This window comes from Monodelphis domestica, chromosome 2 (genome assembly GCF_027887165.1).
Source record: "Monodelphis domestica isolate mMonDom1 chromosome 2, mMonDom1.pri, whole genome shotgun sequence".
Taxonomy (NCBI): domain Eukaryota; kingdom Metazoa; phylum Chordata; class Mammalia; order Didelphimorphia; family Didelphidae; genus Monodelphis; species Monodelphis domestica.
The window spans coordinates 72,910,791-73,199,148 of record NC_077228.1 but is presented as its reverse complement, the minus strand read 5'-3'; the positions used below and the strand labels follow the sequence as shown (position 1 = coordinate 73,199,148).

At 37.5% G+C, this 288,358-nt stretch overlaps 3 protein-coding genes across 6 annotated transcripts in view; 2 read left to right on the top strand and 1 right to left on the bottom strand.

The window, feature by feature from the left end:
• Window positions 1-95,059: 95,059 nt before the first annotated feature.
• On the bottom strand, window positions 95,060-259,295 carry BRINP2 (BMP/retinoic acid inducible neural specific 2). The gene is made up of 8 exons (XM_001373644.4): window positions 258,381-259,295; window positions 187,032-187,378; window positions 136,355-136,545; window positions 133,178-133,383; window positions 108,583-108,688; window positions 103,714-103,950; window positions 99,209-99,431; window positions 95,060-97,406 (listed from the first exon to the last, which is right to left on the bottom strand). Exons 2-8 carry the CDS (start codon window positions 187,298-187,300, stop codon window positions 96,290-96,292), a joined length of 2,349 nt encoding a protein of 782 aa, XP_001373681.2. The 5' UTR covers window positions 187,301-187,378; window positions 258,381-259,295; the 3' UTR covers window positions 95,060-96,289.
• LOC100016487 (GTP-binding nuclear protein Ran-like) lies at window positions 101,268-103,067 on the top strand. The gene has a single exon (XM_056815584.1). The coding sequence runs from the start codon at window positions 101,319-101,321 to the stop codon at window positions 101,958-101,960; it is 642 nt and encodes a 213-aa protein (XP_056671562.1). The 5' UTR covers window positions 101,268-101,318; the 3' UTR covers window positions 101,961-103,067.
• Window positions 259,296-268,566: 9,271 nt separating the features above from the next.
• The window catches only part of ASTN1 (astrotactin 1), a 505,111-nt gene continuing 485,319 nt past the window's right edge, over window positions 268,567-288,358 (top strand). For all 4 annotated transcript variants that reach the window (XM_007480837.3, XM_056815583.1, XM_001373628.5 and 1 more), the window contains exon 1: window positions 268,567-269,938. In XM_007480837.3, the coding sequence (XP_007480899.1) occupies window positions 269,632-269,938 (307 nt within the window). In that variant the 5' untranslated portion in view covers window positions 268,567-269,631. The remainder of the gene's footprint in view (window positions 269,939-288,358) is intronic.

Below are 288,358 nucleotides of genomic sequence, written 5' to 3'. Positions count from 1 at the left end.
CATAAAAGCAGCTAAAACAGGTGCTGTGGAAAGCTTAGAATTTGACAAATATAGAAGACCCCAAGGTCATCTACTGCACCTAGGGCCATCCCCAGTCATATTGACTTTTGTCTTATGACATCTTCAGTGACTCTGCAAAAGAAAGTGAGGCTGACAGTTCTGTGCAACTCTCTCTACCTCACTTAAATCCAATTCATGAACAAATCAAGACCACCTGCCATGTCATTGGTACCCTTCAAAAAAAGAAGAATGTACAGAAAATACATTGCTCTTCTTTACATGCTTCACCATTCAGCCATACTGAATTACCTGTTCTTCCTTACACAATGCCCCATTTCCCATTTCCGTGTTTTGCAATGATTATGTATATGTATATATGTATATATATATATATATATACATATATATATATGAGGAAAGAAATCATTCTAGGCATGATGGCATATATAAATATATATATATATATATATATATATATATATATATCAGTTAGAACCCTTTGAAGTTTTCCTTCAAGGCAATCAAATGTTACCTTCTGGAGGAGATCTTCCTCAACCTTTCCCATCCTACCCCAAATGCCTTCCCACTCTAGTTACTTTCCATCTATTTTGTATTTTGTATGCACCTATTTTGTTTAGTTTACTCTTTACTTGTCTCCCCCATTAGAATGTAAGCTTTTCGAGGACAAATACTATTTTTGCCTTTTTATTGGCACAACTAGTGAGTATAATAAATGCTTATTTATATATTGATTGATTGACCTTGAGCAGGTCACTAAACTCAATGTGCCTCAAGCAACCAAGGCTTATTATCTATTTAGGGATTAATGGGGAGAAGGGAAGGGAATAAGCATTTATTAATTTCCTATTATGTATTGGATGTTGTGATAAGCAATTTTCATTCAATCTCCACAAGGATTGCCTATGAACATAGATCTATTATGATCCCTATTTTGCAACTGAGGAAACTGAAGTAGACTGCAGTTAAATTACTTACCCAAGATCACATAGCTATAAAAATCTGGGGCTGGAATTTAACTTGGATCTTCCCCCAAGCCAATTGCTCTATTCATTATACCACCTAGCTACTATAAAAGTAATACAAATTGACATTTTCTGAATAGACTTTCTCCACTGGGCCAATTAGATATCCTTCAGATCCTTCTTATATTTGTGTACTAAACTGGTTGGTCAAATAACAGATGCAGACATAATTCATCTAAGTTTTAGCAAAGCATTTGACTTGTCTTACACAATTCTTATGGAAAAGCTGAAAACATATAGGCTAGACAATAGTGAACCTAAGTAGACTTTGAACATCTTCTATGCCTAAAGATGAATCATTCTTCATTTAACATTATCTTGGAAGGCATATCCAGTGGGGTCTTTCATTCTGACTCGATGTCAACTTGAAAGTTTCTAGTGAAGCTCATGAGGAATCTACACTTGACTCTATGATATTTAGCATTTTTAAAACAGTGATTTAGATAATACCATAATGGCATACTAATCTAATTATAGATGACATAAAGGTAGGTGGAAAATCTAACACATCCTGAAAGATCTGGGATCCAAGAACATCTTGAAATACTAGAACACTAAGCTAAATAAAAAAAAATTAATTTGATAAAGATATTACATTTCAGTTTTTAAAAATCATACTCACAAATGCATGATATAAGAGGAATGGTTAGATCTTTCTTTGTCTAAAGAAAATATAGAAGTTTCAATGCATCGTAAGATCAATATGAGTCAATAGCATGATCTGGCAACCAAAAAAGCTGTCAAAATCTTAGTCTATACTGAGAGAGAGAGAGAGAGAGAGAGAGGGATGGAGAGAGAGAGAGAGAGAGGGATGGAGAGAGAGAGAGAAAGTGAGAGAGAGAGAGAGGGAGAGACAGAGACAGAGACAGAGACAGAGACAGAGACAGAGACAGAGACAGAGACAGAGACAGAGAATGTTTCTAGAACTAGGAAATCTTACAACACTTTGCTGTATGAGGAGTTAAAGACTTAAGAAACTGAGATGGTTAGGCTAGAAAAGAAAGGATACAACTACCTTCAAATATTTGAAAAATTATAATGTAGATGATGGAACAGTCAGGCTTTATTTGGACCAGGATGGCAGAATTCGCAACAATGAATAGAAGTTACTGAGAAAAAGATCTGGGCTTGATGTCAAGCTGTCTGGGATATAATACTATAGGTTCTACCTCACTAAACATCTTCAAGCTAAGGTTGGATGACTGCTTGTTAGATGTGTTGTGTGGAGATTCTTTTGGGGGCTATGAGTTTGATTAGATGGTTACTAACGTCTCTTCTAAATCATGCCATGAATCTATGATCCCCTCTTACCTTCAATTTTCTGCTATATATGATGTAAATGGGCCAGCTTTGAGAATCTACATTTTATAATCATTACAGACATTACTTTCCTCTAGCAAAGGCATCTTTAAAAATTAAGCCCATGGTAAGGATATTCTACATAGAATGAAGGTATATATGATGACAATACATTTTTTAAACTGACAATTTGAGGGGATGCTTGTTACCTGCGTGAAATTGTAATGCTTCATGTAACTATAAAAATAGAAATCATATGGATGCTTTGACAATATATTTTTGAGCTATGCCTCAGTATAATCTTTCTGGGGTTATTGAGGCTGAATCTTATGCAATGGAGCTGAAATTTGGGTCAATCTGGACCACATGCATTTCCAATTTGGATCATTTGCTGTTTAGATATGTAAATCCTCAAAATTGGCTTTAAAATTCACCTTTGAGCCCAATTCATTCTGATTGCAGTATATACTCCATGATTTCACAGACACTTAATCCTCACTGAGTTTAGTACATATCCCTGTCCAGGCTGTTTCCAGCTCCACGAGTGTCCATTGTCCCTGGGACAAGCAGTTCCTCCCTTTTCCCCACCATCATCTGTTGCTGTATGCTGAGTAATAATGACCTTTACTTCCACTGTTTCCACTCTTTCTCACCCTTTACCTAGTTCCTCCTCTAAAGTTCCCAGAACTGAATAGAGGAGTAGATATATGCAATTTTTTTAGGATTTTACTTTCTCTACTAATGATGTCATATCTAGGAACCCAGTGGATCCATTGGAGAAGGGATTCTAATGCAGGTATGGCATGAAATTGATGACCTCTGTAGTTCCTTCCAGTTCTGATATTCTGCTGTCTGGTTTTGCTTTGCTCTCCTTTAATCAGACCACATGTGGAATATTGTGTTCATTTCCAAACCCAGGGCTTTTATCATCTCATCTCTCTTCCCTGCCTTAACACTTGTTTTTGCCACCCAAATCAGAGCCTAGATTACTTTAGTAGTTCCAAAATGATCTAACTTCCTCTGTTCTCTCTATTCTCCAGTGGCTCCTTTACATTTTTCCTATAGTAAACTTTCTGATCATGATATTACCTTGTTCAAAATATTAATTAGTATTCCATGTCTTAACTAATTAGGATATGTTAACCTGACTTTTATAACCTGAAGTCTTGATTTTACCATGGTATTGCCTGTTTTTCACACTACAACACAACCAGACACAGATATTTGCTATTCTACAATTTCTTCCTATTCTCTTCTCCCTCTGGGCCTTTATACATGTCATTCTCTATATTTTTTCCTTGTGCTTTCTTTTCACATGGATTATATGCTACTTTTCCCATGAAGATTGTCATGATTTCTTTTCAACTAAAAGTGATTTACCCATTCTGGAATAATTTTAATTTGCCCTTATATAGGATGATCACCATTTATAAAGTTTTGCCCTACCTATGAGATAGACACCACAAGTATTATAAAGAATGAAACTGAGATTCAGGGAGGTTAAATGGCTTTATCCCTTTCACACTCTCAAGGAATATCCAAATCAAGAATTTAATTTGAAAATTCTGATACCAAAGATTGTATTCTTTATTTTGTATTCATAGTTCTCACAGTATGGTCCTGTGACTCCTGAGGGTCCCCAAGATCCTTTCATTATAATTGTTAGGTCAAAATTATTTTCAGAAGAATACTAAGATTTTTCATTTCTAATATGATAAATATTGGTATAGATTTTGCAATCACCAGCATAGATAATGATTGAATTCAAGGATGCTGAGGAGGTAACCAAGTGAAACAGCATAGAAAGAGAAGAAAAGGGGATCTAGAACAGAGCACTGTGGGACACCATCAGGCAGCAGTGATGAACATCTGGATGAACATCCAGCAAAGGACACTGAGAAGAAGCAGACAGATAGGTTAAAGGAGAACTAGAAGAGAGTAGCATCCCAAAACACTAGAAAGAAGAGAGGATCAATGAGAAGGCAGTTGTCAACCATGTCAAAGATTGTGAAGAGGTAAGAAGAATGAAAATTGAGAAAAAATTGTTAAATCTGGAGTTGAGATAATTAGTCACTTTGGAGAGAACAATTTTCATTAAATGAAATTAGAAACTAGATAACATGGAATTAATAAGTGAAGAAAAAAAGTGGAGTTACCTATTATAGAAAGTCTTCTCAAGGAGGTAAGCCAAAAAAGGGAGTATAAGTATGAGATACAGCAAAACACAGCCTGAAAAGTTTGTTATAAAGAGATATATTCTATGAATGCATTTGTTCTCAGTTATGATTAAGATAGTTGTTTGACATAACTACAGATATAATACAACAATCCTCTCAGTATGAACAATGAATGAGACATAATAGAAGGAGGCATATTCTGGACAAGAGCATTCACCAATGTCATGGTCTAAATACAAGATTCCCTGCAAATAAGGTATTCCAGATGCTCCCATATTTGGATGGTATTATACTAATTCCATCAGGACCCAGAACATGAACAAGGCCTCCTACATGAAATCCATAACTCCTCAGAACATTAGGCCCAACCATCCACACAGGAAAAAAGTGGATGAAAAATGCCCAAATATTTAATGGAGTACATATTACATACATGCATCTAAATAGACAACTAACAAAGCTGTTCAATCATATCATAAATACTGGAAAGATAATTCTTGAAGCAATGAACAGGGCCAAAATTGACTAGAGAAGAAAAGATTGGTGTGACAAATCTGAAAAATTACACAGTACTTTAAATGTCCAAGATACTTCCTGATATAAAACCTCTCTTTCAAAAAAATAATATTCTTCTTCCTGGCAATGCTGTCTGACTGCAAATCATAGAGTACCATACTTCCTGGAGAATCCAAGGTGTAAATGACAAAGAGCAATGGAGAGAATCATGAACATAAATATGGGGGAAATGTGTATAAAAGAATATAAAATAAAAAAAAAGAATTTTACACAAAAGTATAAAATATATTATATAGGAAACATAGTTCAAAAGAAAATTGGTTGATTATATAGTAAGAACAAGGGATAGCAGACAACCTGCCTGAATATGGTACTGGTAAATGATCTAGAGAAATACCTGTGGAGTAGTTCATCTATGGAGGATTTATGGGAGAATAAGAATAAAAATCACACTGCAAGAAGTGTAAATAAAATGTGAACTGCACCAGTGAAGAGGACTGACAAGCGAAAGTATACTTTCATAACTTTTATAGAGGTCTTGCTGAAATAAATGACCTTGTATGAATCACTTAATTTCTGAACCTCACTATCATCTGTAATATGAGGGAGGTTGTAATCAATGATAAAGGTCCATTCAGTTCTAAATCTATGTGCCTATTATTCTGCCCTATTCTTCCTGCCATTTTCCAACCATTTTATAAAACACGTTAAGGTTTTCTCAGCATTTTTATTCATTATTTCATTTAAATCAAATACCAGTGTCTTATTTATAAACTATATTTGAAGTTATTTAAGATGAAGAAATTAAGTGTCATAGAGGTTACTTGACTTGTCTATAGTTTTATTATATTAAAAGGTTGGCTCAATTTGAACCCAGGTCTCTAATTCCAATACTCTATTCATTATGTCAACCTTTCTCTCAATTTTGGACTATCCTGCATTTTATTTCTCCACATTGCTCCTTCACAGCCTGCTTTACCTCTATCCTGTCTTTTATCCTTGGTCTAAACTTTTATACTGCCTATTTTCTTGGTCATTATTCATTATTTAAATCTACAAGATATTTTCAGAGAATTGTTTGCATTGGAAGGCCTTAAAAAAGCAAAGTCTCACATTGTCATCAGCCTACTTTCTCTTTTTTAAGGGATCTAGTTAATATTTAAAACTGCAATTTTGAAGTATTGGTCTATCTGAAAACTGCTTTTCTCTCTGGCGAGTCTTTCTGTGTCTTGTGAATGGCTGAGTCTACTTCCTCATTAACCTTCCACCTTTATTACCTGAAAGACAAAATCCTCTGACTTTTAAAGCTCTTCTCAACCTGACCTCATCCTACCTTGCCAGTCTTGCACTTTATTCTCCACCTTCATTCAATATCTGCTTCTTTACTGTTATTCCTGACATTCCATTTCCCAATTCTTTGCCTTTTCCCTTTGTCCCCCATGACTAGAATGCTGTTCCTCCTCATCTTTATTTCCTGACTTAACTGTATCAGATATTCCTTCAAGTATCAGGTAAAATACCATCTTCTGCAAGAAGTCTTTCCCAGACTCCTTCAATTAGAGAACATTCCCTTGGAAATTACCATTAATTTACCCTAGATATATTCTGTATTTCCACTGTTTTTTTTGCATGTTGTCTCCCCTATTAGATTGTTAACTCCTTGAAGGCAAAGATCATGGTTTCTTGTTTGTTGTTTTTATTGGTATTTCCATCTTTTGGATCCTCAGAACTTCTCACAATACCTCCCACATAATAGGTGCTTAATCCATCCTTGCTGGTGTGACTTGAGAAAGGCCAATTCAAAACTTTGCTCTGTCCTCCCCATGATATTATTGTGTATTTTTTCTCTTTACTAGTATGAACTGAACATTTAGAGAGTTTGGTGCCCATATGATCTTGCTTTCTATTTTAAAACACCTTTATAAAAGAGATGCTACCTCACTGTTAGTTAGGAAAAGAGAGTCCTAATAATTCTGAAGATTATAATAAAGAGGTATAAAGGAGAGCCAATATAATTAAAATAACAATCCTACCTAAACTAGTTCATTTATTCAATGTGATTCCAATTAAATTATCAAAATTTATTTTATTGGACTGGAATAAATAAAAACAAAATTCATTTGGAAAAAATAAAAGGTCAATAATATCAAAAGAATTAATGGAAAATGTAAAGGAAGGTGGTTTAAAAGTATAAGATTTTTAAACTATTAGTAATTAGAAAAATAAATTATATCTATATGGTACTGGCTAAAAAATAGAAAAAGAAACATAAATAGGTGGAACAAAACAGACCTATAATAAGCAGTTGAAAAAGATTATAGTAATATTATGTTTGACAAAAACAAAGATCCAAGTTGTGATTAGAATTCAGTATTTGGAAAAAAATTGTGAAAATTGGAAAGCAGTCTTCTAGAAGCTCTATAAAAACCAATAACTTACACCATTTACTCGAAGATCAAAATTGCTACATGAGCTAAGCATAAAGGGAGATATCATCAGCAAATTAGAACAGGAAACATATTACCTGTTGGATCTATAGATAGAAGAAAATGTATGAATAAACAAACTAGAAAACATGAGATATGAAATGGATAATTTTGAATATGTTAAATTTAAAAAGATTTTGAACAAATAAAGCCAAGATTAGAAGAAAAGGAGTAAGTTGGGGGGGGGGGGTTATGGGCTGTTTCTCAGATAGATGTCTCATATCTCAATATGTAGAGTGAATTTTCAGATTGTCAAACATATAAAATATGGGCTATTCCCCAGTTGAAAGATGGTCAAAGGATATGAACAGATGATTTTGGGATGAAGAAATAAAAACTATCACTATATGTATAAATGCTCTATCATTATTTTTAGGGAAATGCAAACATAAACAATTATGAGATATGATTTCACAATCATTGAATTGACTAAAATCACAAAAGGACAAAATAGCAAATGTTAGAAGGCATGTGGAAAAATGAGAACACTAATACAATGTTGGTGGAACTGTGAATTGATCAACCATTTTTTAAAGCAATCTGAAATTATACTCAAAGAGTTATATAACTGTGTATGCCTTTTGACCCAGGAATACCACTATTATGCTTATTTCCTTGAGTGATCAAGGAAAAAGGAAAATAGCCTCTATGTTCTAAAATATTTATAGCAGCTCTCTTTGTGGTGGCAAAGAACAGGAAAACAAAGGGATACCAATCAATTGGGGAATGACTAAACAAGTTATGGCCTATGGTTGTGACAGAATAATACTGTGGCATAAGAAATTATTAGTAGGTTAATTTTGAAAAAGTATGGAAAGACCTAGATGAAATTATAAAGAGTGAAATAAGCAGAACAAAGAGAACATTGTATATAGCAAAAGAAATGTAATACCTTTTCTGACGGGAGGAGGGACAGAGTTAACTGAGGATTTTAATGTTATAATTTTTTAACATTTTTTAATTTTTAAATATTTTCCATGTTTGCATGATTTGTAATAATTTTAAATAAAAAATAAAGAACTAGGCAGGAGAATAGGACAGCCATACATATTTCTTTATTCTTCCTCAGAACTTCTCTAGTAGGTATGAGATCTGAGAAAATGAAACATCCTTCCACAAAAGGGTTTGCCAGCTGCCAAAAGCACAGTTAGCTTCATGTTCACATTGTAGGAATCATATTTTGTGGAAGATCTTCTTTGAAAATGTGAGGCATATAGGAAAAGTAGAATGTATGAACTGTGAGAAGATGAATGAATGGGCAATACTGTCTCATCTCCTCCAAATGAAAATGTTATCTTCTGAACAAGAATCTCCTCCTGATTTTTCTGAGCTCTTGGTGTTCTGTCTAAATCCTTAAATGATGACTCAGGTACCAGATATTTACCTCTCCTTCCTCCAAAAATATTGGGAGAGGGGAAGAAAAAACTTAATATATATGCTAAAGTGGTTTCAAACCCCCCAACTCTTGGAAAATGGAATAACCCACCTGAAATGCAATTCACATCCAAAACTCATAGAAGTGGATCATTGTCATAATATTATTAAATATAGGAATAGTGGATTAGAATTGAACTTGGGTGTTTATTGGAACTCCTGAATGAGGAAACTCCCCCTATTTTCACTTCCACTTATGGTTTTGTAGAGGTGACAAGCTTAGAGTAGCCCCCACCCTAGTTTCCAATGCCAATATTAAGATATCTTTGAGTTTAAATGTAAATGTATAAATGTTGAACAAAATAAATAAAATACAATGCAACCTAGATAATGCTAATTTCTGCTTTTCTAAGTCAATATATATGGCCCTCAAGAATACATTTCTATTTGATTTTGACAACACCAATTTAGATGATTGTGGATTTAAGTGACTTACTGGTCCAAGTTCTTACAAGGTCAGTGTCAGAGACAATACTTGAATTTAGGTCTTTCTGATTCTGAGGCCAATTCTATTACAACCTCTCAATCCACTATACAGTGTTGCATTGTATCCAGGAAGCACTTAATAAGTGTTTATTAAATTGTGTCTAGTCTTTGATGTCCTACGTGATCTTTATAATTAATTATATGGTTGACAAAGCCATCTTGAGCCAAATGAAGACACAGAGAGAGAGCGAGAGCAAGAGAGAGAGAGAGAGAGAGCAAGAGAGAGAGAGAGAGACAGAGACAGACAGACAGACAGACAGACAGACAGACAGAGACAGACAGAGACAGAGACAGAGAGAGTCCTAAATCTTTGCCTTAACTTCAAGAAATCCTCAAAATCCAGAATGAGCATTTGGGACCTCTGAAAATCCATGTCCCATCTCATACAAGTAGAATTGGAAAAGGGTTAAATATTAGATCTCAATGAGTCTGCAGAGCAAGACAGTATGGGACTAAAGAAAAAGTATTCACTGGAACCTCAGGAACAGAGTTCAAATTCTGCTTCTCCCCACAACTACTCATTTTGCCTCTTTGAGGTTTAGACCAGTCATTTTGTTGAGATGAGGTTAAACTATATAACCTCTAAGGTCCCTTTTATTTGTAAATCAAGAATCCTTTTAATCATCACTTTAAAACTTGAACCGAAGGAAATTATTAATAACAATGGATATTTTTGTAGCACGTAAAAGTTCAAAAAACAAATGACGCATCATCTCATTTGAAGTGCTTAACATACCTATGAAGTAGGTATTGCAAAGTGTTTTTATTCTCATTTTAGACATGAGGAAATGAGTTGTGGTTTTCACATGGTCACATAGCTAGGAAGTGTCAAAAGTAGAGAATTTCATCCAAATCTTCCTAAACACACATCCAACCCTCAATCTTTTATATCAAGAAATTTCTCAAGATTTTAACTGTAAAAACTAGACTTGATAATCAGACAATTCCACAGCAACCGACCTAGCAAGAATCCAGGTATTCTGACTCCCACACAGGGGCCATTTCCTTTCTACATACAACTACCATCTTGTCCAGTGTATAATCTGAGTCATCTTCTTGTATAGGTCAGTATTAGGGAATAATTTAAGGGGTAAGGGCTTGAGTTATAGGAAAGGTTTCATGAGGCTGTCCAGAGGCTATTATTGTTTGTTCTGCTAATAAAGACAAATTATGCCTATCCTTTGTGTGGCTGCAACACCAACATACGAAGGGCTCCTTTTTCCTTCCTCTCCCACTTCCCACTACTCTTCTACATGCAGCATCTGTTCTCAAAGGAAAGGCTTCTTAATCATTTAGACCCACAAGCTGGGCAGAGAATGAGATATGATGTCTCTCCCCTGCACGTTACTAGATGCTTCCTCCTCTGATACTGACAGAGATTGTCCCCAAACTCTCAATTATGGCATACCTTAACTGTGATCTTCCAGAGTGGCAAAATTATCTTTTAACCTTTCTTTAGATGCCCAGCATCTAGAAAAGTGCCTGACATTTATGGTCTTATGCTTCATCCAAATGGGTGTCCCTTTTTATCCCTCTTCTCCTATCTAGCTTTGTCTCTGTCTCTGTTTCTGTCTCTGTCTCTGTCTCTGTCTCTGTCTCTGTCTCTGTCTCTGTCTCTGTCTCTGTCTCTGTCTGGCTGGTTAGCTGTCTCTCTCTGTTTCTCTTTACCAAATAGCATAACCTCTCTGTGTCTCTCTGTCTCTCGCTCTCTCATTTCTGACCAAATAGCTCTAGACCCCTTATTGTCACAGATGACAATACCACAATCTAATCCCAAATTTGCTTTGTCTAAAGACAGCCTTGCCTGGCTGGGGATATTATTGTCCAGTCAAGGAAGAAATGAAATAGCTTTGAAGTCAGAAATTGAATTAATTAAAACAATTATTACCATAGTTTCCTACACTCAAAAAAAGGTTGTTAGGTAAGATTGTATTTTTCCCCTCTAGACTGTGGAAGAGCCTTTTATTTTTTTTAATATTTTGAGCCTCAATAAGCAGGAAAGGAGCAGAACACTTCTGAAGAGGCCTGGGAAATGAAAAAGGAATGATAATTCATTATTCAGTAATCAACTGCCTCCTGAAACAGCAGCGGGTTCTGTGAGGACATGGATCTGTGAGCAAATTCTTCCAGGACCCTGCCCAGCCCCCTCTAGGGTGAATGTTTTCCACAGAGACCTTATTAAGAGGAAAGAGAGAAGGGGGAGCCAGCATGGGGCAAAACTACTCCCAGTCCCTCTGCTTGAAGCCCATCCTATTAACATTCGGATTCATTTTTATTAAATGCTGGCTCACTTGCCGTGACTCTCTCATTAAGAAGCTCTCTGTCAAACAATTATCTGTATAACCTGAGCATCCAGGCTGGGTGACTCACTCCCAATATTATCCTGCCTACTGTCACAGGATGGAAGAATATACAATTTGCCTTCTTGAAACTGGCTTTCAGGTGGAAGTTTCTTCTGGCCAAATCTTAGGAACTTCCTCTCCTTGAAGTTCATGGGGTATGCTTTGGGGGCAGCTAGTTTTGCTCTAAAAGATTTCATAGACCCATTGCCAGAGATCCCTTCCCAATTAGCATGGTTCTACAGTGGGTCCAGATCTGAGATTGAAATTTTCTAGGACTATAAAGTTCTCTTTCGATTTGACTTTCAAAATTGAGAGGTGATTGTAGATTAAATCTTTTTAATAAAATAAAAACATGGGACTCTGAGGTCTTTGAGACAGATACTGTCTATGGCATTTCCTTGTATCTCTAGCACTTAGAATAGTGATTGGCACACAGTAGGTGCCTAATAAAGGTTTACTGATTGACTAGTACCTTAATAAACTAGAATTTCAATCTCAGAAAGAACCTCAGAGACCATTTAGTCTAACTGCTAAATAATTTCTAGATAAACCAGTCTCATTTTGGTTTCTCACACACTATGCTTCATTTCTCATTTTTATTCCTTGTTACAAACTGTCCCCTAAATCTGGAATTCTCTCCTTCCTGGCTAGCTTCTCTTAGAATCTCGAATTCCTTCAAAGTTCAGCTCACATGTTACCTTCTACATAAGACCCCCTCAGATGTTAGGTCCTTCTGCTCTTCCAATCAGCTTGAATTTGTACATTAATTTTTTCTACTTAGCACATCCCAGAAGGTTGGGTAGCATTTTATATTATTAAAGGTTATGATGGTACTAAGACTTCTGGGAAATGTTGATATCAAAATATTACTATAAAATCTAGATATTTGGGACACTTTACTATCTGGATTGGACAGCTAGGTGGTTCAGTGGATAAAGTGCAGAGCCTGAAGACAAGAAGATTAATCTGCCTCAGTTCAAAACTGGTTTCAGACACTTACTAGTGGTGTAACCCTGGGCAAATCACTTAACCATGTTTGCTTAAGTTTCTCCTTCTATAAAATGGGCTATAGAAGGACATGGAAACTCCAGTATCTTTGCCAAGAAGCCCCAAATGGAATCCCAAAGAATTTGACTCAGGCTGAAACGACTGAATAACAATATCTAGATTAATATTAAAAGGATCAATAAAAGAAATGACAGGTGTTTTAGAGAAGATACTGTGATAAAGGATAGATATCTATATGTGGAACTATATGTGCAGAAAGAACAAATATAGAAATCTATTTATATACAAATATAGATTTAGAAATATCTAGCTCCAGATGTACCCATTTTGATGTCTCGAACAGTAGAATATAGACTATTTGGGGCAGTGACTGTTTGGTTTTTTGTGTGTTTTCATGTCCAACACTTAACACATAACTTTGTTGTTGTTGCTGTTGTTGTCCAGTCATAGCTGACTCTTCGTGACCTCATTTGGGCTTCCTTGGCAAAGATACTACAGTGATTTGTCATTTCCTTCTCTAGTTCATTTTACAGATGAAGGAACTAAGGCATATGGGGTTTAGTGGCTTGCTCAGTCATATAGCTAGTGAGTTTCTGAGGTCAGATTTGAACTCAGGAAGTTGAGTCTTCCTAACTCCAGGCCTGGAGATCTATCTGCTGCATACCTTAGCTGACCCTAGAATATATTAGGTGCTCTTTAAATATGTATTAATTGGTTGATTGATATATGAACAAGAATCCTCTATATAATACCCCAAACAATCATCCCATTTTTGTTTAAAGGAACCTTAGAAAATCACCCCATACAACTACCTTATTCTACAGATGAGGAAACTAAAAAGCAAAGAATTGAAGGGACTTGCTCAAACACACCAAATTTATTAGTGGCAGAACAAACACTAGAACCTGATTCTCTAAGTACTGGGACTCTTTCCCCTACATCCTCTTAGCTTTCCTCAGTAACACTAGTCTAGTGAACAGAAACTGCAGGTACTGAGGGATGAGATTCATTAATATCAGCAAAGAAATATGCTCAGACTTGCATTCATCTGAGTTTGTTTACTACTGGATGAGATCCAGGCTATAGGTAGAAGCCAATCTCATGGTGGTGCCATTGGTCTCTCTTTGGCTACTGGCTGGAAACCAGGGCAGTCTGGCATGCAATCTGTCACTTCCATCAGGACCTGATGGACAAGGCAGTCAGGATGCAAATGAGCCAGAGTAGTTTATGGAAGCAATCAAAAGGGGTGTGAAAAGGTGTTTAATCACAAGGTTACAAACCATCTAGAAGTGAGAGGGCTGGAAAAATCATGATTCCTGCAGAGAAGAGCTGTGATAGAGAGGGGGAAAATGAGAGCTCTGTAATCAGAAGACTTGGCTTCTGAAACCATCACTGATTTACTACCTCAGTGACTTTGGACAAGTCTTTTAACCTATCTAGGCTATGTATAGTTTTTTCATCTGCAGAGTCTGAAAGTTGGGTTAGACCATTTTTGGACCCATTTATTAATCCAGAGGAGGTTCAGGTATTATCAGGACTAGAGACAACTAGAGTCAAAGCTTCTTGGAAGTAAAACTTTGTCCCCCATCAGCAAAGTATCACTTCCATCTCATTGTTGTACTTTTGCAGAAGGACCTCTTGTATCATTTTATGAAGTTCCTTAGCTTTTTTAAAAACTCCAGATATGTTCTTAAAGTTCTTTGGTTCCACATTCAAGATGTGAAGTCCACAGTAAAATAATAGAACTAAGGAAGAAGTTACAATCAAGGTAGAAGCTACAAGCTCTCAATAACAATATAATATTCCCCTTTGATATCTCCAAATACCTTGGAAATGATAGTTATGTAACACTAAAGATTATCATCCAACATAGTAATAACAATGAACCACCCCCATCAGGAGGAGATGAAGGACTTGATCATTTCATTAAAGCTTAGTAGAATTAGAAAATTTACATTTTATAGTAGAAAACTAAATGCATCAAAATTTTCCCTCAATTTTCTCTGGTTGGGATATCAACATGTAAAAGACTCATTTTAGTATATTTGATAAAATGATAGCAAATCCACCTCATACTTCAACCATATCATAGAACTACTGGGAAATCTCTACCAATTATGTGCATCTTATCCCCTTGTTCAAAATCATATCTTCCTAATTGCTTTATTTTTTTTTAAAGAACTATGTTCAACATGATGACCATCCATGATTCCACAGGACTGATGATGAATCTTGCTATCCATTACAGAGATGTGTTGAATTTATGGTACACTGTCGGGCTTGCATTTTTTTGTATGCAGCCACAGAAGAAATTTATTTTGCTTGACCATGGATATTTGTTACAATAAATTTGTTTTTTTTTTCTTTCAGTGAAGTAGGGTATAAGGAGAGAAAATTGATTTTCATAGAGAAGTGGGGGGTGCTGAGATATGAAATATTGAGTGAACTTTTTGGTGAGGCCATTGTATTATTAGTTTTACTTAGCTCTTTTACTTTGTTATAAGAGATTCCATAAAGTGGGAGTGATATATAAATATATGTAATGTAAAAACAAAACTCCAATAAAATTTTAAAAAAAGAATCATATCTGATCATTGTATAACCCAAAAGGAAAACACATTCACATTATAGTGTATGTACATTTACTGCAAGAGATAGAAAGATATTAGGACACAGTATTGAGACTCCCCAAACAGCTGCTCACTGCTTAGGTAAAGGAAACAGCCATCTGCAAACCTAGAAGCAGCTGCCATCCAAGGAGAACCACAGGGGTAATGTGATCTGGACTCCTCTCAAAGGAACTAGCACTCCTGGAAACCACTGGTAAAGAGGAACTGTCATTCATTCCTCCACACCCCCAAACCTTTCTCTCTACTTCCACGGTTCTAGATAGGGAAGGGCTAGTTTCAAGTCCAACTTTCAACAATCATGTCCACTCCAATTTCTATTAATGCATTCAATAATTCTCATCTTATTGCCAGGTAAAAAATTGTGTTTCACAAATTCCAGCTGAAGGCACATCAGTTCTGTTCTCCCATGCTTCTGGGAAGTTATGGCACATTCCTCTCCAATTCCCACACCAGTGAGGGGAATAGGCAGTACATTAGTTTATAAAGTCACTTCCATCTCATGTTGTACTTCTGCAGTAAGGCCTGAGATCCCTTGGCATTATTTTTTAACTCCAGATTCATTCTTAAAGTTTTTTGGTTTCCCATTCAAGATGTGAAGTCCAAAGTAAATTTATAGAACTAAGAAAGAAATAATTGATTATCAAGGTTATAACTACAAGCTCTAAATAAATACATAATAATAATAATCAATTAAATTCAACAACATTTAGTGAACTCCTTCTAAATGTATCCCATGTACTGCACCAAGTGCTTGACAAATATTATCTCACTTGATCCTCAGAACACCCCTGGGAAGCAGGTGATTTATTATTTCATTTAAACAGATAAAAGAAACTGAGCCAAGCAGAGGTAAAGTGACTGCCCTAGGTCCCACAAATATTAAATGTCTGAAACTGGATTTGAACTCAGGTCTCCCTGTCTCCAGGACCAATGTTGTGCAATAATTTCTCTGCCCTAATTCAAAACACATTGAATGGGATGGAATTTTGCCAAAAGTGCTTCTTTTTGTCACCTATAAAAGAAGAACTTTTAATACTTTACTCTGTTTGCTCAATAGCCTTTTGCCTATTTTCTAAAAATGAGACAATAGGAATACTTTCCTTGAATTCAAATTGACTGCAGTCTAGTTCGTAATATTTGGCAAGAGGTAGGTGGCTAGAATAATGATACTTCCAATACTGTATGCATCAGAGTTATTTGGATGTTTGCTCCAGTAATATACCCATTCTGGGTGACTCTTATCTATGTCCTCTAGAAATTCATAATATGAGTCCACTCAAGGACTCCTGAGCTCAATGGTTTGAGATGTGTTCACATGTATAGATTCTAGTGGAATATCTAAGTTATCCAACAGACAGGCAACCATCTTTGATGATAGCTTTTCCTACCATTCTCATCATTGTACCCTGCTCCCACCTTCCATATACCTCTCCTTTCCTTTTGAGTGTTTCTTTATTTTCATTCTTTAGAGACTACAGCTGTACTTAATGTGTAGAGCTGACAGTCATGACATCATAATGAAGTCATACATTATTTGATTCAATTAGTTAAAACTGCTCCTATTAGATAATCATAAGTTCCGTTTCTATAGTCCTTTTGATTTGAACTAGGTTTTCTCCATAAGTTTCATTTTTGTGGGATGGAGTCAAGATCTCTAATTTCACCATACTAGGGAATTTCTAGTGCAGGAACATTCTCCTCCCTTATAATCCTCTATAACTTAAAATTATAGAAAGCATCTTGAGGGCTTTGAGAGGTTTTGTCTAGGGTCATACAACTAGTCATATCATACATTCTTCAGTCTTCTGAAACCAAGACTATATCACCTACAGATTTATATCTAGAGAGGATCTAAGATGCCTTCCAGTCCATTCCTCTTATATATATATAACACTGAAACATTGAAGGAAATGAGGTCTAAATGGGTTGGACATTTTTAGAACTGAGACCAGAATTTAAACCAAAGGCTCTGACTCCAAATCTGGCATCCTGTCCAATACGCCATGTTTCCTCCTATCCATTATGACCCACTGCCTCTGGGTATGTGTTATCCCAATGAGGAAACAGAGACCCTCAGATGTTAAGTAACTGGCTGATAGTAACAAAGCTGAAGTAGGAGTTGAATCCAGATCTCTTGATTCCAAATCCAGTATTCTTTCTTACCCAAACCTCCCTACCCCATTAAGTTGTATTTATTTTGCATATAATTCATGTAGAGAAATAGAATGTAAGCTCAAATTCCACCTCTGATACATATGGACTGTGTAACCATGGGTAAATCAGTTAGGCCATTAAGAAATCTCTCTAAGACTTCCATTTACAGAGAAGGTGTTGAATTCCCTTGGTAGTAAGAATTTCTTCATCAGGGATTTCTCTATATCGATGAAATCACAGGTCAAGCCCCTATCTCCTCACTACTGTATATATATATATATATATATATATATATATATTGAGAGAGAGAGCTCATTGTGTGTGTGTTCACTTCAAACCCAGCATTTCTAGCTTCCTTCAAATATTAACTAAAATGTGATTTTCTATATGAAGTCTTTCCTGATCTCCTGAAATCCTAGTGCCCATCCTTCCAAGATTATCTTGTTTTCTATATACTTATTTCTGTTCATATTATACTCTTCTTGATAGAATATAAGTTCTTTGGGGGCAGGGTCCATTTCATTTCTATCATTACACCCCCAATTGCCTAGCACAGTACCTGACACACAGTGTATTCAGTCATCTTCAGTTGTGTCTGACTCTAGGTGATATCATTTGTGATTTTCTTGGCAAAGGTAATGGGAATGGTTTTCCATATCCTTCTACATCTCATTTTACATATAAGGAAACTGAAGCAAACAAGGTTAAGAGACTTGCCAGGGTCACAGATTCAATAAATATTGGAAGCCATATTTGAGCTCAGGAAGATGAATCCTCCTGGCTCCAGGACGAGCATACTATTCACTGTACCACCTAGCTTCCTGAACAGTGTGTCTTTAATAAATGCTTGCTGATTAATTTCTTCTACATCATATTGACGATAGATAAGTAGTGCAATTATTTGTTTTTATATTTTACAGTTGGATAAAGTAATATCCAAGATCACTAGCTAATAAATAATGGAGCTAGTCAGGAATCTGAATCTAGATCTTTTTTATGTCATAGTCAGTGTTTTGTATCCCTCTCCTGATATGTGTCAAAATCATAGGTGAGTTTGGGAGGGTGTCTCCCCCAAACATATGAAAACTTACTCCAGAAAGATGGATGAATGAGAACATTTAGTTGCAATGATCATGAAAGTGGTTGAAAGATATGCTGAGGAGAACTTCGAACTTGGTGAAACTTTCCAAACTGCCATGGTCATCCACTATATTAAAGGCTATGGCCAATCATCCTCACTTTTATCTTGCCACCACTGGACTTCAACGTCTCTGGAAGAGAGAGTGAAGCTGATGACTTTGTGCAACCCTGTGTCACTTAATTCTAATTCACTCTCAAGTCAAGATATAACCCTCATAATATCATTGGTCCTCTTTGAAATGAAGGAAAAACAACAATCACTAAAGCTGCTCACAAAGGAAGCAGACCTGACATGGAAATTATTAACACCAAATGAATTAAAATATGATCCCTACACCTTTTCCCAAGTAAGGAGCAAGAGAAGTGTGGAGTGAATGCCTCTGATAAAGGTGACCCTGGATAGTTAGGTATGTTATAATTCCAGCAATTTTGTGTCAGGAATAGAAACCAAGGTTTGTGGCCTTCTGGGGACTTGTTTCTGTAATTAATTCTATAACTTTCCATATTAAACCAATGTTTCACAGGTGATGCATATCCAGTAAAATTGACTGGTATATATGATTTTGATTTTTTTTGCTTTGCCAGAAAACCAGGAATTCTCACATTTGAATATGATCATCACCCAGTTGCTTCCACTTGTGTTGTTGTTACTATTGTGCATTTTTATTATTCGGGTTCATTTTACTATTTGACTTAATATTATTCATTTTTTATTTTTAACTTAATTTAAACATAAAATAGATTCCAAGTCTCAAAATAAATCTTATTTTCTATATATATATATATATTTATATATATATACATGTATATTATATTTACATATACACATATATATACATATATATTCTATAAATTCTAAGATACTATCTTCTCCAGCAATCCTGGTCTCCCTTAATGTGAATGTTTTCTCTGTTGATTACTTTAAGTTTTTCCTGTACATATTTTATTTGTACACAGTCATTTCCATGTCATTTCCCTCAATAGAACCTGAGCTCCTATAGGGAAGTAACTCTTTTGGCCTCTGTCCCCCTGGTATTTAGCATTTTGTCTGCCATTGGTAAGTAATTAACAAATACTTATTGATGTGACTTGTTTCCCTTGAAAAAAGGAGAACAGTGGCCAAAAAGTGTCATCTCATCATACGTATTAAAATTCTCTTCAAAATTTTGAGTTTTGATCAATGTTTTGCACACAGTAAATGATTTATAAATATTTGAACTAATAGTTAATTTTGATAAAAAGACAACTTTCTACTTATCGTCAGTTTCTAAGACTTTCTAATTTTTTCTATATTCCCTTGTTTGTGGATATGTCTGATTTCTTTCCTCCCATTCGATTATAATCTCACTGAGGGCAGGAGCTTCTTATGCTTTTATCATAGATGCCTCAGAACCCAAAACAGATTCATGTGGGTCTTTAAGAAATTCTTGTGATTATGCCAAAAGGACTTTAAAATATTGCATACCCTTTGATCCACTGGGTTTGTACCCAAAGAGATAATAAGGAAAAATGTTTGTACAAAAATATTCATAGCTGTGCTCTTTATGGTGGTAAAAAATTAGAAAGTAAAGGAGTGCCCCTTGATTGGGGAATGGCTGAACAAATTGTGCTATATGAACTGATGGAATACTATTGTGCTATAAACATTGATGACCTGGAGGATTTCTGTATGAACTGGAAGAACCTCAGTGAACTTATGCAGAGTTTAATGAGCAGAACCAAGAGAACCTTGTACACAGAAAGTGAAACATTGTGGAACTATTCAATGTAATAGACTTTACTACCAGTAGCAATGCAATGATCTAGGACACTTCTGAAGGACTTATGAAAAAGAATTCTATCTACATGGAGAGAAAGAACTATGGGAGTAAAAACGCAAAAGTAAAACATATGATTGATCACTCATCACTTGTATAATGTGTGTGTGATTTGGGTTTAGGCTTTAAAAGATTGCTCTATAGCAAAAATGAATAATATAGAAATAGGTATCAAGTGATAACATTTGTACGACTCAGGAAATTGTTTGTCAGCTCTCGGAGTGTGGAGAGAAGAGGGAAGTGAAAGAAAATGAATCATATAAACATGAAAAAATATTTTTAAAATAAATAAAAATTTAAAAAATAAGTTGAGTAAAAAAAAAGAAATCCTTGTGAACAGGAATATAATCACCTTCATTCATGGCATTTCATAACCTAAATCATTAGAAGAATACTCCCATCCCACAGGGTCTCAGAAAAGTCTAAAAAGTGTAAACAGTCACTATCTGGAGATCTAGTCTATCATTAAAATTATGAGTTAAGAAAGTGAATACACAGGATGTGATACCATAGAATTTGAGAGTTGGAAGGGAGGTCAACAGTCCTTTCCCCAATATAACATAGCATACACATTGTCATCTAGCCCCTGCTTGCTGAAGACCTCTAAGGAAGGGGAAATTACCACACACCACTCATGGCAGCTGATCCCACTATTGTATAGCTCTAATTATTAGGGGTTTTTTTCCCCCTAACATCAAAACTAAATCTGTCTCTTTATAATTTCCATCCTTTGTTCCTGGATCTGCCCTCTAGCCATAAACAGAACAAGTCTAATCCTTCCTCCACATGAGAGCACTTCAAATACTTGAATACAGTTACCCTATCCCCCCTGAGTCTTCTCTTCTCTAGGCTAAACATGCCCAGTTCATTTATGAAATGAGGAAAATAATAGCATCTATCTCTCAGACATCATAAGGATTAAATAAGATAATAAATGTAAAAAACTCTTTGCATCCTTAAAGCAGGAGATGAACTTCAACTTTTATCATTGTCAAGATGATGAAGATGATGATAATGTTTCCCAGTTGTGTGATTCTTATCTATGACTACCTATAATCCCTCAAGGGGTTCAACCAATAAACTGTGGTGGGGGATTGATTCAAATTTCTAGGCCTCCTGACATTTTTCATATACTAGTAGAGTACATGGAATGTTTAGCAATTGTCCCTTTCTTGACCCATGATCCTTCAGCCTCACTAATTATCAATGCTTTCATTTTTTTTACATATCTCTGTCAACAACCTTTATTATTCTTCTATTTAATTCCCTTTTCAAAATATATTACAACATACATGTGACTATATCCATATTATCATTCAACTCTTCAACATCAATCTTTCATAAAATGTAGTATTCCATCATTTTCAGCACACAGCAAAACCAGAGGCACATTGTTGTCAAAAAATATGGGTCTTTATTTTCAGGAGAAGCTTTGACTTATTTAGAAAATTGCAGAATTTTCCAAAAGCTATGCAGCATAATCCCCCCCTCCTTTTCTGCTTTAGACTCATACAATTTTCTATCTCCAATGTCTACATATAACTATATATATATATATATACTGATGGAACAATTGTATGTGCTGTCCATACATTTGAAATAGGTAGTCTTCATAGACTCATTTTTCCCAGAGTGTGTGTTTAGTTAAACTAGTTTTCTGACTAAATATAGAGGTAATTTAGGAGCTCCTACAGTGTTCTGGATGTAATAGAGTTAAAGTCAATCACAGGTAACACCATATGGAGAACCTCACTATCCAGGGGAAATCTACCTTTCTTTTGGACCATGTATACTACTGAACATCCCCTAAAAGAGTGTCAAATGTCTTTGGAGAGCCTGTGATTGTCTCTTTTATACCCAATATTGATATAAGAAAGCAATTGAATAAACTTATTTCTGTTACATCTTTCAAGGACTCTTATATGACTTTGACCCAAAGGAGACCCTCCCCTTGTTAGAAGGAAACTTCATCAGAGTGTTAAAAAGATACTGAAATAGCTAATTTAGTCTTAGATTGTATTAATATAAGAATCATATTGAGAATAATCAAGGTCAGAGCCCCATTTGACTCTATGCTGATCAGACCATGTCTGTGCTCAGTTACATAAAGATAAAGAACTTTGACAAATTCTCCTATTGTAGAGACTGCCAAAGTGGGTTGACAAGAATGAATGATAGGTATAAGGTCATTAAACCATTTCCTATGGGAATCAATTTAAGGAACATTGGTGTTTTTTCTTGGGGAAAAGATAAAATAGGGTAGAATAGCAATATGATTGTTTTTTTAATAGTAGGAAGATTGTCACTGAGAAAAGGGATACAATTTATTCTGTATTGGTGTGGAAGCAGCTAAAGTATAGTGAAAATAACTTGGGATTTGGAGTTAGAGACATAGGTTCAAATTCAAAAGCTGTCACTTTCTGTCTAGGTGACCAAGTAAGTGCAAGCTTGAGTCTCATTTTCTTTCCTTGTAAAATGAATACGACATAATTTGTATTGCTTCCCTCATGGTTACCAGTTAGGTTCAAAGGAGATAGCATATGCCAAGCAGTTTTGGAAGTTATAAATAAATATAACTGATAATGATGAATTTATATATATATATATATAAATGATAATATAAATATAACTGATGATGATTTTAAAAAAACACAGGGTAAGAAGAATAACAATCAATTCTATGAAGAGGGTCCAGAAGCACCAAGATTGCAAAGGGTCTCAAGTTCATGTCATATGAGAAATCATTAAAGGAACTGGGAATATGCAGTCTGCAAAAGGGAAGACTTGGGGGACATAATAACTATGTTCAAGTATTTTAAAGCCTGTCATAAGGAAGGAGAATCAGACTTCTTTTGTTTTTTCCTCAAATGGTAGAACCAAGAGCAATGGGTGAAAGTTTCAAAGGGACCAATTTAGGCATTGTGTCACAAAAAACCTAATAATTAGGGATATCCAAAAGTAGAATGGGCTGCTTCAAGAGACAGTAAATTCATCCTTCTAGGAGTTCTTCAAACAGAGGCAAGTCAACAAGCATTTATTCAGTGTCTATTATGGAGCAGGCATTGTGCTAAGATCTGGGATATAAAGAAAGAAGAAAAACTTAGTGGCTAAATCATCACTTGTTAGGTATGTTATCCTGAGCATTCCTTTCTGTATAGGTTTTATCAGATGACTACCTAGGTATTACTGTTTCTCCAAACCTGCAATTCTATTATTCATGCAAATAATGCTATCCCCTTCAAAAGACAGGTCTAGGATCAATGCATTCATGTTAAAAAGTAGTAGATTTTATGTCATTATAGGGAAGAATACCCTTATATTTATGGCTATCCAAAAATATTGAACAGGCTTTCTTTTCTGGTAATATTTTTTCCAGGTATAAGAAATGCTCAGGTTGAAGGTGAAATCTTCCATGTAATGGGGACTGCACCAGATGATTTTTATAGACCATTCTCACTTGGAAGTTCTACAGGTTTCCAGGGAGGTCTGTGGATTAGAAACTCCTTCTATTGGAGACTTAGTAATGCCTTTCATTTCAGGAGATTATTCATACAAGGGAATTTCCATCATGACCCTATGTACAAAGTCTGTACTTAAATTTAATCTTGCAACTCCATAATACTTTAAGTATCCTTTGGTCTTGGATAATGGCCAGAAGGAATTAAGCATATGTCCAAACTATTTCTATATGTGGACATGTCCAAGATTAGGGTCAGATTTCAGAATTATTGACACACAAAACATTTAAGGTCCTCCTCTTAATAAATGCATTCTAGTGTTTAAAAATAAAAAGAATCCTGCTCAAAAGTACTGATGGGTGATAATGGCAAAGCAGTTTCTAAGAGGAATGCATTTCCAGTGGAATATTAGCTCTGACGAGTTCTGCCAGGCTAGAATGGCTTCTAATATAGGTATAGTGATTGACTGTGTGTCTGTCAGCCAAGGACCAGCCCAGTTCGATCCAAAGAGGGACATGATCATTGGCTGGCCACACGGCGATGAATTTTTTTCAGCTGCAACAATTCACAAAGTCTGCCAAGGAAGCATGAAGAGGTCCTGATCTGTAACAGTGACCGATATAGACCACAACTCCTTCATGCTTGCAAAGTGAAAAAAAACACAAGGTCACAAACTAATAAATTTCAAGTAAAGAATTGGAGTCCTGTGATATGGCTTAAGCAATTCAAGTCTCTTTCATATGGTCGAATGTATCTTTTTCTCTCAATAGTAGGAATCAGCTTCCTACTATGAATGATTCTTCTTTTATAAAATGAGAGCAATGACATATGCCTTTCTGAAATGCTACTTACAATGTTCTATATATAGACTGATGCCAAATATAGGCCATAGCCCTAATATAAAATTCCATAGTATGAATGATTTGGAATTGGATAGGATCTCAGAAGATCTTCTTGATCAAGTCCCATCCTCCATATTAAATATGATGAAACTGGAATTTAAAGAAAGTAAATGACTTTGAGTAAGGTCACAAAGTTGTGAAGAATTTGAATTCAAAACCTTTAACTCTAAATATAGAGTTTGGGTTTTTTTTCCCCCCCACAGCACTATACCATCTCCAATTCAACAGATATGTAAGGAAAGATAATTACAGGAAATTACCATATAAATATATACATACATATATTCACAGTGATTTTTTTACATTTCTTGCAATTCACATGAAGATGTTTTATTCATTTTTATCATCACTGCTCTCTTCATCTGTGCCAGTTAAGTTATCATTATCTTACTAAGAGCACAATTAGAGGCCACACTTTGGTTCTGCACAAGACAGATTTTTGGGGAAAATGCAGCCTATATTTGGACCAATCCAATAAATTTAAGATACTGTATCCCAAAATTTCCTGTGATGTAACAGCCTTTAATGTACTAAAATGGGTTCACAGAATTATGAGCTTCCTCATATGAAGAAGAATACTTCATTGCTAAAAAGATATTCTGCAGAACTACTTAGAAGCACAAGATATTTGGTGACTGGTGGAAACCTTGAATTATTCCACAGATCTTTTAGAGAATTAATCAGGTCATGAGAAAATTTACTTCCTTGTTTTCTTTGTAGAAGATGGGGGAATATGGGTACACAACATTGTATACACTGTCAGACTAGCTTGATGTATTGGCTATTTTGCTGAACTGTTCTTTCCTTTTTTTATTCTGTTATAAAAGACTTGCTGGATAGGAGATGTGGGTGGAATATATTTGGAAATGAAGATGTCAAAACAAAAGATAATTTAAAAAACAAATATTTGTAAAAGAATAAATTGGCTAAATATCATCAGTTGAGGCAAGTTTGAGATTTGCAGCTGTAGCAGACTTTGCCAAAAGTTGTTTTTTTTTTAATCTAGCACACTACACAAACTTTTATCCATTCACAAATATTCCACCGATTCTTCTTTTCCTGATCGATATCATTGCAGTGATGTGTCTTTCAGCAGGGAGCATCAGTTTTTGGAGGCAGTATCATACCAGGACAGTGGAAAATGCCATTCATTTTTAGTTAAAATTCTGACTTGCTTATAGCCTCAGTTATTTTAGATCTAGCTTAATTTCACTTAGGATAAGGAATCAAGGGCATGAGGGGAAGGGACTGTCAAACTAATTCACATGGCATGGTTGTATTGTTGGAAGCCTGATGTATACAGAACACCTGCCCATTGAGAGCAGATGGAAAAACCCATATTCAAAAAGGACTCCTGCAATGGAGACAGAGAGCTGATAAAAAAAAATTGTTATTTCAATTTTCCATTCCAGCAGGATCCCATTTTTGGCCTGGGCATATTGTTTGATTCACTCTTCCTCAGTGTCCCCCTCTGCAAATTGGGGATAATATAACACTCTACTTGGCCTCTCACACATCATTTACTGCTTATAATACATATAACCAGTCCTGGTTTATGCTGGCATAAGATAACATTTTCCACTATGCAGTTTATATTTGGCACCCCAAAGAGGTCCACTTCATATTCCAACGCTGTTTTAGAAGAAGCAAGACAATAAATATCTTCTTGAAGCCCCTCTTTTATGTTCCAACTTTTCAACTTCAGAATTCAGACTAACTAGAACTCTGAGGACACACAAGATATTGGTAGAAGTTGAGAACTCTTGCTAGACCATTTTACAGAAACTCAGATATAAAGAAGAACCATGGGAATACCTCTTTCAATCTATACCTAAACAAGAACACCATCTAGAACATACTTGTGAAGGGAGTCGTAGGGGTTTTACTTGAAGACCAAAAAGTAATGGAACTCACTCCATCCTTCGATAATCTATTCCATTTTTTCACAAGCTCTAACTGTTAGGGTTTTTTCTTGTTATATGGCTTAAATTTGTCTCGTAACAAGAGATTATTCCTATGGATTACCCTTGTCTTCCCTTTAGGATGAATTAGATTCTGTCATTGTCATGTTGTAAGTCATCTTCTGTACTTCTCCATAGCACCTACACAATACAATAACTTTAATGAAGGGGGATCCAACATAGATTCCTGTCATGAGTCATTTTAGTATTTGTTGAATGTTTCTTTAATCAAAAATGTTACAGAAGGATGGTAACTTTATGAAACTTCTTCCCTGTCCTAGGTGTCTCCTAGATCTCTAAACTCTCAAAATAGTTAAACCAAAAGTCAAAAACAGATACATTTCTCTTGCACAGATCTATACCATTAACACGGGGTTGAATTGGAATGAAATTCACAAGATGGTGGATGTTATATGCCAGCAAAGTGGAGCAATGGATAGAATGCTGGGCCTGAGGTTAGACAGACGAATACAAAACCAGTCTTAGACACTTACTATGTGACTCTGAACATAACACTTAATATATGGCTACCTTAGTTTCCTCTACATAAATTAGGATAATAAAAGCTCCTTCCTACCAGGTTTGTTTTAAGGATAAAATGACATAATATTTTGTGAAGTGCTTTGCAAACCTTAAAGCACTATATAAATGCTTGCTATTGGCTATTCCTCATAATTCTTTCTGGTGGTAGCCTTGGATAGTGTGATTCCTACCCATTTAATACTCCCTACAGATTATAAATTTGAAAAAAATAATAACATTCCATTAAACCCCTCTGGGACCATTATTGTGGAGTCATTCCAATTTGTCACAACTACTTTCCAGGTAGAGAGATGGACAGTGAGTGGAAATACACACACACATACACACACACACACACACACACACACACCAGAAAGGAAAATTTTGTCAATACTATATTTACATTTAGCTAAAATGTGATTTCACTTGAGTGTCAGAAGGGATCTTTGAAAGTATCTAGGCTAATTCCTATATTTTTAGATGTAGTAAAATAAGACCAAGAAAGGCAAGAGAGGTAAAAAGGCTTGTCTAAGATCATACAACAGACCAAAATACCTGATGATTTATTTACCATTTTAATATTGCTAGTATCCCCCCCCAAAAAAAAAACCTTCTATTCTATACTCATTCTGGGTCATTGTACTATTGATCTGGGAATTTAATTCATAGATATATCTTAACATTTGAAATCCTTTATCTTTTTTCAGTACATAGATGGTTATCTTGAAGAACCATAACTAGAGGTTTCTCTCATGGTAAAATGAAAAAATCAGAACACCTTATTTCAAGGCCAGCATTGAGGCTCTGAGTCCCTGGCTAAACCAAATGTAGAGATCCCTATGGCCAATCCTCAAAGTTCTGAATTTCAGTATAACCCCCACACACTGTGCCTACCTGGTGCAAGCCCATAGTGAGTCCCTAAGCTCCTACAGTGAGCCTGAACTTATAACTAATATCAGGCCTTGAAAGAGACTGCATCATACTACCTTGGAAGAATTAAAACTTTAGACTCCAAGAACTAAATCCAAATGTTGCAGCAAGAGAATACTGAAGTTCAAGAGAGTGCCCCTCTACCCTGGGAACAGATACCACCTTTAATATAAAAATAAAAGTCAAGAAAAAGGCTAGGAAAATGAATGGGCATCAAAAAAGCACCTAACCATAAAAATTCAACATAAACTCAGAAGAGGACAATAAGCTGTATACAGACCTTAAAAGAAAAATGGGAATTGATCTTAGCCTCTGAAAGAGGTAAAAAATAATTTGAAAACACAAATAAGATAGGCAAAGAAAAAATGGGCAAAAGAAATAAAAGCAAAGCAATGAGAAAACACCACCTTAAAAAGCAGAATTGAACAAATATAAAAAGAGTCACAAAAATCCAATTAAAAGAAGAATTCTTTAAAAAGGAAAATTTGGAAAATGGAAAAATAGGTGCAAAAATCCAGTAAAGAATTTGATGGACAAAAAATTAGAACTGGAAGCTAATGATTTCATTAGACATCAAGAAATGATAAAACAAATTCAAAAGAATGAAAAAATAGAAGAAATATTAAATATCTCATTGTAAAAACAGCTGACATGATGATGGATCCAAGAGAGATGATTTCAGAATTATTGAACTGCCTGAAAGTAATATTTTTTAAGAATACATAGACATCATATTATAATAAATTGTCAAAGAAAACTGCTCTGATGTTTTTGAATCAGAGAGTAAAATAGAAATTGAAAGAATCCACCAATCACCTCCCAAAAAAAGATCTAAAAAGGAAAATTCCCAGGCAAATCATAGTCAAGTTCCAGAGCTCTTAGGATAAGAAAAAAATAACTACAAGTAGCCAGAAAGAAATAATTCAGATATTAAGGAGCCAGAGTCAGAATTACACAGAACTCAGCATATTTTACCTTAAAAGATTGGAGGACTCAGAATATGATATTCCAGAAGGCAAAGGAGTTAGGTTTACAGCCAAGAATCACCCACCCAGTAAAACAGTATATTCTTTAAGGGTAGAACAGTCATTTAATGAAATAGAGAACTTCCAAACATTCCTGATGAAATGAACAAACTTGAACAGAAAATTTGATGTTTGAATCTGAAACTCAAGAGAAGCATGAAAAGGTAAACAGAGAAGAGAAAACATAAGAGATTCAATGAGGTAAAACTGTTTAAATTTCTATGTGGGAAGATACTACTTGTAACTCTTAAGAATTGTAACATTAGCAAGGAAGTTAGAAGAATTATACATAGATAGAAGGTGCAGGCATAACTTGACTATGATGACATGATAGACAAAATAAAGGAAGGAATTAAAAAAGAAGTTTATAGTGATAGAAAAGAGAAGCAAGAGGTACAGTGGGATAAATTATCCCACCAGAAAAGGCGCCAAAAAGCTATTCAAGTGGAAGGAAGATTAAGAGTGATCACAGGCAATGTTTAAACCTTACTCTCATCAGAACTGGCTTAGAGAGGTAACTCATTTGGGTATAGAAATCTAGTTTAGGAATGGAATAAGAAATGTAGGACTAATAGAAAAGAAGGTGAATTGGGGTATGCAGTAGTTAGAATTATGCACTTATAAGAAGGAACTGAATATAATAAGAGAGAAAGAATAGGAATAAAAGAGGGAAATAGAATGGAGGGGAATACACAATACAAGATGTAAAATGAAATATTTTAGTATATTAAATTATAAAGGTTTTGTACAAACAAAACCAATGCAACCAAAATTAGAAGGGAAACAAAAAAACGGGAAATCTATTTTACAACAAATTTCTCTGATAAAGGCTTCATTTCTCAATATATAGAAAACTCAATCAAATTTATAAAAAAAAAGTCATTCCCCAATTGAAAAATTGTCAAAGGCTTTGAACAGACAGCTTTCAGATGAAGAAATCAAAACTATCTCTAATCATATGAAAAGATTTTCTAAATCACTCTTGATTAGAGAAATGCAAATAAAAACAACTCTGAGGTGCCACCTCACAGCTAGCAGATTGGCTACTATAACAAAAAAAAAAAATAGAAAATTTTAAATGTCGAAAGGGATAGGGCAAAACTGGGGGCTTGAATGCATTGTTTGTAAAGTTGTCAATTGATCCAACCATTCTAGAGGATAATTAGAAAGTATGCTAAAAGGGGTATAAAACTGTGCATACTGTTTGATCCAGTTATACTATTATGAGGTCTATGTAGAGTCAAGAAAAAGGGGGAATGACATATTTGTACGAAAAAAAATTATAGCAGTTCTTTCTGTGGAGGCAAAGAATTGGAAATTGAGGGGATGGTCATCAATTGGGGAATGACTGAAAAAAATTGTGGGATAGGATGGTGATTGAATACTAATTCACTATATGAAAATATGAGCAGGTTGATCTCAGAAAAACCTGGAACATGAACTAATGTAGAATGAAGTGAGCAGAAGCAACAGAAAAATGTGCATAGTAACAGAAACATTGCATGATGATCCACTGTGAAACACTTAGTTATTCTGAGCAATACAAAGACAATTCTGAAAAACATGATAAAGAATGTTATTCAGCTCCAGAGAAAAATATTGATGGTGTCAGAATGAAGACTGAAGCACATAATTTTCACTTTATTTTGTGTGTTTTTATTTTGGAGTTTTTTATGTGTATTCTCTAATAACATGACGAATATGGAAATATGTTTTGCAAGCTCACACATTTATAATCCAGATAAAGTTGCTATCATTTCAAGGGGGGAAGACAAAGGGATAGAAAAATACAATATGGATATGTAAATTAAGAAAACATATGTAAAAGATTGTTATATGTAGTTGGGAGAATAAAATGTTAAATTTTAAAAAACACATTGAATAAATGAATGGAAAGGATTAATTAATGAGAAGGTCCCAAAGACCTTTTAGTTTTCCTATAGATAGCATTGCACATCTAACTCCTGCATGGCCCTCAATCTTGATGACTTCTTCCCCACTAATTTTACTCTTCTGTTGGGTTTCCTGGATAGAAGTTCACTGGTCAGTTAAATCTCCTCCTCCTCTTATTTAGAGAGAGCCTTTCTCTGAAGAGAACCTGCCACCTAAATTCAGTATACATAATAGCAAACTCCTAGGAATCACATCCACTGCCAGAAGAACTTTCTGAAAAATAGCAGGGAAACTTATGTATAGTAATATGCAGAATGAGTTCCAATGATTTTCATATCTGGCAAAGAATCTCTTTAGCATAGCAAATTCAGTTTACACACTTTCATAAAATCACAGAATTTAGAGTTAAAAGGCATCTTAGAAGCCATTCAGACCAGCCTCTTCCTTTAATAGAGGAAGAGATTTAGGCCTAAAGGATTAGTGGCTTGTCCAAGGTCACATAAGTAGTAACTAATGTGCACTGCTCATATGACTTCATGTGCCACTATTAAACTGCAATCCAATATGGACTCTTTCAATAACACATGTGATATCTGAAAAGTGATATATATTAGTAACATGGTTTATTTGTTGTAGGTGAACAGTTTGCAGATTAAATATGCACAGCATTCTTTGTGAGGGGGCAGCTAGGTGGCATAGCTGATAGAGTGCCAGTCCTGGAATCAGAATGACTCATCTTCTTGAGTTGAAATCCAGCCTAATTCTGGCCAACTCACTTAATCCTGTTTGCCTCAGTTTCCTCAGCTGTAAAATAAGCTGGAGAAGGAAATGGCAAACCACTTTGTCCTGAAAAACCCAAATGGGGTCATGAAGAGTTGTACACAAACGAAAAAGGGCTGAACAACAACTCTTCATGAAGCATGCATTACAGCTATACAAAATGTAGGCACAAGTACTCCTCCCCCTTGTTTTTATTTTCTCACACTGTTAGCACATACTGAATACCTGCTTGACAGCAAACTAACACTAACCAGTTTGAAACTTTCTTTTATTTCCACTCCTTTCCACCAATTGGATCTACTTTTAATTGGGTTCTGGTGTAAACTAGCCATTATCATCATTATCTTTTTTCTTTTTCTTTTTTTTTACAGTTTGCTCTACTTCCAAGTGACTAGCTGAAACCCTGTGTATTCCCCTAAGGAACACGTTACATAATCCAAACAAAGCCAGGCTTTTTAGCTCAGAGGATTCTAGCTTCACTAGAAGGAAGGTCCTAAGAAAATATGAAAAGAGTGATAAGGCAGCAATAAGAATGTCACATGTTAAAGCATCATCATTTTTGCCTGCTTGAGGGAGAGAGAGGAAAGAGCCTCTCTGCCTGAAAACCTTAGATGAAAGACTTATGGTCTGTCTGAGGGTAGAAGTTGGGAATATGGGCAGAGCAAAGACCATTAGCTGCCATGGCATCATTTAAGGGAAGAGCATCTATGAAGAGAAGAAGAAAGTGGGTGGGTGGATCACTCCAAGAGGGAGTATCAGTGAAGAGGTGTGGGAATGCGTTGTCTCAGAGGTTTTGTAAATCTGAGAACAGTTGTATAAGTTAGTGTTTGCAGGGAGGTGGGTGGCTGTTAGGGAGTAAATGCCTAAGAAAGCCTGATTCTGAAGAAGACAGGACAGTGTGTATGTTTCATTCGTAGGTGTTGGAAGGGAAAGAAAATGGAAGGGCTGGGGCAATGGGAAAGGGATTAATAGCCTTTGCCTGTTTCTGTAAGCTGACCATAAACACAGTTTCCCCATTAGGCTTTTTAATGGGCCATTGAGATTGAAGTATGTGTCTCTGTGCCCTGTCAGGAGTGATGATATTGAGGCAGACAGCCCTGGGGCTCTGCTTCCCCCCTGCAGTTCATCATGTCTGAATTAAAAAGGGAATTGTTTGGACAAGCCTGTTAAGTGAATGTTTTTTCAGCATTAGGGGAAGATCTTAAGGAGCTCCCATTAGACCTAAACAACATCTAACCACTTCAGGCCCCAGTGAGGAGAGGAAAACCATATACCTCTGGTTCTTTTCTTTCCTGTATCCAGAAATGGGCCAAGGCATTTGGCCAAACTCTTCTCCCCATGGCCATCTCTTAAGTTGCTTTGCTTTCTGAAAGCTTTTTCAGGCTTCCAGCCACTATGATCCGATCTTCTTCCAGCCTGGTTGGGGTGTAACTGGGGATGTAACTGATTACATCAATAGGTTAAGGACCTGTGATTTTGATTTGATGGCTCTAACTTACCCATCTGCCACCAGAAGCAGCATGAAGTCTTAGAGAGAGAACTGGGTTCCAGTACTGTCTCTGATGGATATTAGCTGCATGAACATGGACTTTACCTCACAGTGCCTCCAACCCCTTTCTGGGACTATAAACTATAGTATAGGTACTGATATGCATTGGTCAACTGAGTCTCTCCATCGAGATTTCCTTTCACCCATGAAATCACAAATTCTGAAATTTGAAAATAAAACTAGATTTAACCAAAAAACCCATAACCATAGGTGACAGTTGACCTTTGCACTCTCTGAATTCAAGTTTAGCATTCTATCCATAAAGCAATGTCATGGGAACTTTTATAGTCTAGTTAAGATAATGTAGATATAAAGACACAGATATTAACACAAATATATATATGTATATATGTATATATATATATATATCTTTACATATATATGTATTTATATATATATATATACATATATATATATATAGAAGAGAGAGAGAGAGAGAGAGAGAGAGAGAGAGAGAGAGAGAGAGAGAGAGAGAGTGAGAGAGAGAGGGATAGAGAGTAAGGAAGATCTGAGTTCTAATCTGTCCTTAGACAATTACTAGTTGTGTGACACTGTGCAAGTGTCACCTAACCATTATTTGCTTCAGTTCTTCATCTGTAAAATGGAGACACACTAGATAAAGAAATGGTAATCTTTGCCAAGAAACTTCATAGACAAAGTCCATGGGGTCACAGTGTCTGCCACAACCACAGGACTGAATAGCAATAAATATATTTTTACAAATATATGTGTTCTATAAACACATATATACAGGCATACATATATTTAACTATGTCACAAGTATGTGTATACATATTTACAGTGTTCTTTGCATTTAAATTTATATATATAGTATATATGTATATCCACATTTTATGTATGTGTATATACCCAAAGAAATGTGTATATATGTATATGTATATACTCATATATATCAAAGCATTTCCATAGTGACATGTTACAAATCCCATTTTACTGATGAGAAAACTGAGCCTCAGAAAAGTTAATTTAATTTTCTATAATGGCAATCACTCACAGTTACATAGTGATTTTAGGATGCTGAAAACACACAAAGGATTGAATGACTCACCCAGAGTCATAAAGCCAGAGTCAGAGGTGAGAATTGTTCTCAGGTCTTCTGACATACAAACCTGCAACTAAATCTATACCAGGTCCCTAGAGGTTCCTTAGAAAATAAAAGTTATAAATATTAAATGTTGTACAGCTCTATAGATGTTTTGAGTGTAGAGGAAGAAAGATATTTAATGGAAAGTTATAGAGGAAAAAATAAGTGCCAATAATCCAATAATACACATTCATTCATTAATCATCTCCCCCGTGCCATGTCTTTACTGTTGTCCAGTACCCTAGGGCAGGGGTTAATAATCTATTTTTTTTGGTAGATAAGTGAATTTTATACATCCCTTTTCAGAATAGAGCTTTTAAATGCATGAAGGAAAATAGGTAGGATTTTAAAGGAAACCAGTTGTATTGATTTTTTCCCCTATCCCAGTTCCCGGAACCCCTGAAATCTTTGTCCATGGATCCCAAGTTTAGATCCTCTTCCTTAGGCATCCACTTCTTCCCTCAGTAAATGAGGGTTGGGCGGAAGCTAAGGAGAAACAGATGAATGCATATGGAGCACTTAAGAACAAACTGTTCGGTCTAAGAAAAAGGCGGGGTCCTGGTGGAGTGAAATTATTTCTGTCGCCAAAAGCATTCTTGGACCCTGCCCGCTCCATTAACTCTGCAAAGGGAGGGCTCGAGTCGCCGCCAGTGCAGGTGTGAACACTCAAGTCATCACTTTGGAAAGTGGGCCCTGGAGGGCAGAGTTGCCAGCTGCCCAATGATGGTCCCTGACTCCTTCCAAGTCCAGCCATGCACAGCACTGCCCTCCCCCGCCCATTCCCCTTTCCCGGCAGTGCTCCCTCCCTTTCTCTCCTCCCTTCCTCCCCCCTTGTGCATCTCCTTTTCAGCTTCCCATGTAAATTGCTTGTAACAAGCCTCATAAAGTTTCATCGTGCTAGCTGGGAGTGCGGACAGACCTGAATGAAATGAGCTCATGTTTCTGGCAAAAGGCACATGCGGGTTAATATGAGTCTGGGAGGGAGCTGTCCGGGCGATTTCAGGAATGGAACATATTTAAAAACCTTCCTACTTAGAAAGTGTCAGAAAACTGAAGACTGATCCAGATGGGTGCAATATAAACCCCAATCTCTGCAACCCCCACTATAGGATTTCTTCTGGCTGTCATTTTCAGAAGTCCAAACCTTTCGCTCCTACCCTCTTTCTACTTAAATATTTGACACTTGGATCATTACAAAGTGAATATTTATCCATTTTCCTTTTCTTTTCCTCTTATGATTAACCCATCATTTTTCCTGATAACCATTCAATAAATTCCTTTAATCTGTCACCCACACAATAACAACTTTGTGCAGGGCTAGTGCTTTTAGACTGACCCTCTGATTTTATCAAACAAAAGCAACTCCCTAAACTGAGACAGATTGACAATGTTCAGATGGTATACTCTACTATAATTTACTTTCTTCAAGATTTTCCTGTGGCATTGAGAGGTAAACAATCTTGTCCAGGGTCTCACCATTATTATGGATCAGAGTCCAAATCTGAACCTAGTTCTTCCTGACTACATTATATCAAGCTGTCCCTCAATAATAACTTTAGTAATAATAATGATATCCATGTCTATCAATTGAGGAATGGCTAAACAAGTGGTAGGATATGATTGTGATGGAACACTACTATTCTGTAAGAAACGACAAGCAGGTTAATTAAAAAAAACATAAAAAGACCTACATGAAATTATGAAAAATGAAACAAGCAGAACCAAGAGAACATTATATATGGTAGCAGAAATATGAAGAATGAATTGTATATATCCACTTCCAGAGATAGTACTGATAAATAGAAGTAAGCAAGACAAAAATTTATATAAACATATATCTTTTTTTAAATATGCCTTCTCTATTACAAGGAAGAGAGGGAAGAAAGGAGTTGCCTGTGAATTTTAATTTAATAAATAAATACATTTAAAATTATAAGAATAACTCAGAAAGGCAGCATGAAATAGGAAACTGACCTTGAAGTCTAGAAGATATGAGTTCAAGTCCTTCTTCTAAAACATACTGACTCTATGAGCATGGATCACAAACTGGTACTATCCCTTCACCTCAGTGCCTAGGCAACTCATTAAATATGTAAATTGTTGAAAAAGTATGCCTATGTATTGATAATGTTTCCTTCCTAAGAGTTATATATACCAATGAAATCATCCATCCAGTACCATCGCCCCCAAAATGAGCTCACATTTATATCGAGTTCAAGTATACACAATACTTTTTCTTTTAATCATCTTGTGAACTAAGCAGCCTAGAAATATTAGCAATATCCCCATTTTTGAGATGAGAAAACCATCCCAAAGGGACTAAATGATAGACCCTAGGCCTCTTCTTGCTACATCATCCATGATAGCATATTTTCTTATAGTGTGTGTATATACACATACATATATAAGTATATTATATAAGTATATAAAAATACAGAATTTCTTTTATGTGCATACTTGTATTTGAACTTTGTCTTCAATCAGTTCACAAGGTAAAACTTCTCAACCTCACTCATAAGTACTAGCACTAATCTTATCAAATCCCCAAGGAAATTACATGAATCTCTTTCACATCTATTTTTGAGGGGAAGAGAAAGAGATGGCAAGGGAACATTAAAGGTCTGATAATTTTCAACTAAAGGAAAAAATATTAAGGTAAGAGTTTTTAAAAATACTTTTAGGATTACATAATTTATGTATTATCCTTTCCTAACATGGACATTTGTTTACTTAAAGAGAGGGAAAAAGAAAATGATACTTGCATGAGAAACTTGAAGGAATTAACCAGAGGAGAAACATAAGCCATTCTGAGAACCTGAGAGGAATGACAAAAGGTCTTTAGGGGGGAAAAATACTAAAGGTGGCTGCAATGCATTGTTTCCCAATAGCTAATTTAAATATGCCTCTTTTCAAATTTTTGAAGTTTATTTAATTAATTGATTTAAAATATTTTTCCATGGTTACATGATTCAAGTTCTCTCTCTCCCCTCTACCAATCCCCCTCTGATAGCCAACAAGCAATCCCACTGGGTTTTACATATGTCATTAAGACCTATTTCCATATTATTAATATTTGCACTAGAGGGCTCATTTAGAGTATATATCCCCAATCATATCCCCTTGACCCATGTAATCAAGCAGTTGTTTTTCTTCTGTGTTTCTACTCCCACAGTTCTTTCTCTGAGTGTGGGTAATGTTCTTTCTCATAAGTCCCTCAGAATTGTCCTGAATCATTGCTTTGCTCCTAGTAGAGGAATTCATTACATTCAATTGTGCCACAGTGTATCCGTCTCTCTGTACAATGTTCTCCTGGTTCTTCTCCTTTCACTCTGCATCAATTCCTGGAGGTTGTTCCAATTCACATGGAATTCTTGGAGTTTAGTTTTGAGAAACTTGGAATCAAAGAACTAGGGACTATTGGGAAATTGTATATGAAATATTCATGTTATAACTATCAGAAATGTAAAATTTTTTGTATCTTAACCTAAGATAGAGGTAGGTTACTATGTAATAATATGTCCAAATTTCATGCAGGAGAAATAATGAGAAGTCACATCTTGAGAAGCCAAAAATGAAACCAACAAGGAAAATAATTTTGGGAGATTTGGGAAAAATCTGTGGCCCTTCAACTGGTCACCAAGATATCATTTTATAAAGCACAGGGCCAGATATTTTCTTTGTTGTTTCAATTATAATTCCAACTTTATTCAAGTGTTTTAAAGTCAAGAGCTATGAGGAAATCACTTTGAAAATTATAAAACATTCTAAATACTAGACCCTAGATTTAAAGCTTGAAAGAACCTTAGAGAAAATCTGGTCTATCCCCTCATTTTCCTGATGAAGAAACTGTGGCTCAGATAGGTCAAGGAAAGCCATTCAGATGGTAATTGTCAAAGGTAAGTTTGGAACCCATGCCCTTTGATTCTAAGGCTTCTTTCTGATACAAAAAGTACTATTTACACCTTATCATCCTTGTAGCTATCTGTCTGACCCAAACTCATCCTCTAATCCTTATGTCCAGAGCAATCATAAATTAGAGGAAGACATCAAGAAAAACACCATTTCCTAAAAAGTCAAGTTTGTATCTCATAAGACCACTGCCAATAAATAATTTAGCAGTATTATCATCCATGGAAATACTGGAGATGACAAGGAAACAGGGGTAGAAAGTGATACAATACCTGGTGGTAAGGCAAATATAGTTTCCACTGGGTGAAGTAGGCTACAGCTAGACATGCTCCACATTTTATCATTGATTATTTTACTTTTAGTGCCCTGGATTTGTAATTATGAAATCTTGGCTTTGAATCCCATTCAATTCATTTCCTGGCTATGTGATTCAAGGCCAGTTACTTAAAATCTATTAGTTTCTCATCTGTAAAATAGAGCAGTTGGACTTGTTTACTTCTAATCTTCCTTTTAGGGCTAATTCTAAGATTCTATAATTCTATTATATAAATCTTGTCTTTTATTGTCTAATTGTGTTTGATCTCTCCACCCATGTTAACTTTAAGCTCCTTCAGGACAAGAGCTGTGTCTTCTCTTTCTTCTGTGCTAGGTGCACGGTAGGAACTCAGTAAGTAGCTGTTGAGCTAACTGAATTGGTCTTTCTTGGTTGGAGGTTATGAGGCTATCCTGTTGAAAGTCAACTCACAAGCAAAGTGAAATGTCCATCAGTCAACATGTATTTATTAAGTGCCTTCTATGTTATTGCAACTGTTAGATACAAATAAAAAGAATGAAACAATCTCTACTAGCAACAAACTTATATTGTAATAAACAATAGCCTAGCTTCCCATTTACCAACCATCTTACCATAAGACTGAGACTGGAATGTATATTTGTCATCCCCTTCTTGACTCTTCTTCATTTCTCTTTTTTGTTACACTTCTTATATCATCTACCATAAAGGTACAGGAAAGATTCTTTACTTTTCTCCTCCATTTTTATCATTTGCTTTCTTTTCTAATCTTTCCCCCTCCTTTTTTCCATAATTTAACTATTGCTTCTTGGAAACATGAATTTTCTATTTTTTAGACTTCTTCCCAGTTCTGTGATGACCTACCTCCCAAACATATTCCCTTTCTTTAATGCATGGAACAAAATTACAAATCCTTGTTCTCAATTCTTTTTGAACATTTATCTTTCCTTGATAGACCCAACATTTTCCAGCTTTTGAGGAGAATTAGATCCAGTTCAATCACTTCTCTACTCAAGAAACTCTGACGACTATCCTTTGAGCCCAGGAAAATAATATAAATTCCTGTTTGTAATTCAATTTCCTTCTTAACCTGGTTCCAGACTACCTTTCTAGTTCATGATGTAACCTTGTATTTAGGTCCCCCTAACCCCACATCCAAGAGGAATGGTCTTCCTCTCTCACTTAGGCTGTAAGCACAATGGCCACTCATAGCCTTGATTCCATTGAAAATCATCATGGCAGCTTTTCCAAGCTCCCTTTCTTACCTAATTTGTTTCATGCTTTCTTAGGCAGCTTGTGGACCCCCAGTCCTGGAGACCCACCATATTAATGTCAGACTTAAGATAACAGATTGGCTTTACTATCTGATTCCAAACAATCCACCAGCCTGTTTCCCCTCTAGCAGGGATTATAGAATTTAGCCACTACCCCAGTCAATACTCTGTTTCACAAAAACTACATTCCATTCAAACTTAACTAACTGTTACCCATAAATGTAATTCTCTTTCTAGTTTTCATTCCTTTGTTCAGACTGCTTCTCATTCATAACTTTCATTCTTTCCTCTCTTACACCTGATAGAATGCTTAGTTTCTTTCAAGGCTTTCTTCAAAGGACACTTCCTAGGAAGTCTATGAATTAAATAATTAAAAAGCATTTTAAAAAAACACTCATTTTATACCTAGGATTATGCTGAGTGCTGAGGATATAAATACCAAAGAGAAAGATGTTTTCTTCAGGAATCTAATATCAAAATTAAAATAATGATGACAATAATAATAGTGATATAAAGGAAATATAAAATATGTAATAAATATAAAAATAAAAGCTATATTTCTATAATTCTATAGTTTTGCATAACACTTTATATATGTGTGTGCATGTGTGTGTATGTGTGTGTGTGTTGCCCTTACAACAACCCTGGAAGTAAGGTACTATTATTATCCCCATTTTATAAAGAAAATAAAACAGAGATAGGAGTTAAATGACTTGTCCGGGGTTACAAAGTTACTAGGTGAGGCTGGATTTGAACTCAGTTCTTAACTATTCTATGTCCAGGACTCTATCCTTTATGCTATCTAACTGATGCTAGCTTATGTTAATAATGGAGATAATGTAGAGGAGTGGTAGCCCCCTCATAGCATCAGGGAAGTATGTCAAGAAAATGGTCAAGTGAATCCTTTTCTTGTCTGCCTAGACTTTAGAGCCCTTTTCCTTTGATATTACATTGTATTTACTTCCCATATGTTTTATGCTAAATTTTTCTGTACTTCATTACCCACCAAAAAAAAAAAACGGAACCTTCTTGAGAAACAAAGGACTGTTTCAATTTATCTTTGTATCCTCAATCCTTAGTTTAGTCCCTGGAACATAGTAGGTGCTTTATGAATGCTTCTTGAAAGAAGGAATGAATGAATGTATTGATTTTTTAAATCCATTTACTTCCATCATACTAAATGTAGTGTTTGTGGGAATTTCTACTAGGAAAGGGGCTTAGTAATCCCATTTCTTCCCCCTTCCTCTGTGTGTTTACTTATGGAAGGTTAGAGCTAGAGGTAGGAAGAGTAGTCTTGCTAACAGTGAAATACTCTTCCTACACCTAGCCCTAGATTTCCACACATGAAAGGAAATGCAGCTTACCCTTACAAAAATGTTGGGGATCCCAACAACCAGAGAATTGTACTCTGAAGATCTGATAGTCACCTGGACTTTATAAAATTAAAATCTACCTGGTACTACAGACTTTAAAAGACATAGGTAGAAGATAGATATCACATTCTATTGCTGCTTAACATTTAGGATAAGAGTGTTGTTTAGCTGTGTCCATCTCCTTGTGATTCAATTCGGGATTTTATTGGCAAATAAACTGGAGAGTTTTGCCATTCCTTCTTCAGCACATTTTATAGATCAGGAAACTGAGGCAAATGAGGTTAAGTATCTTGTCCAATGTCACACAGTTAATAAGTGCCTGAGGCTAGATTTGAAATTAGTTCTTCTTGACTTTAGGCCCTTGACACTATCCACTGCACCACTTAGTTGGACAAGGGGGTAAATGAATTCAAAAAAAGCTCCCACAGACCAAACCTATTTCCTCTTTGATGACAAAAACCACCACATCTTCTGCACTCCTTCACCATGGATATAGGTTTAGGGAGCTCCTTTTTCCCACCTAGCTATGCTTTCTTAAAATAAAAAAGAATAATTAATGGTTTCCAGTTGGGTGCTATGTGGTCTCAGAGAGCTGCAGCTATGCCTGCACCAGCCTAACGATGCCACTGACATTCATTAATCATTAGGACTTCCTCAAGAATGCAAGGAAACCTGCTATCCCAAAGGCACCAATTATGTCTGCTTAATATTGATGTAATGTATATTGAAGAGCATTTGAGATTAGATCAGTGTCCCTTCCTTTTGCCATCACACCCAAACCAACTGCTCAGTGGTTCTTCTTACCCCAGCACACATACACACACCCACACTCACTACCCATCCCACACTACACACACACACCTGACTAAATCCCCTTGTTTAGAGAATGTATACCTGTCAACCTATTGAGAGAGGAAAAGAAGAGAGGAAGAAAAAGGAAGGAAAGAAGGAAGGGAGGGAGGGAGGGAGGAAAAAAGAAGGAAGGAAGGAAGGAAGGAAGGAAGGAAGGAAGGAAGGAAGGAAGGAAGGAAGGAAGGAAGGAAGGAAGGAAGGAAGGAAGGAAGGAAGGAAGGAAGGAAGGAAGGAAGGAAGGAAGGAAGGAAGGAAGGAAAGAAGGAAGGAAGGAAGGAAGGAAGGAAGGATGAAATTAAAATGGCCATGGGAACTGAGTCTCAATTGCTGAATTGATTGACTTTCCTGATCTAAATGAATCCCCTGCAAAATTCCTGCCAGGAAGTCTAGGTCACCTTCTGAAACCTTACTGTTGTTTCACTTCTTCTTTTCTTTTTTTTTTCATGGAAGAATTATTGAGGATATTGTCAATCTGATGGTGTGCAAACTATGTTAATTGGTGCTAAGCAGAGTTGTGAGAGTGATTGAGGTGGTAGGCTTTAATTGCAAAAGAAAGAACATGGTGGAGATTTAATCATGATAATATAGTCTATATTGTAGAACCCAGCACACAGAGATATACACATATACACACACATGCACATATATATTGCACACATTAATACATTCAAATGTATGTGTTTATAATTATACATATGTGCATGCACACATACTTGTATGTGTGTGCAAGTGTAAATGTGTATGTATGTATGTGTCTGTGTGTATAATATATACTTATATATGTAGAAACGTGTATACCTTTGTATGTATATAAAGCCACATACATATATAACTCTGAACACATACATGCATGTGAATACATCTACTCACACCATGTTGTCTTCATCCTCTTAATGACTAATATAGTTCCAATCTCATCCAGTCAACTGGAAACATGTTTTCTCTGTTTTTCTTTGCAATACTAAAATATTCCTAAATGGTGATTCATGCCCCCTCCAGCCCAGGATGGTGGGTCTACCTTCACTAAAGCTCTTTAGCAAGAGACAAGATTATCATCTGCTTGAGGCTAATTTTTTTCAGGTGTAAATTGGACTAAATGGCCATTGATGTCCCTTATAACTCAGAGAATCTATGATTTGTTGACCTATGATCTGTGCTCAAACCAGAGTAAAGTGAGGAATAGCAGGCAGTTTTTTCTCCATCAGTCTGAAAAGTGGTATTAAATTATGCCTTGATGCTCTTTTAGTCCTTTTAATTTTTTAAAGCATTTTCCTATATATTATCTCTTATTCTTGCTACAAAAACTCATTAGCAACTAGGTATTGGTGGGTAGTAATTTTTTTTTTTGGTCATGGCCAACTCTTTATGATTCTATTCAGGATTTACTTGGCAAAGATACTAGAGTGGTTTGCCATTTCCTTCTCTGGCTCATTTTACAGATGAGGAAACAGAAGAAAAAGGGTAAAGTGAATTGCTTACAGTCGCATAGCTAGTAAGTGTGTCTGAGGTGAGCTATGAACTTGGGAAGATGAATTTCCTTACTCTAGGCCCAACATTCTACCCACTGTATGATTTAGTTGCTGTCAGTTAGGTCGGATAGGTATTATTGTCTCCATTTAACAGATAGAAAGAGGAGCCCTAGGGAGCATAAGTGATTTTTAATGTCCCCAAATGAGTTAGAATGAACCTAGACTAAAATGGAATCCCTGAATTCTGGGGTCTGGGGTTCTTTCTAATATGTTGTTATTTAAATGAGTCAATTGACTTTTGAGGTCATAAAGGGTCATCCCCTTTGAGCAACTCCCACCCTTCTTTTCTCTACCCAAACCATTCTAGATTGAATCTTAAAACCTCCAAGAAAGAATGCTCCATTGCCAGCATTCTCCAGCCCATTCTCTAGTTTAACAGATCAAGTTTCCAGGAAGTTCTTATTTGTACTTTATTCAAATCTCTCATTATTTAGTTCAGTTATACTGTTTCTTACCTTACGAAAAGAATGAAAACAAAAAATCTAATCACTACTCACTCTATGGTAAAACCTTTTTTAATAATTAAAAACCTCCATTATAGATATTCTCAAACTAGACTAATTCCATGGCATGGGGCCCAAAGCAGGATAGAGGGGGAAGACTATACATCTACTTTTTTCCTTTATGGCAAAATGAATGAATATAACTCGTCTCAAATTTATTTGATGTAAGAGTAGGAGCATACATTTTCAATTTCTTGATGTTGTCCTACATTTTTCAGAAGCTAACATTAAAGTTATGAATCACATAAACAGTAGTATAATAATTTTCAAAAATAGCCATCATAAAGAAAGCCAATTTACAGAAATCAGTAGAAATGAATTTGACTTATTTTATTTATCAGTCAAGATTTACAGCTGTCCATTACTGGGAGAGAGATGTTGGTTAAGCATATTTATAGTTCTTTAGCTTCCTAGAATCCTTATTAATTGTACAGTCAAGGAAAGGAATAATCCTTTTGAATTGTCTTGGTAACCCCAAAACAAGCAACTTGTCCCCAGTGCCTGAAAGATAGCTTTAGTTGTATTTTAAATAAAAGATTTTTTTGTTTGGTTTGGCTTTTTTTTATGAATCCTGAAATATCTTATGGACATTGGAGTGACATTGGGCAAGTACCTCTATTTTTCTAATCCTCAGTTTTCTTCCCCAGAAAAGGAGAGATTTTGGTCTGTATGGTATCTAAGATTTCTTCCAGTTTTGAATTGATGATCCTATGATTCTGTCTTTGAGAAAAAAAAAAAAGAAGTAGATCAGGAGTTCTAATGAAATAAGGTACAGGATATTAAAGTAGTTCCAAAAGGGGAGGATAGTAAAATTGAAATAGATAAAGCAAATAAATCCCTGCCAGCATTTTTTAGGGAACAGACCTGATTTCCCTCCCCAGGAGATACAGCTGTTTATGCAGACAGCAGAACAGTCTCTACTTAGCTTGGGGTATGAGAATTAGAAAGGGGCAGGAGACAAAAAGAATTTCAGGAATATCAAAAAGGTCAGGATGGAAGCAAGATAACATATGGCCAACTAGGGCTAAGTGACTAAGTGCATGTGAAAATAAACAACCCCTAAATAATAACTCCCAATAAATCAGAGGATTGTCGCCCCCCCCCATCACTGACCTCACATTCCTGTGTTAAGGTTTGTTTTATTGACAGATAAGAACCTATATGGGAAAGGAAATAACTCTGTATCCTGTAACCCTATATAAACTGTTTCCTAATGTTAGCCCAATACAACTCCCACTAGGGAAGTCTGTCCCAGCTGATAGATTCTTTTTTTGTTCTTTTATTAATAAATCATGGTTCCAATAATTGAAATTCTGGGTGTTGGACTCACTTTATGAAGTGCCCCCCACTTCAATATAAAGATCTGTCCACATGGTAAAGACATATGGGCAAGAAGATTCTTCTCTAATTGGTGATAATCATTTATCTTCATTTTCTTTTGAACATTTCAGGGGAATTTTATGCCCACCTTCTTTGTGAATCTAGCTTACTATTATACTCTACTGGACAATGCTTGCCAATCCAGTACAACTTAATTCAAAACATTTCATTGATTATCAATTTTGTGCAAGGCACTGGGAAAGCAAACAGTGCAGGGAAAGGGAATTAAATTTGGAGTGCAAAGATGTGGGTCTGAACTCCAACTCTATCACTTAAGTTACTATGAGAAATTGAAGATAATAGCACAGGGCATCTAGTATGGTGGGATCACATCTACAAAGTTGTGCTCTATTAGCAAAGCAGAATTACAGTAGTTCAAAGGAAATATGAAATCTGCAAATTAAGAGATATCTCCATACCAAATGTTCATGTGGATTATTAGTTCCCAAGCTGGGTTAGAGTCTTTTGAGCTCATATTGGCCCTATCAGCATACTGTATATTGTACACTGTACAGACGCACTATGTGCATTGACTCAAACATACTGATGTCATTTTGGTCCTCTTCATGTGAAAATGACAACAAACAAAATGGGACCAGTCCCTATAACTTTCTGGGCCTCAATTTCTTCATCTCCATAATAATAGCTTAGTACTAAAGGATTGTATTGTTCCACTCCAGCTTTAAATCTATGATCCTGTGATGCTAAGTAGATTAGTGAAACCATCAAAGTTTTAAATGAGAATTGTACTGATTTTTTGTACCCTGGAATATTACCATATTTTTATTTAAAGAATTTTATCCCTGGATAGGACTTTGACAATTGTTAAGATCAACTATTTCATTTTATAAAGGAGTCCCAGAGAGGTGAATTAATTTACCCAATAGAATATAATTCATGGTGGAGCTGGGAAGAAATTCTAGATCCATTGCTCCTAGGTGAAATCTTAAACATCGTCTTTCTTTTTCTTCTTGTTCTTGTTCTTCTCCTCCTCCTCTCACTCTTCCTCCTCTTCCTCCTACTTCTTCATCAGCATTGTCTTCTTTCTTCTCTTCCTCCTCCCTATCTATAGTTTAGGTCTCAAAAGTGTCAAACTCCCCACTATGAAACATGAGACCTATGAAAATCCCCATAGATGGTCAAATTAGATAAAATTCTAATTGGGAAAGGTTTGACAAAACATATATGTATAGATCTACAGCTCTATTTTTAATCTATATGTCTATTTCTACTTATCTATATCTTTGGGCTGTGCAGAGTATTCAGAGAACCTCTTCTTTAAAGGCTTACCAAGCCCTTTTCAGGGATGCTTTCCTTTTTGCCTGTTCACCTGCCACCAAGCTCTCATTTGTGCCTCCAAAAAGCTGTAACACACTCAGCAGGGACAACTGATGGCCTTAAGCCTTTTGTGAGTTAATGGGCCATCTACCTCAGGCTTGTGAAGACTTCCTCCTCAAGGAATGGGTGAATAAGAACATTTTTCAATGGTCATGAAAGTGGCACAAGCCAACATTATGGATTCCTTAAAGCTTTTTTCAGACATTGAAGATGCCAAGATCATGCCCTGCATCCTAAGTTATCATCAACCATCTTGACTTTTGTCTTGCCACTAGACTTTGAGACAGGATTGTATGCAACTCTGTCTCACTTAAATCCATTTTATGTGCAAATCAAAAGACATTTAGGGTTTTTTTTTCTTCTGCTTTCTTGTTTCATGTTATATGAAAGAAAAATGTGCTAAAGAACACTGACTCTGTGGTCAGAGGACCCACGTTCAAATCCCATCCTTTTTATACTACCTGTGCAAACTTAGGTAAGTCATTTAAGTAAAATGGGTTTGGCTTCCTCATCTGTAAAATGAGGATAGACTAAATGAACCCTAAGCTTTTTCCAGATCTAAAGCTATAATCCAATGATATTAATACAATAACAAATCACACATGAGCTCTCTCTCTCACACACACACAAAACTAGGAAAGGTAATGGGGCAACTGACTCTTTCTATCTCTTTGTCACCAGACACTTGCATAAACCAGGTGTGTGCTACAAAAGGGAATGCAAAAAGACTAGGAATATAGGTGTGGAGATTAGCACAGTGGAATGGCACAACAGCAGGAAATATGTGCAGCTATGGTGTTTTATGTCCCATACACTTCACTACTCCCATCACTGGCCAAATTGAACTGGAAAGACCTCTCTGCATTATATCCTAAATGCCACACATAAAATATTTCTTTCCTGAAATGTTATCTCCTTATTCAAAACTATGATGTGCCAATGGAGAGAATCTGCAAAGAAAAACAATAACACATCATGACTGGGAAAGATTTCAAAGCAACTCCTTCCTTTGGCCCATAGGATAGAGGGAGTGGGAACCAGTGAGCGAGGCATTACCCAACACTATCCCTGAGAGCCAAAAAATCAAATGCAGCTTGCAGAGGCCGGGGCCCACTATGGAATTTTGGCCTAGGACTGCATCTATTACTGTCACAGAGCCAACCAGACAAAGACCCTCAGGAAAACAATGACATGCAGAGGTCTGTGGACAGCTCCACTCTATGATGAAGCTCAGGCAGAGGAACTCCCCCCTAGCCAGGAGCAGTAAGACACAGGAGTCAGCAGCCCAGAAACTGCTGTATCCAACTGTCCTACCAGAGGCCCTCAGCTTGCAGTGGTGACCCATAGATTTCTATCTAGCTTCTGAAGCCCTTTAAGGTTTATGTGACCTAGCCATCATGTCTCTACTGTGGCAAAAGCTAGGTTTTGGGGAAAACACTCTGGAGTTGGAGTTGTAGTTGGAAAATCTGAATATGAATCCTAGGCCTGCTGCCTCCAAGCTTGTATGACTTTGAGAAAATCACTCCATTTCTCCCAGCTTTAATGTTCATATCAGTCAATAAGGAGAGTGGGGGAGAGGATAGATTGGATGTGTCTTCCAGATTAAACATGCTAAGATAATTGATCATTGATTTTGGTTTATTTAAAATGAAATATTAATTTCAATAAACTTCAATTATATAGAGATCACTGGGCTAGAATCTAGGAGAAATACAACAACTTTAAGAAAAGAGTTTCTGGCTCCCTAGAGCTCACAGCTGGCCTGGGAAGAGCTGCTATTCCACTCGTAGGAAGATTTTTTTTTTCAAAACAGATTAACCTAAAGTTATTTTCCCCTAGTCTGTTGCATGGTGAATTCATAAGGTTTTATTTTTTATCAAAGCATTCCTAGAGGTAGTGTGGAAGAAACGGTACTAGGCTAGGAATTTGGAAACCTGAAGTCTTAATCCCAGTTCTTCTTCTTGCTAACTGCCTGGGCCTACATCAGTCAATTCAATTCTCTGGGCCACAGTTTGTTCATCTATACAATGAGGAAGATTGTGCTGTATCACTACAAAGGAAATTTCTATATCTAAAATTCTGTGGTTCTAAGGATATCATATTTTCCAATATTACAAAGATCTATAATTTTATCAAAGTAAATGTCTCTTTTTCCAAGCAGTAGGATCCTTCTTTGACAGTTGCTGTAGCTGAAAAATTCAAAAACTCATGGCTGACTTGGATGATTAGTTTCTGAATTGATATGGTTGGTCCTTCATCAATAGATACATGTCTACCTCCTGGCATCCTAAGAGAGGGGTTGTCTAACTCAATAAGAATTATTGGAGCTTATACTCCAATTGCATAGACTATGAAAATGCAGAATCATCTCCAAACCATGGGTTAAGCATAAGAGTAAGACTTAGATAAAATATGCAACTGTAATTAGGTGTAAAGACAGAGGAATCACCACTGGATCAAGTCCCAGAATAAATAGGCAAGGAGTAGGGTTGTTATCCCAAAAATAATAACTTGGAAAAATTATGAAACAAGTTGTTTGCCTTTGTTATTCCACTTCTCCTAATATCTGTTCTTCTCTTCTCCCTTTGTAACTTGCTAATCTCCCTCTTCTTTTCCTACTAATGTCCCTTTGTCATTCAGGTTCTAAGACTCCCAACAAATATTATCCATTGGGTGGATTTGCTCCTCCTATGTTTCTGACTTTTACTTCCAACCTCCCTGCATTTCTGACACTGAGCTTCCTATTCTCCTTCTTTAGAGCAGGAAGGAACTGAATAGAAATTAGGTTGGAAAAGTCAAAGTAGATTCCATGGAAAAGGTAGGATTTGAACTAACTTTCAATCCAGAGGAAAGAAATTATCAGAGAAAATACCATAGGCAAGGTCAGAAATGTGAGCTTTGATGCCATGGGTTGTTTGCCATGAAATAAGAATTCATGGTCAAAAATAGTCCACTCTTTCAAAGAATTAATATTATAAAAGTTCAACAGAATTGTTGATATAAATGAACAAATATTTGTCAGATAGATCCATGAATACCTAGAATATCTGATCTGATGATAGTGTCTATAGTCAGAGTACTTTAACTTTATCTGGGAAAAATGTAAGAATATATATATATATATATATGCATATCTATGTGTATATGTACATATATTTATATGTGTATGTGTGTATATATACTATATCTTCTCATCTCCAGGTCAAATATCCCCCAATTCCTTCTACCATTACTAATATGTCATTATCTCAAGCCTCCTCACCACCCTGAATGTCCTATTCTGAATATCCTGAACTTATCCATGGCCTTCCTTAATCAGTCTTATAAAGATTATGGGGAAAGAATGAACATTAAAACCCTCTTGGTAGCATTCTGATTTGGTCCATCCATTCAGAAAAGCAATTTATAATTGAGAAAGTGATTAAAATATTCATGTCCTCTGACTTAGAAATCTGAATGCTAGGCAAATATCTCAAGGAAATCATAGATACAAAGTTCTTAACACACCAAAGTATATTCTGAAGCAATTTTTGTGGTAATAAAGAAAGCTGTTACCCATTCGATTAGAGTCACAAAGTAATTCCACGGTTAGGTCTAGAATGCAGATTTCTTCAATCTAATATTCTTTCTACTATGCCATGCTATTCCCCCAAACAATATCCCATATGCTTTTCAGTACACTCCCCATGTTGACTTTTTGCTACAGAGAATAATTCTCAGTGACTCCCAAAAAAAGATCATGCCAGATGATATGAGAGAAGGGCTCCAAGAAAGTTAATCCCAGTTGGCTGTTGCAAAGAGAAGCTCCAACACTGATTTGGTACTATGTTAAATTAACCATTTTTATGAGAATTAGAGAAAGATCTTTCAGGGGGAGCTATATCATGTGCCATGATCCCAGCTCTGTATCATTGGGCTGTCAAGATAGTGACTTTTCCTCTACCATGGTTAATTATTTTATGATTCTGTTTTAGTGAATGAATTAGGTAGGGGTGATTTCAATGACATGGCTGTTCATTGCATTTTCCCTTTCTAGAGGAATTCAATCTGATTTTGGTACAGAATGGAGATGCATTAGAAAAGAAAGTATGGCATTCTTTGGAATGTAAAGTTTGTCTGTTGTTACTTAAGTATCCCCTTTTCATGCTCCTTCCACCAAGGAAAGCAAAATGGTTTGTCAAAATTCATAGGATTGTAGGATTAAAGATTTGGAACTGGACTTTGGAGATCACCTACTCTACCTCCTCATTTTACAGGAAAAATAAAACTATCAGCCTAAGGCATTCTTTTTTATCTTTCCTTTTTGGGGAATGTCTTTTTCTGTCTTCTCTTATTAATAGCTAATATTTATATTTTTATTTTCCTTCCTACCAACCCTATGAGGTAGCCAGAATAAATATTATTATCCTCAGTGAAAAGTTCACTGGGGGAGGGGGCAGAATCTGGGTAGTTCAGTGGATTGAGAGCCAGGACTAGAGATGGGAGGTCCTAGTTTCAAATTTGGCTTCAGACATCTCCCAGATGTGTGACTCTGGGAAAGTCACTTATCCTCCATTGCCTATCCCTTACCACTCTTCTGCCTTGGAAAAAAATATACAGTATTGATTCCAAGATGGAAGGTAAGGATTTAAAAAAAATTTCACTGGATTTATAGTCATATATGCCACCTTTGTCACATCCTCTTTGAGGCTCAGTTTCCTCACCTGTAAAATGAAGGGATGGACTAAGTCACTTCTAAAGTCAGTAATCTGATTATCTCCATTTTACAAATAAGATAACCAAGACTCATAGAGGATAAGCAAATTATACATAAATATAAAACTAATATGACAGTACCAGGAGAGTATGTGTTCTCTGAGAACAGAGAATTCTTTTTATAAGAAACCACTTAATATATTGTGGCTACTTCTACAAACATTTGTTTGTTGAGTTGAATTTTCTGAAGAATTTCAATTTATGTCTTCTTACAAAAAATTCCCCTTTTCTTCCCAAGGGGAAGATACCTTAATTAATCCTATATTTCCTCTCTATTTATTAACCATTCCTCAGCTGAAGTAGGTATATTCCCTGAATTACGTTTCATCTTTTCAACTGAGACATTCTTTTCTTACTCAGAAATAATAGTTCCCATTACTCACATGTATTTCAACCAGTTATCAATTATACCACACTGTACATACTTTCCCACATATTAGTTTCCACTGTCTATCTCCAGAAGAAAAATGAGTTGTTATGGTGTCTCATCATTACCCTTACCCAAATACTCACTCTAATATCCTTCTTAACAAACAGGAATGTTGTAACAAATGATACCCAACATTTTCTTAAGCAATCAATTACCTAAATATCATGGCAGGATGAAAGGAACTGATTTTTGAATAGACCAAAGAGACAACTTTTTCTTATGGTATAGTGATTTACTCATGTTTTTTTCTATGTTACTAACAGAATTTTTTTGAGGTTTGAATTTTTAATTTTTTTAAATTTAATTGGTTAATTTAGAATATTTTTCCATGGTTACATGATTTATTTCCCTCTCCTCCTCCCAACACCCTTCCAGAGCCAACAAGCAATTCCACTGGGTTTTCCATGTAACATTGTTCAAAACCTATTTCCATATTTTATTTGCAATAGAGCAATCATTTTAAAGTCAACATCCCCAGTCATTTCTCCATTGAACCATGTAATAAATCATAAGTTTTTTTTCTGCATTTCTACTCCCACAGTTCTTTCTCTGGATGTGGAGAGTGTCCTTTCTCATAAGTCCTTCAGAATTGTCCTGGATCATTGCATTTCTGCTAGCAGAGAAGTCCATTACATTCAATTGTGCCACAGTGTATCCATCTCTGTGTACAATGTTCTCCTGGTTTTGATCCTTTTACTGCATCACTTTCTGGATGTTGTTCCAGTTCACATGGAATTCCTCCAGTTCATTATTCCTTTCAGCACAAGAGTATTTCATCATCATCAGATACCACAATTTGTTCAGTCATTCCTCAATCAATGGACCACCTCCTTCTCTAGTTGCTTTTTTTTTGTCACCACAGAGAGCACAGTTATGAATATTTCTGTACACATATTTTTCCTTATTATCTCTTCAAACCCAGCAGTGGTATGGCTGGATCAAAGGGCAGGCAGTTTTTTAAAACCCTTTGGGCATAGGTCCAAATTGTCTTCCAGAATCGTTAGATTAATTCATAACTCTACCAGCAGTGTATTAGTATTCCAATTTTACCACATTCCCTCCAACACATTACTTTCCTTTGCTGTCATATTGCCCAGTCTTCTAGGTGTGAGGTAGAACCTCAGAGTTGTTTTGATTTGCATTTCTTTAATTATGAGAGATTTAGAACACTTTTTCATGTGTTTATTGATAGTTTTGGTTTCTTTATCAGAAAAATGCCTATTCATGTCCCTTGCCCATTTATCAATTGGGGAATGGCTTGATATCTTTGTACAATTGATTTTTTACTATCATACTTAGATGAAACATTAAATTTCCTTTAAACAGTGGGCTTTATCCAAATTTCATGACTTTAATAAGGGCATATATTTCCTATTTATCAATTTTTGTAAGTTGCAAAACTTGAAAGAATTTTGGTATGCTGGATGATGGAATTGAAATCCCAAAAGAAAACCAAAAGACAAAATTAGTCACTGCATCTAATAAAATCAAATATCATAAGCACAAAAATAAAAATGTAAAATGGGGGTTCCAAAAATCAATAAATCAGTTCAGTTTTTAGGATACACAGCTGGAAAAATACATGTGCAAATGACTTGGAGACCACTGTAGATATAAACTCAAGGGTCTACAATGATGTATCATAGCAGCTCCAAAACTTAAAGGAAGCCAGTTTGCCTAAAAAGAAGTACAATAGTCAGAACAAGAGAGGTCAGTCTTGCTATAGTCTGACCTAATCCAACCAAAATGGAGCATTGAATTCAATTTTTGGAGCCACATTTAAAAAAAAAATGTATGGCTCATCTAGAATACAACTAAAGGAAGGAAAGCAGGAGAGTGAGAGAACTATAAACCTGGTCATGTTGCCTATGAATATACAGTTTGAACAAGAGAAGACTTAGGTGGAAAGTGATGACTATCTTCAAGTATGTGAAAAGTACTCATTACAAAAAGAAATAAGATTTATTTTGCTCATTCCCATAGGAAACAACTTGGATGGATCAGTATAAGTAGCAGAGAGGTAGATTTGGGTTCAAAGTAATGAAAAACTCACTAACAATTAGTCACTTAATTATGAGTCAATAGATAATTATTAAGTACAGACTTCATGCTAAGAGTAACTGCTTAGAGTTGTCCAAAGGTAGAATGGGTAACCTTGGGAAGCAGTGAGCTCCTCATTAGTGGAGGTCTTGCAAAGCAAAGTTCATATAAATACTTTAGGTAATGTATAAACGAAATTCTTGTTCAGATATTAGATGATTGTTAGATGAATTCTGAGGTCCTTTCCAACTCAGAGATTTTACAATTCTACCCTGAATATGCAGATCTATTTTTTTGTTTCTCCTCCCAATATACTCCCAAGGGTTTACTGGCATTGGGAAGATCCCTTCCTAGAGGAAAAAAAAATCTTCTTTTTCATCTTTTCTTCATTGCTCTCTTTCCCTACCTTGCCCCAATTTCATTCGGTCTTGCTGCCTCAGTAGGACCTTTCTGCCAGCCTGTCCATTTTGTTTCAGTATTTTTGCATTCTCTTATAGTTTGGGATAAGGCAATATCTCTGCAATTTTTGCTGATTCTTTTTTATTTTCAAATGCTATCTGAGAGTCCTCATAAACTGAGGGTATTTCTAGACATGGTACTGTTCCCAGTCACAAGTATCAAAAATTATAAGTTAATACAATCCTCTCCAAAATGGCCAGAACATATTTCTTAACCAATGAGTTCTTTTTTTTTCCATCTCATAGTCTTCACAGCATACTGCATTCAAGTAAGCATGGCTTTGGTTGATAAGAACCTTCATTACTCTCTTAGAGACAATAATAATAACACAAAATCCAAACAACCACAAGAATGTCCTGCCCTATCTAAGGCAAACAGCAGGAGAACATGCCTGACTGCCAATTAACAAGAAATCAGGTCGAATTTCCTACCTGCATGGTACTTGTGAACCTGTCAGAGTTAGAAAAACCAGTGGGCCTTTGTCTTGACATTTGTCTTCTTAGAAACAACCTTCTTGAAGTAACTCACAATAACATTCACTGAAGCACAAAATGTAATCCTATCTTAACCTCCAGTGCTCCCAACTGCAGTGGAAGAGAATGCCATTCCTTTCAACAGGCCAGTGTCTCCAACATAGCCTTAAACAAAACAATTGGGTTTGAGGCCTATTTCAGAAGAAACTGATGGATCCAAGTATTTAGTCCTAACATTGCAGGAATAAAGATAAAGACTGGACCTGCCCATCCGGTTCATTGGCATAAGGAGCTTCCAGATAGAAAACACCTTTGACTGGTACAGATTGATATCTTCTCTACAGGTTAGAGTTTTAGTGTTTCCTAAAGCACTTGGAGGTTTAGTGATGTGGCTGGGGTTATACAGCTTGTGCCAGAGACAGGATTTGAACCCAGATATTCCTGATTCCAAGATTAGCTTTCTATCTAGAATGCCTCATTGCCTCTTGCTACTAATATCTAGTTCCACAACAGCATAAAGAATAGTTTCTCCCAAACCTTAGATTTCAGGAATGACTCACTGGTCTTACTGAAGTCTATGGATATAAACCCAATATCTTTGCTATTTTTTCAAGGTCCCCAATTTCATTATTGATGAAAAGAAGCTCCATTTCCTTTCAAGGTTTCTGGAATAGCATCCAGACCTAGATATGCTATTAGTAGTGGACTAGGTTAAAACTTCACTCTTTCTGTTTCAATGTGTGGCATCTGCTATCATTTCCTGGAAATAAGTTTGGATGTTAAGCACGCAAGAAATTATTCTTTTTCTTCAGTATTTTGGTGGCAAATAGAGGACGTTGCCACCAGATAGTGATGTCGCATTATTTCTGGACACATTTTAGCCAATTTGGTCTGTTTTGCTTAAGATTTTTTTAATGTAATTTTTAAAGTATGAACAATCCTAGAAGAAGATTGATATGAGAATTTTCTTTTTACCTCCTATATTTAGAATAGAAAATTAATAATTTATCCTTTGAATTAAAACTATATTACTGAGGATAAAACATTAGATCTAGATGGAGTCAGAAGAACCTGCATTGAAATATGACCTCAGACACTTCCTAAATGTTTGACCCTAGGAAAGTCACTTGTTCCCAACTGCTTTGCCCTTACCATTCTTCTGCCTTAAAATACATACTTAATGTCAATTCCAAGAAAAAAGGTAAGAGTTTAAAAAAACTATACTACCAAATACTATATATAATTTCAATCCAATTTCACAAGTACTTCTTTCATGTCCTTTATGTATAAAGCACCAAGAGCCAGGCTTTTAGGGAAAACAAAATCTAAGGTGTGAGTCCTTTTTTTTTCATGAATTCTAAACTAAACACACACAACTTAACCCAACTCTAAGTTTATTCATTATTACTCACACATATTGAACACAATTAGAATGTTCCTTTATAATTCCCTTTGAATGCTATGTTGGAAACAAATGCCTTTGGGGAATGACATATGGCTCCATAACTTCAGAGCAGTTTGGCACCAAGAACTCCCCCCAGAATCTTTCTTCAGCTGCCAGTGGATTCTCTCTTTTCCTGTCCACAAGGGGTCTATCCATCCTGTTTGTTGCTGACTTCCATGTGTCCTTGCCTCCCACGTTACTGAGACGAGTAACAGGGAGATGCTGTAACACAGTAATGTGGACCTACTGGGAGGGAGTCAAAAGCAGAGTTGGTGAGCTCCTTAGCTAGGATGCTTCCAATAACAGAAGTTTCTCTACCAAACAGGCTCTATATCTACACTTGTGTTTCCTCCTTCTGGAGAAATCCTTCAAGGTTACTTCTCCACTTCTTCCTAATCAATACTTTATTTGCAAACAATGATTCTCTTCTGTTCTTTGGGTTGCCCCTAGCAACAGCTTTTCTCACAAGCATCATCAAATACACCTTCTCCTCCTTCAGAATTGTTTTCTAAAAGGGTCTATCTCTTACCACAGAACATTTGAAAACAAATTAATAAACTGGAAACTTAAGATTTTTGAACAGAGATATTTCTTAAGTAGTTTCATCACAGACATCCAAAGATGCATGGATGAAATGAGAGTAATTCAGCATGGGTGCTCAATAAATGATTGCTGTTTGATTTGATTTTGGTTCTCCAGGGCACCTTGAATTAACCACCTACCCATCTGTATTAGAAGTACAATAACGTTTTGACATCCACAAGATACTGGGGATGAAGTGATGAGAAGTATTAAGGAATTTCAAAGAAAAGGAGAGATAAATAGGAGTGGTTTTTTGGGGGGGTGGATTTTCTGGTCCACTGAATTTGGTCAATGGTTTCAGAATTTCACAAGTGATTAGAGTATAGTTATTAGCACCTCAACAGCTTCAGATAGTTTGTATCAGACTATATCCTGAAAGAACATGTCTCCAGGAATGGGATAAAGTATTTGAGAACCCAATGCAAGGTTTGGAAATTATAGCCATTTGCATAATTGTTGAGGCTTTATTATAACAAGGAACTTGAATATAGGTTGAGACTTGGATGGAAGCAAGATTCCATCCTGTCCATCTACCTCTGCATATATTCATTTTTTCTATACTTTCCCTAGTTCAATGTGTATTACTTTTTCCTTCCTCTTCTCCATTTCACTAATCTTGTCTCCTTCCTTCCTTTCTTTCCCTTCATTCCTCCCTTCCTTCATTTCCTTCTTTCCTTCCTTCTTGCCTTCCTTCTTCCTTCCTTCCTTTCCTTTTTTCCTTTCCTTTCTTCCTCCCTCCCTTCCTTCCTTTCTTCCTCCCTCCCTTCCTTCATTTCCTTCCTTCCTTCTTGCCTTCCTTCTTCCTTCCTTCCTTCCTTCCTTCCTTCCTCCCTTCCTTTTTTCCTTTCCTTTCTCCCTCCCTTCCTTCTTTCCTTTCTTCCTCCCTCCCTTCCTTTGTTTCCTTCTTTCCTTCTTGCCTTCCTTCCTTCCTTTCTTCCTTTCTTCCTTCCTTTATCCCCTCTCTTTCTCTCTGTCTTTCTCTGTCTCTGTCTTTTTCTCTCTTTCTTCCTTCTTTCCTTCCAAGGCATAGCCCACTACACCTTAGAGTTCCAGATCTAACATCATCAGCCTGGCCTGTGGCATGCAACAGGAATATTCTAATATTCCCAGTTTATCTATGCCCTTCTGTAAATTAGAGGTGGTTTTATGGTCTGGAAGCTTTTTTCTGTTTTTCTTTTATTATCTCAGTAATAACAATATAGTACTTAGAGTTTTCATACATTGCCTGTCTCCAACAATACAGGATCAGGCCTCTTAGTTTTCTAGTCACAATTCTTCAATTACTTAATAAGTATTTATTAAGTACATATTATATACAAAGTATTCCTCTAGACACTGGAGCAACATAGATTAAAATGAAAGAGACACATTCTGCAAGGAATTTACATTATGCTAGGGATGGGGGGAAGTAAAAGATGCAGAGAAAGGGGAAAAATCAAGTATTTATTGTTTACTATGTGCTGAGAACTGTGCTAAGCACTTTACAAATATTAACTCATTTGATACTCACAACTTTGGGAAGCAGGTGTTATTATTAGCACATTTTATAGTTAAGAAAACTGAGGCAAACAGAGGTGCTGACTTACCCAGGGTCAAAGAGCTAATAACTTTCTGAGGCTTGAATTCAACTCAGATTTTGATGACTCAAGGGCCATTGTTCTATCCATTGTGTGACCTGGTTGTACAGTTCAGTCAATAAAAATAATATGTTGCCCAGCTCTATCTCCAACTCTCAAATACAAGGCTCATGAAATTAAGGTTCAAACTTTTAAAAAATCTCTTCATCTTTGGATCATTTTATCTCTACCTTAAATTTACTCTATAGAATATCTGAAAATAGCTCATGGGCATGTCTTCACTCTTGTCTTTGCTTCAACTTCTATAGAAACATTAAAATAAGTCCAGCTACTGGATATAGGACATCCTTTATTTTTTCCATAGAAAATGCACAGAAATGCCAAAGTCCTTTAAGTAATAGATAGATAGATAGATAGATAGATACATAGATAGATAGACAGACAGACAGACAGACAGACAGACAGATAGATAGATAGATAGATAGATAGATAGATAGATAGATAGATATCACACAAAATACTCAAAATAGTTCCCAATTAGTATAATTCTTCTCTTCTAATGAGTCTCATCTTCTGCATGGTCCATTCAGTGTCACCATGTGACTTGGACTCACCTTGGAATGTAACTGAAATTAAGGTTATCATTGAGATGACACTCCAATATACTGTTCATTCCCTCTTCTACAAGGTCTTATATAAACGTTCATAATGTCTTTTACACCACTCTCCAGCTACTGATCCAGAAGCTATGTTAATAATAGCAGGGCATTGTTAAAAGAAAAGAATACCGGATTTGGAGTCAAGAATACGAGTTCACATTCCTGCTACATAGAACCTCTGTGGCTTTGGATGCTTCATTTCATATCTATTTTTCTCACTTCATCTGAAAAATGAAGTGGTCGGACTAAATGACCTTTAGAGTCCCTTCTTAATAGAGCTCAGCTAAGTATGGAAAGGCTTACCATCAGGCAGCCATCAAGTGGTGACTTTTTTTTTTCAATAAAAATGCATGAAGTGGAATGCAGTACAAAATGGTCCTCTTTGCTCCTTCTATTTACCTCTGGTCTCTCCTACTTCCATATGAATGATTGCAGAGTGATAAAAAAAAATTAGGCAGAATTTGCTAAAAACAATAGTTTTTAGATAGTCTGCAAATATTAATTTAACTGCAAGGATTTATCATGGGATTAAACTTATAAATTAAATACATGACAGTGAGTGTAATTTTCTGGCATTAAAAATGTATCTTTATTAAAAATAATATTAAAAATCATCCCATGAGCTCTCCTGAATTTTGCATTGTAGGCAGCTTTTCACCTGCTTGTCTCTACTCCTAGATCTGTGAGCTCAGCTACAGATTATATATATATATATATATATATACATATATATATATATAATTGTGAACCCTCCCCCCAACCCTGGATATAGAAGCTACATGGTCCTATATGTAGCCAGGACGCTGTGTTGGTGGTGCAAATTCCTTAAACCTCAATAAAGGCATAGGAAAGATTGTTGGGGAGCTGTATTTTGTTCCATAGACAAGAACAAGTGCTGAGTTCACTGAATTAGTGGGTGGGAAGATAATAGAAAACTATCTCCACAGGATATGGTCACATCATTTTTCAGTATACAGGATCACCACTGATAAATAAATATTGTATTTCCTGTTTGAAATATAAAACAAAACAAAATGGTCCATGTTCAATTTCATTTGGGTTTCACATGAAGATAAGGAAGAACACCAGTAGAGCAAGTGTTCATCCATCCACAAAAGATGGGCCTTATATATCATAACAGAGAAATACCAGATGCATCACTGGATTATCTTTCAATTAACAAATGACTTCCTGGGTGATACAGACCTGAATTACCTGGAAAATTCCACATGAAGTTATTTCAGGAAGTAGTTATTTCTGGTTACATATGAAATGAAGAAAATAGAATTCTCTAGGGCAGTTGATCACAGGTCTTATGGTTGTGGGAAATTATTTTTAACCATTCTATTGACACTTTCAGCAAATAAATCCATTTATTTCAATAAGTAATTGTCATTAATTGGTGCCTCTCCACAAAGAATGTTGTGAATTTGGAGGAAACATCAAGATAGAAGAGCACAATGATCCCAGCTAAAATAAAAATATAGTTATTTAAATCAGCAAACATTATTAAGTCTAGATGCCAGGCACTGTAGTAAATGTAGCTGAAGTTTATAGTAGTTACCTTTAACTGCAAATATTTTCAGAGAAGCCGTAAAGGAAAAAGTCCAGGCTGTGGAAGGAGCTACAGATGGCCAGATGGGCAGAAATGTGAGCAAATGACTCTTATGGGGCAGAGTGATTTAGTGGTTGGCACAGATCATAGTAAAAGGAATCCAAAAACAGGTAAAAATGTGGAAGGAGTCCATCCTGGACATGGGATGATGTTTGTGAAAATCCATGGAAGTGGGATAGGGAAGAATGAGCTCAGGGGCCAATTTGGTGTCCAATTTAGCTAAACTGGAAACAAGGAAGGAGGGGAATAGTTAGAAGAAAAGAAATGGCATAGTCTAAAACATTCAATGTGATTCTGACAAAAAAATCAAAGGACCTAGAGTTCGAATGACCTAAAAACTAAGCTGAACCTTTCCCTGTCACTAGCATCTAAGTTGACCTAACAATTTGAAACATAAATTTGTGAGAAAACTCGAAAGGTACAAAACACATACAGAAAATTATCATAAACTTTGATAAATTTCCAATGTATGACTAAATTTTACTTTACTTGACCAAAATGGTCAAAGAGTGGTACTAAAGGAAAAGCCTGGAAAGGAGGCTACCCACCCTCCAGCTGAGTTGAATCTACTTCCTTTGAATTTAGTTTAAATAATAAAGATGGTTTTGCATGGATCCATCCACACTCTCTCCTCTTGTCTCTTATGGTCACCAACAGTACACATCTCCCAGGTCAAGTGAACCTTAGGTAGAAGCTAAGATACCTGACTGGTAATATATTAAACTTACAGGAGTTCATTCACAACACTTTCCTTCCAAGCTAAAGTATCAGATAAATGATAAAGATTTCACAATGAAAGTTAAAATCAATAAGCATTTAAGTGCTTATCTGATAAATGCTCTGGTGGCTTCTGAGGATACAAAGACAAAATAAAACCATCCCTGTCCTCAAGGAGCTGTCATTCTAATGAGGGGATATAATGTATGGAAATGAGTAAAAAAGGTAATACAAAGTTCAAGAGCAAGAGAATATTAATAATAAGAGAGATTAGGACAATTCCTCTGTGGGAGGTAGCACTGGAGCTATACTTTGAAGGAAGCTGAGGATCTTATGAATCAAAGGTGAGGGTTTTCTAGACATGGGAAACTACTTTTGCAAACACATGAAGGTAGTAGATATAATGGCATTTATGGGAACATCAGGTTGGACAGTTTACAACAGGGGATCAGGTAGAAAAGAGTCTAGATTTGGAACAAAGTAGAATCTGAGCAGCTACTTTCACCTTTGGCTTTGAATACCCAAGGGTAGATATGATAGTGTTGACCCAGATATTTTAGATTCAATAGTTTATTCCTTGAGTTGTATATTTAGCTACGCAGACATAATAAATACAGCAGCATCAGATTAAAGTGAACCTAGTGATCATTAAACTCTCTTGCCAGGGAAATAGAATTAGCATCCTGAATTGTTTTTATGAATTGCAATGGGCAATTGTAATCCCTGCTCCATATGGCTACAGATACATCTGTGTATCAAAAAGTTCATTCCTCATCAGATGGTCCTATTTTGGGTCAGTGATGATTGCCAGAGACAATATGAAGAGGTAGGTTTACCCCAGAAGATTCCACTGGATTGGAGTTGTCTTCCTGCAAATTCCATGCCTATATGAACTATCCAACTTCAACACATTCAGCCCTGTGTCTGTGTAAGCACAGATTTCTTAATTGGTATTTTGGTATTTATGTTTTTTTGCCTTGGCAAAGGCCCCAGGAAGTCAGAGACAATGGCCGGATGGGAATAAATGTTTCACAAAAAGGTTAGCTGGATTGTTTTCCCCTTTCCAAATGCTGAAGTGAATTCTTTTATGTGCACTGGTTTATCTGCTCCCAGCTGTCCCAAGTCTGAGGAGCTGTCCACAAAGCTGCTGGATGCCTGGGCCAGGGCAATGGAGGGGGCCAGTTCCCTCCTTCTCATCAATTGACACCCCTTCATGTGAGCTGCCCTGTCAACTCCCTAAATACCTTTACTCTTCTGTAGCAATCTGTAGGCATATGCCTTTGAGATTGCCAAAGGAGCTGCCAGCTGACAGCCTCATTTTCCTCCTTTTCACACTGGAGCATTCCAACCCTCCTCTTTTTATATAATAATAGAAAAACAACAACAATGACAACTGTGCAAATGCCCCACCAAATGCTATTTGTCTGCTAGTTTCACCCACTAATGTTATCTTTAAAGCAGACCCATAGAGTCTAGGGGAAGAACTACCTGGTTTAATATGAGGTCAACCCCTGAAGAAAATAATCTTTTTAAAAGCAAACAAGATGTTCACCCTTCTTTCTGTTTTTAATGAAGATTTTGTGGAATCCTTAGGGAACAATATAAAAGTCTGGAGCTCTTACATTTTGACTACCAGTAGAGACTTCATAGTACTACTGTTCTCTGCCACTGAAAAAAATGTTTAGATACTATTCAGATAATATAGGGCAGCTAAGTAGTTTAAAGGATAAGGCACCTGACCTAGAGTAGGGAAAACTTAAGTTCACATTTATTATTTTATTTTTAGTTGAACAATTTTAGTTAATTAATTTAGAATATTTTTCCATGGTTACATGATTCATGTTCTTTCCCTCCCCCTTCCCATAGCTGACATGCAATTCCACTGGGTTTTACTTATGTCATTGATCAAGACCTATTTCCATATTATTGATACTTGCGCTAGGGTGATCTTTTAGAGTCTACATCCCCAATCATATCCCCATCGAACCATGTGATCAAGTAGTTGTGTTTCTTCTGTAGGAAAACTTGAGTTCAATTTTAGCCTTATACAATTTCTAACTATGTTTCCCTAGGTAGTTCATTTAACCACTATTTGTCTCAGTTTCCTTATCTGCAAAATGGGGATAATAATAGCATTATCTCCCAGCATTGTTATGAAATCAATTGAGATAATTATAAAGTGCTTATCACAGTCCCTAAATTATAGTTAACTCTATACAAATATTAGTGGTAGTCTCTCGGTGACCGAGAATGACATACAAATATTAACTATAATAGTAAATAATAATAATTCCCATGGTCAGCAAATCCAGTACGTCTACTACCTTTCAATTTACTCACTCTGATTCCTCACCAAGAGGAAATAACTTCCATGTGCCACTCAAGGCTTAATTCATGTGTGATACTGAACAAGTAACTTAATCTTATCAATCCTCAGTTTTCTCATCTGTGTCATGTGAGAACTACATGACTTCTGAGATCTCTTGTAGTTCTAGAGTTATGATTGTGTAATCTTTATGAAATGATAAAATCTAGCCACTTCAAAATAGTGACTTTTAGCATACCTGTCCTAATCCTCCCCAGCAAAGGTGTAGAATATTTTCCAGATATTCTGACATTTTTTAAATCATGCCATCACCATCCTTATTTTTTAAGAAGAGAATAGACCTAAGAGAAGGTCACAAATACTGCTTATATTATGATTACAGCAACAAACTTTTACTCTCAAAATCTTTGAAGGCACAGATTCTTCATACAGTTGTAATGCACAGTCCCTGTGAGATTTGTTGATGAATCCATCATTGTTCAGAATTCTAAAAGAAATAGTTCCTGAAACAATTACTTTCTGACTGAGAGTTAGGAGATAGTTTGTTGTTGTTGTTGCTGAGCTTTGAATATGAAAGCTGCAGTAAAATAGAGATATATGGACACCAGTACCATGGTTTGATTATACACAAAGAAAAACCCATTGATTATAGACAGAAGAGGAGAATTTGAATATTAGTCAAAATATTCTGACATATGGTTATTTGCATTCTTAGTATCCAGTAACTGAACCCAGAAAGTTAAGAGAAAAGATATAGATGAAAGGTCAGATTTCAGAATTCTTTCAGCTAAGTTTGAATCTGGAAGTGATAAGATACTTCAGATGCTGTTGATGAGTAAATCTGAGTGGAAGAGCCAATTAGAAGCAGAAAATCAGATGCGTTATACAATTCTTTAGAATTATATGCTATGCTTAGTGAGGTTTTAGTTAAGCATAGCATGTATTAATTCACTTGCAATAAAAGCATGTATTCATTACTCCATGTAGCAAGGAATCTTTATGGAAAATTTCTGAGAAAGAAAGTTTATAACTCCAGAGTTGTAAGTTGTGAGTTTATAATGAACATATAAGTTATCTTCACATATTTTCCTCATATATTCTCCTTGGTAGGTTTCTGTTAAATGTGTGCCCACTCTTTCCCACAAGTTCTAAGTACACTGGTAGAAGAGAATGAATTCGTATTCATGTGCACATTTTGATATATTTATTATTTATGAATTTACTTTAAAATAGGAGTACTCATAATAGTATATATTTTGCCTAATTGCTAAGTAAATGGTCAAGTTTAAGAACTAGAAGTGCCATTATTGTGAATAGCTAATTGTGTAAATAGAAATCCATCAGTGGAGTTTCAAGTGCTAGAATGGGGAGTAGGGAAAGTATAGTCTTACTACAGACATCAATTAGGTTCGCCAGAGAATTTGAGTATGACCAAATGGTGGGTTCTCTGAGAGCCTAAGGAAGTCAGAGTGAGGATAGAGTGGAGTAAGCTAGTAAATCCAGAGTGAGTAGGTATCCACAAGTCAGGTGAAAATTATGAGGTGCTATATAGTCCATTATATTTTCATGTACTTGCTACATACACATGCAAAGAAACATGTGGGTAGGGAGTAGTGATTGGGTTCTTTTAGGATTCTTAGATTAGCTATAGGCTTTTAATGACTTCATGAGGCAAATGGTAAAAAAAGTATGCTTCTTTTTAATCTAACAATCTTTATATTAAAGGGAAACTGAAATAAAAAGTCTTATTAGTATACTCTAAATATCAGAGCAATAAGCAAAGTAGATGATTATGGGTCAACAAATAAAAAATGGTAGAGTTGCATCCCATAAAAATCAAACCCTAACCCTACACCTCTAAAACTAAAGTTGCACTTACCTGCTAAACTGATACATTAACCAACAGTTCCAAAATAGGGTCAGCATGTTGGGAAAGAGTTCCCATTGAGGACTGTCTACCTTCCATTTCATTATCCGGTGACAACCAGTTAATGTCTTCATTTTTGTCTGTAGGCCAATGAAGGAGGGGGAATTGAGAGCTGACTCTTGGGATTTGACAATTATTGTAAGATCTTTCCATTTGGTAAAGGATGGGGTGTGTGAACTCTCATGCCTATCAATCTGTTGTGCAGTAAGATAGCTTAAAAGGCTGGGCAATTTATAAATGGATCAGAGCTTATTCAGGTGCTTCTTCTTGGATTTCCACAGTTGAGATCACAGGCAGAGAGATGCCAATCATAACAGTTGCATGGAAGAAGGAAATGTCTAGCTTTGAAACTTCCTAGTTTATCCCAGAAAAGGAAAGGGACACCTGGTTTCCAACCCTCTTATTTTAAAGTTAAAAAAAAAAGCTGAGCCCTAGAGAAGTGAAGGGACTTGTCCAAAGGAGCAAAGACGGAACTTGAACCCATATATTCATTCTTATTGTGAGTCAAAATATCTTTCCACAAAAAATAGAATAATTTTATCTATTGCTATGTCAACATACCAGTTCACATCTAAAGCATCCCAGGTAAAAATTACTCTTTTGAAAATATTTCCACAGAAGTATATTTCCAAATCTTTCTTGCTCTGCATTCTCAGGAGGTGGTGCTGAGAATCAATAATTTGGGAAATATTAAGTATACTAATTAAAATTGGAGTTTGGCTATAGCCCCAGATTATAGGAGATATATTCATTCTTTTAAGGTATTATCATTATAATACAAAACTTTAAAAGGAATCTTTTTCATGCAATAAAAAAATAAAAGAGAGATGTGACCTAAATGGCAATAGTTAGTTTCATTAAGTATAGGATGAATAACCACCAAAAAGTATTTATTAACAGATTAACGTCAAAGTGGAAACAGATCACTGTGTACAGTCCCAGGAATCTATCCTCAGTCCTGTGTTGCTCAACATTTCTATCAAATGGTTTTATTGGCTTAAAATCAACTTGGAAGGAAGCCTCTAATAGAATGCCCTCTAATAGAATCCTTGGTTCTGTGTTGTTAACCACTGTTATCATTAATTTCTTGGATAAAAGTAAAGGTGTCATTGTTATGCAATGGTACAAATGACAAAGATTGAAAGAATAACAAATTAGATGAGAGATCAAGGTCCAGAAGGATCTCATACACTAGCATGATGTGCCTAATCAAATAAGAACTTTGTGAGAGATAAGATTAAAGTCCAATCTCCTTGGATTCAATGTATAGGATAGGGGATAGGTGGTTAGATAAGAGTTCACATGCAAAAATATTACAGGTTTTGGAGGACTGCAAGCTCAAAATGAGTATGGATTAGCAACTAAATGAAGAAAAAATTAGCATGATCATAGATTGCTTTAATAGATGTATGACATCATAAACCAATTTGGTGATGGTTCCAACATACTCTGTTTTTCTCAGATCACACCTGGGACATTGTGTACAGTTCTAAGCAATGCATTTTGGGAATGATGATGAGTTTTGGGTTTTTTTTTTTTTTTGCATTCAGAGGTGAGTCATCAGTATGATCTGAGGACTGAAAATATATTCATTTATGAAATGATGAGGTATTGCCCTCCGTTCCCCCTATCCTTTTTTAATTTGAGTAAGTGGGAGAAATTAAATATGATGTTCAAAAGGCATACAAGGTAAAAAGTGGAACTGTTATCTGGACAGAAGGCCAGAGAAAGAGCAGAACACAGAAGGACCTAGTAGATATTTTTTGCCCTCATCTTTCACAGTGGAGATGGCAAGCAAGGATTCAAGGGCTATATCTTATTGAAGTAACTTACAGCACCTGAGATGAGAAATACTCTCCCTTTAAGTGACAAAAAGTCAAGGCAAAGTTAATGGGATATCACTCCATCAGAAGTGACTTTGCTTATTTACTGTATCTATATTTGGAACCAATGGTTGTTCATTTCAACTTATCTATTTTGTTCTCCTTCTTTTAATAAATCCCAACCCATAATACAGTAAACTGCACGTTAAAAGTGGGCAGTTGATCTTTGTGAACTAGGAGTTACTATGCATATGATTTTCCAGGTCTTCTAAGTGGTGCTATGAGCTTCAAGAGGGAGAAAGGCCCATAAAGTATGACTGGAACATTTATGTCATGAGAGCATCTCAGATACATGGATTACAAAAGGATCAGTTGAAGACTCTTAAATATTTAGCTCAGAGAAGAAGAGCTCTAATGTTGACAGCATCACTGCCTTCAAATATTTGAAGACCTGTCATGTGGAAGAGAGATAAGAATTGTTCAATTCAGCCCTCTACAGACGAATAAAGTAGACATTTTAGAGTCAGATTTTCTGCCCCTTTTAGCACCAAACTTCTCCATGTTAAAGGATAATATCTTAAATATAGAGTACTTATAACTCTAACAGATTTTTTCTGACTGAAATGGACTGTGAAGTAGAATAGACTGCCTTGTGAGGTTGTGGGGTACCCATCACTGGAGGTCTTCAGCCACAGCCTGTCACACTTGTCGAGAGTGCAGTAGGGAGAATTTCTCTTCAGGTATGGATTGTACAAGATGATCTTTGATATTCCTTCTAGATCTGAGATTCTGTGATTTTTATTCCCTCTAGTCTATACATACATACTGCTTATTTCTTCCTTTCTCTGCAATTACTTTTATAAGAGAGAAGACAATTGTTCTTTTCTGAACTTGTGACTCCCTGTGTGCCACAGAATCATAGATGTAAAAAGGGGAAAAGATTTCAAAAGTCCATCTGATCTAGTCCCCTGATCTTTGGTGAGGAAAATATTATCCTCTGCCTGAAGCAAAGAGACACAGAGAGGTCATGTAACTTCCCCAACATCACACAGTTAGTAAATCTTAGCAATGGGATAAGAATCCAATTCTTCCTGTCTCCCAGTCCCAGTGTTTTGAATCGCAGAGAAAAAATACAGCATTTTATTCAATGGGGATTTGGGGCAGTCGAGTAATGTTGAAAAGGCAAGGTTTTTTTTTTCCTGCAGAGTTCTTGGTTCCAGGGCATTTTGGGATTCCTGGGGACAGTCTCATAGATAAGCAACACAAACCAAAAAAATGGAGCTTGCAACTACTGAGATGGTAGGTGCATAAAGGTTTCACTAATTCTGGTTTCCTTCTCTTTGTGGGTAGGGTTCTTTCTGGTCAATTCTCCCCTTCTGTAATTAATTGAAGGGCAAAATAGTGGGTCCTGGGGAGGAACAATATAGAGAAAGCCTTCCTTTTCTAGGAAATCCTTTGTAGGCTCTGTCATCTGTCTGGTCTTTGAACAGAGAAAGTGCTAGGCACTAGTCAGCAGCCTCTGTGGTTCACAGGCTAATGCATGTTCTTTAAGAACTTCTAAAAGCTGGTTAGAAAGCTGAAATTACAAAAGCTTTGCAACAGCTATATTTCCTGCCCTCCCCAAACCCCTATGTTGGACTTCATGGTAAATGGTGTGTTACCTTTTCTCACTGCACTCGCCCTCATTAGGGAATTTTCACAAGCAGATGACCAATTGCTTTTCCCTTCCAGGTAACAGCATAAGAGATATTTGGGGGTGAGAGAGGGTCACGGGTCAAAGATTCTAGAACAGGGATTCTATTGATTAAGAGAAGCACAGGAACAGCATCAAAATGGACATTCAAGAGATCTAATCCAAGAATTCTTAACTGGGGGTTAACGTGTGTATACGTGCACACACACACAACACATAGACACATATAAGTGCATACTCCTTCATATGGACATGTTTATATGTGTGTGAGAATTTGTGTTTACATATATTTAAATATAATCAGTTTCATAATAAACTTGTAGATCTGATTTTAGGCTTAAAAACAGTATTCTGCCAAAGGTCCATGGGCTTCATCAGGCAACCAAACATATCCATGACACACACAAAAAGTTGGAAACTGATCTGTTTGTTCCAATTCCATTATTCACTGTAGAAACACTTGTTTTACCAATGAAAACACTGAAGCAAAGAAAGAAGTGCTAGGGACCAAGATCCTACAGTCAGTATGTGGTATAGATTGGGTTCAAACTTAATTCTTCTGATTCCTATTCTTTCCTTGCCCACCTATATTTTTTCCTTAGAAGTATCTGATCAGATACTTCAGATTTGGGCAGTCACAGCCTCAGCTAATTGGTGAAGCATCTATAGTCATCATTCTTTGTCTCACATGCAGAATGGATGTCTTCTGCGGGAAGGGGGGGGTGTTCTTGGCTATAAAAGACATAGTGGGTTGAAATTGCAAAGAAACAGATTTTAGTTTTTAATGCAAGGGAACATTAACAATTAAATCTATCTGAGAACCTCGGAAAACAATATCCCTACATGACTTCAACAATGTAAATGGAGGGAAGAACAAAACAATTCAAACTCAATGCAATGAAGTTATAATGACCAAGCTTGACCCCCAGTGAAGAGGTAGTCCTTATAGGACTAGGGAACTCTAAGCATAAATCATTACTTATTAAGAAAACAAACATTTATTTAGCACCTACTAGGTGCCACAGACTTCACAACACACTTTGTATAATGTGTTGGCCAATATTCCTGAACTGTTTTCTCCCTCCATTTGTATTTAAATAAAATGTAGCTTTAGGGATGGAAATAGGAAAAGTTGTATTGGGAAAATTAGATGATGTAAAAAATCATGAATACATTTTTTTAATTGTCACCCCTCTGAAAGGGGAGAAAAACAATTAAAGTCATTTAAGTAGTGAGCAAGGCTGCCTCGTGAAATAGTAGCTTCCTTCTCACTGGAGTTCATTACACAAAGGCTGATAGCAAACCACACTTGTGAATTTATAACACAGATTGAACTAGGTATGGATAGAACTTAAGAGCATTTGATATTCTTTCTGACAGATTCTATGAGCCATGTTTTTAGCTGGTGATTTTTTTTTTAAATTTCAGCTAGATTTTATGAAGTTGAGCTCTGCTTATCAGGAATTTATGATAATTCAAGGTTTATTTTTGCAATTCTGAAGTATGCTTAGGAAATTAATGTTATAAAAAGATTACTTTAGAAGAGTATGTCAGAGAAGAAAAGATGAATTGAGAGTAAGGGAGTTCTGGCTTCACTAGTAACTTAGTAAATGATCCTGGGCACATCACTTAATGTAGGCCTCCATTACCTCATGTGTAAAATGATTACTGGATTGGTTGATTTCTTTTTTGCTTTTAAACCCTTATCTTCTGTCTTAGAATCAATACTATGTATTGTGTCCAAGGCAGAAAAGCAGCAAGGGTTAGACAGTGGGGTGTAAGTGACTTGCCCAGGATCACAAAGATGATTTCTAAGATTCCTTTCTTCATGCTAAGATTCTAAGATTCTATAAATCTATCCATTTATGAAACTGGAAACTAACAGCATAAATGAATTAAGAAAACAAACTAGTTTTAAAGGTTTAAGTACATTAATTGTTTGAATGCAAATGGATCTTGCTAATTGCAAGTGAATCTTTTCAATTTATTAAAGTAGTCACTCTCGCTCTTCTTTCCTCAATTAATTAGTATGTACATGAAAAGCAATAAAATTAAAAAAACCTATTCAATGCTAGAGAAAAGCAGCTGAGTAAAAATAAGAACTGAAATCAAGAAACCTAGATTAGATTAGGTTCAGGGGTATGATGGAGGGAGCGCAAGCCTGCTCTAAGAGCGTCTGTTGTTAAATTTTCAGTGTGAACAATTACACTTTGGAAACTGGATGTTATAAAACAAAGCTTGATTTACTGTTTTTTTAATAACCTAGACTTAAGAATGTGATGCAGAAAATTTTAATAATGCAAATTAAATGTGAATGTACTTCTTGAATATATTTTTACTGCTGAGAGCCAGTCATTAAACATTTATTCATATATCCCCATTGTGAATGACCTTGGTCAAAATACTAAACTTCTTTTAGACTCAGTTTATTCATTTATGAAATGAAGACATTAATACCAGTACTACCTACCTACCTCACAGATATGCTGTGAAGAAACACTCCAAAATCTGTAATGAGTTATATAAGTATTAGGTTTTAAAAAATTATTCTGGCTTTTCACTGGAAAGTATTTAAATCTACCTCTTCTCCTCCTCAACCCCCCCCCCCTTCTTAGTCTGAATTAAGGAGTTTTTTTTTCTTTTTTTTACTATATCTTCCAAACATTTAATAAGACTCCAGATCCACAGAATGACATTTCTAAGTATGAGTGATAAAAGACATTGACATATTTCTTGGAAAATGGGATAGGGCAAAGCCACTAGACCTCTTTAGTTCGGTGTCAGCTGCCAGGACCACCCTTCCATAGTAACTGGAGTGGAAGGATGTGTCTTATTATGTCTGAGGTTCTGATTTATTTTGAAGATGGAAAATAGGGTGGGGGTGAAGACATGGGAAAGAAGGAGACAGATGAATGGTTAATGGAGGCTGAAATAGCAGATTGAAAGAAAATGAAAACACAAAAGACAGGCAGATAGATTGACAGATTAGTCCAAGGATGTAAATAAGCTAGTTTATCTCTCCTGTTTAGAACATCTCTTTCTTAACTAGCCATCTATTTATCTATCTGCCTAAAGCACAGCCTGATAAGGGAGCAAACAGATAATATGAGCAGGATGGATTAGCAGCAGGTTTCAATGAGTTTGTGGTAGCTTTCCTCCTTGAGAAAATCTTTTGGGAACTCAAGGGTGCCCTGGGAGAAATGGACAATGTATTGCGTTTATAACCCAGGGGGTTTTCTTTACTCCTCCTTCATTAGTGATGATATTCATAATTAATAAAAAGCAAGTAGAGTGGTGATCAGAGCATTTCTGAACTGGTCCCACTCCCTTGTTCTGTGCCTATCCTCCAAACAATAAGCAGGTGTTTCTACATGTGCCCCAGCACTTAGGAAGTGGACAGCTGCCAATCTGGAATGTGAACTAAGAGAGCAGGGCTTGGATCTTGTATATATTTTGATCCCAACTACTTGCTTTAAATTCTAGTCATGCCTCCAGACTTGCAACAACAATGAAGAAAAGGAAAAGGGAGGAAGTAAGAAAAAATTTCACAAAAAAACCAAAAACACAAAAACAAACCCTAACCAGCCCTCTCACTATTCCTAAAAGCTGTCAGCTGTCAAGTCTCCTTAACTGACAATGGTGTCTCCAGAGCCCCTGGAGCCCCTCAGGAGGGATATGGGGGCAGGGTAGGACAGGCTAACTTAGTCATTCCTCCCTTTTCCCCAGCTCCCAGGCCTGTCAGTGAGATGGCTGAGCTAATCATCCAGCTTGATGCCTTAGAAGGAGGGGGTAGAAGAAGTGTTTATTTATTCCTTAATTTATCTCCATCCAGAGTTAAGGAGAGCCACAGAGAGCAAAGCCAACAAACCTCATTGGAGAACATATTATAGCTATCTCCTTCCCAGAAGATCAGAACTGCCTCTGGATTGAGGTGAAGTGAGGTATTTGGGAGGAAAAGAAATTACCCAGTCCTTTTGATCTTTCTAATCTTAGAGGTACCTATAAGTTCTGACTCAGTCATAATGGCTGATTTCTCCAGGGTCTGGGGGCCAGCAAATTCTCTGAGGATTAATTGATTGGTTTATGTAAAAAAAAATCTTAGAGCAGGAAGAGATGGCATCATGTAGTCCAACATCTTACCCCATGAAGTAATATTCTCTACAAAATTCTGACCCCTTGCCTCAACTTGAAGACCTTAATCAATGGGAAACTCACTACCTTATCATAGTGACAACCCATTCAATAGTCAACTAATAAGCATTATTAAGCACCTATTTCCAGGAACTGTGATAACTTGGGCATACAAAGAAAGATTTTAAAAAGCCTTGTTCTTAAGAAGCACACATTCTAATAGGGAAGACAATAAATAAATAATTATGTACAAATGTGACATATACAGAAAAGGTGAGTATAATCAACAGGGCATTTAGGAGGATTGGAAAAGGCTTCTTGTAGAAGGTGGAACTTTCAGTGGAACTTGCAGAAAGGAAGCGAGGATAAAACAGTGAAGAAGAGAGGCATTCCAGACAAGAGGGACAATCAGGAAACATGCTTGGAGTCAGAATAAAATATGCAAGAAACAGCAAAGAGACCATTTTTACTGAATTACAGGGGAAATAGAGGTGAAGATGGTGTCAGAAGAATGAAAAGGTAGGAAGGGATCTCGAGGTTATAAAAGGCTTTGAATTATGAACAAAAGATTTTATATTTAATCCTGGAGGTGAAAGGGTCACTAGAATAGATTGAATGGGGGAGGGTGACATAGATAGAATTGTACTTTAGGAAGATGAATTCAGCAGATGAGTGGAAGATGGAAAGGAGAGATATGAGGCAAATAGACCCACCAATAGGTTATTGCAATAGTTCAAGTGTGAGTTAATGAGGACCTACTCTGGAGTGGTGGCTAGTGTCAGAGGAGAGTAGGAGGCATGTAAGAGACATGAGATAAAGGTAAATTTGACAGGACTTAACAACAAAGTAGATATAAGACATGAGAGAGAATGAGAAGTAGAGAATTATACCTAGGTTTGGAGTCTGGATGACTAAGAAGATGGTGGTTTCCTTGACAGTAATAGGGTTATTTAGAAGCGGGTGGTATTTTGAAGGGAAGGTTATAAGTGGACAGACGTGTTGAGTTTAATATGTCTATACTACTTTACTGGGTGACTATATTTATTTGTTTAGCTTCTAAGGCATAAGGACCATTACTTACTCAGGGTCACATAACTAGGAAGTGTCTGAGTCAGGATTTGAACCAAGGACTTCCTTTTCCAGACTTGGCTCTCTACCCATTGAGCCAACTAGCTTTCCCAATGACCATATTTGTTTTCTTAAAGCCCTTATTTTCTGTCTTAGAATTGATATTATGTATTGGTTCCAAGGCAGAGAAAGGTTAGGCAATAGGGGTTAACTGACTTACTCAGAGTCACAAAGATAGGAATTGTCTGGGGTCAGATTTGAATTCAGGAAATCTCCTCTTGGTTGGTTGATGCCAAATGATCCAATAAAACAGTTTTAAGCCTCTTCATAATTTTTTTATCCTCTTATGGATTATCACCACTTTTTTAATATCCCTGGCAAAGAAAAATGGTAGCCATACATGAATACAGTACTCTGATAGTATAGAATACAATAGGAATATTGCTACCCTCATTATGGCTACACCTTTGATTCCAATACTTTGAGGATCTTTAATTTCATAGAGGGGTTTTCCATTCCTAGACATGGATCCTCTTTATAGGTTGTTAGATGGTCTTTAAGAGTTGCTATGTCTTGAAAAAAATCACCCTGTAGCCCATTATGTGATGTGGCCTCTAAATTAGTTAGGTTGGTCCTTAGGTGATTGCATCACTAAATTTTTACTGGAAACTTCTGCAACTTGATATGAACTGCCTAACATCTATATTTCTATTAATGTACCTCAAAATCAGATAAGCATTTTTGGTGTCCAAGTCATATGAGTGACTCATATTGCATGCAGAACTGGACAGTTATCCACATTAAGTTTCATCTTATCAGTTTCAGGTCTTCAACCCAGGCTGTCAAAATCTTTTTGGATCCCAGTTGTCATTGAACATAATAAATGTTGTCAATGCCATATCCCATCTATCCAATTCAATTCAATACTTATTAAATATTTACTATAAGAAATGTACTAGGTGTTGGGAATAGAAAGATGGAGAAAAAAATCAAGTCAGAAAATATTTATTAAGGATTTATTCCACCAGGCTCTGTGCAAAGCACTGAAGATAGAAAGAAAGTTAAAAAAAAAAACAAAAACATTGTCCATTCCCCAAAGGACATCAAAGTCTACTGAAGGAGGGAAAATAAGAATGGCTATGCCTAATCCATATATATATATATATATATATATATATGGTAATTAGGAGAACATCTTATAATTTTAAGGATGGTAAAAGGCTCCCTATAACAGGTAGGACTTTAGCTGAAACTTGATAGTATTTAAAGAAAACATGAGGTGGAAATAAGGAAGAGAAAATTCTATGTATGGAAGACAGACAGCAAAAATGCCTGGAGTCAGGAGATGGAGCATCATGTACAAGAAAGCAAGGAGCCCAGTGTCTTGGAGTCTAGCAGATATGGAAGAGAGCAAAAAGTAAGTAGGCTGCAAAAGTAGCAAGGGGCCAGGTTATGAAGGGCTTCCAATGGCAGAGACTTTTCTATTTGATCCTAGAGGAAGCAGGGAGTGACTAAAACTGATTGAATTGGAACAGTAACATTATCAGATGTATACATCAGGAAGATCACTTAAGTCCATGAATAAAGGATGGATTGGCTTGGGAGAAACTTGAGGGAGTGTGGTCCACCAGCAGTCTATTGCAGGGATTTAGGTATGTAAAGTGACGAAGACCTGCATCAGTTCACTGTCAGTGTCAGAAGCATGAGAATGTTTATGAGAGATGTTCCAAAGGTAGAAATACTGCATGGCAAATGATTGCTTATGAAGTATAAGAGAAAATGAGAAGTCAAGGATGTCAACTGGGCTGCGAGCCTAGGAGACTGGGAAAGTTGTGATGCTTCCAACAGAGAAGCCATGTAAGGACTAAGAAAATCATTTAGTCATGAAGAAATCATTGGTACCCTTAGAAGGAGCATTTTTCTTACAGTAATGATGTGGGTAGGTTGGCTGTAATGTGTTGAGAAGTGAGTGGGTGGCAAGGAATTCTAGGGAGTGAGAACAGATGACTTTTCTTGGAGCTTGATGGTGAAAATGAAAGATTTTAAGCAATATCTTGATGGGTTGGAAGGGTCAAGTGAAGGTTTTCTAAGTGTGGGGGAATTTGTAGGCAGCAAAAAAGGAGTCAGTAGAATAGGAAAAATCAAGGAAGACAAAGGAAGGAAGTAAATAAACAAGGGAGCAAGCTACTAGTGGAGACAGAGGGGTGGGTATGAGGATTCCAGTACAAGGAAGGATGCTTTTTTTCCCTCAGAGACCAAAGTAAAACAAAGAGCATTTAGGTGCAGATATACAGAAGTTTTCATATGTGGAACAAGGAAAATACGAGAATTTATGATGGATGGCCTCAATTTTCTCAGTAAATTTTCAGGTGAGGTCATTTAGTGTGAGAGAAAGGTTTCATCAGAGATCTCCTCCGGTGTTTGGAAATACTCTTCCATTTTTCCTCACAAGCAAGTCTCTCCTCTCCGAAACCATGTAAGTTCAGAGGTTCAGTCATATCTCCTTTCCTTTCAGTGATATATTCCCTGCCTGTACTCGTAATCTCTTCTGGATCTGGAAGCTTAGGGTGATCATCCTAGTCTCCTGCCAGTTGTACTTCTTATCTCCTGATCTCCACTAAACCAAGTAAAACAGGTTATTCAAATTATTCAGTGCTACTCCTCAAAATATCTAGGGAAGGAAGGATGGTAGGAAACTCAGCTCCTAAGAGTGGCAGAGAAAGAGAAGTTTGTGATTCCTGATTCACTGTCACGAAGATCCAATCTCTCTGTTGTGTTTATAAGGATATCATCTGAGGCTTTGTCTAGTGTCTTGGTGTATATTATATTGGTTATATTCATTTAGTAGATCAAACTAACAACTCTGTTAAATGAGTTTACTTTGGTGTGCCTCACTACCCATGGTCCAGGAGAACCCTTTCAGAATGGACTCTCAAGTGGAATTTATTCTGTGAAAGGCCTGATTCCAATGAGGGCAGGCAGGTTGTTGCTGAGATTCTTTACACCCCCTACCTTGGGGTTGAATTCGAGAGAAAACATTAAAGATAAAATGGAGGTCTGGTTCATTTCTAGTGTCTCATCAAAAAGGGATTAAGAGGGCCCCTTCTAGAAAAGATACTCAGGATACAAAATAGCTAATATTTATAGAAACAACTACAGATTTCTCCCATTACATAAATGTTGCTTAAACCACTAGAGGCCCATAAATGTTTATCAACAGATATTAAAAACATAAAATAATAATCCAGTTGAACTTTCCCTTGGGTATGATATCTTTGTGGGACCAATGGGCAAATATTTCATGTTCACTTTGGATCTCTATGGTCTAAACAACTCATAAGTTCAAATCTTCTGGAAAGTCAAACATGACTTTTAGTCAGGGAGTGTGCTGGCAAATGTTTAACAATCAGCTCTCTCAAGGGGTGGACTATAATCCCACAAACTTTTAAAATTAATCTGTATTAACATTGTATCATAATTTTTTTATTAAAGACCATCAATAAGACAGTAAATCAAGCTCTGAATTGTTAGTGTTTACTGATTTCAAAGGTGTAAATGCTTGCAATGAAGATTTAATTATCAGTTCTATTGCTGATTTTAGACCCTTCAGTTTCAGGATGATCCTTTCACTGGTCATTTTTCTACTCCCAGAGGTGCTTGTAGTTGCAGGAAGTTATCCTACCAAACTGTGAGCATAGACTTAAGACTTTACAAGCTCTATAACTCACAAGGTTACTTTCAAGACTGGAAACATCCCTTCCTCAGGATTTGTCCTTGTTGTTTTTGTCATATCTGACTCCTCATGAACCTATTGGAGGTTTTCTTGGCAAAGCTACAGGATTGGTTTGCAATTCCCTTCTCTAACTCATTTTGCAGATGAGGAAACTGAGGGATAGTTAAATGACTTTCTCATAGTCACACAGTGTCTGAGGCAAGATTTGAACTAAGGAAGATGACCTTCCTTGACTCCAGCTGTTCTAACCACTATATCACCCTCAAGGATTACTATTAACTAACCTGAATTCAAAGAAAGAAACACAGTACAGAAAAGTCAGTAAGACATTTGAGGTCGTCTCCAGCTCACAAAAATTTGTATATTCCTTGGCACGTACTTTAGTTGTCAATGTCATTGCTGTTAAAAGTGGGTGTAGAAAGAAATCTACACACACACACACACACACTCCATACACGTATCTGTTTGGTAGTCCAAAGGAGAACTGGACCTGGATCTGTCCCAAGAAACAAGGCTTGGGGAAACAATGGGCACAGAGATTTTCTCCAATTCTTAAAAGTTATTGAGGAGGGCATTTCTTTCACAAGAGTTTATTGTTAAATCATGGTATATAACAGATGGTTAATAAATGCCTGTTTCCTTCCTGATCTTCTGTGACATGATACCTAGGGACCAATGAGGAGTTATTGCATCATCTATGCAAACCTGTGCAAATCTATGCAAAGTGAAAAGCTTACCCCTCAACAAAAGGATTTATTGTGGGTCCATCCCCAGATCAAAGTCTGTTCCACAGGCTAGCTCTCTAGTTCATAGTGATTGTCATTTTTCTTTTTTTTTAAGTGCTCTGAATTTTCTATTTAAATAACCTCCTAAAATACCCCTGGAGTTTGATAGAAATCTTGTTTTTTTTCCCCTTTTGAAAATTCATATATTTCCTTCTTTTAGATCCTATAACATCTCTTCAGCTCTCCCCAAGCCCTGTAGTGTCTCCACAGCTTCATAGGCAAGCTCTTTCATTACCGTGGGCTGCAATTCTCCTGAACTGGATGCCTTTGGGACAGTTGGATGCTCCCTTAACCACTTGACTGCAGAGGTATAGCTTTATATTGTGATGGGAAGCAAGTACCCTCCCATTCCTTCTTCACTTTAATTTTACATATCAAGTGTGGAAATATTCACACTTGTCTCCTCTCATCCTAACTTTCAAGACTAATGAGCTAATGCTTATAGAACACATTGGAAGCAAGACCACTGATTAAACACCTAGAATGGTTATCACTGTCACTGCTGGAACTGGATCTGCCTTTTTCCCAGGATGGGGGCTGAAATATGTAGGATGTGAGTGTTCTGAGTTACCTGGGCACTTAGTGCCCTCATTAGTTATACCTTTCCTCCCATGCATGTGTCATTTCATAAATAAAGCATATTATATCCACAGTGTCAATTTGATTTACTGAAACAACATTTTTGGGATCATTTTGGGGAATTTGAAATGCTGTCATTTCCCATCCTCAACCCCTAACAACACACACACACACACACACACACACACACACACACACACACACACACAAACATATACAAACTTTCCTACTTGAAAATATAAACTTAATTACTTCAAATATTGGCTATCTAATATTTCAGCTCATAACTACAGGCTCACTCTTCTACAAATCTGATGGAGAATGTTCATTGAATTGAATTCCTTAGGATAGACTGTCTCCTATCCTTAACATAATCCCACATGATCATAGGATCATAGTTCTAGAGATGGAAGGTCTCTTCAAAGCTGTCTTTCACGTTCCAGAAGAGGACACTTAATAGGGCAACTGTTGAATGGGCATTCACCTTGTCCTCAACTCAGCACTGTCCAAACAAATACCTCTGAGTCCTTTTGGAAAATCAGACCTGGTCGTGTGGTCATCCTCCAGTCAGTGGTCCTCCACAAGTACTATAGAGGCTGTAAGGATCTTTTTTCCATAGTGGGTTTGGTAATTTCTGATTAACCTAGAAATTCCCAAACTATCAAACTCATCAGGCTATTAACAAGATTGGAATACTTAGACAAAAACATAGACAAAAGAAAAGCAGGTGGTGTCTTGAGATCCTGACCTGGGCTGACTGGAAAAGCACCAGCTCTAGTGGCTTTGAGTGAACTATTGCCATTTATTTCAGAGTCAAGAATGATGACCTTCTTTTCTCTTCACCTCTAATCCCTGAAAGAGACTCCCAAGCCAAAAATTCAGGAGAGTGAAAAGGAGAGATGGAGAGGAGAAAGAGAGAGAGAGAGAGAAAGAGAGAGAGAGAGAGAAAGAGAGAGAGAGAGAGAGAGAGAGAGAGAGAGAGAAGGAGGAGGAAGAGGAGGAGGAGGAGGAGAGAGAAGAGAGAAAGAGAGAGAGAGGAGGGGGAGAGAGAGAGAAGAGAGAGAGAGAGGAGAGAGAGGATGAGGAGAGAGAAGAGAGAGAGAGAGAGAGAGAGAAGGGGGAGAGGGAGAGAAAGGGAGAGAGAGAGAAAGAGAGAGGGGGGAGGGAGAGAGACAGAGGGAGAGAAAGCCACACAGTACTGAAATAACACTCCTTTCCTCTCCATTCTACTATCATGAGGTGGGGAACCAAGAGACAATCCAGTCTTTTCTGTGTGATGCACAAAGTACCATATCCATCAACTCTAAGCCTGAACATATGTAGCCTACTAGAAGCAGTCCAAAGTCTTGCACATCTGGAGGAAAGAGGCTCACGTGTTGGCCTCCTGCTCTTCCCACTATCATTGGTGGGAGCCTCCTAAGCAGAAATCAAATTAACATTCCATTTAGAAGATATTAGGCTTAATTCACTACTAGACAGTGTGCACACACAGACACTATTGGCATTAAAATATTCAAAAACAATGCCTCTGCCAATGACAATGGAGCCTGCTTCATTGTCATTTCTCTCAGTATTGCCATTGCAAACAGTGAAATTAGTTCAGAAGAGGTAGCAAGGCAGAGTTTCTGACACTCTGGGCAGCAGCTACTCTATCAGCAGCTGACAACTGTTAACTGCTCCAGATGATTGAGGACTGAAAAACTTAATTGGGGAAGCAAGGAAATCATGAAGTACCAGGCTTGCATGGTTAAGTACTAGAATGGTTTCTCAGAGCCCTGGATTCTCTGCCTTAGGCTCACCTGGCTGTTCTCTCCTTGGGAAACTCAGGAATGCCCTGAGCTAGCTCCCCTGTTTGCTGATAAGATGTTTTTCCTTCTATATTGTCTCTAGAAGTAAGAAATGCACATCAGCACAGAAGGAAGATCTAGTTAGACAGATGACCCAGCCTTGTGCTAAGAAGGGACAGTTATTGGGCACAGATGTAGACCTCTCCTTCAGGTGAATCCAGTGCAAAATGTCCCAAGAACTCTGGGCCCATACTTCATGTTTCATGATGTTTAAACTCATTGTTTTAATAGACGGCTAGGTGGTGTAGTGCATACATTGCTGAACTTAGAAGTTAGAAAGAATTGAGTTCTAATCCTGCCCCAGCTCTTCCTAGTTATGTGGCCCTGGGCAAGTCACTAATCTTTCTGAAACTTAGTCCCCCTATATGTAAAAGATATAATCTATCACAATAATTACATTATATATTTATAACAATGTATTGCATAATATATTTTAAAATAATATGTTTATATTATAGTGTATGTTGTATGTTTATATATGTGATATAGTGTATGTTGTATGTTTATATATATGAATTATAATATATTTATTTTATATCTATATAGTAATGTTTTATATAATATGTCATATATAATAATTATGTATAATAATCATACCTACTTTCCAGGGTTGTTGGAAAGATCAAATTATATAATATATTATAACAATATTAATATATGTGGTAACTACTGTATAAATGGAGATTTTAAACCCTAGATTTCATTCCCCAGAAGTCCTTGGTATTTTCCAGAATTCCTATAATCTCTCCTGTGTCTCCATTTTGGAGAGATCACGACTGGTATTTAACTGGCAGTGATGCCTCCCATGCTCTCTTCCTTTGCAATGATGCAGCAAGTATGGTGGTAAGGTGAGGATGGCTGAAATAGCTAACCAGCCATGGGCACATGGTTTTTATTTTGTATTCTCTTTATTCCTTGATTTCAATTGATCCTTACCAAACCTCATAAAATATAATAGTTTCATTATTAGAGATATAATTTAATTTTGACACTATCAATGTTTTGAAATAATGGACCAGCTTCTCAAGGGAGTCCTATGGCAACAGGAATTTATCTCCAATTTTGCAAGAAACCAACTGCAAGTAGTGTAAAAATTCAAGCCCAAGGTACTTCTCTGATTGACACCTATTTGCCATTGGCACAAAGAGCTATTGCTAACAACTAATGGTGCTATGTTGTTCTTGGACTCCAGAGACGAAGGTAAGTAGCTACTATCTACCTTACTTCTAAACAGAGCATTGATGTCCAGGAGCAAGATATTACCTAAAAGGTCACTGAATCTGTCTGGATGTGGAGGTGAGAGATCAAGAAACTGTCAAGGGAGACCTGTAATTAGAGAATGATGTCCTTGATATGTTTAGTTTTTTTCTTCATCTGGAATTTCTTTGGCCCAAACAAATACAGATCCCATCAACTATTCAGTAGTTGAATCTTACAGAATTTTCTGGGGTCCTGAAAGACTTAGCATCACATGGCCATCATGAGCCAGAAGTGGGACTTGAACTCAAACTCAGTTCTTCTTGCTTCCAAGACCAAGTCTTTATCTACTGCACAACCTCTCCACCAGCGGTGTTTATTCATCAAACCAGTATTGTAATCTAGAAGACAGTGATTTGTTTTTTCTCAATTTATTCCCTGTTTCTCTGTTTCTGATAACATTTTTTCCCATTTCCAGAGCAGGTGATTATTTCATATACTAATCCTTTCAGCTTCATCTGAGACCCACCTCCAATCAAATCTGATTCAGCTAGCAATTTTGCAAGTCAATATACTAGGTAGTGGGGATAGAATAAAAAGAAAAAAAATCCCTCTCCTCAAGAAATCTTATGCACCACTGAGGGTATATGACATATAAATAGAGTTGGTCAATGAGAATTTATTAAGTGCTTACAAGGTACTAAACACTGCACTCAGATTTGGAGATATAAAGAAATTATAATATAAAAAAGTGAGTACAACCAATTGTTGCTGTCCTCTGTCCTTTGTTTTCAAGGAGGATAAGTGAAGTGATGTCATAGGGTGATGTCTTTGCTTGTGTGTAACCTGGATTTAAGTGCAGAGTTGTACAAGTCTTCAGCCTCTTTCTGTCTTCCAAAGTCATTGAAGTCCAGTGTTAAGACAAAAATCAAGATGACTGGTAATGACTTTTGTGTCTTTGATGTCTGACCAAGCTCTAAGTGCTCCATTATGCCTGCTTCAACAGCATTCCTGGCTATTGGAACAAATTGTTCATAACCACCCATTCTGTTTTGGGAATATAAACAAGGTTATGGTAGACATTCCCATTCCTTACATAACCAATGTGTTTGAGGCCTGTCAGTTACCTTCATCCTAGTTCAGCCCATCTTTTGAGATGGTTTTCCCAGGATGTACATGCTACAGCTTCCTGGAACCTAAGTGTAAGGTGAGCCCTGAAAAGGGCTCAGCAAGCCCAGAGGTACTAGTCCTCCCTGAACACCTCATTATACCCCAACTAATTAAAGGGACCAGAAATGGATTCTTATAGAAGATAACGATGTGAATTAAGACTATGAATGAAGGAATGCAAACATATTTTTAATTACCTACCATATGCAAAGTGCCACCAAATCTCTTCCTCCTGGTTGAATACAACTCATTCTTTCAGATACAGCTTGAGGCCCATTTCTTCCATGAAGTTCATGCCAGTGCACCTTGGCCTTCCTGTCTTCTGTATATCTCTGGCACTTGATGCTTCTACCTATCATTTGACATTTATTATAAGCTGGCTTTTGCTAGATATCTTTAATATTTATATACCCGACATTCCCGTCTTGATTGTAAATTCCTGAAGGGCACGGGTCATTTTATATGTCTTTTGTAAACATAATGGCAATTTTGCTTCCCACCTGTCTGCCATCTAAAAGTCACAAAGATTCCATTACAACCAACAGTATAGAAATTCTTAAATTCACACCTTTGTCAGAGATACTGTTATGAACTGGCTGGTGTCCAGAACCTATAAAAGACTTATTTGAGACAAGTGATATTTAAGAGAATCAATCTAATCAACTACCTATTTCTCTAAATTCTCACAATTTATACTTGCATTCAGTTTTGATTTTTGGTTAAGTAACTTCTTGGGCCATATTATCTCAACCCTCCTCCAGGAAATGCATACAATAAGTTATATCCTAATATCATTGAATCAGTTTTTATAGTTTATTATTCAAAGCACAGTTTAGGTGGTACGTCCTATGTAAAGACTCCCCTGATTTTCTAATCCATTGGCCCTCTTTTCCTCAAGAAATTGCTTTGTATTTCCTTATTGTGTGGGTACAATAATTGGATCATAGACCTAGAATTTGAAGGGGCCTCAGACGCTAGCTAATCCAGCCCTTCATTTTACAGTTAAGGAGTCCAGGGCAGTTAAATAATTTACTCCAGGGCACCTATATAAGAAGCTTCTGATGCAGGATTTGAACCCAGGTCTTATGATTTGAGCCAGTGATGTGCTTGTACCCAGTAGACTTATAAGCTCTTTGAGAAGAGGGAATATTTTATTTTTTTCTTTGTATCCCAAGTACCTAGTCCAGTGTCTTGCACAAAGTACGTGCCTAATGCATGTTCAAGGAATTGAGTTGAATACAAGAAATAAGCATCTGTATAATGTTTCCCTGTATTTGGTATAACAATAGTTGAAGTATGCATATGATTTTGTGATGTCCCTAACACTAGGACCCATGTAATTAATTCTTCTTGGAATTCATTGCCAAAAAATGTTTATCTCTTTAAAAAATGGATAAGCTTTCTCTTTGACAGACAATGAAAACTAGATAACCTATATTATTCCTTGCTTCCTTCTCTTTGCCTTAGCTTTTAGGAAACTCAGACATAAATTCTGTATCTAAGGGCTTTTGTGAACTTATCTCAGGTACCTGGTAACATCTATTAATCTGCTCCTCTCAATAGATCTTTGTAAGGGTTTTATTTTTCATTGCCCTATTTTACAGTTCATTTGATTTTAAAAGTGGCCTCAAAGCCTTTTTGGAAGTGGGATCCTAAATCTATACAGTATTTCTTTTGTAGCCCCCACAGTTCCAAACATAGGACTCAATAAATAGCTTTTGACTGACTGAGAAAGCTCTCTGTTCCTTGGAAGGGCCGCTATACATAAATTCATGCTGTTCTTTTTATGAATGATGCAAGGGTGATAATAAAACAGGATAAAGACCTGCAAAAGAGAGGAAAGGAGCCAAAAAGAGAGGGGAAAAAGAAAATCAAATAGATTAGGTGAGATAGCTGGGGGGTGCAAGCCAATCGCGTGCAAATATGTTTTTCTGGCAAAACCTTAGCAGTTCGTTAGGCCAGGGCCTCTGGATGCTTTGAAATGACTGATGTGGATTTAATCATTGTGTTTGATGGATGTGGGCTGCTGTAGAGTGACAGTTGTTTGCTGTCCCACTTCTGAACAGATTTATTCTGATAGGCTTGGGGGGAAGACCTTTTCCAGCCAGTGTGATTCAGCTAATCTCTGAGTCTGCTTATCTAGAATTGTGCATTTATAAACAAACTGACTCAGGACTGAGAATTTTCATTTTCTTAAGGGAATTTGTTTTTTCATTCTCTGCTTTTGTCTCTGTGTTTCTCTATGGGTCTCTATCTCTTTCTGTCTTTCTCTCAGGATATGTAAGTTTGTTTCTTTACTCTATTTCCATTCCTTCTCTTCCTTCTTTCCTTTTCCTTCCTTTCTTCTTCTCTCTCTTTCCTGTCCTTCTTTTCTTTCATTTTTTCTTTACTAATTTCTTCCTTCATTTCTTCTTGAAAATACCCCAGGAAGTCACCTACCATCAATTAGTGCAAGAGCTAGGGTAGAATGACATGCTTCTGAGAGTGTCTAGATTTTACTTCCTCACTCCAGATGAGCTTCTCTACAGTCTGTCCTCGACCTTGGTGAAAACCTCTCTGATGTTTGCCAATATCTTTCCTCCACCTCAAGTTTAGTGTCATTTTGCCTGAGTGCATAAATGGCTTGCTACATCTCTGCCCAACATGAGCGATACTGGTAGTTAATGAGAAGTTATTCCTTTGCAGCTGCAGGCTGACTCCCCAAGATTAGTTAACCATTTTATACATTAACTTTGTTGCTCTACAGACATCGTAAACTCCTTGAAGGCTGGATTAGTTTAGCCACTCAGTGATGTATTGCATAAATGGAAGACATTTAAGCAGGAAATGATATAACAAGTTCAGGAAATAGCTAGTTGTCCAGTGTTGCTTAAAAGCAGAACTCACAAAAGGAAATAATGAGAAACTGGAAAGTTAACCCAAGGGTAGATTGTGGATATTATTAAATGGTAGGTACAAGGTTTGGAGGCATTGGGGTGGCACAGAGGACAGAGAGCCAGACTTAAGAGTCCAGAAGATTCATCTTTCTGATTTCAAATGTATTCTCATATACTTACTATGCAACTGTGGACAATTCACTTAACTCTATTTTCCTCAGTTTCTTCATCTGTAAAATGAGCTTGAGAAGGAAATGGCAAACCACTCCAGTAATTTTGCTAAGAAACCCCCAAATGAATCATAAAGAACTAGACTTGACTGAAAATGACTTAACTAAAACAACTGAGTTAATATTCCATTTTAAAGGCAATAGGGAGGCATAGAAGGTTTTTGAAGTAGAAAATGAGTCAGACCTATGTTTTGGAAAGATTATTTTTTTCAGTTATGTGAAGGCTATATTTGAAAGGTATAAGGTTGGAAGTAGGTAGTCTTACTTGGAGGCTTTTATAATCATTCAGTCAAGTGATTATGAGTACCAGAAGTGAAATAGGGTAATAATCATGTGAATTGAAAAGCGATAGAAAAGATGTTGTGAAGCAAGCTTCAAAAGGACTGGTAGACTAATTTGGATATGTAGCAAATATTTTAGAAAGAGATTGCAGACAGATAGATAGAGAGAGACAGATAGATAGATGATAGACAGACAGACAGATAGATAGATAGATAGATAGATAGATAGATAGATAGATAGATAGATAGATAGATAGATGGATGGATGGATAAAAGGAAAGATAGAAGAAATTTTCTATATTCTAACCAGTGCCAGACATTTTGCAAAGTGATAAAGATTTCAAAAAATGACTAAAGATTTGAACTTGTGCAACTGGAAAGACTGTGATCTCAAAAGAAATACCCAAGTTTAAAGTATGAACATATTTAGGTAAAGAAGATGATTAGTTCCATTTTTGGTATATTGAGTTTAAGAAATCAATTGGACAAATCAAAATCAAAGACATTTAGCAAGTAGTTGGTGACAGAAAGAGGACTGAAGTTCAAGAAAGGAATTATGTCAGCAGAGGGTTGGAAAATAAATCTGAAAGAGAAGATGAGTTCACTAAGATAGAAAATAAATGGTGGAAATCTATTAAGGCTCTGTCCTGGGATTTCATTTCATCTCCCACTATATTATCTTACTTGGTGAGCATTAACTCCCATGGGTTTCATTATAATTTCTATGCAGATAATTGTCAGATGCATTTATTCAGTCCTAACCACTCTCAGGACCTCCAATATCACAATCACCAACTACTGGGTATCTCAACCTGGATTCCTATAGACATTTCAGATTTAACATAAACAAAACAGAATTTATAATCCTGCCTCTTTTCTCTTTCTAATCTTGCCAAACTTTCCAATGGTGGTAAATCATCACCATTATCCTTTTAGTCATGGAATCTCACAATCTATGTGCTGGCCTCAGTTCCTTACTCACGCTAAGTTTAGGTTTTAAGTTTTCTTTTTTCCAACCTCTGTAACATCTTTTGACATATTCCCCCACTCACTTCTAACATAGTTGCCATATTGGTGGAGACCCAGAATACTTCACACCTGAACTAATGAAACAGTCAACTGATTACTAGAGTGCTTTAAGTCTTTCAGTATTCCAGGCCATTTTCCACTCAAGTGATCATTCTAAATGGAAATTCATACCATATCAGCCCCATTTCACTAAATAAACTCCAATAACTTCATAATACCACTCAAATTTAATATAAAATCCTTGTTTGGCTTTTTAAGTCCTTCACAATTTAACACTTTCCTACATTTTCAATATGCTTAAATGTATGTTATTACCCACAGACACTTATCTTTCTGCCATTCCTTGCACTTGACATTCCATTTCCTTTTCACTGGCTGTCCATACCTTTTGGATCCCCTGACTTTCTTTGAGATACAGCTCAAATCCCCCTTTTTGCAAGGAAGCTTTTTCTGTACCTCCACCCCTGGTTAGTTCTTCCCTCTGAGATTGCTTCCCATTTACGCTCTCTATGTATCTTGTATGTAATATGTTGTTGTTTGCATGCTGTCTCCACCTTTAGAATGTGAGCTCCTTGAGTTAAGGAAAAATGATAACTGGTACATAGTAAGTTCTTAATAAATGTTTGCTGCCTGGCTGATTGAGTGACTGAACCTACAAAGTAGGAATTTTCAGGTTGGAAGAGATTGGGGAGATAGTACTCTCACGTAAGACAAGAGAAGAAAGTATCTAGGAAAAACAAGGGGCCGACTGGGTCAAAATCTGCAGAAATATCAAGAGGAATGAGTACTGAGATAAGTTCTTTTGATATAACAGCTAAGACATTGCCGTTAACTTTCGAGAGGTCATTTTTAATAGTGTGGTAAGGTTGGAAGGAAAACTCTTAGGATTTAGGGAGTTGGTACAAAGGAAGCAAAAACAGCAAGAACAGATTATTTTTGGTTAAGCAGTGAAAGGCAGGAAAAATATAAGGCAATACTTTCATAGAATGGTAAAGCCAAATTAATATTTGAATGTAGATAGCAGATAATCCTTCTAGAGGATATTCAAGAGGATAGAATCAAGGGCACAAAGACAGGAGGTTAAGTGTAGCAAGGAGAAAGACCATGTGTATTTTTTATAGAGGAGAGATCAAATGAGAAGGGGTATGCAGAGACATATACACCTATGCACAGTGTATAACTAAGCATCCCTGATTGTTTCAACTAGTTCCCTTGTTTCATGTTTTCTAGTATCTTCACCATCTTGTTTGCCCTCTTCTGGACAGGTTCCAGCTTTTTAATTTCTGTTTAAAATATGGCACCTACAACTGAAAACAAATTCCAAGTGTAGTCTGACCAGAGCAGAGTACAGTGGGATATAAATTTCCACATGCTAGATCCTTTGTTGCAGTGTAAGATCTTATTAACTCATTTTTGGTTGCCATTTCATTCTATTTATTCAGATTGAGTTTTCAACCAACTAAAACACCCTGATCATTTTCACTTCAATGATCAATTAGGCACATTCCTCTCATTCTATCTTATACAGTTGATTTATTTTGGTAAATAAACCCAACTGTATGAGTTTATACTTATTCATAATTTATTTTACCTTATTAGACCTGGATGAATTGTTTTAGCCCAATGAGATCTGTTTTTGGAAACAGATTTTTGTCAACCAGCTGACAGCTCTCCATCTAAGTTGCATGCCTCCCACAATTTTTCTGAAGATTTCATTTTGAAATAATAGTTGTGTGTGCATGTAGCTTTAAGATATACCATGGTAATAACTAGCAAAAATAATAAAAGTCATACTAAATTATTATTCCTATTTCATAGAAATGAGGAAATAGAGATATTAAGTGGTCAAATTATTATCCCATATTGATGTAAATAGTCTTAGAAAATAAATTAAGCCCAATTGTTCTGATTCATAATGACATTATTTGAGAGCTTGAAAGAGCCCTCAAAAGCCATATAATCTAATGGAAAAAATGATCCCCATTATAATACCTCCAAATAGTGATTTCTCGTTTCTCCTTGACAATATCCAAGAAAGGGGAACTTACCACTCTTGAGGTAGCTCAGTTCACTTTTGGACAACTTGAATTGTGAGGAAATATTGCCTGACATCAAACCTAAGTTTTCCATTTGGGGTACAGACAGAAGATGTCTAATCCAAATCTACTTACTCCAAGTTTAGACCTTTTTCTACTATAAAATTTTGCCTCACAGGTATTATTAAAATGACTTTGTCTACAAATAATTGATCAAAAACATGCTTAACTCATCAGTGCCAAGAGCACTTCCCTAGAGAATTTCTCTCTTTTTGACATCAATCTTTCAATCACTTTTTTGGATTTGATCATTGAATCAGGCTTTAGTTTAATTCATCACATAAATATCCAACTTTTACTCAATGATATACTGATTCCTGCTTTCCCTTAGTGAAAAGGAAGGGAATTATGTGGTCAGAATGTTGAATATATGTTTACTCTATCAAAGCTTTTGCATAAGTTTTCTTTTTAATGCCAGAATAAGGTTTCAAGCGCAGGATATATGTGTATGTATGTACACATACATATAGCATAATCTTAAACACCTAAAATATAAACAATTAACAGTAAATATATAGTAAAAGGCATTGTCAAATGGTTTGCTGAAATCTAGGTTTACACAATCTCTGTGGCATTTCCCAGATCTATCAAAATAATACCCCTATCCAAAGGTCAAATGAGGTTAGTTGGGCACATCTTTCCATCTGTGTGGCTCATGGACTAACAACTTCTTGGGATTTTTGCACTTTAATAGAATGATATTGACAGAATTCTTCAAGTATTTTCAGAAAGAATCAAAGTATAGTGACTAATACAAATTTGATATTTGGAGGAAAGGGATATAGTTGGCACACTCTAAAGTCACACCAGGTAGGCAAATCTATTCTACCCACTTAAAATGCCCACCTAAATCATTTTTATATTGATGGGGAAAGGCCAGGATCTAGACTTAAGTTTAACAAGAAAATACAGAGCCCTAATATCACCTTCATTTGAGGGATTGGCTATTGATGTATGAGTGAGCTTGCTCAGGATAATATTATATTATTAAGTCTTAAAGGTATTACTTAGTCTTAGAGGTATTAATCTAGTGCATTAGTGCAGATTAGGAATTGATGTATTATTTCATTGGGGTTATAATTAAAGCTTGCATTTCTGATGATTATTACCCAGAGTGTTAGTGACTAAATGGAGATTTGACTCCTAATTCCAATTCATGATATAGTTGCCATCACCATTACTAACTTGTTGACAATTCAATACTTACAACCATTTCCTAGAAAAGACTGTTAACGTTCCCTAATGTAAACTCTGACTCCAGTTGTAGCCATGTACTCCTCTGACATGTCACTTCTCAACTTAGCTAGCTGTGAAATTCCACTATGATTTCAAGGTTGTAATATTGATTTATCCAGGTCTCCAAAGAGGTTTTTTGGAGCTACTTTCACTCGCTTCTCTTCTTAGAATTCAGTGGGCTTCCTAGTATGCCCCAAATCAGCCTGCTACTTCATTTCTCATAGAAGGTGGGCTTAGAGAATGCTGACTGTCTTTGATACTTACTAGATTTGTGACCCTGGGCAAGTCATTAAACAAAAATGTTTTGTTTTTGTTGCCATTGAATTATTCACTCATGTCTGACTTTTCATTACCATGTGAAACATACTGTCCATGGGTTTTCTCGGCAAAGATGCTGGAGTGGTTTGCCATTTCCTTCTCCAGTGGACTAAGGTGAACAGAGGTTAAGTGAATTGCCCACAGTTAAACAACTAGTGTTTCAGGCCAGATTTAAACTCAGGTCTTCCTGACCCCAGGCCCAGCACTCTATCCACTGAGCCACCTAGATGCCAAACTAAATGTACCTTAAATTACTCCCTAGGAGTCGCCAGACTTAGAGACTGAAGATTTCAGTTCAGTTCCTGGTTTTTCAAATGAGCAATTGCATGACTTTGAACAAGTCAAGAAAATTCACTTTCTTGACCTCAGTTCCTCAGCTGTCAAATGATCTCTAAAGTCCTTTTCAGGTCTATGTATCTAATGCTACATCCAAGTCCAGCTATCCCTGCCACATCTAAGTTGCCCAACAGATAACAACAGTCCTAGGTCTGGAAACAGGAATATATCAATACAAATCTAGCCTTAGACAGTCTAAGACTAGCTGTGTGACCTTAGGTAAGTTTTCTCAACAGCAAAATGGGGATACTGATGCCACCTACCTCACAGGGCTGTTGAGAGGATCAAATGAGATAACATTCCCAGTTCATTTAAAATAATGCCTGATATAATAGGTGCTATGCAAATGGTAGTTATTATTACTGTTGTTGTTATTGTTTGACCCTTAAGCAATCACGACCTCGCTAAGCTCCAGTTCCTCATCTGTAAAATGAAGAATTTGGATTAGAGGAAATCTACGTTTGCTTCTAGCTCTAAGTCTCTTGTCTATAATAGGATCTTTGTTAACAAGGGGAATTTTTACACTGGGAGTATTCTATGCTGCAGAAAACAGCTCCTTCAGGAAGTACCAAAGAAGGATCTCAAAGCAGACATATGTTAAATCAGTCACTATGCTAAACACTGGATCAATGCAATTCATAATGAAAGATCCTATTGTCAATGTGGAGCTGATATTTGGTAAGCCTTCAGAATTGCTTGGATGGAAGTGACAAACAGCTTTCACAGCCTAACATTAAGCTAGCAAAGAGAAGGCAAGTAGCCTGTAAGCATGCCTCAATGTCTCTAAAACCTTATACACCATGACCTTCCTGCTAGACTACCCAAGTTAAGAAGGCCAAGGCTCAGTCTATCTTATAAGGAAGTTAAGAGGCCACACTCTTTCCCCAAACTGGATCTTTTTATTTAGAACCAAGCAGCTCGGATTCCCCATCATTCTACTTACATGAGATTGTGACCATTTTAAGGGCTGAGGGGCCAGGGCAGGAAGATTCTCTCATTTGGGGTGTGGTGGGGAGGACATGGTACTGATAGAAAAACAGCCAGATTTTGGAGTTGGAAGGCCTGAGTTCAAATTCTGGCTCTTCTACACTTTGCACTCATGTAACCTTAGAAAATGACACTTAACCACTGGGCCTCAGGTTCTTCATCTATAAAGAGGATGGATCAGAGGACTTCTGTGGGCATATGCCACACCAAATCTATAATTCAATGATCCATGGTCCTGACTTAATTTCCACCTGAATAAATAGGTCTGTTTTACTGAGATTTCAGACTGTCAGATTTGACAATGATGTTCCCAAAATGCTCAAGTGTTGCTATGCCAGGTATCTGAGTCTCCCACCTGAGACCTAGATGCCTTTAATTGGTGAATTAAAGTCTCTCTCTCTCTCTCTCTCTCTCTCTCTCTCTCTCTCTCTCTCTCTCTCTCTCTCTCTCTCTCTCTCTCTCTCTCTACCCCCCACTCATACAATATGAAGACATGCATGTCAGAACTATAAAATCACACTTTTCACACTCACTTCACACTTCTCAGACACGCTTTATGAAGTGATGGAAGCAGTTTCTCTTTTCAACCCACCCCATGCCACCCTCTCCTCCCACAGCACCAAACTTAGCTTAACTCCACAGTCCTGGCTCAGTAGATGACAAGTTTTGGCTTCATCTCTGCAGGTGAGGAAGTAGAAAGGGAGAATTCCCAAAGTTTGGGAGTAACAGAACCAGAGATAACAGTTCAAGTTGTTATAGGTTGTTTACCATTAGACCTGGCGGGAATCATTCAGTATTCCTGACCCAGAAGAGTTCAGTGGGAGTTGTGAAGGCAGTAGTGCCCTGGGCCACTTATCTCACAAAAATTCTGGGTCCTTGTAGACTAAAAAGAGATGTAGTGACTTAATATAATAAAGCAGGAAGCCAGAGCATGACAGCAATCTTTGAACAGGCTTGAATAGAGCTGACTGGCTTCCCACTGTCTCCTGATTCCAGTTACACCAGCTGTGATGTACCATAGGTGGTGAATGAAATGCTCGGTATTTATGTGGTGCTTTCTCCTGAAAAGGATAGGGGTTGTCATGCCTACGAATTGTACTGGGAGCATGTAGAGAGCAGAGAGAAATGTGATTCTCCCAGGGATGAGCTGGGAGACATTTACCATGCCAGGCTCCAGGTGGGAAATGATGCATCCATCTCCATGTCAAAAGTAAAGTTTCTTTTCAGATACAATTTTTTAAAAGAGGAAAATGGCTAGTGAATAAGGAATGGTTTGGGGAGGGGCTGCTTCCTGGATTTTGTGCAGTTTTCTCTGCGAGTGAATCCCATGGAAGAAAGGGTATTAGATGAGGCCACTGGCAACAGAGCCCAAGAAAGATTCCCCACTTTGCTTCTCCTTCACTCAGGCAAGTAAACCAAAACACAGAGATGTTCTGCCTCTCTCAAGCAAGAACTGTCTAAATTGACCTCCTGCTGTATATTCCTATATGTGGAGACAGACCGAGTCCAATTCTAGAATAAAGACAATGTGGTGAGAGAAAAGACTAATGAAGAGATTATATTTTCCCTTATTTAGTGCCAAGCACATAACAAGTGTTAATAAATATCTATTAATTGGCTTTTGGACCATTCATAAACATGCTCACGATTTGCACACATACACATCCAGCAACACGCACAATGCCTAGAACACATCAACATTTCTTTCTAACGAGTCCCCACACCAATCAAGCCATTCAGTTCTAGCACACCAACATGTTCACAACAATAACAAACAAAAATTCTAGCCAACCCAGAGAAAGACACTCTTTTTTTTTCTCTTTTCTCATTTTTTTCCTCAAAAAGGCATTTTTAAAAAATATATTAAACCAGGTAAATTTTACTCAGATGTCACTTGTCTGGAGCAAATTAACAAAAAAAAATCATAAAATAAATATATTTTTGGTTAAAAAAAAAGAAAAGAAAGTGATCCTATACATTGAATACCTGTTACTAACTTGACAGCATTGCTTCCAGGGAATAAGTCCAGTTAGATGGAGGAGATGCATGGGGATGATGGGAGAAGTGTGGAGTCCTGGAACTGTGGGTGAGGAAGAGAGGAAGAGGGGAAGGTCAAGAAAGGCTGAGGGATAGGGATGGTGAGGAGAAGCAACAAACACAATCTCTGTCTGTTTCATTCTCAAGGGTTTCCCAAGGGGGTGAATTCTGAAGGACAAGGCAGTGTTGAGAGGGCACAGCAGAGGAAGAATACAAAAACTGAAAAACCAAAATGGGGAACACAAAACCACTACATCGTTAGAAACATCTGGTTAAAAAGAATACAAAAGTGACTCCATGAAGGGGGGAGGCTCAGGGCTCAACCCCACTTGTCTCTTTCTTTCCTTTGAATGGCAAGAATCACTTTCAAGAATTTGTGGTGTGTGTGTGTGTGTGTGTGTGTGTGTGTGTGTGTGTGTGTTTTGAGAAGGCTTTTAAAAATCTCTTCTCTTATCAATTGTTCTTACATCAGAAATCCCTGATTTTACCAATCAGATTCTGCTTTGTTCTAGACTCCCACTGAGGGGGAGAAAACATATGTTTGTGTGTACAATTATTTTTCCATGTGCCCACATCTGTGTCCATCTTTTCTCCCTTGAATGTGATTCAATCCATGCCTTGAGGTCTCATTTGTTCAATGCACACTGTTGGCACTAAGGTAAGGCCCTTTGGACAGTCTTGGCTCCTCCTGTTTCCCAGGTCCACGGCATAACCAGGGCCCCCTGGTTAGCTGCAGAGCTTGCCAGTCTCATACTCCACAGGATTTGGCAGTTTGGCATTGAAGGCCCTCAGGGAGGACTGGATCCTGCCCACTTCATTGTTGGCCAGCTTGAGCCGATGCCGGAGCAAGCAAGAAAAGAGGTCAAGCCGGACTTTCCCGGGGGGAGAAAGCTGGTTCACTCGGTCCCTAATCTCAATAAGCTGCAAAAGGGCAGAGTCTTGGGAACCTTGAGTGTATGGGTAATCCAGCTGGAGGATTAAATCCCGAATAGCATCAGGGTCAAAGGGCATGCTATAGCCAAAGACCTGCAAGCTGTTGATTTTCATGTAGCCCAGATTCTTGGAAGGATCAGACATCTCAAGGGGCTCATAGTAAAGTGTCTCATTAGAATTGTCATCTAGGGATTTGATTCGGCTCCTCAGGTAGACATGAACGGTCTCAAAGAAGGTCTTCCACTTGTTCCCCAGGGTGAGTGTCCAGTTTTGGCACTGCGCCGATGCATCCACATTAGTCCTTTCCCAGTCTGGAAAATTTCCTTCATTGACAGGCATGAACCAGCTCTCTGAATGGCTACCCCCAAAGGGATTGACATAGATGGCCATGGCAGGTTCCAGTGTGCTGTTCTTGGTGAGACAGATCTGGAGGGACAAGGCCAGCATCACATGTACCAGCCCTGGCTTGTATTTGTTGCTCTTCAGAGTTAGAAGCATACGCTTCCTCCATGAGGGATCAAACCAACTGCCCAAACGCATGTCATTGCTGATGAAGATAGAGTGAACTTCAATGCGGCTATCCCGTTTCTGAAGCAGATACTTAAGTTCGAGGTCCTGCAGGTCTGTCTCCAGGCCGAGGTAATTCTCCAGGGACTCTGCCACCTCTGGCCGGCACAACCCCTGGGTCAGCACATAGCCATCATTGCAGCTCCCACAGCGGGTGCTATTGTCTGGAGCACAGACAGCGCAGGCTGGCCCGTCACCCAAAGCACATGGGATGGGACCCTGGCAGGAGGACTGGTCATAGGGGCAGGTGCAGCTGTGGCTCTGCTCCAAGAAAGTCCCAGGGAAAGTGCTTTCTGCACAGTAGAGGAGGGACTGCATCCGGTTCCACCAATATGATAAGGGTCTGGAGAATGAAAACAAGAGGGAAATTTTATACTCAAATGGGAAGATGTAGAGACAGAATTCTTAGGTGATGACAAATTAGGCTTTGATGAAAGCGTTAGCAGAAGGAAAGAAGAAACTGAAATGGTCCCTGGTCTAACATGGGGAATGCTCACTCACCTTAGACCCATTCAGTACTAAGCAGTCTATTTCACCTTGTTCATTCTCTGCTCTGTCAGTACCAAAGAAATCTGAATTCATCCTGATTAGGGGAGTAGCTAAGAGCTCTTTCCATGACCATTTTTATCATATTCCTCTCTGGCTCTACAATCCTCAATGGCTCCCTTGAATTATGAATAACTTCTCGGCATTTATTGGCAAGTTCTCCATCAAATAATTCTGATGACCCACTCAATATCACTGCTTATCACTGCTTATTCTCTGATATCATGCCCTGCTTCTCTGCAGAAAAGCTCATTGTCTTATTGTACTTTCACAGACCATTAAAAATGCCCCTCATCTCATGTGACACTCTGGCTCCCTGGAAAGATTTCCCACCTCCATCCAAAGATCTATGTCCATCGCTTCCTATCCCCAGCCTTCTTTCTCGTCATCACCTTTTCCTTCAGTGTCTACATGTAGTTTTAGCCCTGGATTATTTTTACTTTATGAAAGATGCTGCATGATTTGGTGGCTAGCAAACCAGTCTAAAAACCAGGGAGAATCTTATTTCTGATTCATACTAGCTGAATGATCTTGGATAGGTCACAACCTCAGTGCTCCAGGTAACTCTCTAAGATTATGCTGAGAAGGTGCTGACCTACATCAGGAGTAGAAGTTTCTTTAGCTATAAGTCACCCATGCTGTTGGAAAGGAAAGGAATAAGCATTTATAAAGCACCTACTCTATGCTATATACTGTCCTAAACACTTTATTATGACCTTGAAAGGTAAGTGCTACCATAGTATCCTCATTTTTTAATTGAGGAAATAGACATTATGTGACTTGCCCAGGATCACACAACTAGGAAGTGCCTCAAGTCACATTTGAAATCAGATCATTTGGCAACTCCCTATCCCCTAATTTATTTCTACATCTTGTTCCTGTAGTCATTCCAGTGAAATTAAAATTTCCTTGAAAGATCCCTTTTTCTGCTTCTGGGAATATCTTCTCATGGCCCCAGCACTGTGATAACTAGTTACATAATACATGTTTCATAGATACATAGTTTTAAATTGTATTTCTTCATGGTGAATTGAATGAATCATGAATATCTGCAGATGTAAACAACAAAAGGGGGGATGTATATGAAACTGTGAACTTTGATCCCTTAGTTTATTTTCATAAATAGTGTAAGTTAAATTGAATACAGTAGTAACAAAATTGCCCGATCCATTTGTATCTCCTTCTGAACTTCCTTTCATTTAGAAATATTTGTTGAGAGAGCAGCTACATGGTTCATTGGATTGAAGCTAGAAAAGGGAGGTTCTGGATTCAAATATGCCCTCAGATACTTCATAGCTATGTGACCCTAGGCAAGTCACTTAACCCCCATTGCCTAAACCTTGCCGCTCTTCTACCTTAGAACCAATACACACTATTGATTCTAAAAGAGGATAGTTTTTAAAAAGCAAATATTTTGTTGAATGAATGAATGAATGACCCTGATATCACAGCTTAGTTTCTTTTTTCCCTCAGGGAGACCAGGTACCACCCATCATTCTTGTTCTTATTTGTATGGAGAGGACCATCAGCCCCAGTCATGAAAGTTAAACGCAGAGCTCCAGCCTTGTCTGGCTGAGTGCTCCAGCTTAGGCGGCTCACCTTTCCTTAGGCAACCGGAATCGGGGCTGTCTGGGGCAGCGTTTGCAAAGATTGAAGAGGCGGCGGATGACACGGTGAGCCTTATTGGAGAGAAGTTTCAGGGTGGTCCCCAGCTGCTGGTAACGGTGCTGGAGGCTTAAGTCCATGGCCCAGAACTGGGAGATGGCAGTGGAGTTCAGGAAGCGGTCCTCCGGTAGTCGCTTCAAAAGAGCCTGGAATTCCTCTGTGGGGATAAATCAAGTGAATAACATCAGAGAGAAAGGAAAAGAAAAGAAGAATTTCTGAAGGCAGTTAGATGCTACAGTGGATAGATAGCCTAGAGATGGGACATTCTGGGTTCAAATTTGGCATCAAACACTTTCCTGGCTGGGCAAGTCACTTAACCCCCATTGCCTACCCCTTACTGCTTTTCTGCCTTAGACTAATATATAGTATTGATTCCAATACCAAAGGTAAAGGTTTTAAAAAAAGGATTTCTAAGGAAGAGCTTAGGAAACATTCAAAACTCCTCTCTGGAAATCTCCCCACAAACATAGGGTGGCACCTTATGGGATCCTTGAAAGGATCTCTGTCTGATGACACTGGATTTAAGACTCAAAAGATCTGGGTTCAAACCCCACCCAATTTCCTCATTATTCAGGTGATGTACTTTCTCAATCACATTTTCCTTGTTTCTAAAATGAAGGCATGAGAGTGGCTACTTCTTGCTGAAAATAATATGATTCTATGCACCCAGGGAGAAGTTAGTCAAAACCACTTCTGTGTAGTCTCTTCCACCTGTAAATGTTATATTTCTTCCCCATCTTCATGGGGGGCTCCTGGAAAGGTTCCTCAGGGATCCTGCAAACTCTAATGCTTTGATTCTGACAGATCCACCCAAGGGCTGGGCAATCCCACTTATACTTAAGACACTGGAATGTTATCCTCATCTTTCCTGTGGTACTCCTCATGACAAAATATTCCCTATGATACTAGGTGGCACAGCACATAGAGAAATGGGGCTTGGAATCAGGAAGGCTCCTCTTCATGAGTTTAAATCTGGCTTCAGACACTTATTAGCTGTGTGACCCTGAGAAAGTCACTCAATCATCTTTGCCTATGTTCCTCATCTGTAAAATGAGCTAGAGAAGGTAATAGCAAACTAGCTGTGTGATCCTGAGCAAGTCACTTAACCCTGTTTGCCTCAGTTTCCTCATCTATAAAACAAGCTTAAGAAGAAAAATAGAAAAGTACTGTTATTTTTGCCAAGAAAACTCCAAATGTGATCATGAGAAGTCAGACACAAATGCAGAACAAATGAGTAACAACAATGAAGCTAGTTACTTAGATGGTCCTCACTTAGGCCCATGAAGCAAGGAAACAGGTTGTTTGTTTTTTTTTTTAAATTTATCTGGGATTGCTAGAAAACCTAACAAGCACAAAATGGATGTTTTGGTGAATTCCGGGGACTCTGCCCTACTGTCTGTTCTCTGTAAGCCTCTGGTCACAGGTTTTTAATATTTTCTTAGGTCATGTCACCTTTGGCAGTCTAGAGAAGCTATGAACCTCTTCTCAGAATCATGGTTTTAAGTGCATAAAATAAAATACAGAAGTGGGCAGCTAGGTGGCTCAGTGGATTGAGAGTCAGACCTAGAGACAATTGATCTTGGGTTCAAATCTGTCCTCAGACATTTCCTAGCTATGTGAGCCTGGGCAAGTCAATTAACCCCCATCATGCAGCCATTACCACTTTTTTATGTCTTGGAATCAGTACAATAATTGATTTTAAGACAATAGCTGAGTATTTTTTTTAAATACACAGCATTACAAAAGAAATCAATTATAATGAAAATCAGCTATCGAAATAGTTTTAAAATATTTATAGATCCCAAGTTAAGATTCCCTCAATAGGGGAGCATTGAATATACCTGAGGCCATCAGACCCATTGGATCACAGTGTTTTGCCACATGGTGGCTGAAGATTCTGACATTCTGTGACCTGGGTAGATTATTGTACCTCTTCTGGCCAGTACTAAAGGGGCATGTGATATTTGAAGAATTATTTTCATTAAAAAACTACAAAGGGGGTTCAGTCAGGTGGAGACGGAGATGCTTCTGGAAGAACATCACGATGGCTGCCCAAGGAGAACCCCAAGTGCAGTTCAAACTTGTATTAGTTGGTGATGGAGGTACAGAAAAAACTACATTTGTAAAATGTCACTTGACTGGTGAATTTGAGAAGTATGTAGCCACCTTGGGTGTTGAGGTCCATCCCCTTGTGTTCCATACTAACAGAGGTCCTATTAAATTCAACGTATGGGATACAGCTGGCCAAGAGAAATTTGGTGGTCTGAGAGATTACATCCAAGCTCAGTGTGCCATTATAATGTTTGATGTAACATCAAGAGTTACTTACAAGAATGTACCTAACTGGCATAGAGATCTGGTACGAGTATGTGAAAATATCCCTATAGTGTTGTGTGGCAACAAAGTGGATATTAAGGACAGAAAAGTCAAAGCGAAATCAATTGTCTTCCATAGGAAGAAGAATCTCCAGTACTATGACATTTCAGCCAAAAGTAATTACAACTTTGAGAAGCCCTTCCTTTGGCTTGCTAGAAAACTTATTGGAGACCCTAATTTGGAGTTTGTTGCCATGCCTGCTCTTGCACCTCCAGAGGTTGTCATGGACCCAGCACTGGCAGCACAGTATGAGCAGGACTTACAGATTGCTCAGACAACTGCGCTCCCTGATGAAGATGATGACCTGTAAGGGAATGAAGCTAGAGCCCAGCGTCAGAGGTCTAGTTTTATAGGCAACTGTCCTGTGATGTCAGTGGTGTAGCGTGTTTGCCACTTTATTATATAGCTGAGCAGAACATGTGCTTAATCTTTGGGATGCTGAAGGAGATGAATGGGCTTCGGAGTGAATGTGGCAGTTTAAAAAATATATAATTCATATTTTGGACCTGCGTATTTAGCTGTTTTGGACCACAATTACGTCCCCTTGAGTTTCAAATATAACACTGCTGCAGTCCCATCACATTATTCAGTGGTGAATCTTGTTTGTTACTATCATTCCCATTCCTTTTTTTGTTTAGTTCATAATAAAGTTGTATTTCAAATATCTAAGCAAGTGAGCTCTTATCCCTTGTTTACAAAATAAACATTTTAAAACTTGTTTTGTATGGTCTATGGTAGATAAATGCCATGTTACTATTTAAATAGCCTTTATGTTTTTATGACTAGTTGTTTTTAAACATCATCATCAGTTAAGATACATTTGAGTCATACATTTCACAAAGTAAAGATAGGTGCTGGACAGGTTAAAAAAACTTTGTGCTACTATTTGATGATTGGTCACAACTTGGTAATATAAAGTTTAAAAGTGTGAGCATATTTTAGTTAGACAGTAATTAAAGGTTTTCGCACTAGCTAGTGTACCTAAGGTGGATTTTTGGAAGAAGGATAAAGTTGAAGAATAAAATAATCACATGAATATTGTATCTTTTTCCTGTGTATGAGCTGTCAATAGAATAGAATTTAATTTATGTGGATTGAGTATCAGTTGAATGCAGCTTTTTAAAAACTATAATGCTTAGCATACATGGGAATGGTAACCATGCTTTGAAAGGGTGGCTTAAAGTGATTATGAAATAAGCTAGACTCTTAACTTCAACTTTGATAAGTTTTAAATCCACTGTAGGCAAAGTATTCTTATTGGGAAGGAAGAATTAATCAGGTAACTTCTGGGATGATCACCACCGGAACAGTGAGAAAATGGACCATTTTCAGTGATGTCAATCTAAATTGAAGCCTTGGAATGAGTTTTGTATTTTGGGTACTCTAATAAAAGTGAAGCATTTAATTTAAAAAAAAACTACAAAGGGGGAAGCTAGATAGCTCAGTGGACTGAGAGTCAGGTCTAAAGGCAGGAGGTCCTAGATTCAAATCTGGCCTCAGACACTTCCTAGCTTGTGACCCTGGGCAAGTCACTTAACCCTTATTGGCTAGCCCTTACCCCTCTTCTGCGTTGGAACCAATACATAATGTTGATTCTAAGATGGAAGGTGAGGGTTTAAAAAGTGGCAAAGCTCTTAGTCTCTACAAATCAGGATGGCCACTAGGGATATATTTTACCATGCTCGTGGGGAAATGACATCTGAGGATGTGGACTTTTGACAACCCCATGAACCCTCCCACTGAAGGATCTTCTGTGGGTAGTCTTGGCATTCAGCAACTTCATACTCTTAAAAGTTTCTACTCTACCCACACCCTGGCCCCCAACCTGTCCAATGAGCTGTTGGACTGTCGCAGGCTTGCAAATCAGAGTCCTGGGATCAATGATAGGGACAAGTTGGACTAACCCCTTCCAGTCTACTTCTTTTGTTTGGTTGAGCTTAGAACCAGAGTAGGGATGAGAGGAAGGAAGACAAGCTAAGTGCCAGCCCACTCCCTTCCTAGCTGGCCCTAAGAACCACCCCACAGTGGCCAGACAAACTTCTGGGGACCTGTGACTGTCTCACCTGACTCCTCAAACTGCCTATTGTGAGTAGCCCAGGTGTCCTGAATCTGGAGCAGGCTATCTTCCAGGGCCTGGATGTCCGGTTCAGGGCAGTTGCATTCTGGGAAACTGGGTCCACACTCGCACCAGCAGTCATTCTCCCGGCAGATGAGCTCCCCTTCTGAGCTGCAGGTGATATAGCTGAGAGCAGCTGTCACAAATCGCTCTCTTAGGTACTCAGGCAGCAGCACCTGCAGGCCTGAGGCAAAAGACATGTTAGCAGAGAGGGACCAACTTCTGAAACAAAGCCCTGGCCCCAAGTCAAAGGGAAAGAGTTAGCTTCTAGGCAGATTCTCAGAATCTTAGCCTTCAAAGGAACCTTAAAGATTATCCAGCCCAGGGTTTTTTTTTTACCTTTTTATTGTGCCATGGACCTCTTGGCTCATGTCGTGATGCTTTTTGTCATCACACTTTCAAATACATAAAATAAAATCAGTCAGATTATAAAGAAATCAATTATACTATAATGTTGTTATGGAAATTTAAAAATACACACATACAAGTTTAAGGATATCAATTTAAGAATCCTTGTTTCAGTCCAACCAACCCCAGCTTTTACAGATAAGGAAACTGAGGCTGGGGGGGGGGAAGTGATTTGACCTTTAAGGCCAAGTGGCTTGTAAGTGACAAGAGACCTGAGATTCATATATGTAAATTCCTGCTGTAAACATTGTCATGCTGTATAAATGTTAACTATTAGGATTTTTATTATTATTTCTTCCACTTCCATGAGGGAGACCCTTAACCTCTCTGAGTTTTCCTCCTAGCATTAAAATGAAGCTCATAGATTCAGAATTGGAAGAGATCTATAGGCCATCAGTCCCCTTTTAGAGATGAGCAACCTAAGACTTAGAAAGGCTAAGTGACTTGACGGAGACTGAATAGCAAACAAATATGGCAGATGAGATTAGAGCCCAAGTCTTTCTGATTCAAAATACAACACTCTGCCCTTGTGCTGGACCCAGAGTTAAAAAGACCTGAGTTCAAATTTGGTTTTAGACATTGTCCTAGTTGTGTGACTCTGATCAAGTCACATAAACTCTTTTTGCCTCAGTTTCCTCAAATATTAAATTAAGCTAATAATAATACCTACCTCCTAGCATTGTTATGAAGATCAAATGAAATATCCTAGCACAGTACCTGGCACATATTAGATTTTATATAAATACTTATTCCTTTCCCTTTTCCCTACAGCAGGGATTCTTAATATGATATTCATGAATGTTGATCATTTCCTTTTCCAAATTAATATTTTGATAATCATATCTAATTGGATTGCTTTATAATCCTATATATTTTATTTCATGCATTTAAAAATCTTATTCTGAGATGGAATTCATAGGCTACACCAAAGTGCCAAAGGAACTGATTACACATAAAAGTGAAGATTCCTTCCTCTCTAAGGTTTCAGCTAGATGACCTTTCCAGGTCCAATAATCTTTGATTCTCAGCCCCCACTGGTATCTCCAAAGCTGCTTTGGGTTCATGATACCAACAAGCACAGCCACCACACATGGACAGTAAAGGCTCTATCTCATTGAGCTACTTGGGAGTAATAGGGTACACCATGTCCCTGTGACAGATGACACAGCAATCCAGAAATTCAGTAGCCCCAAGGGTTGATTGATCCCCTTGCATCTGACACAGAAAGGAACAATGGCTCCCAGTGCTTAGCTCAAACTCAAGTACAAAGATGTTGAGTGGTTAAAGGCATTCATAGAAAAAGAAAGGGATTTCTAACTTTACATTGGTATTTTGAGTATGAAAATGGGAAGAGTTCTTTAGATAAATGAGAAGATAAAAAATTACAGGAGGGAACTTGTGTTTGGAAAGTGCTTTCCTGGTTTCTCTCTGTGAACTTGTGTTTAGCCTTATCCTTATATAACTGGACTTGGAGTCAAAATTTCTAGTTTCACTTGGTAGTTTATTCTGAGGTTGCCATCCTAATCTAGGAGACAATGGAAGTTGTGTTATTTTGAACAATGTGAATGGAACTCACTGACTGATTCCCCAGTGTACATAATGACCAAACACACACCATGCCCTGGTGTAAAGAGCTAGATTGAAATTCCACTTTTGATATTTCATACCTGTTTAACCTTAACTGAATGGCCAACCTCCCTGTGCCTCAGTTTCCTTAGCTTTAAAGTGAGGGGACTGGACTAGATGACCTATGAGACCATATTCAGTTCTCTGAGCATCTGATTTCCCCAATATGGAGGAGGCTAAGCAGAATGATTAGTCTTACAGTAGACCAGTGTGTGAGGGGCCCCAACTCTATTTCTTTCCAGCTAAGTGTTGATGGGAAACAAAGCTCTCTGAACATTTTGTGCTTCACTTCCAATGGAGTCTCTGTAAGAACTAAGAACTGAGCTGCATGTGGAGAAGTAGAACCTCCCCTCATTTAGATTACATCTACCTTCAAAAATAGCTCAGAGCTCCACTGTGGATAACCTGCAATGGGGGAAGATCTGGGGTCCTGCTAGCTTGGTGTTCCTAGGCTAGACTGCAAAGGATGCATCACTCATTTTTTCTGTGGTCTAGGAAATGAGAATTGAGAAGCCAAAGGAAGGAGGATCATAGGATCACAACTTTAGATATAAAAGGAGGTCACTGGGTCCAACCCCTTTATTTTACATATGAGGAAACCAAGAGCCAGAGAAATTAAAAGACTCTCCAAGGTCACACTTTATTAAGTATTGAAGGTGAGAGCCTATTTCTGGTCTTCCTGACTCCAAGTCGAATGCTCTATTGGAGGCAGAGGAGATAGGCAGATTGCACAGTGAACAGAGTGCTGAAGTCCGAAAGACTTGTATTCAAATCTACCCTCAGACACTTACTATCTGAGTGTTGCTGAACACACAACCATTAAACCACTCTACACATCAGTTTCTTCAACCATAAGATGGGAATTGATGAGGTAATAATTATAAACTTTAAGCACAGTGCTGAGTATGATGTTTTAATAAATTCTTTCTTCTTTCCTCCTTTCCTCCCTCCCCCCTTCCTTCATTCCTTTCTTCCTTTCTCTCTCCATTCCTCCCTCTCTCCTTTCATTACTTTCTTACTTCTTTCCCTCCTCCTTCCTTCCCTTCCTTTATTCCTTCCTCCCTCCCTCTCTTCCTTCCTATTCTCACAATATTTCCCACAAAAATGCATTGATGGCTCTAGCTTAATTCCTACCAGGTTCTTGTTTTTTTCCATAACTTTCCATAGTCATGGCATATGTAACAGAAGAAATAGGGCTAGAGGGGTAAAGTCAATCCTACCGGCTTGGCTCATAGCATAAAGCATCCTGAAAGTTGGAGATGACACATTTTTATACTTACCTACCTGTCTCATATGCTCTTGCTGCTCTCAACTCTTCCCTCCTAGGCTGCCTACCACCATTTTGCCCCTAATGAGGGCCCCCATATTATATACACTGGCTTCCTACCATAGCCTAATCCCAACTATCTTCATGTTTTCTCCCCCTCCTGATGAGAACATTCTCCACCACCATAAAGAGGTGCCCTGAGCTACAGCTGCGTGAGTGATGGGCTATAAAATTAAATGGCATAAACTATTCCAAACCAACCACTAGACATTTTGAACTTCACCCGTCACTAATTCCCAGACACACAAACTAGCCCATCCAGGGACCAGAGCGAGGATGGATGATAATTGCATTAGTTAGCACCGGGGAACAGGAGTTCTTTATTTCTTTAAAAAAAAAAATCTGACTCCTGAGGCAGTGGCAGGTCGCTTCTGGATCAGATTGGTTGGCATTTGTAATAATAGATCCTGGGTGAGGGTTATTGATTTTATAATGCAGAGACAATAATATCTTAAACAGAGTCCAATTCAGTTAAGCCTCAAGAAAAATGAACTTTTCCCTCTGCCAAACAGCTCTGTCTATATCAATTTGCATAGCCTTGGCCCAAAGGATATCAGAAGGAAATGGAGCACAAGGACTGGGTAGCTCCCCTAATCTTCCTGTCTCCAGACATAATGCAATTCCATTCAATCCCCCCTCTATTCTTATTATCCTTCAACCAAGACTCCTTCTCCTCTCTCCCTTCCCCTCCTCTCCGTTTCCTTCCCCTTCCCCTTTACCTTTCCTTTCACTTCCCTTTTCCTCCCCTTTCACATTTCCACTCTACCACCCCTTTCTCCTTTTCCTTCCCTTCTCAGTAATCCTGGATCTGTCTCTCCCTACCTGTGTGACCTAGAACAGGTCACCTTATTTCTCTCCATCAGAAATTCTCATCAGGGAAATGACAGATTTGAATTACATGGCCTCTAAAATCCATTTCATTTCTCCATCTATAATTCTCTGATCTTCAAATTCTCTGCCATCTCTAAAACTTTGTGTACCTTTTAGAGAAGGTTGATATCAATATTCCCTTCACTACAGACAAGTTGGGGGCAAGGAAGGTAACTAATGAAGAATAATATACTGGAGAGGATTTGAACAGATCCAGAGACTTGAGAGGTAAGCAAAACATCTTCAGAGTTTTCCTCAAGGAAGAAAAGGAAAAACATAAATTCTGCATCACATTTATTAGTTGCATGACCCTGGACAAGTCACTAAATTCTTATTGTCTCATTTTCCCTATCTATGAAATGAGAAGACTAGACTTCATAGTCTTTAAGATCCCTTCCAGCTCTAAGCCTAAGTGTTAATTGATTCAATGTCCAGAAGAAGCATCTTATTTTTGGTAGAATGAAATGAGTGGAAATATTGTTTATTTTCTGTTTTTCCCCCCTTCTTGCTTGAAAAGCAGGATCCAGACAATGCTGTGGCTGTGAAAGTGAGGGAAAAAACCCTCAGTGCTTTTAACCCTCTTACCTAGTAACTGCACCTTGTTTTCCGGACTCTGCACAAGGACTGAGCTGACTGAATCCAGATTGTCATAGTTACTGCAGCCTAGAGGGCCTGTTCGTGTCTCTGTGACCTAGAGAAGTAAGCAGAAAGTGGAGTTTTCAGGCAATAGACATCATTTTGCTTTAGGACTAACCAATGAGAGTGAAATTAGGACTCAAAATTCATCCAAATATACTTTGGTAAACTATCCCTGACTGACCCAAAGGAAGCCAAGTTAAGGGAAGTCAATGAGTATTTATTAATCACTTACTGTGTGCTAGACATAGGGATACATGTAGGCAAAAGTAATACCTGCCCTCATAGAGATTATAGTCTAATAGGGGAGACTGCATGTAAATAACTAGGGAAATATAGTTCTTTCTGGTGGTCCTTCATACTCAATATATATTAGAATATATCAAAATTTGTTGTTCATCATTCATTTTCTTTTTTTAAACCCTTAGCTTCCATCATAGAATCAATACTTTGTATTGGTTCCAAGGCATAAGAGCAGTAAGGTCTATGTAATGGGGTAAGTGACTTGCCCAGGGTCACACAGCTACAAAGTAACTGAGATCAAATTTGAACCCAGGTCTTCTAATCTATAGGCCTGGTTCTCAATCCATTGAGCCATCTTCCCTAAACTTTTCATTTTCAAAGATAATCAGTGACATCACTAGGGTGATGCCTTGACATGCATATGAGTTGGATTTAAGTAAGGCAAAGTTGTACAAAGTGCTCCGTCTCCCCTTATTTTCCAGAGTCATGAAGTCAAGTAGCAGGACAAAAGTCAAGACAACTGGTGATGGTCCAGGGTGTAGTGGATGACTTTGATGTCTTCAATGTCTGACCAAGCTCCAGGCACTCTACAGCACCTGCTTCATCCACCCTCATGGCCACTGGAACAAATTGCTCTTATGTGCTTATTCTGCCTGAGGGGACGTCTTCACAAGCTTGGTGTAGATATCACCTCTATCTCACCAAAGGATTTGAGGTATGTCAGTTACCCTTAACCTAGTTTAGCCCATCTACCTAGATGGTTTTACTGTGTTGTGGTCACTGCACATGGTACAACTTCTTGGAGTCACAGGTGAGAATTTGGTGAGAGATGGACACCAAAATAACACCAGAGAAAGCACAACCTTAGCAAAAGACATCCAGAAATAACAACAACAATAATAGAATTTTCATAATCCTTAAAGCTTTGCAAAGTGCCTTTTATACATTATCTCACTGATTTTCAAGTAGGTGCCATTGTCACTCCCGCCATTTAAAAGTGAAGAAACTCAGATAGGTAGTGATTTGTCCAGGGTTACATAGCCAGTAAACAGTATTTGAGGCAGGGTTCAAGTGCAGATCTTTGTTTCTTCAATTAATTAGTTCTGTTCCATGTTGCTGTTTCTAGGCAAAGTGTTCCTATAGAGGATTTTCTTGAGATTTAGCTTTGGCAAAAGACTGGGGAGCAAAGAGCTGGAAGAACATTCAAGGGGTAAGGATAGACAGTGCAATAGAATGTCACCTGCTTTCCTCAAGTGATTATGGCCAATTTTCCTTCCTTTTTAATCTAACACAGGTGTAGGATATAGTTTACAACTGACTAAGAATAGGTATGTGAGAACTCTGGGGTACTTGATTTTCATTTAGAAGCCAAAAGGAATCCTGAGACTCTTTGAAGGAGAGCTGAGATGGACTGGTTAAAGAAAAGAACAATTAAAGCATAAGTAAAGTGACATGAGTGAGTAAAATCTCTAAAGGGAAGCACCATAGGCAATTGTTAATGCCACCACCAGCTCTCTCCTCCGTGCTTTTTTCTGTAGGAAGATGGAAAAAACCCTTAGGGAGGCAGCTAAGTGGCTCAGTGGATTGAGAGCTAGACATAGAAATGGGAGGTCCTGGGTTCAAATCTGGCCTTCCTAGTTGTGTGAATCATTTGGGCACCTGAGCAAATCATGTAGCCCCCAATCACTGTCTCTCACCAATCTTCTGCCCTTGGAAGCAATACACAGTACTAATTCTAAGATGGAAGATAATATTTGGTTTTTTTTTTTAATCCATTGGATATGCGAGAGCAGACCAGATCCACTCTATAGGATGCTGGCAGACAAATCATGCTATAGTCAATTCATGTGGAATTGACAGACTTTGGGAATCCCTCAGGAAGGAAAACACTGGAGGAATTTGAATTATGAGTAGTATTATTAGTATTAAACATTTAAGTCCCACCTCAGCCCTGAGAAGTCCACAGAGAAAAGCAGCCATGGGCTTTACTGCATATTTTAATAAGTATATTAAATATACATAAACTCTTATAACCATGTAATATTCTAAAGCACTATGGAACCTCTTTAAAACATCACAAACCTAGCCCATCAGTTTTCCCATGATGTTTAAAGTACAAGTTGAATAATATGCAGCTTTAACTGAACTGAAACCATTATTCATTAAAAATGATGGGGACTGATAGGGCATGCCTCAGGATTTCAAGCTCCTTTGTGGACACTAGCTCAATTAATAAGTATTTATTTGGCATCTATTATATAGCACTTTGCTAGATTGGGGGGGGGGAAGAGGGAACAAAATTGGTAATAAGGCACATATAGTGTTCTTAAACAGGGTACAAACTACTTTTATTGGGTGAAGGGAATAGGGATAAAGACTACCCAGATAAATTAAATATTCCACTAAAACATATGGTATTAGTTATGGAGAGAACACTGGAACATGGGATACGAGGAGGAATGTTTTCTGAAAGAATGAGTTTAAGGTTGTTTCTTAAAGAAGAGATAAGATGGTGAGATGGGAAGAAAAGGGTAGAAAAGGAATTTCAAGAGTGAAACAAACAAGATGCTAAACTAGAAATAAGACTGATGTGATATGGTTGATGGGGAACTCAAGTTGATTCAAATATTGAAGGCATGATATTGATCATCTCTGAAGTGGGATCTAAGGATGATTAGCCTCATTTTCCCCATATTTTTATTATCTTTTTGTTTTCAGTTAGATTTTTCTCTGCATCTCACCTCAACTCCAAAATAGTCTTCCTTTATAGTGAAGAATTTTATAAAAATAAAAGAGTAATAGAACATTTCATTAAAACTGATCAACACCTAAGAAAAGTTGACCTATGCAATGGTTGCCTCTGCAAAAAAGTGGGAAGAAGATTAGATCTCTTCTTTGGGACCAAGTTTGTTCCCTTTATTTTGGCAACTTCGTTTAAATTGTTCCTATTACTTTTTTCCATCTACTTTGTTGTTGGGGTGTGTTGGTGTGTGTGTGTGTGTGTGTGTGTGTGTGTGTGTGTATCTTTTTAAAAGTCTTTCCATGCTTCTCTATATTCATCATGTTAATTATTTCTTATAGCACAGTAATCTTCCATTACATTCAGGCACTCTAATTTGTTTAGACATTTTCCAATTGATGGTTAGCATTTAGTGGGTGAGAAATGAGACTCTAAAAACTTTACCTAATGGATTTACAAATGTCTTTTCCTCTTAGAAGTCAGCCAAGACAGCCTTACCACAAGCAATGCCATGACTGAACATTGGCTCATAGCCTTTTTGTCTACCTAACTCTTACCCCAGTGCTAAAGGACTATAATATATAGATTGATGTTTCTTTAAAACCCAAATTTTCTAGTTCATCAATCTAGTCATCTTCCATGACTTACTCTTAGACTATACTTCTGCAGTAGACAAGGATGTTTAGAGAGTAGTGACCCTATAAATCCAATTGTTAAATTTTCCATGTGAGTATTTAAATCTTGGATATTGGCAAACTCTATAAATCATGTCTTGATTTATTGTTTTGTTGGATGTCTAGGCTTTAAAAAATTATAGAATATGTATATAATGCAAATTAGACTAAAAGTGTGTCATAACTTATTTTTCTAGAGAGCTGGTTGTTACACATTTTTCTACCACTCTATTAGACACCTTTGATCCTCCCATCTCTTACACATCCTCCACTGCCAAAAGTAAGAACTCAAAAGTTCCTCTATCTGATCATTATCTCATCATTCTATCTCTTCCTTTTCCTCATTCCTCTGTAATTTGATCTTCTTCCTCGCTGGAACATTAAATCACTCTAGTGCTTAGTATTTTTCTGGGCAATCATTCAGAATTCTGGCCTTCATACTCTTCCTTTTCCATCCTCTGTTTCTTAGTGATACAGTTCAACCCTTCATTCTCATCTCACAAATCCCTTACTCTCTTTTTGTAACACCTCTTCTGTTTCAATAAACTGAATTACTCTCATCATCTGCCCCATCCTATCCTATTCTTATGTGCCTGATGGAGCTCAAATAAGTCTTGCAACCATATTGACAAGATCCACTACAAATTTTATGTTCTTTAATTTTATATGGGTGGCTATTGCCACAGAGCAATCTTACTATTGCTTCTTAATTAATTGTGTATCTCACTCTCTGAAATGGCTCTTCAATAATACCTTCTCTTCATTCTTCAAGCTTTAAAGAACATTCCTTTCCCTTCCACTTGAGATGAGGTCCTCAGCATATACTTCCACCATCCAAGAAAAAAGAATGTTACCACGTACAGAACTTCCTCTTCTTTTCCCCAAACCTCATATCACACTGGCCTCATCTCACAATCTCTTGGCATCACTCTTCAGGTTCTCAGTTGAGAATCCAACCAATCTCCTAATAGTTTAGTTTAGTAATAAAACAAAATGCAATACTTGTACATTATTCAACATTTAACAAAGGGTTAGGCATATAGCCATAGAAGGAGACATTCAGTAAGGACAGGCACTGAGATGACACCTTAAAGTAATTCAACTGAGCAAAATTCCCTTGCCTGAAAGAGTCATTATGATACACCATCCAAAAATCAGAGAAAACACTTGAAGCTTCTGGAACCCTTTGTATTCAGGTGATGGGGAAGAGATGTCAACAATCTGAGCCTTTAGTCCTCTAAATGAACTACTGTCTCAATACCTTTTAAGGAAAAACTAACCTAACTTGCTCAGTGGGGTGTGGAACTTAGCATATTGCTCTTGTCATACCCCTTAACTTCCTCATTTATACTAGTCTCTAATAAAAGACACTACTTTTACTAGCCAAGCTCAACTCCCCCTACATATGCTTCTGAATCTATTCCTTCATGTCTTCTCTCACAGATTTCCCCCACTATCATCCAGTCTACACACTAATCTTTAATTTTTCACTCTTTACCATATTTTTCCTGTAGTCTATACACTGTCCTTAAAAAAATAGAAACTTTACTAGGACCTACTATTCCCTTTAATTATCAAGTTATATTTCTCCAATTTTCTCAAACACCTTTAAAAAGCCATTTACACCCAATGCCTCCACTTCCTTTTTCACATTCTCTTTTTAACTCTCTGCAATGTGACTTCTGACCTCACTCAGCTGAAAATGCTGTCTTCAAAGTTGCCAACAATTTTTAATCACCATATTTAATGACTTCTTCTGAAATCTCACCCTTTTTGACTTCTGAACTACATTTGACCCTGTTCACTACACTCCCCTTTTGGATACACTTTACCTTCTGGTTTCTCAGGGCACTGCTTTCCTCTGGTTCTCCTCCTAAAAGTCTGACTGCTCTTCCTCCTATTTCGATTAATCATCTGTGTCATGCCCACTAATTGTAGATATACCCAAAGGCTCTGTCTTGGGCCCTCTTCTCTTTTCTCTCTACATTTTCCAAATTGATGACCTTATAAACTCTCATGGGTTCAATTATCACAAATGCAGATGCTTCACAAATCTATATCTCTGCCCTTAGTCTTTCTCCTGAGTTTTCTTCCCGTATCACCAATTGCCTATTGGCTATTTGATACTAGATGTCCTAGAGATTGCTCAAACTCAACATGTCCACACAGAACTCGTTGTCTTCCTCCAAAAATCTCATCTGTATTCCAAACTTCCTTGTTATTATCAGCTAGGACATATCCATATGCATAACTTCGATGTTATTTTTTACTCTTCTTTTTATTTCACTCCACATATTGAATCAATTATAGAATCTTGCCATTTGTATCCCAATAATGTCACTAGCAAATACTCCCCCTCTTCTGCACTCACACAGCCACCATATTGATTCAGGCTATCATTACCTCTTGCCTATTGCAGTACCTTCTTGTTTGGTCTTTCTGCCTCAAATTTCCATCCTTCTCATTCATTCTCTTCACAGCTTCCAAGGAGATTTTCCTAAAGAGCAAGCCCAATCATGTCACAATTTCCCCCTCTCTTCCCCTTCAAATAATACCAATAATACCGACACTTATTGCCTCCAGGATCAATTTAAATTCCTGTGTGTGACATTTAAAGCTATTTACCATCTGACTCCAGCTTACCTTTACACTTCACACCCTCTCTCTCATTTTGAGATCCTGCTTTGGTAAAGTCCAGTGTTTTACACAGGTGGCAGCCTGCCTCTAGTATCAATACCTTTACACTATTTCTCAGACCCAGAATGCAATCCTCTCCTCACCTGTATCTGTAGAAATCTCTGGTTTCATTCAGGCATCCTGATATTCTTGCTGTATCACTGGATCATCTGACAACTTCACTCTCTTTTATTCCTTTATAAAAAAATTCCTGGCAAGCCCTACCATTTCTACCTTTGTAGGGTCTCTCATATATACTCTCCCTTGTTTTTTCTGACATTGTCACCACCTTGGTTTAGGCACACATGGACTATTATATTAGTTCTGCTAGTGGGTCCCTCTGTCTCAAGCCTCTTTTCATTTTAGTCCAGTCTAGGACTCAGCTCCCAAATTTACCTTCCAAAAGTACAAGTCTGACCAAGCCATCACCTTCTCTCAATTTTACCAAATCCAGTGACTCCCTTTTCCTTCCATGATCAAATCTAAAATCCTCTGGATTGTAAAGAAGTCCTTGAAAATCAGCCATTCCTAGGTTTTCAATTCTTTTACATCTTATTATATACACTCCCAGAACCTATATGCTCAGTTATTCAATGCCGCTTATCTCCTTGGAATTTCTTACAAAGATATGCCATCTCTCAACTCATGGGTTGTCCCTCATGGCTTAAAACTCTCTCCTTCCTCTTCTCCAGCTTTCCTGATCTCTTTCAGGTCTCAACTAAAGTTCCACATTTTGGAGGAAGACTTTCCCAATCCCTTTTTTTTTTAATGTGTCTGTTGTTTTATTAAAATATTAAGTTAACCTCCTCCCTCTCTTCCCCCCACTAGCAAAAGTATCATTTGACAAAAGATATATGTGTATATAAAACTGCATCTTATTTTTATTCATCAGTTATTTCTTTGGAAGTGGACATACACAAGTCATTCTTCAAACAATATTTCTGTTGCTGTATATTAATGTCTCTTGGTTCTTCTCATTTCAACCTTCATAATTTCATCAGTCTTTCCATTTTTTTCCAAAATCAAACTGTTGGTCATTTCTCATGGTACAGTAATATTACATGACAATCAAATATGCTTAGCCATTCCCCAGTGGATGGGCATCCCCTTGATTTCCAGTTAATTGCCACCACAAAGGGAGCTACTATCAATATTTTAGAACATACAGGGTTTTTTCCCCCTTTTTTTCCTGATCACCTTAGGAAATTAACCTAATTGGCAATATCTTTTAGTGTCAGAACCTTCCCTTTGTTGATTATTTCCAGTTTTATCCCAAATATAATATTGGTTATACCTAGTATTTGCACGTTGTCTCTTCCATTAGAACAAGCTTCTTGAGGGAAGAGACTGTCTTTTGCCTATCTTTGTTTCCTCGGGACTTTTCATAAAAGAATGACTTCATAAATGCTAATTGATTTCATAGATGCTAATTAACTAGTTTCCTTTAAGACTCAAATAGAGATATATTTTAATCTTCTAATAAAGAGAAAAGAAACAAGTGTCCTTTCAGAACCTTTATATCTTCAAAGGGTACTGAGGGGGTTAAAATGGAAAATCTGGCAGTTCAGAGTAGAGGGTGGCGGTATTGTTCTTTGAAGGATTTTATAAGCAGAAAGAAAAGTAAGGGTAAAAGGAGGACTATACTAGTGTAGAAAGAAGAGGTTAAGATCGCTACTTCCACTGGGTTACATGTGAAGAATATATATCCATTGGGGAAGGAGTGAGAGAACTGTGGAACAGATGAACCTGACTCTTACCTGAAAGGAACTAAAGAAGAAACATTTATTATGTTTTTGCTCTGTGTTAGGTACTATACTTGTATCTTCATAATTATTATATCTATTTATCCTCACAACTATCCTGGGAAATAGGGTTTTTTTAATATTCCATTTATTTTAACTCATATTTTTATTTAATATCCTCATTTAATAGTTGAGGAAACTGAACCAGTCAGAGAGTAAGTGACTTGCTCAAGGTCACTCAACTCACAAGTGTCTGAGGCTACATTTGAATTTAGGGCTTCCTGATTTCAGGCTAAGTGCCCCATCTATTGCACCATGTAACTACCTATGGACAAATGAACCAGTGAAGAGTTGAACACATACAAGCATGCACACACAGTGGTTTGATGTAAAAATATATCAAACCTATCAGTGAAACAAGCCAGGATGAACACTGGTGATTTAGAGGACATATTAGAGAGGAGAGTCACAAGCAGAATAAGCTGCCTAATGCTGAAAAGGTTTGGGGATTTAGAAACAACTAGAATCTTAGAAAACTATAGGAGGGCTAAACAGATTGCAGTATATTGATGCAATAGAATATCAGTGAGCTATAAGAAATGGCAAAACAGACAATTTCCGAGAATCCTGGATAGTATGAACTCATTGGAAATGACACCCTTTGTTTCCAGAATTTCTTTTTCTTAAGCACCTCCCATATTTCCTGGGATGCCTCTCCATGCAGTATTTCAGTTCACAGGATCTTTTCTGTCTTCTCTCTGAGCCCCTTAAAGTACTTTTCTACTATCTGAGGCACCCATCAGACATGACCAGAATTTCTCTCTACTTTCATGAACTGTAGAAGAAAGTCATTATTGCCTCCTAGGGTTCCCATCATTCTCACCCCAGAAACCAGTCCTTCTTGTTAGTGAGAATCATATCCAGAACAGAATATCCCCTTTTTGGTTTTTCCACCTTTTGAAGGATGAAATTATCACTAGGGTATGCCAAGAAATCATTAGCTGCAAGCTTATGGCAAAAAGAGATCTACAGCAGGTGTCTGGATAATTGAAGGCTTCCATCACTACTTTATCTGGCCCCTGGTACCAGGTTTGTGATGTTTCCCAAACTTCTCATCTATTTCCTATTTCTATCTAAGTGATCTGTAGTATTTTTTAAATGACAAAATCACTTTTGTCTTTTCTCCTACTAACCTTTTCCCAAATATTCTATTTCACACAATCTCCTCTTGTTTCTTAATATTTTTACAAAGATGTACCTTTTACATATTATATTATATTATATTATATTATATTATATTATATTATATTATATTATATTATATTATATTATATTCTTTTACCTATTGTATTTCTCTTGCATTAGGTACAACCAACCACCCATGGCTGTGGTATTACATTTGTGTATTGTGTATTACATTTCACCAATTCTCAGCAACATCAATGAAGTCAAATTTTCCTCTGGATTAGGTGTTTAATTTCCTTTTGTTTGTTGCCTAAACTTTGAGCATCTGTATATAAATATTTGAGGGCATAGATCTTCCCACCAGTTCCTCTCAAAGACTTAGTTTCCTGTGATCTTCTAAGTATAACTACCCCTCTTCTATTTCCTCTCTGTAGTTGTTGTTTGAAAGAACCTTTCAGGGGGTCTGTGAAGTCAAAACTATTTTCAAAATAATATTAAGATATTTTAATTTTCAATATGCTAACTCTCCATAGATATAACCCACATAGACAAAAACTCTTTGCTGGGGAATCCTCGATAATTAAGAGTGTAAAGGTGCCCTGAGACCACAAAGTTCAAGAAATACTGCTTTAAACCATCTAAATTGAGGGAAGAGTGATGTGTTGGCAAATGTTTAACAACCAGATTTGGGAGCATGGATGTGTAAGACACACTTTAAAATTTAATTTGAATTATTAATATTTTTCCTTGCATTTTTAAAAGCTAAACAGTCAATAAAACATTAAATTAAGCCCTGATTTTCAGTATTTGCCAATTTCTTAGATATAAATTCTCAGGTATAAAATTTAACAGTTCTTGATATCTTACTTTTTTATAAGCTGGATATACATGAGAAGATTTCTCCTCCCCTTATCCTTTTTAGTATAAAACTCATATATTCCAGGTTGCTCAAAGTGGGTATTGTTTCATTTTGTCTTTGTCAAAATTTTATTTTATTTTTTGTTTTAAGTCTGGACAAGTTCAAGTTTTGAACTCTAACTTGCTTCCAATTATTACATCCAAGGAGAGAGAATAATCAACCAAACAGTAGATACTTATAAAGTGCCTAATATGTACCTGACCCTGTGATAAGTGCTAGAGAAACCAAAGGAGGCAAAAGATATCTCCTGCTCTCAATGAGCTTATAATCCAACAGGGGCAGAAAACATGCAAACAAATATATAGAAAATAAGGTATGTGCTAGCTAAATAATTAATTAACAAAGGGAAATTCTAGGAATAAGAGGGATTGGAGGAGTATTCCTGTAAAATATAGAACTTTAGTTGGGGCTTAAAGCAAGTCAGGGAGGTCAGTAGATGGAACTGAAGAGGAAGAGTATTTCAGGCATGATGGAGAGCCAGAGAAAATGCCTGGCAGAGAAATGGAATGTCTTGTTCATGGAAAAGCCAAGAATAGTACTGGACTAAAGAGTATGTATTGGGAATAAGGTATAAGAAGATTAGGAAAGTAGAAGAGAGCTTCTTTATGAAGGGCTTTGAGCCCCAAACAAAGTATTATATATTTGATCCCAGAGGCAATCAAGGATCCCCTTCAGTGGGGTTGGTTTTGGCATGCTTTGATCTGTGCTTTAGGAAAATCCCTTTAGTGGCTGAATGGAATGGGAGAAGACTTGAGGCAGGCAAATTTACCAGAAGATTATTCCAAAAATTGTGAATTTTAGATTTACTCTGCCCTGCTTAGTCTTTAGAATTCTAGCAACCAGGAATGTATACACCCCTACTTAAGGATTAGGTGTTGAGGAGGATGGTCTATGACCAACATGTGTTAGCAAATGACAAATAAGAAACAACTGACAGACCCCCCTGGGCAGTCCTAAGTTAAGCTTAAGCTACCATTGGTGCATGTGAGATGCAGAAAGTGATGTAAAGAACTGTCTATATATTTCACTTCACTCCCTCTCTCTGCTCTCTTTCTGAGACATTGGGCTCTCATAGCTCAGGGAGGTTGGGAGCTCCTGGTAGTGGTTTGGCATTTGCTGCTTGGCAGTGAGTCACTGAGAGAAGCTTTGTAGCATGGTTTAGGTGAGGCGTTTTCCCTGAGTGATTCTTGGTGAGTGGTTAAGCTGACTCCTCCTTTCCTTTACCTCCTAAAGCACTATCCCTTTAGGAGGTCCCTCATTTCAGAGTAGACATCCAGCCAAGCTAGATTAAATCTTCTGAGGAGGCCTCCTGGCTGATTTCTCTGAAATTCCCTTGGCTTAGGCTAGGCCAGAGAAATCTTATACCCCTTCCTCTTTCTCTTCTTAATTTCTTCCTACTATTGTAATTAAACCACCATAAAAATCCCAAACTGACTTGAGTATTTTATTGGGATTGAACTTAAATCCCTAGCAACCATTAAAATAATATATTCAGTCAACAACCCTAATTGTTACCATTAACATAATCCATTAATGAGGCAATGATGACTTATACTAGGTGTGACAGTGCAAGGAGAGAGATGGGGACATATTCATGAGATATTGCAAAAGTGAAATTGACCCATCTTGGCAACCGATTGGATGAGGGAGAGGGGAGGCGCAAAGTGAGAACTAATGAGGAGTCTTGGATGGCTCCTAGGTTGTGAACCTGAGGGACTTGGAGGATTGCTCTCTTCAGTAATAGGAAGTGTGTGTGTGAGGGGGTAGGATTTAGAGAGGAAGATAATGAGTTCTCTTTTGGACATATTGATTTTAATATGCCTATTGGTATTGGTCATATCTTTTGAGAACAAATTGTGGTACTGGACCTGAGGATCTAGAAAACCAGGCACTAGGACTCAGTGGTAATAGCTACTGAGTGACATCACCCTATCATGGGACAGGAATTTGGGGCTTTGTTATGTTAATACTTTCCTATGGAAGAAATCTGAACTATTTGCTGGTAAGGACAGCTTCTTGTTACATTCAGAATTCTTTACATATCCTTCCTAAGTACTCTTTTCAACTGATCTGGACTTCATATCTAGCTTTCTTTAAGTTCTGAAACATCAATTAAATAATATCTTTCTCTAAAGGTCTAATAGTAAGAACATTGGATTCAGAGTCATAGCCTGGGTTTAGCTCCAAGCTTCCACCCTTTTATCTTTGTGACCCTGGAGAAGTCTCAAGTCTATTCGCCCATAAAATGAAGTACTCTAATACGTGTACTACCTACTTCATAGGATTACTATGAAGAAAGCACTTTGTATGTTTCAAATCAGTCGGCAAATTTGTTCCCGTTATAATAACGGCATACAGGGGCATTTTAATTCATATTGTTTAATGCAGGATAGGAATTTGGTTGAGAATGGGGGAGAGAAATAGAATGTGACCCCTACCATTCATTTCCCATTTGATAGGATCTAAACCAGGTCCCTGTGGGGTAAGAAGGAAGCCTATTAATCCATTAATGGTTCCCAAATGGGCAGGTCTTTCAATTTCTCATCTCATCAGAGACTGTGTTCCATGGAGAAATAAGACTGCTTCAACCCCAGCTCAGAAGTCCTAGATCATAAGCTCTGTCCCTGCATGGGACATGTGACAGGGCAGGTCAGGTAGGAGGAACAGGGGATCACTGAGGGGAATCCAATGGTGGCCCCATTAAAGCGAGGTAATAAGGCTGTGCAATGTTGGAAGAAGGCAGAGGAGTGTCCCCTTATTAGTCACTATTCAAACTCAAGCTTACATTAGTGGGCTGACCTTGAACCTGGCATATGATCAGAGATTTGGCTTTTGGGGAGAGCTAGGTGATCAGGGAATAAAGAGTTGAGACTCTGACTTTTTCTGCAAAAGGATTAGAAGAAAGAGGCTACAGATAAAGTGGTAGAGAGTGTCTGTGGCAATACAAACCCACACACTCAAAAAGAGCCTCTGATAGGCTTCCAGGAAGGGAAAATAATTGTGTGCTAATTGGTCTGTTGACAGAGAGAGTCCTGCCTTCCTGCCTTCTGAAAGCCCAGATGAATCTCGCCTTCATTAGCATGTCCAATTTTCCATAAATAACAGGAGCCTGCAAATCCTCACTCCAGCCGCCCTGCTTTCCTTTTCTCCTCCCCTCCCCCATCCACTCCTCTTTCCTCTCCCTTCCTAGGGGGCCCCTGTCAAAGCCAAAGCCAGAGAGAGAAATGGGTTTCTAATTGCAAACGTTAGGGCTGGAGAGAGCAGCCTGGATGATGGTAGGTGTGCTAAAATGAGCTGCAAATTGAATCCTACCTCTGCTTTAGTGAAGGATTCAGACAGGTCATTTTTAAGGACACACTGGGGAGAGGAGGGAACCCTGCAACTCTCCCTTGCTATCCTGCTTTGCACATAAGATTTAGGGTGGCTCTTCTTTTGTCAACTCAGATGAATCTTCAATTCCCCCTCCATCATCCACCTACGCAGTTGATTGAATAAAAGATGTTCTACAGGTAGGGAACAGACCTTGCTCTACCTCCCTTCCCTGTCCTTCCAGTTTTGGTATTACACAGCTCTCTAAAGAAGCTATTAAGGAAATGAGAGTAAGAAAAATGAGCAGGTATGCTTACACCTGTTGGGAGAGGCAAACATTACTCTTAACCTTTCCTTTTTGGGGCCAGGAGGGCCAGGCCCCAAACCCAACTCTATCTCCAAAATATCTCCAAGCCAGTATAACTGGAAAGCTCTCTTTGTTGAACACTGGAAAGGTGTTTTCATTTGAAAGAGAGAGAAGACAAGTGCTAAACAGTGTCAGCAAAATAGTAGACATTGCCAGGGGTTGAGGTAAAGTGATATATTCCGAGGCACTCTTGATATCAGACTCTGCTACAAGGTCAAGTAGGAAATTCTGAAGCAGGAATTATAGGTAGAGATTTGAGAGCACAGAGAAAAATTTCAAAGACTTCTAGTGAGACATCTTTGGAAGATGGAGCTAAACTTGTAGGTCAAACAAGTCTATGTGCCAGTTGTGGAAGGAGAGATAGTATAATTCTCTCTCTCTAAAGCCTAGTTATATAACCTTGGAGAAATGACTTTATTCCTTTGGACTTCAGATTCTTCATCTGCTAAATAATGGAATGAATCCAAGGGCTTCTCAAGGTCCTCACAGCCTGTAGATAATGACTCTATTTCAACTTCATCATGGGCTTATGAGCTGGGAAGATCATGCCATAATCTAAGGCAGTGGTGGTGAACCTATGGCACACATGCCAGGGAGCACTCAGAACCCTCTCTGTGGGCATGGCTGCTGTTACCCTAGAACAGAGTTCACCAGAGTTCATTATTGGAAAATCAGAGGAATCAGGGCTGGGCTTTCCCACTCCCTCTCTACACACATAACTGAGAAAATCACCTTCTCCTCTAAATGGTTCACCATCACTGATCTAAGGTATCCTTCTTTTAAGGAGATAGGATCTCAAAATAGATTCAGAACTCTAATATGCCTTTTGGGTTCAAAATTTTCTTTCCAATGCTTCAAAAGGTCACAGGATCAATAATATAAAGCTAAAAGGAATAATTTATTCCAAAGCCCTTCATTTTATAGATTAAAAAAAATAGACCCACTGAGGTAAAGTGGCTTGTCCAACATTAGGTGGATATGAAACAAGGAATGCCCTCTCAACACCATCCATTTTATTTTGAGCAACTTGTTTTGTGTTTCCCTTTGGGACATCTTTCAATAAGCACCCTTGGGGTAACAACAACCAGGAATAGCTAATCTAAAGTAATACAGGAAGAAGAAATGGACAGTTTTTTTTTTAAACCCTTACCTTCCATCTTGGAGTCAATACTGTGTATTGTCTCCAAGGCAGAAGAGTGGTAAGGGCTAGGCAATGGGGGTCAAGTGACTTGCCCAGGGTCACACAGCTGGGAAGTGTCTGAGGTCATATTTGAACCCAGGACCTCCCATCTCTAGGCCTGGCTCTCAATCCACTGAGCTACCCAGCTGCCCCCGAAATGGACAGTTTTTAAAGGAAAGGTAGAGTGCTTCTCTGAGACCCAAAATTCAATGGGAATGCCAACATAAATAGGAAATATTTTCTGGTGACTGGGTGAGAGAAAAAAGGTAAATAGGATGAAACAACTCCATGTGACTACAAAGACTCATTTGAAGACTACAAGAAGGAAATATTTCTATAGCCCCAAGAGATAACTTCAGGATGAGAGGGCTGTGGTTGTAGGATAAAATTTTACACAAAAGCATAAAAAAAAAATCAAGGTATTATAACCTAAAATATTTTTTTTTCCTGAGCTATATATAGCCCATTCATTGGAGACATCAGAGTAACAGAGGTGGTCCCCTGGATATGGTGGTAAGTGCCATCATCTGGAAGGTAGAGAAACTGCAAATGTCTGCAAAAGAACTGAACTATGGTATGTATAGCTATGGAGAACAATACAACAGTGTTGAGAGCTGAATACAGAAAATGGGAGACTAGAGAACTGGAAGGAGGAAGCAGCAATGCCCAAAGAGAGATTCCAGGAGTAAAATAGTGATGCAATCTGCAGAAATGCATCAGCAAGGGAAAACACCATCATACATAAAAGAAAATCCTGATCCTCAATCCTATTGCCTATCTCTTGTTGAAGCCCAATTCATAGTTGTTCTAAAAGTCATGAAAACTGTACAAGTCTTTCTCTGGAGAACAATGTGGTCACCACGCATGGACAAGAGGTCCTTCCCTGAAAACAAATACATACATAAAAAGATTTTTGCCTTGTAGGCAAAAGAGTCAACAATGGTTTTGAACTCAGGCATTCTGTCCCAGAGTTAATGCTTTATTCACTGTTAACTTGCTAGTCACTAATTTCTTTGGTAGAATAACTTCTATCATCAAGATAGAATCATAAATCTTTCATGTTTTGGTAGATTATTACATGAATTATCATGGCCCACCAAAATCCATCATTTTGTGGTGGTGGTGGTGTCTGGCTGAAGAATCTCTAGAGCCTTACATAGCTTAGCCCTTGGATGACAGACAATGTGTTCCAGTTTGTAGGAATACCAAGACACTCTTGTGTGTGTGCCTATCTCTGATAGCATCTCTCTCTCTCTCTCTCTCTCTCTCTCTCTCATTCTCTCTCTCTCAGTGATAGGAGTACAGGGAAGGTAAAAATAAAACAAGCCCTAACATTTACCCCAGGAAATATAGGCAAGTATTTATTTATAAGGGTATTCTGGTCAAGTGTTACCATACTTCTATCATTTTAGGCTTGTGATCCCTTGGCTCAACAGAGATACACAATCCCAAATATCAGATTTATTCATATATTCAAGAAGTTCAATTTTCTGTATATATATTTGATTAAGGAATACTTTTTGAGAAGTTACTGTATATAAGGCAACCTGACAGGGACTGTGGAGGACACAGAAATAAATACAACATGGTCTTTGACTTCGAGGGACTTACAATATAATAGAAAAAACATGAAAGACAGTATGTCCCAAAAGTCTTAGTATAGATGTAAGCTTAAGCCTTTTGGCATATCCTATGTAACACAAATAAAATACATGTTACAAAAGAAATGTAATTAAAGTACTGTGAGATCACCTAAGAGGGAGAAATTATTTATTGTTGGTAGATCACGGAAGTCTTGATGTTTTCAAGCTTAGCCTTGTGAAATCCTAGGTAGGATTTCAAAATGTAGATATGAAAAGTGAAGGCATTAAAGGCTAAGGGAATGGCATAGGATAAAAGCCAGACAGGGCTATGTATATTTAGAGGATGTCTAGAAGCCAAATTTAGATGAGACATGAGTTAATATAGGAAGTGTGGTGTCCAGAAAGGTGAGATAATGGAGTTTTTAGGAATTGCCACATTTAGGGAACAGAAAAGTATAATAGAAGAAGAAGAAGAATATAATAGAAGAATAATACCATAGAAGGAAACATAATTTGGGGCAGAGGATCACATTGACTACTTGCCTTTCTTGGTTGGCTTTTTCCATATTCATCCCTTTTGAGGAATGGATAGTTAGCTGATAATTGTTGTCAATATACATACTTCCTTTATTCTTTATTTCATTCTAGCAATTAATGTAATGAGAATGTAACACAATGCCATCCTGCTTAGCATGCTGGGCAACCCGCCAGCCTGGGGTCACAGCTAGATGGATATTGTAGCCCTTGGATTGTTGAAGTTTGTGATCATTGCCTTTGTTCTAATAAATAGAACCCAATGGGGGAAGATCCTATATGAATTAAAAAGCTATCTCTCCAGGCTCCAATGTACCTCAATCGCCCAGTTCCCACTTTCTTGGCAGCTTAACATCTGGTAAAAACAAAGATAACAACAGCAATGACAACAAAAAAATTCTTCAAAAATTCCAAATAATTACTTTATTCTATTTTTAGTTAATAATTTCCTCTATCTGGAAAATAAATCTGTGCTACATTGTATCTAAATGCAAAAGCCATTTCTTTTATTTTCCATTTAGTTACATCAGATTGCCCCACAATCACTCTCTTTTACCTTAATCTTCAATCTCTTTCCTCTATCTACTAGCTCCTTCTCAACTGCCTACAAATACTGCTAAGTCTTCTTCATCCTTAAAAACAATTGTCTTTAGACCTTACCATTTATTCAAGCTAGTCTCCTATCTCTCTTCCAAACCCAACCATATTCCTAGTAAAAGTTCTCTACCAACATTCTATTTCTTTTTCTCACACGTTCTTTTTAGCCCTCTAGAATATGACTTCTGATCTCACCATTCAACTGAAACTTCTTTCCAAAGTTATTGATCACTTAATTACAAAATCTGATGTTCTTTTCTCAGTTCCAATCTTTTGTACCTCTCTCCCTTATTTAGAATTGTTGTCCACCCTCTCTTTCTTATAGTTGTTCTTCTCTGGAATTTTATAACATTGCTCTCTTGCTTCTCCTTCAAGCCTTCCAGCTATTCATTCTCATTCTTCTTTATTGATCTATCATTCATATCATTCCCAGTAATCCTAGGGAGATCCTAAGGATATGTTCCAGGTACTCTTCTCTTTCAGTTTCATAATGTCATCAGGTCATAAGATTTTAATTACCATATCTGCTGATGAATGCCAGATCTAAATTTTCATCAAAATCTAAGCCCATATCTCCAACTACCTATTGTTCAGCCATTTGCAATTGTGTCTGACACTTGATAAATTCTCCTAGGGTTTTCTTGGCACACACACTGGAATCAATTGTCATTTCCTTCTCCAACTCATTTTGCAGATGAAGAAACTAAGGCAAATAGGATTAAGTGACTTGCTCAGGGCAACACAGCTAGTGTGAGGCTAGATCTGAACTCAGGTCTTCCTGACTCTAGATATGGTACTCTATCTACTATGCCACCTACTTACAGATTAGGTATTTCCAATTGGATGTACCATGGACATTATCAATTCAACATATCCTAATTTTCCCTTACTACTAAGGAAATCATTACTCTTTTATTCCCCTAGATGGGCAACTTTGGGGTTGTTGTAGACTCTTCTTTCTCACATTCTATTAATAAAATCATTTGCTAAAGCTTACTGCTTCCATTCTACTTTTAAAAGTCCTAATCATTAGAACATTCCTCCTTATTCTGACCATGAGTTTATTTTCCTGAAATTTCCATGATTTTTATCTTTCTGAACTCTGATGTAACAAAGCAACCAATAGGATTGTAGGATACTAGATCTGAGAAGGAATTTTGGAAGTTATCATCTTCAAATATGAAAATTTATCTTCATATACTGTATTGATTTTTATGCCACATGGAATGGGAAAGCCCCAATCCCTAATACAAGAGAGAATTGCTTAGATCTTAGTCACCATCCAGTCTACAGAATTTTGCATTATTTTTGTCCTTAGGAATATTTTTTTACAATGTCTGATTAAAAGGAATGTTTTACAATAATTCTTTTCCTGTATGTGTAATGATCATTACCTGTCTATCACCATTAAGTGTCGGGAAGAGCTGAGAGCTTGATGGATCACCTCCTGATTAGCTATTTACCAATTAGAGATGTCTTGAGATATTCAAAAGAGGAACTAGATAATGAACATCCAAAATTGTATAAAGATACCTGATCCAGGACCTTTTTAAGGTCGTTGGTCATCAAGAAGGCCAGTGACTTGTCTTATTGGTTATGATGCTGGCTTAATCAATAAATTGATACTTACCCAAAATCATTTTTCTCTCAAAATAATTTTAATCTTAACACAACCTTCTTATTTTACAAAAAATGAAAATGAGTATGTGAGGTTATGACTTGTCCATGGTCACATAAAAAGTCAGAAGCAAGATTAAAAGTATAACCTAGGTTTTCTAGATGCTAAGCCAAATCTGCCTACTCTATTATCCCATTCTATAAACTGAATTTTAGATATTTTAGATATTATGTATGTAATAATATAAGGCTTTTTTATCCTTTAGATCATTATTTATTTATTTAAAACTATTTTTGAATTCCAAATTCTTTCCTTTCCCCTGATCACTACTTCACTCATTGTGAAGGCAAGAAATGTGATATTAATTATTCATGTGCAATCATACAAAACATATTTCCATATTAGCCATGTTGCCAAAAAAAAGCAAGATAAAGAAAGTGGGGAAAAAAAGGATTCAATTGGCATTCATATTCTATGAAATTGTACAATATTGCTGTTATAATGTTCTTGTTCTGCTCATTTCACTTGGCTTCAGGTCATCTATGACTTCCTATGGTTGGTTTTTTTCCCCCTGAAATCACCTTGCTTATCATTTCTTATAGTACAATATTCTATCACAATCATCTGTCATAAGTTGTTTAGTCTTTCCTCAATTTACAGGTGTCCCCTCAATTTCTAATTCTTTGCCACCAGAAAAAGAGCTGCTATAAATATTTTTGTACAAATATGTCCTTTTCCTTTTCCTTTGATCCCATGAGGAAAAAGACCTAGTAGTAGTATTGCTGAGCCAAAGGATCTGCAGTTTTATAGCTCCTTGGGCATATTATCATGGTGATCTCCAGGATGGTTGGACAACTTTACAAACTCTACCAATAGAGCAATTTTTCCACATCCCCTTAAACATGTCATTTTTTTCTGTTATATTAGTCAATCTGATAGGTGTAAAGTGGTACCTCAAAGTTATCTTAATTGGCATTTCTCTAATCTATAGTGATTTAGAATATTTTTAAATGACTATTAATAACTTTTAGTTCTTTATAAATCTACTTGTTCATATCCTTTGACCATTTGCCAATTGGGGATTGACTCAAATTCTTAAAAATTTGACTCAGTCCTCTATATTTTTGAAAAATGAGGACTTTATTAGAAAAACTTGCTTTAAAAAATTTTCCCCACTCCTACTTTCCTCATAATCTTAGCTGCATTTGTTTTGTTTGTATAAAAGCTTATTAATTTCATGCCATCTAAATTATCCATTTTATGTTCTATAATGTTCTCCATATCTTATTTGGTTCTAAACTCTTCTTTATTCATAAATCTGACAGGTAAAATTTCCACACTACTCAAATTTGGTTATTATATCATCTTTTATGTCTAAATGATGCACCATTTTGAGCTTGGTATATCTATGGTATGTTGGTCTATACCTCGTTTCTTCCAAATTGCTTTCTAGTTTCCCTAGTAATTATTATCAAATAGTGAGTTCTTTTCCCAAAACATGGATTTGAGGGATTGTTAAATACTAATTGCTACAGTCACTTACTACTGTGTATTATTTACCTACTGTATTCCATTGATTGATTCTTTTAATTTCTATTTTATCCTCTGGCTCTAGGTTATCAGAAAGGTTTTATTGAGAATTTCTTCTTATTGAGAATTTCCTGAAATAAGATATCTAGGCTCCTTTTTGGATCACAGGTTTCAGGTAGTCCACTCATTGTTCAATTATCTCTCCTCAATTTCTTTTCCAGATCAGTTTGGCTTCCAGTGAGGTATTTCACACTTTCTTTTATTTTTTTTTCATTCTTTTAACTTTTGTTTTTGTTTTTTGATGACTTAGAGACTCATTAGTTCTTACTTGTCCAGTTATAATTTTAAAAATTATTTTCTTTGATGAGTTTTTGCAACTCTTTTTCTATTGTCAATTTTACTTTTTAAAAGGCTCTTTTCTTCATTTAATTTTTCTACCTCTTTTTCAATTTGACTAATTCTGTTTTTTAAGAATTTTGTTGTTGTTCAGTAGATTTTTGTTCCTCTTTTACCATTTGGTCAATTCCACTTTTAAAGTTGTTATTTTTGTGCCTCTTTTACCAACCTATTGACTCTCTTTTCAACATTTTCTTGCAACACTTTCATTTCTTTTCTCAAATTTTCCTCTGTCTCTCTTATCTTATTTTAAACACATTTTTACATATTGTAAGAATTCTTTTTTTTTAAGTTTTCGCTTGTGGTTGTATTGACATCCTTGTCTTCTGAATTCATCTTGATCTTCCCTGTCACCATAATTTATTTTTATTGTCAAGTTCTTTTCTGTTCTGTGGTCATTTTCTAGCCTATTCCTTTATGTTTAACTTAGTGCTAAATTTGGGTTCTCCTCCCAGAAAGGAGGGGAAACTGTCTCAAACTTCAGGTTTTTCATGATGTTATTTTCAGAGCTAATTCCAGAGATCTGTAAGGTTTGATGCTTCCAAGGAAGTATAACCTAAAAAGAGTTGTGGTCACTGCTCTACTGCCCTATGCTCTGGTCTTCACCCAGAAAGGGACCTTTGTTCCCCTGTAGCCACAATTGCTGGTGCTCCTCTTTGTCTTAGCACTGCAACCAAGTCCTTTGCTCCCTTGTGAGTGATCACAAGCACTCTTCTCTACCTTAAATTGGGACCAGAGCCCCTGATCCTGTGTTGCCTCGGGTATTATTGCTCCTTTTGGCCATGGAGATCTGAGTTGGGTTTCAGTTTTCCAGTGGCTTCAAGCACTAATGAACCTCTTCAGCCAGGAACTGAAATCCAGAATTATATATAGACAATTTCTTCAGTGTCCTCACCCCAGTGTCATCAAAAGGTTCTAACTCCCTTATTGTGTATGAACTGAGAGTTCCTGAAGCTGATGCTTCCTCTGTTGTACCCTTCTTCAACGCCTGGGACTGGTGTTGCTCCTGCATGTATTACACTCTGGGCTGGCTACCACTCTGATATCATAGACCTTTTCTGCTGAAATGTTAAATTGTCTTGGAAGGGAAATGTCTCAATCTGACCTTTTGTTGGCTTTGCCACTGTGGAATTCAATTTCAGGCATTATTTGAAAGTTGTATTGAGGAGAATGTTGGGAAAGCTCAGCTAAGTTGCTGCCTCCAACTTGACTCTACTGAATATAAGGTTTTTTATGGGAAAAACCATTTTAATTCTGTCTTTTTATGTCCAGTGTCATACACTATATAAATGTTTGTTGATCAAATTGAGGGGAAAATTTTTTGTTGTTCTGTCTCAAAATATCTTTCCCATTCATCCCTTTCTCAAGTTATACAACCATTATACTGATTGACACTCTTAGAACTTCTAATCTGGATCATTATCATAGCCTCTTAATTAGTCCTATTGCCCTAAGACTCTCAACACTCTATTCCAAACTCCCCATAGTAATCAAAGTGGTTTTACTAAAGCACAAGTCTGATCAGATCACTTCTCTTTTCAATAAAATCTGTTAGTTCCTTATTGCCAATAGGATAACATAGTACAACTTTTCAGCATTTAATTCCCTTTGCAATCTGGACTCAGACTACCTTTCCAATCTTATTACAATTACTCCCATTCTTAAACACTATAGAACATCCATGTTTTCCTCTTAATATTCCTCATAAATGGAACTCCATCTCCCAACTTCATGGCTTTACACATTACATGTCCTTCATAATGGGAATCCACTTCCTCCTTATTCCCTCTACTTAGAATTTCTAGTTTATTTCAAGACTCAGCTCAAGTGCTTCCTTATACATAAGCCTCTTTCAATTCCCTCAGCACCCTCAATTATCTTGTATCAAGTCTGAATATACATATTTATGTCCCTGTTATTCCCTAGCTAGATTATAATCTTGTAGTCATGGTTTATTTCACTTAAAAAAATAAAACAGAGGCTGGCAAATAGGAGGTGCTTAATAAAAGCTTGTTGATTCATACACTTTGACCTAGCAATGCTACTACTAGACATAAATTACAAGAGGACCACTAAAGGTAAAGAACTCATTCATACAAAAATATTTATAGCAATACTTTCTATAGCAGCAAAGAACTGGAACAAAATGTGGTATATGAAATTGAATATTTCACCATAAGAAATGACAAAGAATTTAGAGAATTTTGGGAAGAGTTATATGAAAGCATACAGAGAGAAATAATAAGAACCAGGAAAATAATTTGCATAATGACCATGATAATATGAAGGACAACAATAACTCTGAAAGACTTCAGCACTCAACAATGTGACCAATCATGACTTCAGGTTTCCTCTTCACTAAGAAGTGATAGACTAGAGGTATAGAATGTGACTTTCATTTTAAAATATGCACATTGAGTTTATTTGTTTTGCTTGATAATATTTATTTTTAAAAGGAACAACTTCTTTAAGTGGGTGTGGTAAATTAGTGGGAAGTGACAGAAATGGATGGAAGGATGGAAGATAGAAACAACACATCAATACATGTTAAAAATACACCAAAGAGGAGGCAACTGGGTGACTCAGGGGATTGAGAGCCAGGACTAGAGAAGGGAGGTCCTAGGTTCAAATCTGACTTCAGACACTTTATACCTGGGTTACCCTGGGGCAAGTAACTTAACCCCCATTGCCTAGCCCCTACCATTCTTCTGCCTTGGATCCAATATACAGTATTGATTCTAAGATAGAAGGTAAGGGTTTTAAAATTTTTAAAAATACACCAAAGAAAAATTCACAACTGGATATAAACTAACAAGGTAACTTTGATATTATCTTTTTAAAGTTAATATATACTTTAATAGATGTATAAAATAAAAAATCTGTGCAAAAAAAATTAAGGTTTCACACATAATACATTTTTCTTTGTATATTGAAGTATCTGTGTTGTGTTGATAATAGCTAAGTTAATAATTGAAAAGAAAATATAATTTAAAAAACAACAATATAAGTAGTATGCAAAGCATAGAGGTTCTTGAATGCAAATTTAAGCAATCTGAATTTTATGTGGTAGGAAATTGGGAACCACTGAAGGTTTCAGAACAAGGAGTGACAAGATCAAAATAGGATTTTGGGGTTTGGCTTTGAGAATATCTCAGCTAAGATTTCCTTTAAAAACTGGTCTTTTCCCTATTTTCTTTCACTTGAATAGAGCTTATAGTTCCCTCTTCCCCTATGTAATTCCCCAGATTTACCTTGATTGCAGATGTTGCTATCTGAATGTGGTGGAGACGACGTAGTGTACTTTCTCTGTCAATGAAGTAGGAGGCTGCCAGCTGGTGTAGAGTCTCCAGAGACACAACTGAACTATTCCCACTTCTCCCAGGTCCAGCAGTTTCACTTGCTTCTGCTTTTCGACTCAGTTTCCTCTTGTCCACAAAGATAGTCAATGACTCTTCACCTGCATAAAGATCCATAGTCTATTGGCATGATCTTCCATCTAATTCTTACTCCTCCCAGCAACACACTCCCTCCCTGCTCTCGGTTTAGGATGAGCTGAACTGGCTAGATTCCTGTTATTGCCTCTATTAATCTTCAGTCACTGAATCTGATAATAAAAGACTAAGAGATGAAATGTTTGGGATTCAGAAATTAGCAGACCACTCCCAATGTTACTTAGACACCCCCTGAGCCACCTTCCTTTCACCTCCCAACTCTGAAATGAAAATGTTAAATTCAAAGCCAGTTTCTGTTTTGGGAGGCCTAAAGATGATTACGAATATAATGAAATGCAAAAGAATATCTTGAAAATTGATCTTGACTAAAAGTTATCTCTGACTCCAGAAGGATGCTATCTCTCACCTTAGCTAGCCATCTTCCATAGTGTTTAAAATAAACTGTTAATCTGAACAAGGTACTTGACTTCTCTAGGTCTTAGTTTCCTCATCTAATAAAACTGGAGTTGATCCAAACCAATTTTTTTAAGGTCCATTCTATCTAAATTTATCTCTCAATTCAGATTCTCCTGGCTATTATCCTTTGATCCCCTGAGCCAATCTATTGACTTTCTAAAGTCAATATGCTGCACCCATATCAGAGTCTCCCTCTTTTACCTAAGATTTACCTTTACACTAAGAGACTTCAGCCTACATATACATTGATGTTCTATGGAACATCCTAACCTCCCAGGTCCTCAATCTCTACTTAGTTCTCATGATCTCTACTTAGTTCTCTCTCTCTCTCTCTCTCTCTCTCTCTCTCTCTCTCTCTCTCTCTCTCTCTCTCCTTCTCCCCCATATATATATATATATATATATATATACATATATATATATATTTATTTATTTATTTATGTTATATACACATATGTATATATACACATAGAGGGGATAGAGGGAGATACAGAGTATTGGTCTTGTCAGAACCTATAACCTTCCCTATGATGAAGAATAACTCTAGCATCCCTATTATATAGTTATATATTTTCTATCATTGTCTTTCTGTCTGCCTTAGTTTCCTTATCTGAAAAATAATAAGAATACATCCCTTGTAGAGCTATCATGAGGATAAAATGAATTAATATTTGTAATCTGCAAACATTAAAGCACCACATAAATTTTAGATGTTATTATTATCATCATCATCATCATCATCATCAACTCTTTCTTTGTATGTCTTGTTTCTCTTAAACTTATTTTTTGTCTTCACTATGATCTCCATTGGCTTCACTCTTTAATTCCACCCTTCAGGACTCTCCCAGACATTTGCTCTAACTTTACGTTCCTCTCCTTTCATTCTGGAAGGTTTTAATGAATTAAGCAGTTAATTATTCTATTCTCTTCTCTTAAAAAAGCGTTTGTTCTCTCATATTATCACTGTTCATGCCATACCTACCCCCTAACTTTGGATTAATCTTATCATTTCTCTTCTGACTAAAGTATAAGCTCTTTGAGGCAAGGATTGAATCACTTTTATATTCATCTCTCCATTAGCAAGCAGTGTGTGGATCTTAGCAGATATGTAATAAATGCTTGTTGATTGTCTAATTAATTTCTAAGATCCTTTCTTTCTACAGTAGTACATGGACCTTAGCCATATCTAGATAATGCTGTCAACATCCTGCCTTAGTGATGTGTCTAAATAATTGAGTTTTCCCACTCCATGTCGTTCCCTCTTTTTGATTTCTGACTTTAACTTCCCAAGAGCCCATTCACAGGGTATCATTTGTAGGACTTCAAGTGATATCTTTACAACAGTCTCTGGTGAAACAGGAACTTTGTCCTTGAGCACTCATGTGAGGTGTCTGTATTTCCTCCAGGATGCTTCCTTTTCCCACAGGAAGCTTGACCCCAAATGCATCCAAGTCTCCAGCATGTACAGCCATTGAGTGGATTCCTTGGGGAGCCCTTTCTTGAGTTATCTGCCAGAAAGCCCAGGGTAAGAACAAATGCTTTCTTTCTTTTTAGGAGAAATGTGGAAGTCACTTCTGCTGGGCTGCTGGCTTCTCCCATTAGGGAAAAAGCAGCTCCCAGGGCCCCAGGTGCCTGAGGGACATAAGGATCTGATTACCATTCCTTACTAAGCCTGGTGCTGCAAACACAACAAAAGATTGCTTTCTCTGTTGCTAGGAAATAATTCAAACCTGCAGAAAGAAGGAGACAAAAGGACTAGCAGCAATGTTCACAAAACTCACTTGAAAAAAAATGCTCACCCCCCCCTCCCCACTGGCAGAGGTGTTAAAAGTAATTTAGACAAAGATTCTTAATCTTGTTCAAGTCATGGAACTCTTTAATAGTCTAGCAAAGCCTATGGTTAAATGCATAAAATAAAATATACTGAATTACAAATGAAGACAATAATCTTGAAATACAAATAACTAAATCAAAATACAAAATAAAATATTTTTAAACAATTTAAAGAAAAGGAAAGGGAAAAAAGTATTTATTAAGTGCCTACTGTGTGCCAAGGGCTTCACAAATATTATCTCATTCCATCCTCATATCAACCTTGGGAGGTAAGTGCTATTATTCTCTCCAGGGTTTAAACTGATCCAGGCAGAAGTTAAATGACTTCCCAGAGTCACACAACTAGTAAGTGTTTGACTAGCTAACTTAAAGAATCTCAGATGAAGGAATCTAGATTTCAAATTTCACTAATTTTGGCCCTTACCTGTCATGTGATCTCTTCACCTCTACTCTGTTTTCTCAGGACACATCTCCCAGACATCCTCACACATATATAGATGTTCAACCAAGGTGATCTTACACTTTTTTTTTAATAAGAGAAGTTAGAAAATCCTATTTGATTGAGTGTAGTTTAATAAGGAAAGAAAAAAAAACAAGGAATGCATGGGGATGGCTAGAGATAATCTCACAATATTTGCAAAACTCCTTAAAACTCCTGAAAATCAGTCAGAAAACCTGCTTACTCACCTCCAAGAGTTGCTGAGAGTAAGAAATGAGTGCCGTACTTTTTGATGAGGTTTTCTGTAATCTGCTGAAGGCTGGGCCTCCGTCCCAGGAGACGAATGTTCCGGATGAACTCTGGGGCGAGGGGTAATGGCAAACTGAAAAAGTCCTTTCTTTCAAGAGCCAGGTTATTCACCTTCCATCGGGCAAACTCTCTGGAAAAAGTATTAAGGAGAAAAAGTGGTAAATTCGTGAGAAGAAAGATGAGGCAGAGTAGGAGAGCCCATAGGAGAGATTCTGAAGTAAAAATAATTTATCTTCAGTATCCTTCCATTGCTTCACCTTTTCAGTACCCTTCTCTCAAGTTCAGGCTCTCAGGGGTCTTTCTTACATTGCCATTGATTTAATTTCCTTGCTCAATGTCATTAAAATCTGTTCTTAGGGATTTCTAAGGGCAGAGCCAAGAAAGCAAAGTAGAGAAAGCACTCAGCAAAGCTCTTCCAACATTCCCCCAGAAATAACTTTGAAATAACTCTTCAAATCAAATTCTAGAGTGGCAAAGACTACAAAAAGTCAGTGTTCAAGACAACAAAAGAGGTCAGAAAGGGACATCTGTGATATGGAGGAGGAAGTTGGCTTAGAGCCCAGATGGATAAAATAACAATGGTAGGACTAGGTGGTAGTGAGAAAAATAGCATCAATTTTAGGAGTTCTCAAGACACAGAAGTAAAAGGATCTGGCATGGATCAGGAAAAGATTACAGAGGATTCCTGTACTAGCACTATACACAGGACCAAATACTCTTTGGTAACTCCATTGTCTATACCTTCTTTGGAGTTATAACTAAAGCAGAGGAGCATTTTCATTCAGGAAGAAGTAGGACTCCAGAGAGGTAGGTTAACTTCCACTTTCAAAGGAATAGGAGTCCTGAGGAGTAGTTTAGATTTCAATCATGAGAGATCATGGTGCCTTCCTGGATAAAAATCTGAGGAAAAGTCAGGAGAGAAGTGATCATACCACTCTTCAGATAGCATCATCAAAAATCTTCCATACTCTTATAATTAGTCCTGAAGATAGCAGTGTGAAAAAGCCTAAAGCTTGAGACAGTGCTCCCCAACCCCATGCCATCAACAGAATCGAACATTAACATAAAGTTTCAAATCAAGAAATAGGGTGGGAAAATGACCAAACAAGAAAAATAAAAAAAAAAACCTGACTATAAAAATCTACTACAAAGCAGGGCAGTTAGGTGGCTTAGTGAATTAAGAACCAGGGCTAGAGATGAGAGGCCCTGGGTTCAATTCTGACCTCATATTTCTTAGCTATATGACTCTGGGCATATCAATTCATCACTATTGACTAGCTCTCAACTCTCTTTTGCCTAGAACTAGAACACAGTATTAATTCTAAAATGGAAGGTAAGAGTTTGTTTGCTTTTTTAATCTACTATATTGATAAGGAAGATCAAGACACAAATTCAGAAGAAGACAATATTGGCAAAAAAGTTATAAAGAAAGCCTAAAAGGAAGAAAAATGAATTGAACACAATTGCAACAAGAATTCATATAAAAGATAAAATGCAATTTTCAAAACCAAATAGGGTAAAGGAAAAAAATAGGTAAAGAAATGAAAGCAAAGGAAGAAAATTATGGGGAAAAAAACTATTTACAAATTAATTACCAAAGTAACTGGGAAAAGAGACATAAAAATGCTGTGGAAAATACATTAAAAGAAAAAAAAAACAGAATTGGCCAAATGGAAAAAAGGGGACACAAAAGCTCACTGAAGAAAATAATTTCTTAAAAGTTAGAATTGAGAATAGGACAAAAAGAAGCTGATGACTACACGATGCATCAAGAAATTTAAAAAAATAAATAAAAGTCAAGAGAAATTAAAAAAGAAGAAAATATGAAATATCTCATTAAAAAAACTAATCCAGAAAACAGATCTGAGAGATAATTTAAGAATCATTAGATTCCTGAATTAAGAGATCTAACAATTACTTCATGAAAGTGGTCTAAAAAAACTTATGGCTAAATTCTAGCACTCCTGGGTCAAAGAGAAAATATTTCAAGCACCATTCAGAAGGAAACCATTTGGGGACACCTGTTTGGCTCAGTGGATTGAAAGTCAAGCCTAGAGATGGGAGGTTCTAGGTTCAAATCTGAACTCAGACACTTCTTAGATGTATGACCCTGAGCAAGTTACTTAATCCCCATTACCTAGCCCTTACAGCTCTTCTTCCTTGGAACCCACACACAGTATTGGTTCTGAGAGAGAAGGTAAGGGTTTAAAATAAAAAGAAGGAAACCATTCAAACAGCCAGGAGAAATAGTCAAGAACACACAAAACTTAACAGCTACCACATTAAATAGTGAAGGACTTAAATATGATATTCTAAAAGACAAAATATCTGGGATTACGAGCAAGGATAACCTTCTTAGAGAAACTGAGTGTATTCCCTGTAGGAGAAAAATTAATACTTAATTAAATTTTTTTTCAAGCATTTCTGAAGAAAAGATCAGAGCTGCAGAGAAAATCTGACTAAAATACAAAACTGAAGAGAATCAGGAAAAAGGTAAACATGTAAAAGAAAGCACAAGGGACTGTAATAGGTTTAAAGGGTTTATCTTTCTATACAGGAAAATGACACAGGTATCTTCTAAGAATTTTATAATTATTAAAGTAGTTAGAAAAATTCTACATAGAAAGAGGGTATAGGAATGAGTTGATTATTTTAGAATAATGTAAAAAATAGATGAGAAAAAGAGAACAGGGAAAGGAGAGTAATATGGGGAAAATTATGTCACATTAAAGAGGTGTGTACAAGGAAGTGCTTATTACATTGGAGAGGAAAGTAGTAGGGAGCAGGGAATGATTGGACCTTGCATCTGAATTGGTTCAAAAAGAAAACACACATGCACACATTCAAATGGTAATAGAAATCTATCCCTCCTAAGGGAAGTAGAAACAAAAGGTTATAAGAGAAAATAAAGGTGATAAAAGTGATAGCAAGTAAAAGAAGCAAAAAAGGCTTTAGAGAGGGAAAGAATTAAAAAAGAGAAAAAGAAGGATAAATGGAATAAAACAGGATGGAGAAAAATGCACAGTTAATAATCATAAATGTGAAGGTGAAACATCCATAAAATAGAAACAGATAGAAGGATGGATTAGAAACCGGAACACAACAATATATTGTTTACAAGAAATGCTCTTAAATCAGAGAGACATATGCAGAATTAAAATAAGGGGTTGAGACAACACTGCTGGGTTTGTACCCCAAAGAGATAAGACTTATACAAGAATAGTCATAGCTGTGCTCTTTGTGGTGGCAAAAAATTGGAAAATGAGGGGCTGCCCTCTAATTAGGGAAAGATGGAATAAATTGTGATATATGTTGGTGATGGAATACTATTGTGCTCAAAGGAATAATGAACTGGAGGAATTTCATGTGAACTGGAATGACCTCCAAGAATTGATGCAGAGTGAAAGGAGCAGAACCAGGAGAACATTGTACACAGAGACTGATACACTGTGATACAGTTGAATGTAATGGACTTCTCTACTAGTAGCAATGCAATGAGGCAGAACAATTTAGAGGAACTTATGAGAAAGAACACTATCCATATTCAGAGGAACAACCAAGGAAACAGAAACACAAAAGAAAAACAACTGCTTGATCACATGGGTCGATGAGGATAAGATTGGGGATATAGACTCTAAATGATCGCCCTAGTGCAATATCAACCATATGGAAATAGGTCTTGATCAATGATACAGGTAAAATGCAGTGGAATTGTACATCAACTTTGGGAGAACGGAGAGGGGAGGGGACGGAAAGAACATGAATCTTATAACAATGGGAAATTATTCTAAATCAACTAAATAAAATTTTCCAAAAAAAATAGTAAAGGGCTGAGAAACTCTTATGCATCAGAGCTGAAGCAAAAATGTCACAGGTAGCAATCACAGACATATGTCAACTCCCCCCCCCCCCATAATTTAAAGGGATGAGCAGGTAAATACATTTTAGTAAAAAAAAGCATAGATAATGAAGTAATATCAGTACCAAATATATACATCAAATGGCATGACATTCACATTCTTAAAAGAAAGTTAAAATGAATTACAAAAGGAAAAAGACAATAAAACTATATTAGTGGAAGACTCCAACCTTTCCCTTTCAGAGCTAGATAAATCAAATCATAAAATAAATGAGAAAGAAGTCAAGGAGATGAATAAAATCTTAGGAAATTTAGATATGATATACCTCTTTAGAAAACCAAATGGGAAAAGAAAGGAATATAGATTTTTCTCAGCTGTACATGGTACCTTCACAAGAATCGATTACATATTAATACATAAAAACCTCGCAAATCAAATATGGAAAAGCAGAAATTTTCAACATATTCTTTTCAGGTGATAATGTAATAGAAATTACATTTTGAAAAAGGTCATCAAAGCATAATAAAATTTTTTTAGAAACTAAATAATCTAACCCTATAAAATGAATGGGTCACAGAACATAGAAACAATCAATAATTTCATTAAAGTGAATGACAACAATGGGCCAACATTCCAAATTTGGAAAGTGCAGCCCAAGCAGTACTTAGTGGAAAACTTCTATATTTAAATGTATACATCAATTTTTTAAAAAGAGCAGATCAATGACTTGGGCATGAAACTAAAAACAAAACAAAACAGAAATAAAGAACAAAATAAAAATCTCAAATAAAAACTACAATGGAAATCTTGAAAATCCAGGGAGAGAATAATAAATTTAAAAGTAAAAAAAAAATCAAAGTATTAAAACTAGGAGCTGGTATTGTAAAAAAATTCAATAAAATAGATAAAACATTATGTGTAATAGAAACTTTGTACCCTTGGACTTCATCTCCCAGTATCCTTTTCCCTTTTTCCCCACGTTTGTTTGCATCCTTATGTATATAGATAAGTTCTGTAACTCCTCCCTTTTGCTTGCTTTATTCCCACTTTTGGAGGTCCAGGCAGCTCTCTCTTTGCTAATGCTATCATTTTCCTTTTTCTTCAAGTTATTCATTAATAAATTCTTATAAGAATATAATGCTTGAAGTATTTGGATATTAATTTTTAATCTTACAATTCATTAAGTTTATTTTTAAAAGAAAGAAAACCAAATCACTATTGTAAAAAATGAAAACAGTGAATGAACAACCAATGAAAATAAGTTAATGCAAGTATTAGGATTTATTTTGTCCAAATTTTACCATTAAAATTAACACTCATGAATTGGATCAATATTTATTTAAAAAAATAAAATGCCAAGGTTAATAGTAGGAGAAATAGAACATTTGAATAACCCTATCTTAGAAAAGGAAATTGAATAAGCTCCCTAAATAAATGAGCTACCTAAAAAGAAAAAAAAATATTTCACAGGATCAGATGGATTGTAAGTCAATTCTACCAAATATTTAAGGGGCAATTAATTTAACACTATATAAACTATTTGGAGTGCTACCAAATTCCTTTTATGACAAATACCTGTTTTTGATACCTAAATAAAAGGGATCAAAAACAGAGAAAGAAAACTATAAACCAACTTCCTTAAAGAATAATGATATAAAAATGTAAAATAAAAAACTAACAAGAAAATGACAGCAATATATCATGAAGATCATGTACTGTGACCAAGTGTAATTTATACGAGGATTGCAAGGATGTTTCTATATTAGTATAAATATTAGCTTATATGACTATATCAATAAGAAAAACAACAACAAAAAATGATTATATCAATAGGTGCAGAAAATCTTTTGACAAAATATATCAGATACTATTAAAAACACTAGAAATCATAGGAATCAATGAAATCTTTTTTAAAATGATAAGTAATATCCATCTAAAATCAAAAGCAAGCATTATCTGTAATGGGGATAAACTGGAAGCCTTCCTAATTAGATCAAGAGTGAAGTAAGTATGTTATTATTACAGCTATGATTAAATATTGTACTCAAAATGTTAGGTATAGCAATAAGATCAGAAAAGGAGATAAAAATAGGCTATAATGAAATAAAGCTATCACTCTTTGTAGATAATATAACAGTATACTTAGAGAACTCTGGAGAATCAACTAAAAAACTACTTGAAACAATCAACAACTTCATCAAAGTAGAAGTATATAAAATAAACCCATAGAAATCATTAACACTTCTATAAACTACCTACAAAACACAGCAGAAGTGATAGAAAGAAAAATTCCATTTAAAATAATGACAGATGATATAAAATACTCAGGAGTCTATTTGTCAAGACAAACCCAAGAATTATAGGAGTATAATTACAAACACTTCACAGAAATACAGTTCTAAACAATTGGGAAAAAATATGGTAGGCAAAGGCAATATAATAAAAATGATACTTCTGCCTAAGTTAATTTACTTCAATGCCATAGCAGTCAAACTACTGAAAAGTTATTTTATATAGCTAGGGAAAAATAGTAATAAATTTCATCTGGAAAGAGAAATGATCAAGAATATCAAGGGAATCAATAAAATAACTATGAAGGAAGGTGGACTACAAGTTCATGATACCAAATTATATTACAAAGCAGTAATCCTCAAAACAATTTGGTATTAGAGGTAACTAAGTGCCTAAATGGACAGAATCAAGCCTGGAGACATGATGTCCTGGGTTCAAATCTAGCCTGAGATACCTCCTCACTGTGTGACCCTGGAGAAGTCACCTAACCTCAGTTGTATATCCCTTGCCACTCTTATGCCTTAATTTTTAGAATTAATTCTAGGACAGAAGAAAATAAGACTTTCATAACAAAAAAACAAAAACAATCTGGTACGGGCTAAGAAATACATTAGTGGAATAATGGAATTGATTAGATACATAATATACAAGTATTACTATATTGCATACGGTAAATGACCATAGATTCTAGTGTTTTATGAACATAAAAATCCAAAGTTTTATCATAACAAATCACAATTTGACAAAAATTGCTGGGAAAATTGGATAGCAATTTGGCAGAAACTGAGTATAGTTCAACCCCTCATACCACATACCAAGTAAAGGTCAAAATAGATAAGGGATTTAGACCAAAAAAAAAGTGATATCATAAGTAAATTAGGGTAGCATGGAAAAATGTATTTCCCAGATATTTGGATAAGGAAAGAGTTATGAGCAGACAAACTACAGAGCATTATAGGAAATAAAATGTGCAATTTTAATTATATGAAAATATAAAGCTTTTGCAGAAACAAAACTAATGTTGTCACAATTAGAAGGAACATAATTGAAAACGTACAAAGACAATCATCATCCTTGGTTACCGAGAGACTACTACTATATATTTGATATATATATATACTATATAGAAGGAACATAAACCAGAGAGAAACTTTTTTACACTGTTTCTCTGATAAAAGCCTCATTTCTCAAGTATATAGGGAACTGAACCAAATTTATAAAGAGTCATTCTCCAGCTGAAAAGCAGTCAAAGGATATGAACAGATTGTTTTCAGGGGAAAAAAAATAAATTAAAGCTATGATGACATATGAAAACATGCCTTAAACCACTACTGATATAGAAATGCTAACTGAAACATGCTTTGAATTACCACCTCACACCTACCTGACTGGTTAACATGACAGAAAAAGAGTACAACAAATGCTGGAGGAAATGTGGAAAAATTGGGACACTGATAGTATACTGTTGGTGGAGTTTCTAGAGGTGTCTTCATTGTGGAGAACAATTTGCCCAAAGTGCAACAAAACTGCACAATTCCCTTTGACCTCAAAACACTACTATAAGGTCTATATCCCAAAGAGATCAAAGCAAGAGGTAAAGAAAAAGGTAAAATATTGCAGTTCTTTTTGTAGTAGCAAATTGTAAATTGAGGAGATGCCTAGCAATTGGGGAATGAATAAACAATCTGTGTTTCACCATAATGAATGAAATCCTCTAAAGTCTGTGGTTTTAGTCTTAAAGTATTCATTTATTATATCAGCTGTTCAACAAAATACTACTACCCAGTGGACTCTCTCCATAGTCTAAACAGATGTCCAAACTTGAGTGGGATCCAAAAGAGAGGCATGAGCTTGAGCTGCTAGGCACCTAAACTAAGCCAGAGAGAGCAAAATTAAGTGGCTAGGCTGAGCAAGTTGAAAAGGCTGACTTCCTGTTGTAAATGCCAATATATATCTATCCCTTTTGACATCATCTCTCAGTCCCTCTCCAAGATAGCAGAATAATTACATCAAAAATTAACTCGGATCTCAATGACAAGAAAAGCAGAGTCTTCAGAATGCCAAGAAGCTCTTTTCCTCCTTGCCATGCAGTGGTCACTACAGTACAAAATGGCAGCTACCTAGATTACTGATGTCATTACATAATCAAGTTCTTATTTAGAGACAAACAAGAAGCAAATCTCTACAGCTGCCTACAACAAAAGCTAGCCCAGTGATATGCCTTTTTGAAACCCAGTTCCATAACCTGGAGGAGAGATTATTTTGCAGTTTTAAAATCAAACAATTCTGGGATGCCAAAAGGATACTAATTCTCTAAAAATAACCCAATTCAACATTAATTTTTCACAATATGACTATGATGGAATACAGTTATAATATAAGGAATGATGAGAAAGGTGACTTGAGAAAATCCTAAGAAAAATATATGAATTCATGTAAAATAAAGTGAGCAAAACCAGGAAAACATTGTACACAGTAACAACAATATTTCAAGGATGGTCAACTGTGAAAAATTTAGATACTCAAATTAAAATCATGACCAAAGACAATTCCAAAAGATGCATGATGAAAAATACTATCTACCTCTATAGAAAAAACTCATGAACTCTCTATATAAGTTGAAGTAGACTTTTAAAAACTTTACTTGAATTGTTTTATTTTGTTTGTGTTTTCTTTTACAACTTGGCTAATATGGAAATGTGCTTGGCATGATCATGTATAAAACTGATATTAAATTGATTGCCTTCTCAAGGAGGAAGGAGGATGGTGGCAGAATTTGGAACATAAATTTTTTTAATGATTACTGCCACACATAGATATATTTTTAAACTGCTCTAAATCTATACTGATTAGAGAAATGCAAATCAAAATAATTCTGTGATATCATCTCATACCTTTCAAACTGGCAAAAATTACAAAAAAGCAAAATGACAAATGTTGGAGGGGGTATGGAAAAATGAGGTCATTAATACACTGTTAGTAGAACTAAACTGGCCCATTTATTTTAGAGAACAATCTGTAATTATGCCCAGAGAGTTATAAAATTTTGTATGCCTTTAGACCCAGGAATGTTGCTCAGTCTTTTCCCCCAAGAAGATCATGAAGAAAAGAAAAGAATCTATAAGTTCCAAAATATTTTTACTATCTCTCTTTGTGGTGTTAAAAAAAACTGGAAACTGAGGGAATGTCTATCAATCGGAGAATGGCTGGACAAATCATGATATATGATTATGAAAGAATATTACTGAGCCATAAGAAATGAGAAGCTGGTTAATTTAAAAAAGTGTAAAGGTCTACATGAAGTAAAAAAAAAGCGAAAGGAGTAGAACCAAGACAATATAGCTACAGAATTAATATTTGAAGAATAACTTGTGAATGTTCACCTCCAGAGAATGAATTGAAAAACATAAACACCAAAATCGTAATCTATATGTACATATTTTGGGGAGTGATACTTTCTATGGTACGGTTAGGGGAAGGAGAGAGGGAAAGGAGGGCCTGAGATAATTAAGAATAAATTCTATTAAACAAATTTAAATATATACTTATATTTAAATATAAAAATGCATAGTTATTTTTTGCATGTAATTAGATAATGTTTTATGAAACAAATTATAAATATATGCTGTTGTTAGCTAGCTGTTGCATAAGAAAAATTCATCAACTACAAATTCATTCTAAAATGTGACTGATGCACATAATGTGATATCTCCTACCAGGTATATTTGTATTTAACAGGAGACTATGTCATAACTATAAGGATTGAAACTACTAGAAATTCAAACATTGGCTTAAAAATTAGTGCTTGGGATATTTATGGTAAGGAGTAAGTAGGTTTAGCTATCCCTAAGGCCAGTCTTACAAAAAAAAAAAAAGTCTAGATTGATTTTTTTCCATTATCTATCTCTTCCAATCACATTCTGCCTATCTTTACAGTACTGAATCTTATGGCATATACTTTGAGAGACAATGGATTATATCAGGGATACAAAAATCAGTCCTCGGTGCCTGGAATGCTCTCCCTCCTCCGCTTCTCTCAAGTCCATCAGGAAGCTTCCTCCAACTCTTCTTAAATTCAATGTTTTTCCTCTGTAATTATTCCCTATTTATGCTGTATATAGCTTGTTCTATATATTTTATATGTTTGCATGTTGCCCTCCCATCAGAATGTAAGTATTTGAGGGCAGGGGTTGTCTTTTGCCTCTTTTTATAGCTCCACTGCCTAGCATAATGCCTGGCACAGAGTAAGCACTTTGTAAATGTGTATCATAGTATAGTTATTATACAGCTAAGTCTACTTTTCAGGTAAGATGTGAATTCTTCCTCTCCAGGGCTCCAACTCTCTCAGTTAGGGAGAAGTCGATTTTCAAAATCTCAAAGGCATGGAGAACATCAAAATCCTGTTATTCAGCTTCCAAATGGAGAACTCCCTAAGGGGAAAAAGTGTCTACAATAAGCATTTCACCTCCCATTTTTGCTACCCATAGGCTCTTGAAGATCATATCATCTTTCTGTACCTTGGTTTCCTTATTTATAAAATGAAAGGATTGAACTATGAGACCTCTGAAATTCCCTTCCCACTCTAGATATGATCATAGCATATCATATTATAACATCACGTCATATCTTCATGAACTGAGAAGTTATGCTAGCAATGTGTTGATGAAAGAAAAGCAAACCAACTACCACCATCTGGTATCCTGGAATTCTTGCTGCCTAATTTGGGAGACCTAAGACAGAAAGGAGGGGCAGATGCTGAACATTGCCAGGGAAAACAAGGGAAAATGGGTGGAATAATAATATGTAACTCCAATGGAAATCTTTTGATATTCCCACTGTGTGGCTTTATTTATCTAAGCGGGCAAGTTCATAATAATATATTATCAATTCCTTCCTTTGTGCAGGAAATGCTAAACTTTAATTAAAGTGTAGGGTGTTTGTCAAAAGAGCTTTCTCTCAAATCATTTCACAGAGCAAAGAGTGACTGGAGTTTTGTTCTAGGTGGCTCAGTGGGAGAGAAAATTCTCTCATCCCCTGGAGATGTATTATGATATTCAGAATTATAGAACTCTTGACACCAGAAAGTACTAGGATGGCCACCCAACCAAGCCCTCTTCATCTAGAAACCAATTCATGGAACCCATCATGGACTGTTATCATTTTATTCTATGTCAATCAAAGAGGTAGATTTCTCTTGCCCACCTGTAACCCATTATGGTGATATATGCCCTGCACTCCTATTGCACAAATATTTTTCCATTTTAATAAAACTCAACATCATAGAAATAATAAGCACTTCAGAGATCTGGGGCAAGTAATATAGAGTGCCCCTAGGATAAGCAGCAGGAAAGGGAATCTCAAACCAATTTTGTAATTGAGGAAGTGAAAATAATACAAGAAGTAATTAAAATAAATTCAATTTGAGACAGAGAATTATTTACCAGACTAGCTCTTATATAGCTAAAAGATTGTGTTAAATTTTTATTCCCTCTAAATTTCAATGCCCTCGGGCAAAACCCCATATATTTCACCATTGTTGAAGTTCTGCCCAATATATGAAAATCTAACATTATTCTAATTATAAAAGAATTCTTTAATTTACAAAAGCATTTTCCTCCTAAAGAGTATGTCTCCCCAAACCCACTTAAATGGCTGTTTACAAATTATTAACTACTTGACAGGAAGGCTGACCAGGAGCAATCAGAGAAAAAAAAATAGCCATGACTAATTAAAGAACAAAAGAAGGGAAGATAATTTATCCCTGAAATTATTTTAAGTCAATGGAAAAATGATCTATGATACATAAAATTTGGGGTCTTTATCTTTAGCTAAAGGTTACATCAATTATATAAGACAACTTATACCAAATTGTATACAATCTGGATCCCGGATCTTTCATGACAACATTCTTCTTAACAAAATCTATTAATGAATAATCATTTATTAAGTGGCAGGCATTGTGATAAGTGCAAAGGATATAAAGACAAAAATGAAACAGTGTCTTTCTTCAAGGAGATTAGTCTATTGGAAGATACATATATGTATGTATTCATTCCAAAAACACATATAAAAAATATAATGTATCTACAGGATGGGGAGATACAAGCATATGGGAGAAGGAGGTGCTTCAGCTGAGACTTAAAGACCAAGGATCCCAAGAGACAGAGATGAAGAGGAAGAACATACCAGGTATGAGGGACAGCAGTAGCAAACAACCTGGAGTTGAAATTCCATTTGAAGAATAGCATTAGACCAGTATGGCTGGACTACAGTAGCTATGGAAGAAAGTTTTGTGTAAAGAGAGAGTGCAAAGTTGAGGATGACATATTGGCACTGATTGTCCCAGTACTTAGAATGTTCTTCCTCACATCCCCCTCCTGGAATCCTTCTCTTCCTTCAAGATGAAGCTTAAGTACCTCATTCTGATTCCTCCAATCTCTACTGTATTAAACATCTTTGTATTCATCCATATTTTTCCTCTGCTTACTTTATAAATGTATTTGTGATCTCCTTTTCCCTCAATAGAAGACAAATTCCTTGAGAGTAGGGATTGTTTCATTCTTTGACTTTTTAACTTTCTGCCCAGTGTCTGACAGAGTAGGTTCTTAATAAATGTTTGTTTGTTTGATTGATTGATACCAACGTGTTGGGTAGCAGGAAAAATGACAGTGGTTTCAGCAGTGATGGGGAAGTTAGGAAAAAGACTGGACCGCATGGGAAGTAAAGATAAAGAGTTCTTTTGGATATGTTAATTTTCAGAAGGCTATAGAACTTTCAAAATAGGTAAAAAGATGTTTGTGAAATGGAATTGGAGCTCAAGAGATACAGATATAATCTCAGATTCAGATATAGGCAGTATTAATCTAAAGTAATCTATACATAAATAATAACTGAATCCCCTGCGGATTAATGAAGTCAAAAAAGAGAAAGAAAAAGGAAGAGTTATGATGTAGAAAGTCAGACTGAAAATGGTTTGGATGATTATGAAAGGAAAGAAAGTAAAAGTATAGGGTATAGACATCTTTTTTCCAGGAGGGAAACAGATGTCCTGTCTATTTTGAAAAACAAACAGCTTTGCTCAATTCCCTTCCATATTTTATAACAAATTCTCTCTATAATTCTCATTCTCTCCTCATCTACTGGCTCCTTTTATGCTGCCTAGAAACACTCCCAAGACACACCTAGCCTTACTTCAAAAAGTCCTTCACTAGGTCTTACCCCTACTATCATCTCATGTCTCTTTTTCCCACTCTCAAGATCCTTTAAAAAAAGATCATTGGAGGCAGTTAGGTGGTTCAGAGGACAGAGAGCAAGGCCTGAAGAAAGGAGGTCCTGTACTCAAATTTGATCTCAGACTTCCTAGCTGTGTGACTCTGGGCTAGTCATATAACCCTCACTGCCTAGCCCTTTCTGCTCTTCTGTCTTGGAACCAAAACACAATATTGATTCTAATATAAAAAGTAAGGCTTTTTTAAGACCATCTATAATCATTACTTCCTCCTTTCTCCTTTCCCACCCTCTTTTAGATTCTCTATAATTTTGCTTCCAAATTTCCAAAATTTCCAATTTTGCTTCATCACTCACCTGGAACTGCTTTTTCCAAAGTTACCAAGGTTCTCTTAATTGTCACATCTAATGAATTCTTTTTCAGTTTTCTGAAATTAACTTCTCTGCAGCATTTGCCACTCTTGACCATCTGCCTCTGGACATTCTTTCCTCTCCAGGTTTTCATGTTACTGCTCCCCTCCCTGATTGACTTCTTCTCAATCTCCTTTCTTAGATCATCTTAAAAAACCCATTTACTGTGTGTATACAGCACAAGTAGATCCTGACCCCTTTTCTCTTTCTTCTCTCTCATTTGGTGGCATCACTACCTTCTATGAGTTCAATTTTCATATCAATGTACACGATTTCCAGATCTCTACGTTTCAGTCCTAATCTCTTTCCTGAGCTCTAGGACCATTGACAAAATATGTGTTAACCACTTCCAATTCTTCTAGAAACTTCAAACTCCAATCCTGTTGGGTTTTGCCTCTTCACTTTTGCGTAGCCACCACCCAAGTTCAGCCTTCATCACCTCTCCCCTGGACTATTACTGTGGCATCCAGAATGATCACCTTGCTATAAGTGTCTCCCTGTTTCATTCCATTCCATTTTATCCTCCACAATGCTGCCTAACTGATTTCCATAAGGAATAGGTCTGACCAGGTCACCCTGCTACTCAGTAAACTCCTCTGATTCCCTTTTTATCTCCAGAACCAAATATAAACTCATCTTTTAGGAATTTAAAGATCTTTACCACCCAGTCTTTTTCTAATCTTCCAATCTTCTTATACACAACTTTCCTGGTCACATTCTAATGTTCAGCTAACTTGAATCGCTAATTGCTATTCCTTACATGTGACCTTCTCTTGTATATCTGTACTTTTGCCTTGGTTGTCTCCTCAGTGCTTAATATACCTCCTCCTACTTCTGCCTGCATTATAGAATCCTTCAAATTCAAATGTGATCTGTGATGTGAAGCCTTTCCTATTCAGAACTGCTGTTAGTGCTCTCCCACTATCGTATATCTGTCTACAGATGGGTTGTCTCCTCTGTTAGAATGTAAACTCCCTGAAGGCAGGGCCCTTTAATATTTGTCTTTGTATCCCCAGCACTTAGTACATAGCCTGGTGCTTGATGGACACTTAAGAAATGCTTATTAATCATTTGACTGAAACTTGATCAGAGAACACAGAACAGAGAACACTCTCCACATTGACACCTTTGGCCAGATAATGTAACAATGTAACACTGGACTTGGCAATTTGTCTAACATTTGCCTTGGGTTAGAATGCTATTTTTCAAGTCAGAAGGGGAGCTGGGGAGCTCAGTGGACTGAGAGCCAGGTCTAGAGATGGGAGGTCCTGGGTTCAAATCTGGCCTCAGACAGTTCCTAGATGTGTGACCTTGGCAAGTCACCTACCCCTCATTGCCTAGCCCTTACCACTCGTTGCCTTAGAACCAAATACCCAGTCTTGATTCTAAGATAGAAGGTAAGGGTTTTAAATTTTTTTTAAAAATACACCAAAGAAAAATTCACAACTAGATATAAACTAACAAGGTAACTTTGATATTAATATACAATATTGATTCTAAGATGGAAAGTAAGGATTCAAAAAAAATCAGGACACAGGAGACAACTGCAAGCTATTAACAGTTTCATTTAAAAAATCTTAAATAAAACTCTGGTTATCATAATCATCTGAATTTTAGATTCATTTTTTTCTTTATTTTTCTTTTATTTTCATTTCATTTTTCTCAATTACATGTAAACAATAAACACATATATGTTCTTAATAAATACTTGTCTCTCATACAAATGCATACATACATATACACATATTTTTATATTATTATTATTAGATTTAAAACCCAGAAAGATACATCTATTTGTCCACAGTCAGATGGTTAACTGGAGGGGCAACATGGTACCATGAAAAGGGTTCTGGACATGGAGTCTGGAAAGCCTATATTCACATTGGGATTCTGGTCCTTATATCCAATGTGACCATAGGTAAATGACTTTATTGCTCTGGGCCTCAGTTTCTTCATTTGAAAAATAAGGATTGGTCATGATTACTTCCAAATTCATTTCTGAATCTAGAGGTAGGCTTTTTCCTCTGGGTGGACGAGGACCTCAAGTGCCTACCTCCTGGGACTATGGTGAGGCTCAAATCAGATCATCTATGTAAAGCACTTTGCAAATTTGAAAGACCTATATCAATGTCAATTATTATTAGTGGATGAGGTGGGACTAGACGGTAGGTCTCCTGTCTCCCAGGCTCAGAGCTCATTGCTACACCAAGCTGCTTCTCATTATCCTGTGTTGAGACTTAATGGTAGGTGTGTTTGATCATATTTTAATTCCTTAAAAATGCTACATATGGTAACTATAAACAAGCATACTTGATTAATCCAGGCACCTGATTCCCCAACTATGCTGGATAAACACGTATTTCCTTTATTTCCAAAGAACTTGAAAGCATTTATACCACTCTATCATTCTGCTGGGTTAAGGGGGCATGATTATTCCTATTTTCTGAAACTCAGACATTTTCAAGGCTGCATTGTATGTAAGTGGCAATGTCAGATTTCAAACTCCTTTGCTCCAATTATTCACCTCCATGATTAAACTGTAAATCGGAAAGGAGAAAACTTAAAATAAAAAACTGAGAATAAATTAGGAAGTGATGATGTCTTAGGAAGTCAAGATTTTTTTTAGTACATAGAACAAGAAAATTCAATATCTGACCTCAGGAAGCTTACAATATAAAACTACATAACCACATTATTTAATTAATTTTTGTTTCTTTTATTTATATATCTATATTGGTATTTATATATTTAGCTTAATATATCTTTATTTCTATTTACCTCCTTTCTTCCCTCCCTCTCTTTCTTTCCTTTTTTTCTTTCTTCTTGAGGCTTTTCATCATAAGATAAAATGAATGGGAAAATGTTAACGAGTAACATTTTCACTAGGAAATTGAGAAACTTTCTTCTCTAAATTTACTAACTCAATTTTCTTCAACTAGACGTATAACCAGAAATTTCTGTACCCGGAGAGTGGCATATGGCAAAGGGAAAAGAAGGAGGGGTACAAGAAATGGCAATAAACTCAAAGGATGCAAAGCAAATCTCAAATCTTTTCCATGAAGCAAAGTCCCAGTCCATAAACCATAGCTATAGTCTCTGACAACATTCACAAACATTAGAGAAGAGTGTCCCAAGTCATTTCAGGATACTCAAAGAAGGAAAAGTTTACTTCCAACTCATTAATTCAGTAGATATCAGAGAAGTATCAATTTCTTCATTTTTTCCAGGCAATCAAGAATAAAAGTTCTTTGGGGTGGGTTAAACTATTTTTTCTCCAATTAAGACCAAAAACCCTTCTATTTCAACTTAGAAGTCTTGTCCAAATTCTTTCTCATTGGGCTCTCTGTGTTCATAGAGAACAGTTTGAGAAAGCAAATGTTTCTAATCTTAATCTAGCCACAGAAAAAAAAGTGAATGTGTAACTAGAGAATACTAAACAAGAGTTTCATGGGTAACTCCAAAGACTAAAGAGATGGACTTTTCAGGCTACACTTTTTTTTTTCTATTCTAGCATTTTGAAAGGTTGCTTCAATATTCTGAATTGCTTGAAGTATGTTACACTTACTTTTATTTTTAAGGGATAAAAATAATCCCCCCAAATCCTACCTCACCCAATATTTTGTCATTATGATCCAGTGATATCCAACCGTTTGTGACCCCATTTAGGATTTTCTTGGCAAAGATACCAGAATGATTTACCATTTCCATCTCCAGTTCATTTTACAAATGAGGAAACTGAGGCAAACATTATTAAGTGATTTCCTCAGGATAACACAAAGAGTAAATGTATGAGACCTGATTTAAACTCATCGTCTTAAATCCAGACTCAGCATTCTAGCCACTGTGCCACCTAGCTGCCCCCATCCAAGATTTAGTAAGCATGTATTATGTACAAGGCACTGTGTTGATCTCCAGGGACATAAACACAAAATGAAAACAATTTCTACCCTTAAGAAGCCTACTTTCTCCTGAGGCTGGTATCTATAGGATACAACATGTAAAGAGATGAGCTCATTCAGGATTATCTGAGGATGGAAAAAATATTTATAAGTAGAAAGAGTGGCAAAGGTTTTAACAGAGGGCAACTAAGCTGAACCTTGAAGAAAGCCAAAAATTCTGACATCAAGGCAAGGAAGGAGCGTATTCTAGACACGGGACAAAGCCTATGAGAGGTGGATTGCTGAGTTTAGGAAGCAGTAGGAAAACTAATGTGATAATGAGTATTGGAAGGGGGATGAATGTGAAATAAACCTGGAAGGGTTGGCTAGAACTGAGATTGTAAGAGATTTCAATGAGCAGAGTCAAGGATGTTCTGAGACATTAGACAGTAAATGTTATCCCAATTGCCTAACACACTATTTGATGGACATATTCGATGCACTAAACAGCAACAATGACAAGTCACATTTAGTTGGTACTTGAATCCTGTTTTCCTCAAGACAACACTATGAAAAAGGAAGTATAACTATTATCAGTCCCATTTTATAAATGAAGAAACTGAGACTCAACAACTTGATATCTTAGCAATGACATCTTGTAAGTTTCTGAGATAGGATTCAAATTCAGGTGTGTGGATTACAAGTATAAATTCTAATGTAAGAAGAGCAGATCAGCTTCCTTTTGCCCTAGTTGTTTTTGTTTGTGGGTTTTTTTTTACTCTATGACCAGGAAAGGTCAGGCTTTTACTTTGGCTCCAAAATCAAGGATTTCCCCCAAAATGAGATCAGTTCACCAAGACCAGCTACCACAGCAGGAATATTGAATACTCTCAATTCACTGCACCTGCCATGAGGATCTTCTGTGCAAATATAATCTCCTGGTTTTACTAGCTGTATGACCCAGGAGGATTTATTTAACCACTGTGGACCCCAATTTCCTCATCCATAAAAAGAAGGGGTTGAATTTGATGTCTTTAAGTCCCCTTTCAGCTCTGAAGCTATGATCCTATGATTCCAAAGCTATGCTAACCCAACAGCATAAGGAATATGAGTGATGCTCTGGGAACTGGCCAGCTTCATCTCCCGGGCTGAAAGCAAAGGGGTCCCAGCTGATAAAGCAAAACAGCTTAGAAAATGATGTGCTGGTAATTAGAGAAGTGGAAATGCAGGCTGTGCAGTCTCTCTCCTCGCCGGTACCTTTAGGGCATATAGCTGCCGACTTTAACAACACCAGCCACCCTGCACAGGACCAGCAGGGGATGGACCCCCTTCCGCTTTACACAAGGTCAAAAAGAGATCTGCCAGCAAGGTTTCCCTGGCAGGAAAGCAATGGCTACTGATGATGAAAGAGGCAGCAAGAACACAGCTGGATCTTCAGATCCCAAGTGAGATTTCTAGCAGCTGAGCTTGGAAACGCCACTTTTGGACTTGCTTGTAAACTCGGAATGTTTGATCTGGCCAGTCACCCAGAGTAATTATCTAGGAAACCCTCCTCCCAGCCTTGAAGGGAATTTTTTTTTCCTTCTCTCACAAACCTAGCCTTATTTGAAATTATTCCTTTAAGCTTACAGATAGAATGGATTTTAAGAGGGCATCTAGTTCAACTCCCACATTTTATTTTATTTGTTCAATTAACATTCTTTTTATGTCTTCCTTATACCTCCTTTCTGGGTGAGGGGCATCTTTCTAGGGGAAATAACCTTTGTAATGAGTATAGTCAAGCAAAACAAATCCCTACATTGGTCATGTAGAAAACTATGAGTATCATTCTTCCTATTTGTTCATCACTTCTCTATCAAAAAGCTACAACCCCTCTCATTTTACTGGTAAGGAAACTGAGGCTGACAGAGTCTAAGTGATTCGACTATGGACACACAAGTAGTTAGTTGCACAACTAAGGTCTGAACTCATATTCCATGGATCCAAGTCAAGCATTGTTTCTTCCACCCCATACTTATCAATATCATCTTGCTACTTCTTAAAGAAGTAATGTTAGTCATGGGGGGGGGGGATCTAGATAATCCCATGGATTGACAGCCAGGACTAGAAATGAGAGGTTCTGGGTTCAAATATGAACTCAGACACTTCCTAGCTGTATGACCCTGGGCAAGTCACTTAACCCCCATTGCCTAGCCCTTACCACTCTTCTGCCTTGGAACCAATTATACAGTATTCTAAGATGGATGGTAAAGGTTAAAAAAAAAGAAAGAAAAATGAGTATAGTGATGCTAAAGTTCAGGGAATCATAGAAGAACTTGAAGGAACCCCAGAAGCTACCAACCCAGCCTCATCTTACATTTGAGATCACAAAGGTAGAAAAAGAAGGTGAACCCAGGTCCTGTGTTTCCAGATTTAGCATTCTCATCCAACATCTCATGCTTCCTCCATTTATTGTATAATAGCATCTTGATAATTCCTAGAATTGCAGTGCTGAGGATAGGCACTAAGGAGTATAATTTGTAATTTGTTCTTTTTAAGATAAATCTAATTTCCTCCCACCTCTTTGCTAGACATCTGTGTCCATTTTCAGGATCACTGGCATTATATCCCTTTGGGAATACATTAGAACATTTTCAGGAATTTGTTTTCCCAAATCTTGATTCTATTTCCACTTGATCTGGAGTCAGGAAGACCTGAGTTCAAATGTGGCATCAGACATTCAATGTGGCATTAGCTGTGTGGCCCTGGACAAAACACTTAGCCTGTTTGCCTTGGTTTTATCATGTGCAAAATGGAAATAGAAACAAAAGCATTAGTTTTGCAGGATTATTGCTAGGATTAAGTGAATAATACTTGTAAAAAAAAGTGCACAACTCTTGGAATCTGAGTGCAAATCAAAGCATGTCATCTTCTATTATAAATTCTTCATGAGATTCCTATTGTATTTGTGATATATATCTTCTATCATGACATGAGCAATAAGGAAATATGTATAATATGAAAGTATAGATATAACTGATGTCAGACTATTTACTGTCTGGTAGAGGGAGGGTAGGGAGAGAGAAAATCTGAATTTTAAAATGTCAAAAAGTGTTTCTACATATAACTGAAAAAAATAAGAAAAAACAAAACAAAATTCAAAGTGCTTAGCATAGTTCTTGGCACACAGCATATACAAATGTTTCCCCTTTCTCTTTTCCCTCCCTCTGTAGCTTTAGCATCCTTCTCCTCAAGAGTCATTTGATTCTGAGCACCTGAAGTATTCCCTCCTTATAAAACTGAGCCTGGACTGGGTTTGCCAGGAAAGGAGTGACTCCTGATGGCTGCAGAGCTTACTGTTTTGTCACTGTTTCTCAGAGTGGGGGCTCAGAACCTCTGAAACGTTGGTGAGGACTTTTAAAGTAGCTGCAGAGTTCTGAATGATTCTGTTGATGGCATCAGCAAAGAATATATTCTATAAAGAAGAGGTGATGGCTTTAATGAATTAAAATCACTTTCTTCCCTCCCCTCTACCCTCTGTGGTACCTCATGTCTTTTTTCTTTGAAGTTTCTTCTTAATTCTAGAATAAATAATTATGGCAAGCTTTGTGGTATCATTAATGTAAGGAACTCCTTATCTGGCAACTCTCTCCACCAAACTGTAGATGAGCAACTTACCTATAACTCAGAATATTAGAGAATTGACTTTGGGGTACTATCTGTAGCCACACAGCTAAGAAATGTCAAATGCAAGCTAGGAACTCAACTATTCCTTGACTCTAAATCTATCAACTATGCCATACTGACTTCTCAAAAAATATTCATTTTTTGGTAACAAGCAAAATAACAGGCATAAGGTCTTATAATAAGAGTAGTATTCTGAGTTTAAGGATTTTTTTCATTCATGCTCATTTTATCACTATTCTATGAGGTTAAATACTATCACATCATTTTTTAAAATTATAAGATCTCCAGTCCTTTAAAGGAAAAATCAGAGCTGCTATTATTGAACCACTTGTTAGTGGTGGTTGCAGCTAGAGGAAAAACTGAGGCATATATTTTCAAAGGGTGATACATGGAGGGGTTCAGGAGTTGAAGTGGGTGACATGTGAAGATAAAGTTTAAGGAATTAGTGTCAGAAGGATTGTTTAGCTTAGATTCCATTATTTAATTCTTTTTTTAATCCCCAGCTTTATTTTCTGTTTTAGTAACAATTCTAGGACAGAAGGGCAAGAGCTAAGCTCACAGAATTAAGTGACTTGCCCACAGTCCTTCACTTTGGAAGTCTAAGATCAGATTTGATTCCCCAGGACTTTTGATTACCATTGCCAATGAAGGGTAAAGATCAGGAGAAGCTGAGCAACTTCAGTATAGAAATCCAGAACTGGGAAGGATCTCAGAGGAAATTCTAACCTAATCCCATTTCATAGAGGAGATTTCTGAAACTGAATCCCAGAGAGATTGAGTAATTTGCCAGGATCACAGGGATAATGACACTTGATTAGGTTAAAACCAGTGAACATTCTATACACAATGCCAACAGAAGCCTCATATACTAGTGTCTCTTTGGCCCCTTACCTTGTATCTATAAATGTATATGTCTCTCTCTGAATAAAATGTAAATTTTTGAGGGTTGAGACTAATTCTCTTTTGTTTTTATACCCCACTAGCCTGTACATTACCTGGTAAACAGTAGGAACTGTATAAATGGAGATTTTGAGCCTTTGGATTTCATCCTCCAGATGTCCCTTAGAATTTCCCAAAATTCCATTTTTCCTGAATCCCCATGTCTTGCGTGATTGTATTTAAGTGGCTGAAACTCCTCCCTCGCTCTCTTTTGAACCTGTGACCGCGCTGAAGTCAGGCAGTTCTTTTGTTTTAGTTATTATTAATAAAACGTTTAAAAATATAATATTTAGTTATTGATTATTAATTTTAAAACCCACAGAACTTAATAAATGCAAGATGATTGACTGAATCAATTTCCCAGGTCTCCTCTGTCCCTGGTTGATATGACTTTCATGATGGTACTAGTACTAATATTTATATACTACTTTTAGGCATACAAAGCATTTTGTAATTCATGTCATTTTACCATCATAACAATCCTGGGAGGAAGCTGCCATTATTATCCTCATTTTACAGATAAGGAAACTGAGGTAGAGATATTAAATAACTTGCCTAGATTCATATAGCATATGAATGCAGGTCTTCATGATTCCATCATCCATTATACCACCTACTTGCTTTCTGAGAGCCCTCTCTTTCTCAGGACAGGAATTTCCAGGCAGAAGACTCAGTTAAAATGCCCATTCAACTGATGTGGGGCTTGCCAAATCAGACACAGGGTCAATGAAATACAGCTTTCTTTTGGGGAGCTCAAAACATATTGCAGAAATAATTCCTTCCATCCTCTCCAGGCCTGTTGATAATACCAAGTGTCAGACAAGATGGCAGGTTGGACTCTTGCTGCTTTAAATGAGGAAACTGATATCCAGAAATGTGGAGTGTTTTGACAGAGAGCCTGGCCTCATGGCCTTTAACAGAGGTGCTGTCCATTGAGCTAAGCCTAGCTGGTTTCTGGGTCAGAATGGCATGTCTTTTATTCAGAAGAAGGCTCAAGTATTTTTTTGTTGTTGTTGTGGAACTCAAATAACTCTGGCTGTGAATACGCTAATGAGGAAATGGAAGGATACCCAAGGAAACTCTGTTATTCATCTCAGTCACACCATCAAAGGGGTCTCCACTTGAATCTCTTATAGAAAAAGGGATGGATTGATCTTATTTACCATTTCATGGGTTGACCTCTAGCCCAATCAAGTACTGCTATATTGTATTTATCTAGTAGGACTGCTTCTGCCTTGGATGGCAAAGAGTGATTAATCTGAACTCTAATAATGACAAATAATAAAACCCAGAATACCTAGTATAGTATTAGTGGCAATATTTTCCATTTGAATTTTCACATTTCCTTTCAGTTTATCTAAGTAGTACAAGGAATGAAAGCACTGAGGTTGTTATCATTCAGTCATTCCAATTGTGCTCAACTTTTTATGACCCTATTTGAGGTTTTCTTGGCAGATACTGGAATGGTTTTCCATTTCTTTCTCCAACTTATTTTACAGTTGAGGAAACTGAGGCAAACAATTGAAGTTCCTTGGCCAGAGTCATGCAGCTAGGTTTGCCATTTCCTTCTCCAGCTCATTTTATAGAGAAGGAAATTGAGGCAAACAGAGTGAAGTGCCTTGGCTGGCCAGGGTCACACAGCTAGGTTTGCCATTTCCTTCTCCAGCTCATTTTATAGAGAAGGAAATTGAGGCAAACAGAGTGAAGTGCCTTGGCTGGCCAGGGTCACACAGCTAGGTTTGCCATTTCCTTCTCCAGCTCATTTTATAGATGAGGAAACTGAGGTAAACAAGATTGTTATGTTACTTGTCCAGGGTCACATAGCTAGTAAATATCTAAGGCAGAATTTAATCTCAGGTCTTCCTGACTCGGTAGCAGGTGCTTTATCAACTGTGCCACCTAGCACTGAGAACTTGGGTTTTATTCTTTCTTCTGCTGTTTAACTGCCAGAGTGATTTTGATCAACTCACTAAATCTTGGCAGACTTCAGTTTCCTCACCGATACTATGAGTCAGTTGAACTAGATAGTCTGAGAGGTCCCTTCCCTCTCTAGATCTGCAATCCATGTAAAAAATTAGCATCCATTATATGCTAGGCACCATGCCACACTGGGGACACAAAGGAAAAAGCAAATATAACCTAAGGAAGTAGGAGAGCAAGTATTATTGGAGAACTAGGTAGTACAATAGATAGAAAGTTGGACCTAGAGTCTAGAAGACCTGATTTCAAATCCTGCCTCCCACACGTGCTAGCTGTGAAGCTTCTATCCACCTGTCAGCTCATCTGTAAAATGGGGACCATCATATTCCATTGTTGTTGTGAGCATAAAATAAGATAATATTTGTAAAACACTTTGTAGGTTTTATAGTACTTTAAACTTTGTAAGTTTTAAAAGTGCTATATAAGCGTTAGCTATATTATTATCACTCCAATAAATTTTTGCACTTGAAATATGTTATAGATGAGGAAAATTTAGTCTCAGCTCTGATTTCATAGTACAGTTGAGACTAATAATTATCAACATCTATAAAGCGTTTTAGAGTTTGCAAAGCATTTTATATACACCATCTCATCTGAGCCCCACAACAGCCCAGAGAGAAAAGAATGACAAGTATTATCCTCATTTTATAGATAAAGAAATTGGTTGGGACTCGGGCTAGTTCAATGACTTTCCCAGGGTCATACACCTAATAAGTCTCAGAAGAGGGATTTGAACAGGCTCTTTCCTACTCCAAGTCTACCACTTTGGCCATTATACTGGCTTCTTCTTTAAATTGGGGATAATCGTAGCACCTACAACAACAAAGAAACTCAGTCTTGGCTAGGAGTTGGCACTGAGTTAACAATGGTTAATTCTTGTCATTGTAGTGCTATTGCAACTAGGCACATCAAATGTCTTTTGGGGCATCCCTCCTCTGTGATAATACCCCAGACCACTTTTTGCACTGGAAAACCCTGTGCCTAGAAGAAGGTCATGACTAGGAGGGCTGTGAGGTCATTTGGCTGAGAAATCTCTCCAGAGAGAGGAAAGATTTCAGGAAGAAATGAAGTCAACTACGTTTCTCCCAACCCCTGGCTCCTAAGCAGGGCCCCTGGATAGTCTGGAAAGCCTGGCAAAGAGGTAATTTAAGGGCCCACTGTTCTCAAACAACGGCTGGTAAACAATGATTGGCCAATTTCATTCTAATCTTCCCAATTTTGCTCTAATTAAAATCAAGCTGCAGCTTTCAAACAGCTTAATTAAAACTGATTGGAAGAATTGAGGAAGAGGAGGGGGTCCAAAGGGAAAGGGGTAGGAAATAGCTGTTTAGTGAATCCTAGAGGGTCCCAGTGGTCCCAGGTGACTCTGAAATAGCACTTGAAATGTGGGGGGTGGGGTGGGGGAGTTTCATGTCCATGTAAAATGCAAGGTACATGTTGAATGTCTGGTGGACAAGCACTTCAGTACAGCTATGGGACCAGAAGAAATTAAGCAGCCAACTAGGAGGCCTGGGCTTTCCTAGAATAGCAATTAAAGCTCTGCTCCCCCTTATATCCAGATACAGAGAAACTGGCCTTTCCATCGCCATTATTCATCCCTTAATATGATTATCCAGTCCATAATTATGACATTACAAACCACTCCTTGTTCTTATTCGTTCAGCTTTTAATTTTTTTCTCTAGATCCCTGGAATATACCACCCCAGGCTACTAAAACTTTCTACCCTTTCTGCTTCTACCTTCATAAAATAATAATTTCTAATTATTTACTAATGAACATATCAATGATTATTTATTAAGGATCTACTATGTGCTAGGGCTAGATGCTGGAGTTGGATAAAAGCCAACTAATCCCTGCCCTCAATAAGTTTACTGTTAGAATACAGTGAAGACCACATGCAAATAAATATCCCCAAAATACAGATAAACCTTGTGAGGAGGGGAAAGGTATTAAGAGATGGGGGAAGAGAGAAAGGTTTCCTGCTTGATCTAAATCTTGAAGGAAAACATGGGTCCAAGAGAAAGAAGTAAAGAGGGATTAAGTGCAGTCTAGGCATGGGGCGATAGAATAAGAAAAGGGAATTGAATTTTATGGGTAAGTGAAGAAAAAAAAATTCTGGAAAAGTAGGTGAAATGGAATGAAGTGGTGAAGAGTTACAAATGTGAAACAAGTTTTTCTCGGTGATTGGGGTAATTGGGAGCCCCTGGTATTTACTGAGTGGGAAAGTGACACCATCACACCTGAATTATTATGACTCAGAATCACATACCTACACCCAGAAGGGGCATCAGAAGTCATTTAATTTCAAGTGTTCATTTTAAAGATGAGGAAACTGAGGCCCAGGGTCTTGTTCTGGTCATCCAGGGAATAAAGTATTTGAATTCATGTTTTCCCACTCCAGAATCAGTCTTTGTTCCACTGTAACATGATGCCTCTTCCCATTGTCTGGAGAGTATTGTTCTCTTACTGGAACCCAAAATTATATTCACTTTTTCAAAAATTAACTACATCACACTATGAACTCATGTCTAGCTTAGGACCAATCAATCTTCCCTCACTCTTTTTTAAAATCTTTTCCACTCCAAATGTGAAAGGTAGCTAGATAGTGAGGTGAATCAGGAAGACCTACATTTAAATCCTACCTATCTCACACATTTGCTAGCTGTGTGATCCTGATCAAGTCACTTAACTCCTGAATGCCTCAGTTTTCCCAAGTGCAAAATGGAGATAATAGTAGCACTTATGTCACAAGTTGCTGTAAGGATCAAATGAGATCATATTTGTAAAGATGTTAGCACAGTGCCTGTTACATAATAGACACTCAAAATATGTTTATTACCTCCCTACCCTTTCAAATGTGGTATCTCTTCTTCTTTCTTGACAGTGGACTTTTTGGACCTAAATGGACAGTTTGCATTTATCCCCAATTGAATTACATTTTGTGAGTTTTAGCTTGTCCAGATAACTCTGTACCTTTATTCTAGCATTTACCATGTTAGTTGTTCCTTTAAGCTTTGTGTCATTTCTACTTTTTCTTCTGATCATCACCAAATCCAATCTCTTTTTTTAGATCCATTTTCTCTTTGTTCCACAGCAGTTGTTGGTAGGGTAATAACACAATGACCTTTGAACTATAGGTTTTAGAGCTTTTAGAACCAAGAGGTAATTTTAGAACAGCCCTGCCTTTTTTTCCCTCTAAACTTGTTACGCTGAATGGCACAAAGGTGGCAAGTATAACTGGCACAGTTGTAACCATATACATATAAAACATATATAGGTCAATCTTGTGTTATAGTGGGAGGGAAGAATAAATGCCAACATGGGTTAAGGTCATGAATATCTTGATATTCTAGCAAATACTCTTTGGAGAAAGAGATCTATGAGTATTATCGCCCAACTTTAGTAATCCTTCTTTTAATTAAGTCAAAGAATAATAGAGTTGGAAATGACCTCAAATGCCATCTATTACAATTCAGAGGGGAAGAGGTTCTAGACCTGTGATTTCCTTGTTGTATTGAACTCTCTCTCCTAATAAAAATGGTACCTTCTCTTCAATTTCGAGTCAGAGATTTGGGCAGAGTACTTACAGTTTAAGTGACCTGCCCAAGGTCATTTTGTATGCCAGAGGTAAACCTTGAATTTTGGTCTTTGATTGCAAAGCTCTATCACCTATATCATAATGCCTATCAGTATAAACCATAACTGAACAGAAATCTTCTCTACAACACAGCCAACAATCATTTGCCCAATTTGGCTTGAAAATCTCTAGTGATGGAGAAGCTTATTACCTCTCAAGGCAGCTCATTCTGCATCTGGGGCAAAAAAAAACTGTTAGAGACTTTCCTTACACAAGTCTAAATTTGCCATTTTAGAACTTCCACACTCTATTTCATGTACAATCCCTAGCTATTAAGCAGAATAAATCCACTTCTTTCACAAAACAATCCTTCAAATACTTACAGAAAGCTGACAGCTAATATAACCCACCTTTCTACCCTCCACCCAGTCCCTAACACATAAATCTCATTTTTAGATTGAACATCCCCCAGTTCATTCAACCAAATCCTCAGAGAATCTACTCAAAGATCATCAGCATCCTGATTAGTTGCCCTCTTCTGGACACTTTCCTAGAATTTGCCTATCCTCACTCATGAAGCATGATTTATTCATGGAATGTGATTGGTAGATCTGAATAGTCAAAGCCAAGTGCTCCTACTTTCATTGCATTGGAAAAATGATCTGAGTAACTAAGCGAAAAGTAAATGCTTACAGCATAAGAATAGGAACTAGACTGATTTATAGGGAACTCTTGGATAGGAAACTCTAGCAAAGTTTGTAATATTCAACCCTATGTTGGAATATTCTTTGTAATTTAGAGCTTAGAAAGATTAAGTAACTTACTTAGACACCTAGACAGTTTATATCAGAGACACAACCTAAACCAAATATTTCTGACTTTAAGGATAAATTTTATATCATCTACTACTTCTTCAGTATAGACAAGAATTCTTAGAATGAGTATATATCTTCAATTAATTACAACTTCTCTTAAAATAGTCTAATCTTCTGGACCAGATGAATGATGTAAAAGACTACTAAAAGTAACACCTGTTGAAATAAATGGTCATGCACAATAATAATAATAATACACTTTAGTTTTTATTATCACATTTTTTTTGCAAATAAGTTCACCTTCTGCTGCGTGAAACTTCTCTTTATACAAAAGTTAAAGAAGGAAGAAGGGGAGAAATAATTCAATCAAACCATCCCATGGACTATGGCTGACTATATGTACAATATTCCATACTCCAGTATCTTTGCCAAGAAAACCACATCTATAATCACAGTGAATCTGAAACAACTGAATAACAATCTAGGATGGTTTAAAAAATAGCTTACATTTCTGAAGCTCCTTTAAATATCATTTTAAATCTTTTAAAATATCATTTCTCTAATATCTAGCATGTAATTAACCTCATTTTATGCTTGAGAAAACAGGCTAACAGAGGTAGAAAAACTTGTATATAATCATGGACATAGTATATCCCTGGGGCCAATTTTGAACCTAAGTCTCTCAAATCTCTGCCTTTGTGGTCCCTCAGGTCTCTTTCTATGCCATACTACTTTTGATCTTTGGGTGATCATGGAAGCCAGGAAAGAGAATATTTGTAGAAGAATATGGATGGGCAAATGTTATCCATATGTATATAGTAAAGTAGATAAAGTCAGCTTTGCAAACTATAGGCGATTGAGCTAATGTCAGTATACCTCAACCAATATTCAGTTGATTATTAAGAAGATGATGTGTATGAACACACACAAAAAAATGGGATTTCTAAGAGCCAGCATGGATTCATTTAATCAAGAATGTTTCTCATTTATTAGGTAAGAGGAATGTCAAAGATATATTAAGAGAATGTTGATTCATGTCAACATAAGGAGAAGTCTCTAGTACAAAGCAGCAAGGTTCTAGACCTAGGGTTCTGGGATCATGGTTCTAGGTCTACCATCTAGTTTAACCCCTTCACTTGACTTATGAGAAAGCTAAGGCCCATGAAAGATAATGATTTGCCAAAAGTCACAAAAGTAGCTAGTATCAGAGGTGGTATGTGAACTCATATGCTCTGCCTTCAGAGCCAACACTCTTTCCACTCCTATTCAACGTTAACAAATAAACAAAAAAAATCTGATGACTTAGATGAATGTGTAGATGTTATACTTTTGCAGATGAGGCAGAAATGGAAAGAATTGTTAATATCTTGAGTGGCAGAATCCATAAATCATATATAAATATGTATTTATGATATATATACATATATATATATAATGTATGGATAATATAACTAAGTCAACTACAATATCATCGAGTGGAGATCCAGACTGCTTAACAGGAATTCATATAAAAAACACCCAGGGGTTTTGGTTGACTAAATACTCGAGTCATCAATGAGCCTTAGCTGCCAAAAAAAAAAAATTCTAATGCAATATTAAGCTCTTTCAACAGAAGTATAATGTCCAGAACATAAGACATTAGTTAGAGTCCCACATGACTCTGGTAGTCAGGCAACATGTAGAATACTGAGTTTAGCTCTTAGTGCCACATTATATTTTATTGTTTATTGATGCCTTTTGGTTTTATATCACATTCATTTCCTCATATATATTCCTCCCCAGTCATGCCATTTAACCAAGATTTAAAAAGAAAGGAGAAATTAAAAAGCCATTCAGCCAAACCAATCAGTATATCCATTTTGACAGTATATCCCCAGTTCTGCTTCTGTAATATAAATAGGCATATTGTTAAATCTCTTCCCCAATTGGGGTCACTTTGTGAAGGCGACATTGATAAACTAGGATATATTTAGAAAAGGGTGTATAGGATGCTTAGGCAGCTAGATGATGCAGCGTTTAGAGTACTGGGCCTGGAGTCAGGGAGACCTGAGTTGAAATCTGGTCTCAGATACACACTACTGTGTGACTCCAGGCATATGATTTAACCTCTGTTTTCCTAATTTACTGGAAAAGGAAATGGCAAACCACTCCAGTATCTTTGCCAAGAAAATCCCATATATAATCACAAAGAATCTGAAACAATTGAATAACAACCTAGGATGGTTTAAAAGAAAAAAAAGAAAAAGAAAAAATCTCAAACCTATGTCATAACCAGAATATCTGAAGAACCTGGGGATCTTTAGGGAAAAAAGAAGCCTAAAATGAAGGACATCTGTAATATCTTCATGTATTTGATGAGTTATTGAGAAGATATTCTACAATATATCTAGAAAACAAAACTAAAAGCAATAGCAAGACATGAGAAGCCATTTTAATCACCCCAAAAGAATTTACTAACAAGAAGAAGGAAAAAAAAATTCAAAGGAAATATTGAATTGACACCACACATCCTAAAAGACTTGATGGTCCATTACACTCAACTTCATGTGTGATAATTAGCAGCATATTTGTGTGCAATTAGTAGAAGATAAATTCTATTTGTTCTCCCCAAATTTGCCAGGGCACCTGTACAACTTGAGATGGGTTTGTTTTCATAGTATTAGAGGTGTTCAAAAGAGTTGGGAGTTTAAATGATAAATAAAAAATGAAGCCCCCCCCCAAAAAAAAGTAGAGCTATTTTTTAAAAAGTGCACTAGCCACAATTGCTTGATCACATGAGTTGGTGGGAATATAGACTCTAAATGTTCACCTAGTGCAAATATCAATAGTATGAAAATAGGTCTTGATCAATGACACATGTAAAACCTAGTGAAATTGCTCGTTAGCTACAGGGGCAAGGGGGGAGGAGGGGAGAGAAAGACTATGAATCATGTAACCATGGCAAACTATTCTAAATTAATTAATTAAAATTTTCAATTAAAAATTATACTACTGGCTATCTTGTTAAATAATGATTTGACCATCAGTGGAAGTATTCAAGCAGGTGTTGCATATTTACCTAGCAGGGACATTGTAGAGGATATTCCCATACTGGGTTAGAGGTTGGTAGAAGATCATTAAGAGTTCTTTCAACTCCAAGATACTCCAATTCTCTCTTCTCTTACATTCTCTTTGAGAATACCTATATCACCTCATCTAGTTGACCCAGATGTTGACATATAACACAGTTCCAGAATAGGTCTAACACTTGCCTCTACCAAGGTGTCCTTCATTGTACTTTTCCAACTCAATTATCTGTAATCCTTGGTTACTATCCCATATTTTATGGATGCCTTTATCATCTCTAACCTTTGAAGTCCTTCCCTCTTCATTGCCCAACTTCTCTTTGAAATTTCCTTTCTTCCATTCCATTCACCAATTCCAAATGGAGGTGAACACGATCTTTCTCTTCTTAAACTAACCGTGAACCTTTTTAGAAATCTTTTCTTTGCATTTTATCAGATTCTACTTTAGCATCATTATTTACAAAATGCCAATAACGCTCTCATTTTAGAATCTCTATGAAGGTTCGATTTATGTCATACTGCCAATTCCTACAGTGATGCTTTATCCACAGTAAGTGCTTAATAAATGTCTGTTGCATTAAATTAAGTTGATTTGGTTTTTAGTCTCAGCCTTCCAACCCACTTTGGATTTGCAGGCAACAGAGAACACAAGAGTAATTGTGCATTAATGCCTACTGAAGGCAAGCAAAGCTTCCTCATTGGCCTGCAGACACATGAGATCACTGGATCTTTAGCTGAAGAAGCCCCTAGAAATTAGTCCCATTCCCTCATTTTACAAAGGAGGAAACTGAGACCTAAAGAAGTTAAGCAACAAGTTCAAAGTTGCATAGGGAATAAAAGGAGCAGAGCTGGGATTTGAATCTTGCTCCCCAGTTGCCAAATGCAATACTCTTTCTAAGTGGGATTCCAAAACAATAAAGCTTGTGTACACAATTGCTAGGCCTATGATCAATCCTCGTTCCTTCCCTCCCCCCAACCCAATGTCTCCTGTAGGACTGGAACTTAACCACAGACAGAACTAGCAGTGCCCAGGGGTAGTTTCACCCTCTTAAGTTTACCCCAGTTACTAGTAAACCAACACCGTCGCCTATGTGGAATGATCATTAGCTGTTTCTATGCCTCAATGGATCCAAGAGATCTCATTCCCTAAGGTTCTTTCTTCCTGTCCCTTCTTCGTCACCAGCAGATCCCACAGGGAAGACTGGCTCTTGTGGAACATAAAGTGGAGTGTGGATGTAAAAAAGAAAAAAATGGCAATTCTCAGGGGCCTCCGGCTTCACAACAATGAGCTCAATGCATCTCTGGTACCAGCTGCCTTACTCATTGCCAGCCAGGGTTTTTTTTCTGGGCTGGGATGGAGAGAGGGAAGGCGACTGGCATGTTGTTATTCACTGTGCTTCTGAGGTCATGTTTGTTCTTTAGGAAGGCCAGTAGGCAAGATTTCAAAGCTGAAGATTCTAGTATCCCAATTTCCCTTTCCTTATATCCATTTTTTTTGTAATAATAATAAAATAGCTGGTATGCTTTAAAATTTCCAAATCACTTTACATAGGTTCCTTTATTTGATGCTTTGAGATAGATGCTATTTTATTATCCCTACTGTGTAAAAGAGGAAAATGAAACAGATGAAGGTTAAGTTAATAGTCCTGAGTCAAATATCTAGTATCTGTGATAAATTTGAACTCAGGTCTTGCTCACTCCAAGTCCAACACTTTACTATAAATTTGTACATGTTGTATTTCCTGATAGTCCCTACACTCAAGAAACATGTTGTATTTTACTTTATTATTTGCGTTTCCAAGGCCTGGCACACAGAAGGGTCTTAATAAATGCTTGTCAATTGATTGACTTCTTAATGTCTTTTGGACTCAATTTCCTCATCTTTAAAATGAGAGTCCTGGACTAGATTACATGTAAGGCCATTTTTTCAGCTCTAAAATTTGATGATCCTGGCATCCTAAGTTTTCCTAGGTCAGCTTCTTGGTGATCCCTACAGTCTTGTAGTCAATGATTATCAATATTTCAGAAAAGCTACAAATGGGCTACAGAAGTGAAACGAGCTCAGCTTCTTTCCTCCTCAGCCCTCTCCCTTTATCTTTCAATGGATGTTGGAAGGGAACCTGTAAAGAAATGAGCCCATAAAAATGTACAAGGGTGGCAGGAATGTCTAAGGATGAATGAACCATACTATTCTGAAAGGTGGCATGGTGGGTGGAAAATGAGAAAATGAGTGAATTCCTAACTGACAAACGCTAGTCTTGAGAGCGAAGAGGCTAAAAATTCCTTGTGATGGTCTGCAGTGAGAATCTCCCACCCCAGACACATAGTGTTCACAGTAGCAGTTCATTCATGAATAAAATTAATTATTTTCTGAAGCAAAAATTAATCCTATATCTCTCTGCCTGGCTGATTTTGATCTCTCTACCAAATCTCATCTGAAAACAAAAAGCTGCTCCTTCATTCATCCCTCCAACCTCCTGGGCCTTTTCCTTCATGACATGTTCTTATTTTTTTTCTTGATTTTAACTTCATGGATTAATTTTCAGAGCGTGAAGAGGCCATCTGGGGGTCCTGGATAATGTGTTGGGTTCAAAATCAGGAGAGATCTGAGTTGGAATTCTGACCTTGACACTTACTAGATATGTAACCATAAGCAGGTCACTCAAGCTCAATGAGCTCCTCTTTCCTCAACTGTAAAATGTCTTTCTTACTTCACAGGTCATTGTGATGAACAATTAATTTTTTCCACATATATACATATATATAATACATATGACAATTTTTAATGCCAGAGATTGGAAAATGTTATTTTTCCTATTTATGGAATTTCTCAAGTGGAAATTCTCTCCTCTACAACTTCTGGGTAAATTATAGCCTTGGAGAGTTGTCCAGTGGTCATGATGAGTTAACAGATTTGCCTCAGGTCATTAAGTCAATAGGAAGGGCTGTGTTTGACCCTTTCATATTTCTTATCATTTTATTCTGTCCAGACCCTACATTTTCTTTATTCATTGCCTCACCTATGTATAAAAAATGATATGTGGTCAGTTTTTGAAACACTATATAAACAGTTACTATGAAAGTTAAAAAAAAACTATACATACAATTTTTGAGTTTCAGGACACAGGAAAAAAAATAAGGTATGAGTAAGGGGAAGTTTGGGGTGCTACATTGTCAGCACACAACTGACATATCTGATGAGAAAGCTAGGTGGTATATAAAGCACTCAATATGGAGTCATGAAGACCTGAGTTCAAATCCACCCTCATACACTTACCACCATGTGACCCTGGGAAATCACTTGATTTCTCTTTGTTTTAGTTTCCTCAACTGTAAAATAGGGATCATAAGAGTCCCTACTCCCCCAGGGTTGTTAGGAAGATCAAATGTAATATGTGTAAAGTGTTTAGTAGAGTGCTTGGAACATAATAGGAACTATATAAATACTAGCTATTATTATTATTATCAATTATTAATAGTGTCAGAGGGAGTGAGAAAATAATAATTGTAGAATTTAGTGGTACCCCACAAGTCTCACTATAACTTTGTTCTCAATAGTTGTACATAGAGTTGAGGCCACTTTGTATATAAAGTGGTTTTGGACAATTTGATAACTGAATTCTCAATTCAATTAAACATTTATTCACTAAGTGCCTAGTAGGTGTCAGATACTATACTAAGGATACAAATTCAGTAATATCTAGTCCAAAGAGATAAGGAAAAAAAAAACAAGGAAAAAGAACTTATTTGTACAAAAATAGTACAGCGCTTTTTGTGGGAGCAAAAAAAAAAAAGAAACTGAAGAGTTGTCTGTCAAATGGGGAATAATTAAGTAAATTACAGTATATGATTGTAATGGAATGCTATTGTACTATAAGAAATGATGGATATCTGGTTCTGGAGCCAAGATGGCACAGTAGAAGTAGGGAAGTTCAAAACCACCATGAGATTCCTTTCCAGCCAATCTTAATATAATGCCACAAAATGAATGCAGTAGTAAAAGAACCAACAAGGAGATGGAGTGAAACAACTTTTGTGAAGAGTACATCTTGAAATGTAGGCAGAGAACATCTGGGGCACTCGAGTGAAAGAGGAGTATAGATAGCAAAAGGCTACAGCAAGGAGTAAAGAGCAAGCCAACAGCAAGTCCCACCCTACCCCACAGCTACCTGTTCCAGGTTCTGAACCTGGACCCAAGTCAACACCAAGAACCTGCGACTCTGCCTGGATCAATAGGAATCTAACCCAACACACACCCTTTAAAGTTCCAAGCAAACCTAGAGTCAGGTCTGAAATTCCAGCCCAAGGAAGCCTGTGCTAAGCAGCCTGATATGTGGGTAGCCAGAACAAGGCTAGGATCCCATCCTGGGCTTGTGATGAAGATGTAGATCCCAGTTTGGGGCAGTCCATAGACTAAGACTTGGGCCCTTGGATCCCTGGCAGGGGCAATCCCCAGGTGCTGATTTGAGGGAGCCTGGCTGACCCCTGCTAAAGCTCAAGATAGAACCCAGGGCAGGGCAGTCTTCTGTGCACTGTATCCCCAACCTGATCAAGCCCAGATGAGACCAAAAGCCTTCACCTAAGCCTGAGGCTAAAATTTGAGCTAGTGGGAGTCTCAGGGAGTTATTAAATCAGCAGTGGGAGGTGGCTCTCAGAGTTCCCAGCCCATAAGCCATCATACCATCTTGGAAGAACTGAAACTTGAAGAAATACAGAAATAAGGTTACTGGTAGCATCAAGGAAAAACTGAAGTTTAAGAAGGTATCCTAACTTCTCAGAGAATGGAACCTTCCTTTAAAAAGTCTTGGAAAATGAACAAACATAAAAAAACAACTAACCATAGAGTTCTTTATGGAGACAAAGAACAAGGCACAGACATAGAATGGGACAGTGAAAGAAAAGCAAACACAATAAAATCCAATATGAATTGGACTCAGATTCTAAAAGAGCTCAAAAAGGATTTCAAAAATCAATTAAGAAAGGCAGAGGAAAAACAGGGAAGAGAAATGAAAGAAGAAATAGGCTAAATTAAAGGCTAGAAGGAGGCTAAGTGGAAGCACAAAAGCTGACAGAAAATCATTACTTAAAAATTAGAATAGGGCAACTAGAAGCTATTGACTTCACACATCAAGAAACAACAAAACAAAATCAAAAGAATGAAAAAAAAAGAAATATAAAATATCTCATTTAAAAACTGGTCTGGAAAATAAGATCCAGGAGAGATAATTTAAGAACTATCAGATTACCTGAAAGCCTGAAAAAGTAAAACTTTAAATTTAAAAATCCCTGTAAATCATAACATAAGAAGTTATTAAAGAAAACTTCCCAGACATTCTTGAATGAGAGAGTAAAATAAAAATTGAAAGAATCACAGATCAGCTTCAGAAAGAAATCCTCAAATGACAAACCCCAAGAATAGAATAGCTAAATTCAAGAGTCCCCAAAACAAGAAGAAAATACTACAAGCAGCAAGAAAGAAACAATTCAAATACTAGGGAGCTACAATCAGGATCACACAGGATTTAGCAGTTTCCACATTCAAGGATTGGAAAACATGGAAGGTGATATTCTGGAAGGTGAAAGATCTAGGTTTACAACTGAGAATCACCTATCCAGAAAAACTGAGTATATACTTTCAAGGGAAAAAAATGGTCATTCGATTAAATAGATTTCCAAGCATTCTAGAGGAAAAAACCAGACCTAGACAGGAAATTTAAAATTCAAACAAAAGATCTATAAGAAACCTAAAAAGGTAAATAAGAAAGAGAAAATTTAAGAGGCTGAATTAAGTTAAACTGTAAGTATTCCTACATGGAAAGAGGATATTTGTAATTCTTCAAAATTCTTATTTGTAGTAGAGCAGTTAGAAGGAGTATGCTGTAAAAGGGAATTCTTTGTTTTCTTGAGTTTAGACTTGTGAAAGGAAGTCCTTTATCCTCTTTGCCTAGATGCAGCTAATACTTTGGTTAACAATAACTTAATTACCCTTTCTTAGTACCTTACTAGATTGTGAAGACAGGAGTAACTCTCCTTTGTCTACCTTTTGATTGAATCAACAAAAGCTTGAACTAGGTGAAGGAGCTCACAAACCACATAGAGAATTCACACCCTCAGAAACCCAATCAGCCAGGAATCTGTGAACCCTTTTGATAAGTATTCACCCCTCCAGAATGAAAACTGGTTCCCACAAACACTGCCCTCTGGGCAGTGCTAGACAATTTGGAAGCTATGATTGGCCCCTGTGAAGAGGGGCAGGGACAAGAAGCCACTATAAAAGGCCCTTAATTTCTGAGGCTAAGAAAGTCAACTTCAAGAAGGAAGTTGGCTTCAAGAAGGAGTTGTACTTCAAGAGGGTAGTCAACTTAAAGAAAAAGTCAGCTCAAGGAAGAAAGTTAGCCTCAGGAGTCATGTTCAGCTCGAGTCATAGTCTTGACTTGCCTCTTGGAGGAAACTTGGGTGAGTGGATAGTTGGCTTTCCCTTCCTGTCTTCTGGAGAGTTTAATTCCAGTTGAAGGTCAAGTCCTGGTTGAGTTGAGTACCAGAGTAATATTTAGTTAGATAGACTAATTAGTTTTCTCTACCCTTTTTTATATTTCTACTTTCACTTTTCCCAATTCTTCTGTAAATAAAACCTATTAAAGGTCATTTTAACTTTGAGCAATAATACTTTGACTTGGCGACTAACATATTATTTATGATTTTCATATATTTTAGTCAACCATTAAAATTTAATTTTTATAATTCTGAGAGGGTGGGGAAATAAGCTGATTAGGATGATATGCAAAAAGAAAATCAAGGCAGTGAAAAAGAGAATTGCACTGAGAGAAAAGAGAAGGGAGTGGTATAATAGGGTACATTATCTAACTTAAAGAAGCATGAGAAACTATTTTTACACTGGAGGAGAGGATGAGGGTGGTGATGGGAAATTCTTAAACTTTACTCTCACCATAGCTGTCTCAGAGAGGGAATAACAACCATACTAATTGGGGTATAGAACCCTATCTTACTCTACAAAGAAGTAGGAGGAGACTAAGACAATGGAAATGGGGTGCCAAAGGAGGAAGGGGGAAGTGTTGGGGTGATAAAAAATAAAACAATGGTGCAGAGGAACAGTGTTTAAAGAAAAAAAGAGGAGGATCAAAAGAGGAAAATAAGATGGAGGGGAATACAAGATGGTCATCATTACTATGAATGCAAATGGGATGAACTCACCCATAAAATAGAAGCTGATATAGCAGAGTGGATTAAAAAACAGAATCCTACAATATATTGTTTAAAGAAATGCACTTGAGGCAGGATGATACACACAGAGTAAGATAAGGAGCTGGAGCAGACTTTATTGTGCATTAACTAAAGTAAAAAAGCAGGAGTAGCAATCATGATCTCAGATGAAGCTAAATCAAAAATAGATTTGATTAAAAGAGATAAGGAAAGAAATTTCATCTTGCTAAAAGGTACTATAAACAGTGAAGTATTATCAATACTAAACACATATGCTCCAAATGTTATAGCTTTTAATTTTTTAAAGGCAAAATTAAATGAATTTCAGAAAGAAACAGACAATAAAACTATACTAGTTGAAGACCTCAACTTCCCCATTTCATATCTACATAATTCAAACCATGAAATAAACAAGAAAGAAGTAAAGGAAGGGAATCAAATCTTAGAAAGTTTAGAACTAATAGAGCTCTGGAGAGAATTTAATGGCAAAAGAAAGGAATATACCTTCTTTTCAGCAGTACATACCTCCAACACAAAAATTGACCATGTATTAGGGCATGAAAACTTTATAATTAAATACAAAAAAGCAGAAATAATGAATGTATCCTTTTCAGAGCATAATGAAATAAAAATTATTATAAATAAAGCTCCATGGAGAGATAAATAAAAATTAATTGGAGACTAAATAATCTAATACTTAAAAAGGATGGGTCAAAGAACAAATTATAGAAAAAATCAATAATTTTATTAACAAGAATGACAATGAAGAGATAACATATGAAAATTTATGGGATACTGCCAAAGCAGTACTTAGTGGAAATTTTATATCTCTAAACACTTACATCAATAAAATTGAGAAAATGCAGATCAATGAATTGGGCATGCAACTAAAAAAACTAGAAAAAAAACCTAAAAATCTTTATTTAAAGACTACAGTGGAAACCATTGAACTACAGAGAACCATTGAACTAATAAATAAGACTAGGAGTTGGTTTCATGAAAAAAAAAACTAAAATAGACAGTAAAGGTTAATTTAATTTTAAAAAGGAAAGAGGAAAACCAAATAATCAGTATCAAAAATGAAAAGGGTAAACTCACCACCAAGGAAGAGGAAATTAAAGCAATCATTAGAAATTATTTTGTTCAATTATATGCCAAAAAAATCTTATAATCTTAAGTGATGGATGAATATTTACAAAAATAAAAATTTCCCAGATTAGCAAAAGAAAAAATAGAATCCATAAATAATACCTTATCAGAAAAAAGAAATTGAACAAGCCATCAGTGAACTCTTAAGGGAAAAAAAAATCACCATGGCCAAATGAATTCACAAGTGAATTACTATCAAACATTTAAATAATAATAAATTCCAATACTATATAAGCTCTTCAGGAAAGTAGGCAGAAAAGGAATCCTTTCAAATTCCATTTATGAACAAAAATCATACTGTTACCTAAGCCAGGAAGAACAAAAACATAAAGAAAATTGTAGGCCAATATCATTAATGAATATAGATGCAAAATTTTTAAATAAGATACTAACAAGGAGACTATAGCAATATATCACAAAGATCATTCACTATGACCAGTTAGGATTTAAACCCAGAATGCAGGCCTGGTTTAATATTAGGAAGACTATCAGTATAATTGACCATATCAATAAGCAAACTAACAGAAATCACATGATTATCACAATAGATGCAGAAAAAAAAAAAAACCTTTGACAAAGTACAACACCTATTCCTATTAAAAACACTTGAGGGGGCAGCTGGGTAGCTCAATGGATTGAGAACCAGGCCTAGAGATGGGAGGTCCTGGGTTCAAATCTGACCTCAGACACTTCCCAGCTGTGTGACCCTGGGAAAGTCACTTGACCCCCATTGCCTAGACCTTACCACTCTTCTGCCTTGGAGCCAATAAACAGTACTGACTCCAAGATGGAAGGTAAAGGTTTAAAAAAATAAAAATAAATAAATAAAAATAAAAAAGAACATTTGAAAGTATTGGAATAGATGAGTCATTCCTTAAAATGATAAGATTTATCTACCTAAAACCTTCAGCTAGAATCATCTGAAATGGGGATAAGTCAAAAGCCTCATGTTAAAATCAGGAGTGAAGCAAGGATGCCCATTATTACTATTATTTAACATTGTATTAGAAATGCTTGTTTTAGCAATAAGGAAATTGAAGGAATTAAAATAGTCAACAAGGAAACTAAACTATCACTTTTCATAGCTGATATGATGGTATCATATCTCAGAGAACTTAGAGAATCCTAGAAAATCAACTAAAAACTAGGTGAAATAATTAATACTGTAGTGTACCAGGCATGTTGGCATCTGGGAAGTATGACTGATGTATTGATATTGTATTACCAGACACATGGTTAGACCTCTTGATTGTCATTGTATGGATAGGGACAGGTGGAAGCATTAGCAAAGGATGGGCAAATTCATGAGATGGTTCTTGGCCACGCTGCCTCAGCTCAGAATACTGGTCATTAACATAGCACATCCACATAAATCATTAGTATTTCTATATATTACCAACAAAGTCCAGCAACAAGAGTTAGAAAAAGAAAGTCCATTTGAAATCACTCAAAACAATAAAAAATACCTGGAAATCTACTTGCCAAGGCAAACACAGGAATCATATGAACACAATTACAAAAAAGTTTTTACACAAATAAAGTCAGATCTAAAAACTAAAAATATTAATTAGTCATGGCTAGGCTGACCTAATATAATAAAATGACAATTCTGCCTAAATTAATTTATTTGTTAGTTAAGTGCTCTACCAATCAAACTATCAAATAATTATTTTATAGAACTAGAAAAAAATAATAAGTATTCATCTGAAAGAATAAAAGTTCAAGTATATCAAGGGAATGAATGAAAAAATATGAAGGAAGGAGGCCTAGGACTATCTGATCTCAAACTTTACTATAAAGCTGCAATCATTAGAATAATCTGGTATGAGCTAAGAAATAGAATATTAGATCAATGGAGCAAATTAGATACATAACATGCAGAACTTAGCAACCCAGTGTTTTATAAATCCCAAACCCAGCTTTTGGAATAAGAATGCACTCTTTAACAAAAATGCTGGGAAAACTGGAAAACAGTATGGTAGAATATAGATACAGACCAATATCTCATTCATATCAGCATATTTTTGGTTTTATTTTGGATTTGGGGGTATGTATGATTTTGCTCTTACAATAATGACCAATATGGAAGTATATTTTGCATGACAATAAAAGATAAAAAAGAAAATGATGAGCAGAATGATTTCAGAAAAAAAATTAGAAATACTTACATGAACTGATGCAAAGTAAATAGAATCAGAAAAAACATTGTACACAGTGACAACAATGTTTCTCAATGAACAACTGTGAATGACCTATTTATTATGAGCAATGCAGCAATCCAAGATAATCTCAGAGACCCATGAGAAAAAATGTTATTTCCTTCTCTGAGAAAGAACTGATGGAATCTGAATGCAGATTGAAACATGCTATATTTAATTTTCTTCTTTTTTATTTGAGATCTTTTCTACAAAATGGCCAATATGGAAGATTTCTTACATGATTATACATGTAAAAATCTGTATTCGTTTGTCATATTAGGGAGAAGTAGGGGAAGGATGGAATGACAGAGGGAGGGTCAGAAGAAGGAAAATAATTTTGAACTCAAACCTTTTTTAAAAAATTGAAATGTTGTATTTAAAATAATAGGGTAAAAATAAACCATTATTAAAAATAACAAAATCAATAATAAAAATTGTCCCTGCCCTCAAGGAGTGTATAGTCTATTAAGGGTTCCTTATAGATGATGCACATGATAGGTCCACCTCACATGGAATTCTACCCTAAAGCAAAGCAAATTGTAGTGGTAAAAGGCATCCTGCTATATAAATCATTGAATTTTGGCCCTAAAGTTAGGAAGACCTGGTTTCAAAGTTTAGCCTATAACACTGGCTAGATATGTAGCCATGAGTAATCCTCAGTTTCCTCTTCTATAAAAATGGGGACAATAATACCCATAAACTTTGCCGTTCAGGGTTTTTGTAAGACTCAAACCAGAAATTTATGTAAAATACTTTGCAAATTTTAAACCACAGTATAAATGTCAGTTGTTATTATTGTAGTTGTAAATTGGGAATTATTTTATGCTCAGTTAAATATTGAACAGAATTCATGGTCTTACTAAGTGCTACATATTTATATTCCACCTCTTTCCCACCTTACCATCAGTACCCTCAGTAAATACTATCTGGGCTCAGATTGAGCTCAGCCTCATCATGTATCCTCCAATTATTGCTTTCATACCCTTATCATAAAAGCAATGGACATCTATAGTAGATTTAAGGTAGACATCGATAGAAAACTCACCAAGGTGGATAAATGATAGCAATCAGGTGCTCTGGCTAGTCACTTAGGCTTTCAGCTCTGTGCTCCATATACTAGAATTTAAGTAAATAAGGGATTCCTGGATTATTTCATTCTGATTCTGATAACATCCCGTGGCCTTTGTACATAGCAACTTTCTTACCATTCCAATCAAGTTCTCCTTTGCCAAACCAAAAACCCAGAGCACAAGCTAATGAATATCTCTATATCTCATAGTTGGACAGCTTTACTAGTCTCAAAGTTATATAAGTCTACCCCTAGATGGATTAAGCATCTTCCTTCCTTTTCCTATGTAACCAAAATGCAATCTTCTCCCCAACCTTTATATTCCTAAACAAATAATGCTTGTCTGTCTCTATCTCTATTTCTCTGTGTCTCTGTCTGTCTCTCCCCCCCTCTCTCTCCCATTGCCTCTTTGTCTGTCCCTGTCTGTCTCTCTGTCTCTCCCTCTTCTCTTACTGCAAAGGATACAATGATCACCTAGAAAATCACTGGGATTTATTCAGGAAGATTTAAATGTTTTTTTCTTATTTATGTGGATTGTGATCTCTAATTGGAAATGGTGCCTTTCTCTCTGAGTAAGCTGTTTATCCCCAGAAAGCATTTGTTCGTGGGTGAGTTATGGCCCAGATTTTAAATCAGCTCTGAGGTTCCTTCTCTTGTGATGGTTTCTATCACCCTGTCTGCTTCCTCATCTTTCCCGTTCCCAAAGGCACCCCTCAGGCTTGTTCTGAGCCCTCTTGCCTTTTCTGCCTTCAAATTCTCTCCACAGCCACCTCATCTGTTCCCATGACTTCATCTGCACCAACATCTCCCTAAGCTCCCCTCCCACCTTTAAGCTCTCTCCTGTGTCTACAGCATCTCTCTCACAAGTCACCTGGAACCATACTGGGGGCTGATACTTTTTTTCCTCTCATGTCCTTTCAATTCCACTGCCCTGACAGCCCCTTTCTTTTCTAGCACCCTGACACTTCACATTCTCAAATCCTCAACTTTGCCCTTTCTTCTCTTCACTCATATCCAGGCTCCTGTTCCATCTTAGCCTGCTTCCTGGTAAATCTCCCGACATTCTTTTCTCTTAAGGACTATATCTCTTCTTGCTATCAGACCTCCTTGGCTTGTTGACAAGATTTCTTTAGAATGGTAGAAAGAGTCCTAGACTTAGAGTCAGAGGATCTTGGTTCTAGACCTGCCATTCTCCTGCCCATGTGACTTTGGACCCTCTTCTTCAACTTCTATTTCCTCATTTGTAAAAGAGGTTTCAAGCTAAATGACCTCTAAACCCCTTCTGGCTCTTGATCTATAATCCTACACCAGCATCTTTCCCTGTACTATAGTCTCCAATTCCAAATGCTCTTGACCAATAACCTTCTTTAATCAAAACCAGCTATATTCATAACTCATCATCCCCATGGCTTTTAGTTTCTTCATTGTTTGTTTGCTTCTCCCAGACTGTATCCTTACCTGATTGTTCTGTCCTATTTTTGTGATTCTTTTCCTGTTATGGTCTTTTTTCCCATAAAGACTTCTAGCTCACCTACAAATGCTTCTTTTTCAGAAAGAGATGGAAAGGGAAGAAGTGATGACTTGGGGCCAATTTCTTGAACTGACTAAGCACTAACCTTGCATTCCTCTCAACTATAATATTATACCTATCATTTTATATGGTTTCAGCCTCTTTCCATCTCTAAATTTTAATTTATTCTTTCCTAGTTTTAAGTGTTTCATCATAGTGGGCTGGATTTTTCCCTCTCATGATTGTCTCTCTATTAAAACCTTAATAAAAAAAGAAATTAAAAAAAAAGACTGCTCATTACTTTGATTTGTAGCAAAGGGAGAATGGAACATTACCGCCAGAGTGTTTCGAGAAACCATATTTACATTTGCATCAGCTCAATTTAGGTGCCTGATTAGGTTGCGTGTTATGATGAAGATGCACTTACTAGTTGAAGGGAAGTGTCATGGTCTAGAGTAACGAGCACAAGGCTGCAAGTGGGGAGACCTGAACACTATTTCTGGCTGCAGCTCTGGTGGTTTTCTGACCTTGAAGAAAAGTCCACTTGGATTCCCTGGGCCTTTTTTTTAAGTCCATTTGCCCCAAAAGGCTTCTTTTGTAAAATATCAGTCAATTCACCATCATTTCATGAGGTTCTGCCACTGGCAGAGTAGCCTACTAGGTGATGGGGCAGACAATGGGTATAAAATCATGATCTGTTCCCTTAGAAAAATATAAAAATGGGCTGTCTAACCAGAAGATAATTCCACATCTCTGAAGCCTGCTGAATTCTTAGATCAGAGGATTCGGAAGCTGAGGGAGATTGTGCAAGGTTGGTAGGTACAAATTTGAAAATTGGCTATAAAATTGGGCCAAGAATCCCAAAACCACTCAGATAAGTACACTTAACTGAAGAACCTGTTGATGTTAAGGTGCACTTTCTAACAAAGTCAATTTTATTCCATCCTGGAAAATGGAGACAGTGTAACGGGAAATGTGTCCCTGCAAGCCTTTGCCATGAGAGGGCCAGCTCCCCGTAGCAAACAGCAACTTTAATGGACAAGAGTCGGAAATGCAGTAAACCTACAGATATTGGCATTCCTCCTGCTCCCCCTGGAAACTTCTCAGAGCTGTGACAAGGGATGAGTCTGCTCCAGAGAGGGAGCTAACATTCCAAAGACATAGCTTCACCATATATGGAGAGGAGAGAGGATTTGGAGGACTCAGAGGAATTAAAAGGCTCAGTTTTAGCTTGGATGTCCTCACAGTGCAGTCCTTAGTGGGCAGTAGTACAGAAGAGGAGCAGGGACTCAGGAATAGGAATACTGAAGCACAGATATGGATTCAGAGTACAGAATAAAAATCACACGAGTGTAATCATATATGCACATGTATGGATTCCCAAGTATACATGTATCTATAAACACACCTATGCCTATGTATGTGTACATACATGTATATAATATACACACATGCATACACAAATATTTATTCATGTAGATAGATACATATTTGCCTCAGTTTCCTCATCTGTAAAATAAGCTGGAGGAGGAAATGGCAAACCACTCCAGTGTCTTTGCCAAGAAAACCCCAAATGGGGTCATTCAGAGAATCGGACATGACTGAAACCACTGAACAGCAACAACAAAATCTACTTGGATGTGATCAATAAAGACTTTGGGGTTTTTGCCTGACTATTCATATTTTTCCCAATGAAGGTGGGTAAGAGGTAGAAAAAGTGAACTTCTGTTCACTGAAAATTTCATAAATAAAATAAATCAGAGGGTAGAAAAGGGAGAGAAGATCAGGAAAAGGACAGAGGAGGAGGAGAGGATACCTTAAAATGGAGGAATTAAACAGGAATTTTGCTGTAGATTTCTTTCCTTCCATTTTTAAGCCATTATTTTCTGTCTTACAGTTAATACTGAGTATCATTTCTAAAGCAGAAGAGCCATAAGAGCTAGGTAATGGGGATTAAGTGACTTGCTCAGGGTCACACACCTATACAACTTGGAAGTGTTTGAGGTCAGATTTGAAAACAGGACCTCCCATTTCCAGACCTGGCTCTCAATCCACTCCAGATAAAATTTTGGTGTTTCTGAGACCTATTATATGCTGTGCACAAAATATCCTTAGAAGAAATCTATAGGGGGAGTAGGTGGCTCAGTGGATTGAGAGTCAGGTCTGGAGATGGAGGGTCCCTGGGTTCCAATTTGGCCTCAGACACTTCCTAGCTGTTTAACCTTGGGCAAGTCACTTAACACCCATAATCTAGCCCTTGTGGCTCTTCTGCTTTGGAATGGCAACACAGTTTTGATTATAAGGTTGAAAGTAAGGATTTAAAGAAAGTGTGTTACCTTTACTAGTCTTTGGTAAGTACCAAAGTGCAAAGCATAGACATCGGAGAGTATGTACCAGCTGCCAACACTGGTACATATCTGCAGAGTTAATAGCTAGAGGTTATCTGAAGGCTCTAAAGATACAGACCCTGAATGATAATCAGGGGCACCTGGAATTCTGGTTTTTTTTTTCAAATCTTGAAACTTCCTGCAATTCACTGTACACCAAGGGTTTTGTTCACCCAGTGAAGAGGGAACGCTGGTCTCTCCATTATATTGTGTCACTGGGCACTGACAGTCTGCTTTTTATCTGCACTGTCCAGCTGAATTGCTTCCTTTTTTGCCCGAACTGCTGTGTGAAATCAGGGCAGGGCATGGTGATTCAAATCTAATTATGCCTCGTTTACATGTTTTTATGGGGGAAAGGAATCCCATAATGCAATAAATGAAAGGCTCATCGGTCATGGAATAAGTAACTCTGCCAAGACCTAAAAAACATCACGTCACGAAGCACTTTCTGATGTTTTCCACTCTGTCTCATTTTCTTCCTTATAAGATTTTCCAATACACTTTCTGGGAGGAAAAAAAAAAAACAGAGATAAACTAGGGGCTTATTCTAAAGTAATTTAATGTTCCTTTGGGAGTGGTTTCTAGTCTATGCCAAGTAACTAAGCTCCAGAATTGAGCTAAACACCCAAATGGCTATGTAAGGTAGGAGTAGACCTAAGTAGGAGCAAAGACAAAACAAGTAAGTTTTTGCTGGAAGAGTCCTCAAGCAGCTTCAGTGGTTACCCAGAGTTACACTGGTTTCCTTAGTGATGGAAATCTCAATTTCCATAATGCTACTGGGGCAGCACTATATAAATGTGTCTTTTTTTTTCATCTTCAAAAGGCTTTTCCTCCCACCATCCCCCCATATGAGAATGCCGTTGTTCTATCAGAATGAGAAGGCAGGGTTTCCTAGAAATTTGGTTCACTCTACAGTGACTGATTTCCAATGCATAACAGGGTGCTTTGAGAGCCTGTTGCTTTAAATGAGCCAAAAGCTGTTACCATCTGATAGAAGGGTCATAAGTACAGATATGATTATGGACCATTCCCCAAGGCTCACTCTAAGCCATTGTCTCATCATCAGGCTACAGTAAGGAAGGCTGTGTCGGTGGGTCAAGGCAAGAGGAGGAGGAAGTTCCACTGAAGAGAAAAGGGAGACCCATTGGTGGGAATGGGAGGTCCATTCACATATTTCAGCTCCTGTTTTGCTAATTGTTTTACACCAGGGGTTTCTAAAATATTAAGGATGAGTGGAGAATTGTGTGGTATGTCATCACTTAATTTCAAATTCTGTTAAGAGAAACTCAGTAGGAAGAAATTCTTTGATGAATATGGTGAATCTTTCATTTAAAGAAAGAGTTTTAGAAAACAGAGAATTGCCTACTACTTGATTTTTAGGACTTGGGAAGGAAAAACAAGAGTTTCATGCATCTAGCTAACTTAAAGGGGGAAGGTTAATTGCCCATACCATTTAGATATCTGCTTGTTCTATTTCACTTCTTTAACATAGGAAGGTCTAGCTGTCTTTGAAGGAATTTAGCCTTCAGAATGGGCAAAATTTAAATGATGAATCATATATCTGGACCCCTATCCCAATCTAGAGCAGCCTTTTATAGGAGGAGATAGTAGGAGTAGGTATCTAGGAAGAGAGAGAGAGAGGCTAAGTGACACAGTGGATAGATAGAGTACTTGAAGTCAGGACTCATTTTCCTGAGTTCCAATCTGGTCTCAGATACTTACAAGACTTATGACCCTGGGCAAGTCATTAACACAGTTTGCCTGCGTTCTTCATTTGTTAAACAAAAAGAAAAATGGAGCTAGAGAAGGAAATGGCAAACTACTCAAGCATCTCTGCTGAGAAAACCCCAAATAGTGTTATGAAGAGTTATTCTACAACAACTTTGGAACTGAGATGTTGGTAATCACAAAATGAGCATAATTCCATCTCCATGACTGCATTAATTGATTATTGAACCAACAAGTATTTATTAAGCACCTACGATGTGGCAGGCATCATGCTAGGTTGTGTGCTGAATGGGATTTGGGAAAACTAGAAGAAGAGAGAAGCCTTAGAAGAGTACCTTGCCAGATATGCATATGGACCAGAAACACAGGGATCTTGGCAACCTTGCTTCTCTGTACCTCTGACCTACTTGGATAATAGCCTAACCCATATCTAGCTTTCTCTCTTAATGAGGTATGAGAGTAAGCATACTAAGCAGCTGATGAACGGTTCCCTATAGCAAGCATCTGCCCACCATTTTAATTTTTTTTTTGCTTTGAAATATTCCTATGCTAAATACTTTTATCCTAGGTTTTCATTAGCACCTGAGTTAACTAAAACAACTCAGAGTAGACATATAAAAGTAATAAAAATAATTATCTCAAGAAATACCAAGATGGGGTAGGAAGGGGGATGAGGTGAAGAAATGAGAGAGGCAGAGAGAGAGACAGAAAGAGAAAGAGATAAAAAGAGAGAGAGAGAAGAAGAAAGAGAGAGAGAGAGAGAGAGAGAGAGAGAGAGAGAGAGAGAGAGAGAGAGAGAGAGAGAGAGAGAGAGAGAGAGAGAGAGAGAGAGAGAGAGAGAGAGAGAGAGATTGAGTTTTAGTTTCATGGGAAGATCTGTGAATTTTCCATGCATACGGAATGGAGCTATCCCACATTTAGTCAGGACTTGGATGTGGAAAAACACTGGTCCAGGCATTCTGGGATCACGTGCCCGGTTTACCTCATTTCAAAAGAAGAGTCAGGCAGGTCTCATAGTTGACCTTCAGCTCTGATGTTCTAAGAGATCAGTGGTAGAGGAGGAAACTGTTCACTGCCAGAAAGAGCAACTTTGTTGGGGGGGGGGGGAGAACAGGTGCCCTTCTGTCCCCTGCAGAGCTCAGCTGGGTCTCTGAAACAGGAGGTTGGGATGCCCTTCTTCTTATTTGCATGTCTAAGTGATTACCACTCATAAAAAATTTCAACCCATTAGTTAAAACCTGGCCCCCGCATTTGACTCTGACCTCCTGCTGCATCCTGGGCTACACGCTGACTCCATGCTGACTCCATGCCGCATGATTTGTCTTCAGTTTATGAGCAGCGTGGCCTATAAATAGAAACTCTTTTGCCAAGTTCCCCAGGAGACATCAGCAGGTTTGGTTTTTTTTCTTTCTTTTTTGGTGTGTATGTATTTTTTTTTTAAACAAAGCAAAACACAACAAAAATACGGTGGGCATATTCTCCCTGCCTTTTGTCCTTCCCGCTTTCACTTCTAGTTTGCTCTGAAGGTATTCAGGACTACAGCAAGGCTGGATTATGCTCTCTGAGCCTTGGGTAACGGAGTAGCTAACCCATGTCAAGTAGTCATTGATGCTGAGTTCTTAATTGGAAAAGGCATTTCTCACCTGTAAATCCTGTACCTGGTGGTGAAACCTTGACGGTATCGTTCCATGAAGTCAGCATACTCCTGAGCACGGTGAAATGGACCGCGGTCAGTAAGCAACCAATCCAAAGGGGGCTGACCAGCCAAAGAGGCATGTTGCTCAGGGGCAACAACAGCAGCGGCAATGGCAGTGGTGGCAAAGACCCAGCTGGGAAGGCATAGTGCCAGCAGTGTCGCCCATGGGATCGCCAGCCGAAGCGCTTTAAACCGAACGCCGCACTGCCACCTCATGCTTCTCCTGGGCGGTTGGCTTCTTCATTCTCTCGCCACACTCTCCCCGTCAACACTGCTCCTTCAGGGCCCCTGGAACTAGAAGGATCCGGAAAGGTGATGTCAACACAGTGACCCTTCTTTTAGTCTGTAATAGCAAACACCACCTTCTCCACTACCCATGGGTACTCAAGTGGGACCCTGAATTGGGTTGAGCCAACTTTAGGAGTCCCCATCCTGACTCATTATCATTTAAAAATATTAATTTTCATTATGAATGTTTCTAGAGATTTTCCATATGGGGAAATTGAGGCACAAAACTTTTGAAATGCAAATATTGGCTCCATATTAATTAGTTATGTGATTATGGGCAAATTATTCCATCTCCCCAAGAGTCAAATATTAGGAAGACCTTGGCTTAAGCCTTCGTGGTAACTAGTACATATTAATTACTTATGAAATGCCTTAGGATTTAACCAATTTACCAAGGATGGGAATTTCAGATGTCCTGGGCATGGTCTAGTTTCTAAATAAATCCCATGGTCCATATAATAAGTTCTGAGTTACCAATACCTAATATAATGTTGTGGAAGCAATAAACATGAATATGGGCAGATTTACTGGAAGAAATAGAGCCTGACATTCTATGGTTCATGGGGTCACAGAAAGTCAGACATGATTAAAAACTGAACAACAAGAAGAAACATCAAAACAACAGCAAAAGGTGGGATAGGCAGTCCATCACTGGGGACTGAGAAAACTGGCCTCAACATCTGAATTTTCACCATCAGCCAATCATTCCTTTAAGGTTAACACATTTAATTTTTGCAAATTTTTAGAAGAATTGACATAGTAAGATGTTACCTTAGCTTGAATTGGTTTATTAGATGATTTCCTATTAATAAATAACTGGAATTCTCTGAGAAATGAGAGTTACTGAAAAAATATTATTTTCATTGACTTATTGGAAGGAGTTTGGCCAGCCATGTATTGAGTAAGGATGGAAAGCTAAATAATCAGAAAAAAGGGAAGGTGTCAAGTATATTGGCTTGATTATACATAGAAGATTATGGGAAAAATTTAGATGCATCCTCCTTCCTCCATAAAGCCTTTACTGATACCCTAAATTGTTAGTGCTGTCTCGCTTACTCTTTGCCCTCTGTTTTGTTTGTATTATATACATCCATATAGTTAGTTGTAGTATCCCAACAATTAAAAGTAGGCTTCTTAAGGGTACAAATTTCATTCCTCTTCAGACTGCATTTTAGACTTTCTCCAATGTCCCAGAACCCTCTTCACCTTAGAAGTTCACTCAAGTCCAGAAATTCGTACCTTCCAAGTACCCTTCACTCCCTGAGACTCCTCTTTCTGATGGGGTGACTCCTTCAAGAATTCCTAATTTAAGAAGGATACTTGGCAAGCCATATCTTCACTTTTCTTCAAGTTATACTCAAATTTGTCTACCATTCCCTCCAACTCCCAGGGCAGGGATACCTACATCATTTTCAGTTTCTCTTTTCTTACCTTGCCCTATTATAATGTAAAGTCTACCTGAGGACAGAGGTTATCTTTCTTACACTTAGCATTTGTATTCTCTATGCTTAGTACAGCACTTGGGGAATCTTACTGGCTTAATAAATGCTTGTTGACTGAAGAGTTCCTCAATTAACTGAGTTCTTCGCACACAATTATTGCTTAATAAATGTTTTCTTGACTATTTCCTATTGTTTCTTGACTATTTCCTATTGGTCATTGTGTTCCCAGCACTTGGCAAAGTGCTTAGCATACAGTAGTCACTGAATAAATACTTTTTGAATTGATTTGGTTTGGATTGGAATAGATTGGACTGGATTAAACTGAATGGAATTGAAAAGTTGAGAAGGTAGAGGATTTCAATGGTAAAAGAGTATGCCAACCCTGACAAAATCCCACACCCACCAAAACATATTAAGGATCCATATATCAGGGACTTTGGGAAGAATAATAAGACACAAGTAAAACTGTTTGAATGAAGTTTTTTTTAAAGAAGAAACAGATTATATAATAGTTAACATAATCATAATATTTTTGTTAGTTGCAATACTTCTTCAAGAACACACTGAATGGAAGAAGAACATTTTTTGAATCAGATAGTTTTGATTGTTGAGCTAGATTTGCTGGGCACAGCAAGAATGGCTGCATTTAGTGCTGACTGCCCCTCAGAAAAGAGAAAAAAGAAAAACCTGGCCTTGGAATAATATATTTTCCACTTCATCAGTTTTTCTCTGGAGCTGAAGACAGTTTGACTAAAAATCTCTTCATAAGACAGATAAGTTTCAAATCTGTTTCAAAAGTTTCTCTAAAAACCTATCACTAGAAGAAAAGGTCCATCTCTACAAAAAATGTTTATAGTGACATTACCTGGATGACAAAAGCTAGAAACAAACCATGTGCCTAGGCAATGGCTAGACATATCATAGTGAAGGAATAGAAGGGAGGCACTATATTCCACTACTACTGCAACAAAAAATGAAAAGGAAGAATTCCCATGCATATGGGAAGACCTAGTGAAGAGATCTGAGACCAAGTGAAGAAAGCAGAGCCAAAACAAAATGCAAGATGGCTTCAAGCATATAAATATTTGAAAATATGTGCAAAAAATATATATGTATAACATGTATAATTATATCTAGAAACATACATGCATATACAGAACACATGCATATACATGCACACATGTGTAGCATGTATAAATAGAAAATATGTAGAACATAGATACATGTGTGTGTATGTATATACACTACATGCATTGGCATATGCTAAATTTAATTGAATTCAACTAAAGTGAACCGAACAGATGAGAAGGTAACACATACACACATATATAATATATGTAAAATAAATGTGTAAAGCTACAAAATTTTGGTTATACACCATTATCAGTGTTGGTACCACACAATTATCAAAAGTTATATTGACTGGGTAACCCATTGTTCCTAGATCTGCTAGTCAAACCTGCTTTTTGTGGGGAGGTGTCATTCAGTCAGTAGCTTAGTAAACTCTGATATTTGTCACACAGTTAAGTCACATATCCCTACCTGTGATGTTTGTACCTGAAAACTGTCCCACACTGCCACCTGACCCAACTAGACTGACATGGACCAACCCAAAATGTCTCATAAAAAGCCAGCCCACCCTGAAACCATTTGCAGACCCCAAGTGATCACCCTGGGCTTTTAATAAATTCCTTTTAATTCTCTAACTCTTGCGTTTTGCCTCATTAAAAATGGTAAAAACCCAAAGAATTTCCTTTCAATCCTGTCCATGTTAAAGGGCACGTCCCTCCTGTCTGTTAATAGCCACACATCTAACAGGTATTTTGTAAAGGTAATTTGGGGGATGTGTGCTGGGAAGTATAAGTCATATAGAAAAAAAAAGATCAAATAAGCTTTCTCCCCTCCCAATCTCTCCCAACCCACCAAGCAATTGCAAGAACTTAATTCTTTTCTTTAAAAAAAAAGTAAATTTGGGGGTTGAAGGGCATAGAACTCGGGTTTTATGTGGCTGCTCATATCCACTTGTTCTCAGCAAGCATTCATGCTGTTTGTTCCTCTGGTGAACCTTTTACTTTCTGAGGCTGAAGAAATTGTGTGTAAATGTTAATCTCTTATGATATATGCATACTGTTAACAAACAGAGCAGAATAATTAGCACAATCCAGGATTGGTCTCTTTGCATTGCTAGTCTCCAAACTGAGGGTTTCATTAAATGAACTTTTTATGTGCTAAGGTAGTTAGCATGTGAAAAGGTTGGCTGACCTTGACTTCTTGATTTGAAATGCTAAACATGAGAAATTCAAACTCACCTGAGGAAATCCAAAGAATTTCAATTACTAATGGCAACTAATGACCTTAATCAAGGCTGCATCTCTTTACTGTAACAAATAAGCAATTAACTTGGTGAAAGAAGGGTAAATAAAATCATAATTAATGAATTTGTCTGAGAGATGAATTTGTTAGTGGCATTTGATCTTCACTGATGATATATGTGATGTTGGTTTACTGCCTGGACTTTGCAAATGCAGGTACTGAGGTACAGAAATAGTCATCTGTAGGCATTGCCCTTATCTTACATATTAGAGCTACAAAGGCACAACGGCAACTATCCAGAATGTGATTTATCAAAGAGGTCCATTTTCTTTAGGCCAGTTAGCTTCCAGCTCTGCTTAGCTTCCATTTTTTGCTTAGATCAGAATTAGGATGAAGGAATGAATGAAAGAATGAAAACACATTTTCATAGCTTTCTCTGCCCTAAATGCAATACTAAACACTAGAAATATAAACAAAAAAGCAAAGATAGTCCTTGCCCTCAAAGAGTTTACATTCCAATGAGAGAGACCATACCCATGAGGAAAAGGCAGTCAGGGATAATAATTTTAGTTTTTAAGTTATTTATAGGGATGACAAAGAGGGTAACAGGGGGATAGACTATCCTAGGCAAAAAAAAAAAAGTTACTTAACACCTAAGAAACCTGGGTAATTGAGCTTCAGGTCCAGAAAAGCAACAATTGCTGTCAATAGACCATAGAAGGGCAGCAGTCTCTCTCCCATGGAGAGATTATAGGCCATCAATACATAAAATCTAGGAAAAAAAGGACTTTGTGATTGTTATAGGGTGGACTCTATAAACTTCTCTTACAGTGAGCCAGGTGGGACCTCTAAAACGGTAAAGAGACATCTATGAGAGTCTGGTGTTTCTGGGTGGTTTGCCCTGAGTATTAGTGTTTATGTTCCTTTTTATTTTGCACATGTCTGGGAACTCTTGTAGGTTGAGCATGTTGAGCTGCCAATGTCTTGGGCAAAAAAAAAGGTTTTTGCCAATGATAAATCAGTCATATGGTCAGTAATGGTTAACAGGCTAGATAGCTTGAGTTGTTGTCATCCTATTCTGTTGTATGCACCTGAATCAGAAGTCACAGGAACCTAGGATAATGATTGGCTGGAAAAAGTGAAGCAAATAAAGAGGGGAAGAGAATGACAGGAGGAGAGAGGTGAGGGATGGAGAGAAAGAGAAAGGAAAAGGGAAGTAAGAATGAATGTTGACCTGCTTTAGGAAATTAAAGATTAATTGTTACTCCGAAGGATCAAAGTCATAGAAGATTGGTTTACTCAACTCTCAGGAACAAGAAGAAAAATTCACATATCCAAGAAGCTGCCCAGTATACTTTTCTGGGAAATGCTAAGAGGCCATTGAGACTGAGGGTAGTGAAGGTGCAAGGGAGGATTTTTCTTTGCACCAAGCTACTCACTGAGGAGATAAAGAGAAGTAAAAACACAATACTAGCCTTCAAAGGACTTACATTCTGATGGAGAAGACAACATTGAAATAACTTTGTAGATCCTCAATACATATCTAGAAGCTGGAAGATATTCTCATTGGAAGGCACAAACCATGGAAGGGGCCTCAAAAGATCTCTGGCAGTAGGTAGGATCTGAGTTGAGTCTTGGAAGGAAGCCAGAGAAGCCAGTAGGCAGAGATAAGCAAGACTACTGTAGGCATAGGGGACTGCCTTTAAAAAAGTACAGAATTGGAAGGAATGTCGTGCTTGAGGAAGAAAAAGACCACCAACATTTTTCTAAGTGGTTTTCCCCTAAGTATTAGTGATTATGGTCCTTTTTATTTTTCATATGCCTGGGAACTCTTAAAGGTTATGCATAATGTTGAGTAGCCATGGAAATAAAAATAAAAATAAAAAGAACAACCTTCATCATCATCATCATCACCACAATTATTAATCCAATACTTTAAGGTTTTCCAAAATTCTTTAGATAGGCAAATGTGTATAACTCCTCTCTACCTCCAAGGTTATACTGATCAATGATCAGCAACTGATCAGTCAATAGATGGATATCAACCAGCAGGGCTAATTAGATTGTGACTTGTCTTCCTTGATTCTTATTGAGGCTTTCCCCTCCTCCCTAATGTCATCTTTAATTTAGCATTTCTGGCCTTCAAAAAAATCATCAGGACTTAAGGGATATAGAGGATAAGGTTAATAACATTTGGGTGATAAGAAGACTGACTTCCACTAACTAGCAGTGTGATCCTGAGCAAGTCATAATGCTTTTAAATCTCTATTTCTATCATTTTAAAAATGAGGGGAATTGGGTGAAAGAATCCCTAAAGTACCTCAATAATGTTTTGAAAGGTAGCCAAGCTCAGTGGAAGAATGCTAGAGTTGATATTAAGACACCTAGCTTTGAAACTTGGCACATAAGTGACTCTGAACAAGTCATTTAACCTGGGCCTCAGTTTATTCATCAGAAAAATGAAGTAGTTTAATTAGATGAACTTAAAAAAAAGTCCAAGATAGTTTTAATATCTCAAAAATCTATGAACATAATTCAGAGCTTGGGTGGAGACAGGGATGGCATGTGTAAGGAAGAGAGGCAATAAAGTCTTTGAAAGATAGCTTTGGTGATCTAAGACCACACTTACCATATTCTGCCCTGCACTATGTTGTTTGTTTGTTTTTTTCCCCTTGTAAACCTCTATTCTATAACCTCTTACAGGGCAAAGAATGTGTCCTACTTATCTTTAAAGCCCTCAGAGTGCTAAGGACAGTTCTTTATAGACAACAAACTTATTATCTATCAATTGATTGAATGAATGAATGAAGGGTATCAGAAAGGAGTCACAAACCAAAATTCATATATGCTGAAGCAATGACATTTAATAAAATGATTAGGCAGTGACATTAAATAAGTTCTCAAGCCATTTTGAGTGATTAATAGGGCAGCTTTATTGAGGAGGTGTTTCCTTAATTAAATTGGAGCGGGGTGGTGGAAGAAGACCCAGGGCAGTGCTGTTCAGTCTTGCCATCCAAAAACGTTTTCATGGGAAAGCCTTGTTTTCATTAAGGATGGAGCATTAAAGCAGGAGGATGGGTGAAGGTTGATGGCTGGGAGGGAAGAAGAATGAAGTAGGAATACAGAAGGGTATGGCATCTTGTTATGTTTTGTGTGTGTGTGTGTGTGTGTGTATGTGTGTGTGTGTGTGTGTGTGTTCACAATCCCTTTTATTTCACTGATTTGCATTATCTTCTACATCCTCTCTGGCTGCTATTGTCAGCCTCAGTCCAGAATGATTGTAATGTTCATTTTCACTGCATTCATTTTCTCTGGGTTTCACAGCATCTAACTTCTTCAGTAGCCCATTACTGTCACATCGAGGCAAGGGGACATCTGACACTTCTGGAAGACTGGAGCCAAACCCCAAATCACCAACAAACAGCCAGATCACAGCACTTTAAGGGACCTTTTGAGTAATTCTCCCATTGCCAAAAACGGATGAGTCTTAAAATAGAAATGGGTCCATGGGTGTCTATCCTATTACAGCCACCACCACCACCATCACTACTATTACTACTAATGCTGACAAAAATTTGCAAAGCCCTTTACATACATTATCTCATCTGAGCTTCATAACTTGTAGGATAAGTGCACTGGTATAACCCCATTTTAAAAATGAAAAAAAAAAATAAATGAAGGAATATAAGCACTTAATAGATGTTTAACATGGTACAGAATGCAAAGTGACTATGACACAGCCTCTCTGCCATCAATAGACTCATAATCTTTCTGACATGTTAAGATGAATAGACATGGAACAATCCAAAATAGACCTGATACATATGTTTATAGATCAAAATTATGTGGCATTGACTTTAAGTGACTAAACCTTCCTCAGGGGCCTCTTCTTATAACTGGCTATGGGGCAGGTTAAACAAAGAGGACTGGATTTGGGGTCAGAGGACTGGGGTTCAAATCTCTACTCTCCTTTTTACAACCTGTGATCTTGTTTGTTATTTTACTGCTTGAGACTACAATGACCTCATCTAAACTAGGTGATCTCTCTAAAGTCCCTTCTCAAATTAAATTGTATTGTACCATCCTATAAGTTTTTCATTTATATCTAACCTCAAATTTTCTTGTTGGCAATTTAAGTTCATTTTCTTTTGTTTCACCATCAGTGGAGAAGAACAGAACAGATGGCTCCTAGAACAAGAGACTTGTTTAGTAACGTGTGTTCCACATTGAAGTCTTCTAGCACTTGGGCTCAATGTCTCTCTTGGCTTGAGAGAAAATGACAAGGAAAAACAAAAACATTCAGTTCTTGGCACCTTCCCCTTTACCACATTCTAGAATCTAGACGCTCCATGTTATAGGGTCAGCCTTGATGCAACAACAGTGTGAGATGGCAAGAGTATGAAGCCCCTTCCTCAACTTACTTGGACTGTATTTTCATCTTCGCTTTCTCTTTTTCTGAAATTTGCCATTTCATTGTAACATTTACACATCCCCAGAATCATCTCATTCCTTTTCATTGTCCCCAATATCTAATATCAAATATATTCCCAAGATTTGCCCATCCACATCCACAAAATCAACTGCATTGATCTTGCCACCACTTACATGATCACTACCCTTTGAAACGTCTAATCTGTGGTATTACACTCACTCATTCATTATTGTGTTTCTAGCATCTCTACTTTCCTCAAATTTCTCCCACACTGGTGCTAGAGCTTTCTAAAGCTCAGGACAATCATGCTATTCCCCTGTTTAAGGAACTCCATTGGCTCCTATTGCCTTTAAGATAAATGGAAATGCCTCTATTTGGAATTTAAGAATTTTTGCCATCTTAATTACATTCTATATTTCTAGACTGACTTCATACCAATCCTCATGTATTCTGTGTATCCAAACAACTGGCTTACTGCTGTTACTTGTACATCATGATATTCCATCTTACTCCTCCATACATTTTTTAAACCCTCACCTTCCCTTCTATATATTAGTTCTAAGGCAGAAGAGCCATAAGGCCTAGCAATGATGGTTAAGTGACTTGCCCAGGGTCACACAGTTAGGAAATGTCTGAAGTCATATTTGAACCCCGAACCTTCCATTCCCAGGCCTGGCTCTCTAGCCACTGATCCACCTAGCTGTACTCCTTCATACCTTTCCACAGGTTATCTTCTATACCGATAGATTATCCTGCCCTATCTCCATGTCTTAAATTCCTTAGTTTCATTCAAAGTTGAGCTCAAATGTCATCTACATGAAGTCTTTCCTAATTTTCTTAGTTGTTAATGTGTCTCCTCCTTTGCAATTTGGTTTCACCCAAGAAAAAACATCTATATGACTTCAAAAATGTAATTGGAAAGAATAACAAAAAATATAAATGCCATTTAACTGTAACAAGCAAGCATAATCACAGAGAATAGATGACAATATGCATCTCCTTGCTTCTGTAAATTGCGGGTGAAAAGATAGGAAAATTTCACCAATAATCTCACTGGCCAGCTCCTCAGTTGGTTGAAAGATTGGTTAATTCTACTGAATTGCTTTTTTCTTTCTTTTAATTTTTTTTTTTGTTACAAGGAATGGCTGGCTAGGGAGGGGGAGGGAGAGTAAATAACATATATTTGGAAATTAAAGTGAACTGAAAAAAATTAATTTTTAGAAATTGATATATCAAAGACTAAATTAATTCTTCAATGAAAACAGACATGTTTAGAAATTTCCCTTTCAGTCTGTGCTTCTAAATTAACCTTCCTCAAATATCATTCTCATTATGTCATATATCTTGCTCAAGAAATCATGGCTTATCAGAATAAATCTTAACTCCCACAACTTGGATTCCAAATTTCTGTATATACATAACTCCTTCACCTCACTTATTGCCCCTTCAAAAAAAAATAAAATAAAAGAACTTTAGTTCCAAGAGGGAAAATCACAGAGATCATCTATTTCAAGCTGAGGCCCTAGGTAGTGTGACTTGTCCAAGGTAACATAGCTAGATAATGAAAGAATTAGGATTAGAACCCAAATTGCCAGGCAAGTGCCTCTTTCTTTCTATTACATCAAGTATATCTCTAATATGGCCCTTCTGCCACAACCAGATCGCCTCCTTACTGTACTCTATAAACAATTTGACTCACTGCTGCCTCTGCACCTTCTTTCAGGATCCTTATCCCTTAACTTTGTCATCCTTGTTAGTTACTTGCTTTATCAGCTCATGAATTCCTTTCCTTTCAAGAAGCCTTTCCTGGATAGCCTCACCCTTTATAGATAACTATTTAATTTGCATTCCATCTTCACCAGAGGTTAGCTTTTGCTTGCTATGTACTCTACTTTTTTTATATAGATATGGGTATCTTGTTTCCTTATAAGATTGTAAGCAAACAAAAGATGGGGATGATATCTGCCATTTCACCCTTTAAGTAATAGGTGTTGAATAAATAGTAAATGCCATAAACTAGCAGCAGATTAAGATATATTATGGTAGTTTTGAAAAGGTGACGGTGATGGTATATTCAATACAATTCAACTCAAGTATTTTTATTATTTATTTACAGTATTTTGTCAGTTACATGTAGGAGCAATTTTTGACAATTGTCTTCTGATGTTTTAGGATCCAGATTTTCAAGTTTCTTCCCCTCTTTCGGCTCCCTGAGGTGGTAAATAGTCTGATATGGGTTATACCAGTGTCTTCATGTAATACATTTTTCCATATTGCTCATGACGATAAGGCATATCACACATATGATTAAAAAAGAAACTTTTGAAGAAAATAAAGAGCAAGATGACATGTTTTGATCTGAAATCAGACTTCCTTCTTTGGCTGTAGATAGTATTTTTCATCATGAATGTCTTCAATGAATATTTCTTAAATATATGTGTATATATACATACTACAGTAATAACATTTTCCTATGTATGATACCCTAACTATATAGAAAAAATGAAGTGATCCCTATCTTCAAAGATGTTCACATTTTACTTGGGCAAAAACAATACATTACACAAATAAGTACATTATAGTCTCTCTCTCTCTCTCTCTCTCTCTCTCATTCTCGCTCTTGCTCTGCATTTGTGTGTGTTTTCCTGTCTGTCTTTGTCTCTCTTTTTTGGAGGGGATGTGGTTTATTTTTATTAATTAATTAATTTATTACGTTAAAATACCTATGTACTTCCACCCTCCTACTTCTTCATACAATAGGGAAGGCATCATTTAACAAAAAGGCACATGTATATATAAAACTATATCTTATTTGTTTCTACTTATCAGTTCTTTCTGTGGAGATAGATATAAAGATGTCAGGTTTCAAACAATATTTCTGTTGCTGTATATAATGTTCTCTTGGTTCTACTCATTTCACTTTTCATTTTGAATGGGTCTTTCTGTTTTTTCTAAAATTAACATGTTCATCATTTCTTATGGTGCTGTAATATCCCATCATAATCATATGCCACAAGTTGCTTGGCCATTCCTCAATTGATGGGCATTCTTTCAATTTTCAGTTCTTTTCCATCACAAATAGAGCTACTATAAATATTTTAGAACATACAAGTTTTTTTTCCTTTTATCCTGATCATCTTAGGAAATAAACTTAATAATTGTACTGATGTGTCAAAAGTCGTACATGGTTTATAACTCGTTGGGCATAATTTCAGATTGCTCTCCAATTCAGAGTTCTACCAACAGTGTATTAGTGTCCCCATTTTTCCACATCCCCTCCAACATTTGTCATTTTTCCCTTTTATAATTTTAGCCAATCTGATAGGCGTGAAATGGTGTCTCAGAATTGTTTTGATTTTTTCTTTAATGTGAAAGCCATAAATTCTTGAGGGGGATTATAGATAGTTTCTTAGGCAGAGATCTCTAATCTAAAATATATAGAGAACTTTGTCAAATTTAAAAGAATATGTCATTCCCCAATTGATAAATGATCAAAGATATCAACAGAAGTTTTGGGATGAAGAAATCAAAACTATATATAACTATATGCAAAAATGTTCTAGATTATTAATGTCTACAGAAATGAAATAGCTCTTCTTCATGGGGCAACTCTGTGATCATCAGTGGGAGCTCAGGAGCATTAAGGGTACAAAGTCACAAAGTATCTTGAATGTAGAATAATTGTCCACCAGAACAATTGGAGAGAGGACAAGTGGCCCCTGGAGCACTAGAGAGATAATCTAAAACATAGGAAGCATATATATAGCCTGTTCTCCTCATGTCCACAATGTTCCCATTCACACTGATAAACATTGAAATAGAATGATAGACATGGATTTAAAATAAGAAAGAACTGAGAAGGCATTTAGATAGCACAATAGATAGAGCACCAGGCCTAGAGTTAGGAGGACCAGAATTAGAATCTGGCCTCAGATTGCTTCTAGCTGTGTGACTGATCAAGTCAGTACATCCCAATTGCCTAACCCTTGCTGCTCTTTTGAGAAATAAAGGAAGAGAGGAAGAGAGAGAGAAAGAGAGAGAGAGGAAGAAAGAAAGAAAGAAAGAAAGAAAGAAAGAAAGAAAGAAAGAAAGAAAGAAAGAAAGAAAGAAGGAAGGAAGGAAGGAAGGAAGGAAGGAAGGAAGGAAGGAAGGAAGGAAGGAAGGAAGGAAGGAAGGAAGGAAGGAAGGAAGGAAGGAAGGAAGGAAGGAAGGAAGGAAGGAAGGAAGGAAGGAAGGAAGGAAGGAAGGAAGGAAGGAAGGAAGGAAGGAAGGAAGGAAGGAAGGAAGGAAGGAAGGAAGAAAGAAAGAAAGAAAGAAAGAAAGAAAGAAAGAAAGAAAGAAAGAAAGAAAGAAAGAAAGAAAGAAAGAAGTGGAGGAAGGAAGGAAGGAAGGAAGGAAAGAAGTAAGGAAGGAAGGAAGGAAGGAAGGAAGGAAGGGAGGGAAGGAGGGAGGGAGGGCGGGCTGAGTTCAAATCTTTCTAAGCCCAAAGTCTGATCACAAAGTAGGCACTTAATAAATGCTAGCCAATTGATTATTGGACAGGAAAATAACATGATGAGATTTATGCTTTTACAGTTGTTACCATGCTAAAGGTGAATGAACTGACATTCCTGGTTCCTCTCAAGTCTTATGAAGAGGAATGAGAAAATAACAAAATCCCATAAAATCCCTTGAGGAATTTCCCCTATCACAATTGAAGACTGGGGTTACACAAGCAGCCCCATTCAGCCCTGCTGTCTTCACTTTTACTCTGGGCCCTCTGCCAGACCTGCCTTTGGATTTGAACCTTGACTTGTATACTCTGCCCGGCTTAGGCCTCAGCTGGGACCAGAATTCATCAACTATGCCCCAGAGCAAGGAGCTGCTGAGATATTATAGATGAGACTGTGACTGGCAAACACATTGTTTCTGGAACTGTGTTTGTAAATACATGAGTTGCCCGACAGCTTGTGGGATTAAATATAGAAGCGACAGTAGAAATTCTCTCTAAAATAAAGTATATGTTGCTCAATGAATGTTAATGAGTGTACTGAGGAAGAATGATCATTCTTTATTGCAGTATAGTTTAAGGCAAGGAACCTTTTCTTAATCAGGAACCACTTTAGTTGTTTGCTCCCAACTTTCTGATCACCCCCAAAAGAAGAGGTCATTGTAAAGGATATTAATATTGTAGGTCAAGAAGGGTGAGGAGAGCATGACATGGCAGTGATGGTCAGTTTGTTACTCAACCAATTAAAACATTCAAATATACTGCCAGATTAAAATCAACCTGTCAAGGAGTCCTGGTCAGAAGGGCAGACAATTGGAATGAAAATAAAGAAGACCAACTTGTGATGCTTACCTTACTCTTGACTATAATAATCTTGGGAATCACTTAACCTCTCTATGCCTCCTTTTCTCATCTTTAAAAGAAGGGCAATCCCTTTTCCCATTCTGCTGCATCTCCTCTGTAAAAGTGTTATAAAGCTATTACTAAGATAATAAATTTGAAAGTGTACCTGTGGTCTAGGACCAGATTCACCTTTATAGTTGTTAAAGCTTGGGAGTTGTTCCCAAGAGGATCATTTTCTCTCTGTGGCTCATTGTCTCCCTTTGGAATTACTCCAAGGAAATCATCAAACATACTCAGGATATGGCTTGTGTTTTAAGTTTCCCCCAAAGTGTATAAAAGAGGCCCTAAGCTCTAGTATAAGCATTCAGGGTAGCACATGCAAATTGAGGATAGGACAGTCTTCATTTTGATTCACAGGAAAACTCAAAAGACACTAAGAATTTTAAACAGATCTTTTAAAAAGATACAGAAACACATAAAGCACTTGATTAGCCCATCAGCCTCCCCAAGAAGGAAAATGAACTTAAGAGTTTCTTTGGGGGCAATTCTTTCACATTCTAGTGAGTGCCTGTTCATGTGATTACCCATGAAGTAATTCCCAAAGAAGGTGCTACCCAAGAAATCTCCCTTCTTTAGGTAGAAGGCTAGATTCTGGGGCCACACTGCTAAGAGAATTCAGAATCCTCCTCCTTCTTTCGCACAAGAATTTTGGCTTAATTAGTATTGACCATGAACTTGCTTCTCAGGTAGAATAGGCATATGTCTACCTTGGTCCTTTTATTTGGTAGGAGTACTATCACTCTCCATGTCTTAGACTGGTTAAGTCTACTGTCAAGGCTTCAGTCTCTGATTTGTACTCAGAGACAAAATGGCGGAAGGTAGATATAAACTTGAAGTATAGGAACATGGCCCGTCAAACCACTGGGCACATGAAACTTGCCAAGTACTTTGGCTATAAGTTACCATTGTCTGATTCTTGTGGAACAGGGGGAAATAGTGGTAGTAGTCTCTCGGTAACTGAGGAGGACGAGGAACAGGGGGAAGGAATAACTTTTATCTATCCCTTTGTGTAATTCTGAAGAAGGGCAAGGGAAAAGGAGAAGAGGGACTCATATAAAGGGATAGATTGCTTTTATAGACCACAGAGAAAGATAGTTCCAATAAGTCTTTTTGAGCTTAAGAGGTTATCTTTATCTTTTCTCTATGTCTTCTTAGGGAAGGGTCAGGAAATACGCCCAGCTTTTTCTATAGGTATGTTCCTTTCTGATGTATCCAAAGAGCCATACCTCTCATGTCATCAAGTTGACTGAGAAACTCACCAAATTGATTGAGGACTCCTCTGTTTAACCTCCCTTGCAAAAGTAGTTTGAGCTTTTTCAAAGAAAGGGGTAATGTCAAGGCAGAGTATTAGAATCTGCCTAGTGTTCTTCTCCGTGAAATTCTATTAACTGACATGTAGAAGCATCTGTCAATATACTAACGGTCTATGATTTTTCAGGTGAATACTTCTTCCACCAACATGTATCCTCCACAAAGAATGTATACTTAATAGCTAAGTCTTAGAGAATTACCTGAAGCTTAAGAAAGATTAAATGTTTTGCCTGTGGTCACAGAGCTAATAAGTATCAGAGGTAAGTGAGTCTTTTTGACTCCAATCCAGCACACAGTCCCTTATTCTTTCTCTACATTATGCATTTCTACAGTACAGTGATAGTAGAGGCACCTTAAAACATTGCAAAATTCAGCAGTTCCTTTTGAATCATTAAAGATTAAATTATGCTCATATAATTTTAGTATATTTCATTTTACTCTAAATCTCCGAAAAAGCCATAATCCATGTACCTTATTTTCTATGGTCTAATTATTCAACAGAAAAATTCAATAACCTGGAATGCTACATTTCCCAGTCAATCTGGACATGATTGAGTTTAGTGAATGGCTAAACAAGTTGTGATAGAACACTACTATGTCATAAAAAATGACAATTAGGTTAATTTTGGAAAAATATGGAAAGACCTACATGAAATTACGAAGAAGCAAAATCAAGAGAACTTTATATACAGCAACGAAAATATTGTCTGAAAAATGACTCGTGTATATCCATCTCCAGAGTAAGAACTGATAAAAATAAGTAAGACATAGTTTTATATAAACACATATCTTTTTTGTCAAATGCTACCTTATGTAATGGAAGGAGAGGAACGAAGCAGTGATTTAACTGGATATTTTAGCGTAACAAGCAAATAAAAAAATAAAGTTACATTTAAGAAAAAAAAAAAGATTTTATACGCATTTGAGTCAACACATTCTAATGTAGCCCCAGAAGCCACCTTGGAGGTAGAAAGGACTAACTCTTTCCTTGAGCACAATAGATAGTTCCTATTACTTGGTAGCCAGTTTTTCAGGGCTAAAAGGATAGAATCCAGCTACGACTCTAAGTTAATGTAACAGTCCATAAATAATCCTGTTCTTGGGTTGCCTTGGCTCATTCCATTCAAGAAAGTGTACAAAAACTATGTGTGGTCCAGGAGCAACAAATCCTTTCAGCATTGTTGCAACAGGTCCAAAGATTCTGAGTGGACAAAAGGGAACTCATTAGAGACTGTGACTTCCATCCTGAATTCCAACTTGAATTTGTAAAAAGTTACCCTGTAACTCCTAAGCTCAGAGTTCTAAAACCAAAAACATAAGCCAGTATTATCTCTTGTAAAAGCATCTGACACACAGCTCACAACACTCCCAAGGTCAGCCAAACCAGATAAAATGGGGAAATACTTTAAACACATAAATATTACATTTTAAAAATAAATCAGCAGATGGTCCTAAGGGATCCTTATGTACAGTTTTGTGGATCCCTTTTCTATTTTAATTTGATACCACTCATCATCAGATTAGTGGTACTAGAAATCAGAAGACCTAAGGTTAGCTCTTCTATGGATTTCTCTGTTCTTGAGCAAATCAACCAAATTAGTATCTTGACTATTCTACCTATTATGAGAGTAAATATATATGCCACTTCCCTCCCCCCTTTCTTACCCCTTAGGGTGTGATTATCAAATGCTGAGAGGCACTAGGTATTAAGTTATTAATTAAATGGTCAATATGAATTAATTTGGACAAATGATTATCTTGTTAACCAAAAAAACTCCAAATCCACATGTGCAGATCCATGAATACAATTTGGGAACTCATCTCTCCGCATTCCACTAGACAACCAAGATATCACTAACTGATAAATGGCTAAATAGGGATGTGGTCCATCAGAAATCTCAACCCTTCACCATTCCCTGGGCAACAGTAGACAGTCATGAACTGGTCCCAGGCCCCTCACCATCTAGAAGGAAACAACAAGCTCTACCTGATCAGAAGTCTCTTTTGCTAATATTTCTCAACAGGAAATTAAAGGACTCAATTTTGCTACATGCAGGTACATCTGCCATAAACTAGTTCCTCTAAAGAAAATCTCATAATCTTCCCCATAATCTCACTTTCCTATCTATTGTACAATAGAAGAAATTCAATGGGTGGGTCATTCCATGAAGTTCTTAGGAATAAGGAATGAATAAAGAAGTTAAGGGGTAAACCTGAGCCTTAATATGAAATAGAAATAGGAATAATTCAACCTACTAAAAGTAAATCCTCTAAATGGCTGAAGTTTTTAATAAGACTTTAACATTTGCAACTTGTTTTAAATACATTTCTCTTGACCTTAACAAAATCCTTGCAAGGTAGGTTCTATTACTGTCTCCATTTCAAAAACTAGAAAAATGAGATTAACAGTTGAGTGACTTTACCAAGGTCACACAGTAAGTACCTGCAGTGGGATTTAAACCCTGAACTTTCTGACTCTCAGTCCAGTGCTCTATAGGTTAAGAGACAATGGCAGTCGAGAATCTCACACTTTTAACAGAACAGGATTGGAAATAAGTTCATAGCATTAATTTTATTAAGTTAACAGCATAATTTGCTTTTATCTTTTTCCAATCCATGGGGGTTTGAGTAGATGCAAAGTTTTATTCTCAATATTTGGAAACTAGCTTTAACCACCAACTCAATCAGGCTGGTTGTTCCAGAAAACATGGAATGTTTGAGTGAGTACGAGTCTTGGAGATCATCTCCTCCAACCAGGTCACTACTCAATGCTTTTTGGCAAGTGCTCAGCTCTTCCACTTGGTTGCCCTACTTGTAAAGAAGGGATGGGTTTCAGCCTAAGCTAACGGAAACAATTCATCACACTCATTCAAAAGGGTTCATTCATCCTCTTGCTATCACCAGACCCTGTAATCCCATCTGTTCTGCCAAGCTCCAAAGGACTGTGCTTAGTCAGCCCTGAGCTGGAAGGCCTCCAGGGATAGCCGGGCTATTCCTAGACTTGGTTTTGGGTCATCAGTGGAAGCAAACTTTCCCACTTCATCCTAGAGTAAAATGGGGTTACTTAATGATGCACAGGGATGAAACTACTTTCCCGATCTCTTAACTAGAGGAAACCTAGGGAGGAATTTTGCATATACTATTAGTACTTATATTCTATATGAAATAAATTCTAAAATGAATGTATATACCCATATATATGCAATGAATGTACATGTGTGTATGTCTTATATGTATATCTGTGTACATAAGCTTCTCAAATACATTAGAAACAGATTAATTCTGTAGTGTGAACATTTTATATAAATTATATATGTAAAATACATGTACATACAAATACACAAACCTATATACATACATATTCATGCTCCTCTACTGTATCACAACTAGATCATTGTTTTTCTCATAAGATACAAATCTTACACTTGACAACACACAAGAGCAAATGAGAGGAGAGAATGTTCCAAAGACCTCTAAAACAGAGTCTTCCTCTCTAACCCTATAGCAATATTAGGTGGGAGTCCAAACCTCCCCAAGTCTACAGTTTACTGCAGTCACTTCCAAGCATGAAAATCTACCTAACTCAAGCAAGACAAATTGAGAAGCCAGTAGAAATGGGTGAGGAGAATATGGTCATGGGAAGTTCTTACATAGATTCAGCCTAGAGGGAGGTATTTCTAGAAGTTAAACTAATAAAGGCAGTAAGTTGGTCAACACTCATTCCTCAACAATAAACGCAGGTTCTCAACCATTGGGATATACTAAAATGATGGTTTCTGAAGGATTGTGGGAGTAGAAACAGAGAAGAAAAACAACTGCTTGATCACATGAGTTGATGGGGATATGATTGGGGACATAGACTCAAAATGATCACCCCAGTGCAATATTAATAATATGGAGAATGCTAACCACATCCAGAGAAAGAACTGTGGGAGTAGAAACAGAGAAGAAAAACAACTGCTTGATCACATGGGTCGATGGGGATATGATTGAGGATGTAGACTCTAAATGATCACTCTAGTGCAAATATTAATAAAATGGAAATAGGTCTTGATTAATGACACATGTAAAACCCAGTGGAATTGCATGTTAGCTATGGGAAGAGGTTTGGGGGAGGGGAGGGAAAGAACATGAATCTTGTAACCATGGAAAAATATTCTAAATTAATTAAATAAAAATTTTCAATTGAAAGAAAAATAAAATGATGGTTTCTCAGTCTTCTGTAATAGGTTTCCATGTCCAGAATACCCATCATCCTTAGCTTGGCATCTTACAATATCTAGTTTCCTTCAAGAATCAGCCTAATCTCATGAAACCTTTCATTATCTCCCCAGCTACTAATTACTAATGCCCCTCCTCTCTCTCACTCTCTTACTTGGTACTCTGTGTGTATATGTAATATGTAATTTCTTCCCCAATATAATGTAAGTTCTTAAAGAGCGGGGCCTCTTTCATCTTTATCTTTGTAGCTCTAGCACAGTTCCTGAATATTTTCAGCATTTAAAAAATGTTTATTAATTGACTGAATTGAGCTCATTTCTGAAAAGCAAAACTGTCCTGCTTGATATTACCTGATGATACACACAGGGCACCTACTCAATAAATCCTTATCCTTATAAAACTAGTTGGGAAGAGGACTACGTGAGATCTTAAGTGATTCCTTCCAAGCTTGAACAGATGATTCTCTAATTCAAAGCCTCTGGATCTCATTTTTGGAGCTGAGGAGGGGGAGCTCACTGACAATGGCAGAGCTTTGGCCTTTTGATTTTCTTCCTTCCTCTACTAGGATTTTTCCTCAATTGATCAACTTCACTCATTTTTCAGGATCCATCAGCTCCTTCTCCCTCCGTTTATGAACATGAATAAGATTCTCTCGTGCTAACAATGTCTCTTGCCTTGACCATTTCCAATCCTTCAAGCTGCTCTGCTATATAACTTCTCTTTAGCAGCTACTAAGCTTCTAAAAAGAATACTCCGCCCTCCTTGCACTTCCTCTCCATTCATTCACTATTCAGTACCCTGCATTTTGGCTTCCATCCCCACTAGGATCTTCAAACTGCCTCCCACAAAGTCACCAGTGACTTTCTCACTTACATACAAATCATGTGGCTTCTTCTCCTTTATTTTCCTTGTCCTGTCTGAAACATGACAACATTTCCCACCCCGTCCTTCTGGACACTCTCTGTTCCTATGATTTCTATACAAATTCAGCCTCTTTTGACCTTTCTCTAATTTAGCTGTTATAATAACTTCCTAAAAAGTCTGCCTGCCTTCACTTTCTCCCATCTGTACTCCATCCTTCACATGACTCTCAGTGTAATCTTCCTAATGCACAATTAGATCACTCCTTTACTTAAAAGTCTTCAGTGGTTTCCAACTGCTTGTTAATAAAATATAAAACCCTTGCCCTGGCATTCAAGGCTCCTCACCATCTGGTTCGAGCTTACCTTTCTAGCTTTATTTTATGTTATTTTCATCAAATATTTATTAAATTCCATCTATGTACCCAGTGCCTAGCATAATGCCTTGCACAAAAGCAAAAACTAAACATTTCCTGTCCTCAAGGAGCTTATGTTATTCTGAGTGGGAAAATCATGTATAGATAAATGTTGGTAAATATGAACGACATAAATAGTAAGTACATAGTAATTTCAGGATGTTAACCACTGAGGGCATTAGGGGAGGAAGCACCTGAAAGGAGTTAGGATTCCATGTGATGGAGTTGAGAAGGGAAGCACCTTGTACAGAGGCAGAGCTAGGAATGAACTTACTTGACAAGAAAGAGCAACTAGGCCACTTTAGAATGTATCTATACCAAGGGCATCTGGGTAGCTCAGTGAATTGAGAGCCAGGCCTGGAGATGGGAGGTCCTAGGTTCAAATCTGGCCTCAGACACTTCCCAGCTGTGTGACCCTGGCCAAGTCACTTGACCCCCATTGCCTAGCCCTTACCACTCTTCTGCCTTGGAACTACACAGTACTAACTCTAAGACAGATATTGAGGGTTTTTTTTTTAAAAGAATGTATCTATACCATGTGAAAGGTGGTAAACTAAACAGAGTATGAGAATTGAGCAACAACAAAATCTATCAATAAATGATAAGTGATCCCATGAAAGGGATAGGCAGGAATGTGAAAAAAAAAATAACTATTTTCTTAAGGTAACTGGGAAAGAGTTAAAATGAGAGGCAGTGTGTCACAATATGCAGGGCTTAGACCCAGGGCACAGTTCTATTTGAATTCACTTACTGGCTATGTGACTTCAAAAAAGTCACTTAATATCTCTGAGCCTCAATGTTCCCATGTGTAAATTGGGGATAATATATGTTTAATACCACATTCACTGAGCTTCTTTGAAAAAAGTGTTTTACAAAACTTAAAGTGTAATACTAATAGTATTAAAAGAAAAGGAAGAAGTAAGTTAAAAAAAGAATGAGACTGAGTAATTCTGATGGTAAATTAAGAAAAATGTAGGGGGTGACTAGGTGGCTCAGTGGATTGAGAGAGAGGCTCAGAGATGGGAGGTCCTGGGTTCAAATTTGACCTCAGACACTTCTTAGCTATATAATTCTGGGCAAGTCACTTAAACCCCATTGCCTCATCCTTATCACTCTTCTTCCTTGAAACCAATACATAGTCTTAGATTATAATTTGGAAGGTAAGACGGTTTTATTTTTTGTTTGCTTTTTTATTGTAAATGCTGACATAGAAAAAAGGGGAACATAGAGGCAGCAGGTTTCCCTTGAGAAAGAAAGAAAGATGTGGTAGAGGAGATAGTGGCATCTTCCCCATTGGTAGAGAATTGGGGGATTCTGTTGAGTGTAAAATGAGCATGTAGTCAGACACAGCCAGTTCATTATTTGGTTTTATTTACCTACCCTTTTTTTCCCCAACAAATGAGTTTATGTATGTTTACATATATACACACCCTATTCACTAGGAAACATCCATATGTGAATAAAGGCAAACTACATGAAATAAAGGCAAAGTTTTATATGTATATTTTATATACATGCATGTAATATATTTATATGATTGCATATCTATATTACATACATACACACACATACACGTACATACAGTCAGCTACCTGCAAGAGAATACAAACAAAATTGAAACAGTCTCTGCCTTTAAGTAGCTTACGTGTCCCCGAAGAAATACAACAAAATAATAAACATCAAATATACAATATATCAAATGTATGATGCAAATAAATAAATATGTAACCAAGTATATATACAAAGTGATTATGAGATTGATTTTTTTAATACAACGGATAGGTTCCTGGCAGGGGAGATATTGGGAAATGCCTAATGTTAAAAACAAGTGTCTATATGCATATAAGTGGGTTTAGATGTATATATGTATGTGTATATGCATCTATATTCACATATCTATATATAATACATATAGGGAGGGAGAGAGAGAGAAAGAGACAGAGAGACAGAGGGAGGGAAGGAAAGAGGGAGAGAGAGACAGAGAGACAGAGACAGAGAGACAGAGACAGAGAGACAGAGACAGAGACAGAGACAGAGAGAGAGAGAGAGAGAAATAAAAGGAGAAGAAAGGAAAGAGAGTTAAGAGACATTGACAACGACAGAGAATATCAATCTGGCCACAGTGCATAAAGAGCTGGCATCAAAGTCAGGAAGATATAGGTTCAATTTCTACCACTTAAACAAGTGGGTTATTGTGACCCTGGCTAACTCAATTCATTTCTGAATGCTCTGGGTAGCACTTTAAAATTTTAAGCTACAAAAAGTTGCCAATCTTCATTGGCATAGGGAGTTCCCTGACCTCAATGATCTCTATACAAATAAAGCCACAGATATATTCCATATTCCTGTCCCTATATTAAAGGATGTTGAAAAATTTGAGTCTCTTTGCAATCCACCAGGTTTCGGCAGTGGTCCCAGATAGTTTGGTTGTTTTCTTGATGAGGAAAGTAGGGCTGCTGGGTATGAATCTTGGTAGAGGAGACTAGAGGTCACTCCATATTTCTATGTCAGAGATGCTTTAAGTCAAATGTTTGTAATTCACAGAATGTCTTCGAAGGCATGTTGATGGTTTGTTGACTATAGATTAAAGCTAGAAGAAGCCAGAAACATTAAAAAAATAAGATCTACCCCTTCTTTTTCATCCCTTCCCTTCATATCTGTTAGAACGAGACAGACTTCTGTATTAATTCAAAGGTTCCAATAGTCTGTCTGTCTGTCTGTCTCTCTCCTTCCCCCCCTTCTTCCCTCCCACACAGACACAGCCGTCATATACTCTGAGTTTTTGAGGGTCTTTTCAGTAAATCTCTGGGTTTTTTGGTTTTTTACCAAGCTGGTGCTCTAGGAAACATCTATCTTCATCTATAGAGCTTGTTTGCAGCGGGGACACAAAGGCCCATTAATAAATCAATAACTCTTTAGAAGAGGGGAGCTGGGGGGTATAATTCAGCCCTCAGAAATCCTGTGGTAGAGCAGGAGGAGTCTAAAAATAGGCTTTTGAATAGCAGGGCACCACTACCCCTGACACTTTATAGCTTCCTGCTCATAAACAGGAGCAAGAGATTTCTACCATGAGACCATTAGCTGAAATCTTCCTCTCCCGCAGCCTCTGTAGCTTTTTCTAGCTCTCTGTACACCCTATGTACACTCTCTGACTCGTGGGTCCTTTGTTTCCTGTTCTTTGTCCTTTTCACTCACCAGGTCTCTTCATTGTTCTCTATATCAGTCTTCATTCCTGGCTTTCTGTGGATCTCTGAATACCCACCTGCAAAGGCCACACTTTTCCCCATCTACTTACATCAAAATAATAAATTTGACCTATAGATCTAGTACTTAAAGGACCACAAACTGTCAACTTCATAATAACCCTGGGAGATAGGTAGGGTAAGCATTATTATCTCCACTTTATAAGAGGAAACTGAGGCTGACAGTCAAGACACAACTGGCCCAATTTCCTGCTGCTAATGTACCAGTGCCAGGTCTTGATTTTGGATTTTCTGATTCTAAGACTAGTATTCCAAGATGTGTCTTGGATTTTAAGTCAGATGACATTGATTAAAATCCTGGCTCTGCTACTAAGTCAACTTGGGCAAATGACAGCCTCTCTGGAACTTTTGTTTTCTGCTCTGTAAACTAAGGGAACAATATTAGATAATCTCTGAGGTCCTGCCAGATCTAAATGCTATGATCTCTACAGCATGCTATCTTTCTTAGGTGCAGTTATAAACAATAGGAAATTATGCAGTTAGTAACTGTCACAGGTATATACTACAAAAATGAATACAGCATCCATGGATTCCTTTAAATAAACCTCATGCCCTCTTTATACGATCAGAGAATACTATTTAATTAAAAGCAATTTTCCTAAACTGTGTATGCCAAGATACATGCCACTTTCAAAGATTCATAGTACCATCATTCAACCAATAAGTGTATATTTACTTAGTATATTTATTCTAGGCACTATGCTAAGTGCTGGGGATAAAAAGACATAAGTCAAACAGTCCTTACCCTTAAAATGCCCACATTCCACCAGAGGTGACATTACACATTTGTAGGAACATACGGGACAATATGGAGCTAATTTCTGAATTCATTGACAGAGATCTCCTAGGAAACAGAAGTTCCTCTACCAACGTGCACAAGTAGTTTCTCTGAAAGATATAGTCTTAGATGCCTACATTAAGACAAACACAAAGAAACTTCTGGCTTATCACTCAATACCTATATAATAGATCAACTCATCATGGACTAGGACTTGGCTTTTCCTATATAGAAATTCTATGCTTAAAGGAATCAGGGGTACAAGTTAGGGACAGGGGTGGTATTTCAGTCAGTCAACAAGCATTTATTAAAACATAGCTATGTGAGCAGGTAGGTAGCTCAGTGGATAGAGGGCCAGAACTAGAGATGGGAGATCCTGGGTTCAAATCTGACCTCAGACACTTCCTAGCTGTGAGACCCTGGGCAATTCACTTAACTTCAATTGCCTATCCCTTACCACTCTTCTGTTTTGAAACTAATTCTGAATATTGATTCTAAGACAGAAGGTAAAGGTTTAAAAAAAATACCTATACATCAGGAACTATGTTAAAAACTAGGAGGTACAGAGTAAGGTAAAAACATAATTCCTGCCCTTAAGAAGCTCACATTCTAATAGGGTAGGCAACATGCAAACACACACACACACACACACACAGAGTATAAGTAGAAAGTAAGTTTGGACAGGGGAGGTTTAACAATGAGGGAGACAGAGACAGGTCTTCTGCAAAAGTTGTGATTTTACAGACCTAGAGATGAGAGGTCCTGGGTTCAAATCTGGCCTCAGACACTTCCCAGCTGTGTGACCCTAGGTAAGTCACTTCACCCCCATTGCTTAGTCCTTACCACTCTTCTGCCTTGGAACCAATATACAGTATTGATTCCAAGACAGAAGGTAAGGGTTTTTAATTAAAAAAAAAAGTTGGGATTTTAGCTGAATCTTAAAGGAGGCCAACAAAGGCAAGAGGTAGAGATAATAAAAAGTAGGTATTTGGGGCATGGGGTAGATAGAGCCAATGCCTTGGGCTACACAGTGTCTGTGAGTCCAAGCAACTTTTTATGTTACCTATTAGAGAGCTTTATAAACCTTTCATTGCCACATAAATGTGATTCTTTTATTACTATTCAAAAATGAGCCTCTATAAAAGGGACCCAGCACCTAACACATGAGCCTGTCTTCTACATGAGCCTTTCCCCCTAACAATTGGCCTGAGTTCTTCTATAGAACTATTTCTCTCACTCTTCCAATTCTGGCTGGCCCTTGGCTTTCTGCATCCAACTGGCTTCCTTCCTAGAGTGTTGTTTCTTGGCTTTGGAATTTCTAGAGCTCTGCTCCCAGCTTACCCACTGGCTTGGCATTTTCCCAACCTGGTTTGGAACTCCCTGAATTCTAATTTTTGCTTTGTTCTTGGTTCTAATGTCCTGTCCCTTTGCAACTAAAGGAGGGTATGTTATTAGCACTGAAACTGCTATTTAAAGTTAGGGTGGTAGATTAGGGAGATGGAGGGAAATCACCCTGATTTAGGCCAGATTAGTCCTTATATTCTGCAAATTCAAGATGGCGCATGGTGTTAGACACTCATCTATCTATTCTTTCCACCATCAGAGAATGTCAATGCCCCTTATAGATTGTCGATATCAACTTTGCACTGTTTCAGTCTTGCAGATGGCACTAAAATGTTTTTTGAATACTTTATTTTTAAGACAGTCAGGCATTTGAGCACATTTCCCCCTCTCTCAACTCCACCAGCACAGCTGAAGTCAGCTCCTAAGCAAGGGCTATGGCTCCCTGGTATCTAGATAAGGTCTAGAGGACTGGTCCCCCAAATACAAACACTCAGGGTGCCAGGAATGTCCAGAGCTTTGAGGAATGTGTCAGATGATCAGTTTCATTGATTCGTTCAGTTAAACATTGATTAGGTGAATGTTTATTAATGCAAACTAGCATATAAGTGCTCACCCTGTTCCAAGCATTATTCAAAGTACAGAGCATATAACGTCAGAGTTTCTCCCTCACCTTTTAAAAGGAAAAACAACATTGCAATTACCTTTGTGTTGCTTTTAAGTCATTTCTAACTCTTCATGGCCCTATTTGGATTTTTCTTAGCAAAAATACTGGAGCAGTTTTCATTTCCTTCTCCAGTTCATTTAACAGATGAGGAAATTGAGGCAAACAGGGTTAAGTGACTTGCCCAGGGTTACACACCTAGGAAGTGTATTAAGAAAGACTTTAATTCAGAAAGAAGAGTCTTCCTTCCTTCAAAGCCCAACACACTATTTACCTCACCACCTAACTGCCCCATTTGTACATACCACATACATACATACATAGTACATGGGAGATCATCTCAGATAAAGGAAGTAGGAATGGAAGGGTGGATTTGAGCTAAGCTTCAAAGGAAGCCTGGATGAAGAAATAGAAGCAGAACACTCCAGGACTGGCATGTAACTAATGAAAAGGCATTGAATCAGGTAGGGATTTTTGTTCATAGACAGATTGGCCTAGATGGTCTCTGAGCAGCTCCTATATGGTTGGCATTACAGAGACAATATGATTTGTAGGATGACGCTGGGCTTGAAATCACAAGGACTTGGTTTCAAACCCCACTTCTATCAAACACTAGTCAAGTAAGCATGGGAAGATCCTTTCTGAATCTTAGTATCTTCATCTGTCAAATGGGACTAATATGTTGGTTGCCAGAGGCTAAAATGAGATTGCATGTAAACCGCTTTGCAAACTTGAAAGCGGGCTCTATAAATGCCAGCTATTACTATCAGGGGATATGCAAAGATGCATAAAACTATCCCTGCCCTCAAAAGAAAACCAGTGGCCTACTTTTGGGCCCTCTAGAGAGCAATGAAGTGACATACCACCATCCCATCTTTTTATCCTTTAAAAAAAGACCAAAAAAAATTCTCTATACAACTCTCTCTGCCTTCTCTTTAGCTGAAATTGCTTGAGGGCCTATTGTTCCAACTTATTCCTTCCTGTTCTAAAGCCTTGTTACTGGATTTATTTCAAAGCGGGACAATAGAATACACTTGCAGAATTCAAGAAGTTAGCCAAAATGGTGTAAAAAGGGTTATCAAGAGCATGGCCTCCTATGACCCCTGAAAGGCTTCTTTCTAGTCAGGTTCTATACATGCTTAAAAACTAGTACTTTCATGCTCTATAATTTTTCTGGGGGTGTCCCCCCACCAATTTTCTAAAAATCTTACTGTGTCCTAACCCTGTTGGGAGACCAGTGATAAGAACCAATTTTGACATCAAATCCTTCTGTTCCTCTAATAAAATTCACAAATAAAACAAAAATCACAAGGCCCAGGGGGGAATTTACAAAAATCTTGAGGCAGAAAAAGACACCCAGGGGAGAGCCACTGATTCTGTCAACTTCCACAGTGGAACTGAACTGAAGGAATTACCGGGTTAGATATATGAGGGAAAATACTCTGGCTTTTGTTTTGTAGTTTGTATTGTGTTATATTGTACTGTGGACTGTTAAATGTGGGGATGAGTTTCTAAAAGGGTCATTTTTTTTCTGGAGATCAAATTTTGGTCTACTTTTCACAACTGAAAATTGAGGATGAGGAGAGTTAGATACAGTGCTTGGGTTCAAGCTGCATGTTTGCATATATCCTTGATGTAGTGAATAGAGTTTGAATTTAGAGTCTGGAAGATCTAGGTTTAATTCTTGCCTCAATTTAATATTTATATGATCCTGGATACGCTATTTAATATCTCTGAAATTCAGTTTTCTTACATGTAAAAGGTGGATAATAACTGGAGCATTTACTTCAGATTTAGCAGCAAAAGAGTCGCTAATAGTCAATATGCTTCTACAAACTCTAAAAAGTAAAATTCATGCCTACCCTTTGACCCAGCCATACCACTTTTAGGTTTGTACCCCAAAGAGATAATAAGGAAAAAGACTTGCACAAGAATATTCATAGCTGCGCTCTTTATGATGGCCAAAAATTAGAAAATAAGGGGATGCCCATCAATTGGGGAATGGCTGAACAAATTGTGGTATATGTTGGTGATGGAATACTATTGTGCTAAAAGGAATAATAAAGTGGAGGAATTTCATGGGGACTGGAACAACCTCCAGGAAGTGATGCAGAGCAGAAAGGAGCAGAACCAGGAGAACATTGTACACAGAGACTGATACACTGTGGTACAATCGAATGCAATGGACTTCTCCATTAGTGGCAATACAATGACCCAGGACAATCCAGAGGAACTTTTGAGAAAGAACACTATCCACATCCAGAGAAAGAACTGTGGAAACAAATGCAGAAGAATAACATATATCATGTAGTTTGATATGGATATGATTGGGGTTTTAATGTTAAAAGATCACTCTACTGCAAATATTAAATAACATGGAAATAGATTTTGAACAATAATACATGTAAAACCCAGTGGAACGGCTTGTCAGTTCTGAGAGTGGGGAAAGAAGATGGTTGAGAAAAATCATGAATCATGTAACCATGAAAATATAACCTAAATTTTTTAAAAAGAGAGGGGGGAAATTAATATCCAGGGTGTCCCAAAAGTCGTGCTGCAGTTTCAAGCTAATAAAGTATAAAATTGTAATAGACTTTTGGGTCACCCTTCATTTGTCATTTATTAATATGATCATCACTATAGCCTATTATGTTGTTGTTTTTCAGTCTTAACCCTTTTGAAGTTTTCTTTTTAAATCCCTACCTTCTTTCTTGGAATCAATAATGTGTATTGGTTCCAAGGCAGAAGAGTGGTATGGGCTAGTCAATGGAAGTTAGGTGACTTGCCCAGGGTCACACAGCTGGGAAGTGTCTGAGGCCAGATTTGAACCTAGAACCTCCCTTCTCTAGGCCTGGCTCTCAATCCACTGAGTTACCCAGCTGCCCCCCACTTTTGAGGTTTTCTTGGCAAAGACACTAGAATAGTTTGCCATTTTCTTCTCTAGCTCATTTTATGGATGAGGAGACTGAGGCAAAGAGAGTTAAGTGACTTGCTTAGTTAGGGACACATACTTAATAAGTGTCTGAAGAAGCATTTGAACTCAGGTAGTCATGTCTCCAGGCCTGGCACCTCTATCCACTGCATGACCTAGCTGCCTGTGACTATATCCTTTACCCATTATTATTCCTAAATTTTTTTAATTTATACAAAAATCAGCATACATATTGGTCTGTACCATGAGGTACATAATATGTCTTGGAGGCTGAGGAGCTACAAGTAGTTCTAAGAGAGCAAAGCCTTCGGATCCTTGGAGTAGATGACCTTGCCAGGCTTCTTGCAGCTCAGTGATAGCAAAATGGTGTGAATTTTCCAGATCATTATTAACTGTGTTTTTGGTTGTACCCATTAGCTCTATCCTGGAAATGCCAAAGAGAAATTGTTCACAGCCAAAGTTGTAAACTTAAAACATCACAATTCTGCAAATACTTCATTGATTTTCTTTTAATTTGGCCCTGACTTCTCCTGCCTCCAGGAGGATTAACATTCTGCCAAGTTTGAAAGTTTATGCTTTCAGCAGCTTTGGGAACCATAAGGGTATACTTGAGGTCAAAGTACTTTCCTTGTGGGAAAAGTAGGTAATTTTTCCCCTCCTGAAAAAAAAAAAAGCCCAGATCTTTGCAGGAGAATTTTCTCAGATATCACTCTGTAAATGAGCTTAAGCAATGTAACATTTCAATATTGTGGGGTTTTTTTCAGTTGGGAGCAGGGAGAGGAAGCAGTTGCATAAACAGGGGGCAAAGCTACAGGTCACTGAACAAGAGTAGAAGAGATGATGAGTCAAAATGTTTTTAATGCTCAAGACACACATACAGAGACAGAGAGAGAAAGAAACAGAGACACAGACAGATGGGGGGAAGGGAGGCAAGGGAAGAGACAGAGAAAAAGAGAATGGAGGATGGAGGGATATGGAGAGAGAAGAAAGGGAGAGAGAAAGAAAGAGAGAAAGTCACACAGACTGAGAGACACACAGACTGAGAGAGAATTGTATGCCACATGCAGGAGGGCAGGCCCTAGGCAGTATCGGCATAGGTTGCCTATGACAAAAGATCATATAGATTTTTGATCTAGAAAATACTTTAGAGGCCATCCAGTCTAGCTCCCTCATTTTAGAGAGGGATACAAATGAAGGGGTCCACAGGAAGCCTCTAGACAAAGTTCTATTATTAGTCCTCCATTCCTTTGGATTAAGATGTTGTCACCCATTAACATTCACATATTGGTGGGGCATGTAGCCCATTAAGCCATAGTACGAATTAATTTATTAGATTTTTTTAATCAAAAAGATATCAAGTTTAAACTCAAGAATAAATGTACTGTAATTGCATTCTCTTCAGTCCATACAATGGTTCTCAAGTACTTTATTTAAGTTGGTTATACACTAGGCTTGGCTAACAGAAATCTACTCTCATAAATAAGGCTTTACTAAAAGGATGGAAATACCTCAGGCAGAGCAGGCTCAGATAAATGGATACTGTTATTTGTACAGAAAAGGAGACAGGAATAATGGTGGACTAGAATCACATCCCTCTCATAACACACATATCCCTTTAACCATATAATAAAGTTCATTCCCTAGATACAATTTTTTAGGGAAATGGCAAAAACTGTTAAGGGTCCATTGAATTGTCTATTATTGTTGAATGCTGCATTGTCTATTATTATCAAAATACCACTTCAATCCCTATTTACATGCATCTTTGTGTTCATTAGATCTATGGCCTAAAGCAATTTAATTCAATAAATACTCACTGAGAGTGAGTCTGAGAGAGTAGATAGAGACAATAAGACCTAAGCTGAAGTATTGCCTCTGACTCGGAATGGCTAGGTACCATGGACAAGTCCTTGCAGTGGCCCAGGCAATTCATTTCTATTGTGTAAGTTATAGATGAGTTGCTGAACTGACATTGGGAATATCCTGTACAGATGAAGTCACAAGTTTCAGAAACAGTATCCTTGCTCTGTCCACAGCACTGAGGAAGATACGAAGGATATTTAAGCTTACGGTACTTAAATTTAAGAGAATCTTGGAATTCAAAAGGACTTAGTTCAACTAGCCCAAGCCATTTAGTAACAAAAGTCCTACCTGATTAATAATTGTTCAGTCTTTGCTTAAAAATCTTCAGGAAAGGAGAACCCTTACCTTCCCAAAGCAGCATCCTATTGTACTTCTGAATAGCTCTGATTGCTATGTTGAACTTTAAATTTACTTTGCTATTTTCAATTAAATAAGCATTTATTAATTTATTATTATTATTAATATTATTATAATCTCCTACAATGTCCAAGGCTCGGTACTTGGAATTGGCTATATACAAAAAGAGACATGAAAGTGCCTCTGCCCTCAAAGGGGTTCCATTCAACTGAGATTAAATATATATAATACATAAATAAAAAGAAGACAATCTGAGGAGAGAAACAGCTATAACAACTAGGTGGAATCAGTAAAGCCTTATCATAAGAGTGCACTGGAAGAGTATAACTTTCTTTGTAAAATGAGGGAGTTGGCCTAGATTATCTCATAAGCACTCTCCCAGCTCTGACATTCTATGATTCTTAAAACAGGATTTTAATGTTTACTGGAACTGACAGATACCCAACAATACATATCACTGTCTGTCATATGAGTTTCTATACACTGTCCCACATCCTCACTGATGATTTGCTTACTAACTGGTAGAATATATGTATTTGGGTCATGGTTTGGTTCTGCATTAGCTATATTCTGAATTCAAGGCACTCTAGTGGCACAGCCAGAATATGAAGAAGGACGTGTTTTCTTTTTACTTCCCATGTTACTAGAGACAGATAATAAAGATTTTATTAAATTGCCCAACAAGGGAGAAACCAAAAATTTCATGCAATTATATGGTACCTAAAGGTTCTCCTAATTGAATTACCACAGGCCGATTGGGTATTCCAGGCCATGCACCCTATAATTCCATTAGCATTACCTCCATGGATCATATAAATGACATTAACATAAGGCTGATATTTGCTTTCAATAAGATAACATAGATGATTTTTGCTTAATTGTCTCTCTAATCCCTACCCGTCCCAGTCCAGGAAATGGTTTATAATTACTCAAAGCCTGTTATTTATTATTGCTGATTAAAACCACTTTTAAAAACTTGACAATGGTACAAGGTGTATTTTGACATCTCATCCTCTGACTCTCCACCTCTGGCCCATTCCAATTTGCATGATCAGTGCTTTTATTCCAAAGGATGAAGAAAGAGCACTCCCTAGGGAATGAGGCAATGACTTCTCATTGATACTGATGAATATGGAGGTCAGAAAGCATAACTTGAAATCATAAAGCCTTGGAATTGAAAAGGATCTTGGAGATCATCCAGTCCTGTCTCTACCTGAAACACGAGTCCTCTAGAACACCTGACAAGGGATTTTCTATATAGTTTCTGCTTAAAGACCTTCATACCTCACCCCTTTTAAGGTAGTCCATTTCATTTGGGGGCAGTCTTCATTGCTATAATGTTTGTTTTCTCTGAATTAACTTTGAGCCTACCACCCAATAACATCTGTCCATTGTTCCTAGCTCTGATACAGAGAAAAACAAAAATAGGCTCTTTGAAATCACAAACCCTTTAAATATTAGAACACAGTTTTAATCCCCTCTCCTTAAATTTCTCTTCTTCAGGCTAGACACTTATTCCCAGAATTGGAGTATGTTAGAATTAAAAGGAACTGCAACACAATCTTGTTAAACCTAAATCCTCCTCAACAAGGTTACTGAGCAATTAATCACAGAATGAATGGATGGTAAATCTTGAGTTGGGACATCAAAAAGAGTCCAACCCTCTCATTTTACAGTTAAGACAAGTAAGGCTAATGAAAGTCGTAGCTTTTGAACCCAGGTCCTCTAACCCCAAACTACAATTAACATTTTAAAAACTTTTTAAATGTTCTATTTCTCTTTCCAATGACTGGAAACCCATTGCTTCATGAGGCAGGGCATTTCACCTTTTGACAGTTAAGTTTTCTTTATATGTATCTATATCTCTGTAACTTCCACCAGTGTTCCTCAATTTGCCTGGTAGAACTAGGCAGAACAGAGCAAATCTCTCTCACATAACAGTCCTTCAAATAATTGAAGACATCTATAGAATTCTCTCTAAGGCTAAGCCTTCTTTTCTCGAGAAGAGAAGTGGCCCAGGATTGCTTTATTATTTTGGGTTGCCATATCACACTTTTCACACATATTATACTTGTAGTCTTCTAAAATTATCAGGTCATTTTTCTCACAAAAGGTACTAAAGTCACGATTCCTTTATTTCTTGTTTGTAAAAATAAATTTTTGACCAAAGTGTAAACTTTGAATTCATCCATAATAAATTTCAACTTATTTTATTTGGTTCAATGTCCTTTTTGTCCACATCTTTTTAGTTCTCTCATCGACTATCCAGGTTATTGTTCCTAACTTTGGGCAGTCTACAAATTTCCTAAGCAAGCCATCTATGCCTTCATCAAAGTCAATGATAAAAATATTAAGTGTATCGGGCCATATTATCATTACCACTTCTTTGCAAAAGACTTTGGGTATGGTGTGCCATTCTTTATTTTATTTCCTCTATGAAATTTTCTCTAGTATAAACTATATATGTTTTCTTTCACATGATGCATACAGAAATTTGTACTGCATCATAATACAAGAACAACCTATATCATACCACCTGCCATCTTGGAGAGGGGGGCAGGAATAGGAGAGAAGGAGAGAACATGGATAGCAAAATGTCAAAAAGTTATTAAAAATTGTATCAACTTTAAGATAAGTGGGTATGGAATATTACAAATGATGTCAGACATTTTGAATGCATTAGTTACTTTGGCTGAACTATTTTTATTTTCCTCCTTTTTATTCTTTGTTATAAGGAATTACTGTGATTTTATCACTTTGTTATAAGGGATCACTATGAAAAGTATAGGAGAAAGATTTTTTGAAACATAGGTGATATAAAATAAACAATATGAAAAATTTAAAAACAATACAGTTAAACAATCTTGGCTTTAAAATGTTAATATGAATCAAACCCTGACTGCAACTGAATAAAATTCCTAAGTAAAATTTCTTTGACCAAAAAAAAATAAAGAGGAGAGGGGTTTATAAGATGACAAGCCCACCCCTGAGATGTCTACTAAAGAACACCCTCCAAGCTGATGTCTTACTATTAAACCAAATCCAAAGTCACCTTGTCTCCTATTCCATATTGCTCCAACTTTTCTTCTGGAACAACACAAGGGAATTTATTGAAATGTAAACAAAGTATTTGGGTCACATTCTCTTGATCTACCATTATAGAAACCCTTATAAAAAATGGAAATAAATTTTTCTGACCTATTTCTGGTGAAGCCACTTTGGCTCTTTGTGTTCACCATTTCCTTTTCTACATGCTCACTATTTTCCTCTTCAGTGCATACTTCCTTTACCATGCCCCTCACTCTTCAACCTGGAAGATCATTTCAGTCCTAGAATTCCGACTTCAAAAGTACCTTCACCCCTTGGTTCTCTCCCTTCGATTGAATGGTTCCTCATTTACCTTTTATTTTAAGAGAACTCTCAAGCCAACCATGTCTCATTCCTAGATATAATCTCCCTAGAGTTCCTTTACCATGCCGATGGTTTTGTGTTATCCCCACACACAAACTTTTCCAACTTTCTTTTATGTGTTGTCTTCCCCAACAGAATGTAAGTTCCTTGGAGACAAGACTTTTTTAAAAAATTGTATTTATTTCCAATGTATAGCATAGTTCTAGGCAGATGTTTGTATAGTTGTTTTTTAGCCATGTCCAATTCTTCATGACCCCATTTTGGGTTTTCCTGGAAAAGATACTGGAGTGGTTTACTATTTCCTTCTGCATTTCATTTTATAGATGAGGAAACTGAGGCAAATAGTGTCAAGTGACTTGCCTAGGTTCACACAGCTAACAAGTGCCTGAGGCTAGATTTGAACTAAGGAAGATGAGTCTTCCTGACTTCAGACTTTGCTCTGTATCCATTGTTCTGCTTAGCTGCTTTGTTTGACAGTGAATAAGCATTTAATGCATACAGGTAGATTTACTGATTAATTGACTCACTAACTAATTTTTTTTAAATACATTCTGTGATTTGTCTAAAATTTGAAGTCAAGCACAGTAAACTATATTTTGCAGCTTCCATTATTTTCTCTTTTTCTTGAAAACCAGGAATCTGACCTTCAGTGCTGAGGAACTCCTCCTATGCTTCACATATTTCAGAAATCAATGACAGCAGCTCACCAATCATTACTACAGAATCATATTACATTCCTTTAACCCCTTTCTCAGATCTACTGTCCTGTCACTAATCTAGACACAGAACCACAGAATTTAGAATAAGGAGGTACCATACTTTTTTAGCCCATATTGCTTATTTTACAGGTAAGCAAATTGAAACCCAGAAAGCCTCAGTGACCTGTTAAGCAAGGGAAAGTCTGTAATTTGAACTAACGCATTCCCAGGTTCTTTTCACTTCATCATGTTGCATCCTCTGATGAACCCATTTGTCCCCAAGAATTAGACACAATGCTATAGGTATAGCGGAGCAGGAAGATTATACTGGGAATCTCATTTTTCTCATCGTGGACACTACACATGTATGAATGCAGCTCAAAGATTTTATTAGCTTTTGGGCTGTGACTGAGGCTTCATATCAAGCTTGTAGTACACTAAATCCCCCAGGTCTTTTTAATATGAACTGTTTTCCAGCCATATCTCACCTCTCCTGTACTTGTATAGTTGTTGCAGGCCTTTACATTCATTTCTATTAAATTTTATTTTATTAGATCTGATCCATCATTCCAGATATGTTTAATCCCAAGTCACTCATCCAACATATTAGCTATCCTTCTCAGCTGTATCCATTCAAATGTGTAAAAAAAAGAAAGTTTCCAGGTCGAGTCTTAGGTCATCTATACTTTTTTTTTAACTTACTTGAATATTTTCCCCAATAGAAGATAAACTCCTTGAGATCAGAAAATGTTTCACCATTGTCTTTGTATCCCTGCACTTATATAGTACCCTGCATAGATTAATAAATGCTTGTGATATATAGAAGTATTCTAACAATGTAAGCATAAAATGAGTTATTCATTCTATATTATAGGTGATATATAATGTATAATAAATACATAAGCATTATAACATACTAGGATATTATACCATGTATATATAATAATATTTTATATAAGTATTATATGTAAGCATGATAATGCTAATAATTGCTTAATAAAGGCTTATAAAAGAGAATAGAATGAGTTCTGGACCCACCTAACTATATACTATTTTCCCATCTATATTTCTCTATCTTGTTCATCAATTTATTTCGAGAACTGATGTGAAATGCCTTGCTGAAATGTACACATACTATGTCTACATGGCTTTTCTTTGGTCTCCCTGTCTATTTACCCTGTCAAAAAAGGAAATTAGGCTAATTGCTTTTAATTTACCCTTGCGAATCTTTAGTGATTATTGCCTCCATTTCTGAGTACTCCTAAACCACTCTGAATAATCTGAGAAATATTTTATTTTAATGAATCACCAAGTGAAATCTCATACATACTGGGTTTTAGACTTTTAACATTATTCTTATATAAGACCTTTCCACTCTTTTATATCTGTCATCATTTACTTGTGCTCCCTTCCATCTCCTATATCTGTCCCTTTAAAATCTAAAGTCTTTAATGAGCTCCCTATACAGCCATTCTAGTCTCTTTACAAACCTCACTACTTTCTTTCCCACTGAAATGAAGTGTGATTGGGTTGTCAGAATTTCATTTTTCAGTCTCCCATCCTTCTTCAACTAACCTCTTGTTAGGAGTCTGCCTGTTTAGCCATCTGTGACGATAGCTGACAATATCTTGACCTTGAACTTCCTGAGTCAAGTTCTGTTGTGTCTAGTCTCTGGTAGAATAAGATACTTTAGGAAAATGTACTAAACATCAAATTGGCCCAGACAGAACAGGAGCTTCTTCAGTCCTGGGTAAATGATAACAGAAGGACTCCTATAGTTAGAACCAGAGTTTAATGACAGAAACTTTTTGTGGGCCTGGGTGGGGTACCACTGCTATAGTTGTTCTTTAAGGGTTATCTTTCATATAATGTTTGAGACTGGGTTCCTCCAGTTTGGATCATAACTTTGATCTACATTGTTCTTTGATTTACTAGAGAATATCCAACTTTCTGTGACCTACCATCAAACACCCAATGGCCAACCAGAATATTCCATTGAAGATGTGAGAAGCTATTGCATTGTGAACTTTAGATTACTCCACCCTACTTAGTCTAACAAAACCAGGAATGTCTACACCTATACTTAAGGATTAAGTATTTAGGAGGATGGCCTATGACAGACATGTGCTAGCAAATGACAAATCAGAAACAACTGACAGACCACTGGGCTGTCCTAAGTCAAGCTTAAGCTACCATTGGTACATGTGAGATGCAGGAAAGTGATGTAAAAACGGTCTATATATTTCGTGTCATTTCCTCTCTCCACTCTCTTTCTGTGTAAAGGTGGCTCTAGTGGTAGCTTGCTGAGTGTTTCAGCATCTTGGTGTGGTGGAAGCTATTATCCAGGTTTGGCGGTGAGTTTTCCTTGATATTATACTGGGACAAGCTTAGTAGTCTAGTTCAGGTGAGGCATCTTCACTGAGCTCTCTCGGAATTTAGACTGATTCTTTTCTCCTTTACCTTCCAAACACTATCCTCTTAGAAAAGCCTCTAATCTTCTTCAAAGACCTCATGGCAGAGGTCTTTGAACTCCCCCTGGCATAGGCCAGGCAGGAGAAATCCTATACCCACTTTCTCTCTCTTCTCCTTAATTCCTTCCCTCTATATTAACTAAAATCACCATAAATTTCCAAACTGACTTGGGTATTTTATTTGGGATTTTCTCTGGCAACCAAATTAATTTAGATTAGGTCACAACCCTAAAATTATCCTTACAGCATCCTACCACCAACATGAATATAAAAGAAGCAGGTTAAAATGGTTTGATTCAAATAAGCTTTGACTTTTTCTGGAAATTAATTTCTTCATTTCTTCTTTGCATCCTCCAAACACAGCTAATTGAAATTTCACAATAAAAAAATCTAGCAGTAGACTAAAACAATAAAGGTACATTTAAAAGTATTGCCCCCATTCAAATATTCTAGTAGAATGTAAGGTAAGATGGAGAATGTTTCATTCAATTTTTTGATTCTCCAACCAGTAGCACCATCCTTGAACATGGCAAAAATCTTAATAAATGCCTGTTGTATTAAATTGGTGGTCAAAAGGACCCTAGCATTTTTTTCTATTTCTTTCAATTGCTTGCATTTTTAAGTAGATGTTGTACCCTAGGGGAGCCTGGGCAAAATTAAAGGTTAAGGAATGAGGTCCTTTTCTTCGAGTACTAAAGATATCTTTATACACAAGACATTTCTTTGGGGATTTTCCCCCCTGGGATTGATATTTAAGCTGTTAGCTCAACCTACATTGGGTTTTCATTAGTTCTATGACATATTGAGGATAAATGGTAAAATCATGGTTGATCATATTGCCTTATGCTTGGTTTTTAAAAAGGGCAAGCAGATACAAATACTGGTATGTATAGAATGAAAACTCAGACAGACAAAAACTTTTAATATATACATTTATATGTACTATATATATACTTGTATATATAGTACATATATTAATATATACATATATATTTCCTACAGAGAAACTCACATAACTACATAGCCCCATGATGCCTCCAGAAAAGGTATGCAGCAACGATCCACATGGTCCCAAGAAAGAATGTCCCACAGAGGAAAAAGGATGGAGATAGAGAAGCCAATAGCAGTGGTAGAGTGATAGGAGTACCTCGATAATGCCAAATTCTTACTCTTGTCTCCAAGATAGAAGAATGGAATTTTCAGATCAAGTAGAAGAATTCTGGTATTAAGGAAGAGCTGCTTCCAAAGGGTAGCAAAAGACAGAGCTACAATATGAAGGAACAATAAAGGTACCTTCAAGAATATTATGGGTTATATGGACTAAGCATATCAGAGGGAAGATTGACCCTGAGCACTTTCTTCTTTTATGAAGGCCCCAACAAGGGTCATACTGTACATATAGAAGACTCTATGGACTCCTAGAAAGATGGGGTTCACCAGAAGGAAGAGTTATTTGACTCTGGCAATTCTGAGTCCTTTTCACTATTATGAAGATATGAAGGCTTCAGCTAGGGTAGTATTATAAGACTGCCGGTGACTGGATAGGTCCCTAAAAAAGATTGGGATCACAGAGAGATAAAAGTCAATTATTTAATTATCAAAGTACTTTTACTTTGCAAGAAACCCTAAAGCTAATGTAATACTATAAGACGGAAGAAATATCTGTGAGCTGAGAATATATAGGCCTCACCAAGGAAGAAAAGAAAATTGTTTTGCCTATACTGGCCTTGGTACAAAGTCCTTTGACTTCCAAAAGGTTCTAAAGAGCCTGTTGCATTTGATATATACTTAGTCTGAGGGCTTTCATGGGAACTGAAGGACTTTGACTTCTTTATAGACTGGGGCACAAACCTAATGCTGATGTTTCCAGGGGGGAACTTGTGTTAGGGCATTTGCCAAAGATAGTATTTTTGAGAGATAGTCCCCAAGATCAAATTCAGTACACATTAAGCCAAGAACTTTGGTTCTGAGCCATAGATTATATTTGAGTGTTTCATTGTCTATCAGGAAAAAAAATCATGCATACTTCTCTGGTCTAGTAATAGCCAGGGTCTACTTCAAAAAGTTCAAGCTCAAAATTAGTGGTTAGATAACTAAGCTTCCCAAGAATAGGAGTTGAGTTTATTTTCCTTTTCTTCTTCCCCATAGACCGACATGTGTGTGTGTGTGTGTGTATAGTCATAAAAGATGATGTAAAGAAAAAAATATTTAAGTTGAAGCCTGAAAGCAAAGTCTTTGCAGACTATCTCTCTAATCTCTCCTGCATTTCCTGCAAATCACTTCCCTAACAGAATAATCCTCTGATAATTAATAGACCCATTCACCCATTGCAGAAGCAAGCAGACATCAATTAATTGGATGGCATGACTATGTGTGTGTGCCATACTCTCTGCTGGGGAACCCAGGCTCCAGGGATACAATTTAAAGGTAGTAAAATCCTGTGTGTAACCTTTCAAGGAGCTTCAACAGAGAAAGCCAGCCTGCCACTCTGGATGGCTAATTTCCACAACTGAAGAATTGCAAAGAGGCGAAGAGTGGTTTATAGAAGATACTTTCTGCTTTCCTGGTGGAGCAATTATCTGGTTAAATACTCAACTGTGAGCTGTGGTGCCAAAATTAATGATAGTTTTGTATTACTGTGATTATCAAGTTAACTGAACTCACATGATTGCTATCTTTAGCTCTGCCTAAAGAAAATATAATATAGCGTATAGTATAATCTTAAAAAAAACTATCTGAAACCTTTATTTAAAGTAAGTCATATGATGAGCAATGTATAGTGTGTGATAGATTTTTTTTAATCAAATATAGAGAACAGACCTAAACTTTGAAAGGAAGCCAAGACTTTTCTCACTATTGAATAATCTCTACTTTTTGTCAGCAACTAGAGAATTAAGGACTTCGGTAATGCCAGTCCTTTTCCATCCTCAAACAGACCCAGGTAGTTACATGTGCAAGCATTGCATGTGTGCCCACATACTCATGAAAGGAAAATGACATATGACTCTAGGGAAACAAATATGAGAAATTCCCATCAGGCTATCAAGCCCCAAATCCCCTGTGGCTAAAGAAAGATTGCTCCCACCTGCACATGCTCTAATGTTTTATCTAGTTCAGCTTTCAAATGTCTTGAGCAATGCATTTCCCTAAGGATTGGTTCTGGTGAAACGGAGCAACACTATTGGAAAACCTTCCTGATGCTCAGACTAAAATGGCGCTCCCTTAATTTCATTCCATTATTCTTAGTTTCCCAGAACTATTCTCCTACCTCCACAATTACCATAGGAAAAAAAAATAACACCTTCTAACCCTTGAGGAAGTAATTCTGTTATTACCCCAAATGCCACCATCTTGCCACATGGCCACATTCAGACTGTCTCTGAAATCAATAAATGTTTTTTCAAGAACCTGTGTTTGGGTGTCTGTTTTGAAAAGGGAAGATTTTATGAGAATAATCTGAGATTCCAGGTATGGGAAATTGTACACAATTAAAATAATATTGAAATATCTTGATGTGAAGCTATTCTCTAGCAGGTGGAGCAGGTCCATCTCACTCAATGAGATCTTCCTAGGGCTTCATGATAGTAGTCAAGAATTAAACTTGTTCAACCTGGCCCTAGAGATATAACTAGAAAAAGCAGATGAAGATTGCTACAAGATTTCGGCCAGAAAAAAAGGGGGAGAAATCTATCAAACAAATCTGTGGAATGGTGGAAAGGTGAAATGTTTCCTTACAGGCAGTGGATTCTTCTTTGAAAAAAGATTCTTAAGAAAAGACTCAACTACATATCAGGAGAATTCATGTGAGGCTTCTCCATCTTATATAATTTGGAAATATGATTTCTTATATACTCTCCAACTCTGAAGCTTTAGTATTGAGGAAAATTCTACAAGTCTTTGTAACTCTTAACCTACAAACTTCAGACCAGTTTTGTAGCATCCTACCTGAAAGAAAGTAAATAAAATGGTATCTCTTAGATATTATATGTATTTACAAATAATATATAGTATACAAATTATATATAGTATACAAATTATATATATATATATATATATATATATATATACTTGAGCTTTCAATTGCTTTACATGCATTATCTTGTTTTATTCCCACAACAGCTCTGTAAATTAGGTGCTATTATTGTCACCTCTGTTTTTCAGATGACAAAGCTGAGACTGAAGGAGAATAATAAACTTGGTCAGTTATATAGCTAGTGAGCATCTGAGATTGGTCTTGAATTCAAGTTTTTGAGATTCCACATCTGATAAGCTATGCCACTATCACAGCTATATCTCCACTTAAACTCTGAGACTATGGTTTGTCAATGAAGAAGAGGAAAGCCTGGTTCCTGGTACTTATGGTCAGCCTGAAAGAAGAATTTGTAACCTTTTTCTTGCCTGGGACCCCAGTAAAGAAAAGAAGAAAGGAAGGAGAACATAGAGTTTGCCAACCTTGACAGATGGTGTGTGGGAAGCTTTGGGGCTGGGAAAAGAAAGATTTTTGCTGGCTGACAAAGAACAAGAGAAAAAGATGGGAGAGAAGTGTGACACAAGCAACAAAAAAAAAAAAGCTAAACTTGAGATACACATGGAAGAGGAGACGAGAGAGATTGGGAACCATTAAGGGAACAGATGGGAGGGAAATTGCCTTGAAAGGACTTTACTTTTTTTCCTTCTTCTCTCTCTCTCTCTCTCTCTCTCTCTCTCTCTCTCTCTCTCTCTCAGTATAACAAGAATTGGCTGGTGGATAGAGCACAACAAAAAGAAAAGAAGGAATAAGTTGCTTAGTAAAGTCAGTTTCCCAGGTTCTCAATGGATTTCCTTATCATCTTCCTGTCTTGAAGCATTCATGGAAATCTAAAACACCTACCCACCCTCCCGCCTCCCTCCCCCATCCCCTTAACCTTGTTAGGCATCCATACATTTTGGCAGTGAAATCTTCCCCCCAACACAACTAGATCAGGGTCAGATTGACAGCTCAGCAAAGCATCTGAAGCATTCTACCTTAACCTCTCAGTTCTTGCAAAGTCTCATTCCCTGAGAATTGGATCTGGGAGAGGCACACAATAGGACGTGATGGAATTTCTGCTTGGTTGAGCCTTACAGATTCACCACCTGTTACAGGGCTCTGAGGACCACCCCACATCTTGGCAGTGTGCATACTGATGGCATGCGTAGCTGCTCCATATTCTCTACCTCTTTCTCTCCACACTAACCAATAAAGCTTTGTTTAAATAATTTATGCACATTACTTTTTTTAATGGTTCTGTGCACTGAGTTTGCCTTTGGACACTAAAGATAGACACCCCTCTTTTGTCGGGACCTCTGGGAAATGGCAGTCACATAATGTGCTTCTCAGGCAAGCTATATCCAACATGAACCCATTCCAATGTAGTGTACTCTGTCTAAAATAATGATCAAGGTTGAGCAGTCACCAATTTGAGTTGCTTTCACATTGACAAGGCTTCTTGGGTTAAAAAATCAAGAGGCTTTTTTGGAATCAGGGAAGGCAAGTATGTGTTTAAATGGAACAGAGATAATGTCTAGCTATTCAGGGCTGTAAACCCTCAAAGGCAATCTACCATAAACAGGCCTGTCCTTCATCTACCACACAAGGAGGATGAAAATGATTTTTTAAATCATACTAATACCTTCCTATAATGATCCTCCCTATGACACTGTAGAAGAGGGTTTTGCAGGGCACTAGGCACATAGTAGGTGTTTAATAAATGCTTAACTTAAATTGAATAACAAAAAGTAATCATCAAACTTTTATCCAATGCCTACCATGTGTCAAGCTCCATACTAGGTACAGAAAGTCAAAGCTCAAACAGACCTTGCCCTTTTGGAATTTATATTCTGTAACAGGAGAGAACATGTATGTATATAACTATAATGAATGCAAGGTATTTGTCCATATTGGGGGTCTCTTCATGTCAAACTTTGGAGTGAATATAGACAAGATTCAAACAAGATAAAATAGGCATGGATAGACTACAATTTGTTCCATTGTAAAGGAATCAAGAATTGATGTTATCACAGATCTATTTGAATAAGGAGAACTTGGGGTGAAAATAAAGAAGATTTAGATTCTGGGAAGAGTGAGGGGTGGCAGAAAATGGCTAACTTAGAATGTGACACCTGAGCTAAATGTTGAAGGAAATTAGGGCCAAATCTGCCTAAAATCTCATCCAAAGATATTTGACTATTAATATCAAAAGGCCCTTATTATAAAGGCATCTCTCATCTAGGGCAGCTCCCTGACCAAGGTGGAAAAGCCTGTAGTATTTCATAGTTCTGTGGTACCTTTATATTTAGACACCTTATAGCAGTGTTGGCAAAGTATTGGCACATATACCAAACTGGTGGGGGGGAGGGAAGTTTTCTCCCTCTTCCCAGTGACCCAGGATATTTTTTGCATTCCTCACCCCTCTGTTCAGCCACCCAAAGGGAGAACATCCTCCCTCCATTTTCTGGGGGTAATGTGGGGGGCTCAGAGGCAGCTGGAAGTTGCAGTTTGGGCATGTGAACTCAAAAATGTTCACCAATGCTGCCTTATAGCATCATCTCAAAGATCATATGGTTTGGGCTCATTTGGAAGTAAATCAAACTCAAACTGTCTCTTTCAATTAAACTCATAATACATGCATTTCCTACTTTTCATGAAGATGTTTTAATTTTTAAGGCTTGCGAAGGTATTCCAAATATAAGTTATGTTTTATTTCCTGGCCTTCTACTGCACTGTCCTATTATTCCAACCTACATTAAGAGAAAAGGAACAGAAACTATTGAAGGAGATGAACACAAAGGGAATGAGAACAAGAACTAGGAGAGAATTATGTCAAGGAATCAAAGAGGAGAAAGACTAAAGAAGCTAATGGTGGTGATAAGGACCAGATGCTATATAAACCTCCAAGAGAGTGGAGACCAAAAAAAGGTCATTAGGTTCATAAAGGAGTAGTTTATTGGTAATATTTGTGAATTTATCTTCCATCTATGGTAATCCATAGTATCTGGTGCCTGCAGCACAGATTCATGGAGTTTCCCATCTACTTGTGAAGACAATAAAAATTAAGTAACTATGTTAAAAGCAATTCTGAATAAAAAGTCAAAAGATGTCACTGAAGCATGTTAGGTGTTACTTAAACAATTAGGAAGTCAGGGTGCAGATGACAGTGAGATTCTTATGGGATCTAGGTAGCACAGCAGATAGAATGCCAGGCCAAGAGTTCAGAGGACCTGGGTTCAAATCTGACCACAGATATTTTCTAGTTGTGTGACTCTAGGCAAGTCACTTGACTTTGATCATCTAGCTTTGCAAATCTTCTGCATTAGAAGTCATACTAAAATAGAAGAATTGTAAAAAAAAATTGGATTTCATCTAGAGCTTGGTAAAAATTCACACCATCCTTATGTACTTTTGCATAAATTAAGGACAAAGAAGAAAGTGAACTATGAATATGGGTACAAGTTGATAGATCATAGTGTAAGAGAAGCACATACAGTAAACAATGAAATAGTGAATTCCTTTCTTTGGCTCTGACTCTCTTGCTTATGAGTAAGTCCTGGTCTTTGTGAGTTAGGGGAAAAAAAGGTGTTTGGGAGGAAAACAATACCATGTTCTCAGAGGTTGAGAGAACAATTCTGCCAATTGATGTATTTAGCTCAGACTGAAACAATCATCCACTGGGTATAGCCCTTATCAAATAGCAAAGGGGCTCAAAGAGATGAAGGGAAAGATCTCAACAGAGCAGGAGAAAATAAGGGCAGAACTACAAAGTTGTGTTTCTGCTAATAGATGACAGATGGTGTGCCAGCTAGGAGGTAAGAACCATAAGCCTTTTCTATTAGAGGAAGGATATTCAAAGAGGAGCAGGAAGAAGGGATGGCTGGATTAGCCCCACAGCTCAGCTATAGAAACAAGCAGGAAACCAACCTGGACATCTAGATAATATGCCACAGGATGCCAAGAATAATAATAGGAGGAGGACAGCCTTTTACAATTTCATTTTAATATATCCACTTTTACCCTCTCCTCTTCTCTTTCTGATCACAGATTCCACCCTCTCTCTGCCCCTTATTTATTGTATGATTACTTCTTACAGTAGGGCTACTTTTATAGTCCTTTTATTGACAATCTTCAGATTTCTGGGGCTTGGTTTTACTAGAACAACTTTGAAGCGAGCTCCTAGTGTTATGAGGTTCTCTACTGATTCAACATGTCTTAAGTGTTCCCTATGTGCAAAGCACTGGAGTAGTTAGAAAAACCTGATAAGACATGATCTTAGCTCTCACAGAATCTGCATTTACTTGGGAGATAAGATACAGACACAGAAAACATGACTCTGAACAAGACATTATTCATTTATTAGAAAGTTACAAAACAGAGATTACCAAGAGATCTGAAGGAAATGTTGTTAATGACTGGGAGGAATCAGGAATGCTTAGTGGAGTAAGTGATATTTCTTTGGGGATTAAATGACAAGTATGAATTCAGCAGGCAAAAGAGGGCAAGAGAATAGGCATTGCAGGCTCAGGGAAGAGGATGAAGAAATGCTTGGAGATCTAGAATCCCAAGAATTATTCATGGCACAGAAAATGGTCTCTGTTGGAGAAGAGAGAGATAAGATTTCCTATAAGGCTGGAAAGGAAGGGTATTATCAGACTGAATTATAGTCAGAGGAGCATGAGTTTTACCCAGAAGGCAATTGGGAATGAATGAAGATTTCTGAGGAGTGTCAATACTAAATCTTTGCTTAAGAAAGATCATTCTGCGGGGCAGGTGGGTGGCTCAGTGGATTGAGAGCCAGGCCCAGGGAGGGGAGGTCCTGGATTCAAATCTCGACTCAGACACTTCCTAGCTGTGTGACCCTGGGCAAGTCACTTGGCCCCCATTGCCTAGCTCTTACCACTCTCCTGCCTTGGAACCAATACCTAGTATTGATTTTCATATGGAAGGTAAGGGTTCAAAAAAAAAAGGAAAGATCATTCTGGCAATGTTTTAAAAGATAAATTGGAGTGGATGTGAAATGGAAAGTACTTGAGTCTAATTCATTAGTCTGAGTAGTAACGAGGGCTATATTTGGGTTTTCACTAGAAATTGAGACAAAGGATAGATGAATTTTATGTTGTGTTATATTGTATTATATTAAAATATGTTATATAGGGGGCAGCTGGGTAGCTCAGTGGATTGAGAGTTAGCCCTAGAGATGGGAGGTCCTAGGTTCAAATCTGGCCTCAGACACTTCCCAGCTGTGTGACCCTGGGCAAGTCACTTGACCCCCATTGCCTAGCCCTTACCACTCTTCTGCCTTGGAGCCAATACACAGTATTGACTCCAAGATGGAAGGTAAGGGTTTAAAAAAAAATATGTTATATAATTATACAATTATATTCTATTATATCATATTATTTTATATCTTTATTATATGTTACATTGGATAATATAATTGACAACTCCTTTATCAGATAGTAAAAAGACTCAAAGAGTCCAAAGACACAGAGAAATAGCTGTGGTAGTTTTTAAAGAGGTAGAATTGAGAGAAAGGAAACAAAATATGAGGAAGAGAGAAAAATTCATGATAATCCCCAGATGATCAAAAGGCAATATGTAGGGGAAGCTATATGGCTCAGTGAATAGAAAACTAGGACTAGAAATGGGAGGCCTTGGTTCAAATCTGGCCTGATACTTCCTAGTTGTATGACCTGAGGAAAATCAGTTAACCCCTATTGCCTAGCCCTTACCACTCTTCTGCTTTGGAACCAACAATACCTTGCATCAATTCTAAGACAGAGGGGAAGGGGTTAAAAAAAGTCAACGTATATAGTAAAGGAAAAATGACCCCTGGATTTGGGTTTATATGGCTCCCTTTGTCATTATCTGCATCACCATGGATAAATCATTTAACCTCTTTAGACCTCAGTTTTCCTCATCTATAAATTCAAGAAGTTAAACTAAATGATCTCTATGATCGCTTCCAACTATAATTCTATGGTACTCTCATTAAGAACCTGGGAGACTGAACAAAAGACATAAACAGTAAAATCAGATGAAGAAGCAGATTTAAAAAAAAAAGAAAATATGTTTGGGTTTGGGCTTGTGGTTGGTCTAGAAGACAACACAATGTCACTAGTCCTTTCTGAAAAGCTGTGGAATTCATTAACCCTGAAAGGCTGACTGGGTAAGGTCTACCCTTAACTTACTTATCCTGTTGGAGTTCACAGTGCTACAAGTACATCACCTGGTTGCATAATTTCCTATAAATTGATCAGGCTGAAATATTGTCAGAGAAAAACAAAGGCAGGTGACTCTTAATAGAGCTGGGATGAACTGTTAAAGGTGAGAGCTTAGGATGTACCTCCTGAGGAAGTGTGGAGATGTTTATTAGCTGCTATCTTTGGGATTCCATTAGGATGTAAGCTCCTCCATTAAACTGTAAACTCCTTAAAGTCAAAAATAGTTTTTTTCCCTTTTTGTAACCCCAGCACTTAGCATAGTGCTTGGCACATCATAAGTACTTAATAAATGTTTATTTATTGATTAAGGAAATGTAAACTTGACCAGTAGGAAAGAGAGTACCCATTTTACAGATGAGGAAATTAAAGTGAATTGAAGTTAAGTGACTTGCCCAGTCACACAGCTAGTAATTGTCAGAGGCCAAATTTGAATTCAGGTTTTCCTGACTCCAGATGCTGTGCTCTATTCACTGTGCCATTTGGCTACTAGTTATTATGATGATACGGTGACGCACAAATGGATGTCGCTATCTACTCCCTCTCCATCAAGTCCTCTTTCAAAGATTGTTTCTAATATGTATCAGAGAATCACTCCATCTTAACATATCAGAATCACATGAATTATGTTTGTGGTCCCCTTCATTCAAGCATCTATAACAAAGTCAAATATTCTCATCAAGTTCTGCCTCTAAGAAGTGTTTTTTTTTTGTTTTGTTTTGTTTTTACAAATAAAGAAACTAACAGATTCAAAAACCATTCTGGAACTGACTGATCTCACCTAAGTTTTTTGATGATGAAACTGAAGGCCAGAAATGGTTAAGTGACTTGTTTAAGACCATACTGGTAGCAAGCGGAATTTGAACCCATAGAATCCTTTCCCCAGAATACCATGCAGCCTTTCAAGAGCTAAGGTCCTTTCTAATTATTTATCCTGGGTCTCTCATGGTCTTGTAATGATAATTGAAAGAATGTATGGCTTAGTATCAGAAGACCTATATTTGAATGGCATTACTAACATATACTTAAAATATGACAATGAACAAGTAATAAACTCAGTTCCCTCATCTATAAAATGGGGGTTATAATGCCTTCACTCTTGAATTTACCGGAGTATTGGAAAGTACCCTATTAGGAAACATACTCTATGAAATCCCAACTATGTGAATCTTGAAATTTCTCAGACTTGTGAATGTTAAAAATGTCCACATTGGGGAATTCTCCATTGGAACAATTCCCTACTGGGAACATTCCCCATTTTGACAGTGAGAACTCTACTTGGATCAGAAATGGGAGGACCTCCGCTCCACCCCTACTTGGGACTGCTTTGGGGGAGAGAACTCCTTGCTAAACAATGAAAGTACTTTAACCCATACTTATAATGAGGCAAAAAATTCTTTAAGCCATGCCTATTTTTAGAATTAATACAATGGGGTGCTAAGTACCTATTAAAGATCAGGCAACTTGTAAACTTGCCAGGAGCAAAGAGGTGAAAACTTATTCAGAAGTTTTCTCTGGTTCAAACTTACTAAAGGGATTAGTCGACCCAGCAGTGTTATTTCTGATTCAAACTTACTAAAGGGATTAGTCGACCTGGCAGTGAATTCAAAATGGGCTGTCCTTTGGAAAACGTCTACTGTGATTGGTAGATGGAAGAACTTAGGGGAGGTGACATAGGAGAAAACCCCCTATATAAGAAAAAGAAGAATCTCTTGAAAGAAATCCTTTTGGAGATCCTTTTGGAGAAGATCTCTTGAGGGAGGCTCTGAAGAAGGGAAGCTCTTAGAGGACAATCTCTAAGGAGGTCTCGCTAGAGCTCCTCTGAGGGGACTCTGTCCCTCTGGAGGCTCTTGAGAGAGGCCCTTTGAAACAGTCTCTGGCTGGAAGGCTCTTTGAGGAGGACTCTGGCTGGAACTCTCTCTGAGGAGACTCTGTCACTAGAATCCTTGCTTAGACAGACCTTGTGGTGAGTGATAAAAGACTGACTGACTGATCTGTCGCTCTTAAGACTCAGGTCTAGGTCATGTTGGCTTAAGGCCCTTCATACTTATTTCCTTTTTCTCTCTTTTTTTTAATTCCTCATTTTATTATTAATTAAATTCTCTATAAAACCCAGTTGACTTGGGTATATTCATAATTGGGAATATTTCCCTGGCGACCACCTTATACTTGATTTAAAACCAAGACACTGTAGTGAAACATATTTTCTGCAGTCACAAATTTACTCACCCACTCTTATATCTACTATAATTTATACCTTCCACTATTTTACTCACTTACAGTTTATGGCATTAACTCTTTTAACTGCCACAATTTAAAGCAGACAACTATTTTAAATATAACAGCTATCACCATTACTATTGATAATAGCAATGAATAATAATAATCATGATGATCCAGTTCTTCTCTGGCTCAGCTATCAAACATTTATTAAATGCCTACAGTGTTCAAGCCACTATCAATACATTTATATGATAATATTGTACCTGCTTAAAAGGAGTTCATCTCCAATAAGGGGGAGATATAGCATGTACACATAAATAAAATAAGAAAAATTGAAGAGAAAAAGACTCATAACAACAGAGGGCTTCACAAAGGGGGTGGCAGCTAAGCTTGAAAGATGACAAGATTTCTAGCAAAGAGACACACGCAGGAAATGAATTTTAGTCAAGGAGGCAAATATTCAAGAGCCACTATAGGAGACTGAGTGTTACAGATTGAAAAAGAATGTGCATTTTATCCTAAAAGACAATAAGTTGGCCACTGAACGTTTAGTAACATCAGAGTGACATGATCACAAACAAACCTATGCCTTAGTTAGCTAATTTGGGCAGCTGGAGGGATCAATCAGTAAGGAGAGAGCCTAAAAGCAAGAAGATCAATTACAGTGTGAATACAGTAGTATTAGAAAGAGTCCAAGATTAAATAGGAAGGTGAATGGGAGTGTACTAAAGGGAATGGATTTGGGGAGGTCAAATCTACAAAATTTGGCAGCTGGTTGAATGTGGAGGGTGGAGAGGAAAGTAGAGTCCAAGATGACTCCAAGATAATGAGCCTGGGAATTTTTTAAATGCTAGTACTTTTGACAGAAATAGGTAAGTTTTGAGGAAGTACAAGTTTCAGAGGAAAAGTGATGAGTTCCATTTGTGACATGTTGAGCAAGAGATATCAATATGGTATTAGAATTCAGGAGAAAGATTAGAGCTGTGTATAAAGATTTGGGAATCATCTGGACAGAAGTGATAAGCAAATCCTTAGGACACATAAGATAACTAGAATAGAGTGAGATAAGAAAAGGATCCAGGATAGAGAAGTGGAGGACACTCCTGCTAAGAATGCAGAAGACAAGGGAGCAGAGAGCATCGCAGTAGAGGGTCATCAACAACATCAAAAGCTGCAAGAATTTTTTTTGTTTTGTTTTGTACCAGGCAAGTATCATCAGATTGGAGAGCTCAACGGGGAAAGCATCCTCTGTAACAGGGTCCCTTTTCTGCAAGGGGAGAGTTATCTGAGGCTCTAAGAGATGGGACTTATCCAAAGTCACACAACCACTATGTGTCCAAGATGGGACTCAAACCCTGGTCTTCTTGATTCCCAGGCCAATATTCTCTTCTATGTTACACTACTTCCCCTGCTAGGGGTAAAAGATATTTATTAATCAGCACAGTAATGCGTTTTGATTAATAGCCGGCTCTCCATCACATTGAAGATTCTGATCTCACCTGAGTTTATTGATGAAGACTTGTTTGTTGATGATAAGTTTATTAAGACTGCCTCTCTAGAATGAATTATGATTAAGAAAAAGCCACTGGATTTAGCAATTAAAATACCATTGCTAACTTTTGAAAGAGTAGTTTCAGTTGAGCATTGGGTTTGGAAGCTAAAAAATAATAATAATCAAGGAAACAAGGAATTGAGTAGCTGATAATGAAGTAGAAGCACTAAGTGTAGAGTCCTTTCTGCAAGTGGGTCAAAAAAGAGAGAAGATATATAGAATGGATCTTGAGGGAATGGCAGGGTGAAGGGAAGGATTTTTTAAGGATAAAGTGGACATATGATAAAGTAGACCTCAGCAGAATTGTTAAATATTAAGGAGATAAAAATACAAAATATAGAAGTTGCTGAACATATAGGGTCAAAACCCCATATATCACTTCCTTTAGAACAAATGATAAATATTTACCCCCTTCCCAACAATCATGCATTTTCTTTTATTTTTCAAAGAGGTAATGTCCATCCCACATATAAAAACAAATTCAAAAATTCGTGATACCTTTCCTTAGTTCTAGAACACAGTTCATGGCAGGACAGTGGTTTTCTTCATATTTTAAAGAAAGAAAAACTTTGGAAGATATGATTTAGTTCAAAACTCTCACTTCAAAGATATAGAAACAAAGTCCTGAGAAATATTAAATGACCTACTCATGACCACACAGAGAGTAAACAGCTAAGCCAAGACTTAAACTATAATCTTTCCACTATACTACACTGCCTTCATAGGTATGCTTGAGCATTGCACCAACATATCAAATCCAGGAACCATGAGAACAGCAACTTCTTGTTGGCTGCCTGAAAGTAACCCCCTCCTCACCCCAAGATGGAAAATGATCTGTTGATATTTTGTGGCATCCTTGAAGAAGCCAGAAGTAGAAAGAAAGAAAAGAGACAAATGAAAGGGAGCTTAGTAGGAGAGAGCGAGAAGGGAAATTCAATAGTTAGATGAATTATGGGAAGAAAAAAATCCAACCTTGCTGACTGTTCAGTTTAAGGTGAGAAATAACAGGATTAGAATGTCAAATTGCTGAGTCCCTCGGACCTGAAACATAAACCTTTTCCAAGTTGCTCTGCTTCTCCTTTCCCCGACCCCTCCCAGAGGCGCTAATTAAATCTAGACTGGAAATAAAATAAAAGAAATAAAATAAAAATTGAGGTGCTTCTTTTGAACCAAGCAGGTCATGTGCTGTCAGTCTGAAAGCAAGCTCAATGCCCGGCCTACTTAAACTGATAGTCAGAAGCTTCAGGGCAGGAACTGGGGCAAGCATGAGGATAAAATGGATTTCACATCTCTTCTGAACTTTCCATAGCCTCATACCAAATTTCAACCCTTTGGAATCTCACCTTCTTTGCCCCTAAAGAGGGTCAGTAGCAAACAGTGACATTCTTTCAGCAATGATTCTTATAAAGTCCTTGTCATCCTAAGCATTCCACAGCATCCCGGAAAAGACACCCTTAGCATCTTAAATGGATTATGCATTATAATTGGGAAAGAATAAAACATTAGTGAAGGAAGAACAGGAGGATTTCCACAGGCAGCCATGAGGAGGTAATGCAGTCCAGTTCTCAAGTCATGATCCAAATGTCCATTAATAAGGCTCCCACTCAAAAGATGGCCAACTGAGAAGCACAGCTACTGACCACAGGAGGTTAGGCTCACCACTGCCCCATAAAGGTCCTTACTGAGGTCACACAGGAAGCTATTTGTCAGTTAAATGCTGCTGATAACCACTGGCCAGTTGTGGGATGCAAAATTAAATACCATTTCGTTAAAAAAAAAATGTAAGCCTATATATGTTTCCAGTTAGACAGGTGGACCTGTAGTCAAAAAGACGAGTTCAAAACTGACCTTAGCCAGGAAGACTTCCAAGCTATGTAACATTGGGTATCATTTAACCTCTGCCTGCCTCAATTTCCTCATTTGACAAACAAGTATCATAATAGCGCTCTCCTCACAGGGTTGTGGAGGGAATCAAGTGAAATGTTTATAGGTCACTTTGCAAAGCTTAAAGTACTATATAAATGAGATTATTATTATTATTCCAATTACAAGATATAGAAACACAAAAGAGAGTCAATGATGTTTTAGAGGTAACTCCAGGGCTAAACATCACATCAACTCAGCAATTTTCAGTTTTTTAAAGACAATTTCTTTGAAATGGATCCCGCTATCTACTTCCTTTGAATGCTGGGTCAATCTTCTCTTGAGGATGAGTTCTATAAAATTCAGACAATGTTTGCATTCTATATACTGAACACATGATTTTAATAGTGAATCATAAGTCCAAACCAGCAATCATTTATTAAGCACCTATTATGTGTAAGGAAGTGATGATAAAAGACAAAATGGAAAACATATCCTGCTCTCAAAGAACTTGAATACAACATATTTTTGTTTTTTGATATAAATATTTATTATTTCTCTCTTCCTCTGTACCACCAACATTGAATTGTTTTTAAAATCCTCATAAGAAAAATGAATAAAAAAGAGAAAATGTACATTTTAATAGGGGAGGGAGAAATGATGGCCATGATTTCCAATAAGGGTAGATATCTCCAAGGGTCACAGCCTTGGATCCTAGAGAGAACAAGGAGAAAGAAGGATAGAGTTGAAAAAAAAAACATGAATATTCAAGTAAGATAAATCCTCACATTGGCCATATCCAAGAAGGCATGTGCTATTCTGGATTTTAAGCCCATCATCATTCTGGCAGGAGGTGGGTATTGTGATTCATCATGAGTACTTTGGGCTCGTGGTTTATTAATCAGAGTCCTAAAGTCTTTCAAAGTTGTTTTTCTCTATAATGTTGCTTTCATTATGTAAATTATTCTCCAGATCTGTTCAATTCAGACTGCGTCAGACCACAGAGGTCTTCCCAATTTCCTTTGAAATTGTCCATTTTGTCATTCCTCATTATACAATACTGTTACATTAGATTCATATAATAAAATTTGTTTAGTCATTAACCAAAAGGTGGGCACCCTCTTTGTTTCTATATTTGGGCTGTTATAAAAAGAGTTATGATCAATTTCTTTTTTGTACATATTGGTCCTTTCCTTCTTTCTTTTGTCCTTTTGGGGTAGAGATCTAGCAGTGGTCAAGATAGCTCACAAGTTAGTTACTTTTTTGGGTATGGTTGCCAACTGATTTATACATTGATAGTATGAATTCCCAGCTCTACTACCAATGCATTAGTGTGCACTTTCTCCCAGGCCTTTCTATTTGTCATTGTCTCAGTTTGTCATCTTTTCTGACATGATGGGTATAAAGTGGAACCAAAGACCTACTTTAATTTGCATTTCTCTATTAATGATTTGGAGTTTTCATGTGGTATTGATAGCTTAGAGATATTTTTCTTTGAAGACTATTTATGAGAAGAAATATGTAAATATATTATACATAAATATATAAAATATATATGATGTACAAAAATACACATATAAAAGTAATAGAATATAGAAATAAAATATATAATATATATAGTGTATGTATGTTAATATGTGGGTATGTAAATTTATAGAGGATAAGGGAGAGAGTATTAACTTCAACAGGGATGAAGAAGAGCTTCAAATGGGTGATGAGCCTTGAAGGAATCTAGAGAGCCCTTTAAGAAGTAGAGATCAAGAAAAAATGCACCCCAGGGTTGGGGATCAGCCTGTGCAAAGGCATGTTGGCCAGAGTCTGAGTGCCAAGTTTACTGATCAGAAGTAGACCATTTTGGCAGAAATGTTGAGATCATGAAAAGGGATAAATGTACAATACACTTGGGAAGGAAGGCCAGAGTCAGATTTTGAAGGCTTATAATTCCCTTTTTTTTTTTTTGGAGCTCCACATTACTAAATCACCTAGGATGTATTTTTTCCAACTTCTTGTTTTCCATGTAGGATCACAGATAGAGAGCTGGAGTAGACCTTCCAAGTCATCTAGTCAGTTCCCTCATTTGACAGATGTGGCAACTGAGGTCAAGAGAGGTTAAGTTTCCTACCCAGAGTCACAGAGAGAGGACCTGAATCCTTGATCTCTTCAATCTAGACTTTAGGTCTTCTTCACTGATCAATGTCACATAATCTAAGGTCTGTTCTGAAATCTTGGGAGGGTCCCACCTACCTGAAGCCCTAAACACTGCTGCTCTGAGTCATTCTGATGTTTGCATAAGCAAAACCTCTCATTGCCATATGTGCATATGGCCTGTGTCAATTTTTTTCAAAATCAGTCCATTTTCCTCCATATGCAGATGGATTTTTAAAATCATAATCCATGTGCTACATAGCAAAACAGGCAGTTTTCTTCTTTTTTTCCCCTTTCCCCCAAATTAAGTCACTGTCAACCCCATTTCACACACGGTATTTGTGAAATGCATTTCAAGAAGCCAAGCAAATATAATATCTCACAGAATGCCTGTCACCTGACAAGAAGTCCAAGGTCTTTACTGAAACAACCAATCCTAGACCAATTACTCACATATAGCTTTAAATTCAGTAGCTTCTGGTGGTCACAGGAAACCCAGAATGCAAAGGGATTGGGCTGGGGCAAGGCAGAAATGCTACAAGTGGAAGAATCAGCAAAGGTGGAGAGAATGATAGTGTAGACACCCAGAATTTGTGACTCTAAATCCTAAGCACCTAGGTGGGAGTATCATTAGTACTGAACCAAGTTCACAGCTGGGCAATACCTCAAGTTCCCCTCCTGATCTTTCCTTCCTTAAGCAACCACAATGTTTAGGGTGAGAGAGAATGTTCCTACTAGCCCAAAGTCTGATATTTCTGGGGCTTTAAATTGTAAAGGGGAGGACTGTGCAATACTGTATTTGGGCCCTAATATTTAAATTCATACTTTATTATTTCTGTCCCTAAAAATGTTATTAAAACCATGGTCTCATATGTTAGATGTAATCAATACTATGGCTTGAGAGTCTTAAAGGAGAAGGGTTACCTCTCACCTCTCTCTTTCCCCCAATACATTAGCTTAAACAACTAACCACTATGATAGAAATATATAAAAATTAACTCTAGTTTAAGCATGGAACGATCATTAGACTTGGGGATAGAAAGGACCTAGTGATCAATGCTTGCTAAATTGAAATAAATCCAATCAAGCCTACCCCAATCAATTCAGATATAAGAAAAGTGAAGCCAAGATAGGTTAAATGACTTGTCTACAGTCACACAGGTGATAAACTAAGGAGGAGGACACAAGGAATTAGATTTTTATTCCAAACCCCTGATTCTACAGTCTTCTTGGAAGGGCATCCCACTTTCACTATCAGCCACTAATACTTCAGCAACATATTAGTTAGCAAAGATAAAAGATCTAAGGAAATAAAAAAGAAAAAATATAAACTTTAAAGGCTGAGGGAGAAATGATGAGCATGATTTCCAATAAGGGTAGGTGTCTCTGAGGGCTCATAGTCTCAGATCCTAGATAGAACAAGGAGAAAGTGGGAGACTAAAGAAAGATAATGTTGAAAAAGAAAAAAAAAAACACAACAGTATTGCTTCAGGCTAGATACTATAAGATTATGTGCCTCCCTTTCTAATCTATCTTCACTCTGGCCCCCTTTCCATTTTCCCTCTCTCTCTGCTTCTCCTTCCCAGTGCCCCAAAATCACACACATATTCTGAGGATAATTGTGGAAAATCTATAATATGAGGTAAGAGATAGCTTTGGTAAAAGACAAATGATCAAATGCCTACCATACAGAACACCTCCAAGTTTGAGGTTTCAAAGGCTGCAGTAAAAAATAAGTGCTCTCCAGGGTCCCAAGCTAGCCCGGATGGAGCCATTTTCACAAAGGTGCTCACTCCAGCCCCTGAACATTTTCTTATGTAGCATCTGGCCTCTTGGTCCGTAGACAGGTATGTTGTAACAAAGGCATCTGCCTCTAGGGGTCTCCAGCGTATAGAAGTTTCTCTAGCCTCCCTAACAAAGATGCTGCAGCTGCTTTATCAGTTTTGTAACTCAAGACCCCCAAAGACAGAGGGAGAGTAGAAAAAACCTGGAGAGAAGGCAGGGAGCCTAAAATGAACCTATCACCTCCCCAAATCCTACTCCTCCACCTGCTCTGAGACTGACATCTTATTTATAGTATGTTAAATTGGCTGAATAAGGAGAGAAGGGAGGGAAACATTCACTGCCCTCAGTCCTCATTGATGTGCCTCAGCATTTCTGTTCCTCAAGGGGATTCCAAGGACTTCCCTCTCCCCCATCCATTCAGCCCCACCTCAAGCCAATCAGATTATAGCAGGGAAGGAGGTGACTCCTAGGTCCATAGTGCTACCTTAGAGGGGTCAATGGGCTTCCTTTCCTCACTTCCCAAAGGCTAATTGAGTCAAAACCATGGGTCTTTCTAGCCCAGGGCTTAGAAGTCTCTTCAGATTCATCATTCCCCTTTCCCACTGTTGGGTTCTGTTACCACTGGTGCAAGCCACTAAGATTGGGGGCCAGAGAGTGAAGGAAAGAAGAGAGGAATGAGGATATTGGAGAAAGCAGCATCTGCATTTCTGCTAGGCAAGTAACTCAAACACCTGGGAGGAAACTTTTTTTTGAGACAACTGCTGGTGGAGGACAATTTTTGCTGAGGGCCGATGTGTCCAAATCTAGTCTTTTCCATTGCATCACTGCTGAGTAGGGCAGCATAAAAGAGCAGCGATGATGACAAGGGAAAGAAAAAGCAATTTAAGCTATTCTTATTCTACAGTAAGTTCTATCTCCGTCTCTCTGCTTCTGCATGAACTGCATCCCATGCCTGAGATGTACCCCCTCCTCCCTTCCTCCCTCCAGATCTTCTGATCCTTAGTTTCAATCAAAGTTTCCCTCATGTGCCACCTGCTACCTCCTACATGAGGCCTTTCCTGATTCCCCTAGTGGGTAGCCAACCCACTTTATTTTTATTTACTTTGACCATATTTTGTATTTAGTTATATGTGGAAATATAGTATTTACCCAATAGAATGTTAGTTCCTTGAGGCTCATTTTATTTTCTTTTTCTCTATACTAAGTACCAACCATAGCACCTAGCAGGTAATTTAATAAACTGTTTAATGAATGAATGAATGAAAAATAGGTTCATGTTCAGTTTTTAAATCAAATTGCATTTGAAAAAACTCACATTCCATCTTTGAATGAGCACTAAGTATTTGTTTTCAAGCCAGAAGTATTTGTTTTCAAGCCAGAAGAGAGGTAAAGTTAGGCAATAGTGGTTAAGTGGCTTGTCAAGGATCACACAGCTAGGAAGTGTCTGAGGTCACATTTGAACCCAGTATTGCCCATCTCTGAGCTTGCCTCTCTATCCAATGAGCCACATAGCTGCCCCCATGCAATTTCATTTTTAACATGCCAAAGAATCTTATTTGAAAAGAAATCCTATTGTAAATTCCTATGTAAAGAAAGCAAAAAAAAAGTGATTTTTCTATGACTCTATGTGATTTTATGTTTCAAACAAAGGGAATTGGTCAAGGTGACTGACCTCAGAGATCCCTTCCAGTTATGTCTATTATTTCTGTAATCTTTCTCATCACTTGGATAAACTAGACCACCTGGATTGGCTTTGTGGTCAATGCCTCCAGTGTCTTCCCCATCTTTTCCTCCCTTCTACTTCACTTGAGACATTCAGTTGTGACTTCCAATATTTGTTTTCTCCTGATTACTGCAATTTCCCACTCCAAGCCCTTTAGCTTTTGATTCATTGAAAATTGACCCATCATTTGTAGTATATGCTGATTATAGCCACCCATAAATCTCTCATCAAAAAATCATTGGACAAAGCCAAGTTGACTTCCAAATAGGTGGCAAGGGGAAAAGTTCCTCTACATTTTGATAAACACATAGGATTTACAAAGCACCATGCAATCAAGTAGACAGACTACTCAACTTGAAATCAGGAGTGATACAATTTAGAATTCTGACTCTGACCCATCTTGGCTCTGTGATCCCGGGAAAGTCACATAATTTCCATAAGTATTGGTTTAGTCATCTATAAGATGGGAAGGATGATACTTGCAGTAGTAGGACTGTGTGTGCAACAAATGAGATAGGGTATGTCAAATGCTTTGTTAATCCTTAAAGTAGCATATAAATGTCAGCTGTTTTTAAAATTACACCTATAATTTCATTCTTGTAAGGAAATTTGCATAAAGAAACCATTGCAGATCAGTACCTATTCAACAAATTATAAGCTTAGATTTTAAACTTTTAAAAGTAAGACCTGTAGGATGAGTATAGCTTAATTTGCTTAAAGAATAGCCTGGGGTCCTAAGATGATGGGCAGCTAGGTGGTGTGATGGATAGAATACCATGCTTGGAGTCATTTGAACTCATAAAGATGAGTTTTCCTATGAACTCACACACTTACTAGTTGAGTAATTCTGGGCAAATCACTTAATCTTGTTTGCCTATATTCCCTAATCTATAAAATGATCTGGAAAAGAAAACAACAAATCACTATCTTTGCCTATAAAACCGCCAAATGATGTCACAAAGAATTAAATACAACTGAAAAATGACCAAACAGCAATTAAGAGGGTGACTATCCCGAAATTTCAAAACCATGAAATGAGATAAACCCAGGTTCCTCTGCTCTCCATCCATTTAAACAGGTTGCCTTTCCTGCTATCTTTAAGAAATGAAAAAAATTAATATGTTTAAAGGCCTTTCAATCTAGGAGACTATGAAGAATATACAAATCTGTAACTGAGGTTGGGATCTTATCAGTGCTTTAGAGAGATAAAAAATGAGAAGGTTAAGAGTGAAAATGGTTGGTATGGGAAGGTGAGCAAATTAGGAAAAGCTTCAAGGTAATAATGGCACCTGCCAACTTTTTAAAGGAAAGCAGAGATTGAAAGCATCAAAGGAGGTTGGAGAGTCTATTCCAGACATGGGAAATAGCATGTACAAATGCAATTTCTGTTTTCTTTTAAAACCATCTCTCCCAACTAATTTAATATACACTTATTCCTTGGTGAGATGAGAGTGTCATTTGGTAGGGGGGAAGGGGGGGAATAAATGTAATTTAGAATCAGGAGACCTGATTCTAGTCCTGAATCTCTAACTGACTTGTCCTGTGACCCAAAGCAGGTCACTTAAGGGTTTCTGGATTTTAGTTTCCGCATCTATAGAATGGGGGCAAATAAGTAGCTCAGTAGATTAAAATTCTGGGCCAGGAATCAGGAAGACTTATTTTCATGAGTTCAAATTTTGTCCCAGATATTTTCTAGCTTAGCTGTTTGACCCTAGGCAAGTCACTTAACCCTATTTGCCTCAATTTCCTCATCTGTAAAAATGAGCTGAGAAAGGAAATAGCAAACCACTGCAGTATCTTTACCAAGAAAACCTCAAATTTGTTCATGAAGATTCAGATATAACTGAAAAGACTGAACAACAACAACAAAATAAGGGAGTTGGACTAAATGGCCTCTAAGATATGTTCTAGCACTCTGTCTATACTGCCATAATCCATGGAGTTGGATCAGGCCATCAGTCTGCTTGCTCCATTCCAAATCTAAAATTCTATGATTTTATGCTTATGCACAATAGCCTTCTGGCTATGTTTAGGATGCTTGCTTTTCTCAAGTATCATGCTGTTGGTAGGAAAGAGTTTAAAGTGGAATGGATGGCAAAACAGGAACATAGATGTTATGCTTATTGCCTTGTGGGAATTGGCCAGATGAAGATGGATCAGGTTCCAAAAAGGTCCTTGGAGGCACTCGGTTTTAATATTATTAAACTTTTATGCAACACCCACAATGTGACAGGTGTATGAGGGAAATAGAGACAGATAAAGGGAGAGGGTGATACAATGTGAGCTTCTAGCAAAATTGTGACATCTGTCTTCATTTTTCCTCTAACTGATCTTTCTATGACTTCCTCCCATAGTGCAGAGATCTCCACCTCTACTCTCCAATGGACAGTGTCCATACTGGTCTATTTTCCATGTCAGGTTCTTATGACACCTTGAATAAGGTCTATGCTCCAGGGAGCCATCCATGCTGGTCTTCTCCATGGCACTTTGCTCCATGCATATTTACTGATTTATCTCATTTATAATTTTCTCAATGTATAAATACCCTCCTTCCTATTAGGGAACTGATGGGTGTACTTAATGGTAATTTCTATCCTACTCCTCTACCCTCACTCCAAGAACTATATTTGCATTTTAATAGGGTCTTTCCAGAGTCAATACTGAGGTGGGGTGGATTTTTGTTGGGTAAATGTCTTGGTAACCCTTAAAATAAAATCCTTATACTTTTGGCATTAAAGAATAGGCTCAATTATATTAAAGGGTCTTGGCAACAGTGAGCAAACCATTCCTTTCTCTGAGGTCCCCAAGGAGTTTCTTTTAGCTTCAGATACTTCTATCTTGAAAAAAAAAACATAATAACTTGGATTCAGAGGGATTGAAATATGTTGGTCGTTTCCTTACTACAAGAGAAGTCTCCCAGATTCTAAAATGTAGACAAACTTAAAAGTAACAACACATTTGATGAATTCTCATTCAACAAACTTAACTTAGATTCACTCTATATTAATTCCGCATCCAATTATTCCAATTGTACTTTATAGTTTATATATTTGCTATAAAAATTATTCTAGCTTAGAGTCTGACCAGATGATTGTTTTGTGACAGTAAGGACTATCCCACTCTGGGAGACAAAGGATCCTAGCCAAGAGTGTTGGCTTCAGCAATAATGAAGAACTGGGCTCATATCCCCTGCCTTTGACATTTACCAGCTTTGTGACAATTAAAGAATCATATAGCCATTTAATCTCTTTGATTCTCAATGTCTTCATTTGTAAAATGGGGATGACATTAGTACCCATAGTACCTAGGTGCTATAATCTTTTATGAAGTTCATATGAGGTATTTGTATAGTTCTTTCTCAACTTCAATATGCTATAAACATTCCTATTATTATTATTAATCTGTGTAAGAACTTTTCTAAACTAAAGCTGTCTGGTCACTTTATTTGAGGTCATGCCCAACATACAGACTGTATATATGATGCATGAATTTGTGTGCCTACATTCAAACTGGACCTAAATATGTCATAACAGATAGTAGAAGCTTTAGGCACTTGCCAAAGGGTCTTTATTGACTTCTGAACCTTTGGACCTCTAGCTATTGTTCTCATATAACAGAAAAATTGGCTCCCGGTGCTATCTTGAAATGAAGTGTTTGCCCTTCCTCAAAGAGATATGCAATATCGACCAGGGCTCAGTGTGTAGCATTCAGCAGCTGTATCTCACACTGGTGAGCTTTACTCTTTTTATAACACAAGTTTAAAAGTGAGAACCTTCATTCTTTAGCACCATGACTCAGTTCTGACTGTACCATATCTGCAAAATTACCCTTCCCCCCCTAAAATAATCTTTGCCAAAAAGCAATGATTTTCCTTTGTGATTCATGTTTTAACCACTTCTTATCTCCTCTATAAGACAACCCTTCAAGAAAAAGTAGGGGGAAAAGGGTAAGTGGAGGGAGCATTCCAGGTGAAACATTCACAACTAACTATGAGAACTAAGGCCTCATACATTAAAGTGGGGGTCCCCCAAAAGATTCTTTTGGTAATTTTCACTCTCAAAGAGGTCAAAAAGGCTATAATGAAATGATTAGACTTGCTGCAGTCTTGCCTGAGAGATTCTGAAGTTAGAACCTCACATTCACTTTCTTTGCATTTAAAAGATTTATAGGACTATGAGTGTTAATGTATGTATATATAATATATGTATATACAGTAGAATATCTCTATGTCTCTATACATAGATATTATATAACATGTTATCTCTATTATATATATATATATATGTATATATATAAAATGTATAATGAGAGAGAGATTCTACCATATGCACACACACTTTATGAGGGCAGGGGATTTTTTCTATTTTTTATATTTTGAGTCCACAGTATAGATCTGGCACATAATATCAACTTAACAAATGCTTATCTTTTGATTGAACAATATAGTGAGCACCAGGCAACATGACGGAGTTGAACAAGTACTAGATCTGCCACTTAAGTGACTTTGGACAAGTCACTAACTCTGGCCCCCAGTTCCCTCATCTGTCAAATGTAGAAGGCAGTATTTTTAAATAGCTTTTAAGGGCTCTACTTCCAAATCTATAATCAATGGTACTTATTCTTTGGCACCCATTAATGCTTCTCAAGATTCCAAGTGATCTTGCCAAAGACCCAGTTGTCACTTCTAGCTTTAAGGCATGCCATAAAGGTTAGTTATCTAAGGTATGTCAAGTCCCCTTGATTCTGAACTTCAAGGGGTTGAAACTAAGTTTCCATAAACCATATCCTTCTGTGCTTTCTAGACTCTATTCTTCAGCATCCTTTATTTTCTTTATAATCACCATTTTGTAGGAAGTAGAGCTTGAAACTAGAAGACAGCAGAGCTCCCATCATCTCCCACACAACTCATGGGTTCATCCATCACTTAGCATGAATGGAAAAGCACACCAGTCTCAAACTCAATGTCAATCTCATCTCAGTTCAATCTCTGACTCAATGGACTTTACCATCATGCCTCAGCTGCCTTCTCATCCCAGAAGTGCCCTCATGCTGGAATATTCCTCCACTCCAATACCCTCTGCTCTCACTGGTAAATTTTCCCTGAATCTCCTTGACCAGCCATCCTGCATTCTCCCTACTTTTCTTCTGACTCTTTGGAATTTACTACCAATTTCCTATGTAGGAACCACCCATTCCTCTTGAGCTCTTCTGTGAGTTGTCTCACCCATTTGGAATAGAAGCTCGTTGGTGGTAGGTACTATCTGTCTTTTTGTCTGACTTCATATCCCCAGTGCCTTGCATATAGTAACAGCTTAATAAATGTTTATTGGCTGACAACTATCCATAGATCCTTTAATGGTAGAGGAAATATAACACTGAATGATGAACATTCCAAGCTATAACACTGTAATACTCAACTCCAAATATAGCCAAATGATGGTTTATATATTAGAAAGAACATTCAGAATTCTTTTCATACCCTGAATTTATATGAATGTTTTCTTCCTCAAATTCCCCAGTGTTCTGCTTCTTCATACTCATCACCACACTCTACATCAAACCCTCCTCCTTTTTTCCTCCCCTTCCATGCAGAATACAAGCCTCTGCAGGGCAGGTATTGAGTCATTTTTTTGTCTTTGTATCCCCTGTGTCTCACATAGTGTCCCAGCACCCACAGTAGGCTCATAGACACATAGAATGAGAACTAGAAGAGACCCTAATGGATCATCTAATCCAAATCCATCAATTTTCTAAATGAGTAGAGATTCATCTTGCTAAAGGTCATCCATGTAAGAAGTGCAGAGCAAAGTCCAGTAACTCCTATTGGGTCCTCTTCCCACTATACTAGAGCTAGTGTTTAATACTTGTGGATCTTATTCAGCAGCCCCCCCATTAACAAATATAAGGCCTGGCTGCTAGCATCATACCTCCCAACAAGAACTGAGGGAGGTGAGGAGAAGGGCTTCATCCCCAAGAAGCTACCTGAACCAATAGAAAGCTCAAGCATCTCACCTCTGTTGCTAAGAAAAAAGTGGAGGCTTGTAGAATAGAATATGCAAAAGACATTCCAGTTCAAAGGAGCTGCTGCATAAGAGCCCAGTCTTGGCAGTGAAGAGGACTTAGAAGACAGTAGGCTCCTTGGGAGGGTATTTAGTCAAACCCTCCAGGAGAGCTAATAGAGATGAGAAAGTCAAAGTGAAACTTTGTGGCCAGTGGCTTTTTCTCCAGATGAAAAAAATGTAGAATCTCTGTGATTTTGGACCAGTTATCCCACTATCATTCATACTGCCCTCCGTACATAGTGGAAGGGGGTACCCAAGGAATCAGAGAGGCAGGCAAAGTGAATATTCAGTGCCTGAAATCAAATGAGAAGTAATATGGAGAATGTGACAGTTTTATCAGGTCTCCCAAAGGATGACCTTTCCTTTGACAGATAAGGTCTACTTGTCATAGGTTTGCTGTTGACCAGATAAGGGGAAGGCCAGATGTTGCCCCCACTATATATGTTCACAGCCCTTGGCTGTTCCTCAGAGCTGCCCCTCCTAATAGAAATGATTTTATCCTCTCCAGATAGCTTGAAAAAGGCCTGAATCACAGTACCTAGTAGTAAGGCTGCAGGCAATACAGCACAACTTCCCCCACATACACATACACACACACACACACACACACACACACACACACACACACTTCTTTCTCCCTCTACTCCAATGTGATTTCAACAGCAAATGTTTTATTAAAAAGGAAAAGGAGGAGAGAAGGTAAGAGGTTATGCACACAGACATGCTCAAGAATTTTAAGACCAAATAACTCACAGCTTTGGCATCCTATTGGGTTTTAAAGCCACTCTGGGGTGGAGATATTTGGGGGTAAAGTGAGACCCACTCCAAAAAGGCTCTGATTTCAATTAGATAGGATGGCTTATAATGATGCCTGTAAAATCTAGGTGGTCCCCTTCAGCTGATAACAATTTTCATGCCGTTTCCTAATATGAAGTTGGTGAAACATCTGAATTTCATCAGGATTTTTTGTTTGTTTGCCATTACACATGGGCCATTGACTTGAAAGAGGGGAAAAGGTCAATCACACTTCCATATCCCAGCAAACAGCCCAGCTTTAGAGAAGGGAGAGTTACTTAATTTCTTTTGTGCATCTTAGTATGCCATATAATATTTTTGTGTCCCTTTTGCAGTATGGTGAAGCCAATGGAACCTTTCTTGGAATGAATATTTTAAAGTGTATAATATAAAATGTAAGGTTAAAAAGGAAACCAATGATGATATTTCTACTTACAGATAGCCATTTATAGGGAGTTTTACAGTTTGGAAAGAGTGGCTATGAATATTAACTCATTTAATCCTCACTCTAATTTGGAAGGTAGGTGCTATTATTTCCCATTTTATAGATGGGGAAACTGAGGCAATTAAATTGAAAAAAGTCTTTAAATACTTTAAAAAGAGCCCCTGTTCCAAATTATTTTATCTAAGTCTTAAGATTGCTTTCTCCAGGTTAACTATTGTTGAAATTCAGTTTCTACTTTACTTTTGTCATGATCCCAAGGCTGAGGGGGAGGAGGGGTCAGGAGTAACAAATCTATCTTGGAGACATCTGGCCTTCTCTTTATTACCAATTACAGTTTTTTTTTGTTCTTGTTGTTCAGTAGTGTGAGTCTTTTTGGCCCCTTGTGGGTTTTTTTTTTAGCAAAGATACTGGAGGGTTTTCATTTTTTAGGTGAAGAAACTGAGACAAACAGGAATGCATGACTTGCCCAGGGTCACACAGCTCATAAATGAGGCTAGATTTGAACTCAGGAAGTTGGGTCTTTCTGACCCCAGACCCAGCACTCCATCCACTATGCCACCTAGTTGTCCCCACTACTCTCCACTTTATCTATTCTCCTCAATCCAAATCCTAACCATTCTTCAAATCATGGAACAGATCCCTGCTTCTTCCAAGTAGCTTCCCAGTAATCCTTCTCTTCCACCAATCAAAAGTGACCTCTATCTTTTTCAAGTCATCACGTTTATTGTCAGCAATTTTTGTCTGGCTTAGAATTGTAATATACATTGTTGTTCATTGCCTAACTTCTCCCTTGTTCTATACTTTCCCCCCAACTGTAAACTCCCAGAGGGCAAGCAAAGGGCTCCATCTTTATAAGCTTCATAGTACCAGGGATATAATTGTTGGTTATATTAGCTCTAACACAGCCTTGTGTTAAATTGTTATCTCCAATTCCAGTTCAAAAATAGATCAACTACAGCAAAGCATTATCATCAAAAATGAGATAGGCATTAAAATATAATTAATAATAAATCAACATTGTCAAGCATTAGTAAACAAGTTAAGTGACTCAGACTAGAGCTCCCCATTTTGTTAAAGATTGGCTCTCTGTAAAACATGGGGCCGGTCATTTAACCTTTCTGTGAACTCCTTGCTATCCCATCTACTTCGAATTATAAGGAGGGACACTTAATAGCAGATCTGGTTTTACCTCACAGGATAATCAAAGATAAATGAGACAATAAGCTTGTGTGAGGATTAATTAGATGAGCTCTGTAAAGTACTCTCAGCTCTTCAGAGAAAGATGCCATTATACAATTTATACAGGGCCGTTATTTTTGAAGAGAAAATAGGTTGAATTACCAAAAGCAAAGAAGAGAGAGGGAGAAAGAGAGGGGGGGAGGGGAGAGGGAGAGAGAGAGAGAGAGAGAGAGAGAGAGAGAGAGAGAGAGAGAGAGAGAGAGAGAGAGAGAGAGAGAGAGAGAGAGAGAGAGAGAGAGAGAGAGAGAGAGAGAGAGAGAGAGAGAGAGAGAGAGAGAGAGAGAGAGAGAGAGAGAGAGAGAGAGAGAGAGAGAGAGAGAGAGAGAGAGAGAGAGAGAGAGAGAGAGAGAGAGAGTGTAAGGGGGTATAGAAAGGGATGCAGTAGGGATAAGATAGAGCACCAACCTAGGAACCTCCCTGCTAAGAATCTCAAGTCAGCAGAAAGTGCCCACGCAGGTGTCTCAACTCCCTTCAGATTACCTCTTGTTTGTGAGCTGGGGAGTGATTTCCAAGCACTCCCTCGGAGGGGCTCTTTTTTATGTGCTAGCCCCAGAGGGATTCCCTGTGCCTGGGGAGAGGGTATCAGGAAGAGGCAGATGATGCAGGGGTTGGCTCTGGCATGATATATTCCTTGCCCTTTGACCATACTCTGTAAACAACCTGTTGGGAAAACAGATGGGGGCCTCCAGAGGAGAGTCCTCCAGGGCAGGGTGCTGGATGGTCATCAGTGCCCCAGTCAAACAGTCAGAAACCCTGTGAGTGGAACGTCAAGCCTATCCACTCTGTAGCTTCTCTTCTCCTCCCCCCCACCCCCCCTTACTCCATGCTTGCCTGCCTTTGCTGGCCACATTTGCAGCACCCATCACTTCATTCTTCCAAACACCCCCATCTCAATTTTGGAGAAGGAAAAATCCATCAAAGACTGTTGAGACTCCCCAGTGCTGCAGCTGGTGGGTACCAAGCTGTCAGGCACTCTGGAGCAAGCTCTCTCTAATGGGAAAAATCCACATTCCTCAATCTGCTTCCCTCTTCCTCAACATTTCACAGAAGCCATTCCCTGCCCCCTTGCCCTCTCTCTCCATGGCCACTCAGTAAGGCAGCAAGGCGTGCACTCTGCTGCACAGCAGAAAGCAATTATGGGTATTGATAGGATTACAGGACCATCCTGGTAGGATTGCCCAGTTCTGCACCTGATGCTACAAGACAACTTCCTCAGGTTGAGAGAGAACTCACATAGCTTCTGGCTTAAATACCAAACATGCAACAGCAGCCCCTCAAGGAGGGTCATCTCTAGCCCCTGATCATCCAAAAGAACCTACTTAAGCCTCATTCTCCAAGCTCCTGACGTCATCAGCCTGGAACCCCTTCCCCCAATTCCCTTCCCCCTTTCCAGGCAATTCTACAAACTCCTGCCCAGCTGCTTGGTGGGTCACCACAGACAGGCATTGTGTGCTAGTATGTTTAAGGAGTGGACACACTTGGATGTGCACATGTGTGCAGAACGGCAGCTGCAGAAGCACTTGACTCCCCAATACACCTTCTCTCTTCCTTATTGGTTTATGCTGACATAACACTGTCCCCGATACTGAAGGCCCTGAGTACACAGCTACAAGGGCAGCCTTTGATAATTACTACCTCTTTTCTTTTCTTCTTTTTAACAAAAACATTTACTAATTTCCAGGGCACCTGGCTCCCTGTGCTAGGGATAACACACGCAGAGTTCTTTACAGAGGGGTCTGTTCAAGCATGTTAATAGTGCATTAGCTTGATTGTTAGTTAATATTTGGCTTAAGTCTATATACTCTGGATAAATATATACCACACACAAGGCTGACTGAAGAGGGAAACTCCTCTGGGCTCACAAGTTCCTGGGCTCACGGAACAATTCAGTCATCTCTGGATTGCCCCAGCAAATTCTGTAGCCAGCATGCTCTCTTTCCATCCCCAGCACTTTGTGTCTGTGCGCATGCAGCTATGTGCCCAGGCGATCAGGCATGAAAGTAACATGCAAATAAATACATGCAGATCATTACAGGAATGGAGAGAACTGCTAGATCCCAGAATGAACACAGTATTCCTCTCAGAACAGCCGAGCTGCCTGCCCCAGTCTCCAGTGCTTTGCCTGCTTTAACTCAATCAGTGGGACTTCCACCACCACCCCTAGGGAGAAGAATTGCTGCCTAATAAGGTTCCGTCCTCAGATTCTTTTCCTCTGGCTGTAGGATTGTGAAGGAGAGTAAGAAAGGCAAAGGAAGAGAGGCATAGACAGACACTATACAGACATACTAGCTAACTATATGAACCCTAGGTATGGAGATTGCATGTGGCCAGCCCCTGTTCTATATCCCATGTAGAGTATGTCATGGACAGAGACCAGGCAAATACACCTAGTCATTCCCCAACGATTCCTCAGTAAGATGAGATTCGCTGAAGCTAATGAGAGTTGTCCTAACTTTGAAGACTTACCCCAGGCAATAATAATACAGGTCAGGAAGAATGCCCAGGGATCTTGGCTGCCATAGAGCAGCAGTGGCAATAGGACTAGATCTAGTTCAAACCGGGAAGCCTCCAGCCGGGCTCAGAACAGGACAGGCGAAAGCTAAGAGACCAAGAAGCAGGCAATTCTCCCCTCTGACGGCAACTGCTTGCAAATATCCAAAGCGGCTTGCTTCCGGGGAGCAATCTACCCCTTCAGAAGTCAACGCATATGCATGCTACCAATCTTCCCCAGCAAAACAACACCAGAAGACCATTGAATACAATACCCCGCTTAGTTACCTTGAATCCTTGCAAGAGTCTTCCTTGCTGTATCAGCTGCTCCCAAATCCCAGAGCGTCTGGGAGGAGATTCCTAACAGATTCCAGGGTTTTTTCAGCTCCGACCACATCTCCGGTGGCAGCTTTCCAAAGTTTTTATTTCATGATTTCACGTGCTTCCCCCCCCACCTCCCCTATTTGGAGGGAATGCGAATGTCTTTCTCTCAGACTGTTGAGAGAGCAGGGCTACCCCTTTCCAAATTCTCTCCTCCCTTCGCTGCTAGCGCTGCTGGAGCTCTCGCCTGCTCTCTTCCAGTCGAACACCAAGAACTCCGGTAACCCGAAGCATGGTTAAGGGGTGTTTCTAGACTGGATCCCGAGGGTGAAGACAGACCGAGAACAGCAAGGACAGTAAGGAGGCAACCCCTTAGGGAGTCCCAGGTCCCTCTGCAGAGGAGTAATCTAGAATCTTGTCTTCTTTTCCAACTCTAAAAAGGACTCTTACTCCCTCGCCTCCAAATCAGTGCTTTTCACTCGGGGAAAGGCAAGTCCACAGGCTTCAGCAGAGATCATGCTGCTAGCTGATTTGTTCCTGCCTTCTCTACACACAGCAGGTGCACCCACATAGGTGGGTAACTAGTAGAGAGGTCCCCTCCGGCTTGAGGCCGCCTAAAGGAGGAGCTGGTTCTTCTCGGCAATCTGATTCCAAGGCTGCCTGTAGCCCTGTGCTTCCATACTCAGGCTCAGTACTACGTACCTAGGCAGTGTCACCTGCAGACTCAGGGACCAGATGAGTGTCTTAAGATAACAATGCTGCCCGGCCTGCCTCCCTCTCTCTTCCTTATGCACGGAGGTTGTCAACCAATAGGATCAGTGGGCATACTCCCTCCAGGTGCCTATTGGCTAGCCAGCTTTGCAGGAGGGAGGGCTCTGAATCTTAGCGGCTGTCTCCTTTGGTTAGCTAGTAGGCTGGGGTAAGAGCTAGGTTAACCCTCCCAGATTTGCAGCAGGGACATTCCAGGGTGGTTGAAAAAGTGATGGACAGATGACTAACTCTGGGTCAGGACGATACAGAGAGCTAGGGGCAAAAGAGGTGGATTCTAAGGAAGAAGTGATTCAATGTGCCCTAATCTTAGTGTTACAGTTAATGCTTTGGTCCCACTTCTGTTGTTTAACTTAAACTGCAGAGAGGTCCGTTTCTGACTTAAAGGGTGGAGCTGGAGCTTGCAACTCATTTCTCTCTCTCTCTCTCTCTCTCTCTCTCTCTCTCTCTCTCTCTCTCTCTCTCTCTCTCTCTCTCTCTCTCTCTCTCTCTCTCTCTCTCTCTCTCTCTCTCTCTCTCTCTCTCTCTCTCTCTCTCTCTCTCTCTCTCTCTCTCTCTCCCCTCCTCCTCCTCCTCCTCCTCCTCCTCCTTCCTCCTCTTGCTATTGAAATATCTAAACATATTTACTGTAGAAATAAGGCCAAAGATGAAAGACATTTATTTCAGAACACTGGCAAAAAAGAAAAAATACACTACAATGAGAAGGGAGAAGTAAGAATGGAGAGTCAGAGACTCAGGGAGATGAAGGAGTTACAAAGCTCAGCAGATTAGAAATTTGGATGGAAAAAAGTAAGGCAGAGACAGCCCCCAAATCAGGAAAGAAAAGAAAGTGAAAAAGAGGGATCTGAGGTTGCTGGGTTATTAATCTTCATCCTGGGGATAGATTAGGAAAGGAACCAACACAGGCACAAACACTCTCTCTCTCTCTCTCTCTCTCTCTCTCTCTCTCTCTCTCTCTCTCTCTCTCTCTCTCTCTCTCTCTCTCTCTCTAAAACACCTCTTGCTTTGAATGGGGAATGTTTCCACTTTGTTAGTTTCCTTCATATTTATGCGATTAGGGGGGAGGCGGGGACAGAGATCTTGTTCTCATTTTTTGTTTTTAAAGGCATACTGGGGAAATCGGAACAGCAGCCGCCTTGTTTCTCCTAAGCAGGTGCTGCTGCTGAGCCTGCGAATTTAGATAGAGAGGAGAAGAGAGGAGAAAAGGAATGTGTGAGGAGAGAATATTAATTGTAACTTGGAAGGACTAAATTATGAAGGATTTTCATTGTATAATGAGGATGCAAAATTGAAAAAAAAAAACATGGCCCTTACCTTGCATATTATGCAAGTGTGAGGGGGAATGGGAAAGTGGTCCTTGAATAGGAGGAAGCTTTTCTAACAAAGTAAACCTTGAGGATGAACTTAGAGGATGTAGAGTGCACGTTATGGAAGAGAGGGAATTGACTCATTCTTTGGAAGTCCTACTTTCATTATTCCATATATCTAAGTCACTTACTTAAATCACCCTAAGAAAGGGGAAACACTCTCAATTTAGTTTTCTTAGAGGTCAACATAAGAGATTTTTCCTAAAGAAACTTGAGGAAAAAAGAGGGGACATTCAGAATTTTAGAAAATTATCAAGATTTATAAATCAAGATGAATACAAAGGTTCTGAGAAGCCAGATGTTTCAAATGAATGAGAGACAACAAAATTTTCTGTCATACAAGGACACAACCTCTCACCTGCACTCAAATCTAATCACAAAGCCCTACCTCTCCAGGTATGGGTCAAGTTGGCTCCTACCCCCAGTTTCTTACCACAAATAAACCATTGACATTGTTAGAGTCCAAGAGGAATGGTTTGCTGAATAGTTTTCTAATAATTTGATAGTGACCCACTAAAGGAATGGGGGTCTTCAGCTTCTATTTTTCTATGTACAGTGTGTACAGCTGCACTGTGGTATTTTCAGCATAGTACAGTGAGCAAAATCCTGTATCTGGAGACAGAAGGCCTGAAATGTAACCCTGCATGTACCCATTTCTAGCTATGGGAATTTGGGCATCATGTCACTTTTCTGAACTTATTTCCTCATTTATGAAATGAGAGTAAGACACCACATGACTAGTGATATCCTCTTCAGTCCTAAATCTATATATTCCCTTTGTATATGTATTGTATTGATTTCTCTGTGTATGTATTATTTCCTATCAATTGAATTTATAAACTCTTGGAGGACAAAGACTATTTCATTTTTATCTTTCCATCTTCAACATATAGTGGTGTTCCTTGTACATATTAGGCAAGAGAATAAATGTTTAACTGGATTGATCTTAAGAGGTTAAGGGTTCTGAGAAGTTGGAGAGGGTTAGGTGTCATAATAGATAGAGTACCAGGCTAGGAGTGTGGAAGACCTGAATTTAAATCTGGTCTCAGACACTTACTAACTCTGTGACCCTGGTCATGTCCCTTACCTCTGTTTACTTCTCTTTTCCCCATCTATAAAATGGGGATAATAATAGCACCTACTTCCTAGGGTTTCTGTGAATATATTGCATTATTATATATTACATATATAATACTAAATAATAGTTGTCAAGTGTTTATCACAGTGCCTGAGAAATAGTAAATACTATGTGAATATTGAGTATTTATCATCATTATCTTCATCATGTCCCTCTTAACTAATCATCTCTATTCTGGCTCTAGAATCAGGGGATATGGGTTCAAATCCTACCTCTGATATCTTATATCTATATGACCTGGAAAAATCACTTAACCTGCCAAAGTTTCAGCATCTTCCTCTGTAAAATGAATGTACTAGATTACTTAGACTCTGTGGTACTTTCCCATTGTAAAGATCTAACAAAAATGTAATCTCCTGAGTCATTAGGGAGCCAATAACTAGTGATAAAGGTCATAGAACTATGGTGCCAATTTAGTATCTGATAAAGAAAGCCTGGTGATACTAAAAGTAACTAGGGACTTGGAAGGAGAAATAAAATAGACTCCTGACCTCAATTAAGAGAAAAATCAGTCACAGGAAACAGGGTTTTGGGAATAGCAACCAGGCACTTGAGTGCAAGAGAACTCATAGCTCAGAGTTGAAATCCCCTTTACCTATGATGTTATTGTTGTGTGGCAAATATCACAGGATAAATGTACTGATGAGCACTATGAATAGGTCACCTACTCTTCCAAATTCAACTAACTGAATTTATTAGGAATTCTGCATTCTAAAAATGTGACGGTGTGGTAGAATCAGTCAATAAAATTTTGATGCACCTGCTATGTGCTAGATGCTATGTTAAGTTGGGGATCCAAAGAGAGGCAAAAGACAATTCCTGCTCTCAAGAAACTCACAGTCCAATGGAGGGAATGATATGCAAACAAACAGTACAAATAAGATACATATACAGGATAGAATGGATATAATTAGCAGAAGGCCACCAGAATGGTATACAAAGAACACAAAGTCAATCAAGTAAATAAGCATTTATTTAACAGTTGCTATGTGTCACACACTGTGTTAAACACTGGGAACATAAATAGAATTAAAAAGAAAGACAATCCCTACCCTTAAGGAGCTTACATTCTGATGTGGAATACAAAGAATAGTATCACTGGTCTAAACCTTTAAGACTTTTCGAAAAAAAAATCAAACTTGGTTCCATGAAATCCTAAGTTAAAAAAAAAAACCAATGTATATGATTAAATGCATCATGTATGGTTTAGTCTATAGAAATCATTGGGGGAAGATTATATGAAAAGACTGAGAAATGCCCTGAAATAGGTATAACCTGAATGGGAAGAGACAGTCTTGGAGACATTGTTGGATATAATGAAAAGAGCACTGGATTTGGGGTCCAAGGACCTAGCCCTACCACTTACTAACTGCATTCTTAATATCCCTAGGCCTCAGTTTCCTTATCTGCAAGGTGGGTACTAAATTACAACTGAGTAAATCTATAATCCTATGGGGGGGGAAGAAGAAAAAAGGGAGAGAGTTGAGACACTCTACCAAGGGTTATGCTTTTGGGTATACAAAGGGAGTCCTTTATGTACATTGTTTTCTTTATGTACAACCATACAAGGGAGGTATTACAGGTATTACTAATTCTATTTTTTTCAGAAATGGAAACTAAGGCACATAAAAGTTATGTGGGTTCTTTATAGTCATGCATCAAATAAATATAAAAAGTGAGATTCATGCCCATGACTCTCCTGGCCCCTGGTTAAGTCCTCTTTCCCCAAGTCAAGAAAATAGTTGCATTGGAAGGGGTAAATGAATCCACTAGATATGTATTTTTTTCCATAAAGAGTTTTAATGTTTATAAAGTATTCTGCCAATAGCCCAGTTGATTCAGAAATTGAAGACCTGAATAAGTACAGTATGTAACTTATCCATAGTTATGGTATAGAAGTGAGATTCATCTTCTATTTCTGTCTCTGAATCTGGTGCTATTTACATTACAGCCAGATAAAGGGGATACTGAGGCATGAGGGACTGAAATTCAAAAAAGAGATAAGAACTGGAGATCTGATAGGCATCTATACAGAACGGATGGTTTACTTCACTTCAATAATCTTTTTTTCATTCAATTTCAAAAATGTGGGAAGTCAATCTAATGATTGAATTACTGTATCCATTATTTCTCCCTACTTTTACCCCCAAACACTTTATTCATCAGATAACCATTTCTCAGGTTCTTTCTTTCCCATACTTCCCACCTCACCCCTAAAACAGTAAGATCATATTAAGTTCTAAGAATCAAATGGTCTCAAAGGGATGTGGTATTTTCATATCTTTTTCTTCACCAACATAAGAAACCATCTATAAAAACTCCAGGTAGCAACTGATCCTAACTCCCCATGATTATCTTTGTGAGGCAGTGGACAGAAGGTCATTTAGGAAGACCTGGGTTCAGTTTCCTGCCTCTATCAATTAAGAACTCTATGACCAAGGAATAGTCACATAATTCTTCAATACCACCCTACATTTATGAGTGGTAGGTCCAGACCAGGGTGAAAAAATTCCCACAATAATAGCCACATTCTATATAGTTACTCTCTGTTATGTATAGTAATTAGGAAAAGAAACTGCAAATAAATTGGGCAGACAAATAATCCCACCAAATTGATGATTAGTGGCTATCCTACCTTTCTTTGGAGAAGTCCAAAGCACTTCAGAAAAAAAATTATTGAGGAGATACCAACCTATGGGAGTATATGTGCTCATATATATCATCGCTACATGTCAGCTTTTGTACATTATGACTGTTTGAAAATAAGCATTTTATGTTTTTCTTAGATGAATATGGATATCTCTAACATTATCTTGTTCAAAGTTATGAAGGTACCCAGGACCTAGGTTTTATAGGTATACCCTGGTTCATTATATTGGCATTAAACTATCAATCAATCAATAAAATTTATTCAGTACTTACTATGTACCAGGCACTCTACTGAGCATCAAAGTCTCAAAACCTGGCAAAAGACAGTTTATGATCCCAAGAAACTCATACTCTATTGGGGAAGACAACAAATAAATATATACAAACAAGTTATATGTTGGATAAATAGATAATATTTAACATGGAGAAGGCACTAGAACTAACAGGAATTGGGGGAGGTTTCCTGTAGAAGATGGGATTTTAAAGGAAATCGGAGATGCAAATAGATGGAGATAAGGAGGGAAGAGTATTCCAGTCATGGCAGGCAGGCAGAGAAAATCCGTAGACCTGAAAGATGGAGTGTTTTGTTTGTAGAACAGCCAGGAGGTCAGAATTACTGGATCAAGGAGTATGGGGTGAGGAGTAACATGTAAGAAGCATGGAAATGGAGAAGTGACCTAGGTTATGAAAGGCTTTCAATACCAAACAGCATTCTGTATTTCCTTCTGGAGAGAACACTGGAGTTAATCAAGTAGGGGAAACATGATCAGACTTATGTTTTAGGAAAAGCACTTTGGTGGCTGTATGGAGGACAGATTGGAGTAAACAGATATGTGAGGTAGGCAGAACCACTAGCAAAGCTCTTCAATGATCCAGTTGTGAGGTGATACCATCCTTCACCAGCGTGGTGGCAATTCCAAAGCAGATAATAAATGTTGCAAAAGTGAAATGAACAGGCCTTGTCAACAGATTCTGGATCTAGAGGGGTAAGAAATAGTGAGAAGTCAAGGATGACAAGTAAGTTGTGAGCCTGGGATACTGGGAGGAAGGTGATGTCCTGTACAGTAATAGGGAAAGTTGTCGGGTCAGGAGATGAAGATCAAGAGGGAAAATAAGTTTTCATTTTAGATATGTTGAGTTTAAGATGTTTGCTGGACATCTTCAAAATGTCTGAAAGGCAATTGGAGATATGATATTGAAGGTCAGAAGCGAAGTTGGGGCTAGGTATGTAAATTTAAGTACCATAATAGAGATGGTAATTAAATCCATGAGAACTGATGACATCACTAAGTGAAATGATACAGAGGAAAAAGATAAGAGAATCCAGCAGAAGATTCTGAAAGATACCTATGGTTAAAAGATATGATCTGAATGGCAAAGGAGACAGGGAAGGAATGGTCAGATAGATAGAAAGAGAACCAGGAGAGAACAGTGTCCCAAAAACCTAGAGAAGAAAGTATTAAGGAGAGGATGATCAATACTGTGAAAGATGGCAGAGAAGCCACAGAGAATGAGAACTGAGAAAAGTAATGAAAAATCATTGGATTTGGCAATTGAAAAGAATGGTAACTTTTAAAAAAGTATAGTTGAATGATAAAATTGGAAGCCAGATTTCAAGGAAAGAAGGTGGAGGCATCTATAGCAAACAAGTTTTGCAAAGAATTTAGCCACAAAGGGCAGAAGCGATATAGGATGATATTCGGGGTGGAAAGAACAAATGAGGTTTGTTTTTTTCTACCAGGATTGGGAAGACATGGGCATGTTTTTTTGGTAGTGAGGAATTAACCAGTAGACAAGGAAAGAGATCGAAAATATAGACTAAAGAGAGAATGCCATCAGAAGCACTCTGTTGGAAGAGATGAGAAGGAATGGGATGGCTCTAGTAGGCAGAGGAGTTAACCTTGGTAAAGATCATCATGTGAGAAGGGATAAATAATCACAGAAGACATATGAGTGATGAGATGAAAAGGAAGGGAGAAGAGGGAGGTTACAGTGAATAATTTCCATTTTTTTCTATAAAATAGGAAACAAGGTAAGTTACATGAGGTCAAGAATTTTAATTTTGGTCTATATTTGTGTCCCCAGCACTTAGTGTGCATGAACACACAGAGACATATGTATACACATATAGTGAGTATTTTAAAAATACAGATTGACTGACTGTGTTGAAAGGAGTGACCAATCATTCTAGGACTAGATCAGCATATTATGTATTGAAGCTGGAAGAAAACTTCACAGATATGTATTCTAAATATTGAGATCCAGAGTCTAAATTACTTGCCTAAATTCAAATGACTAATAGATAAGCAGAACCTGAAATTGAACCAAAGACCAATTCCAAATTCAGTGTTCTTTGCATTACACCATGATTGGCTTTGTCTCTTAGACCTTTGAGTCCACGATTGTGATATTATCCTTTGCCTCATTGTATTCCTGCAGATTCTGCAAAGTGTGTCCACTGGTGGTCATAGGTGATACATTTGGCCAACTCAGAGGAAAACCTAAAGATCTTCCTGGCATCTGCTCTTTCCAAGTTTGAAATTTTATTTTCTTCAGTCCCCCACCTGGTGTTTATCTTTGTTGCCATTATCAGACTGTATAGTACTTTTGCCAAGATAAGTCTTTTTTTACTTGACCTACAAGAATAATTTCTACTGGCATTCAATCAATTCAAGATACCTTTCCATTTCCCATCAGCAGCACTGTAGACCATCATGCCTCCTATGATCACCTGAAATCTCATCACCATGCAGATCAGCTCAATTTTTGGATACTCCACGCCTTCTCAGCAACTCAGTTGCCTCTCCCTTCTGATTGGAGAACTAGAGAGTGGAACTATAAACTACCAATGCTTTCTATTAATGGAGTTCTTATTGGGGCAAGTAGATGGAACAGTGGATAGAGTGCTAGGCCTAGAGTCAGGAAGACCGGGGTGTAAATCTGACCTCAAACATTTTTTAGCTATGCAACTGGGCAAGTCAGTTAACTTTTCTTGCCTAGCCTTTGCCTTTCTGTCTTAGAGTTGTTACTGAGACAGAAAATAAGGGTTTCTAATGAATAAATAAATACTAGGATACTCAGAACTTAGCAGATAATTCAGCATTTTTCATCAGCAGCTCTGCTTAGCTTTCACTCTAAAGAAGTTCCCCACTGGTTCCCTGGCTTTTTTTGTGTTGTCTTTCCATATTATATTATAAGATTCTCAAAGTCAGGACCAGTCTTTTTCTTAATTGAATCCCTAGATCTTAATACAGTACCTGATACATAGTGAAGCCTCCTACTTTAAAAAACAACAACAAAGAAATAACAAAGAAAACCCCTTTCCTTCTGTATTAGAATCAATAGTAAGTATAAGTTCCAAAGCAGAAGAATAGTAAGGGCTAGGCAACTGGGGTTAAGTGACTTACCCAGGGTCATACAGTTAGGAAATGTCTGAGGCCAGATTTAAACTTAGAACCTATTCTCTCCAGGCCTAGCTCTCTTTTCTTTGAGCCACCTAACTGCCCCACACCTAATAAATGCTTACTGAGTTAAATTGAGCCATCTGGTACAATTTCTTTTATGATAATATTGAGTTACTAAAATTAATAACCAATTCACTCCTTCCCTATTGATAGTACATCAGATAATACATTTACCTACCAACCTCAAAGAAAAGGTAAATTTTATCACCCAATTGCCAGTATTAAATCTTCAGTCAAAGATGGGATATTTGTAAGATAAACACCATTTTTCCCATGGTGCAATATGAAAACAAAGTGAAATCATCTCTGATAAGATGAGGATGAAATGATTTTCAAAATATGGGACTTTTTGTGCAAAGGATGCCCAGTGGCTCAAGTTCCTGAGAGATTGTGAGTTCCTCCTTTGTGGAACTGAGTAGAGCATTACCTAAGTGTTTGGAGGCACCTTGGAGACTAATGATTGACTACAGCTTAGATGAAAACTCACTTGCATGTTAGATGCCAGCACACTCCTCAACATGTTTAAAATATTTTATTAGAATCTGTCCTTTGGAAAAGGGGAGGCTACCAAACATAATGGAAATGGCTCTCCTGAGGATCATTTTTCCCTCTAGAATACTTGAGCATTTTGTTAAATATCCCATGCCTGTCATGATTAAGAGGTTGACTTACTATGCACACACATCTGCACAAACACAACCATATACTCAAATATTTTTCTGCTTTGTGACTAAAGGGTTGGAAATCTTATTTTTTCCTCCTTTCTTTTCTTTCTTCAGATTTATCTTCATTGTTATTAGTATTATTCTCTATTGCACCTTTGCCAACCTTAAGGTATCTACATTTCTTTTCTTGTCAAGAATATTACTTGTGGCAGCGATACCATTCCAAACAATCACCTGAGTATATAGTTTCCCTTAAAAACATTTGGAAACAGAGTTGAGGTAGGCAGACGTGGAGAAAGTGCCCCTCTATTATTTTGCATCATACATCAAACATTTCTTTGGATACCTAAATAAGAGACCCATCGCCCTCTAAATCCCTTGAAAATGTTCCCCCAAACAGTGTTGAGCACAGCCTCCTTTTCCTCTTCCTCTCCGCCCCCTAACCAAATCCAACTGTTGGAGCAGAAATAACAAGGATGAGTAGTTAGTGTTAGGAGAAATGTTTGTGCACCAAAAATAAACTGGAAAGGGTCATCCTAAATCATATTACTTGTTCATTTCAAAAGTGTCCTTTAAGGAGTGTGTGTGTGAGAGAGAGAGAGAGCTCTTCGCCTCCACCTAGTCCACTGAGCCATCTGAATGATGCCAAGGGAAGATTTTGCATTGCAAAGTCTGATTGAAAAAAAAAAAAGACAGCACCAATTCAGGTAGTTAATAGCAGAGTGGGTGCGAGAACTGGGGAGATGCGAGGGAGAAGGAGCAGCCCAAGCCGCCAGCTCATGGGCTGACCTGATTCTCTGAAATCCTTAGCTCGATTTCTCTTTCCTCCCGCCTGCCTTTCCCCTTTCGGGTCTTGCTGTCCCCCTGTGTTTTCCCTTTTTAGTGCTTGCAGCCCAGAAAACAAAGAAATACGGCTCGGGGTGCATCAGGGCTCCGCCAGTGAGTGCACCGCACCCGGGAGGCAGGCAGGCAGGCGGGCAGGTTTCCCAGCCCCTGGACCAAGGCTTTCCCCGCTCGGGGTCCACATCTCCTCCCAAACCCCCACCCTCCTCCTCTCCCTCCCTTCCTCCCTCCCTGGCTGCCTCCCTCCCTCTCTCCCTCCCTTCCCTTCCCTTCCCTTCCTCCCCCACCATCTCAGCGCTGGGAGGAAGGCGGACGGGGCTCAAGATGGCTTTTGCCCGGCTCTGCGCCCTGCTCGCCTGCTGCTGGATGCCGGCGGCTGTGCTGGCTACCGCCGCAGCCGCGGCCGCCGCCGCCGGAGGAGGAGACGGGGACCCATCCAAGGAGCTGGAGTGCAAGCTGAAAAGCATCACGGTGTCGGCGCTGCCCTTCCTGCGGGAGAACGACCTCAGCATCATGCACAGCCCCTCGGCCTCCGAGCCCAAGCTCCTGTTCTCGGTGCGCAATGACTTCCCCGGGGAAATGGTGGTGGTGGACGACCTGGAGAACACAGAGCTCCCCTACTTCGTGCTGGGTGAGTCCCGGGGGAGGCTGAAGCGTCCTTTGGCGTTAGAACGGGGCCCCCTCCCCCCAGCCCCCTTTCAACGCTCCATACACACACACACACACACACACACACACACACACACACACACGCTCGCGCGCCCTGGCGCGCGCACACACACACACACTGACACACACAGAGATACACACTCACACCCACTCGCTTGCTCGATCGCTCGCAGCGACCTCCTCTTCCCACCCCCCCCCCTCGCTGCTACCTTCATAGGTCCTCCCCCCACCCATCTTCTCCACACCCATATGCAATACAGAAGCGCCTCTTCAGAGGACAAATACTCAGAGTCTTCATATATCCAACACCAAATACTGTGACCTCTTTGAATAGGTAGTTACATTCAGGGAATTTCCTGTAGCCCCTGGCATCAGATAACCCATAGCAGAAATGCCCTAGCCCCCCACTCCTATCAACTCACTCTTGCAAGAGATTTCTTGAGTGCATCCTAAACCCTGCAGTCCTTCATCACTTTAGCAAGAATCTACAGGCCAAACTCAGGCAGACAAGATTACTCTTTGCTTTCCTTCTCAGAAGCCCTCACCCCTTTACTGTCATGTGACTGCCAGCAGGCTTTCCTCCATTCACTTAGCTTGTAGCATTCTTTATTCTGATTTCCCATTTGAACCACCAGTTCTGAATGTCCTGACTCCATTATAAGGAAAGAAATAAACAGCTGACCCATCATCCAACCATATTCTGCTGATGACTCTCTTCATATGCCTTCAAAACCCTAAGCTAGATGAACAATTCATAGATCCACCCTCATTCAAATAAGCTTATCTTCTTTATGCTACATACTACCCAACATAGGCATAAATCTGAGTTTTCCTTCATGCTAAATGTACCTATGGGAGAACAATGAAATACTGATTTTACAGAAAACAAAAAATATCCCACCAACTGCTGGTCTTATAAACCATCCTAGCCAAAGTTTAGTTTGTATGAATATATCCCTCTTATTTGGCCCAGTGTAAGCAGTGAGGCTCACTGAAGTCTTCTTAGCACTTCCCACTCCCACTCCTGTCTCCAAAGGCACCTTTATTTCCAAAATGGCAAATCACATTCATGATACTCCCTTCTATTGATCAGTTCCTTCCCAGAGTCTACAAAACTCACTCATATAAGGGCACACCAACAACACTTCTTTCCCAGAATCCTTTGCACTGTACCAATTTCAACAATATTTGTAACATTGCTAGACCATCATGCAAAGGGTTACACAAAACCAGTTTCCTGCTTGTGAGACTCCCCCAACTGAAGTGACTTCAGCCTTGCCTTTCTCCTTCCTAATCCCACACACTTGTCATACCTCCCTCATCAAGAAAAATCTTGTTGTTTTTCCAATCAAAGTGAAAATTCCAATATTGCAGTATCATCATTTTTATTAAATCCAAGAAATAAATCCAGACACTACCACATGTAAGCCCCCACTTTACAGAAAACAAAAAATATCCCACCAACTGCTCGTCTTATAAACCATCCTAGCCAAAGTTTAGTTTGTATGAATATATCCCTCTTATTTGGCCCAGTGTAAGCAGTGAGGCTCACTGAAGTCTTCTTAGCACTTCCCACTCCCACTCCTGTCTCCAAAGGCACCTTTATTTCCAAAATGGCAAATCACATTCATGAAAACCATCTGGGATATGGGGGAGTAAAACTTTTAATTCCTGGATGGAAGACAGGGATCTCATAAATTGCCCAATCTTTTGAAAAAGTTGGGTTTCAAGTTCTGAGGTTCAGTGTTGTGGGGGTCAGTTTAACCTAACAAACTTCTTTAGTGGTGTTATTTAGTTTTGGTGATTTTAAAAAAGGCAGGTGATATTTGGGAATGGAAACCTTGGAGCTTCATCTGCCTACGGACCCCATATTATCTGTTAAAGTGCTGAGTTGCTGGAGTGATTAAATGGGCATTTATGAATCTTTGGAGATGACATAGTAGGATGAAGGTTTATCATTACATTATATGGCATGCGAGGGAGGGACTGGGGGAGCAACAATGTGTATGCAGAGTGTCTGAATTTGGCTGAGCACTCTAGTATTGACTGAGCATGAACTAGGCCTTGAATTTTATGTGAAAGGAAGATGCCAGGTTGACTGTGGTGCAGATTGATTTCTTCTGTGTTACAAAATCCCAAAGCCAAGGTCTAAGGCATTGAACTGCTAACCAGGAGCTCTAGTATATAGGGAAAGGCCATCATATACAAGAAGATGCACTCTCTGAACATCTATGTAATGCTGCTTACTGTAGAGACCTGTTGGGGTTGCTATGGTACCTGTAGCATCTTAGTCCTTAAACCCTCCCCCAAAACTGCTGCCTCCTCCCCATTATTTTACTTCAAGATTAGTTATACTTGTCAGCTAATATCCATTTCCTTCCCTCTTTCCTGAAAGTCAATAATGTGCCTTCACATGCATGGATATGCCAATATCCATCATACTGGGTTTGATATTTTGCACAGGGCATAAGTCATCATGTGTCACGGGAGTGTGTTAATTTGAAAATTTAGACCCTTTCACCCTGCCAAATGCCAGCAGGGTGGGGTGGGGGGGGGGGGAGAGAGGCTATGTATTGCTTTATTCTGAGGAATTGCCTGCCTGAACTACTGGTCTTTGGTCAGGTTTCTACAATACTAGGAAAATCTGAATCAATCAGGAGTATTTATTGAACGTCCACTCTCTGATAATGTTGTATCAGATTCTCTGGCATGCAGAGAAGATAAGGCATGAGCTCCTTTTCTTGAGGGGCTTACAATCTGTTTGGGATGGACAGAAATGACATGTGAAGCAAGAGAACCATCCAAGACTTTGCGCTTCATCTTTTTGCACTTCAAAACATTTGTGATTTTGTCCTGTCCCCCAGGGCAAATCACAAGCCCCCCATTATTCAATATCTCAATTCAATTCAATAGACATTAATTAAATGCCAACTATATGCTTTTTGTATCTATTTATTTGCTGTCTTCTCCGTTAGATTATGACCTCCTTGAGAGCAGGAAATCTGTTCCTTTCTTTTTTGTCTTCAGTGCTCAGATAGATAGGTGGATAGATATGGATATAGATATAATATGCAAACATATGTATATACATATATATATATATATCTTATTTGTACATAGTTGTTTGTATGTTGACTCCTCTTCCTATCCATTCCCCATTGGAATATGAGTTCTTTAAGGACAGGGATTGCTTTTGCATTTCTTTGGTTTTTTTTCAGCACTTAGTACAAGGTCTTTGGGAAACATAGCAAAAGCTTAGTTAATGCTAATTAGAGAGGGGTTGGTGAGAGAGAGAGAGAGAGAGAGAGAGAGAGAGAGAGAGAGAGAGAGAGAGAGAGAGAGAGAGAGAGAGAGAGCAAGAGAGCACTAAGGGAAGTAGGGAAGGCTTCCCATTAGAGATGGTACCTGACTCAATCTTTGAAGGAAGCTAAGGATTCCATTTCCAGTATGGGACACAGGTGGTGGAAAAGCACAAAGGAGAGAGATGGAAGGCTGAACTCCAGGAACAGCAAATAGGTAGGCCCAGGTACATTGGAATGGAATCTTTATTGGTGAAGGAGATTGATAATTTCATAATCTATTGCTAATGAATTGATGAGGTTTTTTAATGCAGTTAGCAAAGCAGGCAGGAAAGAAAATGCTTGGTCCTTATTCATAAGCCATTCAAGCATGGTGCTTTGTATATATCCAAAGCTAGATAACATGGTCACCTAAAGTCATATCTATATCACTATGAAGTAATGGACTAGAACTTTAGGGGAGAAAGTCTGTGTCTATTTATATGGTAAATCTTTTAGAGACCACATGCCCAAACTATAACCCTCAGACCCAGACATGTGAGCCCCTGGCTTTACCCCAGACAGGTAAGAGAGGTAGAATTGCCACTGGGCTGCTGGGCAGGTGATGGGAGAAATGTCCTCAGGTATGAGTGGAGAGGGGGAAGGGAATAGCCTTCTCTGTGCCATAAGTTCACCAACATAGGTATTAATAGTATAGGGGAAGATCATAAGAAACAAACATTAATAAAGGTAAGAATATGTAAACAGGGAAGTATTCCCTCAAAAAGTGAGACTTGATATGGGTCTTGGAGGATAAGGGGAGGAAGGAGGGAAATTAAGATGGAAGCTAGGTGGTTTACTAGATTGAGAGATACACCTGGAATTAGAAAGACCTGAGTTCTATTCCAACTTCAAACAATTATTAGCTCTTTGACCTTGAGTAAAGCACTTAACCTCTGTCTGCCTCAGTTTCTGTATCTATAAAACAGGGATAATAATAGTACTTACCTTCTAGGACTACCAGGTGTATAAAATGAGATAATTGTAAACCACTTTGCAAATCTTAAAATATTCTATAAAGAGAGCTGTTATTATTAAACTGTACAAAGGAAAGTGCAGAGATAAGTGTAAGTAGAAGCATGAAGCATATATGGAATGTAGAAGAAACTGACCAGGCTATAGGTAAGAGTTCATAATTATATAGGTTAGGGAGTCAAGCTCAATAGTTCAGACTTTGATATGGTAGGCAGCAGAGGAGGGGTCCCCAAACTTTTTACACAGGGGACCAGTTCACTGTCCCTCAGACCATTGGAAGGCCAGACTATAAAAATTTAACCCTGACTATAATCCTAATCCTAATCCTAACCCTAACTGGGAAGCAGTATACACAGTGTGGAATCCCCTCCCCCAGATCACTGCTCACCATGCTGATGTATTCCATTGTAGTCACATAATTCTTTACACGGAGCCTAGTTCTAAGGTGCCAACCAAAGGATTATGTCACCGGAAGTGCTTTGTGGCACCTCCACATACAGTACTCCTCTCACTGACCACCAATGAAAGAGGTACCCCTTCCGGAAGTGCTGTGGGGGCCAGATACCTGGCCTCAGTGGGCTGTAGTTTGGGGACCCCTACAGTAATGTATCATTGAAGAAGTTTTTGCCTGGCCTTACTATGCCCTCTGGGAAACAGTCACCAAGGTCACTCTTCATCTAGTTTCCTGGGAGAGCCCGGATCTGATCCTGCCTTCTGGAAATGAAGACCACCCTTCTGTCTGTTTTTCCTTTCACATTTCAGAAAAGGATGGATATAATAAGAGGTCTTATAGTGGAAAAAAATTTTTTTGATCAATTGAAAGCAAGTCACTGATCATCCAAAAGAAATTTGTGTTGAAGGAAACTTTCTTTATGATATCCTTTCTTCTAGACCAATGATTCTTATATATGTCTTTGGGGCAGCTAGTTGTTATTCATATTTTTTAAATATTCTATGATCTTCTTGAGTTATTTCAAGAAATGTTAGAGCAATATCAAGAATTTCTCAATTTTGTTTTGTTTTGATTTTTTTAAAGAGGGGACTGAGTAGGTTTTTTTTTTTAAATCAAACATACAAATAGAAGCTGTTACAAATTTAAGATTTAAAAATTAATTTAAAAAACTCTGGCGCTAGATTTACATTTATATAGGCAAACAGAAAGAATATTTATTAGGTGCTTAATATGTGCTAGGAACTGTGCTAAACACTAGATATACAAATACGAGCATATGAAACAATTCCTACTTCTCAGGAGCTTATATTCTAATTAAGGAAGACAACTCATAAGGGGAATCTTGAAAGGAAGTGGCTAGCAACAGAAAGATAAAGTTGAAGAGTTAGGTGGGGAGTGAAATGAAGCATGTGATGTAAGGTTGAAGATTTAACTTGGAGTGTGAATCATCATTTTCCTCTGCTGATATTAGGATAGTTTGGACTAAAAACGAGTCTCAGATTTTTCAGGTAGCTAGGTGGCACATTAGATAGAGTTGTAGATCCAGAGTTAGAAAAATTCAACTTTGTAAGTTCAAATGTGGCCTCAAATACTTCCTAGCTGTGGCCTCTGGACAAGTCATTTGGTCCTGTTTACCTCAGTTTTCTCATCTGTAAAATGACTTGGTAAAGGTAATGGCAAATCACTCTAGTGTCTCTGCCAAGAAAACTTCAAATGGGAGTCAAACACAACTGAAAAATGTTTCTTTTGTAAGGGGGGGGGGAATAATTTAGTTTCAGAGGTATTTCCTGAGCTTTCCTAACATGTTCTGAATAGGAATATTTTCTCGTAAAATGCTGTACTCTGGGAATACAGGTCAGTTAGAGGTCATCCAAAAGAAGTTCCCAGAAAGGCAGCAGAGTGTAATGTATGCAGAGCCATCCTTAGAGTCAGAAATAGTAAATTAATGTAAAGTAAGCACCTATCTACTTTGTAGCAGGCACATAGAAAGACCTGTGTTCAAGTCTGGTCTCTGATACTTGCTGGCTTTTAGTGCCAGAGAAAATGGTGTTAATAGATGCAAACCAGTAAGAACATGATCAGGAGTACCTTACACCATTGAAATCACAAAGAAAGGGTTCTGAAAAAGCAATCTATCAATCATATATCTGTGTGTGACTGTGTTGTATACATATACATATACATGTATAAGAGGGAAAGAAAAGAAAGAGAGACAAAGAAAGAGAGAGATGGGGGAGGGAGGGAGAGAGAGAGTCTCCAAAGAATATATATTTCAGAAACATAAGTAGGTTGAAGTGAACTGTGAACATGGAAGAGTATTTCCACCTGATGATTCTCTGGTGCCTTTCTCTCCTTTCCTAGTCAAGGGAGACAAATACTGTTATATCATTGTAATAACAAGGAAAAAGCATTAGCTTTGGAAATGGAGGATCTAGGCTCTTGTCATTGGTTTTGCCACATACTCTTAGGGTGACCTTGTCCTCCCCCAGGTCTCAGTTTCTTCAACTGTATAAAGAAGAGGTTGGATTAAGTAAGCTCTAAGCTCCATTAAACTCTAAGATTCTATGTATTCCTGTGAATTCTACCTATATTCCTCCTATGCCCTCTGACTCTTTAGGGAGATTTGGAAACGAGATGCAAGATAGATGAAATAAAGAAAAGGTTGACTCTTTCTTTCCATGATCAATTATGGATTGACTGCATAGTAAAAGTGAAGATTGACTCTTTTTGCCAGCCCGGGTGGGATTCTAATGCTATTTATTCCACTTACCAGAAGTTAACCTGGAGGAGTAAAGGGTATTTCATCATCAGGAGTACTTTACACCAATGAAATCACAAGGCAAGGTGTTTTAAAAATCGATGTTTCTGGGATAGTTAGATGACTCAGTGTATTGAGAGCTGATCCTAGAGTCGGGGGTTCCCGGGTTCAAATCTGGCCCCCAAACATTTCCTAGATGTGTGACCCTGGGAAACCCCCATTGCCTAGCCCTTACTACTCTTCTGCCTTGGAACCAATACACAGTATTGATTCTAAAACAGAAGGTGAGGGACATAAAAAAGTGATCTATCAATCCTATATCCTTATAATCTTAAGGAAAGATGTATAGCAATTAACACAACACATCCAGCACTGTAGGGAAGCAAATTCTTTAGCTTGACTCTAGCAATTTTCCCCATAAGTGACTTTAGGAGTCCATGAGAGCTTTGCTGTAGTAGTGCTGTATCTTCCTGACTAGTATTGTATCTTGGGTGCTCAAGACATCTCACTTGATCCTTACAAACCCACATTCTTACCATCAATGCACATGTAACAGTTTCCAGAATAGATCATTATGGTTTTCAAGATCGTGGATGGACTAGGTGCTATAGGAAATACAAAATCCTTACCCTCAAAGTGTTAGTCATAGAGTTGGGAGACAAGTTAAAGATACAGGCACAAGCAACTGTAGGTTGGCTGACCACACAAACATTGCATCCCCCTCTCCCTACTCCTGGTCTCCAGTTGTAATTCTAGCTTTGTGACCCTGAGCAATGTATTTAACCTTTCTGGTCCTCAGTTGTATTACCTGTTAAAAGAGGGGTGTTGTGTCCCTGAAGTGGTTTCCAGATTTAACATTGAGTGTTGCAGATATCTTGTGAATGAAAAATAAGAGCAATCAAAAAAAATGGAAAAGAGCCAACTCCAAGGTGCTGCTGTTTGAGCTCATTTGCTCAAGGCCTCTGGTGTTTGGCTCAGGTGATCTCATTGGCAGTTCCCCCAGTTCCTGTGTGAGATCTGGGTAGGCAGCTGTTGGAAAACTTACTTGTTCCCTTGCACATTAGGGACTTTGTGTATAGTTTTCTGATTCACGTTTGTTGATGAGCTTTGACCTAGCCAGAAGTACAGCTGTATTTACTGACATATTTCTCCCTCCTTTTCTGTTTTGTGGAGGAGTTATAAGAAATGTTCTCTTCATTTAACTCACTCTAGTAGTCTCTCTTGGTCGACAGTAGCAGTGCTTTATTAAATGTATGACTTTTGAGCATTGAGTATATATACTTAAAGTCAATCAATTAATAATAGAGAACTTATTAAGCTCCTACTATGTGCTTGGCACTACACTGGGCAATGAAGATACAAAAACACTAAATATGCAACTACCCTGACATTCTAGGAGTTTATATTCCATGAAGTAGGCAACATGTATTCATATATGTATGTAGATATACATATTTGTGTATATACATCCATTCCCCCTTATTTTATAGACAGGGAAATTGAGGTAAAGATAGTTAATGACTTGTGCAAGATCACACAGCTAATAAATATTTGAGGTAGGATTTAAACCCAGGTCATCCCAACTTTCTTTTGCCTAATCCATTCTGCTCTTTGCAGTGAGAGATTAGCAGGAATTACCAGGACAGAGAGACTGCTGAGCTTGATCCCTTTCAACATATAAGTAAAATCAATACAAGTTTATCTTCTTTTTAAATTTTTTGGACGGGGGAGGGCACTGACATCTAAGCCTGGAATTAGGAAAGGCTTTGTTTAGACCAAGTCAAATGAGTAGAATTATGAAGAAAAGAAGGGATTTGAAGAGTTCGATATGAAATGAGATTGAATTCCAGGCACAGGGAACAGGTAGTGGGAAAGTATGGAGATGGGAGATGCAGATCAGTCCAGTAATTGTTTATTACACTTCTGTTATGTTAAAGGAACAGACTAGGTTCTTGGGGTTCAAAGATGAGAGGGGAGGAGGGAGAGAGGAAAAAAGAAGGAGAAAGGGAGATGGAAGGAGAAATAAGGGGAAGGGAGGGAGGGAGGGAAAGAAGGAAGGAAAAATTAAGGGAAGAAGAAAGAAAAGAAAAAAGAAAAATCCTAATGGAAATAAGGAAGTTACATTCTGCTAAAGGGATATATTGCAACCTTAAGAAAAAATATAGAGCAATTAGTACTACATAGTCTCATGCCTTTATACTCTTTGTGATTAAAATAATTGAAATTTCCCATTTTTCTTTTACAGAACTTTTCACATAGTAGGAGCTAAGTAAATATTTTTTATAATTGAATTAATTTGAAAGCAAATAAAAAAATGTGAATATCTGTCTTGGAGATTTTGCAAAGATTAGGATACCTTTTAAATTTCAAAAATTCTTTTCCACAATCTATTTGGTTTGTATCCCTGCCACTAGTAAGTTGAAAATGTTTCATGAGTATTTGTGTGTGATGGAATAAAATGTTTCCATAGATAGACGGAGGTAAAAGGTGTACTTTTCATTTTTGTTCATTATCTTTTTGCTACCTAGTAGAAGTCTGTTTTTTCCCTTCTTTTTCTTATATTATAGGAATAAAATAAGAATAAAAAATCCAAGTTTGGTCAGGACTAGTTACTTAGACAAAGATGTGGAACCTTTCTGGGATGCTCTCTGAAGTCTTTTCTTCACCAAGATTGATATAATGAATGCTCCTAAAGAATCTCTCTCCCCTTTTCTTTTTTTTTAACTCTTTTCTTACATCTTAGAATCAATACCAAGAATTAGTTCCAAAGTAGAAGAGCAATAAAGACTAAGCAATTGGATTTGTGACTTGCTCAGGGTCACACATCTAGGAAGTATTTAAGGTCAATTTTGAACCCAGGACATCTTGTCTCCAAGTCTGGCTCTATCCACAGAGGCACCTAGGTGCTCTTCCTGTCCTCTTTTCAAAAACTGATGAAAGGCTCTTAGATTTAGAACTATAAGTGACATTAGAGGTCCATCTTCCTTATTTCACAGATGAGGAAAATGAGGTAAAGGCAGAGTCAATGACCTGTGAAGGTCATATAGTTAATAAGTATCTGAGGTAGGATTTGAACCCAGGTTATCCTAACTGTCCAATTCCCTATCCACTCAATTCTTAGCACAGTGGGGGGTGGGGCAGTGGAGGGCAGAAATTAGTAGAATATTATGACTGTGAAGCATGATCTCCCTCATTCTTTTCCAAAATGCAAATATTAGTCATGAGATCAAACCCCAAGCCACTAACACATAATTTCAGTCCTACTGAAATATTTGATTAGAGTGGGAGTGAAGCAGCTACTTATTTAAAGGGCATAGCATTGAGTGATGTCCATGGTGCTGAATTAACCTTTCCAAGTTGGGGGGATAACAAGAAGGGGAAAAGGGAAAAAAGGATTGCTGAGATTCTCCCTTGTGGTGAAGCATCAAAATGACTGTACTAATCACACATAAGCCAAGATTAAGAACAGGTCAGTTTTATTGTGAAGCTAAGAGAACCAGAGGGAGAAGGCAATGTCTGAATAAAAATATTTCTTAATAGTTTAATAAAAAACTGTTTTGAGGTTAGTATTTATATAAATTATTTCATTATTCTCACAACAGCTTTGTGAAGGTATTATTGTTCCTATTTTACAAATGAGAAAACTGAGATTGAAAGACTTTTCGTGATTTGCCCATGGTCATACAGTTAATCAGCTTCAGAAGTTGGATACTTGCACTATCTCACAGTTATGATAAAACCATTTTGCAAACCCTAATGTGTTATAGAAATATGATGGTAAGTGCTTTAATTAATACTTATATTAATAAACTATAGAGCATGTAAGTTAATTATTATAATGTTCAATCAACATATATATATATATATATATATGTTAAGGGCCTGATATTTAAGGACCTAGTGGTCCTTAAATGATCATGATGATGATTAAAAAAAAATTAGTATTTGAGATAGACCTCAAGAATGGTTAAGATTTCAACTCAATCAGTGGATATAAAGTGAATGGTTACATGTTAATTCTGAATTCTATGAAGTTTGTGGGATTGGAAAGGGGAGATTTCTCTATAGTGCTTGCCAAGGGGATGCTACCAAAGCAATATCACTGAATAATTCCACTCTCCTTATTTTAAGAGTGAAATATCTGTGCAGAGGAGGAAGTTATGCAAGTTAATGTGGTATTTGGTTTTTAAATACTGAAGATGTTAAAATTATGTATTGGAATTTAGCAGAGATAAATTATTATTGAGTAGTAGTTCTCTATATTTTAAATTCAGTATTCCCCAGTGGCTTCTTTGACCCTTGATTTCTCGTCCTGTGCCCTACCATATTCTTTGGTAGAATAATACAAGTTAGACCCACTCCTTTCCCCCCAACCATATTCATTCATTCCAAAACTAATTCTTTTTGAATTACTAAGACCTTCAAATCCACATTTGAGTTCAAATCCTACCTCAAACACTTACTGTCTATATGTCTCTGGACAAGGCACTTAAGCTCTTTTAGTCAGTTTCTTCATCTGTAAAATGGAGTTAATAATAGTACCTAGCTTATAGGGTTATTATGAGGATCAAATGAGATAATGAATGTTATGTCTTTTGAAAATCTTAAAGCACCATACAATTGCAAATTATTGTTGCTATTGTTACTAGTAGTGGCAGCTATAGCAACAGCAGCAGCAGCAGAAGTAGTAGTAATAGTTGCAGTAGTAGCAGCAGCAGCAGCAGCAGTACCAGTGGTAGTAGTAGTAGCAGCAACAACACTAGCAGTACTAATAGTAGAAGTAGTAGTAGTAGCAGCAGCAACAGCAGCAAAAGTAGTAGTAATAGTAGCAGTAATAGTAGTAGCAGCAGTAGCAGCAGCAGCAGCAGCAGAAGTAGTAGTAATATTAGCAGTAGTAGTAGCAACAACAACAGTAGTAGTAATAGAAGCACTAGAAGCAGTAGCAGTAGTAGTAGTAATAGTAACAGTAGTAGTAGTAGTAGCAGCAGCAGCAGCAGTAGTAGTAGTAGTAGTAGCTGTAGTAGTAGTAGTAGTAGTAGTAGTAGTAGTAGTAGTAGGTGCAGCAGCAGCAGTAGTAGTAATAGTAGCAGTAGTAGTGCATTGTTGGTGATCCCCACTACCTCTTTGCTAATGCCTATGCTTTTGACAGCTGAACTACTGGTCTTTCTATGCCATTCCATATAATGTCCTCATCTTTATCCCACACTCTATGCAAAGTTCATTATCTTAGGATGGAGGTCCTCTCACAGACTATGGACCCATCCCAGGGAGTCTAAGGCTACTGTCTGGCTTTCTAAGAAAGCCGTGCATTTTCTGCATGTGAATAAATTCCCTCCATACCTGGGAGAATTCACACCTGCACCGATCTTCCATGTGGGCAGTCAGACAGATAGATCAACAGATGGTCAGATCTAGCAAAGACAAGAGATGTTCTGTCTCTAGTGAAATAGGTTCCAAAGTTTGGTTGCAGAATTTCCAAGCCAACATAACTGTTAATTTCCCCAAGGAACTTAAAAACCTTCATTTTAACAATATGTAATATATTCTTATGGTTGTAACAAGTCCTCCTTCTTAAAAGGAGCAGCATGAAGTGATGGGAAGAGCTATGAATTTGAAATTAGAGGGATTATCAAATTTCAGTCTTGCTGCTTACTACTTAAGTGATCCTGTGTAAGATACTTGACCATTTGACCTCTCTGGGTCTCTGTTTCCTCATATATTAAATCAAGGGATTGGTTTAGGTGAATGCCAAGATTCCTTGATATATGCCCCTAGACAAGCCACTTACCTTATTTTCCTCAGTTTTCTCATCTCTAAAATGGGTCAGAGAGGGAAATAGTCAACCATTCCAGTATCTTTGCAAGGAAAACCCCAAAAGGTGTCACAAAGAGTTGGAAACTGAAACAACTGAACAATAGTTCCTTGAAGCCCTAATCTCTGATTCTCTTGCAGATAATAATTTGTTTCAATATTTCATTAATAAATGGCCAACAAAGTGATAAAGATCAATTACAAAGGAAGTAATACTGATATTCATGCTGGAGGTGACAAAAGTTAAATAAAGGATGTTGAATTACTCTTTAGAAGAGGCAGAGAGAGAATGAGAGCAGACACTGACTCAGAACAGACTGGAGAGGGAGAAGGATTTTTTAGAGTTCCCTATGCCAGGCCAGATATCTATCTGGAACTTTATAGTCTCTGTGAATGCCCAAGGAACTTAAACAAATATTACAATGAGATACATCATAAAGCAATTTTGGAAACTGGTGCTCTCTAAAAATCTGCATTGAGTATTAAATGGAACTTCAATGAACCATCTATATGGACCAGTGGGCAATAGATACTGAGTCTAGAGTATTATTATAACATGACCTTGTGAAATTTACTGTAGATATAATCATATCAAGCCAGCATCCTGGTACAGTGGAGATGGAAATGGCACCAGAAGCAAAGATCCTGGGTTTGAAACCTGCCTTTGATACTTAATACCTCTGTGACCTTGGAGAAGTCACTTAGCTTCCCTAGATCACAGTTACCTCATTTTAAAAATTAAGCTATTAGTCCTCTGAAGTCTGTCCATTCTTGTCATCCCTTTATAATCCCATGGACTCAATTATTATTTAAGTGGCTCAGTGAACAGAGCATCAGACTTGGAATTAGGAAGACTTGAGTTTAAATCCTTCTTCGGACATTTTAGCAGGCATTTTCTCAGGTAATAGCCAAATTTTAAGTCTCAGACAGAATGACCTAGTGATACTTCCAAAATTCACACACACACACACACACACACACACACACACACACACACACACACACATATCCCTCTTCCCTTGTGTTTTAGTTTAAGCTTCCTAAACCTTTGGATTATCTCTGACAGGTTCACAAGGATTTGAATCTGAAGTTCTTGTTGCTATTGTGGTCCATGTAGACGAATAAAGACCTGATTCATAGTCTTGTACCCAGAGACTCAGAAGAATCTTCTTCTGCACTGAAAGAAATACATTTGCCCAGTCTCAAAAACATTTATGGCTGTCTGCTGCTGGAATTTCTATTAAAATCCTGCATGTAAATTACTGCCTCATTGTAGAGTGGGACTCTCCACAGTGCCATCTAAAGAGACCGATGATAAACAGAAAGATAATTAGACAGATAGATTGAGCTACCTTTAGATAGATAGAGTTACATGTATGTAGCAACATGTTTTACTTCTGCTCATTGCTTCCTTCCTTTTCTGGGCTAGAGACATCCTCACATTACCCCTTTGTTGCTGATGTCAAGTCAATCTGCACCTTTCCCTCTCTCTCATTTTCTCCATCCCCCTTTCCTGCTCCCCCAGCTTTGTTTCTCTGTCTTATTCTCCAAGTGCTTCTGTAGTATTAGTTGACTAGTTCTTTTGGCCTACAACTTAAATGAACCATTTGGACTGGTGGGTAGTAGTTAATGAGTCTAAAGGCATACTTGACAACTGATTATGGGCTCTTTCTGGAACCATCACAATATTAGCACGGATATGCTGGAACTCTATAGCAATGAGATTTTCTTTTCACGTAGGGACAACCTATAGATTCATGGGGATGTTCTATAGAATTGTTCTACAGAATCAAATGGGAGGAACATTTTAGATCAGCCATTTTGCACTGACAATGTTGAATACAGAAGAGTTTTGGAACGCATTCAATTGTTATCATCCACAGTGGAAATGGGGGTGCTGTTAAAAAAAGGAACTATAATAGTTTTAGTCATTTTGGACCTTCTTGGAGAGAGACAGAATAAAGAAGTTCTGGGGTTGGACTAGAAGATATCTTACAGTTCATCTGACTTTGAGCTTTTAGAAGAGGCTTGGAGAAAAGGTAATTCTTATATCTAAACTTTTTTGTTTTTGTCTTTATCTTGACTTATTTAACGAACTGTTATAAACTATTGGTAATGGATTTTGGTTTATAGAATATGAGACTTGGATAGATGCTAAAATAGACACTTTTAACCTTTTTGTGTCAAAAATACCATCTGGTGAGACCCACATACCTTTTCTAAAAATTGTGTTTTTAAATTTAAAAAAATAAAAGATTACAAAGGAAACCAATTGTAATGAAATAGTTATAAATATATGATTCTTAAAAAGTTCAATTACTTCCTATCCAAGAACATGAAGCAGTTTGGGCTACTTGCAGAACTCAAGGTCATATTGTATAATGATGCTTGGTCCTTTTTTTTTTAAAGAAAAAATATATAACTAGATTAACAATTATTTATGAAAGGAAATATACCTTTATGATAGGTAGTAGTGATGCAACAAGATTAATGTTATAAACTAAAACCAAATATGAAACTTGAGTTTGAGACCACTGGAGTTTATAATGTTCCCAAGAGTAATTTCCTAGACCCTTTTAGTTCTCAATTATCTGTGGAATCCCCATGGCATTTAATGTGTATATATCCAAACGAGAGTTTGTTGCCATATATTCCTAGATGCAGACAACTCTAGAGTCATCTTACTTCCAAACTACTCAGGCTAGTTCTAGTTCTAGTTCTTTGGAACGGCAAATGGAAATAGTGACTTTAACTCACTGGAGAATCCCAGGAGCTGGTTTAGTAAAAATTTAGAAGAAGCTTGATGAACCTCTATAAAGAAGATAGAGGTTGGAATTTTTAGTGTATATCCCCATTTATGTCAGTGACTAGAGTGAAAGACCTATGTGATCGCTGCTCATTCTTTGTATTATGTTAAGTTGGCTAGTGACAGCAATGCCCAAGATAATGTTCCTTTTATATGCTCAGAACAAATTCAACTTCATCCTTCTAATATTACCATCTTGATGAATGATTGTAGTGGCAGTAGTGAGTTAATGCTCTTCATATGGTTGGACACTGACAACAACTTGGAATGTTCAGACCAGAGGGAGTTTTGAGTGGGAAATGTAAATTATCTGGTTAATGGATTTTTCTCAATATAAATGCAAAATCTGCTTTCATTTGCAGGTCACCATGTAAATCACCTGGTCGCCTGGCAGTTTTACATTCTCTCAGGTACTTTGCAAAGGTGATTACTAGGAACTCTGGAGCAGTGTAGCTATTTCAGAAGGTTGGATTGCCATGTGGTCTGTGTAGAAGTCTGGGAGTTCACTCGGTTTTAAATCTAGAAGAGAATTTGCTGACTATATCCACCTTGTGAACTCAGCCTCAACTCAATCCTCAGGAGTTAATGCAAATTTAAATCATTTGTAGATCTTAGAAGTCAGCCATTATCTTAAGTTCTTTTTCTCCTCTAGATTTGCTTGTCTCTCCCCCCTTCTCTTATTTGCATCACATTCCATACTAATTAGGAAGTAGAAATTTGGTGGGAGAAAAGCTATATGGGTATTAATTTAAGAATCCTGAAATTTTAATGGAATCATAAAATCTTAGAATCATAGAATGTTAGAGATAGAATGTACTTTGCATTTGTGTATAGTCCAATATCCTAAGGCCAGAAAAGGGATCTCAGCCAATATTACAGAATGGCAGGTTATCAGAGTTCAAAGGGACCTCAGTGGCTAGCTAGTTATTTGTTTATGACTAGTGAGTGGCAAAGCTGGGTCTATCTAGAACCCATAATGCAAGTAGTATTTTTGGAGAAAGTTAGCCTAGTGATGATTTCCCAGATGCATAGGGGATGTGAGGTGGAAGAAAACCTGGAGACAAGGAAACTGATTAGAAGAATACCACAGTAATCCAAAATGAGAGATAAGGGCTTGAATTAGGGTGGGAGCAGAAGGAATGGAGAAGGATTGCATGGGAGAAACACTGAGGATGCAGGATGACAAGTATTCAGAAAATGATTAAATGCTTGTTGGAAACTGTCTTACAAGGAAGGATGAATTTTAAGGTGGAGGATACTTTGGAAGTAATCTAGTCCTTCCCTTTTTTTTAAAATGAATGTTAAGGTGATCAAGCTAAGATTCTAACCTAGATCTTCTGTGTCTGAATCTAGGGCTCATTCTATTATATCAAATTTAGAGTGGTGACTGGTAGTATTGAGATGCCATTAATCAAACCACAGAAGTCAGAAGGAGTAGGTTTGTGGGGAAATATGATGAGTTCAGTCTAGGCAACACTGAATCTTATTGTTCTAACAATTCAAATTCACTTAACAGTATTATTGTGGATCTGACAGTTCTTCTTGTCTACAAGGATTTCATAAGACACTTTGCCAAATGTCCTTAAAATCCAGGTGTGCCACTTGGAATAGCTTTTTCCTATACACTGTCATAATAATATTAAAAAGGAAATGAAGTTAACCTATCATGTGTTGTTTTAATTGAATCCACCTTAGCACCTGGTGCTCACTATATTCTGTCTTGGGTTTTTTATAAATAATCTATTCAGTAAACATTTCCAGAATTTGCCAGGATATGACCAACCCATCCAGAGAAGTCAGGGAATGGAGCCCCCAAAAAGAATTTTGTTGCAGAAACTATCTTATTGCTTAGCTAGTTGTCTTGATGTAAATAAGTGCTTCTCCCTAGAATATCAAATTTGGAGCAGATGTCTTACTTCTATGATTTTTATTAATGAAGCCATGATCCTGAGGAATTTTTGTTTGTTGAGTATACTGTGTATTTAGAGCACCATTCTGACTTTGAAAGCTGTTTCTCCTTGATTTTCTTTAATTTCTTGAATGCATTTCTTGATTTTTCCTCTTTCACCTCTCAGCTTTCGTTACTATGATGAGGTATTTGCCAGTATTTTCCTGGAGTGGATCAGCACTCCAGTACCTAGCAGTAGCATCTAGACGAGAAATTCTGTTTCTGAAAAACATATACATGCATTTCAACTAACTTGACCTTATGCATCTCTCTGCATGAACTATTTTTAAAATTTGTTCATTCATTCTATTCCCTGGGTTTGATTATTGTTCAACACCTGCTGGGTACTTTAGCAAGCAAATTTTTAAAAAATGTAACAGTTTGAACATTGATCCACATGCCAACCACCTTGCCAAGGACCTGCGAATTCTCTTGCAAAATATTATTATTATTTTATTTCCTCGAAAGTAACAATGATCATGAAATAAATATGGCCAAAGAGAACAAAAGTCAGGGTTCTTCCCGTAGTTACTAGTGTTCCAGTTTATCATATAATGATCCATGTATTCCCTTGTGGCTGATGTATCACTTGTAGAAATTCATTTAGTCTTTTGTATGCATGATCTGCATCTAATACATTGGATCATTTATTGAAATAAATTTGGCTGGTGGGAGCCACTATCTATTACATGGACTATAAGGTTGTGCTAATTACTGATACCCAGTCCATTTGGTGGGGCAAGATGACTAAAGGGAAGTGGTTTGGGCAGAGATCTAAGACTACATTTGCTAT

Bases quoted from the DNA above. Each gene is read 5' to 3' on its own strand.
- BRINP2 (XM_001373644.4), bottom strand. From the start codon at position 187,300: ATGAGGTGGCAGTGCGGCGTTCGGTTTAAAGCGCTTCGGCTGGCGATC. The intron at 103,951-108,582 runs GTAAGAGGGTTA...CTTTTGCCTCAG, and splicing joins AAACAAGGTGCAGTTACTAG to GCCTGCAGGTGCTGCTGCCT. The intron at 97,407-99,208 runs GTGAGCCGCCTA...TTCATTCTCCAG, and splicing joins TTCCGGTTGCCTAAGGAAAG to ACCCTTATCATATTGGTGGA.
- LOC100016487 (XM_056815584.1), top strand. From the start codon at position 101,319: ATGGCTGCCCAAGGAGAACCCCAAGTGCAGTTCAAACTTGTATTAGTT.